The sequence below is a fragment of a genome, unplaced genomic scaffold, assembly GCF_019419815.1.
Source record: "Pyrus x bretschneideri cultivar Hongxiangsu unplaced genomic scaffold, Pyrus_bretschneideri_v1 Contig39, whole genome shotgun sequence".
NCBI lineage: Eukaryota > Viridiplantae > Streptophyta > Magnoliopsida > Rosales > Rosaceae > Pyrus > Pyrus x bretschneideri.
The window spans coordinates 1,472,598-1,717,537 of record NW_025999712.1 but is presented as its reverse complement, the minus strand read 5'-3'; the positions used below and the strand labels follow the sequence as shown (position 1 = coordinate 1,717,537).

Sequence of the window (244,940 nt, the reverse complement as noted above, 5' to 3'; positions counted from 1 at the left end):
TTTAATAATGATCGTACAAACCGAAAAGGAAGAGAAGAGTATGAAAACGAAAGACAGACAATTCACCTCTTAAGAATATCGTCCCTATCTCCTGGAAGCTTTATTGACGCACTGCCTGATGTCATCAATCTTGTCTGCTGCCTTCGTCGCAAGCTAAGATTGGCCTGTAGATAAGTCCCTTGGTAGTGTCTGGCCGTCGCAACCATGGTGAAGCTAGGATTATCACCGAGTGTAATGAGTGGACAGCTAGGATTATCACCAATTCTGAAATTCTGAAACTCTTCTCCATTGATTCGAAGTTTAGGAAAACTATAGGGTAAAATCCCTATCTGGTTATTTCTTTCAAAACTGTAGGCTGTAACAATTACTCCAGGGATACCTGTGATGTTGTCCATGAAGTACTGACAAACTTGAATGTAGAGAAGGAAACCAACTTCTTCTTCTCTTTCGAGAATCTGGAATTGGATTTCTGCTGGAAGCTTTTCAAAATTTCTTCGAACATATGGATTTCCAGTAACCTGAAATTCCATCTCATTAACCTTCTTTGATCTTTCATAATCTAATTCTACATCTAAACACTCAATCTCTACGCTCATCTGAGTGTTTTAACTCTCTTAACTCATCTATTTCTCTTTTTATTCTCTCTAATTCCTCCCTTAAACTGTTTTCACTCTGGATACAGATTTTCTCTCTATTTTTCTGTCATGAATTGTGCAAAAGCTATACTTGCTGCATCTCTTGTGTGAAATCCTTTGTGAAGACTATTTGGAAATTCTGAAATTTTTGCACAAACTTTTTCCCAAGAATCATAAATTCCAGGGTTTCTTCGTTTGAAAACACAATAAAAAGCATAATTTTCATTTTCTATGAAAAGACTGCGGGCGTAAGCCAGCATTCCGAAAATGATTGCTTCTAATTTTTAAATTCATTTGATGTAAAACAAAGCAAAGACACCGCAAAGCGTGGAGGAGTCCGGCTTGATGCCTGTTCTCTAAAAACTTGGTATAATAAATTGAAAGATCTTCTGAAAAAGCTACTCTTTTTGGCTTGGTTTTATCTGAAAATTTGGAAAACTCGGCAAGCCAACTGGTTGTTTTTCTGGAAAACTCTGAGCTGAGTGACCTCCTGAAGAACTGCTGCTTGATGATGCCATTAGTCTGAAAAAATATCAAAGGATCTTGAAAGTAAATCTGCAAAAAAATATCAAAGGATCTTGAAAGTAAATCTGAAGAACTGCTGCTTGATGGTGCATTCTTTGATCCAAAAGGTAAGTCATTCCACTGGAAATGTCCTTCACTGCAACCAAATGCTGTCCATGGACTACTACTTTCTTCTAACTTAATCTGCCAGAATCCACTTTTACAATCGAATTTACTAAACACTCTTTTATCTTGAATCCTACTGATTAAAAGATCTTATGTAGGGATCTTATAAGCATCTGAGTATGTATTATCATTTAATCTTTTATAATTTATTACCATCCTAGCTTTTCCTCTAACTTGCATTGCTATATTTCTGACCATAAAAGCTGCACTTCTATGAGGATTACTACTATGTCTAATAATTCTTTGATCTAGTAATTCTATCATCTATTAGAAAACACGTGGGGTGTATTAGGATAAATTTTAATTGAAAAAGTATATGTGGGATGTGTTAAGTATATGAAGTGTAGTGAACAAAACATGAGGCGTGAATAAAACAACTTCCTTCTAAACTTTGTATGAAATTAAATCCTAAAATAAAGTTATACTGGTGTTTAATATTACTTTTTTTTTTTTTGAACGTGTTTAATATTACTTATCCAAGTATGTGGCAAAACATACTGAATACCATTAGTTCCAAAGCGAATAAGGACTGGCTTCTCCTATAGCTATTTCTCTTACTGTTTATAAGGACTGGCTTCTTCTAGAGCTATTTCTCTTATGGCGTGTTTACCAAACTGGAATGGAGGTAGAAGAAAGGGAATTGAATTCCTCTCCAAGTGATTCCGGCGTTTATCAAATTTTAGGAATAAAAAAATTAGTGAGCTCCACCCAAAATCAGTAATCGGATCCCTAATATCCCCGAAATCCAAATACTGACTTGAAGGTGGTAATTGAATTCCGGAAGAAAGCCAACATCCGGAATCAAACTTCTCTATTGAAATTGCCCTGCCCTTCCCATCTGCCTCCCACGATTCAACAACCCAAAAGGTTTGCTGCTACCCTTCAACAATATGCTGCCCGTCGGATCGAGAAAGTTGAAGCTTAGACGGAGAGAATGAGAAATAGCTAGAGAGACTGAGAGAGAGAGAGATGACGTTCTATTAGTTGTTTTACCAATAAAAATCGACGAGACCCACCGCCGGATGAGCCAACATTATCACACCACCTATTCGACTTTTATGTAAATGATTGGTCCATCAGTATCAGCGTACTGAGATATTCAACATCTGAAAGTTTCACCACTCAAGCTTTCTTTCAGATTCTCAGAAAATGGATACCAAATTCTCGCAATCCAAACAGAAGGCTAACGCGGCAGCTGTGCTCCAGAAATCATGGTACCACCTTAGGCTATCGCGAAGATAACGAAGTGAAAAGGGATTGAAAAAAAATAGAAAATAAAATGATAATGTAGAGGCTGCAAGAGGTTATGATCTTGCTGCACTTAAGTATGACTGTTCTTCAACTCATATAAACTTTCCAGTAGGGCTCAAACTGTTAAGAGTTTTATGATTTTGTAAAAGCTTTTTAGTAGCAGAAGCTTGGTCTTTTTGCAGTTGTGTTATTACACTATACAACTTGAGTTAGTATGGGTTTCTTGCTAACTGATATGACTTAGGAATTCTAAAAGCGGTTGTATTTTACAATATACAACTTCAGTTAATATCAGTTTCTTAATGAGTGGCATGAGAATGTCAAATTTTTTCTTAATTTAATTTATGAATGAAATGCATTTAAAGGTGGTGCTATGTGATGAAGTTAGCATTTTGTTTTTTATTATATACTGATGGTGGACATTTTTAGCATATTGATTGAGAAAGATTTATCATTTTCTATAAAATAAAGCTTCATTCTCACCATGTTGTTGATGTTTTTTGTGATTTGAATTTATAGTGCTTCTAAATGCTGTTTTAATTTAGGAATTTGAATAATTGTTTTAATTTAGGTTAATGCAGGATCTGAAATTTGTAATGATCATTTTCATATTTCTATAAATTTTGAGAGAAAAAAGCATGTGAAAAAGCACATTAGTCTCTAGGTATAAATCACATTAGTCTAATTATGGCTAGGATAAAAAAGCATGTGATAAAGTGAAGACGGGGATAGAGAAAAGGCTTTCGGGAAAGTGCAAAATGGGAAGAAGATAGTTTGGGGGGAGGGAGGGGAAGGAGGAAATTACTCAAAAGAAAGGGAAAAAATAGGGGAACAAGCTTATTCCACTAGCTAGCTAGTTCATATAGTGTCTTGCAAGCTGACATTGTTTTTATGTAGTGAGTTTGAAACCAAACTTATGAGTGAAATTAAGGTCATTTACCATTAGATCACAGCCATACTATTGTCTAATGGTCACAATTTCATTCTACCTCTTTATTTCAACCAACCACTATAAAAAATAATGACTTTGCTAAGAAGACTAAACTTTGTATTTGGAAGGAACCACTAATGTAAAAAGAAGACAATAAAACACTGATTGAAAACCATAACCTTAAATTGATTGGCTTGTGATGTTAACTTAATAGAATGTAAACTCAAATTGAACTACTTATTTTACCGTATCGATTCACCTATCTCTTGATTTTTCAATTATTTGTAGATGACTGTTAATTTGTGATTTTGTGGGAATTACTCAAGTAAAATGTGCATTGTCTAAATTGCTGCATTTCAGAATGTGATTGTGGTGCTGCTGCCTTTTGAGTGAATTTTTCTATGAATATTATTTAAAGACTGTTGTCTATTATAGTTTGAAACCCCGCAGCAGAGTGCGGGCAATTTTTCTAGTATTAAGCTATAATAGATACCAGAAAACCAAAAAGCTCTATCGACAGTAATTTCGTATGTTCGTGTTGGTAGTTTAACCAACAGTAGAGAAAAGAAACAAATAGTAAAACTTTTAGAACAAAACACATTGAGAAGATGTTGTAGTAAATGATCAATATTGAATTGAAGTTCGACTGAGAGGTCTAAGGACATGGGAAAACTAACTTACCATACCAAACAGCATAAGAAGAAATACAAATTTCAAACAAGAGAGCGTACCTGAACAAGCCTTATGTTTCGGATTGATATCTGTTGAGTAGTAGAAGGATGATTTAAGAGCTACCAGGAGAAACATGTAAAATGTTGAATAAGAAGAGTATCCAAGATAACTCTAATGATCCCAAGAAGAAGAAAATAGAGCACACTCTTAAAGAAAGCTCACAAAACAAACTAATTAGCAAAGCTTTTCTTATTTAGCTCTAGGCTTTGTTTTTCCTTGGATGATATACAATGCTTGGGGACTTGGGTATTTATAGCAAACCAAATGAAAGCTACACCGCACACTTACTTCACCTACAACATCCACCTACTTCACCTACAACCTCCACTTACTTCACCAACCTCACACACTTACTTCACCTACAACATCCACCTACAACCTCCATTTACTTCACCAACCTCACACACTTACTTCACCTACAAATGACATTGATTCTCAACACTCCCCCTCAATGTCAGCTCTCATTCTTTGCACTGTGCTGAGTAAACAGCGAAAAATTTCGAGCTTGCCTGTACTCAAACTTTTTGTGAACAAGTCCGCAACTTGATCATTCGTCTTGACCTGTCTCATCTCAATCTCTTCTTGCAGAACCTTTTCTCTGATAAAGTGGTAATGTACCTCCACATGCTTAGTTCTTGCATGAAAGACTGGATTTTCCGCCAAGCGAATTGCCGATTGGTTATCACAGTACAATGGTACTGGATAATCTACTGGTTGATGTATATAGGAATTGTAATGGCAAGTGGCAGTGCGGATGCGGCAATGTCCTTCACGCGTCTTCTGAAAAGCCGGGAGCTTTTGACAAAGTTGCACTCGCTTTCTGGAAAGCCGGGAGCTTTCGGCTTTGTCTCCCACACTTGTCGGCAAAAGTGTGCAGCTGATTTCTCGCCTTCCACGCGTCTTCTGATTCGGTGAACGCCTCTCCTTTAATAGAGGTGATCGATCACCTCTATCAATGCACACTTTGAAGACTTCCCAAACATCATCTTCGGCCCGTCGAGTTTTTTTTTTTTCTATCCAACCCTTCTCTTTAAACTCTTTGAAAAATGGCTAGCTTATCCAACCCATCGAACATTTGCTTAGATTTGAGTCTAAGCAGTGATCCGGTCGCGTCGCGTCAGGATAAGGTATGGTGCCCGTCTTTCTTATCTTCTCATGGCCCCCTTACAGGTGAGGACTCTGTGATGACGGATGCAACAACGGCTACGATAGTAACTCGGAACCTCCTCACTCCCAAAGATAGTCAGCTGCTTTCAGGACGGTCCGATGAGTTGGCCGTTCAAGAGTCCCTGGCTCTCAGTGTTCAGTGCGCTGGCTCTGTGTCCAACATGGGCCAACGCCTTCTTGCTCGCTCCCGTCAGGTTGAATCATTGATGGCGGAGGTGGAGAGTCTTAAGCAGGAGATCAAACAGCTTAAGCACGAGAATCGAAGTTTGCACGTGCTTGCCAACAATTATTCGACAAGCATGAAGAGGAAGCTTGATGAGCTTGATGACCGTCAAAGGCTTGCGGCTTTCTTCCAAAGGCACCTCTTTCCTAGGTTATCCAGCGTTCCACCAAGGTTTGGGGCTCTACGAAGCAATGATCTATCTTCGGTGCCTCCCGCTCCGATGCCTTCCGCTCCGATGCCTCTTGCTCTGATGCCTCTTGCTCCGATGCCTTCCGCTCCGATGCCTCTTGCTCCGATGCCTTCTGCTCCGATGCCTCCTGCTCCGATGCCTCCTGCTTCGAGAGTGTTGCCACGTAGTGGGGCCTCACGTACACAACCCTTGTGAAGTCTCCACCTTTCTCTTTCTTTGTTATATACATTTGTAATTTCTCGAAAATTAATGAACAAGCTTTGTTTTATTCAGTGCATTGGGTTGCCTCCCAAGTAGCGCTTTCTTTTACGTCTTGCAGCCGGACGAAGCCTTCTTAGGCTCAATTGGAACCCACGGCATGGAATTTATCTTTGAATGGGGGTTGGATAGTATGCTCCCCCATCTTCTGTTGCAGCTTTTCTCCAAATTCTCTAGAGTCTGGTAGCACCTCTTTCTCTGATGACCACCAAGAAGACGCTTCATCAAACACCACATTTCGTGAAGTGTAGCACCTTCCACTTGTTGGATCACAACATTTCCACCCCTTTCTCTGGCTGTCGTATCCCACAAAGATACATCTAACAGCTTTCTTGTCAAATTTGCTCCGTAAATGATCAGGAACAAATACATAGCATACATAGCCAAATACTCGAAAATAGCTAACTGTAGGTTTCATGTTCCACAGATTCTCAAAGGGAGAAACAAATCCTAACCTTGGTTGAGGAAGTCTGTTGATCACAAAGGCTGCAGTCCTCATTGCTTCAGCCCAAAACCTTCTCGGTACGTTCTTTGCATGTAGCATACTTCGACAGACTTTTGAGCTATATTCTCCCCCGTTATCTGTGCGCAAGCAACGGATCTTCTTTCCCACTTCTCCTTCGGCTGACTCTCTGAACTCTTTAAACTTTGAGAATGTGTCAGATTTTTCTTTCATAAAGAAGACCCACACATACCTTGAGAAGCCTCGAGCCACCAACCGAGCCTTGTACCTTTCAACTGAACCATCAGGATGACGCTTTATCTTGTACACCCATTTGCAGGATATGGGTTTCACATCCCTTGGCTTTGGCACCAAATCCCAAGTCTGATTCTGCTTAAGCGCAATGATTTCTTCTTCCATAGCTCTTATCCATTCAGAACTTTGTGATGCTTCTTTAAACACCTCAGGTTCTTTTGGTGCTCCATCAGTTATGGCAGCATTATCATATTTAGGATTTGGCTTTCGTACTCTTGTTGACCTTCTTAGTTGTGATTGTGGAGTTGATACTTCTACTCTACTAGGTCTAACTTCTTGTGGTTGTTGGTACACACCTGTTTGCCAAGGACTCTTAGGTACTTCTTGGTCGACATCGTCTCCAGTAAGCAAATCTTCAGGCTCATCTGGACTTGATTAGATTTGGGCAGCTTGGTCTTCCAGTTTCCCTTGCAACGTATCTTCAAACTCTTTTGGGTCAGGTGACGCCTCATTTTCTGAGCACCAACAAGATGATGCTTTTGCGTCCCATTCTTCCTCCACAGCTAGAGACGCAACGACATCCCAATCATCTTCAATTTTCTTCTCTGAGTTTGCGACGTTACTTTCTGCAGGCCTTTTGAACCAGCAATCCTTCGCCATGTGGCCATTCTTTCCACAATTGTAACACTTGCCCTCAAATCTTTTATTATTCTGGGACTGACCACGGTTGCCGTGATACTTCGGAGCTCCCCCTGGCCGAGAACTCCCTCCTCCTTGATGACCTTTTTCCTTGTCACCATTTCTTTTAGATCCACCACCAGCACGCTGCTTAAAGCTGCCTTTACTTTTGGTGTAGAGCGCTTCCTCTTCACTCTTCAGTGAGACTCCTCCCATTTGCTTGGCCATAGCTTCTTGACTTGCAAGCAAATTTTCAAACTCAACAAGCGATGGTTGTGTCGGCTATCCTTGTATAGCGGTAATGAACCCTTGATATTCGGGTCTCAAACCATGGATAATTATTCTCTTCATCCTGGTTTCCCCAATAGGAGCTGTTGGATCTAATTCTGAAATTTCGCGGCATATTGACTTCACCTTGTGAAAGTACTGGGCAATCGTCATGTCGCGTTGTACCATCGATAGCAGCTCATTCTCGAGAAGTTGCAATTTTGTATCGTTCATCTTCGAAAATAGTGTAACAAAAGTGTCCCATGCTTCCTTTGGCGTTTTAGCATCCCGAATGTGCTCCAACATTTCTTCTTCTATTGTGGTCTTTAAAGCAAACATTGATTTGCCTGCTTTAATTTTCCATTTCCGCAAGACGCCGTTAGCATCTTCCGCTGCCGGTTGTGTAGCTTCACTACCACCGACAACCTCCCACAAGTCTTGACCTTGAAGGTAAGACTCTATACACGTTGCCCACGTGTTATAGTTTTGATTGTTGAGCTTCTTGATTCCTCCAACAACTTGAAGATCACCCATTGTATCGGCAAGACTTTGACTACACCGAACAGACTTGAGTGACTACCGTGTAGAGCAATACACTACTCTCGACACAAAGAAGCTCCCTCTCAAGGTTTGTGATAACCCCAGCAATAATCTCAAGAAATTTTTTCTGATGTGGAAGATCAGTCAAAACTGCAACCACAGAGCATACTCGGAATTTCAAGAGACTTTACAACCAATGCTCTACCAAGAACGATCCCTGACCGACTTGGCTCTGATACCAATTGTTGAATAAGAAGAGTATCCAAGATAACTCTAATGATCCCAAGAAGAAGAAAATAGAGCACACTCTTAAAGAAAGCTCACAAAACAAACTAATTAGCAAAGCTTTTCTTATTTAGCTCTAGGCTTTGTTTTTCCTTGGATGATATACAATGCTTGGGGACTTGGGTATTTATAGCAAACCAAATGAAAGCGACACCACACACTTACTTCACCTACAACATCCACCTACTTCACCTACAACCTCCACTTACTTCACCAACCTCACACACTTACTTTACCTACAACATCCACCTACAACCTCCACTTACTTCACCAACCTCACACACTTGCTTCATCTACAAATGACATTGATTCTCAACATAAAAGTGATCGAGCAAATTTATCAAACTTCATGAGGAACAAAAATAGTGTCAATTTTAATTCTTAAAAAGAAGGTTGGGGTTGGATGGGTAAGCATGTTAACTGATCAAGGTACAGATTGAAAAATTACCATTGCAAGAACCGAGAGCAACCTTGACCCAATATTTCTGTCTCTCTGGCACCGCTATCAGGAAAAGAGTGATGAGGTATTTTAACCCTCAATTGGTACTGAATATGGTGGGGTTTGCAATCAAATCACTATCCATCGGCAATGTCAAGCATGCGAAGGAATGACGCCTCGCGAACCAATAACAGTGTACCTCAACACTGTTTAGGACGTGATCAGGCATTTTGTGGTACATATTGGCACGCAGGGGTTGCACAAAGTGATTCACACTGCGTGTGCAGTTGCGTTACTTTTAAACCAATCAACACGAACAAGTTATCACTGAGAAATGTATTGCACTGTTGGGAAGAACATTGCAGGATGTTATTGCAAAGTTGAACAACGGAGAAATTAATCAAACGAGGATGCCCCTGAATCATGCTGAGGCGATAACTTCAGGGACACCTACGTGCAATTACTGTTATGAGAAGCTGATCTCTTTCCTCTTGTACTGGTTTTGGATTTCGATTCCCAAATATCAAATACCCCCAAAGGCATCAAACAGGGAAAACTGCTGGTATGGATATGCATGTCGAACACGGCACCATAATGAAGAGCATACTCGTAAAAGAAATCATGTGTGCCGGCCAATAAGGGGTACTAATATGTAGATTTTCTCTCTCTTGTTTCCTCTGTTTTGAGAATTAGATACTTTTACAAGCTTATCCTCTCTGGTACTACTGAGATTTTCTGGCAGCCAGAATTAATGTTTAAGAGTTGTTTACTTTTGTTTGCTCATAATTTTCACGTATATATCATTGCACGACTCTCAGACCTACACATGCAAAGCAACTTGAAAACTTTTGTAGCTCTGTGCATCCCCAAGGGAATGATGAAATGGTAATCATTTGATAAGACATGATTAATAGATAAGATCATCTTGGCAATACTAATTAAACAAGTAGAATTTAGACCAGTTGAGATCGATTAGTAAACAACAGAGGGTTTTTGATACTCTGGTCTTACAACATTCATGCATGATCATAGATTCACAGTTCCATAGAAACGAAATCATCATCCATATTTTACAAAGCAAACATTTGAATTCGAAGTCCACAAAGTACCTAAATCTACCTCTATATAGACATAATTTGGAAACAAACTTGAAAAAGGAAATTCGAAGTCCACAAGTTTTTATGTAGTGAGTTTGAAACCAAACTTATGAGTGAAATTAAGGTCATTTACCATTAGATCACAGCCATACTATTGTCTAATGGTCACAATTTCATACTACCTCTTTATTTCAACCAACCACTATAAAAAATAATGACTTTGCTAAGAAGACTAAACTTTGTATTTGGAAAGAACCACTAATGTAAAAAGAAGACAATAAAACACCGATTGAAAACCATAACCATAAATTGATTGGCTTGTGATGTTAACTTAATAGAATGTAAACACAAATTGAACTACTTATTTTACCGTATCGATTCACCTATCTCTTGATTTTTCAATTATTTGTAGATGACTGTTAATTTGTGATTTTGTGGGAATTACTCAAGTAAAATGTGCATTGTTTAAATTGCTGCATTTCAGAATGTGATTGTGGTGTTGCTGCCTTTTGAGTGAATTTATCTATGAATATTATTTAAAGACTGTTGTCTATTATAGTTTGAAACCCCGCAGTAGAGCGCGGGCAATTTTTCTAGTATTAAGCTATAACAGATACCAGAAAACCAAAAAGCTCTATCGACAGTAATTTCGTATGTTCGTGATGGTAGTTTAACCAACGGTAGAGAAAAGAAACAAATAGTAAAACTTTTAGAACAAAACACATTGAGAAGATGTTGTAGTAAATGATCAATATTGAATTGAAGTTCGACTGAGAGGTCTAAGGACATGGGAAAACTAACTTACCATACCAAACAGCATAAGAAGAAATACAAGTTTCAATTCTTCTTGAATGCTGCGGGCCAGCCCTTGGATGCTGCGCAGCCCTTGGATGCTGCGGGCCCAGTCCAGCATCATCAGCCACGTTCCCATCCACAGCAACTGGCGCAGCCCTTTGCTCCTGTCTGGCCCACTTTCTGTTCAATTCTTCTCAGCCCAGCTGGCGTGCTCCCAGGCCCACTGCCGCATCTGCCCTTCTAGGCCTACCTTAGTGCTACAACTGCAAGGGCGTGTCTAAGTTGCGGACAAAGGTCGTCCGGACAGCAATCTGAGATTTGGCGAGCTCCGCGTAGAACCGGTTCAATCTGCTACATCATGCTCAAACGGGTTTGGTTCTTCCAAATAGACTTTTTCAAGCCCTTTGGGTTCTTGATGAATATTTGAAAAGTGATGAAGATGAGCCACAGAGAGCTGCAAGGGGAGGATCTGACAGACTGGTCGACGCTCTGGTAACGGTTTTCGGTTTTCTTCCCTTCTCTTTGTTTGTTTCGTTGATTGAATTTTTGTGGGTTTGTTTTGGATTATTGTTATTTGGGAAATTTTGGCGTCTGTGTTGGTCAAATTTTCTGGAAATTTCTGATGGATTATTGTATAAATTTCTGAATTTTCATATGAACTGTTTTCTTCGTGATTTATCTCTACTTGTGGGTTGTTGGGTTATTTTTCTGGGACCTTTGAGGAATGGCGAATTCTCTTGATATGCAGTACATTTTGACAAAAATGGCTGCCCAAGTGTGAAGTTTTTTCGCTCAGTATTTAGATTCTTCCCTCTTATATTCTATCCTCATTTGTTGTTTGCTTTCATTTTTATTGATTTTCAGTTAAGATCCTGATATTCGTTGTAGTGTCTACGAAGAACTCAAAATAAAGAAACTTGTATTTTAAGTCATTGTATTGATTTTAAAATCCTGATATATGAACAGAGGCATTTCAAAAATTCAGTAGATGTCTTTGTTTATTTCAACAAATGATACTAACTTGTAATTCCAGTTAGTATGGAAAGAACAAGTTAACAGTTCGATAATCTATTTAGATTCTACTTTCAAGTTTTTCAATGATAATAGTCCCTATAATATTTTTTGTGTATTTTGATGCATGAGCATGGACTAATTGTGGAGGGGAAGGTTTGATTAAACCTAAGCGCTATTGGATCATGTGCTTGTTATCTGCAGGCAGGGCAAACCATACAAGTTGGTGATTTAATGAGAAGCTTCAGTCAAAACAGTTTATTTCCACAATTTGGGATCCACTAAATATACACCGTTTACTTGTGGGGAGGATACATGGTGGTGTAAGGTTGCAGGTAATTCTTTATCCCAGTTGGATACGTCCTATCATTGTTATGCATTTTATAGCATAGCTAACTGAATACAATATGATTTTGTACTTCAAACTATTAGGATATCATAATCTTGATATCCGAATTTGATTGGGTATTTTCGTGATGGGGGTGAAAGGCTGCTAGTTACTGAGTACCTGCCTACTGATACTTTAGCTAAGCATTTGTCCCACTGTATGTCAAACAAAATCCAACCATTTTTTTTTTGCTTTCTCTCGTCTTTGGCTTTAGCTTTTGTATCAAGAAAGCTTAGCTTCTAAGATTTCTAGATGAACCTTTTGTGCAGTACTTCCAAATATATAGTTTTTAAACAATCAATGAAATGCAAGATGGCTTTGACATTAGTTTTCTATAACACGAAACAGTTAGGCCATTAATCTTACCTGGTAGTATTGCTAATCCTAGAAGATGTTAACATTGCCTTTCATTTAGAGAAGTTGTGGCGGGGGTGTGGTGTTTACTTTTAAGTGTAGTCTTCTATCTAATGCGGATGTACTGTGCTTGTCTTCATACTGCTAATTTCTCAAGATTTGCATAAGCAATCAATTCAATGTTTTGAGTTTTGTTCCTCCAAATTGAGAATTAGTGGCTGTATTTGTTGAAGATTAATTTTTGGTCATTGCTTTTTCATACAAGGAGAATCAAACCATTGAGTGGACCATGCATTTAAGTGTGGCTATCTATATTGCTAAAGTTTTAGATTATTGTAGTACTAAGGGTCGTCCATTATGCCATGATTTGAATGCTTATACGGTTCTCTTTGACGAGGTATTCCTTTTTCAGATTTGATCATCTTAGTTAAAAATATATGTATTTTCAGTCATGTCCGTGTCCGTTACCATTTTTTAGGGTGATAGTGTAGCGTTTGGATGGACTTGTAGGATGGTGACCCTCGCCTTTCATGTTTTGGCCTGAATACGTAAGAAGGTAATAACTTTTCTAGTCTAATTACTACTCATCTGTTTGATCATTTTTGTTGTTACTATATCTGAAGAACTTTTCCTGCTTGAGATATGCTGACTTTACTGGTTGTTTATTTACACTGTGGGAAGAGTCGCTCCAGAAAGTGTTGTTTATAGCTTTGGCAATGTTGCTCTAGATCTGCTAAGTGGAAAGTAAATCCCTCCAAGAAATGGAAGTGGGGTGCTATATAATATGTCGGATGCGCATTATACCATTAGTCTGTCCTACATCTTTACTTGCTCACGCAAACTAGAGCCTTGAGTGCTAGTCATCATGGAGTGTGTCAACTTGGAAGTTGTCGCTTAAAGTTGAAAATGATTGATTACAAATAGTCTGTAGTGGATCTGCTCATACTAAACTTGATTGTTGGCATATGATATGCATAAATAACTTTGAGTATTCAATCTCTCCTGCATGTTGGATTTGAGCATCAGTTGTTTTCATAGCCTCCGTATCTTATTGGAAATACTGAGGTAGTTAAGTTGTACTAGAGCATCTTGCATACCCTATGAAGAATTCTGGGCCAAGCTTGTTCATCAGACTCCAGATATCCGGATGTTGAGATTAGTTCAGATGAGATTGCAGTTTGCTCTGAGATCTTGTTCTCTGCTATCTGCAAATGCAGTGGTGCAAGATAACAAGGAATTCAGACCACTCTTCTGCCACAACACAAAATAAAAGTTCAAATGCAATAGTTGTTGACGGGACTGTAATCCAAGCTGAAGACACTATTCTTATCAGATGCGGAAGTGAAATTCCTTCAGGTCCCGATAAGGAAGAATATTTGAGCTACAGGTTCAATGTATTGCCTGGTCCTGAAACTTGTCAGAAGCAGTTAAAGATTTCTACAGATGTCGAGCATGCAAAATGCTGCATTTGCTTGAATATATGGCATGATGTTGTTACCATTGCTCCTTGCTTCCATAATTTCGGCAACGGATGCTTCTCTGAGTGGTTAAAGAGATCACAGGAGAAACGTTCAAGTGTACTCTGTTCCCAATGTCGTGCAGTTTTGCAGTTTGTTGGAAGAAATCACTTCCTGCTTAACGTTGCGGGGGAAATACTAAAAGCAGATTCTTCACTAAAACGCTCCAACAACGAAGTGGCAACTTTAGACTCTTATGCAACGTTGAAAAGTTAAAGCTCGTTCTTTAGGATTGGAAAATTTTGAATTAACTCGGTGACTCCCTTGGCACAGACGAGAATTGTCCGTCCATTTCATCAGCAGAGTTTTGCATATTTTGAAGCTTCTGAGAGATGACACAAGTCCAAGAGGAATAAGTTGAGAGAACGAAGTACTTTCAGGTTTGTATGGGACATCAACCCGTGTAAAATTTGTTATTACGTGAATATTATTAACATTTGAAACATGTTTATTATTTAAAATTCACACTGCCATATCGTATTTATTTGAATCAGTATTTAATCTTACACCCAACTTTAATGAAAAATAGATCTTACTAGCAAAGGTGCCCGCGCGATGCTGCGGGTTTTAAAACTGTATAAAATACATAGAAAGTTATAATATGTATATACACTATTTACATATACATGGGACTCTATTTAGAACCGTAAAAAAAGGTTTCAACTTCCACATAACAAAAATAGTTGGCACAAATCTTACTAAGAATTCTAATATATATGAAGGGGTCATGTAGATGACATTTTATTAAGCATAAACTGAGCAACACAAACTGTACAATTGATATTCACATCAATCAGCTATACCAGGATCACTAATCAAGCAAGAGTCGATGTAAAAAGTTTTGCTTACGTGCACAGTTTTTATCTGTTGGAAGGGTGCAAGTGCTTTTCAGCAAGACATAAAAATTTATCTAGTGAAGAGGCATAATGTAATGGTTATGAGTGGCAAGAAGAATTTCAGCATAACTAAATGTGGTCAAAGTTCAAAGAACTTTAAAAATGAGATCGCGATTGCAATAACATATAAATAGAGAATTGTAAAGAAGCAGATACCAGTTTTTTACATTAGATTTTGAATGTTGATCCAAAGTTCATAGTGAAACGGATGATGAACAACTCTATTGTTCCTCGTATTTTAACCAAACAAAAACTGTTTTGTCATTAAATAAAAACCAGAAATTTGTGTTTTCAAAGCTACAACATCACTGAAAACAACATGGGACAAAAATTGAAAAAAACGAATCGAAAATTAATGTAAGCAAAAAAAAAAGAAATAGAAACTTAAAATAAACATTCTGAACTGGTGATGTAGTACTTTGTGAAAATAGATAAATACAAAAATTATAGATCTTGGTTTATACATTTGTTGCATAAATTTGAACTAACAAATGAACTTCTAAGTTATCAGAAGCGTTTAAATTGGAAATAATAGATTCATAGCAGTTTGTCCAATTATATTCAATACCACTAAAGCATACTATGGGACCATGTTACAGGGAACAAAGAAAGAGGAAAGTGAAAAATGAAAGATGCTGGAAGCATCTTCCCACACAAAACGCACGCACGGGAACAAAAATGAGAGAGGGGCAAAGTGGCCAATTCATCATACAAACCCACTAAAGCCTAAAACACATGAAGAGAATAAGGGGTAAAACCACGTAATTTCACTGTGCCGAACACAAAAAACAACGGGTCATGGTGATCAAAAGAGGGGCATTTCGGTCAAATCACTGTTAATGAACAGTGATCAGCAACTGAGTTTTAGTATATATAATTTAGGGATTATAATCAAGTTTCCTAAATATATAATTATTTGTTCTTTTTTAAAGGTTCCTGGGTCATTTGTGAATATATTCAAGGGATGGCGAAAGTTGGAGAGAACTCATGTGCAAAACCCTGTGAAGAATTCTGGGCCAAGCTTGTTCCATCAGACTCGAGATATCCGGATGTTGAGATTAGTTCATATGAGATTGTAGTTTGCCCAGAGATCTTGTTCTCTTCTATTCGCAAATGCAAGTGGTGCAAGATAACAAGGAATTCAGACCACTCTTCTGCCACAATACAAAATAAAAGTTCAAATGGAATAGTTGTTGACGGGACCTTAATCCAAGCTGAAGACACTGTTGTTATCAGATGTGGAAGTGAAATTATTTCATCAGGTCCCGATAAGGAAGGGTATTTGAGCTACAGGCTCAATGTATTGCCTGGTCCTGAAACTTGTCAGAAGCAGTTAAAGATTTCTATGGATGTCCAGCTTGCAAAATGCTGCATTTGCTTGAACATATGGATGCATAGGTTGTTGAAAGAAATCGCTTCCTGCTTAATGTTGCGGAGGAAATACTAAAAGCGGATTCTTCACTAAAACGCTCCAATGATGAAGTTGAAATTTTAGACTGTCGTAAACTCTAGAAAACATCTTTGCGGGAATAAGGGCGTCAGGTGGATGAACAAGTTAATAATCCATTGTATCCATGCCTTCAATGTGGTACTGAATATGGTGGGTTTCGCGGCAGCCAAACCACTATCCATCTGCAATGTTAAGCATGCGGAGGAATGATGCCTTCACTCGCTAATAACAAGGTACCTCAACACTGTTTAGGATGTGACAAGACATTTTGTGGTATATATTGGCATCCACAAGGGATTGCACAAATTGATTCTCACCAAATGTGCAATTGCGAGACTTTTAACCAATCTCAGAACGCACCATCTCTAGAATCCCTACTTCAGCGCATGAAAACAATCGACATGAACAAGTTATCATTGAGAAGTGTTTTGCACAGTTGGGAGAACATTGGAGGATGTTATTGCAGAATGGCTTGCAAAGTTGAACAACAGAGAAATTGATCGAACGAGGATGCCCCTGAATCATGCTAAGACAAAAACTTCCGGGACACCTACGTGTAATTACTGTTATGAGAAGCTGATCTCCTTCCTCTCGTACTGGTCTCGGATTTCGATTCCCAAATATCATATATCGCCAGAGGCATCGAACAGGGAAAATTGCTGTTATGGATACGCATGCCGGACACAACACCATAATGAAGAACGTGCTTGTAAAAGAAATCATGTGTGCCGGCCAACCAGGGGTACTAATATGTAGATTTTCTTTCTCTTGTTTCGTCTGTTTTGAGAATTTGAAATTCATTACCAGCTTCTCTTCTCTGGAACTACTGAGACTTTCTGGCAGCCAAAATTTATGTTTAAGAGTTGTTTACTTTTATTTGCTCATACTTTTGTAGCTCTATGCAACCCTGAGGGCGTGATGAAATGGTAATCATTTGATAAGACATGATTAATAGATAAGATCATCTTGCAATACTAATTAAATAAGTTGCCACTTAATACTACGGTGTATTTGTATTCCTGTTCACTTATAAGTGAAAAGTTTTAGGTTTGATTCTTGCCAAAAATCAAATTTGAACCATATTATTGTTAGTGTGTAAATTGTGATTTGATGTGGCAATTGTAATTCTAGCTCATATTGCTAGGATGATTAGCTAACAGTTAATTTGGTTGTATGCTTTCTTATTTAAGTCTCATAGGTCTTAAGTAAGTAGATATGTGTCTTCATCTCTAGGGTGTAAGATGGAAGGCTAGGATTGCGTTGATGTAATTTGAATATTGCCAAAAGTGTATAACGGTTAGAATGAGAGTGATATTCCCTCACTTTCTCTAGCGAATGTCATGGTGAATGTGTGAATGAAAAAACACAAGTCATATTCTCTGTTGCTCTCTTCTCTCTATCATCATCTTTCCATTTTTGTACTATAATTTCTTCTATTTTACAGAGAAGATCTGTGTAGTCATAGCTCACAATGCATCATTCCTTCGAACTCTAACAATTATTGCTAGCTTATTGTGGAGCTAAACTCATCTTTATCTAGGTATCATTAGGATATTTGGATTGGGCCGTGTCGCTTAAACTAAAAGTTTATTAATATCTATCCTTCAACTTATCACAATGTGGAGTAATGATTCTTTTGGGTTAATATGTTACAACTTTAGCCTCTTATTCGCCCTTTAAGATCCTTTATTTTGGACAAAAGTTTTAACAGTATTGTTTACTTCTTGTTGTAGTCTAGCGTAATGAGTTCAAGGACTACTATTCACATATTTTAGTTTAGATATCAAAACTCTACTTGGATGAAAATCTGAAGACCAGTACTCTAATTTTTTTTCAAAATAAAACATATAAGTGCAATTAAAAGAAAATAGATATATCAAGTAGGTTAAAATATAAGAATTGTTATTAGCACTCCAAAAATCTCATTCTACATTCTAAACTTTCTGTATTAGGAAAGAAAACTACAGTTGTGAGAAGCATAGAATGAGATTTTTGGAGTGCCAATAACACTTCCCTAAAATATTATGTGACGTCAGGCTGCAAAAGCCTAATTGAGATGCTAATAGCCTAATATAGATAATTTAGTCTTCTTTGTCTGACAGTGACTTCAATTTCTTACATCCACTGAAAAATATATCGGTCAAGTTGGGCGCGTACAGCCTTCCACCGTCCTGGAAACCCACAAAATTTGGGCATCCGGATATATTCATATGGAGAAGCGATTCGAGTTGAGATTCTTGCGGAAACCATTCAAATTCCGGACAATCACAAATACTCATAAACTGAAGAGATGGGAGAGAGATTTGCATCACTTCTGGCACTGACCACATGTTTTTGGACCTGGACATAGATATCCCCTTCAAGTTGGGCGCAATCAGCACTCCCCACCCACAAAACATACCTGGACATAGATCTCCTTCAAGTCGCGAGACTTTTAAACCAATCTCAGAACGGACCATCTCTGGAATCCCTACTTCAGCTCGTGAAAACAATCGACATGAATAAGTTATCACTGAGAACCGTATCGCACAGTTGGGGAGAACATTGCAGGATGTTATTGCAGAATGGCTTACAAAGTTGAACAACAGAGAAATTGATCGAATGAGGATGCCCCTCAATCATTCCGAGGCAATAACTTCTGGGACACCTACGTGCAATTACTGTTATGAGAAGCTGATCTCCTTCCTCTCGTACTGGTTTCGGATTTCGATTCCCAAATATCATCTACCCACAGAGGCATCAAACAGGGAAAATTGCTGGTATGGATATGCATGTCGAACACAGCGCCATAATGAAGAACATGCTCGTAAAAGAAATCATGTGTGCCGGCCAACTAGTGGTGCTTATATGTAGATCTTCTTTCTCTTGTTTACTCTGTTTTGAGAATTCGAAATTTATTACAAGCTTATCTTCTCTGGTACTACTGAGATTTTCTGGCAGCCAACATTTATGCATAAGAGTTGTTTACTTTTGTTTGCTCACAATTTTCGCGTACGTATCATTGCGCAACTCCAAACCTACACATGCACAGCAACTTGAAAACTTTTGTAGCTCTGTGCATCCCTAAGGGAATGATGAAATGATGATCATTTGATAAGACATGATTAATAGATAAGATCATCTTGCAATACTAATTAAACAAGTTGAATTTAGACAGGTTGAGATCGATTAGTAAACAACAGAGGGTTTTCAATACTCTGGTCTTACAACATTCATGCATGATCATAGATTCACAGTTCCACAGAAACGAAATCTTCATCCATATTTTACAAACCAAACGTTTGAATTCGAATTCCACAAAGTACCAAAATCTACCTCTCTATAGACATAATTTGGAAACAAACTTGAAAAAGGAAATTCAGAAACTAGAGCTCATAAACTTGTTGAACCACCGTAAGACACAATAAGAAAAGAGGAACAATTCCACTCCATTTAACCCATCAGTTTCAAGCCTTCTGAGAGATGGTAGCTGTGCCAATGCTGGCATTGAAAAACAATGTTCACAATCCACAAGTCGAAGAGTAACAAGATGAGAGAACGAACAAGTCATCTCCTAACCAATTTGGAATTTTTGTAGCTCCGTATCTTTCTATCGCAAATTATTTCAAGTTTATATTTAACATTTGAAACATGTTTATGATTTAACATTTACCTGTAAAATTTGTTATTATGTGAACATTAACATTTAAAACATGTTTATGATTTAAAATTTACACAGCCAAATCGTAAATAAACACATAAATGACCGTTGACGAATTACGTACCATTACAAATCATATCTCTCAGTCATATTGATCAATCAATATTTCGGGGATGTGAGAAATCTTGGGCCAATCTTCTCCTGTGTTTCTGTGGCACCGTTGTGATAGCAAATCACACTTGTAGATTCGTAGACGAGAAAGAGAAGTGGGTAGCCCTTCATCTGGCAAGCTCTGGAGTCGAGGACAAAAAAAAATCTCCAACTTCTCGAGAGAGATGAGGTGTCTTAGCGCCTTGCCGTCAATGGTTTTCAGATTCGGATGATGGAGGATTCCGAGAGAAGTGAGAGTGGTTGGCAGCAGCCCCTCTTCTGGAAATGATTCGCCAATTTCTTCTTCTTCACATTCTGAGAAGCCGACATCCAAGTGTTCGAGAGAGGTGAGTGTTTGTAGACCCCACCGCATACGGTTTGCCATCGGTTTTTTACATTTCCAGATACTGAGTGAACGCAATTTAGACGGCAATCCCCCTTCCGGAAATGATTCCAATTCTGGACAGTCCCATATACTCAAACACGAGAGAGATGGGAGAGAGATTTGCATCTCCTCTGGCAGTGACCTGAATTCTGGGCACTTCTTTATATACAATTTATCGAGGGATAAGAATTTAGATTCTTCCGGAAATGATTTAAATTCTTTACACCCTTCTATGGACAGAGACTGAAGAGACGGGAGAGAGGCGTGCATCTCCTCTGGCAGTGACCTGAATTTGTTACATTCTTCGATTCGCATCGTCTTCAAGTTGGGCGCTTGCAGTCCTCCTCCATGGGGGAAACCCACAAATTCTGGGCACTCCTTTATCTCCAAATAATCGAGGGATGGGAATTTAGATTCTTCCGGAAATGATTTAAATTCTTTACACCCTTCTATGGACAGAGACTGAAGAGACGGGAGAGAGGCGTGCATCTCCTCTGGCAGTGACCTGAATTCGTTACATTCTTTAATTTCCATCGTCTCCAAGTTGGGCGCTTGCAGTCCTCCTCCATAGAGGAAACCCACAAATTCTGGGCATCCCTTTATCTTCAAAACAACGAGGGATGGGAATTTAGATTCTTCCGGAAATGATTTAAATTCTTTACACCCTTCTATGGACAGAGACTGAAGAGACGGGAGAGAGGCGTGCATATCTTCTGGCACTGACCACAAGTTTTTAAAACGGCACATAGATATCTCCTTCAAGTTGGGCGCAAGCAGCACTCCACCACCCACAAAACATACCAGATTCAGGCAATCTGATATTCTCAAGTCACGGAGGGATGGGAGTTCAATATTGAATTTATTGCATTCTTGCGAACAAGCAAGGGATTCGATATTAACATTCTGCAAAATTAGCCGCTCAAGTCTTGGGAAGTAGTGTAACGGTAATTTCCCCGTTAGTTTGGGACAGTTCTCCAGACAAAGCTCGCAAAGATTAGGAAAATGTCCGCCTTCTTCTTCTTCACCTCCAGGGAAATACCACTCTTGCCATTCCGGCATACTGCGGAAACTCAGAAACTCCAGAGATTTTAATGCAGGCCCATAAAACTCAGACCCCACTAATTCCACTCCATTCAACCCATCAATTTCAAGCCTTTTGAGGGAGGTTAGCTGCCCCAATGCTGGCAGGGAGAAACAATATCCACAATTCTCAAGTCGGAGAGTGATGAGATTAGAGAAAGACTCATCTCCTAACCAACCTGGAAACTTTGTACCTCCGTATCCCTTTATAGCCAGTACCTTTAGGTTTGTATTGGGCTGCAGGTTGCCCAGCACTCGGCTATCGTTTTGAGAATCAGCAGTGTCACCTTCCCATTTCAAATGTATTTCACTGAGCTTCTTGTCCCTCAGTTTGGCCTCCAAAGCATCCTCAGCATGTCTGATATTTTGAAGCCCTGAAATATGAAGATTTCCACTCAAATGCTGAAACCCCTTTAACTCATCAATGTTTCCCCCAGCATCTTTGCTCAAGACAAACTCACCTCCAATTGTTTGGAGATCCTTCAACTTGCCCATGTGGGGGGGCATCTTTTTTATTTTCGTATCTCTGAAATCAAGATGACGCAAGTTGGTAAGTCTTCTCAAATCAGTGGGCAACTCAACAAGATGGCGACAATTCGACAACAATAACGTTTGTAAATTACACAAACTGCATACCGTGTCAGGTAATTCCCGGATTAGAGTGTTACACAAGTCGAGGTACCGTAGATGCTTCAAGTTGCCAATCAAATCAGGCAACTCCGTGATATCATGCACACGTAGTTTGAGAACTCTTAAACATTGTAGCATTAAAAGGAGATCAAGTCGTACTGGCGGCCGAAAATAGCTTCTGCCAAGAATGAAGGTGCGCAGATACTTAGCTTCATAAACAGTGTCAAATCTCTCATAATCAACATTAGATGAATATTGCAAATAAGAAAAATGACGGCCCTTGTTCACAACGTCCAATGAGAAGTCATGGTCTTCCAATCTAATGCAAAATTCCCCACATACGTAAGTCGCCAAATCATGCATCAGATCATGCATGATGAAACAATCATTTGAAGACGAGTATTGAAAAAATGACCGTGAGATTAGATCATCAAAGTATTTCTTTCCAACATCTTCCAACCTAGTCTTCTTTTGAGGTTGTAAAAGATCTTCAGCCATCCACAACAAAATTAATTCATACTTGTTAAATTTATAATCTTTGGGAAATATGGAACAATAAGCAAAACAACGCTTCAGCTCCGAAGACAAGTACTGGTAGCTTAACCATAGAGCCGGCAAAATGTCAATCTTTGCATCTGACAACTCCCATATGTCACTTTTTAGCACATTTTCCCATTCCTCCACATTTGATTCAGAGCGTAAGAGACCACCGAGAGATTTTGCAGCTAAAGGAAGGCCTTTGCACTTGCAAACAATTTGTCTTCCAATTTCCTCAAGATTTGGATCTATAATAACACTTGCATCTTTGAAGGCATGTTTTGCAAATAAAGACCAACAGTCTTCCTCAAGTAAGTGCTCTAAATAGTAGGTTTGAAGAGTACCCATCGTAGATGCAACACCATCATTCCGTGCGGTGACAATGATCTTACTTCCATGATCTCCAGACTCAAAGGGGCGTTTTAAGGAATCCCAAATATTGTAATTCTCGTTCCAAACATCATCAAGAACAAAAAGAAACTTCTTCCCCGCCAAAGCACCTTTGAGTTTGACTTGAAGCTGGTTTAGGTCTGTGGTATCACAGGTTTGTGAAGTGACCGAGGCATAAATTGTTTGTGTGATCTTAACAACGTCAAACTCATCAGAAACACAAACCCATGCTTGGAGCTCAAAATGCTGCTTCACTCTATCATCATTGTATAAGAGCTGAGCAAGGGTGGTCTTTCCGATCCCACCCATGCCCACAATGGGAATAATGCCAATCTTACTACAAGTGACATCATTTGATAGCAACAATTGAATGATGGTTTCCCTCTCATGATCTCTTCCATACACATCAGAGCCTTCTACTAAAGAAGTTGAAAGCAATGTTTGTGAGATTTTGTGTCTACTACCTCTTTTCAAATCAAGGGCATCTTTTTGTTCTACAATGAAGCTTAGCCTCTCAAGAATTTCCTCTATCTTGCTGTCTACAGACTCATCAAAAGCATGAAAAGAAGCAGAGATGAGGTCTTGTACCTTGCTTGTGCTACTTCCAAATTCAGCTTCAATTTTTCGCCTCAACGCTTCTGTCTTGATCTCGTCCAGTAGGTCCTCAGCATCAAGGACTGCCTCTTTAAGCTCGTGCAGCCACAGCCTCACATGTGGGTTACGTAATTGCTTTTGCTCGGCATCATCATAAACCGCACTGACAGAATTCAACTTGATCCTCAACTTCTTCAGCAACCCATTAGTCAGTTTCTTTCCTCTGATGAAGTTCCTGACCTCCTGAGAATCCAATTTCACAAATACTTGCTGGAAGAAACCCGAGAGAGCGGCTCCACCTACCACCGCCAGCGCCATGATCGATCTCTTCTTTGCAAATGGAAATTTGGTGACACAGTTGAGAGAATGTATCACAACTAATCAAAGACGCGGAAGAATCTGGTCTTCACCGTGCAGACTTAAAAGGTGATGACTTCTGTAGAAATAAAAGCGCATTACAAATCTACAACACATCAGAACCACTCGTTCTTATAAAGTTAAAATCCTTACGTCGTTGGTTTTTTTTTTTTTTTTTTTGCTTTTTGGATTTTACTTGTCAATATTCCACCGCGGTGTTGGTCGGCAGGAGCTCTTGAATGCTGCGGGCCCAGTCCAGATATCTGTTCACATTGTTTTTTTGCTTTTTGGATTTTACTTGTCAATAATCCACCGCGGTGTTGGTCGGCAGGAGCTCTTGAATGCTGCGGGCCCAGTCCAGATATCTGTTCACATTCGCCTTGGCAATGAAGATAAGGCTGTGCCATTTGAACTTCAAAGATTTATCAAGGACTCATCTGGTCTTGCAACATTAATTCTTCTTTTTTAGTATTTGAAAATTTGTCTTTTTTTTATTTTTTTAGAAAAACTAATGAAAAAAGTTTGAAAATTTTGAGTTTTAATAATAAAAATAAAATAAAGGATAAAGTAAATAGTAAATAGTAACAGGATTGACCTTTTAGTATAAAAATGTGGTTTTTCGTTAAAAGTACTGCGGGTTTTTCGTTAAAACTATTTTTTTTTTCTTTGTCAAAATTAACTCATATTTTATTCAACATCACTGTGCTGCAACAATTTCCTAGTAGTGATGGGGGAGGAGGATTCTCTACCCTCCTAATCTCTCCACCCTTCTATGCCCTCCTATTTGAACAGTTACACTTAAATCACGTCAACATCTTATATTGATTTTTTTATAGAGATAATAAAATAAAAGATGATGTGTGAGAGGAAGAAATGAAAGAGGATGAGAATAGAAGGATAGCGAATCTTCCTAGGACGCAGATTTGTTTTTTTTTTAAAAAAATCCACAAGATTTGGTTTGTTAGTTCCATGGTTATGCTTCATCTCTAGAATACCCGTGGCCAAGGTAGCTCTTTTCTTAGCAAATTAAGATTTTTTTTTTTTTCCTCATCTCATTCAAGCAAACTAAGTTGTTTAAATACAAGTAGATAGCTCATTTCTGGCTTGTCAAAACTGTTATGACAGCCCACATTATGCTAGCTGCACCTTTTTTTATAGCGTTTTTGTAACGTTATTGAAAACTATTCTATCATAGCGTTTTAGAAATGCTATTATAGATGAAAAGATAACATTTCTGACTTGCTATCATATCTACATTAGATAGCATTTCTTTAGTGCTATTATTTGTTTTTGATAGCGTTTATAATGTGTTATTATCTGTTTTTTGATAAAGTCGTTGCAGATAAAGAAAATAGTCAGAAAAATATATCGATTGTATTCTATGAATGTAACAAACATAAAGATTTACGAAAATTAAGAAACAAGCATTGGACTCATTCCACCTAAACATTGAATACGCATAAAACTTGAAATGAAAAGGTTAGGCCGAATCTACTAATACTATTACACTAATGCACATTACTACTCCCCATCACCATCAAGTCTCTCCTTCTTGAAGCTTCTTTCTCTCAAATCCCCTTCGTTTCCCTGAATTTCCACAAAGAAAAAACCAAAATTCTAGAAGTTCAACAACCATGAGAATGAGACTTATTACATTATTATTGAAACTATTCACTTTTATAAAAGAAAATTGGAGTATTGGTCTTGAATTGTGACTATATTGTTGTTTTGGTCCTTGAATTAGAAGTCCAGTGAAATTGACAACTAAATTTGACAAAGAGAATTGTTATTAACACTTCAAAAGTCTCATTTTGCACTCCAAACTTTTTATAATTAGTAAGAAAATTACACTTGAGAGGAATGTATTATGAGAATTTTGGAATGCTAATAACAGTTCATTTGGCAAAATATAGAACATCAGTTTTATTGCCAACTTGCATGTAAAAATTAAGCACTTTAAATGATATTCTACCTTAGCGGGTATATGATGTTCTACTCTAAGGGAAGAGAAGATTGAGCTAAGCCACACAACGTGTCAACATTAATTAGGCATTGAACTCAACAAATATATAACGTCTTCGTCATCTCTGTCTGAAACCTCTCACTTACAAGTCAACAAAAATATCTCTAAACTGTAATAGTAGTCGTAACTCATATACCAACTTTAAAGAACTGTTAATTTCATGAATCAAACCTTATATTGTGTTACAAGGGGTCAATGCTCTCATTTACTCTTATCTTCACGTGTACAGTGTACTCACAATAAAATTCATTTATGCATTAATGTGTGTCAAAACCTTACATTACTAAAAAAAAGGATTTAGATTATGAGTGAAAGTAATCGATCATTCTAGTAATTAGATCTTCATCTTTAACTCATTGTATTCCTGATTTAAACAATACCCCTTTGATTCATTTATTGTAGATTAGTGATCTTGTAACATGTGAACTTTCTAGTAGCACACATAATAACACGTACACAGCTTCAAAGCCACCTAAGCAGATTGAATCGCGATCACAAGGGGACATAACAGCGTTTGATATCAACCGGCCGTCTCGATTAGCGAAATTAAACAAGCAAAATACCGGTTTCTGTTTCCGGACAGAAAAACATAATACCTTTCTCTCCTTCCGCGGTCTCACTTCCGACCAAAACCTCAACTCCGCCCACACAAACCCACCTCAAGCGCCGCCCAAGCAAAAAAAATGGAGGGCCTGTGGCGGGCGGCTACGGGCCAAGACCCGAGCCCGGAAGATTACACCGGAATCGAGTTCTGGTCCAACCCTGAACGCGCCACTTGGCTGACCAAACAAGGCGAGTACATCAAGACGTGGCGGCGCCGCTGGTTCGTCTTGAAACAGGGGAAGCTGTTCTGGTTCAAGGACAGTTACGTGACCCGTTCGTCGACGCCGCGCGGCGTGATCCCGGTCGGCACTTGCCTGACGGTTAAGGGCGCCGAGGACGTGGTGCACAAGCCCTGCGCCTTCGAGCTCTCCACCACTAATCATGATACGATGTACTTCATCGCCGATTCGGAGAAGGAGAAGGAGGAGTGGATCAACTCGATCGGACGGTCCATCGTCCAGCACTCCAGATCGCTCGCGGATTCCGAGGTCGTCGATTACGATAGTAGCCGACAGTGATCATAAACTCTCGATTTTCATGGTACAGTAATAATATGACTATAATTTGTGTTTTTTTTCCCGTAAATTTGATGTAATAGTTGTCGTGTTTGATAAAAAATCGGAGCTTTTCTTGTTTTCTTGCTGTCGAATTTGGACAATGTATGCTGAATTTTGTTTCTCTGTTGCCTTTTTTCGTAATGTAGATGATATTTTGTGTGATTGAGAGGGCAATTCTTTTAATTTTTGTGAAAAGGTTTGAACTTTGATGTTGTAATTTGTGAAAATCGAGTCTTGATTCTGTGTTAGCTGTGTTCACTTATTGGTGCTGGTAGAATTTGCATTCTTGGAGTGAATACAGTTGCATTTTCCATGAAACTGGATGCTTTACAAGTGTTTTTTTGATCAAGATTGTCGGTATGGTTTTTGAATTTCTGTGCTTCAGTCAAGGAATTTCGATGTCTTGGAGTTGAATCAACCTTATTAGTCGTGTTGTCTTCGTGTTTGTAATTGTACAACCACTTTTGAGAAGTTTTGTGTTGCTGTGTGAACTTTGTAAAGGTGTTAAAAGAGCTCGTCTGGTTGGTTGCTCAAGGGTTGTATGGTTTAGTGAATTTGGAGGAAGATAGGTCGGGAAATCAACTGTGTTGGATCGAAGTTGCCATGAAAATGTTATTTCGTTCACTCCATAAAAATCCTCATCGACAAAACTATTTTAATCCTCATTTTAAACTTAATCATCCAAATCCAAGTGTAAGAAGTTTGTTTGTTAATATTGAGTTGAGTCTGTTTGCATCTCTATTAAAGCATGGTGTAGCCGTATGCAGGATATACCGCATTTGTTTGTTTGCATCATGTAACCCAAACATGTGTCAGTTTTTCTTCAATCTAGTTCAAACCGCAGATGATTAAGTTTCAACAGTGTCATTACTAGCAAATAACTGCATATAAACGTGATTTTGGAGTATGTTTACAACCAAGGTGCTTAGCTAAAAATGTTAACAGTAAGATTGAAACTTCGTTTGCATAGGGTTTTAGTTGCAGAGGTGTGGGGGAGACTGTCGACTTGGTTCAATTATGTAGTGAGCTGTAAAAAGACGGCTTTTCTAGCCACAGGAAGAAACTCCTGTAGAACGAGTGCTGCGATCGCCTCTCATAGGAATGGGTTAGGACCTAACCTACAAACTTCGGCCTCCAACTCAACAAAATTCTAGGTCATTCAGTAAATCCCGTACTTCGATTCTTGCCGTGAGTCGCTAACCAATCCAAACCAGCAATCTGGTTCACCCGAAACGAACTAAACCAATTTTATTTGTTTGGTTACAGTTTGGGAAAATCATTACTGAGGTAGTAGGCTTCGTTTCGTTTCTTGTTTGGGGTGATCACTAGGTTTGATTTGGTGGAGTGAGGCTATCGTTGATTTGATAGCTAAAAATGAGAAAATGATAAACTGAAGTTCTTGGTCTGCAAGAAATGATGTCAATTTGATAAACTGGAAGCTTCTTGATATATGTTTCTCATATGGTTCCAATCTATCCTTGTACTCAAAAACTTTCAACCTAGGCATAGTATTTAACTCAAGTTTTTTCTCAACCGTCTATTCAGTAAGCAATCTTAGTCAGCTACTTTCATTTGCAAGATTTAAATTCAAAACCTACTCGAACAAAGTCAGGACTTGATGTCACGCACAAACTCCAAAAACCCTCTTCTCGAACAACAAGTTTCGTTTGATTTATCATTGTAGAACGAAAACATATAAATTACTAGCCGATAAATTCATAAACAGAATACAAGAACATGGAAAAATTTGTACATTCATGAGTTCTTATACTTACAAAATTAGCAACCCATACTACTTAAAACCCAAATTCTCACCACTCACATCCTCAATAAATTTCCCAACAGAAGCAAATGAAGACCCCCCATCCTCCACAGCTTTTCTAGCCATCTTTCCCATCTCTTCCACCTTCTTCCTCACCTCACTATCCTTCTCCATCACACCAACCACAACCCTCTCAATCTCGTCCGCCCCCACCATGTCAGCGCTGCCTGTCTTGTAATGCAGCCTCATCTCCAACGCCATCCCCAACTCCCTCACCATCCTAAAAGCATTGAGCTGCTGCTCTGCATACATGGGCCATGTCGCAATAGGGACGCCATGCCACAAGCTCTCCAAGATCGAGTTCCACCCACAGTGAGATAAGAACCCTCCGGTCGCACTGTGGGCCAGGACCTCCACCTGTGGGGCCCACCCACATATCAACCCTTTCTTCCCATTGGTCCTCTCCAAGAACCCATCTGGCAAAACTTCTTCAAGATTTGAGCAATCACTTGGGACTGTGCCTTTGGGTGACGGCATGCGCAGGGACCATAAAAACCTCTGCTCACTTTGTTCAAGCCCTAAAGCTATTTCCTTCACTTGCTCTACCCTAAAGCTTCCCAAGCTACCAAAACACAAAAACACAACAGATTTCTGAGGCTGGTCATCAAGCCATTTGATGATCTTGTCGCGCTGTGCCTGGTGTAGGTTGGAATGTGCCTGATCGTCATTCAGGTCGATCACTGGCCCAACTGGGTACACTGGGGGAATTCGGGTGTCATTGGAAAACAATGTGATAGCATGTGTCTCTAACTCTACAAATGTGTTTGCTACAATGCCTCTAGTTTCTCTAAATCTTGAAGCCAACTTGATGTAAGCAGAGCGGCTACCGTCTTTCAAAGCCATCGGCAAAACTCTAGGAGGAACCGGGTGGACAATACCTAGTTGTCGAAAAATTTCAAAGCGTTAGAATCCAACTCCAAGAAATCAAAACTTTTCAATTGGAATGAAGTCTAAAAATTTGTTGTTACAACGTGTCTTTAAACATTGAACATTTTTGTCTTGTTTGTACTAGAAGGGTTAAAAGTCTAAAACATTCTCTCTTTTTTTTTTGGCTCAGAAACACTTTTAACATTTTCTGTTAAACGCATTCAAAAGGGCCTGTTATTGTCACAAACATACCTGGGATTAACCATTCGGGATCGGATTCTTCAACCGCAACCTGGTTTTTTTCATGAAGAATTGGAAGTTGGAGCATGAGAGCTAGATATCCTGCATTGCTTGTCATGAAAAGATAAGAAGGAAGATTGAGTTCCTTGGCCACATAAATCATGGACACACAGAAGAAATCAACCACCAAAGCAGCAACACGAATCGAATCCATACTATTAGCATTGGAGGAGACGAGGTTGGTGATGATTTTCTTGACATTGGGGACGTGACCCTCAATGTAAAGAGTGATGAATTTTTCTGGTGACTGGTACGTCTCTTGTGGAGGTTGATGATCTTGAGGTTGTTGGACATCGATGACTCGGATTCGGGGTTCTGAGGCTGCAATCGATTCTGTGTATGAACTTAGAGTGGTTCGGAGGGGTGACTGGATGGCAAGAACGGTGATCAAAATTCTGTCATCGCGATCGATCAAACGCTTTGTGAACTGCAGTGCTGATACAAGGTGACCTGCTCCTGGTGCTGGGATGAAAACTAGTTCCACTTTCTTCATCTTTCTGACTTGTTCTTTCACTCTTTCTGGTTTATACTTTCCTTCCACATCAATCACACACATAAATATAGTGATGTTCTAGTATACATCATAGTGCTTAATTTCAAATACGCATTAAAACACAATAATATACATAATCAAATAACGTGAACAGTGTGAAAAGGAGACAGAGTACAGAAATAGGATTGATTGCATGTGTATGGCTCCCCCGCAACGTTGCTCACGTACTATTACTGTCATTTTTCTCACTGACTGACCTACCTAAGGCCAAGAGTGGGCATATGCCGCCACATCGGAGAAATTATATCATTCTGCTTAATTTGATTACGCATTAATACAATAATATATATAATTGAATGACAGAAATAAACAAGGATTGATTGCATGTGTTAATATTATATGGCCCTCCCCTACGAGATATTTTTCAGAGTGACCAGCACAAGATATGGTGCATCATGTGTCACTATACAAATGGTGAGATATGTGTGTTAAAAAATTAGTAACTTAAAAAAAAAAAAAAATTCCCACCACTTATACACCACTTATATAAAAACACGTGGTGTACCACCCGTATTCCCGTCATAATGAAATTTTTCTCCTCCCCTACATTATTGCTCACTTGTGTTCCCGTTATAATGAAATTTTTTTCTCACTGACGGACCTACCTAAGGCCAAGAGTGGGCATATGCCGCCACACTGGAGAAATTATATCATACTGCTTAATTTGATTACGCATTAATACAATAATATACATAATTGAATGACATAAATAAACAAGGATTGATTGCATGTGTTAATATTATATGGCCCTCCCCTACGAGATATTTTTCAGTGTGACCAGTACAAGATGTGGTACATCACATGTCACTATACAAATGGTGCGATATGTGTGTTAAAAAATTAATAACTTAAAAAAAATAAAATTTCCCATCACTTACATAAAAACACGTGGTGTACCACCCGTGTTCCCGTCATAATAAAAGTTTTCTCCTCCCCTACATTATTGTTCACCCGTGTTCCCATTATAATGAAATTTTTTCTTACTGACGGACCTACCTAAGGCCAAGAGTGGGCATATGCCGCCACATTGGAGAAATTATATCATACTGCTTCATTTGATTACGCATTAATACAATAATATACATAATTGAACGACAGAAATAAACAAGGATTGATTGCATGTGTTAATATTATATGGCCCTCCCCTACGAGATATTTTTCAATGTGACCAGCACAAGATGGGGTACATCATGTGTCACTATACAAATGGTGAGATATGTGTGTTAAAAAATTAATAACTTAAAAATAAAAAAAATTCCCACCACTTACATAAAAATCCGTGATGTACCACCCGTGTTCCCGTCATAATAAAAATTTTCTCCTCCCCTACATTATTGCTCACCTACTATTATTTTCATTTTTCTCACTAGCGGACCTACTTAAGGCCATAAACTTTTGTTCAATGTTAAAGTAATTAATGTATAAAACTAATAAGTGAATCAAAATCAATATAGTCCCAGCCCCACACAATGCATATAAGCCCACTTGGAGGGCAAATTGGTAACGAACTCATCATTGATGAGATTCGAGTTTGGTTGCATTAGGATTGTATGGTTTAGAGAATTTAGAGGAAGATAGGTCTGGATTAGTGAAATCAACTGTGTTGGATCAAAGTCACCAAAATGAAAATGTTATTTTGTTCACTCAGTAATAATCCTCGTAAACAAAACGATATTAATCCTCATTTTAAACTTCATCATCCAAATGCAAAGAGTTCATTAGTTTGTTAATATTGAGTTGAATCTGTTTGAATCTCTATTAAAGCATGATGAAACCGATATAGAGGATATACCGAATTTGTTCATTTGCATCATGTAACCCAAACATGTGTCATTGTTTCTTCAATTTAGTTGAACCTCGGAGGATTGAGCTTCGACAGCGTGTTACTAGCAAATAATTGAGATTACTGAGATGGTTGGATTCGTTTCGTTTCTTCTTTGAGAAGATCAATAGGTTTGATTTGGGGTAGTGAGGTTATGGTTGATTTGATAGCAAGAAATGAGTAAATGATAAACTGATGTTCTTGGTCTGCAAGAAATGATGTCAATTTGTAAAAACTCTGGAAGCTTCTTGATCTTTTCTCATATGCTTCTCATCTGTCCTTGTATGTGCATTTACATCATTGATTAATATGTGATAACCAAAATCTTTTAATCTAAGCATGGTATTCAACTCCAATATTTCTCAATTGCCTTTTTTCCGTAAGAAATCTTATTCAGCTACTCTTGTCCGCGAGGTTTAAACTCAGAATCTCAACAACATGGGGACTCAATGTCAAAAACTCCAAAGTTCCTCTTCCCTAAGAAATTTACAAACTCATTTCGTTTGATTTATCATTGTAGAAGGAAAACGTATAAATTACTAACTGATAAATTCATAAACATCATAAGAGAACATGGAGATATTAGTACATTCAAGAGTTCTTACTTACAAAATTAGCGACCCATACTACTTAAAACCCCAACTCTCACCAATCACATCCTCAATAAATCTCCCAACAGAACCAAATGAAGACCCCCCATCCTTCACGGCTTTTCTAGCCATCTTTCCCATCTCTTCCAACTTCTTCCTCACCTCACTATCCTTCTCCATCACACCAACCACAGCCCTCTCAATCTCGTCCGCCCCCACCACGTCAGCGCTGCCTCTCTTGTAATCCAGCCTCATCTCCAACGCCATCCCCAACTCCCTCACCATCCTAAAAGCATTGAGCTGCTGCTCTGCATACATGGGCCACGTCGCAATAGGGACGCCATGCCACAAGCTCTCCAAGATCGAGTTCCACCCGCAGTGCGACAAGAACCCTCCGGTCGCACTGTGGGCCAGGACCTCCACCTGTGGGGCCCACCCACATATCAACCCTTTCTTCCCATTGGTCCTCTCCAAGAACCCATCTGGCAAAACTTCTTCAAGATTTGAGCAATCACTTGGGACTGTGCCCTTGGGTGACGGCATGCGCAGGGACCATAAAAACCTCTGCCCGCTCTGTTCAAGCCCTAAAGCTATTTCCTTCACTTGCTCTGCCCTAAAGCTTCCCATGCTACCAAAACACAAAAACACAACAGATTTCTGAGGCTGGTCATCAAGCCAATTGATGATCCTGTCGCGCTGTGCCTGGTCTAGATTGGAATGTGCCTGACCGTCATCCAGGTCGATCACTGGCCCAACTGGGAACACCGGAGGGATTCCGTCGTTAGTGGAAAACAATGTGATAGCGTGTGTCTCTAACTCTACAAATGTGTTTACTATAATGCCTCTAGTCTCTCTAAATCTTGAAGCCAACTTGATGTAAGCGGAGCGGCTACCTTCTGTCAAAGCCACTGGCAAAACTCTAGGAGGAACCGGGTGGACAATACCTAAGTGTCGAAAATTTTCAGTGTAAGAATCCAACTCCAAGAAATCAAAACTTTTCAACTGCAATGAAGTCTAAAAGTATGTTGTTACAACGCGTCTTTAAACATTGGACATGTTTGTCTTTTTGGGGGGAATAGCATTATACTCGTTTGATATAGTGAAATTTCTTCTGCAAAGCACTTTTACTCGTAAGCACCTATGCTAGAAATGATTTCATATGACACGTTGATTTTTATTTATTATAAAGTCAATTGCTTCCTCAAAAAGGGGCTTTAAATGCTTTGTGAAGAAACCACTTGCATGCACTTGCATGTGCTTCTCTAGAAAGAGTTTTTATGTCTCAGAAACACTTAAAAAATTTATGTTAAACGCATCCAAAAGAACTTGTGATTTTCACGAACATACCTGGGATTGACCATTCGGGATCGGATTCTTCAACAGCAATCTGGTTTTTTTCATGAACAATTGGAAGGTGGAGCATGAAAGCTAGATATCCTGCATTGCTTGTCAGGAAAAGATAAGAAGGAATATTGAGTTCTTTGGCCACATCAATCATGGACACACAGAAGAAATCAACTACCAAAGCAGCAACACGAATCGAATCTGAACTATTAGCACTAGAGGAGACGAGGTTGGTGATAATTTTCTTGACACTGGGGACGTGACTCTCAATGTAAAGAGAGAAGAACTTTGCTGGTGACTTGTACATCTCTTGCGGAGGTCGATCTTGAGGTTGTGGGACATCTATGAATCGGATACGGGGTTCTGAGGCTGCAATCGATTTTGCGTATGAACTTAGAGTGGTTGGGAAGGATGACTGGATGGCAAGAATGGTGATCGAAACTCTGTCGTCGCGATCGATCAAACGCTTTGTGAATTGCAGCGTTGATACAAGGTGGCCTGCTCCTGGTGATGGGATGAACACTAGTTCCACTTTCTTCATCTTTCTCGGTTGTTCTTTCACTCTTTCTGGTTTCTACTTTCTACTTTCTTTGCACATCAACCACACGTAAATATAGTGATGTTCTTCTATTAGATACAAATGCTTGATTTGAATTACGTATTAAACTGCAAAATGCAAAAAAAGTGTACCGCAAAAGGATTTGATTGCATATATATAAACTTAATACATTATATTGCCCTCCCCTACATCATTGCTTACGTACTCTGTCTATTTTGTCGCTGGGAGAAATTTCTCAATACTAGCAACATGGCTACACTAATTTTTATAATACAATTGGTTAGAACTTTAAGATAAAAAATTCGATTAGTCATAGTATTACACTTAGTGCAACGTTTCTTTTCAACACACTAAAAGACCTCCCCTAGCTATAAGGCAAGACTGGGTACATGCCCCCATACTCAAATAAAACTACAAAAATGTTATTTTTATCGTATCATATTTGTATTATTTTTAATAAAAATAAGATTTACATGAATTAGTTTGTCGTACTACCATAAAAAAATGTAATATAAATGTGGTAAATATAGCATTGGTTATAAAACCAATAAACTCAGCCCACCGCAATGAATATAAGCCCACCAGTTCACTCCCAGTTTTTCTACTAGTGATAGATGCGAAAAGAGTCAAAAGACTATGGCAGCAACCAACAAGAACAGAAAAACTAGCCACACAAAAAACACATAAAAGTTTCGTTTTCTGGCTAGATGGTACCTAACCACAATTATCTTGTAGGATATTGCATTACCACCCACTGATCATTTGAAATTATCATGTAGGATTTGCAACTTTAGTGATTATAAAAAGAGTAATACTAGAGAGATTAAAAATTTAAATTAAATTTTATAAACAAAATGATGTAGTTGTTGATGATTAGATTATTACTTAAGTATTAATTAACATGTTTACTTTCTATTAGTGACACGTCATTGCATTACCCTTATAAAAATTCATTAAAAGGGAAACACTTCTTTTGTGAACAGAGACATCTTTCTTTGTATCATTTCAAAAATAGAAACTTGGTGGATAAGTAAAAGATTCCATCACTTTCACATACTAAAAAAAAATTGTGACATTTCGATTTTTTCAAACTTTTCAAATCGATTGTTTTCTATATATCGTAATGGGTGATTTTAACGTTTATAGTAAAAAAGAATAATCATAATACGTTTTTCGAACGAGAAAATATCTCTTTTTTTAATAGTTTTGACTTTGAATTTTCTTGTTCTTGATTTTCATCTATATAATAAATTTTATAAACAGGTCTATTTTTATATTATGTTTCTTCAAAGTGAAATTGATCTTTTTTTTTTCTTTTCCATTCACTCGAATCTTATATTCACTAAACTCAAAAATATTATGTGTAGTCACATTAATTAAAAGAGATGTGTTCTTAGAGCCTTGAATACTAGAAGAAAAGCACCTATAATTAACAAGATTACGTGAAGAATCAAGTAATGGAGTCTCGGATCCTAAAAGTACATAATAAATATCACCAAAGCCCAATACTGCAAAGAAAATTAAGTGAAATACTTCAGGCACAAAGTATGGAAATGTTATAGACCTTCCCCACCTAAACCTACCCCCTAATCTAGAGTAGCTAGGTAAGGAGGTAAAATGAATCCATTGTTCATGTAGAGGCTTTTCTAGTACAAAATGAGTCACTTCAAATAAGTTCATTGGTTCAACCTTAAAGAATGAGGATCCTCTATGGATTTTCTTTGTGATGATCTTAGAGTTCCTCAAATCATGTTTATTCATCGTACAAATCATTTTAAATACTTTTATTTAAAATTAAATATGAATAGTAACATGACAAAAACCGACTGCACGATATACGATGAACGAACATAATTTGAGAATAAGAGGATCCGGAAAGGATCCTCATTCCAGCCTAAAATACCATTAATCTGGCATGGGCTATATCAATCATAACAGTTCATCGGATAAATAAAAAGTCATGCATTCTCGACTCACCAAGTGAAACCAATGGCTTCCTAGTCACAACGAGCTAAATTTAAATTTAAATCAAAGAGCACTTTCACAAGGTAGATCCTCCTCAAAGAACTTAAGGAGCGTTCTCACAAGCTACAACCTCCTTCAAGAAATTAAAAAACCACGAGCTCGGCTAGTGCGAGAGTGACTATAGAAGAGATGGTAACTCTAAGCACCCACCTTATCTCTTTGCCACGTCACCCACCAAACCCTCCTCCGAGAAATTTCAATTAGTTATATTATTACACTTAGCCCACCATTTATTCCCGACACACTAAAAAATCTTTCATAGCTAAGGCAAGATTGGGCACATGCCCCCACACTCAGATAAAACTACAAAATGTTATTTTTACCACATTTTTCATACAATATTTATATCACTTTCTAATAGAGACGAGATACACGTGTATTGGTCAGTCATACTTATATTAAAAATATAATATAAATATAGTAAGTGTAGCGTTACTCATAAAACCAATGTGAATCAAGGGAAATGATCCTTTCCACCAAGTTCACCAAGGCACACAATTCGGGTCTTTGAAATTTGATCAAACGACTACAAACAGAGACATACTTTAAACATTATAATAACTTTAGCCGTTGAATTAAATTTCAAATGTTCGAATTATGTGTCTTGGTGGACTTGATGAAAAGAATCCTCTCTGGATCCTTTCCTAAAAATAAAAACCAATATAATCCGAACCCCAAACAAAGAATTTAAGCCCACTAGTTCACATCCCATTTTCTTCAGATGCGAAAAGACTACGGCAGCATGCATCTTTCTTTCTATCATTTAAAAAATAGTAGTCAAACTTGGTGGATGCGTAAAAGTTTTTTTTTTTTTTCATCAGTTTAACATATTAAAAAAATATTGTGACATTTCAGTTTTTTCAGTCTTCTTAAATTAATTGTTTTTTTTGGGCAATTCTAAGTCAAAAAGGATAATCACAATAGATTTTTCAAACGAGATTTTTTTTTAATACTTTGACTTTGTTGTAAAATCGATGGTATGTGCAGTGGAATAAATAAAATAAGACATAAAATTTACGAGGTTCCTCTACAGTCAGTGTGACTGGAGTACGTCTTCGGGGCAATGGTGGTGCTTTCATTATAATTTAGAATAATAGGAGTACAAAAGTAACTCTCTCTATTATCTCCTCTCCTCTTCCTCTATTTTATCTCTTCCTCTCTTTTCTCTCTTCCTCTTTTTTCTCTCTTCCTCTTCTGTGAACTTCTTCTTTCATCCTTATGTGTTGTGTTCCATAAGACTTGCTTTTATAGAAGCAAATCACGAGCAACATAGTGATTAATGGCCAGCCATCTAGTCACCTTTACAACACTTCCCCTTGGATGGCCAAAAGTCTTTGATTGACTCGTTAAAGTCTTGATTTGTTTTGGATGCTCCTCCTAACCCCCTAATTTCAAATCATTTAAGCTGATAGTTAATCATTCTGCTTTAGTCTCTTAGCGAGAAGAGTTGCCGAAATAGGTGCTTTACTTGTTGTTAACTTTCCACAGGCTTGTTCTTGAACTGGGTTGGAAGATCTTCTGATTTCCTCCAAAGGTCTGAATTTACTTCTTTTATCTGGAGCTGAATTTGATTCAAGGGTGATGGATACTTGATCTTGAATCAGACTTGTGATTTCTTCAAAGGTCGTCTAGGCTTGATTTTGAATGAAATTGGACCATGAGGAGCTCTATGTGACAAGTGATCTTAGGCTTTGTCGGGGATAAACTAGCACGTGTTTTGTTGTACTTGTCTCCACATATTTCAATGTATCATTTTCACTTGCCTTATATGTTCCCCTTGCAGAATTGGTATTTTCCCTATGCAGGTTTGACATCTTCTCCTATAGTATGTGTCCTCTTAGAGTGAAATGCAAACCTTGCATTTGAATGTTCCTTGACTTCTTGGTGACTTATCAATGCGTGGCAACCTCAGTGTAAAAAGTCAACAATGGGCCAATTATTCTGCGGTGTTGATGACTTAAGACCCAGCTCCATCAACAGTTGAAGATGAGTACTCGAGAGCAATTCTAGGTAAGCAATCAGGAAAGGTTCTAGGCAGTCAGTTCCTTACCGAAAGTTTGAGTGGAGGTTCCGACATATTGCTTTCTTTATCCTTGTCTTTGCAGGTAAGAACAAGGAAAAAGAAAAGGACATGGAGATTGTATGATATGAGATACTCTTGCTCTCGCCCTTGATGATATGAGACAATTTTGCTTTGGTGTGACTGGTTTTGAAGAGGTGTTCTTGGAGAGGAAGAAAACTGGGTATTTTGAGATGCTTTGTTGAATATGCATTTTCGGAGATGAGGAAGAGTTAGGTATTCTTGCAAGTCTGCCTTATTATGGAGAACGAAGGTCGACATATATAAAGATTTTTCAATAGCAAGTAGCAGTGATGTGCTTTTATTCTTATCAGCAACTGCGGTGTAATTAGAACAGTAAGATTTACGCATTTTCAACTTTGTCAGAGATCCTTGATAAAGTTTCACGGGATATCCGAAAAAGTTGAGATTGCGTCTGAAAAATGCCAACGAACTTTATTCAGGAAAATCTGGCTTTTGAAATTCGAAGAGTGGTGCCTCTTTGATCTCTGAACAAGTGGCTATGTTGTCTCTTCTTTTATAGAGACATCAATTGTGTTCAAGAGTATGCTCAGAAAGTTGCTGCCTGTAGAAATTTTCCCTTTCTTGCACTTCTGAGATTTTATTTGACCTCATTTTTCTTTCATCATTTCAGAAAATGGCTTGCCCATCTAACATTTTATTAGATTTGAGTCTTATGAGTGATACAGATGAGCAGCGTCAGGATAATATATGGCACCCGTCCTTCTTATCTTCTAATGGTCCTCTTACGGTTGGGGACTCTGTGATGAAGAATAACATAACCGCTACATTGGTAACTAGGAATCTTCTCACTCCAATGGATAACAGAATCCTTTCAAAACGATCTGATGAGTCAGCCGTTCAAAACTCATTGGCTCTTAGTGTTCAATATGCGGGCTCTGTATCCTATATAGGCCAACGCCTAATTGCTCGAACTCACCAAGTTGAATCATTGATGGCTGAGGTGGCAAGTCTTAAATAAAGGATCATAGGGCTCAAGCACGAGAATAGAGTGTTACACGTGCTTGTAAATAATTACTTGACGAGCATGAAAAGAAAGTTTGACCAGCTTCAAGAATCCAAAAGTCGAATTCAAAATGATCACCAAATGTTCGTTGCTAGATTTCGAGGGCAACTGATGCCTTCCCATTTTGGTTTTTTTGTCAAGTACTGGGGTGCCACATGATCAATCTCCAATGCCTTCCTTTTCTGGGGTATTGCCGAGTACTAAGGCTTCATATGAGGAACCTTTGTGAAGGTTTCATCCTGTTTGTTTGTTTTAACTCATGTGTATGCACATATCTGTAATTTCTCGGAGATATCAATATATAAGTTTTATTTCATTCAATGTATTGTGCCAAATACAATAAAGCATATACTTCACTAAGATGTGGTACTTCTGGACCAAATATCAATTTATCTTTATCCTCACGAAGATAAATGATCATTCTTAGTGTCGACATCATTTGAGTATTCAACTCATAATCGTTAATCCATATGATTCTTTAATATCATAAACATCATGAATAAGATTCGTGTTGGCATATTGTTCGATCTGCAGTTGGAGACAATATTTCTCTCAACACTTTATAATCTTTCTTGACTCTTCAGGAGTTTCAATTTAATATCATGAACTCTTACAAGAGATTTTAGTATGTTGCAACAATATCATAATGAAAGTGCTCACTAAGGCAAATTATACCATCCATTGGTATTGAGTACATATTTTATGCTTTACCCTTTGGGGCTTACTTCAAGCAATTTGAATCCTTCAGAGATTTTCTACACTTCATGACACATTTTTCCTTTGGAATTTATACAGAACAATTTGCTTCCATGTATATTTGAGGGATTTACTTATAGAGATATGATGTGGGCGACTCATAACCTTTCATATATAATTCTCCATTCATATGAACTTGTTTATAACATTGTGTCATATCATGTGAGTGTATTTCACGGTATTATAAATGCCCATATGTAACCTCCTTGGTTCAACATCTTTTGGCTATTTGTATTGTATTCAAATTTATAGGTCCATTTTTTCCACGTTCTTACACAATTGTAATAGAATTGTTTTTCTCCATTTTTGGCCAATAATTTGGTTGACAAGAAAAGAACAGGACTCAATATCAACACAGCTCATTGATGAATTTAGTAGCTACTTGTAGAAACCAAAATACCATTGGTTATCATCAATTCTTGATCTCATATTCTCAAGTGCATGCGCATGCATAAAAGCTTTTCATTTCTTTTTTGGATATCCATTGCCTCTTCAAGGGTATTACAATATCTCTTCCAGGATAGTCATAATTTAGAGAATGTGGATCATAACCTCCTCTTAAGCGTTATAGAGCTTGGATTGTAATCTCCACTTCCAGGATTTGAGTCATTGGAACCTATAAGTCTATCATGCTTCATGCATGAGACATCAACATTCCTATGTCCGCGGATTGTCCTTTTTGGGACGTATATCCATATGGCCATTGTCATGCTTCTGGCATGTTACAGTTATGCTTCGAGAACACAAAAGTTCAATAGTGCCATATTCTTCTTCTTTCGAAGGATTGAACATTTTGAGTCTGAGGGTCTGCCACGCTTCAGGCGTGCAACAGATAAATCGTTTACTGCCTCATTATATTGCTTAATAGGGACATCAATTCTTCTAGACACATTTGCAGCAAGTAAATGTGATTTCATCACTTTTGTTGCATCATTAAATGCATTTGGCATTTGATTTGCATATTGTTGCATTATTCAATTATTCTCACTTCGTTTTTATATTGATTGCTTCATGAATCAAAATAAGACAAATTCTATTCGTTTTTCTGGAACGATCTTTTCTCATCATTCTTCTGGAATGATATTTTCTCATCGTTCTTCTGAAACGAAGTTATTTTCTCTGTCTTATTAAAATGACAATCCGCAAACCACGCGGTAAACATATCCTTAGTCAAGGGTTGCAAATATTGAATGATAGATGGTGTTTAACGTTAATGCCCAATCCACGATGATGCCTCATTTCAGTACGTTATGGCAGTGCAATAGGCACAAAGATAATACAACCAAAAACTCGTAAATGTGTAATGTTTGGCTGGTGCCCAAACACAAGTTGTACTGAGAAATATTGATGGTTGGCAACATGTCTCAACCGAATTAATATTACATCATGTAAAATGACATGTCCTCATGTAAAAACTTGGCAATTTCATTTTCATTAGCAGAGCGCGGGTAATCAATTTCATCTGCTTAATAAGTACTTTTGCTAAACCATTTTGAGTATGGATATAAGGAACTTCTGATCCTTATTTAATAGTCTGTAGAATGAGAGTCTTATGACTTTTATTACAATTAAGTTGAGGCACTACAACACTTCAAACTTACTGTACTCATCAAAGAACTTCATGTCCTGATCTTGAGGATCATGGGACTTCATGCTCGATCTTTTTGCATGATGGAACTTTGGGTCCAATCATTTTATATGATGAGGATCAAGAAACTTCAGGTTCTGATCTGATAAAGGAACTTCAGGTCCTGTATATACTCATCGTAACAGAAGATAAATACAATACGTAAATTAAAGCAATATGTGGTAATTTCAGCCATAGTAAATAAATTGCATTTAAGTAAATAAAGTTTGTGACAATGACTTTAATTCAGCACCATTCACATAAATAAAAACTTAAAATAGTAGGCGGTAAAACCGTCCATTGTAACTAAATTGCTTTAAAGTAAATAGAACATGTGAAAATGTTTTAAGCCAACACCATTCATGTAAATAAAAAGTATTAGAACCTTTTATTTTTGCCACTTCCTTTTGTCCTTTTTTATTTGTTTTTTTTTTTTTTTTTTGTCGGCACCAAGCTTCAAAACCTTTTCCACATGCTGTACAATTCCTTTGCTTTTTTTATTTTTTTTATTTTTTTATTTTTATTTTTCTTTTATCAAGCTCATCAGTTTCTTTCCTTATCACCTGATGATGCACCATCTCCTTTTTATTTTATTTAATTATTATTGTCCTTATGGTTCCACGCATATTCCATAAACTTTTAGTGCATGTCAGCATCACACTTTTGTCTCAACCTTATTCAAAACACCCATCTTTTACTATTGACTGAAGACCTCTGGTTCTGGCTCTGCCTCACGACTTGGCCGTTCTGCTTAGCAGCTCCATGATATCGTCTTCATGGATCTGCAACTTCTGCAAAACATAGAGAAACAAAAACTAAAGCCAAGAAAAAATCAAAGAGAAGTTTTATACCATCCTCCTTGATGTGAATCTCTATTTTATTGGTGCGGATGACGGAGCCTGTCCTCCGACGCCGGCGACGAGAAGGCAGATGAGTGCCATGGTGAAGATGCTCCATCTCGGGTCCTTGAAGATGTTGATATTAGGTGCCAGCTTGCTCATGCAGGTCATCAGCAGTAGCCAAAGATGACAGCAAGCAAAATGGAGCCCAAGCTATTCGTGTGATTTCTCCATGGGTCTGGGAAAAGGCCAGCAATTCTCGTTTCTTTCCACCGACACAAAAGCAAGTGTTGTAAAATCGATGGTGTGTGCAGTGAAATAAATAAAATAAGACACAAAATTGATAAGGTTCCTCTACAGTCAGTGTGATTGAAGTACGTTCTCGGGGCAGCAGTGGTGCTTTCATTATAATTTAGAATAATAAGAGTACAAAAGTAACTCTCTCTATTATCTCCTCCCCTCTTCCTCTATTTTCACTTTTCCTCTCTTTTCCCTCTTCCTCTTCCGTGAATTTCTTCTTTCATCCTTATGTGTTGTGTTCCATAAGACTTGCTTTTATAGAAGCAAATCACGAGCAACATAGTGATTAGTGGCCAGCCATCTAGTCACCTTTACGGCAGACTTTGAATTTTCTTGTTTTTAATTCTCATTCATATAATAAATTTTGAGTTCTACTAGACTCACCCCAGTGTCTTATTTTCCCATCCACATAATAATCCCACTCACCATAGAAAATTAAAAAAGTAAAATGTTATTTTCCCACCCACCATTATTCCCAAAATAACCATAATATTTTTTTTAAATAACTCTAATACATCTTTAAATAATATTATAAATAAATAAATAAATAAAGAAAAAAAAATGCAAGACTTAAGACCTAGATATTCATCGCATCCTTCACACTTAACACCGCCCTGCAGAGACCCAGGATCCCCAAACCACTCTTCTTCCTCATTTTTTATCAAAACCGCAAATCTCATACCCAATTCTTTTTTTTCCCCCATTGAAGTTCCTCACCTTCATCTAGCACATGCCCATTCCTTCCTCCAACCTTTCCGTCCATTCTAACCCAAATCTTTCCCAACCTCTTCCCACCAAGATATCACCCCCCACCCAACATTATTTATTTGTTATTTTAAATTATTTTTTGTTTTTTCAAAATTTTAGTACTGAATTAAATAGGGGTTTAAGAGTCTTCTTTTAAAATGATAAATATGTTATTAACATTTTCATTAAATGGTGGGTGGGGAAATAAAACACCAGGATGGGAATATCACCACCCTAAATTTCATAATCAGGACTATTTTTATACCTTGTTTTATTATAGTGGAATTGATTTTTTGGTTTTTGTTTTCCATTTACTCGGATCTTATGTTTGCTAAACTCAAAATATTAGGTGTAGCCACATTAATTAGAACATCTGTGTTCTTAGAGCCTTGAATGCTAGAAGAAAAACACATATAACTAACAAGATTAAGTGAATAATCGAATAATGGAGTCTGGGATCCTAAAAGCACATAATAAATATTGCCAAAGTTCAATACTAAAAAGAAAATTAAGTGAAATACTTCTGGCACAAAGTATGGAAATCTTTCTAGAACTTTCCCACCTAAACCCACCCCTTAATCTTGAGTAGTTAGGTGAGGAGATCAAATGAATCCATTGTTCATGCATGGGATTCTCTAGTACAATATGAGTCGCTTCAAATAGATTCATGTTCGGCCTACAATACATTTAATCTGGCATGGGTTACATCTAAGTTAAAAAGTCATCGATTCTCAGCTAAACTGATGATTTTTTTAGTCCAAACCGACTAAAGTTAATGTTAAATCAGAAAACGTTTCCCCAAGATCGAACCTCCTCAAAGAATTTAAAAAACCTCAAGTGAATGCGACTGATGCGAGAGTGACCACAGAAGAGATGGCAACTCTAAGCACCCCCTTATATCTCTGCCACGTCACCCACCAAACCCTCCATCCCCAACGGCCACTAACGACCTTCATTTCTCAAGCGACCCACCTCTTTCCTCAATCGACCACTGCACCAGCATCAAGCAGCTGAAGCAAGTCCACTACAAAATGCTCCGTACAGGCCTTCTCTTCGACCCCTACTCCGCCAGCAAGCTTATCACCGTCTATGCCTTCTCCTCCTTCTCCAGCCTCGACTATGCCCGCCAAGTGTTCGACCCAATTCCCCAACCAAATCTCTACTCTTGGAACACCCTCATTCACGCTTATGCGTCGAGCAGCGACCCGACTGAAAGCATCCTTGTACTTCTGGAAATGCTTTATTGCTGTATGGAAAGTCCCAATAAGTTTACTTACCCGTTTGTGATCAAGGCGGCTTCAGAGCTCCGAGTTTTGGAGCTCAGGAAGAGGGTTTCATGGCATGGTGATAAAGGCCTCGCTTGGTTCGGATGTTGATATTGTTAATTCTCTGGTTCATTTCTATGGGTCATGCGGGGATTTGGATTTTGCATGGCGGGTTTTCGTGAAGACTACTAAGAAAGATGTTGTGTCTTGGAATTCTATGATCACAGCTTTTGCGCAGGGGAATTTTCCAGAGGAGGCCTTGGAGTTGCTTAAGGAGATAGAGGCAGAGAATGTGAAGCTGAATGACATGACGATGGTGATGCGTTGTCAGCTTGCGCAAAGAAGCTGGATTTGGAGTTTGGGAGGTGGGTTTGTTCGTGTATCGAAAGGAATGAAAATGAAGAGAACTTGACTTTGAACAATGCTATGCTATGCTTGATATGTATGTGAAATGTGGGAGCATTGAGGAAGCGAAAAGATTGTTTGATAGGATGCCGGAGAAGGATCTTTTCTCATGGACTGCAATGCTTGATGGGTATGCTCAGTCAGGAAATTATGATGAGGCTTGGTGGGTTTTCGCTGCAATGCCTGGCCAAGACATTGCTGCATGGAATGTCCTCATTTCGTCTTAAGAACAAAGTGGCAAGCCAAAGGAGGCTTTGGCGATTTTCATGACTTGCAGAAAAGGAAGAGCCCGAAACCTGACGAAGCAACTCTAGTTGGTACTCTGGTAGCCTGTGCTCAATTGGGAGCAATTGATCTTGGTGGCTGGATACATGTTTACGCAAAGAAGCAGGGTATGAAGATGAATTGTCACCTCACAACCTCGCTTATCGACATGTATGCAAAGTGTGGGGATCTGGATAAGGTACTTGAGGTGTTTAAATCAGTGGAGATGAGAGATGTGTTCGGCTGGAGCGCCATGATTGCTGCTCTGGCAATGCATGGAAAGAGAGGGATGCATTGGATTGTTTTTCAAGAATGCTAGATACCAAGGTGAAGCCCAATTCCGTGACACTCACCAACGTGTTATGAGCTTGTAGCCAGACTGGATTGGTGGATAAAAGAAGAACGTTTTTCTATCAAATGGAGCCAGTTTACAGGGTTGTGCCTGGTGTAAAGCACTATGCTTGCATGGTCGATATTTTAGGTTGTTTTGGAAATCTGGAGGAAGCTATAGAGTTGATTGAGAAAATGCCAATAGCTCCTACTGCTTCTGTATGGGGGGATCTTCTTGGGGCCTGTGGACTTCATGGGAATGTTGAGCCTGCCGAAAAGTCGTGTATGTCATATGCTTGAGTTGGAGCCGAAAACGTTAACAGCAAGATTGTAACTTCATTAGCATTGACTTTTAGTTAAAGGAGATGGTTGATTTGGTAGCAAGGATAGCCTGCAAGAAATGAATAAATGATAAGCTGAAGTTCTTGATCTGCAAGAAATGAATAAATTATAAACTGAAGTTCTTGATCTGCAAGAAATGAAGTGAATTTGTAAAATCTCGGGAAGCTTCTTGATCTGTGTTTCTCATATGGTTCCCATCTATCCTTAATATGCATTATGTCATTGATTATTAACCAAAGACTTCTAATCGCGTTTTCCATAAACAATCTTATTCAACTACTTTCATCCGCGAGATTTGAACTTGGAGTCTCCTCCGACAATGTGGGGACTCAATGTCACAAACTCCAAAAACCCTCTTCCCTAACAAATTTACAAATTCCTTTCGTTTGATTTATCATTGCAGAAAGAAAGCATATAAATTACAAATTGATAAATTCGTAATCAACTTATAAGAACAAGGAAAAATTAGTACATTCATGAGTTCTTAAACTTAAAAAATTAACAACCACCACTTAAAACCCTAATTCTCACCAATCACATCCTCAATAAATCTCCCAATAGAAGCAAATGAAGACCCCCCATCCTTCACAGCTTTTCTAGCCATCTTTCCCATCTCTTCCACCTTCTTCCTCACCTCACTATCCTTCTCCATCACACCAACCACAGCCCTCTCAATCTCTTCCGCCCCCACCACGTCAGCGCTGCCTCTCTTGTAATCCAGCCTCATCTCCAACGCCATCCCCAACTCCCTCACCATCCTAAAAGCATTGAGCTGCTGCTCTGCATACATGGGCCATGTCGCAATAGGGACGCCATGCCACAAGCTCTCCAAGATCGAGTTCCACCCGCAGTGCGACAAGAACCCTCCGGTCGCACTGTGGGCCAGGACCTCCACCTGTGGGGCCCACCCACATATCAACCCTTTCTTCCCATTGGTCCTCTCCAAGAACCCATCTGGCAAAACTTCTTCAAGATTTGAGCAATCACTTGGGACTCTGCCTTTGGGTGACGGCATGCGCAGGGACCACAAAAACCTCTGCCCGCTTTGTTCAAGCCCTAAAGCTATTTCCTTCACTTGCTCTGCCCTAAAGCTTCCCATGCTACCAAAACACAAAAACACAACAGATTTCTGAGGCTGATCATCAAGCCATTTGATGATCTTGTCGCGCTGTGCCTGGTCTAGGTTGGAATGTGCCTGACCGTCATCCAGGTCGATCACTGGCCCAACTGGGTACACCGGGGGAATTCGGGTGTCATTGGAAAACAATGTGAAAGCATGTGTCTCTAACTCTACAAATGTGTTTGCTACAATGCCTCTAGTTTCTCTAAATCTTGAAGCCAACTTGATGTAAGCAGGGCGGCTACCATCTTTCAAAGCCATCGGCAAAACTCTAGGAGGAACCGGGTGGACAATACCTAGTTGTCGAAAAATTTCAAAGCGTTAGAATCCAACTCCAAGAAATCAAAACATTTCAATTGGAATGCAGTCTAAAAATGCTTTCATATGAGTTTATTAAAAAGTCAACTGCTTCTTGAGAAAGAACTTGGAAATGTATTTAGAAGAAACACTTTCAACATTTTCTGTTAAACGCATTCAAAAGCGCCTGTGATTGTCACAAACATACCTGGGATTAACCATTCGGGATCGGATTCTTCAACCGCAACCTGGTTTTTTTCATGAAGAATTGGAAGTTGGAGCATGAGAGCTAGATATCCTGCATTGCTTGTCATGAAAAGATAAGAAGGAAGATTGAGTTCCTTGGCCGCATCAATCATGGACACACAGAAGAAATCAACCACCAAAGCAGCAACACGAATCGAATCTGAACTATTAGCAATAGGGGAGACGAGGTTGGTGATGATTTTCTTGACATTGGGGACGTGACCCTCAATGTAAAGAGTGATGAATTTTTCTGGTGACTGGTACGTCTCTTGTGGAGGTTGATGATCTTGAGGTTGTTGGACATCAATGACTCGGATTCGGAGTTCTGAGGCTGCAATCGATTCTGTGTATGAACTTAGAGTGGTTCGGAAGGGTGACTGGATGGCAAGAACGGTGATCAAAATTCTGTCATCGCGATCGATCAAACGCTTTGTGAACTGCAGTGCTGATACAAGGTGGCCTTCTCCTGGTGCTGGGATGAACACTAGTTCCACTTTCTTCATCTTTCTGACTTGTTCTTTCGCTCTTACTGGTTTATACTTTCCTTGCACATCAATCACACACACATAAATATAGTGATGTTCTAGTATATATCATAGTGCTTAATTTCAAATACGTATTAAAACACAATAATATACATAATCAAATAACATAAACAGTTTGAAAAGGAGACAGAGTACAGAAATAGGATTGCTTGCTCACGTACCATTATTGTCATTTTTCTCACTGACTGACCTACCAAAGGCCAAAGAGTGAGCATATGCCGCCACACCGGAGAAATTATATCATCAGTTTGATTACGCATTAATACAATAAAATACATAATTAAATGACAGAAATAAACAAGGATTGATTGCATGTGTTAATATTATATGGCCCTCCCCTACGAGATATTTTTCAGTGTGACTAGCACAAGAGATGGTACATCATGTGTCACTATACGAATAGTGAGATATGTGATTTCATCTTTTTAGATCTCATTATCTAGTTTAAGTCGTAAGATTTAAAATTTTTAAATCACAAATCAATCAAGTTTTTGAATCTTAAAGAAAATTATTTTCAAGAAATGTTCTTAAGAAATATTTTGAGAAATGATAAAGATTTTCAAATAAGATACCAAACGGATCCTTAGTTTTCTGGCTAGATGGTACTTAACCACCATTATCCTGTAGGATATTGCATTGCCACCATCAATTGCATTTGACCGAATCAATTGATCATTTGAAATTATCACGTAGGATATTGCAACTTTAGTGATTATAAAAAGAGTACTACTAGAGATACTAAAATTTTAAATTAAATTTTGTAAAAAGAATGATGTAGTTATTGATAATTAACTTATTATTTAAGTATTAATTAATATATTTACTTTACACATCATTGCATTACCTTTACAAAAATTCATTAAAAGGGGAACACTTCTTTTGTGAACAGAGACATCAACCACACACACACATAAATATAGTGATGTTCTTCTATTGGATAAAAATGCTTAATTTGAACTACATATTAAACTGCAAAATGCGAAAAAGAGTACGGCAAAAGGATATATATACATATATAAAACTTAAATATTATATGGCCCTCCCCCACATCATTGCTTACGTACTCTGTCAATTCCTACATCATTGCTTACTTACTTTGTCAATTATCTCACGGGGAGAAACTTTTCGACGCCCGAAATACGTCGCAATGTATTATTTTTTTAAAAGTGTTATTGGTACTTTAAAAATTTCATTCTACACTTCTAATAAATGTATTTTTTTTCCAAATATAGAAAGTTTGGAGTGGAGAATAAAATTTTTAGAGTGCCAATAACAATTCCTTTTTTTTTTTAACAAGTAATATTATCTACATTAAGATAGTGGTTGAGCTTAGTCTCATAATGAGTTAGCAATTATGTGGTTCAAACTCATCTTTGGTGAGAATCGAACCTAAGACCTCTCACTTACAAGTGAAGAAGAATATCACTTGACCGTAGTACTAAATGGCGACTCATACGCTAATTGTTATAGTACAATTGGTTGGAACTTTGAAAAATAAAATTCCAACTAGTTAGATTATTACACTTAGCCCACCATTTATTCCCGAAACACTAAAAAAATCTCTCATAGCTAAGGCAAGATTGGTCACATACCCCCACACTCAAATAAAACTACAAAAATGCTATTTTTACCACATTTTTTATACAATATTTATATCACTTTCTAATACATACGAGATACACGTGTATTGGTTAATCATACTTCTATTAAAAATATAATATAAATATGATAAGTATAGCGTTACTCATAAAACCAATGTGAATCAAGGGAAAGGATCCTTTCCACTAAGTTCACCAAGGCACACAATCTGGGCCTTTGAAATTTGATCCAACTACTACAAACAGAGATCCACTTTAAAAATTATAATAACTTTAGCCATTAGATCAAATTTCAAAGATTCTGATTGTGTGTCTTGTTGGACTTGATGGAAAGAATCCTCTTCAGATCCTTTCCTGAAAGTAAAAACCAATATAGTCCAACCCCAAACAATGAATTTAAGCCCACTAGTTCACATCCCATTTTTTCTAGTAGTGATAGATGCGAAAAGACTACGGCAACATACATTTTTCTTTGTATCATTTAAAATATAGGAAAATTAAAATACTTGAAAACTTTGAGTTTTAACGATAAAGATAAAAGAAATGGTAAAGTGAAAAGTACCGTTGTCACGCCCTGATCCCAACATACGTCCAGGATCGACACGTGACGCCACCCAAATACTTGTATATCTCACATACCCCATCTCAGGAATATGGCAATCACAATTCTAGAATCAAATTGCAAAGAAAATTTTCGTTTACCTTATGGCTACATCTAATCTTCTCGTTAGACTGCCTACGTACCCTCAATAGGGATTAAGTCATTCGTAGTTCACTATCACAAAATCAGACGTTTATTCCACTAAGTTCAAGCAGAAAAGCATAGTATTCCTCAATCATTCAATATAACCTGACAACATGTAATTCCTAGACTCAGGCTACATAACCAATCCCCATGAAAACATGATTCCTCTCCCATCCAACATATAAATCATTACGTCTCATCATGATATCGCAATTCATAACACACATCATATTTAAGAGCCGACAAAACACAAAATCATTCTCTAGCCGCATTAATTAATTAATTTGATTAAAATAATAACAATAATTCTCATATCTTCTACATTTATACCTTATGAAATCATAATCGAATCTTAGAAAATCCCGAAGGAGTCACTCAGACGTCCAACATCTTTTCTAACTCAATTCACAAGACTCTCGAAACCATTGACACAAATATATATATATATAACTAAGGCTGGAGTGACACAGTTAGGCCAAGCCTACTTCTTCAAACAATGGGAATTTAGGTCGCTACACGAAATTCAACAACCTTGGGTTCCGGACCACTCAACTGAACCACCAAATATGATTGCCTAAAAATGTACCATGTACAACTAGTCATCATCACATCTAGAATGCATATGATCCCCCATCGCGGATATACCAAGTATGATCACCCCTTAATACATATGGTCCACCTATCGCAAATATACCAAGCAGGACCATCCATGTACCACAACTACGTAGTGAAATCTCATCATCACACATTAAACATAATTATACGCATATATGCTATCGATTCCACATATCAACCAACATCAAGTTAGATGGAGCACAACACAAGGAATTCCCTTAATTACTATTTCTACTAAAAATCTAATAAAGTACCTAACTCAAATCATATTCATAAGACCAATTCTTAATCAAAATTGATACCAATATAAGAAATTAAGATAATAATCATGTCTCATATATTCAAGTCGCTGTCAAACCAATATAGACCCACTAAATTTTCACTAGTAATACCCTAAGGTCCGTAAACCATATCTACACTAGCATACTAAAATTTGATGTCAATTCAATGGTAAGATCGTCAATTGTTAAAATATTCAAGTGGCGGACCTTATCGAAAATATACTCAACCAACAACATTTTATAAATCGAATGTTACATGTAAGAAAATTCGACTTTTTCCAAAAATTCTCAAATTTCATAAGAATGAAGATCTCAACAAGTAGAGTAAACTTTATACCTGCGGCTAAGGCCAATTTGGCCGGAAAACACTCCAAACCGGCCACAAACCATCGGAACCCTAATGTGGGTGTTCTTCAATTCGACTTTTTCGATGTTCCTACGCCCTAACCACCAGTTGGGTCTTGTTCCTGGGTCCAAGGGAAGTTGATTAAAGATGGTGGTGGGTGATGAAACTCACCGGAACGGCGAGTCGCTGTCGAGAACCTCCGAGTTCTCCAATACGGTTTTACTCGAAATTGGTCTTAAAAATCCTTGAATTTGAGCAAATATGGTAAATGAGAGGTTGTGGAATAAGTTGCAGGTGGAGGAGGGGTGAGAATGGCCTGAAAAATGGTGGAGATTGGCCGGAATTCGGCCAAGTTGAAGTCGGGTTTGTGGGTGCATGTGTTGACGAAATGGAAGGGGAAAAAATCCCTCTTTTTCTTTTTCTTCTTTTTTTTTTTTCTTTTTTTTTTGCCCCTTGGCTGTTGCCTCACCTTTCTTTTTCAAATCTGATTGGTCCCCAAAATTTACTCACATCTCCCCGGCCCAAATTCCCACATGATGGGGGTTTAACTAATTTAAAAACTAGAGTTTAGTAGAACAACTTCAAATATCCGTAACTATACCGTTATAATCCGAACTCACAAACGGCTTTCGCCTATGCGCTCGTGGCTTTGAGATTTATTCAAAAATGTGACTTGTGACCTCGAAAGGTCAACGAGTAAATAATAATTTTTCAAACTTCACTCTTCGTAACTAGTTTAAATAAACCTAATTTCAAATAAATTAATATAAATTCCCGATAACTAATATAAAACCTCAGTAATACAAATACGTAGATTATAACAGTGAAATCTAAGAATGGGATTTCACAATCATGATTGACTTTTTAGTGTAAAAATATGATTTTTCGTTAAAATGAACAGTACCGGAAGTTTTTCGTTAAAGTTTCCTTAAAAAATAATAGTCAAACTTGGTGTATGTGTAAAAGGTTTTTTTTTTTTTTCTCCATCACTTTGACATATAAAAAAAAAATATTGTGACATTTCAATTTTTTAAAACTTTTTAAATTGATTGTTTTTTTTTTGGGCAATTCTAACGTTTATAGTCAAAAAGTATAATTACAAAGATTTTTCAAACGAGATTTTTTTGTAGTACTTTGACTTTGATTTTTCTGGTTCTTTATTCTCATTCATATAATAAATTTCATAATCAGGTTTATTTTTATACCTTGTTTTATTAAAGTGGAGTTGATTTTTTGGTTTTTCTTTTCCATTTACTCAGATTTATGTTTGCTAAACTCAAAATATTGGGTATAGCCACATTAATTAGAACATTTGTGTTCTTAGAGCCTTGAATACTAAAAGAAAAGCACATATAACTAACAAGACTAAGTGAATAATCGTATAATGGAGTCTTGGGTCCTAAAAGTACATAATAAATATCGCCAAAGTTCAATACTAAAGAGAAAATTAACTGAAATACTTATGGCACATAGTATGGAAATGTTTCTAGAACTTTCCCACGTAAACCTACCCTCTAATCTCGAGTAGTTATGTGAGGAGGTAAAATGAATCCATTGTTCATGCATTGGCTTCTCTAGTACAATATAAGTCCGTTTCAAATAGATTCATGTTTGGCCTAAAATACAATTAATCTGGCATGAATTACATCTAAGTTAATAAGTCATGCATTCTCGGCTCAACAAGTGAAACAGATGGTTTTTTTTAGTCTGAACCGGCTAAAGTTAATGTTAAATCAAAGAACATTTTTACGAGGTAGAACGTAAATAGCGCTTTCATGAGATCGAATTGTCTCAAAGAATTTAAAAAAGGGAACTTTAACAAAATGCTCCTGGTACTGTTCACTTTAACGAAAAACCACATGTTTACGTAAAAAATTCAATTATAATACTATTCACTTTACCCTTTATTTTGTCTTTATCGTTAAAACTCAAAGTTTTTAACCTCCTTTCATTAATTTTTCTTTTAAAAAACCTCCAGTGAATGCGGCTAGTGCGAGAGTGACCACAGAACAAATGGCAACTCTAAGCAACCCCTTATATCTCTGCCACGTCAACCACCAAACCCTCCATCCCCAACCGCCATTAACAACCTTCATTTCTCAAGCGACCCACCTCCTTCCTCAATTGACCACTGCACTAGCATCAAGCAGCTGAAGCAAGTCCACTCCCAAATGCTCCGTACAGGCCTTCTTTTCGACCCCTACTCCGCCAGCAAGCTTATCACCGTCTGTGCCCTCTCATCCTTCTCCAGCCTCGACTATGCTCGCCAAGTGTTCGACCAAATTCCCCAACCAAATCTCTACTCTTGGAACACCCTCATTCACGCTTATGCATCGAGCACCGACCCGACTGAAAGCATCCTTGTAATTCTGGAAATGCTTTATCGCTGTATGGAAAGTTCCAATTTTTTACTTACCCGTTTGGGATCAAGGTGGCTTCAGAGCTCCGGGTTTTTGAGCTCGGAAGAGGGTTTCATGGCATGGTGATAAAGGCCTCGCTTGGTTCGGATGTTGATATTCTCAATTCTCTGGTTCATTTCTATGTGTCATGCGAGGATTTGGATTTCGCATGATGGGTTTTCGTGAAGACTACCAAGAAAGATGTTGCGTCTTGGAATTCTATGATCACGGCTTTTGCGCAGGGGAATTGTCCAGAGGAAGCCTTGGAGTTGTTTAAGGAGATGGTGAGTGTGTTGTCAGCTTGCGCAAAGAAGGTGTATTTGGAGTTTGGGAGGTGGGTTTGTTCTTGTATTAATAGGAATGAAAATGGAGAGAACCTGACTTTGAACAATGCTATGAGGAAGCGAAAAGATTGTTTGATAGGATGCCGGAGAAGGATATTTTCTCGTGGACTACAATGCTTGATGAGTATGCTCAGTCAGGAAATTCTGATGAGGCTTGGTGGGTTTTCGCTGCAATGCCTGGTCAAGACATTGCTGCATGGAATGTCCTCATTTCGTCTTATGAACAAAGTGACAAGCCAAAGGAGGCTTTGGCGATTTTCATGACTTGCAGAAAACGAAGAGCCCAAAACCTGACGAAGTCACTCTAGTTAGTACTCTGGCAGCCTGTGCTCAATTGAGAGCAATTGTCTTGGTGGCTGGATACATGTTTACGCAAAGAAGCAGGGTATAATGATAAATTGTCACCTCACAACCTCGCTTATCAACATGTATGCAAAGTGTGGGGATCTGGATAAGGCACTTGAGGTGTTTAAATCAGTGGAAAGGAGAGATGCGTTCGTCTGGAGCGCAATGAATGCTGCTGTGGCAATGCATGGGAAAGGGAGGGATGCATTGGATTGTTTCTCAAGAATGCTAAAAATCAAGGTGAAGCCCAATTCCGTGACACTCACCAACGTGTTATGACCTTGTAGCCATGCTGGATTGGTGGATGAAGGAAGAACGTTTCTCTATCAAATGGAGCCAATTTTCAGGGTTGCACCTGGTGTAAAGCACTATGCTTGCATGGTCGATATCTGGAGGAAGCTATAGAGTTGACTGAGAAAATGCCAATAGCTCCTACTGCTTCTGTATGGGGGGCTGTTCTTCGGGCCTTTGGACTTCATGGGAATGTTGAGCCTGCCGAAAAGGAGTGTAGCCATATGCTTGAGTTGGAGCCGAAAACGTTAACAGCAAAATTGGAACTTCATTAGCATTGACTTTTAGTTGCAGGAGATGGTTGATTTGCTAGCAAGGATAGCCTGCAAGAAATGAATAAATGACAAACTGAAGTTCTTGGTCTGCAAGAAATGAATTCAATTTGTAAAACCTGTGGAAGCTTCTTGATCTATATTTCTCATATGGTTCCCATCTATCCTTAATAAGCATTATGTCATTGATTAATATGTGATAACCAAAATCCCGTTTTCCGTAAGCAATGTTATTCAACTACTTTCATCCGCGAGATTTGAACTTAAATCTCATCCAACAATGTGGGGGCTCAATGTCACAAACTCCAAAACCCTCTTCCCTAACAAATTTACAAAATTATTTTGTTTGATTTATCATTGTAGAACGAAAACATATAAATTACAAGCTGATAAATTCATAATCAACATACAAGAACAAGGAAAAATTAGTACATTCATGAGTTCTTAAACTTAAAAAATTAACAACCCATACTACTTAAAACCCTAATTCTCACCAATCACATCCTCAATAAATCTCCCAACAGAAGCAAATGAAGACCCTCCATCCTTCACAGCTTTTCTAGCCATCTTTCCCATCTCTTCCACCTTTTTCCTCACCTCACTATCCTTCTCCATCACACCAACCACAGCCCTCTCAATCTCGTCTGCCCCTACCACGTCAGCGCTGCCTCTCTTGTAATCCAGCCTCATCTCCAACGCCATCCCCAACTCCCTCACCATCCTAAAAGCATTGAGCTGCTGCTCTGCATACATGGGCCACGTCGTAATAGGGACGCCATGCCACAAGCTTTCCAAGATCGAGTTCCACCCGCAGTGCGACAAGAACCCTCCGGTTGCACTGTGGGCCAGGATCTCCACCTGTGGGGCCCACCCACATATCAACCCTTTCTTCCCATTGGTCCTCTCCAAGAACCCATCTGGCAAAACTTCTTCAAGATTTGAGCAATCACATGGGACTGTGCCATTGGGTGACGGCATGCGCAGGGACCATAAAAACCTCTGCCCACTTTGTTCAAGCCCTAAGGCTATTTCCTTCACTTGCTCTGCCCTAAAGCTTCCCATGCTGCCAAAACACAAAAACACAACAGATTTATGAGGCTGGTCATCAAGCCATTTGATGATCCTGTCGCGCTGTGCCTGGTCTAGGTTGGAATGTGCCTGACCGTCATCCAGGTCGATCACTGGCCCGACCGGGTACAACGGAGGGATTCCGTCGTCAGTGGAAAACGATGTGATAGTGTGTGTCTCTAACTCTACAAATGTGTTTACTATAATGCCTCTGGTCTCTCTAAATCTTGAAGCCAACTTGATGTAAGCGGAGCAGCTACCATCTGTCAAAGCCACTGGCAAAACTCTAGGAGGAACCGGGTGGACAATACCTAAGTGTCGAAAATTTTCAGTCTAAGAATCCAACTCCAAGAAATCAAAACTTTTCAACTGCGTTGAAGTCTAAAAATATGTTGTTACAACGCATCTTTAAACATTGGACATGTTTTTCTTTTTCGGGGTGAGATAGCATCGTACTCGTTTGATACAGTGAAATTTCATTTTGCAGAAAGCACTTTTACTCTAAACACCTATGCTAGAAATGATTTCATATGACATACTGATTTTTGTTTATTAAAGAGTCAATTGCTTCCTGAAAAAATGACTTGAAATGCTTCGTGAAGAAACCACTTGCATGTGCTTCTCCAGAAAGAGTCTTTATGACTCAGAAACACGTATAACTTTTCATGTTAAACGCATTAAAAAACACTTGTGATTGTCACAAACATACCTGGGATTGACCATTCCGGATCGGATACTTCAACAGCAATCTGGTTTTTTTCATGAACAATTGGAAGGTGGAGCATGAAAGCTAGATATCCTGCATTGCTTGTCAGGAAAAGATAAGAAGGAATATTAAGTTCTTTGGCCACATCAATCATGGACACACAGAAGAAATCAACTGCCAAAGCTGCAACACGACTCGAATCTGAACTATTAGCACTAGAGGAGACGAGGTTGGTGATGATTTTCTTGACATTGGGGACGTGACTCTCAATGTAAAGAGAGAAGAACTTTGCTGGTGACTTGTACATCTCTTGCTGAGGTCGATCTTGAGGTTGTGGGACATCAATGAATCGGATTCGGGGTTCTGAGGCTGCAATCGATTTTGTGTATGAACTTAGAGTGGTTGGGAAGGATGACTGGATGGCAAGAATGGTGATCGAAATTCTGTCGTTGCGATCCATCAAACGCTTTGCGAATTGCAGCGTTGGTACAAGGTGGCCTGCTCCTGGTGATGGGATGAACACTAGTTCCACTTTCTTCATCTTTCTCGGTTGTTCTTTCACTCTTTCTGGTTTCTACTTTCTACTTTCTTTGCACATCAACCACACATAAATATAGTGATGTTCTTCTATGAGATACAAATGCTTGATTTGAACTACGTATTAAACTGCAAATTCCGAAAAAGAGTACGACAAAAGGATGTATACATATATAAAACTTAAATATTATATGGCCCTCCCCTACATCATTGCTTACGTACTCTGTCTATTTTGTCGCTGGGAGAAATTTTTCAATATCAACAATAGGACTACATTAATTTTTATAATTGGTTAGAACTTTAAAAAAAAAGAAATCAATTAATTAAATTATCACATTTAGTGCAACGTTTCTTTTCGACACACTAAAAGACCTCTCCGAGCTAAGGCAAGACCGGGTACATGCCCCCACACTCAAATAAAATTGCAACGATACTATTTTTACCATATTTTTTATACTATATTTGTGTCAATTTTTAATAAAAATGAAACTCACATTTATTAATTGGTCTTACTGCCAAAAAATTTAATATAAATGTGGTAAGTACAGCTTTGCTTATAAAACCAACGTACTCAGCCCACCACAATAAATATTGGGAATTTTAACTTAAAGCCTATAGTAATGTTCATTTTAACGAAAAATCATATTTTTACACTAAAAAGTCAATCTTAGTACTATTCACTTTACCCTTTATTTTGTTCTTATTGTTAAAACTCAAAGTTTTCAAGTATTTTTCGTTAATTTTCCTATAAATATAAGCCCATCGGTTCACGTCCCAGTTTTTCTAGTAGTGATAGATGCGAAAAGTGGCAGCAATCAACAAGAACAGAAAAACTAGCGACACGAAAAACACATAAAAGTTTAGGATTTGTTTGGTACTTTACTTGAATTTAACTTTTTAAACTAAAAAATAATTTTCAAGTTTTAGATCTTAAAAACTTGTTTAATAAGACTATTTTAAAAAATTAAACTTAAGACTAACTCAAACATATAGTCTATTATCTAAAAACATAAAAAGTGAGTATTTAGAATTTTTAAACTTAAATTCACTTATTTCTTTTCTCTCCATCCTCCCTTCTCACTCCAAATCTCTCTCTCTCTCTCTCTTTTCTTCTTTCTCTTTCCTTTTTTTTGTCTTTTACCTTTTTCGTCTCTCCTCCAATCCTATTCATTCTTTTGGTTATTTCTTTCATTTATCTTCTTCTCTATCTCGTCCAATCCTCTCTCTTCTTTATCTTTCCTTCAATCATCTCTTACTTTCTTTTCTCCTCTCTTCTCTTTCTCCCTCTCATGTAATTCCATCTTTTTAGATCTCATTGTTTAGTTTAAATCGTAAGATTTAAAATTTTTAAATCACAAATCAATCAAGTTTTTGAGTCTTAAAGAAAATTATTTTCAAGAAATGTTCTTAAGAGATATTTTGAGAAATGATAAAGATTTTCAAATAGGATACCAAACGGATCCTTAATTTTCTGGCTGATGGTACCTAACCACCGTTATCCTGTAGGATATTGCATTAACACATCAATTGCATTTGACCGAATCAATTGATCATTTGAAATGATCATGTAGGATATTGCAACTTTAGTAATTATAAAAAGAGTAATACTAGAGATACTAAAATTTTAAATTAAATTTTGTAAATAGGATGATTTAGTTGTTAATAATTAAATTATTACTTAAATATTAATTAATATGTTTACTTTCAATTGATGACACGTCATTGCATCACCTTTATAAAAATTCATTAGAAGGGGAACACTTCTTTTGTGAACAGAGACATCAGCCACACACATAAATATAGTGATGTTCTTCTTTTGGATAAAAATGCTTAAATTAAACCACAAATTAAACTGCAAAATGCGAAAAAGAGTACGGCAAAAGGATGTGTGTGTGTGTGTGTGTGTATACAAAACTTAAATATTATATGGCCCTCCCCTACATCATTGCTTACGTACTCCGTCCATTCCCACATCAATGGGAGAAACTTTTCGACGCCGGAAATATGTCTCAATACCCTTTTTTTTTTTTTTAAATGTTATTGGTATAAGTGTATTTTTTATAAGTGTATTTTTCTTTTCAAATATAGAAAGTTTGAATTGTAAAATGAGATTTTTGGAATGCTAACAACAATTTTTTTTTAACAAGTAATATTTATCTATATTAAGATAGAGGGTGAGCTTAGTCTCACAATGAGCTAGCAATAATGTGGTTCAAACTTATCTTTGGCGAGAATCGAACCTAAGACCTCTCACTTACAAGTGAAAAAAAATACTACTTGACTGTAATACTAGGTGGCGATTTAGTACACTAATTGTTATAGTACAATTGGTTGGAACTTTGAAAAAGAAAATTTCAACTAGTTAGATTATTACACTTAGCCCACTGTTTATTCCCGACACACTAAAAAAACCTCTCATAGCTAAGGCAAGATTGGGCACATACCTCCACACTCAAATAAAGCTACAAAAATGCTATTTATCACATTTTCCATACAATATTTATATCACTTTCTAATAGAGACAAGATACACGTGTATTGGTTAATCATACTTCTATTAAAAATATAATATAAATATAGTAAGTGTAGCGTTACTCATAAAACCAATGTGAATCAAGGGAAATGATCATTTCCACCAAGTTCACCAAGGCACACAATCCGGACCTTTGAAATTTGATCCAACCACTACAAACAGCCCACTTTAAAAATTATAATAATTTTAGCCGTTGTATCAAATTTTAAAGGTTTTAATTGTGTGTCTTGTTGGACTTGATGGAAAGAATCCTCTCCGGATCATTTCCTGAAAATAAAAACCAATATAGTCCAAGCCCCAAACAATGAATTTAAGCCCACTAGTTCACATCCCATTTTTTCTCGTAGTGATAGATGCGAAAAGACTACGACAACAGACATATTTCTTTGTATCATTTAAAAAATAGAAAAATTAATGAAAAATGTTTGAAAACTTTAAGTTTTAACGATAAGGACAAAATAAAAGGTGAAATGAATAGTACTATGATTGATTTTTTAGTGTAAAAATATAGTTTTTTTTGTTAAAATAAACAGTACCAGAAGTTTTTCGTTAAAATTCCCTTAAAAAATAGTAGTCAAACTTGGTGGATGTGTAAAAGATAATTTTTTCTTTTTCATCACTTTGACATCTAAAAAAAATATTGTGACATTTCAGTTTTTTCAAACTTTTTAAATTAATTGTTTTTTGTGGGCAATTCTAACGTTTATAGGCAAAAAGTATAATTACAAAGATTTTTCAGACGAGATTTTTTTTTAATACTTTGACTTTGAATTTTCTTGTCCTTAATTCTCATTCATATAATAAATTTCATAACCATGACTATTTTTATGCCCTGTTTTATTATAGTGGAATTGATTTTTTGGTTTTTCTTTTCCATTTACTCGGATCTTATGTTTGCTAAACTCAAAATATTAGGTGTAGCCACATTAATTAGAACATCTATGTTCTTAGAGCCTTGAATGCTAGAAGAAAAGCACATATTACTAACAAGATTAAGTGAATAATCGAATAATGGAGTCTTGGGTCCTAAAAGCACATAATAAATATTGCCAAAGTTCAATACTAAAGAGAAAATTAAGTGAAATACTTCCGGCACAAAGTATGGAAATCTTTCTAGAACTTTCCCACCTAAACATACTCCCTAATCTCGAGTAGTTAGGTGAGGAGGTAAAATGAATCCGTTGTTCATGCATTGGCTTCTCTAATACAATATGAGTCGCTTCAAATAGATTCATGTTCGGCCTAAAATACAATTCATCTGGCATGGGTTAATAAGTCATGGATTGTTGGCTCAATAAGTGAAACTGATGGTTTTTTTAGTCCAAACCAACTAAAGTTAATGTTAAATCAAAGAACGCTTTCATGAGGTAGAATGTAAAGAGCATTTTCACAAGATCGAACCTCCTCAGAAAATTTTAATTTAATGAAAAGTTTACGGTATTGTTCACTTTAATGAAAAACCATATTTTTACACTAAAAAATTAATTATGGTATTATTTACTTTACCTTTTATTTTATTCTTATCATTAAAATTCAAAATTTTCATATCATTTTCATTAATTTTTCTTTTAAAAAGCCTGAAGTGAGTTCGGCTAGTGCCAGAGTGACCGAAGAGATGGCAACTCTAAGCCCTCCATCCCCAACCGCCACTAACGACCTTCATTTCGCAAGCGACCCACCTCTTTCCTCAATCGACCACTGCACTAGCATCAAGCAGCTGAAGCAAGTCCACTCCCAAATGCTCCGTACAGGCCTTCTCTTGGACCCCTACTCCGCCAGCAAGCTTATCACCTTCCGTGCCCTCTCCTCCTTCTCCAGCCTCGACTACGCCCGCCAAATGTTCGACCAAATTCCCCAACCAAATCTCTACTTTGGAACACCCTCATTCACGCTTATGCATCGAGCACCGACCCGACTGAAAGCATCCTTGTATTTCTGGAAATGCTTTATCGCTGTATGGAAAGTTCCAATTTTTTACTTACCCGTTTGTGATCAAGGTGGCTTCAGAGCTCCGGGATTTTGAGCTCGGAAGAGGGTTTCATGGCATGGTGATAAAGGCCTCGCTTGGTTCGGATGTTGATATTATCAATTCTCTGGTTCATTTCTATGGGTCATGCGGGGATTTGGATTTCGCATGGCGGGTTTTTGTGAAGACTACTAAGAAAGATGTTGTGTCTTGGAATTCTATGATCATGCTTTTGCGCAGGGGAATTGTCCAGAGGAGACCTTGGAGTTGTTTAAGGTGATGGAGGCAGAGAATGTGAAGCCGAATGACATGATGATGGTGATGTGTTGTCAGCTTGCGCAAAGAAGGTGGATTTGGAGTTTGGGAGGTGGGTTTGTTCGTGTATCAAAAGGAATGAAAATGATGAGAACTTGACTTTGAACAATGCTATGCTATGCTTGATATGTATGTGAAATGTGGGAGCATTGAGGAAGTGAAAAGATTGTTTGATAGGATGCCGGAGAAGGATATTTTTTCGTGGACTACAATGCTTGATGGGTATGCTCAGTCAGGAAATTATGATGAGGCTTGGTGGGTTTTCGCTGCAATGCCTGGTCAAGACATTGCTGCATGGAATGTCCTCATATCGTCTTATGAACAAAGTGGCAAGCAAAAAGGGAAGAGCCCGAAACCTTATGAGTGAGCCTGTGCTCAATTGGGAGCAATTGATCTTGGTGGCTGGATACATGTTTACACAAAGAAGCAAAGTATGAAGATGAATTGTCACCTCACAAACTCCGAAAACCCTCTTCCCTAACAAATTTACAAAATTGTTTTGTTTGATTTATCATTGTAGAACAAAAACATATAAATTACAAGCTGATAAATTCATAATCAACATACAAGAACAATGAAAAATTTGTACATTCATGAGTTTTTAAACTTGAAAAATTAACAACCAATACTACTTAAACCCCGAATTCTCACCAATCACATCCTCGATAAATCTCCCAACAGAAGCAAATGAAGACCCTCCATCCTTCACAGCTTTTCTAGCCATCTTTCCTATCTCTTCCACTTTCTTCCTCACCTCACTATCCTTCTCCATCACACCAACCACAGCCCTCTCAATCTCGTCTGCCCCTACCACGTCAGCGCTGCCTCTCTTGTAATCCAGCCTCATCTCCAACGCCATCCCCAACTCCCTCACCATCCTAAAAGCATTGAGCTGCTGCTCTGCATACATGGGCCACGTCGTAATAGGGACGCCATGCCACAAGCTTTCCAAGATCGAGTTCCACCCGCAGTGCGACAAGAACCCTCCGGTTGCACTGTGGGCCAGGATCTCCACCTGTGGGGCCCACCCACATATCAACCCTTTCTTCCCATTGGTCCTCTCCAAGAACCCATCTGGCAAAACTTCTTCAAGATTTGAGCAATCACATGGGACTGTGCCATTGGGTGACGGCATGCGCAGGGACCATAAAAACCTCTGCCCACTTTGTTCAAGCCCTAAGGCTATTTCCTTCACTTGCTCTGCCCTAAAGCTTCCCATGCTGCCAAAACACAAAAACACAACAGATTTATGAGGCTGGTCATCAAGCCATTTGATGATCCTGTCGCGCTGTGCCTGGTCTAGGTTGGAATGTGCCTGACCGTCATCCATGTCGATCACTGGCCCAACTGGGTACACCGGAGGGATTCCGTCGTCTGTGGAAAACAATGTGATAGCGTGTGTCTCTAACTCTACAAATGTGTTTACTATAATGCCTCTAGTCTCTCTAAATCTTGAAGCCAACTTGATGTAAGCGGAGCACCTACCATCTGCCAAAGCCACTGGCAAAACTCTAGAAGGAACCGGGTGGACAATACCTAAGTGTCGAAAATTTTCAGTCTAAGAATCCAACTCCAAGAAATCAAAACTTTTCAACTGCAATGAAGTCTAAAAATATGTTGTTACAACGCATCTTTAAACATTGGACATGTTTGTCTTTTTCGGTGGAGATAGCATTGTACTCGTTTGATACAGTGAAATTTCATTTTGCAGAAAGCACTTTTCCTCTAAACACCTATGCGAAAAATGATTTCATATGACATGCTGATTTTTGTTTATTAAAGAGTCAATTGCTTCCTGACAAATGACTTGAAATGCTTCGTGAAGAAACCACTTGCATGTGCTTCTCCATAAAGAGTCTTTATGACTCAGAAACACCTATAACTTTTCTTGTTAAACGCATTAAAAAACACTTGTGATTTTCACAAACATACCTGGGATTGACCATTCGGGATCGGATTCTTCAACAGCAATCTGGTTTTTTTCATGAAGAATTGGAAGGTGGAGCATGAAAGCTAGATATCCTGCATTGCTTGCCAGGAAAAGATAAGAAGGAATATTGAGTTCTTTGGCCACATCAATCATGGACACACAGAAGAAATCAACTACCAAAGCAGCAACACGAATCGAATCTGAACTATTAGCACTAGAGGAGACGAGGTTGGTGATGATTTTCTTGACACTTGGGACGTTACTCTCAATGTAAAGAGAGAAGATCTTTGCTGGTGACTTGTACATCTCTTGCGGAGGTCGATCTTGAGGTTGTGGGACATCAATGATTCGGATTCGGGGTTCTGAGGCTGCAATCGATTTTGTGTATGAACTTAGAGTGGTTGGGAAGGATGACTGGATGGCAAGAATGCTGATCGAAATTCTGTCGTTGCGATCGATCAAACGCTTTGCGAATTGCAGCGTCGGTACAAGGTGGCCTGCTCCTGGTGATGGGATGAACACTAGTTCCACTTTCTTCATCTTTCTCGGTTGTTCTTTCACTCTTTCTGGTTTCTACTTTCTACTTTCTTTGCACATCAACCACACATAAATATAGTGATGTTCTTCCATGAGATACAAATGCTTGATTTGAACTACGTATTAAACTGCAAATTGCGAAAAAGAGTACGACAAAAGGATCTATATATATATATATATATATATATATATAACTTAAATATTATATGGCCCTACCCTACTTCATTGCTTACGTACTCCGTCAATTCCTTGCTTACTTACTCCGTCAATTATCTCACTGGGAGAAATTTTTGGACGCAGGATATATTCCGGGCCCCAAACAATGAATTTAACCCCACTAGTTCACATCCCATTTTTAAAGTAGTGATGATAGATGCGAAAAGACTACGGCAACAGACATCTTTGTTTCTATCATTGAAAAAATAGTAGTTAAACTTGGTGGATGTGTAAAAGATCTTTTTTGCCTTTCATCACTTTGATCTATAAAAAAAAAATAGAGATGTGCTATTCGCATACCTTATTTTACTTCTCACATATACTTGACAATTTCTGTCCGTGGATCTTCTTCAATTAATTTAATCCGATGACCAAAAATTAAAAGAGTGTGAGAAATAAAATAGGGTTGTGGATATCACATCCCAAAAAATATTGTGACATTTCATTTTTTTCAAACTTTTTAAATTAATAGTTTTTTACGGGCAATTCTAACGTTTATAGTAAAAAAGGATAATCACAATAGATTTTTCAAATGAGATTTTTTTTAATACCTTGACTCTGAATTTTCTTGTTCTTAATTCTCATTAATATAATAAATTGAGAAATTTTATTCAGGCTCATTTATCCTCTTTTTACACTTAACTTATCTTTTTTTGTCTTGAAATTCCAAAAGTGCCCAACAATTCTCTTTTTACACCCATAATAAAAAAAGAACAAAAAATAAAAAATGAAATTACAACACTAAGAAACTCTAGCCACCCAATCTCTCCAAACCCCAACCACCCCCAATTTTTACCCGTCCCTAACCCCCCACCACCACCTCTCCTACCACCCACAATGAAAATTCCAAAGATCTCAGCCATCACTAACTCTAACTTGTCGTTCAAGGACTGGACAATTAGATTACTCGGGAACTTTATCACTCACTCTAATTTGTCACAAATGAAGAACTTTAAGGGACTTGAAACTAGGAGTGTGTCTACAAGGGTGTAGACTTGGATTGTCAAAACTCATCAAATTCTCCCATGCATAATGCAATAACTGCTCCAACGTAGACCCTTTATTTGCACTGATACTAATACATAATAGCTAGCAGGCAAATGCATATCGTTGGAAGCAAAACCGTCAGCAAAAAACTCTAACTCAAGTGTTTGAACTCTCTTTTCTAATGCAAACCGAACCATCTATCAATGGACCTTGCATTGCAAAAACCTAGAAAGAAAGCAAGCCTTGGGTCGTTCTACGTTCAAGTCTTTATGTTGCGCCAACACATGATTCACCCATTTGGCGTATCTAAAGCTTAGCTAGGATCGAAGTTAATGGGATTGAAGTTGAGAGTCCTGGTAAACGCCCAGAGATACCACCATCACCTAGAAAGAATACTTGTAGTTGTTGCATGCTTGAGCGGCAAGAGCGCCAATATACTAACAAGAAAGATTAGAAGGGGGTAGTGATGGTTAGATATTTTGGGTTTTCATTGTGGACGGTAGGGAATGTGGCAGTGGGGGGTTGGGGAAGGGTAGAAATTGAGAGTAATTGGGATTTAGAGAGATAGGGTGGCCGGAGTTTTCTAGTGCTTGAATTTTATTTTATTTTTTTGTTCTTTTGCATTTTGGGTGTAAAAAGAGAATTATTGGGCACATTCGGAATTTCAAAATAAAAAATAATAAGTTGGGTGTAGAAAGAACATTTGTGTAGCACACTCGGATCTTATGTTTGCTAAACTCGAAATATTAGGTGTAGCCACATTAATTAGAACATTTGTGTTCTTAGAGCCTTGAATACTAGAAGAAAAGCACCTATAACTAACAAGATTAAGTGAATACTCGAATAATGGAGTCTTTGGTCCTAAAAGCACATAATAAATATCGCCAAAGTTCAATACCAAAGAGAAAATTAAGTGAAATACTTCCGGCACAAAGTATGGAAATGTTTCTAGAACTTTCCCACCTAAACCTACCCCTAATCTCAAGTGGTTAGGTTAGGAGGTAAAATGAATCCATTGTTCATGCATTGGCTTCTCTAATACAATATGAGTCGCTTCAAATAGATTCATGTTCGGCCTACAATACAATTAATCTGGCATATGTTACATCTGAGTTAATAAGTCATGCATTATCTGCTCAACAAATGAAACCGATGGTTTTTTTAATCCGAACCGGCTAAAATTAATGTCAAATCAAAGAACTTTTTTACGAAGTATAACGTAAAGAGTGTTTTTACAAGATCGAACCTCCTCATAGAATTTAAAATACCTCAAGTGAATGAGGCTAGTGCGAGAGTGACCACAGAAGGCAACTCTAAGCACCCCCTTATATCTCTGCCACGTCAACCACCAAACCCTCCATCCCCAACCGCCACTAACGACCTTCATTTCTCAAGCGACCCATCTCTTTCCTCAATCGACCACTGCACCAGCATCAAGCAGCTGAAGCAAGTCCACTCCCAAATGCTCCGTACAGGCCTTCTCTTCGACCCCTACTCCGCCAGCAAGCTTATCACCATCTGTGCCATCTCCTCCTTCTCCAGCCTCGACTATGCCCGCCAAATGTTCAACCAAATTCCCCAACCAAATCTCTACTCTTGGAACACCCTCATTCATGCTTATGCGTCGAGCACCGACCCGACTGAAAGCATGCTTGTATTTCTGGAAATGCTTTATCGCTGCATGGAAAGTTCCAATTTTTTACTTACCCGTTTGTGATCAAGGTGGCTTCAGAGCTCCGGGTTTTTGGTCCGGATGTTGATATTATAAATTCTCTGGTTCTTTTCTATGGGTCATGCGGGGATTTGGATTTCGCATAGCGGGTTTTCTTGAAGACTACTAAGAAAGATGTTGTGTCTTGGAATTCTATGATCATGCTTTTGCGCAGGGGAATTGTCCAGAGGAGGCCTTGGAGTTGTTTAAGGAGATGGAGGCAGAGAATGTGAAGCCGAATGACATGACGATGGTGATGTGTTGTCAGCTTGCGCAAAGAAGCTGGATTAGGAGTTTGGGAGGTGGGTTTGTTCGTGTATCAAAGGGAATGAAAATGAAGAGAACTTGACTTTGAACAATGCTATGCTATGCTATGCTTTTAGGAAGCGAAAAGATTGTTTGATAGGATGCCGGAGAAGGATATTTTCTCGTGGACCACAATGCTTGATGGGTATGCTCAGTCAGGAAATTATGATGAGGCTTGGTGGATTTTCGCTGCAATGCCTAGTCAAGACATTGCTGCATGGAATGTCCTCATTTCGTCTTATGAACAAAGTGGCAAGCCAAAGGAGGCTTTGGCATTTTCATGACTTGCAGAAAAGGAAGAGCCCGAAACCTGACGAAGTCACTCTAGTTAGCACTCTGGCAGCCTGTGCTCAATTGGGAGCAATTGATCTTGGTGGCTAGATACATGTTTACGCAAAGAAGCAAGGTATGAAGATGAATTGTCACCTCACAAACTCCAAAAACCCTCTTCCCTAACAAATTTACAAATTCCCTTCGTTTGATTTATCATTGTAGAATGAAAGCATATAAATCACGAACTGATAAATTCATAATCAACATATAAGAACAAGGAAAAATTAGTACATTCATGAGTTCTTAAACTTAAAAAATTAACAACCACTACTTAAAACCCTAATTCTCACCAATCACATCCTCAATAAATCTCCCAACAGAAGCAAATGAAGATCCTCCACCCTTCACAGCTTTTCTAGCCATCTTTCCCATATCTTCCACCTTCTTCCTCACCTCACTATCCTTCTCCATCACACCAACCACAGCCCTCTCAATCTCGTCCGCCCCCACCACGTCAGCGCTGCCTCTCTTGTAATCCAGCCTCATCTCCAACGCCATCCCAAACTCCCTCACCATCCTAAAAGCATTGAGCTGCTGCTCTGCATACATAGGCCACGTCGCAATAGGGATGCCATGCCACAAGCTCTCCAAGATCGAGTTCCACCCGCAGTGCGACAAAAACCCTCCGGTCGCACTGTGGGCCAGGATCTCCACCTGTGGGGCCCACCCACATACCAACCCTTTCTTCCCATTGGTCCTCTCCAAGAACCCATCTGGCAAAACTTCTTCAAGATTTGAGCAATCACTTGGGACTCTGCCTTTGGGTGATGGCATGCGCAGGGACCATAAAAACCTCTGCCCGCTCTGTTCAAGCCCTAAGGCTATTTCCTTCACTTGCTCTACCCTAAAGCTTCCCATGCTACCAAAACACAAAAACACAACAGATTTCTGAGGCTGGTCATCAAGCCATTTGATGATCTTGTCGCGCTGTGCCTGGTCTAGATTGGAATGTGCCTGACCGTCGTCCAAGTCGATCACTGGCCCAACTGGGTACACCGGAGGGATTCCGTCATCATTGGAAAACAATGTGATAGCGTGTGTCTCTAACTCCACAAATGTGTTTACTATAATGCCTCTAGTCTCTCTCAATCTTGAAGCCAACTTGATGTAAGTGGAGCCGCCATCATCTGTCAAAGCCACCGGCAAAACTCTAGGGGGGACCGGGTGGACAATACCTAGTTGTCGAAAATTTCCAAAGTGTAAGAATCTAACGCCAAGAAATCAAAACTTTTTGATTGGAATGAAGTCTAAAAATATGTTGTTACAACGCATCTTTAAACATTTTACATGTTTGTTTTTTTGGGGGGAGATAGCATTGTACTCGTTTGATAAAGTGAAATTTCTTCTGCAAAGCACTTTTACTCGTAAGCACCTATGCTAGAAATGATTTCATATCACACGTAGATTTTTGTTTATTAAAAAGTCAATTGCTTCCTCAAAAGGGACTTGAAATTCTTTGTGAAGAAACCTCTTGCAATGTGCTTATCTTGAAAAAAACCCTTATGACTCAATTTATGTTACACGCATTGAAAAGCACTTGTGATTGTCACAAACATACCTGGGATTGACCATTCGGGATCGGATTCTTCGACAGCAATCTGGTTTTTTTCATGAAGAATTAGAAGGTGGAGCATGAAAGCTAGATATCCTGCGTTGCTTGTCATGAAAAGATAAGAAGGAATATTGAGTTCCTTGGCCATATCAATCATGGACACACAGAAGAAATCAACTACCAAAGCAGCAACACGAATCGAATCTGAACTATTAGCACTAGAGGAGACGAGGTTGGTGATGATTTTCTTGACACTTGGGACGTGACTCTCAATATAAAGAGAGAAGAACTTTGCTGGTGACTTGTACATCTCTTGCGAAGGTCGATCTTGAGGTTGTGGGACATCAATGATTCGGATTCGGGGTTCTGAGGCTGCAATCGATTTTGTGTATGAACTTAGAGTGGTTGGGAAGTATGACTGGATGGCAAGAATGGTGATCGAAATTCTGTCGTCGCGACCGATCAAACGCTTTGCGAATTGGAGCGTTGATACAAGGTGGCCTGCTCCTGGTGCTGGGATGAACACTAATTCCACTTTCTTCATCTTTCTCGATTGTTCTTCCACTCTTTTTGGTTTCTACGTATCAAACTGCAAAATGCGAAATAGAGTACGGCAAAAGGACTTGATTGTATATATTGGAACCGGATCCCTTCGGATTCAAAAAAATCAAATCCTAAGAATCAAATGATCCGGGCCATTACAATTTGGTCAAATGATTAAAATTATTATAATTTTTAAAGAAGTTTCTATTTACAACCATAAGATCAAATTTCAACGAACTGGATCGTTTGATCTTTAAGTTCAGATTTTTTGGATCCAAAAAAGATACGGGTCTGTATATTTTTAACTTAAATATTATATGGCTCTCCCCTACATCATCGCTCAATTTTCTCATGGGGAGAAATTTCCGATGCCATAAATATAGCTGAGTATACTAATTATTATAATATAATTAGTTGAATTAAAAAAAAAATCAGCTGGTTATTTATTACACAGGGCACCATTTTTTCAACACGCTTAAAAGTATCTCCTAGGTAAGGCAAGACCGGGCACATGACCCCACTAGTTCGCATCCCATTTTTTATATTAGTGATAGATGCGATATGTCTAAGGCAAAAGCCAAGAAGAACAAGAAAGCTGGCCGCACAAAAACACATAAAAGTTTAATTCCACGCGAATCTATGCAGTATCTTGTAGGATATTGCATCACCATCATCAATTGCATTTGACCGAATCAATTGATCATTTGAAATTATCATGTGGGATATTGCAACTTTAGAGGACTTTAATGGTGGGTTAAATATTAAATTCCTTCTCAAAATTTCCCTCCCCACTAACTTTAACCCAAGGAGAAAATATGGGCTAGATGCTAAAAAGGGAAGGCCAGAAACCGCCTAAGATTTAGCCCAAAATCGAAGTGGGCCCCATCGAAGAGTGGTTTTCAGAATTTGGGCTCCAAACCCAGCCCGTGGACTCGCCAAACGCGCGCTCCTTCCAACCAGCCAGGACCCACCCACGTGGGCCTGTCGGCCACGTTCCCCAGAGCTCCAACGGCTCTTTCGATTGAACGGCTGTGATCATCAGGCCGTTGGTTTAGATTCAATTTTTATTTTATTTTATACTTATATATTATTGAATCCAACGGCTGAGTTCGAATATAATCAAATCTAACGGTAAAAAAAAGATATAACGGCCCAAATTTAAATCCAACGGCTAAAATAATTAAAAAAAAATTATTTAACTCAAAATTCACCCAAAAACTCTATAAATACCTATGTATTTGTTCAAACATTCACACAAAACTCAATTTTCTCCTACAATTCTTCCAATTTATCTGTCTACCATTTCTTTCCATTTCCAAATTGTTCAACATGGCAAGAGAGCATATTAGAGGTCGTAATTATTGTTTTTATTAATCTAGTACTTATTATTCCACACTTTGATGTAGAATAGATGCCTTCAATAATTCAACCTCCATTCAATAATTTATCCAACGTACTAGACAAAATACTTTGCACAAGAAGACACTTAAATTTATTAATAGAAAATAACAACATAGTACAATTAAAATTATTACATAAATGCTTAACCAACATCATCAACGTTCACCTTCTCGGCGCTATACATGCTCAACCAAATCCTTGCAGAGTGTATCATTACATTGAGGAGCTTGAATTCTATTTAAACGTCTCATATACTCAGTCAAGGTGATCTTATCCTGTCGGGTTTCATATGTGGTTGAAAGTTTGGTGTTGAATAGTTGGTGAATTGAAAGTTAGCCCAAGATTGAAAGATTGGTGGAAAGTTGAAGGTTTGCTTTGTGGAAAATTTAGTAATTTTTCAATATTTATCGGAACTTAAATATTTTTAGATTAAAATGTTCATAAAATTAATTTATGATAGTCTACATTTTTTTTAAAATTTAATTTAAAAAAAATAGCCTAAGTTCATTCTTTAATGATTCCGGGCTAAAATTTTAGTCCAAAACGGTTGGAGTTGAAAAACTGTTTCTGGGCTAAAAGCTTCCGGGCTAAAAAATTTGGCTTTTAACCCAACCATTGGAGTTAGTCTTAATGATTATAAAAAAAGTAATACTGGAGGAACTAAAATTTTAAATTAAAATTTTGTAATGTAAATGATGTGGTTATTGATGATTGTATTATTACTTAAATGTTAATTAATGTATTTACTTCATATTAATGACATGTCATTGGATTACCATTATAAAAATTCATTAAATGGGGAACGTTTCCTTTGAGAACAAAGACATCTTTCTTTGTATCATTTAAAAAATTGTTGTCAAACTTGGTGGATATGTGAAAGATATTCTTTCTTTTCCATCACTTAGAAATATAAAAAAAATTGTGACATTTCAGTTTTTTCAAACTTTTCAAGTCAATTGTTTTATTATATATATATATATATATATATAGTAACGGACAGTTCGAACGTTTATAGTAAAAAAGAATAATCACAATAGGTTTTTCAAACGAGAAAATATCCTTTCTTTAAGATTTTGACTTAAAATTTTCTTGTTCTTAATTCTCATCCATATAATAAATTTCATAAACATGTCTATTTTTATACCGTGTTTCTTTAAATTGGAATTGATCTTCTGATTTTTGTTTTTCATTCACTCGGATCTTATATTTGCTAAAGTCAAAATATTAGGTGCAGCCACATTAAGTAGAAATGTAGAATAGATGTGTTCTTTGAGCTTTGTATACTAGAAGAAAAGCACCTTTAACTAACAAGATTAAGTGAATAATCGAATAAGGAAGTCTCGGGTTCTAAAAGCACATAATAAATATCGCCAAAGTCCAATACTGCAGAGAAAATTAAGTGAAATATTTCCAACACAAAGTATAAATGTTTCTAGAACTTCCCCAGCTAAACCTACCCCCTAATCTGGAGTAGTTAGATGAGGTATAATGAATCCTTTGTTCATGCATAGGCTTCTCTAGTGCAAAATGAGTCACTTCAATAGGTTCACTAGTTTGGCCTAAATTACAATTAATCTGGCATGGGTTACATCAATCATAATAGTTCATTGGATAAATTAATAAGTCATGCATTCTCAGCTCAACAAGTAAAATCGATGGTTTCTAAGTCACAACAGACTAAAATTAATGTTAAACCAAAGAATGTTTTCACGAGGTAGAACCTTCTCAGAGAACTTAAGAAGCGTTTTTACAAGATAGAACCTCAGAGAATTTTAAAAACCTCAAGTGAATGCAGCTAGTGCGAGAGGGGCCACAAAAGAGGAGAAATTTTTTTATTGTGACTCCATGTTCCGGTCGCATAAAAAAATCTCTCTACACAGAGAGATGGCAACTCTAAGCACCCCCCCTATATCTCTGCCTCACGTCACCCACCAAACCCTCCATCCCCAACCGCCACTAACGACCTCCATTTCTCAAGCGACCCATCTCTTTCCTCAATCGACCACTGCACCAGCATCAAGCAGCTGAAGCAAGTCCAGGCCCAAATGCTCCGTACAGGCCTTCTCTTCGACCCCTACTACGCCAGCAAGCTTATCACCGTCTGTGCCCTCTCCTCCTCCTCCTCCAAGGTGAAGCCCAATTCCGTGATTTTGCTGCTCTGGCAATGCTAAAACCAAGGTGAAGCCCAATTCCGTGACATTCACCAACGTGTTATGCGCTTGTAGGCACGCCAGATTGGTGGACGAAGGAAGAACATTTTTCTATCAAATGGAGCCAGTTTACGGGGTTGTGCCTGGTCTAAAGCACTATGCTTGCATGGTCGATATTTTAGGTTGTTCTGGTAATCTGGAGGAAGCTGTAGAGTTGATAGAGAAAATGCCAATAGCTCCTACTGCTTCTGTATGGGGGGGGCTCTTCTTAGGGCCTGTGGACTTCATTGGAATGTTGAACTTGCCGAAAAGGAGAGTAGCCATATGCTTGAGTTGGATCCCAGTAACCACAGAGCTTATGTACTCTTATCAAATATCTATGCCAAGACAGGGAAATGGGAAGAAGTTTCAGGGTTAAGGAAGCGTACGCGAGATGCGGGAATTAAGAAAGAACCGGTTTGCAGTGCAACCGAAGTCAACAGTATTGTTCATGAATTTATAGTTGGTGATAGCTCTCACCCTCTGTGCAAAGAAATATATTCAAAGGGATGAAATAGCAGAGAGATTGAAGTCAAATGGATACGTGCCAAACAAGTCACATCTACTGCAGTTTGTTGAGGAAGAAGACCATGCCCTAATCCTTCACAGCGAGAAATTAGGGATTGCATTCGGGCTTATCATCTTAAGTCCGTCTCAAGCAATTCAGGTTGTGAAGAATCTTCGTGTTTGCGGAGACTGCCACGCAGCTGCTAAGCTTATATCAAGGGTTAATGATAGGGAGATCTTGCTGAGAGATCGATATCGGTTTCATAATTTCAGAGACGGGCTTTGCTCATGTAACGTGTATTGGTGAAGATGCAAGCTCTTTGCTGGAACCTAAACCCCAAACCCCCTACAAAATCATGTACAAGTTTTTCATATTGTTGGCCATCTTATGTGTATAAACCTATCAACGTGTTGTAATGATTAGTACGGCTATGAAACAGATTGCCGATATGTCAGTGGTGATGAGTCGATAACATTGTCACCAACAAAACGTACAAACACATCAATACATTTTCATCAGTGTTGATATGAGTAAGTACGGGAATCCTGTACATATAATTTGTCTCTTTGGAACAAATATGTTGGAAAAAGGGCTTCCTAAAAAGCGCTTTTCAACTCCAAAACTTGCAGGAAATATGTATATTTTTTAAATTATTGAAGACTTCAAACAAAAATATAAAAGCAAAACTGAAAATCCGCCCAAGGAAAGGCCCCAAATTTCTCAATCAGTTGAGGACATCAGAACCTGATGCCAGATCCGTACCCTTCTCAGTTTTCTTGCTCATGCCTCTTATATATGCAAGTGCTTATTTCTTACAGAGTTTAGGACTCTCTCTCTCTTTTTCGAAAAGACAAAAAGACAATGGAAACTCTTGCAGGATCCTCCATAACCTTGTTTGCCAAGGCTAACACTGACAAACTTCTCTCTCCCTCAAAATCTCTTCCGGGTCGATCCGACATTGGCTTTTTTGGGTCTCGAAATTCCGACGTACGCGTTCAGCATACCACCTCTCTGCTTCGACAGAAAACGCTTCAATTGGTTGCTTCATCTCAGACAGAGGTATTACTGTTGTCCATACCAATCCGATGGTTTAGTGACCTTTATTGACATCGTAATATCTATTGGGTTCTATTTCCGATTAAAAATTTGTTTTCAAAATCGACGATTTAGTAATTTTCCTTCCCACAGTTGATATTCTAATTCAACTTCGTCTATAAAAACTCATGTCAGGTTTTTACGACCTCAGAAACAGCAAGAATTTGGATCCAGCCAACAGGTAATTTTACTATATTCAACCCTGTTAATCATATTAAACAATGAACTACCAACTAACTCTTCATCTACTAATATTTCTCTTCCGATATCAAACGAGTTCCTAATTCCGATATCGAGTGATGATTAGTGTCCGTTTCTCAGAGCAATCAGAAACTGTCCGTGTCCAATTCCAATTACACAAGGAGTGCAAGTTTGGTGAGAGCTTCCTCTTGGTGGGTAATGAACCTATCATAGGACAGTGGAACCCTTCAAATGCTATACCAATGAACTGGTCAGATGGAAACATATGGAATATTGAGCTGGTAAGAATTCTTATTGATTTGGAGTCGGTTAGAGATTGCTGCGCTTTTATAAAAAAAATATGTTTAAAAAAAAAAAAAGAAAAAAAAAAGAAAACTACTTTGGCTATGCTTTAAGAATAATCAAATGTAAAATGAATCACTTGAGTATTTGATAAACTATATTTTTAAAAGTGTCCTGAGTATAAAAAGCAGTATAAAAGATTTTGGTAAATTAATGTAAAAGTGGCATAATTGTATATAACAAGAAAAATGAACATGGTAGTAAAAGTGGTGGCGATGACAGCTTTGGGGAGGGCAATGGTGGTGGTGGTGGTTATGATGGCGGCAATAGTGATGGCAGCGACAGGTTGGGGGTATGATGGTGGTGCCAATAGTGGGGGTGTAAGAACTCGGGATCTTGTCCAACAGAGTTGAAACTCGGTGTCACTAGAGCAAATTATTGTTACTTCATATATTTACAGGCGAATCGTATAAATTTGTACGTCATTTCAGAAATTTGATTGGTTTTTAAATTTGAATAGGATGTTCCTACTGGCATAGCAATCCAATACAAGTTTATACTGAAAAAGGCCACAGGAGATGTATTGTGGCAACCCGGTCCAGATCGGATTCTGCACACCTGGAGTACTAATAACACAATATCCATTGATGAAGACTGGATCGACCATGAACTTCAGAAGATAAGCGAAGTGCAAATTACAAATGAAAACGAGGCATTACTTGTAAACCTCGACGTGGGACCGATCATTCCCGGGAATGTTACCCATCCTGAAGATCAAGAACTTCTGTTGAATGCGAACAAGGGTGCAAATTTTACAGATAAACCTGCCTCGGTGGATGAAAAACCACCATTTAACAGCAACAACGAGGTCGTAATTGAAGAGAAGACTATCAAATCAGCAGATGGAACTTTGCTCGGTATAAGGAAGGAAGTAGGCGTTTTAGACTATGGTGGTAGCGCCGCGAAAGAGGAATCTATAAAAAAGTCAACCCCGACAACCTCAACGAGAAAGATTTCTGAAAGTCCGAAAGAAGAAGAAGATGAAGCCTTGCCTACTTATGAAATCAGTCCTGTTCTAGTGCCTAGTTTAACTGCAATGCAAGCGGTGTCATGTGAGGAAGCAATACTGCCCAAAGGACTTGGAACACCACTACCTTCTAAAGAATCACCACCCATAGAGCTAGGAAAATCCATATCTCCTGCAGAAGCAACATCCAATGATCTTGGAAAATCGATGAATTCTAACGAACTTGGAATACCAATGTCTTCTGAAGCAGCACTGCCAAAAGAACTTAGAAAATCAATGTCTTCTGAAAAACAACCCAAAGAACTAGGAAATTTGATGCCTTCTGAAGAAGCACTGCAAAAAGAATTTGTAAAGTCAATGTCTTCTCAAGCAGTACTACCCGATCAACCAATGTCTACTGAAGAAACACTCCCAAATGAACTTAGAAAACCCGTCTTCTGAAGAAGCACTCCCAAATGAACTTAGAAAACCGCTGTCCACTGGAGAAGCACTTCCAAGAGAACTTGGAACATCAATGTCTTCTGGAGAAGCCCCGCGAAAAGAACTAGGAACACCGATGACCACTTATGGCTCAATTGGAACTGATTCAACAGATAAGCAGAATTCTTGATGAGTCAAGTCACTACTTTCTTTACTTCTTTTTGTTAGCAAGAACCCTTACCATTTTGTTTCTGTCCTAACTGGGACTGGAGAAGAAACCGGTATGTAATTGTAAATATAGCTTCAGTACTTGGTTGACTGCCACTTTTTTTAACTATGTATTTGCTCACCTTGAGCAGGCCTCTCTGTTTTGTGATTTTTAACTATATATAAATTAATAGCACAATAACCGACAAGCACTTTTAATGAATTGAAACATACCAACCCGTATGTTCCACTGATCCTGGCCAATTCTTCATACAGTGGTTTTACCTGCAAATTTCAGCCCAAAGTTAAACTACAAACTGTTCCTGTGAAAAGTTTGCACCAACCACCAAATCCAATCATCAAATGGCATCAACAAATCATGCAAACTAATTCAGGTGCTGGGATACTCTCGGCAATACACATACAACTCTCCTATTCAAATGGACTTCAGCAAGCATGATAAACTGCAAATCAAGAAATGATTTTATGCAGAGTTACAACATTGCTAGTCAAATGCACATATCAATTAAATCTCATCCAAGAGAAACACCAACAAAAACCTAATAGAAAAAACAAACACAACAAATCAATGGAAACATAGTTAGGATATTAGCTTACACAAGAAAAAAGAAACAAGTCTCACATTGCTTAACAGGAGTGATCTTATTGCACACAAGGGATGCCAAAGATGGAAAGAGCACCATATTTGATTTAAATCATTATTTCTCTTTTTGTGATGGTTGTTACCCATTAGTTCATTAATGTGTCCCCTCTTGTATCAATATTTTTCCATATAGGATTCTGGTCCTTCCTTTGTGGTACTTGTATTCTTCTCTTCCCTTCTTTTCAATGATCTAAGTTTTGATCTTGGCCTAGATTATCATCACACCCATCTACTCAGTCTCCCTTTTCACTCATACGACAAGACTTTGGCTGAACCTCAGCATCTTCATCCCTTCTGTCTCTCTCCTTCCCTCTTATCCTGGCCTGCTCTCAACTTCAGATCAAATTCATCGGCATTGCCTCTGTTCTTCCCTCCTATCATAATCTTCTCTGGACTTCGGACGATTTTCATAACCACTGTGCCTTCTCAATCTCTTTTCATCCATCCTATCATGATTGTCACTAGATTTTGGATCAAAATCAGCATCACCAGCATGCCTTCTTAGTTCCTTATCTTCCCTACTATCATCTTCCCTCCTACCACGATCTTCTTTAGATTTGAGCTCAAATTCACCATCATCACTATGCCTTCTCAGTTTCTTATTTTCCCTTCTATCATCTCCCCTCCTATCATGATCTTCTCTAGAATTCAGCTTTGGCTCAAGTTCCTCATCATCACCACACCTTCGGGGTCTTTTATCTTTCTTTCTATCATAATCTTCTCTTGACTTTGGCTGAAACTCATCATCATTGTGCCTTCTCGATCTCTGTTCTTCTCTCCTACCATAATGTTCTCTTGAATTGGGCCCCGATTCATCATCCACACTCCGTCTTCTTGATATATTTTCTTCCTCCCTATCATGATCTCTTGATCTAGGTTTAAACTTTTCATCATCACCCCCCTGTCTACCCAGTCTCTTTTGCTCCCTCCCATCACTTCGCTTGGGATGACTTTCGAAGTCCCTCCCGTTGCCCTTTCCTCTGTAGTCCAAATCTCTATCCCCTGATCTGAACTCTTCCTGAACTTTTGGCCCTGGAACACGATTTGGCGGAATGAAGCTAGATCTTTTATCACCCCTTTTTGGGCCCTCATAACTGTCACGCCCCCATTTTGGGTCTTTTTCACCCCAACCTGTGTTTGCAGCTCTCTGGATACAAACAGAAAAAAGCACACATAAGCACTTATACATAGAGATATTCATTGATTTTATATAAAACGTAGACCTTTACAACTAACATAAACGATTCAGTGCATAAACTCAGATCAACGACTCAACTTCAAACTTCTTTAAAACATCTCAAACTTAAGTAGCACACAGAAACCAACCTCCTTTTCATTGCAATAAATAACAATCAAACTACATTACCAATTATACTTATTCACCCAAAAGCCAAGTAACAGTGTAAGAATCAATGTGCAGTTGGCAGAAAACTGAATCAATCAGAACAGTGTAAGAATCAATGTGCAGTCAGCGGAAAACTGAATCAATCAGATAATGTATAACTTACTTGCTCATTATGCGAAAACTTGCACGAATCTCCACGAGTGCATTCGCCTTTCTGGAAAGCCCGGCAAACACCCCGCTCCTCCCTCTTCCGCTGCGCCTCCTCTTCATCTTCCTCCTCCTTCTTCTTGTACTTAGTCACATGATCAACCCTAATTGTCCGCCCCAAAATTTGAGCTCCGTTCAAATTATCCACAGCAAGAATAGTGCTCCTCTGGTCCTCGTACGCCACAAACGCAAACCCCTTGGATTTCCCAGTCGCCTTATCGCGAACAAGATTCACATCCACGATCTCTCCGTATCTGAAACCGAATCGAACGTCAACAAATTTAGAAAATTTGGAACTAACTGAAGGGGAATTAGTGCTTACTGTGCGAAAACGGCGAGGAGATCGCCTTCGGTGAGATCGAAGGGAACGCCACCGACGTAGACGTAGGCGGAGTCTTTGTACTTGGCGTGCCACGAAGCCTCCTCTGAAATCCCTAATTGGGCTTCTCTGGAATTGATGTTCTGAATGCGTTTCACTAGGGTTAGCGGGTTCATCGTTCTGATTCCGCCAAGATTTTCTGCTTTCTTTCTCTCAGGGTCCTGACCTTAAACCCTAAATTTTGCAGAACACTGTTCTACTTCTATGTAGTTTTGGATTGCTGAAGACGGGGGAAATCTGAGCGAGGTCTTATTGGGCTTGGACTCTCGGCCCATTATGTGTGCAGTTTCATATTGAGCTTGAACTAGCCCAACAAGGCCCTTTACAGTTAGCCGATTTTTCAATCAACTTGGGAACCGGATCCCTCCAGACCCAAAAGAACTGAGTTCACTCATCAAATGATCCGAACCATTCAAATTTGATTCAACGGCTACAAACAGGGGTTCCTTTAAAAGTTATAATAATTGTTACAGTTGGAACAAATTTCAATGGCCCCGATCAGTTGATCCTTGGGCTCAATTCCTTTAGGTCCGGAGGGGATCCGATTCCATCAACTTGAAGGGAGTGTCCTTCCATTGTGAATTTGAAAATTTTAATAAAATTTATGAATTCATGGATTTTATGGAGTTTAATTGATTTGTAGAGATTTCATATAAGATTTTGATGGAATTCCCTTGAAATCTCATGGAAAGAGATAAGTATACCACGAAATCTTCCCAATTCTCTCGAATTAAATACATCCGGATTTCTAAAGATTTTAATAAACTATCTCAAAATCTTGATTAAATACACTATAAATTTTAGACGAAAATCCCTCAAATTTTCAATTGAATACACCCCTGAAAATATAGGGAGCTTCAAGGCCATGAAACACACAAGTTTTTATCGTACTTCAAACCCTGCATTATCCCCATTGAAGGAGCATATAAATACATCACAACAAGAGCACTTAAATAGTGAACACATATAAAATCAGCTTGTTAGCTTGCAAAGGGGACTATGTTGTTCACGTTAAAGAAGTAAGGTTCTTTTTTTCTCTTTTGCATTTACTGCCGTTGTTTCTTCGAGACCTCTCATCAGAATTTATATCGTCAACCAGGTTCCTTTTTCTCCGTCATCACTAAACCACAATGACGCATTCGTACTTGATACTGCATCAAAAGTTTTCCTCTTTAGTGGGTGCAACTCTAGCATACAAGAAAGAGCCAAGGCCTTGGAGGTGGTTCTTGTTCAACACATCAAAGAGAACAAGCATCAGGAAACAATGCGCGGTGGCAACTGTAGGCTGGCCTAGTTTTTCTTTAACAAAGCCATACAATTGTTGATTGCTAAAGTGCTGCAGAGGATGGAAAGTTTGTTGGTGATCCGGAAGTGGGTGAATTATGGATCTTGTTTGGTGGTTATGCTCCCATTCCCCAGGATCCACCACCATCTTCTGTCCAGAAACAACCAGCGACACCCTTTGTGATTGTCTCCAAACAATCGCATATTTTTCAGCCCATCAGCATCAACCAACATGAAACATTTTCTTTGAGTTATACGAAACCACGATATCTCTTGAGGCTTTCTTTTCTTGGTTTTCAACTCTTTCAGCCTCATTCTTGTACCTGCAGGTTCTCCAGTAAAATTACCGGATAATATGGGTGGCAATAAGGCTAATGGAAGTAAGCCTGTTGAGGGTGGCCTAAACCTGTTGACATATGGATATACGAACGGTTGGTACCCCTTTCGCACTCATCTAAGATATCCTGATTTGTTCTGTTGGGTTTCTATGTTTAATGCAAAATGCTATACCTGGAAACCGAACATGTCAGTGTCCGAACACAAACAGATTGAAATAATTAACCAAATCAATAGAGGTCCGAAATCAAGGGGAGGAACACTTCCGAAATTTCAATAGGATTTTCATGTTTTGTCGGATTAGTTTAAATTTTGAGATATGTGTGGTTGATAGACGAAAATCTCAAAATAGAATTCATCAAATGATAATAAGTAGGGTTGATCAGTACTACAGCTCGAGGGTAGAGAGCAAAAATGCGAATTTTTTATATTCCAAATATGATATTATAAATGTGGTACTCAAGTAAATACAGACCTTTGGCCTTTGGGTCCTTTTCATTATTTTGGTAGATTTGAAGTTTTGACAATATGTGCCAACTATATCAACCACCTTCAGCGTGTGAAACATTCTGGATTCACTTTAAGGTCAATGCTAAGGACGCGGTCAAATGTGTGTAATTGATTAGTTATTACTTAATTTAATTTTTTTCTCTAATTTTTTATTCGGTTATACTATCTGTATGCGACACCTCTCACAGAATTAGCGAGACTCTTGCATGTAAAATTCAAATTGTGCCCACCTACTCAAGGACAGAGCTAGCGTAAGTCTAGATTTACAAAAAAAAAAAAATGTATAGTTTGCATTCCAATCTAATTAAACTACAACTAACCTAAATTTACTGTTTTTCATCCCCAATGACCTTGAAAATTTAATTAAAAGTTAATATAATTGCGCATCTCAGTTGTGAGGCTAAGTTCGCCTCTTTTTTAGTGTAGATAATATCATTTGCAAACAAAAAAAAAAAACTACGCCTCCTTGTTTTCCAAACCCTGGGTTACTAATCCTCACAAAACTCATCCCACCACGGCAAAACAATTATTCTCCTCATCTTCTCCAAGTTTTTCCTCCTCCTTCATTCTACTAAAACTCAATTGAATTTAGAGTATATAGACAGTTGGAGTTCAATTAATATCAAAATTCAACTCAAAAACTTTACTTCACAAGGTATTTTGACTTTACTTCATTAATTCGTTCTTAGCATTACAATTTAAAATTTAGCTTTCTAATTTAGAGATCAATGAATTAATAATAACTTGGTTATTTTTACAAAAAGAGATATTGTAATGATGTTGTCATACAACGCTTTTAAAACATGAAAACGTGTCAAGAAATATTGTAATATGTTATATGAAAAACTTTATAGATTAATATATAGTGTTTTGTTCAATAAATTCTTGAGTTTTTTAATTGTGACTTTGTTATTTGAGGATGCCCTCATTCATACAAATCTCTGGTATCGTCCCTGCACGTAATGTGTGAAAGGTATCGTATCCAGACATTCGTATGCAAAACAAAATGTTGGACTAACTCACATGCATCAACGGCACAGCCGTCCTTAATTTCTTCTACATTTGTTCCAATAAGAATGAATAGCACGTCACGGGTATATAATATTTATGTTACAAGTGGCCTTATACTTAATTAATTTACATAGTTTGTGATGACGAGTATTTCTATACAACCGCAATATTTAATCAGTAAAGAACAAACCTTAGCTCATCTTACTAACAACAGATATTTTAAAGCGTTCGATATCCAAACGAAAGACATAAAACAAGCGAAAAAATATAGGCAAATACTATATTTTTTTTCTTTGTATTAAAGTGGGTTAGTATTATTCGTGCACTTAATTTTAACTTTGTTCTTGTTAATTTTTGTTATTTAATTTATTTCGATTTATTTGATTGATGGTCAAAAATTGATGAAAGATGCCCTCGGAAGTTTAAAATTCTGCTTCTCGAAAAGCCACTCGGCCCTAACTCAGTTCTTCCTTTATGCTTTATGGCCTTACGTGTTTCCAACTCCATCTCAGAAAAAAAATGTCCCATTTCACAACTCCCCCAGAGTAGTGTCTTCCCAAGACAAGTCTCAGACAAAGTCTTTCTCGACGATCGCTATCTTATCTTTCTCTGAGGTGTTGGATTCAGAAGAAAACGACTCGAAAGGTGGTTTATCCTCAAAGCATATACCTTTTCCCACCATTTTTCTCTACAAATACATACAATTTACACTTCAAAGCCGCAGCCTTTCGCTTTATCTCTGTGGGTTTTACCGGGTTCTCCAAGTTCCAGTCCCCGGCAATGGCTTTCCGGCGAAAACGCATCACCTGGGCTCTCTTTTTCTTCCACCTCTTGTTGGTCTCCACTCAATTCATTGCGGCACGCAAAACCCCCAAAATCAAGGGACCCATTAAAACGGTGGTCGTCGTGGTCATGGAAAACCGCTCCTTTGACCACATCTTCGGCTGGCTTAAGGCGACCCGACCCGATATCGACGGCTTGAACGGGAACGAATCGAACCCGATTTCCGTCTCGGAACCCGGCTCGCCCCGAGTCCGCGTCTCCAGCGACGCCTTCTTCGTCGACTCCGACCCAGGCCACTCGTTTCAGGCGATTCGAGAACAGATATTCGGGTCGAACGAGAGCTGCGAGAACCCGGCTCCGATGAACGGGTTCGCTCAGCAGGCGGAGAGTATGGGCGAGGGGATGGCGAGAACGGTGATGAGCGGGTTTAAGCCTGAAGTCCTCCCGGTCTACACCGAGTTGGCGAACGAATTCGCCGTGTTCGATCGGTGGTTTGCTTCCGTACCGGCGTCAACTCAGCCGAACCGGTTCTACGTCCACTCGGCCACGTCACACGGCGCCATGAGCAACGTCCGCAAGGACCTCATCCACGGCTTCCCTCAGAAAACGATCTTCGACTCTCTGGACGAAAATGACCTCGACTTCGGTATATATTACCAGAACATCCCCGCCACTCTCTTCTTCAAGAGCCTGAGGAAACTGAAGCATGTGACGAAATTCCACAGCTACGCGCTGACTTTCAAGCGGCACGCTCGGCTCGGGAAGCTGCCGAATTACGCGGTGATCGAGCAGAGGTACTTCGACGTCAAGGAGCTTCCCGCCAACGACGACCACCCGTCGCATGACGTGGCGCGCGGGCAGAGGTTCGTGAAGGAGGTGTACGAGACGCTGAGGGCGAGCCCGCAGTGGAAAGAAATGGCATTGCTGATTACTTACGACGAGCACGGCGGGTTTTACGACCACGTGCCGACGCCGGTTTCAGACGTGCCGAGCCCGGATGGGATGGAGGGGAACGAACCGTATTATTTCCGGTTTGACCGGTTGGGTGTGCGGGTGCCGACCATACTCGTCTCGCCATGGGTCGAAAAGGGTGCCGGTGAGTTCTCCGCTTCTCGGTTTTTCCAGTGGTTTTTATTTATTTTGATTGAGTGCAAATTGCTGATTAATGAATAGTGTTATAGTTAAATAACTGTAATTTATTTGACATTGGTAGATTATGATGTTTTAGATTAATTGAATAATTAAGGTCTGAGTGTCCGTTACACTGGTGTATTAGTTTTTGTCTATCTCACAGTTTAACGTCAATGCACATTGTTATGGGGAGGGAGGGTTCGATTTGAAGACAGTGTTCTTCGGTGTCACAAAGTTGTCCTTGTTTAGGTGTGAGCCACCAACAGGGACATTTTTTCCTATGGTTTATTTGTCCAAGCTGTGAGAATTGGGTCATGATATTTCTGGAATCGCATTCTATGCATTTCAAGTCAGTGAAAACCCTCATTAGGATGATCAAGCTTAAGCTTTGTATCGATATCATTTCTTTAATCTTATATTCACTGTCCTCAGCCTGTCCCGAATGTTCGGACAACATAACTTTGCATGAAGAACCATGTCGTTGGATATTGTTTTCCCTTCCTCTCTATGTTGTGAGACCATGATTTGTTATCATTTGTCGATCAATGGGGAGAGAGGATTCGAAGGCGGGAACTCTTTCAACCTTATAGAAAGGGAAGTACTGCTAGACATTAGCTAGTTGGCTTGCTTGATGCGGCATGTACTTGTTTATGTTTCTATGAGATTTTAAGTTCGGGCCTTTTGCTTATTTATTGACTTTTGGTATTTTTGGTGCAGTGATCCATGAGCCAACAGGGCCGACGCCACATTCCCAATTTGAGCATTCTTCTATCCCTGCCACTGTAAAGAAGCTGTTCAATTTGAAGTCGAACTTCCTCACAAAGAGAGATGCATGGGCTGGTACTTTCGAGAATTATTTTACCCTCCGCAGTACTCCTCGTCATGACTGTCCAGGTTTGCACAAATCCTTCTGATTACATTTTCCATTCTGATTAACACCCTTGCATTTTCCGTTCTGAATGCTAATTGTCATCCATTTCTGTGTTACAGAAACTCTTCCAGAGGTGACAAAGTCACTGAGGCCAGGCGGACCCAGAGAAGATTCGAGCCTCTCAGAATTCCAAGTCGAGCTGATCCAGCTTGCATCCCAGCTTAATGGCGATCATGTCCTCAAAACCTACCCTGATATCGGCAAAACCATGACAGTGCGTGAAGCCAACAGTTACGCAGAGGATGCAGTCAAGAGGTTCCTGGAAGCCGGAAGAGCTGCTCTAAAAGCCGGAGCGAACGAGTCTGCAATTGTTACAATGAGACCTTCCCTCACCAGCCGAGTTAACGCACAAGATCATAGCTCCTACCTAGAATCTCAGTGATTATCCATTAAAAAAAAAAATGGCAGCTTTGAATAGGAGTAGATACCATATGATGTATATAGTACAGATTATAGTCATAATAAGTAATTAAACTGCACGACAATGGCGCGGGAGCCTTCCACAACTAATCAAAACATCTCTTATCCTTTTTAATTATCGGCCGTCAAATCGAATGAAATGAAGAAGATTAAATGACAGAAATTAACGTGTATGAAAAGTAAAATTGAGTGTGTAGATTACACCAGCCTTCTGTCAAATAGAATGAATTGAAGGAGATTAAACGACAGAAGTTAACACAGATGTATAAAAAGTAAAAATGAATGTGTAGATAGCACCAACCTTTAAATATGAGCCAGAGGACCTCCGAGGTATTTTCGTATATATTCCCAATTGGTATTTCAAATGATTACTTGTAAGTAATTGAACTGTTGTTGTTTGTACCACCATTTATAAACGAATGTTATGGTTTAGCGTTTCAATGTTATTTTAGTCAATTTTTTTTTGGAACAATATTTTGGTACTCATTGAGAAAAAGGATCCTCGCCGGATTCTTTTTCTAGGGATCCAGAGGATCTCGTGATCATGACTGTTCCTCATACATCGTGCGGTCAGTTTTCGTTAAGTTCTATTTATATTTAATTTAAATTTTAAAATTTAAAATGATTTCTGATCGCACGATGTACAATGAACGATCATAATCACGTGATCCCCAGGAAAAGAATTCGGCGAGAATCCTTTTCCACTGGAAAGGGATCCTCTCCGAATTCCTTCCTCCTAATTCACCAAGTTTGGGGATTAGGGCCATTGAAATTTGATCAAACGGTTACAAACAGGGGTTCACTTAAAAGTTATAATAGATTTAGTCGTTGGATCAAATTTCAATGCCCCGGATCTCCGGATTTAGTGAATTAGGAGGAAGGGATCCGGAGAGGATCCCTTTCCTTTTCCACTCACTGAAGAGTACCCAACTAAAGAGAATCCTACATGGCCCAATACATATTTAACACATGTCAAATGAGTTCCACTCAAAACTTTTACTATCTTCGTAACCAAACAAACATCATCTTCTTCCTGTGCAGACAACCCACTCTCTTCTCCGGCGATTTTATCCCTCTATTTCCTAATGAGAACAACACCTCTTTTATTCAGTGAGACCAACCCTAAATCCCTTAGTTTCTAAGCAAGCCCACCACAATCCTTCTCTCCATCGGTTAGCCCACCCCCAAACCCTCTCTTCATTGGCGAGCTCGCCCCAATCCCTTCCTTCCTCAACAACCCTAACTCCACCCATCTCTCTTCTGATGACCTCAACTACCCCAACCCCTTTGTTCGCTGACGAGTCCAACGTCAACCATCTCTTTGATGGCAATCCCAACTAGGCTTCTTAGATACCAATCCCACTCCAGTTCTTTTTTATGGGGTTGCTGTTGGGGTGCACGGAGAAAACAAGGCTTGAGAGTGAGGAAGATGATTGATGTTTGGTTACAAAGATAACCAATGTTTGGGGCACTATTAAAGAAGACAGGTGAGCTATTTCCATTGGGCCACATTATGAAGTTAGTAAATTGGGTACTCCCAGTGGGAATTGGATTTGCTCCGAACTTTAGTGTCCAGAGCTTAGGAATCAAATCATCTGGGCTGCACAAATTCAATCCAATGGTCCCCATTAACTCATTTTCCTAGCTCACCACACAAAACCAACAGCTTTGATTTCTTTTACACACCAATCAGTGGTCTGGATGATTTCCTAGGCTCCTGACACTAAAGTCCGAAGTGGATCCAATTCTCTCCCAGTGAGTACCCAAGTATTGTCCCATTTTTTTGTACATTTACATTAAGACCATTGAGATTAGAATCTTCCAAATGCAGGGTAACCTTGGGCTTCAAGATTAGAATCCTGCAAATGCAGGGTAACCTTGGGTTGGATCTACCACATCAACTGTCAACTCATTGCCCCAACTCTGGTCGCAGGCCCCAATCCTGGCATTTCAACCTATTAAGGCATGTTTACACATACGGAGAAAAAAGGGAATCGAATTCTTCTGTGGGTGATTTTGGCGTTTACCAAATTTTAGGAATGCAAAATATTAGTGGGCTCCACCCAAAATCAGGAATCAAACTCTTGATATTCCCGGAATTGAATTACTGACTTGGATAAGGTATTTGAATTCCGCGAGAAAACCAACATCCGAAATTAGAATTTTTGACCGAAACAGCCTTTTCAGATTCAACCCCATCCCTGAACCAACACATACCATCGCAACACCTCCCAGACTGCCAAAGTGCCAATACCCTTCACCAACCCACCCCAAAAGTTCTACCCAAAAAACCCAAATCTAAACCCGAATGGAGGGAGGGAGGGAGATGCAGAGGGAGGTTGACGCGTCATGAGTAACAGGAGTTGGTGTTTAGGGATGATCGGAGAAACAAATTGAGGAGGATGCAGAGGGAGAGTATAGTTTAGAGGGTTCTGGTGGAACCGTGGAGGTTCCAGAAATTTCTGTTGAGTTTTAACTCTTTAAAACACATATACTAGTGTGAAATTGTTTTTTTTTTTTTTTTAAAAAAAATTGTCTATTATAAATTAAGGATATTTTAGTAATCAAGCTAGTTTTCATTCCGATTGAACTGAATTAGACACAACTTATATGGATTCAACATCATTTCTACTCTGATTCCAGACTTATTTATTAAACAACTTCAATAAATAGGAATCTGATTCTGATTCCATCTCATTTCAATTCCTCCTCATTCAAATTCCTCATCAATTCAATTCCTCTTAATTTGATTACGAATTAGTAAACACGCCTTTAGTTCTACTCTGGGTAATCACGAGGGACCCATTGAATTCGATTCCAAAAGAATCCTTAATCCTTTTCAACTGGATGGACACAACTTCTTAAGTCCCAACCAACATGGTTGTTTTTTCTTTTATACAAGTGCGTTTGAGAATGCGGAATTGAACTCGGGGAAAACGTGTGCAGGCGAACTGTAAAAATCTTCCTCGTTGTCTCTATCTTTCTCTGGCATATGGGACAAACTACAAGACTATATATTCAGCAATCCTGCACGATGAATCCGTTTAGAAATCCAACTCTTCGTTCATTTGGCGGTAGTCACAGTGATTCGGATTTATATAGCTTGATTGCTCCGCAAGTAAAACCGGCAGGAAAGTGCCCACAAGGAAGAAGGAAGCAAACGACACTTTCATTAATTTGTTGAGTTTCCTTCAATATTAGAACTAAAATCCCTCTCTGACTGCCGTAAGGGTTGCAAACGAAGTTGGAGAAGCAACGAATGTGAAAGATGATTCAAGCATTGATGATGAAGTACTTGCAGACAGTCCATGTTTGATGGTGCCGAGCACGCATTGTTCATAGAATTCATATGGACTTTTAAGTACTAATGTTGGAAACCCTAATGTAGCTTTTAGTATTCATTTGCAAAACACGATAACGACACGCTATGTTCATAAAAATACTTTGACTTCTTTCTTCTGTTTGAAAATCAACTAACAAATCTTTCTTTCTTTTTTAAACCGCGACGGTACTAACTAACAAATCAGTTACTTATTTGGTATGTATGCTTTCTTTTGTAGTATGATTGGACTAACTAACAAATCAGTTACATATTTGGTATGTATGCTTTCTTTTGTAGTATGATTGGACGTTATATGAGAGAAATTTTATTTGGACCCAGTTATCCTATCTCTACACCTAATTAAAAAAATTTATGTACTAAACTTTCAAGTTTGCCCTTAAATAAATAAGAATAAGAAAATAAAAGAAAATAAACATTGGTGATTTTATCTCTACACCCAATAACTCAAAAAAATGGCACACATATGCACTCCTCCATTATTTCCAGCAAAACACACCCAAATAACAACAAAATATTCTCCTGAGCTCATCGACAAGTAAGGTTGCTAGAAACCCTTGTTGCATGAAACCCCTAGCGGCCCTCATCTATAATTTGAGCGAAGAAAACTTCTTACCAATTCGTTGGACATGAAACAAAGTCCTGCAATAAGAGAAAAAAGCTTTCATGTCAGTTAGTGTCGTCTATTTAGAAGAGATGGCGACAAAGGCTTTGTCTATTTAGAAGAAAACTTCTTACCCTTGTTGCTATCTCTTCTAAATAGACACTGACTGACATGGAAGCTTTAATAATTTATGCAAGCTAACTTGTTAGTTTTAATAATTTATGCAAATAGCCAACTCCTAGATAATGGTTCAAACAAGCAAACATATAGTCGAAAACCTATGCTGAAATTATAAATAAGGGCTGATAAGGGTTTCTAACAAGCTGACTCGTTGACTAACTTGAGAGAATATTTTGCTGTTATTTGGGTGGGCTGCCGGAAATAATGGAGGAGTGCACTGGTGTACTAGTTTTGGAGTTATGGGGTGTATAGATAAAAAACACCAATGTTTATTTTCTTATTCTTATTTATTTAAGGGTAAACTTGGAAGTTTGGTGGGTAAAACTTGTTAGTTAGGCGTAGAAATAAGATAATTGGGTTCAAATAAAATTTCCCGCTATGTAATGTGTTTGGTGTGAATTTTTATTGTAATATAAGACGTTTTCTTAGTTTATATGTTCTAATAGATGTTTTTTTTTTTTGGTCAAACGATATATTTTGTTAGATTAGCCACCGATGAGATATGAACCCATGCCGTCATGCAAGGACTTAACACCTTTCTACCACTGTCGTAGGGTAAAGGGCCACTTGCTAATTGATATTATTTCATAATGTGCCCTTTTTTAAAATTTATTATTATTAAGGGAAGGTGAGGATTTGAAACTATTACAATAATTTAGAAAATTTCAAACTTGGAACACATGAACGAAAAACTAACACTCTCTCCATTAAAATATTCAACCGCATGTAGATTTCATAATGTATCGTATTGATGGGCTTTATTTTATTTTATTTCTTATTTTTTATTTTTGGGTTAGTCAAAGTAAATTTCATAAAAAGAGAAAGCTATTACAAGGTAATGACAACTCTAAAAAAGAGTCTAAAATGGCCAAGCAAAAGCCCAATTCTATAATAGAAAATTACAATGAAATAGGGCCCAAAGTGAGCAGCCCATAATAGCAAACAAATGTAAAAGCTAGACATGTAAATGTAAAGCAATCACCTCCACCAAAATAGCCACACCACCACTGCAGATCTATCCTCACCACCCAAAAGAAGGGCCAAAGAACTAAAAGGATGAATGGAAAATGGGGGTAGGCAAGCTATCCATGCTAAGAGCGTTCCCATAATCCTACAAAATAGTGCAAAATGCACTTTAAATGCTACGAACCACCGAAGTGCGCCTCTAGAAGAGACGCCACGAGCAACAAGGGTAGATGGTTGAAGATCCACGGTGATGAGTGATGTTTGGAGAGGAACAAGGCATAAAAAGCAGATTTAAGATAAACTCAGGAAAAACTGAGACCAAGCTCAGTTCAACCTAAGACACAAAATGCTTAGAATGAAAACATCCGAAATCAAAATGCATCAAATGAAAATCTAAATCACCAACCATGGTGGTTTGAAGAAGGAAAAAACTAGGGGAGTTGAAGGAAAAGGTGAGAACCAAAAACAGGGAGATATGGAAGATAGAGAAGAAGAAAGGAGAAAAGGGAAGAGGGTGAGAACAGGTGGGCACTGGGTTGCCATTGACCCCTAGCCGAAGCCAGGGGTTGATGCCGAGAAGGCTTTCAAAAATTAAGTTTTTTTTCTAGAGAGAGAGGGAGGCACGGTCTCAACTAAGATATATAAAAAAATTATTTTAGGGTGACTATATTGAGGGGTTTGATTGACAAAAAGAAAAAGAGAGAAACGACATGACCCATAAAACTTGCCAACGAGTTTGAATTCACATGTGTGTCACATGAGATATTTCGGTCATTCCATTTCCATGTTCTTGGACGAGGATCCTCTTTGCGGGGATCTGGAAGATCAATTCATCGTGTTCATTCATTGTACATCATGCAATCAATTTTCATTAGGTATTGTTTATATTTAATTTAAAATAATTTCTAATCACACGATGTACAATAAACAAACACAATTAATTAATCATTTGGATCTCATAAAGAAGTTTATAATTCTAAGAGGTGTGCTATCCACACACCCTTTTTTACTTCTCACATACACCCCTTGTTAATTTATGTCCGTTGTTCTTCCTCAATTCTTCCGATCTGACGACTAAAAACTTAAAAGGTGTGGGATAAGTAAAAAGGAATGTGTGAATATCACATCCCTAATCCTAATCCCATGTCCCCGTACTCAATGTACAGAAACACAGTACAAATCCATTCAGTTCCTACCATTCAATTCCTAACTAACTCATTCAGTGTTGAGTGATAGGTTTGAAATTTAGCGGGAATTAAAACTACCATTTCAGTTATTAAAAACACCCTTTATAATAAAAACACTAATTAAATAAATAAGTGTTTGTCAAAACACTAGCATCATAATGTTTGTCAAAACTACCATTTCACTCCAGACTCTACCTAATACTAACATCATTATGTTCAATGCCAAATAAACATCATATTCGTCGTCTTCATGAAGTGGTCTTCAGGAACTCTTATTTGTCTTTAATACGAAAGCAAATGTTCAGAAATATTTTATTTGCCCTTTTTTTTTTCCTTCTTCTTTTAATCCTTCAAGCAAAAGTGATTCCCATAGTAGAGGTTAGTGAAATAAGAGCAGCCTAACTATGAAAACGGGGTTGTAGGGGAACAATACAAGCATTGTGATGCTAAGCGAAGTGGGATTTGTCAATGGGTTTTAGATTTTTGTGAAATTTTGGGTATTAGGTTTTCTAATTGCCTGGAAAAAATCTGAGAATTAAAGAGCAAGAGAGGATAATTCCACAGTTTGGAAAAATACAGAGAACTATTACTGACTCTAAAAAAAGTATATTTTTCTTTTTTAAATATAGAATGTTTAGGGATCAAAATAAGAATTTTGAAGTACTAATAACATTCAATTCCCAAAATAAAAGGTAAAATAATTTCAAATTATATGCATATTCTATGGGGCTGTAACTCAGACTGGGTTAACCATAATCCGCCCATGCCTAACCCATGGGTGGAGGCACTATATATGTCTAGCATAGGCCTAGGCCTACTTTCACGCACCCTTTAAGCCTTTCTAAATATTTAGTATTATATATTTATTTATTTTTTTATAAACTTAGTATTATATATATTTTAGTTTACACAAAACTCTTAAATTCTATTCACCAATACTTAAAATAAGAGGTCTTTTTTTTCTTTTCACCCAACTGCACTCATTCTAAAACTAAATTTAACTATTATTCAATAACTCTTAAAATCTAAAGTCTAGTTTAGTTTTATAAATATATATATATATATATATATATTCTTTTACATTGTCAACCAAAAGAATAATAAACTTTGAGCTTTTCTTCCTTCCTTTGAAATTTCATATATATTTGTCCCAAATTTCCAACCAAAACAATATTAAGGTTTGTAAATTTCTCTATTCTCTTTAACTTTTTACTAACAATATGCTTAAAAAGCATGATCTCCCTAGCATGTTTCATATTGGAAGGTTAACTTCTTTTAATTCTCTTTAATTTTGATTAACTACTCTCTATATTGACTTGATATTGGAAGGTTAATTTTAACATGAAAAAAGCATTTAGTGCCTCCAAAAATTTAATCAGCTCACAACTCCAAGCATGTATTATACTTTCTTGTAAAAAAATATTTATGTGAGGCCCCTCCTTGCATAAAATCCTGGCTCTGTCACTGGTCTAACCCAATATCAAACTTGATTAAGCGTGTAAGAATGAAGTAAAAACCTGCATACACAACCCGATCTCAACCCGATTATTTGTTGGGTTGGGTTGGGTTGATGCTTTGCCTGTTCATATCAACCCAAACCCAACCCGGTTTTTAGCCCAAATTGCTCATGCACATATTACTCATCCCACTTCATATTATATGAGTTAGATACAAGTTTGGGAAAGCTATATGTGAAGTTTGTTGTTTGCTTTTCATTTGAAAATGAATTATAATGTTGCTTTTACGTTTCTTTTGGTTAAAACATTAGTATTATCTTGTCATTTAATTTCAACTTTTTATGGTTGAAACTTGAAAAATGTGTCTCACACTATTTGGTTTGATTTTTTTTTTATATGAATGGTGATGTGTAAAATTAAATTTTAAATAGTTTTGCATTATTTGGTTCAAATTTGAGATTTAATCTATAAAATAATGTGTTATAAAATTGAATTTGATAAAATTGGACAAACCCGAACTCAACTCGAGTAAGTCCGAACCTAATTTAAACTCGAATCCGAATAAATTTGCATGAACCCAAACCCAACTCAAACCCAAATTAGGAATGTTGAAATAGGATTGAGTTGACTATCTGAACCGTCAAAGTTTCACCTATAATATTCTACATACAAGTCCTTCATGCTTGATCATGTAATGCTGAATATCAGAGTCATTTCAACATACCAAATTCTTTATGAATTGTGTAAACGACGGATTTGTGGGGTGTGTTTGGAAAGTAGACGTTATTTTAAAAAATAATTCAAATTTAAATAGTGATTTTTGTTAGGATAAATAAGTTTATTAATACTAAAATTTTGTGTGGAGTATAATCAACATTTGATACTGTGTCAATAAAATTTTGTGTGGAGTATAATCAACATTTGATACTGTGTCAATAAAACAACTCTTATTGAAGTTCTACTAGTGAAAGTGTTTCACAATTTTCATTTTAAGTATGACACTGATATAAAAATAAAATAAAATTGATATATAAAAATTTAAAAATCACGATATTACATGGGAGTAAAGTTAGAATTATTGTAAAAGAAACTAACTAGAAAGCAAGGTTGCGATCTTGACAAGGCAAGGGCGTGGCAAAAACTCATGTGCATGTTTTTTTGTGCCATGGAGACAAGGTTTTTTTATTTTTATATTTTTTTATACCATATTATGTAAGTCTCTTAATAAACTAATTATAATAATATAGTTCAAATTTATATTTGGTAATAATCAAACATAAAACTTCTTATTTATAAATTAACATGAATATCAATATAACGTAATATTGGACCTCTCGCTTACTAACTTTATATACGGTTATATAAATAAGAGAAAACGAGCTATTTAGAATTACAGTCTAATAATATTCAATATTAAGAGAACCCTTCTCAAGAAATAAAGCAACAACTGAGATATAAAAAATGGATACATTCAATGATATAGCGTACACAGTAGCGCTCAAGCGCTATCTAAGGTGGGTCATCGCGATGCTTCCCTTATCTGAGAGAGGTGTGGACATGAAGGCCCCCATCAATGTGGAAGGTGATCTTGGTTGTGTAACAGTCTACTCATAGCAGAAAGATGAGTATATGTCGATGAGCAAAGTCCTTCCCTAAACAAATCCTTGGACCAGCCTGTTTATGTAAGTCACAAAGTTTCTTCAGTTCTTTTTTTGTTTCCAATAAATAATAAATAAATAAAATGTGGCATGTATCGATGCTATTTTCTTACGCTGAAGGCTATAAATTTGAAGGGCTCTGACCAAAATTCTTGTGTATCATCACCCGTGACAAGATGTAAAAATTGCCGATGAGTTCGGGTTCACATGTGTGTCACATGACCTCCATTTCAAAGATATTTCAGTTACTCCACGTCCATGTACCCGTACCCAACGTATGGGGACACACAACAATGAACTCCATTCATATATATACCTAATTCCGTCTAAATTTCCAACCCTTGTTCTGTCTAATTCCGTCGGGTTCACGTGTTTCACATGGCTTAATGCGTCGGTCATATGGTATGCCTAACGTTGGTTATCATGCTGATCAGGATATATGTCAACACAATGTCTCCATCTTTTCTTTTGTAGAAGTTTAAAACTCTACTTGGAATTGTCTTTTGAAGAAAGCATTTTCTCTTACTACCATTATACACCACACTCCACCTAAACATCATATTCGTTGTCTATGAGAAATCGTCTTCAGAATCTCGTCTTTGTTATTAGTACGAAAAAGAAATGTTCATAAACTTTGATTTGTGTATTTTCTTGTGCACTTCTAGAGTATTGTCAAGTTATGGGTTTAGGATTTTTTGAATTTCGGGGTATTAGGTTTCCTAATGGGCTGGAAAGTATCAGATAACTAAAGAGCAAGAGAGGGTAATTCTACAGTTGGAAAAAAAAAAAATCAGTTAATGTGGCAATGCAACGGTTGACAACGGACCAAAATGCCATATTTAAAACCAGTTAATGTGGCAATGCATTACGCATCCCGCAAGAGAGAGAGTTTCTAAATTGAACGGAAACCCTTTTTTGAGTTTGAGTTTTCCTCATTCTCCGATCAATCAAATCTTCAAGAACAAACTCTACAGCAGGTTCCAAAAGGCGCCAAAGCGTTAGTCAAGCAACGGCGGGGTCTAATGACTAGCGCCTAGGTCAGTGAATAATTTTGAGTCCGATTTTGCATCTTTTGAGCAACAAAAAATTGTTCCTTTGGCCCATTTATATTCTCAAGATTTTGATCGTATGGATCTCATGAATCTTCTAATTCAACTTGATAATTATATTCATAATATGAAGATGCATAGTAAGTTTTCAATATTAAAAGGATTTAGTGATCTTACAAAGGTGTGCAAGCTACAAGTTAGTGTATAAGCTTCTTATATTCGTTTTACTGTTAACGGTGCAACCGCTCAAAACTAAATACTTTAGATTTCTATACACTTTTTTTTTCTCTTTCTTGCACATTTAAGGGAAGATCAATTAAGAGAACCCTTCTTAAGAAATGAAGCAACAACTGAGATAATGGATACATTCAATTATATAGCGTACACATTAGCGCTCAAGCGCTATCAACGGTGGGTCATCACGATGCTTCCCTTATCTGAGAGAGGTGTGGACATGAAGGCCCCCAGCAATGTGGAGAATGATCTTGGTTGTGTAACAGTCTACTCATAGCAGAAAGATGAGTATCTATTGTTGAGCAAAATCCTTCCCTAGACAAATCCTTGGACCAGCCTGTTTATGTAACTCACATAGTTTCTTCAGTTATTTTTTTTTTCCAATAAATAAATAAAAAAAAAATGTGACATGTGTCGATGCTATTTTTCTTACGCTGAAGGCTATAAATTTGAAGGGCTCTCTTCCCGAAAAATGCCAATTTTGTCGAGCCATCTCCTTGATCGAAATTCTTGTGTATCATCACCCGTGATGAGATGTAAAACTTGCCAATGAGTTCGGGTTCACATGTGTGTCACATGACCCCATTTCAAAGATATTTCGGTTACTCCACGTCCAAGTCCCCGTACCCAACGTATGTTGACACATAACAATGAACTCCATTCATATCTATACCTAATTCCGTCTAAATTTCCAACCCTTGTTCCGTCTAATTCAGTCGGGTTCATGTGTTTCACATGGCTTAATGCGTCGGTCATATGGTATGCATAACGTTGGTTATCATGCTGATTAGGAATATGTCAACACAATGTCTCCATCTTTTCTTGTGTAGAAGTTTAAAACTCTACTTGGAATTGTCTTTTGAAGAAAGCATTTTCTCTTACTACCATTATACGCCACACTCCACCTAAACATCTTATTCGTCATCTACAAGAAATCATCTTCAGAATCTCGCCTGTGTCTTTAGTACGAAAAATAAATGTTCACAAACTTTTATTTGTGTATTTTCTTGTGCACATCTAGAGTTTTGTCAAGTTAGGGGTTTAGGATTTTTTGAATTTCGGGTATTAGGTTTCCTAGTGGGCTGGAAAATATCAGAGAACTAAAGAGCAAGAGAGGGTAATTCTACAGTTGGAAAAAAATAGAGAGTATAACAATTTGGAAGTACGTATATGTCTAGATCCAACGGTTGACAACGGAGCAAAATACCAATGCACTACACATCCCGCAAGAGAGAGAGTTTCTAAATTGAACGGTAACCCTTTTCCGAGTCTGAGTTTTTCTCATTCTCCGATCAATCAAATCTTCAAGAACAAACTCTAAAGCATGTTTCAAAAGACGCTAAACGTTAGTTGGGTGGTGGGTAGGGTCTAATGACTAGCGCCCAGTTCCACGATCGGCGCGTGGTCCGCTCATGGGCGCTGCCATGGCCGGCACATGGGCACACGTGCCTCTGCCGGAGGTACTATGCTCTACCGCCGTTCATGGCGGCGTCGACGACTTTTCTGGCCAACTTTCCAGTTACCCATCTAGGCCTGTGGTGGCACGTGGGGGAACCCGAGGTTCCTCCTTAGGTTTTTCAACATGCCGAATCCAAATCCGCTATCTGTTTTCTTAAATTCCATTGTTCAAGTATAGTTTTATTAAATAGTCTCTATTTGTGTATAGGTGCTTCGGTGGAAAGTGATCCCATCCTCCTTAGTTCGAGCTATTCCCCATTAGCAGAATATTTGTAAGTGGACCCCTTCGTAACTTGCATGTTTTATTAAATTTTAGGATTGCATTCATGAAAAACATGATTTCATGATTTATGGTTTATGCAGTATTTATGATTTGTCGAACTTCCACTTTATGAAAGGTATACGACTATTGCTTTTACACTTTATGATATATTATGGATTCATAAATATGGTTTTTGAGGATGATTTGAGCTAGAAAGTTTTATGGTTTTACTAAAGATTATGAAATGAAATTTCGTGGATTTACGAATATGTTATATATATGATTTATGAGATGAGGTTTTGAACCTTTGAGCTTTGGTGATTTGGCTTGAGATTTCGAGATATATTTTTGGTATTTATCTAGTGGGTTATCATACAACACACACACACACAACACGGATATGTAGACGCCTATGGCCATAGGACACAGTTGATTATATTATGTCATACCCAAAGCTTTACTGGCGAAACCAGTGTCAGATAGCTTCAGTAGCCATGGCTAGTGTCGGTGTGTTATGTTATATGTATATGTTTCTTCTCAGGCGTAACCCAAAGTCGTATAGCTTCATCTTCGGGTGATGGTACCTACCATATTTCTTCACTAGTATAATCCAGTGTCTCACAGCTTCACCTTTGGGTGATGGACATATTATGCCTTCGGGCTACTATGATACCCCTAGTTGAGTATATATGTTGATTTGAGTTATGAGATATTGAGATTTTCTTCGATACCCATTTTAGATACGAGTTTTATCACCTACAAATGTTTTCATGGCATGTTAGAGTTTTAGAGAAACCTATATGTAGTACTATATATGTTTTCAAAATAGGGGATTAGTATGTTAAAAAAGAAAAAGGGTTTTATTATTATTAGTACTTATATAAATTATGGTCCACTCAACCTTTGTTTTTGCGTCCCCTCAGGACATAGTGTTGAGGAATACGACCCGAGCATCGAGGCATTTCCCTACCAGTGATATTACGATCTTCCATTTGCTTATGATTTCTTTATGATATATGTAATTGATGTCCTATCATTCAATCGTACTTCCGTTTAGTGGTATGCTCTGGACATATTTGTACATCCTTTATTTCTGATTAGTTATCGTTGAACGTTGCACTCATGTTAAATTTAGAATCTTATTTATTGTCTCCTAGTATTTGTATACCCCGTATCATGGTTATTGTATTATGACTTTTGGATTCAGGTTCTCTTTTATTCTTGCGTATTGTTATATTTATGGCTTCGTCACCATCAGGCTCGGGTGTCAGCCAGAACGTGCCAATCCTAGTATTTGGGAATATCGGGGTTGGGGCGTGTCAGTAACTATATCTCATATAATTTTTCTCATGAATTTTTTTATAAGAGATTGAATTAAATGTCCTTAATTGGCTAAAAGAGACAAATACGAAGACTAAATTAGTCAAATAAAAAACAAAGGGAATAAATTTTCCATACAACTATTACACAACGACCATTTTGACATTTGAGCCTTAAAAGAAACTTAATGGGAAGTAGGATTGTGATTTTGACATGAGGTATTGAATACTTGGACCGTGGCAAAAACTCATGTGCATGTTATTTTTGTCATTTAATATTATGGTATAATGATATTTTTCTTTAATTACATTTACTGAACCTCGTGGAGACAAGTTAGATATCAACTTATTTCCCAACTGTAAATACATGGTTAAAAAAAAAAAAAAAACTTGTTTCTCTATATATGGTTAAGACAAGGTGTTTCTTTTCTTCACCGCCTCCCTGAGTGTCATGGATTTTCTTTCCACTCCCAATGCAATAAGTTTAGCTGTAGTAGTTTTAGCTATACTGGCGATCAGATCCTATGCCAGGAAAAGATTGCAACGCTCTGAGAAGACAAAGAGATACCCTCCTGTTGTCACAACCTTCTTACACACCCTCGTCAACTTCCACAGGCTGCACGATTTTATCACTGAGTTTGCATACAAACACAAAACTTTCAGGGCGCTTAACTTGTTCGTAAATTACGTTGTCACCACCGATCCTGCAAATATTGAATACATTCTCAAGACAAACTTCGCAAATTATGGCAGGGTATGTATGTTTTTATCAAATGGTCGTACTTACTTTGTCTCACACGTTAATTTATGCGACTAATTAACTAGCTTGACCTGCTGCAGGGGTTGTACAATTACGACATTTTGACAGATGCTTTGGGTAATGGGATCTTCGCTGTGGATGGTGAAAAGTGGATACATCAAAGGAAGTTATCTAGCTATGAAATATCAACCAAAGTAGCTAAAGACTTCAGCAATGGAGTTTTCAAAACCAAAGCAGTAAAGCTTGCTGGGATAATTTCTAAAGCGGCAACCTGCGACCAAGTAATAGAGATCCAAGTAAGTTTTCAATAATGCTTCGATATTCACATAGATAGAATTGTCATTTTATTTCTTCTGAGATATTTTAATGTTGGTTCCTTTTTAATATATATTATTTTATTTTATTTTATTTTCTTGTACCGGGAAGGATTTGATTATGAAAGCGGGGTTAGATTCAGTCGTCAAGATTCTGCTTGGAATGGAAGTAGATACCATGTATGGGACAAATGAAGAAGGCACCCGGTTTGCCCATGCTTTCGATGAAGCAAACAAACTTACCCTGTATCGTTTTGTTGATTTCTCCTGGAAAATCAAACGGTTCTTCAACATTGGGTCAGAAGCAAAGCTGCGGAATGATATTAAACTGATGGATCAATTTATTTATAAATTAATCAACAGAAAGATTGAAACATCCCATAATTCATCAGACGATGAGCTACCTGCAGTGAGTTAATTACCTTCCATTCCATTAAGTAATGATTAGTTTAGTATCTTAATATATATGATTAATGCGGATGAGTGACAGTTGAAGAAGGGAGACATGATTTCAAGGCTTTTGGAAGTGAAAGGGAATGATCCAAAGTACTTGAGAGACTTGATTTTGAGTCTCATTGTTGCCGGCAAAGACTCAACGGCAAGCACGATTACGTGGGTTATTTATATGCTCTGCAAGCACCCTCATATGCAAGAAAAGGTTGCGAAGGAAGTTCGAGAAGCGGCAAATCTGAAGGATGATTCAAGCATTGTTGAACTTGCAGACAGTCTTAATGAAGAAGCTCTTAACAAAATGCAGTATCTCTATGCAGCTTTGACCGAGACACTCAGGCTCTACCCTGCAATTCCACTGGTAATTTGACTAACTTCTTAATTAAACCAAATGCATACATATTGCAAGGGAAATGGTTTCCGAAGGCTCTGTTTATTTCTTTCCCTTACTTCACTTTTGATTTATTCAATTCAAGGCCAGAAATAAACAGATGTGCATACTTTCTAAATTTTTTGAATTATTTTGAATCGTTGTTGACTATTTATTTTACAATTTGTGTGATGACATATGAACTGTCGACAAAGAATGCGAAGATCTGTTCATCTGATGATACCTGGCCAGATGGATTTAGTGTCAAAAAAGGTGATATGGTGGCATACAATGCTTATAGCATGGGCAGGATGACGTATCTATGGGGTGATGACGCACAAGAATTTCGGCCAGATAGATGGCTCGACGAAAATGGCGTTTTCCAGGAAGAAAGCCCTTTCAAATTTATAGTCTTCAGTGTAAGAGAATAGCATCGATACATGCCACATTTTATTTATTTATTTATTGAAAAAAGAAAAAGAATTGAAGAAATTTTGTGATTTACATAAACAGGCGGGTCCAAGGATTTGTTTAGGGAAGGACTTTGCTCGTCGACAGATGCTAATGTTTTCTGCTGTGCTATTCGGGAGCTTCATATTCAAGTTGAAAGAAGAGAACAAAGTGGCCCGTTACACGACCAAGATCACCCTCCATATTGATGGGGGCCTTCATGTCCATGCCTCTGTCAGATAAGGATGCTCCCATAGATAGCGTTTCAGCGCTACTGTATATGCTATATCGCTGGATGCATCAATCGCTTTTTTATTTCAATTGTTGCTCTAAGAGCATATCTACTGGCGAAATAAAGAATAAACAAGGTTATGAACCAACTATATTACATTTTTCCTTCGCCAAAATTATCCAATGATGAAATCTAAATTATTCCTTCGCCAAAATAAAGAATAAATCAATGAGGGTGTCTAATACCCAGCCCGATTTTATCCAACCCGGTTTCCGACTTCCAGTGGCGGGATGGCGGTGGCGCCCGCAAGCAACAACGCGGGAGAAAATATAGTTATACTTTTCAGTCTTTTCCTATCCACTGTAGGATATTTCAAATTCTCTTGAATCCCTAACCACGTGACTATTTTGCGCAAACCAAACGGCTATTTATGTGAAACGCGCCCAGCCGTCGGATGAGATTAGATCCAACGGCAGAGACATGGGAAGAAAAAGTATATAATCACCTAGCCTGGTAAGGAAAGATCTCATACGATTTCGCACCAAAATAGTCTCTGAAAACAACAGAGAAGGTCCTTGTCCTCATCAAAACCTAATTCCTTCCACGTTAATTCACATAATTAACACAGAGAAACCCTAACGAGGTCTTAACAATGGAGGAGGAGGGTTATGGTGGTAATGTGCCGCTGGGTTCTTACAAAAATCCGCTGCTGGGTTCTAATGGTATGCCGCTGGGTTTTCGGTTTCATCCGACCGATCAGGAATTGATCAGTTTCTTCCTCTACAACAGATTCCTCCACAGAGAGTCCTTAATGGCGGACTGCAACAACTTTAATCTTATCCACGAGTTCGACCTCTTCGCCAAGACTCCACCGTGGGTGGTTTGGGAGAATTTCGGCGGACCGGGACTTGAAGATCAAGATTTGTACTTCTTCTGCCAACTCAAGACTCGAAGCCAGGCGCGCATCAAACGTGAAATTGACGCCGGTGGTACGTGGAGCGAATCCAATTCAAAGCCGGTTAAGGATTTGCAGAATTTAAAAGCTCTGGGGAAAAAGAGGAATTTGCGGTATGAGAAGGAAGGGTGTGAGCATGACGGTGACTGGCTCTTGGAAGAGTACAGCATTCTTCCTAGTGTAGTTGCTGGCGCTGATGACTCCGATCACGAAATTGGAAAGGTGGTTCTCTGCCGACTTAAAAAGAATTCTAGAAGCGGAAACAAGAAGAATTGTTCGAACTCAACCCAACAAGTGAACGAGCAGCCGGCAAAAAAGAGAGCAAGAAAAGAAGTCAAGGAGAAGCCGGCAAAAAAGAAGGCAAGAAATGAAGTCAAGCAGAGACCGGCGAAAAAGAAGGCAAGAAACGAAGTGGGATCACAAAATACTACTAGTGTGATCACCCATACTGTTGAGGAACTACAAAACTGCCCTAGTACTAGCAGTGCTCCTGTCGTGCCCTTCGATGAAACCAATTACAAGATGATTAGTGACGCTATTAATCATGATCAGCAGTGCATAAGCAACATTGACGGTAGTACAATGCCCACAAATTTTTCTGATCATGATTATGTGCCGGTAAGCTTTGCCAGCGAATGTGGTGAGTTTCTTTTGAAGGATGAAGACTTTCTTTTGAAGAACGGTGAAGATATGTTTTTTGACCTCGAGGATTTGTTGCCACCATTGGACTGTGGATCTGCATGGTCACTAGAGAAGCTGCCTCAAATTGACGGAACTCAAGAGCCTTTGCCGTTGGATGGGATGAGTTGTTGGAACGACTGTTTGTGGATGGGCAATTGTGTTCAATGATCAGTAGATCGGAGACGTATAGGTGACTACGGCTGTCTGATTTCGACGGCGAGAGATTGTAATTTCTGTTTTAGTTTATATATAAGATTTTTCTTTGATCTCTTGTTGTTATTGAGTTACTTCCTGATCAACGTGTAATTGTTTACTCAGAATGTATGGACTCACAAGTTGGTTTTTAACATGAATTGAAACTATGGAAAAGCACAGAAACACATTGGCATAACAATGAAAGAATCCGTGGCGCTAAATATTCCGTCGGAGCCAATGAAAGATCGATCACATATTTGTTCGGAAAATTTAATCACACAAATCTAGAACCAGTTCAGATCCAAAGGACAAATACGAGATTGTATAATTATCAAGAGCCAAAAAAAAGAGCAAAATGAAATCATTGTATTCCTTACAGCATTCAAAAACGTCCCAGTAATACGACCACCAAGTCGCTTGAGACAATCCATGTTGTTGCACCATGGTACCTCTGTTCCTGCAGCATTCAAAGATATCCGGACACATCAGTCGTTGCACCATGTAGTTGCTAATGTCCTTTGAGGGTTGCTTGGAATTGAAGTTTCAAATCTACCTTCCATGGGCTTTATTAAGTCAACTCATCCTAATCTGAACACCGTCTTATTGTTAATCTAACAATGCAGAACAGTCCCATCATCATCGTGATCTGCATTGTTGTCGAATCCATCTGACCCAAAGCAATCCCAATTTAAGACGCGTAAACACCACATCTTACGCCTGTATTTCCAATCACTGCTAGTTAGCAGTCACAACCTACTCTACTATCTACAGATATCTGCCCAGCATTGTGATAATCATTGATTCGTCCATAATCCCCTATAAATGAAAAGTAACCAAAACAAGATTAAGAAAATCATTACTAGTCTTCTTACAGACCTCCATACTTCAAAACATGTCCGAGTCATCAATGTAAAACCTAGAGAATTAAGAACAAAGGAGATAAAAAAGATGCAATGCAACACTCTGAAAGCATATAGATGGCAGAACAACTGATCTCACGAAAGCGAACAGTATCTCAAAGCACATTACAATAAAATTTCACCAGTATAGAACTACACCCATCTGTGGTTTCTTATGCATCAACATGTAAGGTACTATTTTAACCATCTCCATTTCCAATTTAAAGCCTAGATCAAGAGGAACAGTGACATAAGTAACAAATAACTTAGGACTGGTCATTCTACCGTTCTGCTAACTCATTTCAGATGAGAAAGCGTTGAAGGATAAAGAACAAGTTCAACATGAAGCAATTGAATTTTTTTCATAGACTAAACTATGTTTAGAGGATCCTTATTCCAAAAAAGCATTACAAACCAATATATTTATCGCTAGATACAACAGGTTAGGAGAACTAAATCCTGTATATGACCAACTGGTTTGGACACCAGTAGCCTCGTGCCGGCCCAAACTGTCTCGGCTTCCCTAGTTGCAAAACTTAAAAATTCTGATGCATTTGGTAAGTTAAACTTTAAATTCCAAAATCACATAATCTAGTCATGTATAACTAAAATGAGTTGCATCAACCCCAGCCTCCACAAACCCAGTCCCCTACTTGCGGGAGAGGACTCTTTATTATGCATCAGCCATAGGCCCATAGGCTATAGTATAACAGTAATTTCTGGCCGGTGAGGGAGTGATCAGAACAAACCATATGGGAGGAAAAACAACAAAACACATACAACTAGATTTGCAAACCTACAAACTCACACATACTAAAATTTGAATTGATTAAGAACAAACTAGAAAACCAAAAAACTACACATTTTTCTTTTGATATGTTACTATTCCACTCATGAGGTGAGAAAACATTGACGCGCAATGAACAAGTAAGCGTTATCCAGTAATTGCATTCGCTGATCAATCAACGATAAAAGATCATTTTTCCTACGAAAGCATTCTGAAACACCATACATTCATCATAGCATGTATTCTGTCCTATTATACCATCGGTTGAGACTTTGGAGTATCGAGCCATTACGTCTTCTCCCTAGTTGCCATGCCAAACATGAATCCAGTAAATGATATCCTAACCAATCGCAAGTAGTGCACTTGCAAATGACAGAGCAATTCAAATGCAATGTACAAGGAAAACTATTCACACTAACTTGAACCACAAGCAATTTATCAAACAGTTGGCAGGCGACTCACATCGGTGATCCAAATTACTCAGACTATTACCTCGCCGGATTTTATCCGACCCGGTTCCGGACTTCCACTCTCCTCCTCCTCACACTTGGCGGGAATGATGGCTCGGCGTTGGTGAACGCTCGAGAAAACGACGTAAATGAAATTTGGTAAAAATGGAAAATTACAATTCGGTTTTGGTAAAAATACCAAAATTTGGGCAAATAAATAAAATACGAAAAATTTGAGATACCGTTGATACCCTCCATATGGATAATTAAAAGACATCATCCACCGTTGGATAGGACTAGATCCAACGGTTGAAAATGGGGCAAAACTCCATATTTAGCAATAGTTACTGTAGCAGTGCACTACACATTGCGAGAGAGAGAGAGAGAGAGAGAGAGAGAGAGAGTTTCTAAATTCATCGGAAAACCCATTTCCGAGTCGGAATTGTTCTCTTTCGCCGATCATTCAAATCTTCAAGAATGAAAATCTAGAGCCCTGATTAACTTAACAATGGCGAATTTCTACGGCAATGGGCTGGTGCGTTCTTACGGCGACGTGCCGCTGGGTTTTCGATTCCGTCCAACCGATCAAGAACTGGTCGGTTTCTATCTTTCCAACAGAGTCATCGCCGGAGAGCAGTTTATGGCGTACTGCCGGAGCTTCTTGCACGAGTTCGACCCCTTCGGAGAGACGGAACCCTGGGTTATCTGGGAGAATTTCGGCGGACGTTCCCTTGTGGATCAAGACTTGTACTTGTTCTACGAACTGCATTATCTGCCGTCGAACTACATCAAACGCACCATTGACGCCGGAGGCACCTGGAGCCAAAGCTCATACAAGACGGTTAAGGATTTTGACGGAAAACAAATTGGAGATAAGAGGTGCTTCAAGTATAAGAACGAGGGGTGTGAACAGGACTGTGGCTGGCTCCTAGAAGAATACATTCTTAATCAAACCCAAGAAATCGTTGATGGCAATGGCTCCGATCATAAATCCCGAAAGGTTGTTCTTTGCCGGCTTAAAAAGAATCCGAGGTGCGCGAACAAGACAGATCATCCAACCCAAGAATTGAAGGAGAAACCGGAGAACAAGAGAGCTAGGATAAGTAGTTCTCTTGTGCACTTTGATGAAAGCAATAAGAAGATCAGTGGAACTAATCAAGATCAGGAGTGCAAGAGCGGCATTGACCTTAATGCAATGCCGCCAGATTTTTCTGATCATGATTGTCTCACGACGACCAGTGGCGTTTGTTCTTGTCCGATATGCTTGGATGGCGGAGGTGGTGAACCGCTTTTGGAGGATGAAGACGATGAAGATTCGCTTAAAGACGTCGACTTATCGTTAGGACCAAAGGTGCTGCCTCAGTTTGACGAAACTTAAGTTGTGCCTCGGCCAGCTTCAACCGGCTTTGAGGATTGACTGTTTGCAGATGAAAGCTATTTTGTCAATGACCGGTGGAAGAGATGTGGAGGTGACGACGGCTTTCTAATCTCCACCGTGTGCAGAAGCAGAGTTTTGATCACGAGAGACTGTAATTTCGCTACTTAGTATATAATAAGATGTTCCTCTGATTTGATTTCTTATTGTTTTTGGTTAGTATATGAGGAAATTCATCAGAATGATCAATGTATTGCCAGTTTGTTTTCTACGGAAATTCGAATTGTGAATGCAACTTTTGAATTCGATAAAATCAACTCTAGTTTTATGAACAAGTTAACTATATTTGTGTAATCGAATTTGCAAAATCGATTACAAATGATTTTGCAGAAGATACAATGATTTCGTATAAGGATTATATTAAAACGACGCCCTAGGGCGGCATGCTGTAGGTTTACAAACCTTGTTCCGCAAGTAAAACGGGCAGGACAGTGCCCACAAGGAAGAAAGAAGCAATCCCTTGGACCATATCAAAGCAAATAACACGAAGACACCGAGTATTGTCGCTACCCCTTCATTTGTTGACTTGCCTTGAACTGCAAGGTACCCTTCCAAATCTCTTCTTTGTTTGAAATAGATTCATAAGATGAAGTACCCCAGGTCCAAACTAAAACCATCATCATCCTCTTATGGTGAAAGCAATCGGGTGCCCTCAGATTCTGCCTCCCCTGCTTGAAAGTCTTTTCTGTCATCTGCGGAACTTTCAATCGCATTACAAAATCTAAAGGCCGAATTAAGAGGAGCACGGTCATCATGCCTACATGTAGACGTCGAGGTAGATGTACATAGACAATCTGCAAACTAGCTACAGGGACTGAATTCAATGCAATCGAAAGTAACATTGACGAAAGAGGAACTCTGTGAAAACTACCAGGATTTAAAACGTGTTTCGGGCTAAATTTTTCAGATGGCTAGGTGGAGTTTGTGTGTTCCCTCAATGGTGTATGAAATCCGATTGGGTCGGATCTTAATTTTTCAGTGTTCCAGTAACCAAAATACATATTTTCTCAGTCAAGAATTACAATCTCCTCAACTGCACGTTCCGATGTTCTAGTCAAATGTTATTACCAAATGGTATTATTGACATAGGAAACCGACTACCAAAAATCAAGCGACCTACCAGTATGCATCTACCCTTCAAAGTGCAAACTTCAAACCTCTCATCACACACATTAACATACAAAACTACCAAAACCCATCTCAAATATCAACCACCTCTCTCTCTCTCTCCCATGGCTGCCTCATGGGAGGAAAGCGTCGAATACTCCATCAACACGATCTACCTCCTCTTCTCCGCCTACCTCGTCTTCGTCATGCAGCTCGGCTTCGCCATGCTCTGCGCCGGCTCCGTTCGAGCCAAGAACGCCATGAACATAATGCTCACCAACGTCGTCGACGCCGTGGTAGGTAGCCTCTCCTACTACCTCTTCGGCTTTGCCTTTGCATTCGGAGAAGGCTCAAATGCCAACCCTTTTATTGGTACAAGTTTCTTTGCTCTCAAGGACATTCCCAACTCCACCTACGACTATGACTACAGCTTCTTCCTTTTCCAATGGGCTTTTGCCATAGCCGTTGCGGGTATAACTAGTGGGTCAATTGCTGAGCGTACCCAATTTAGTGCTTACCTCGTTTTCTCTTGCTTTCTATCTGGGTTTGTGTACCCTGTGGTGGCTCATTGGGTGTGGTCTTCCACTGGGTGGCTTAGTCCAAACTCGAGTAACTTGTTGTTGGGCTCTGGGGCAATTGATTTTGCCGGGAGTGGCGTGGTCCATTTGGTTGGCGGGGTTGCCGGGCTTTGGGGCTCTTTCATCGAAGGCCCCAGAGTGGGCCGGTTTGACTCGTTTGGGAAGGCCACGCCCATTAGAGGCCATAACGCGACGCTCGTGGTGCTTGGGACGTTCTTGTTGTGGTTCGGTTGGTTTGGGTTCAATCCCGGCTCGTTTGATAAGATTCTTGTGGCGTATCCGGACACAAGTGATCAAGGGAATTGGACTGGCGTAGGCCGAACAGCGGTTGCAACTACGTTAGCTGGATCGACTGCTGGAATCGTTACCCTATTCGGCCGGCGCTTGCTAGTGGGTCATTGGGATGCACTAGATGTTTGCAACGGAGTGCTTGGTGGGTTTGTAGCGATAACGTCGGGATGTGCCGTGGTTGAACCGTGGGCTGCCGTTGTCTGTGGTTTCTTCGCAGCTTGCGTTCTAATCGGGTTCAACATCTTGGCCGCAAAACTACAATTTGATGACCCGTTGGAGGCGACCCAATTGCACGGTGGGTGTGGTGCGTGGGGTTTGATATTTACAGGGCTGTTCGCGAAAGAGGAGTTTGTTGTCCAAGCTTATAATGCAGGCGCCGTCGGTACAGTACGGCCTTACGGTCTCTTTATGGGCGGCGGATGGAGGCTGCTCGGAGCCCAAGTGGCTGAGCTTTTGGCCATTGTGGACTGGGTTAGCTTGACAATGGGTCCTCTCTTCTACACCCTTCACAAGCTCAAGATTTTGAGGATCTCTGTGGCTGACGAAATTGCAGGTCTTGATGTTTCCACTCATGGAGGCCATGCCTATGTTCATACAGAAGAACACCAACCTCGCTTTTACGCAGATTACGTACGCATTCAAGGCAATAGATCGTGACTCGAGATCCAGCAACATACTGCTCTGGTTCTTCTTGATCTCATAGCATTATGCAGAGTGATTCAAATTGATGTACCTACTGCAAGTATTGTATTCAAGTTATGAATGAAATTCAAAACGAAAAAAAGGCAGAACGGAAGTCTGACACGAACAAAATACATCTTACTCTTTTGAAGTGAATCAAAACAATGGCCAAAGTGCATTTACATGTTAACAGGTTTTAAATTACAGTAGGGTAAGGCTTGTTATATACACAGTTCCTGAATGCAAGATGTAGACGAACCTCACCGGACATGAGAATCATAGGGTAGAAAAACAGGATCTGGCATAACAAGAGGCAGTTTTTCTACGTACATAAATAGTCTCTTGCGGTCCTCTCTTAAGATTGATGATAAATCGAGAGCATCGCATTTCTCAGTGTAGATCCAAAGATCACCTGAGTTGATTCTTTTGAGACTATCGCGACAAAAGGGGCATGACTGAGACCTACCACGCCTGAAACAAACAGCAGAAAGCATCAGGTTCTGCTCGATATTATGAAATGGAAATAAAAAGCATTTAAACAAGGAAAAGGAAAATCCAAATTCCAGGTTTACGCATCAGTATCATTCGATTAAACAAGGCCAATTCTGAAAGAAGTCGTTGGCCATTTTAAACTTTCATCTGAGCCGAACGGGGTAACTCAAAGACTTAATGATGGAAACGTTATAAAGACACATGGTCCAATGTGTACGAGAGTATCCCAAAAAATGAAATGATGACCTAATGAACGTTGTTAACACTTATTCGAGGTAGAATTTCAGTTCCATTAATCTGTGGCATGCAAGATGGAAATCATCAACAAGAAATCACTCTTGCTAACAGAAATCACAGTTCATGGATACAACGAGAATATGCTGTATACAAATAAGTTGAAATTATAAAAGAAAACACAAGAAAAAAAGGCCAAAAAGCTTACCAGTCTCGATAACACTTCAAACACAATGTGTGACTGCAGTTAGGCAACACGACTTTTCTGTTCACCTCCATGCAAATTCCACACTCTTCTTCTCTTTCAATCTCAATTTCAGAGAGTTTTCCCCTCTCGGATTCATCCCTTCTTTTGTATCTGGCTGTGCAAATCTCTTTCTGTTTCCTCTCCTCCACATCTGTGATTCCCCTTTGAAGTTGCAACAAAGAAGGAAATATGACAGCTGCCCATGAAAATAAAAGTGTTCACAAAACATAATCCATGAATATCGAGGAAGAAATAGTTATATCCATTGCCACTCCCACCACCCCCCCCCCCCCTAAAAAAAAAAAAGCCCTTCCACCGCCCCCCTCGCATCCTCCCAATATGTACTTGCAGCACAAAGCATTTGCCTACAAATATTACCACTACAATAAGCATTTACGTACATCTTTACTGAATCTCACTTACCATAAAACTCTCTCATGCTGGCTTTCCTTTCGTAAACAGACATGGTGGTCTTTCCATCAGGATAAGTCTGCACAAATCAATTGCATTCCCACAACCAAACAAGAAGTCAAATAAAATTACTACATTTTCTGAAGATAGTATGACATGAATGAATTAAAAATTGAGAAAATCGACGATGAAATTACAAAGCATGCCAGACAATAAAGACCAACAGACACAACAAAAACCAAAAACTTGACACCAACACCCTGAAGGCCACTATCCCAATAGGCCAGCAGGCCCGGCAATCATACTACCACAGTCGAGAATGCGTGTTCACTCCATAGGCTATCAGTTCTCGGTGAACTAGCAGGAAATTTAAACCAACTATTATACTACTGTTGTACTTCAACATGTTCTGTATGCAGCAAACGTTCCGAGGAATCCATTTCAAATTCCTTTTTACTCTCTATCATCTTTCTCTCAGCTCTCTCTCATCACGAAAACTGAATCACGCATTGACATATAACGAAACTCGATTGAGAAAAAAGAATGTACCATATAAATAAGAATTCGAAGCAAGCCGAGTGCTCCGGCGAGGTGACAGTCAGTCCACTGGACTAGAAAGAGGAAAAAGTTGGCCGCCGGACAGTAAGACAGTCTCATCTGAAGACGTGCTCCGTCTTTCTCCCTCGGATAATCCAGTGCCCTGAACAAAAACAGTGGCCAAACAAAGCATTTGATCAACAAGCATTCCACAATTATTACATCTCCAAAGTCCAATTAATGCACGAAATCAATAAAACCCACATCATTAATACATAATTACACAGTAAAAATCAATTTTTGATCCTAAGAAATTTTTTTTTTTTAATCTATGAAAAAAAATAAGTCTTTAAATCGACCCTACGAGTATAAAACATAAAAATTGGAAGAAAAAAAAAACCATGAAAAAAAAAAAAAAAAAAAAACTCCTAAATTTAGTGCAGCAGAGGAGCGGAAAATTAAGCGAAAATTCATATATTTAGTGGATAATTGAATTGAAGGAGAAGGCGGAGACTTACAGAGTATTGGCGTGCTGAATATCTGCTTGAAGCGCTTTAAGAGAGTCCCTGAACGGTTTTCCCATGACTTGGAAATTTTCCCGGAAAATTATTTTCCCACCAACCAAACAGAAAATAAGAAATAACAGTTCAAAAACCCCTAAAGTCTCAACCTTTATATTTATCCCCTTATCCCCTCAGCTTCTCGAAACAACGAAACTAGAGAGACAAAAGCTCAAACCTTAACTGCACTGTCCGCTTCAAACTCCATAAACAAGCCAGAGGGTCCCGCTTTTTAAATTCCTTATCCAACTGACCAAATTTTAGATTTACGAATGATCCGCTGCGGTGAAGACTTTAACGTTCCCTGTTAAGTAGCTATTAACTGCGAGCCACGTGGTTTACTGGAGGGTTTGAATTTTTGGTATCGTGACGTGGAGAGGATTGATTGGCGGCTTTGAAGATACGTGCAGGAAGAAAATAACCAGGCGGCGCAGCGGGTAGGGGAGCACCAGGTTTTGTGAAAAACCATGGAAAGGACGAGTCGTCCAAGGCCACTGGCCAACCATGACGCGTAATTTGATTAAGTTTTTGTTGGATAGATAATTATGATTAACTTGATGTCTATCACGACAGATTTTTCAATGTGATAAAAGTACGAGTATTTACGTCATATATTAATAATAATATACAAGTGAATAAGCACTTGAATAAAATTACCTTCTCTTGCATTGTAACATATGATATATTATTTCGTGTTCCAAGTTAAAAAACATCTTTGATTTTAACATAGTTGAATTTGATTAAGTTTGTTGAATAGATAATTATAATTATAACTTGATGTCTATTACGATAAATTTTTTAGTGTGATAAAAATACAAGTATTTACATCATATATTAATAATAATATACAAGTGAACAAACACTTGAATAAAATTACCTCTCGTTGCATTATAACATATAACATATTATTTCGTGTTCCAAGTTGAAAAACATCTTGTCTTTAACATAGTTGATACGTTTCAAATGAATAAAAGGAAGGCTAATCCTCATATTAAATAATCTAAATTATGATTAATCATGGTTTGTGGATAAGGACACCCTTATCCTTGGTGGCCCACCTGAAATAATTGTGGCTCAACACAATAAAGCAACATGTAAGTTTGAAGGAAAATAATCTCTCTCCATCTTTTCCTCCTAATCCATCAAATTTAAAGATTCAGATTTTGAAATTTGATATAACAATTACAAACAGAAATTCACTTTAAAAATTATAATAATTTTAACCGTTTGATCAAATTTCAACAATTCAGATCCTTAAACTTGATGAATTTGAAAGACAGGATCCTTAGAAGATCCCTTTCCAAATTTGAAAACACATTAAACTATTCATTTCTTTGTTACCGAGAGAAATACTATGTTTTTTTTATATGGATTTTTTGTTAATTGCCATGCTTTGGCACAATTTTTTTTGTTAATATTATATGATATTACGTCGGTAATAACAGTTTATAAAAAATCTCACTTTAATAAAATCTCTTTAACATTTCTCTAATTACCAAACACATTCTCTCTCCTCCCCTTTAGTTCTCTCTTCGAACCCAGAAAACATTTTCCTTGTCGACATAGCATCTGTTACTTCCGACAACTCCCATCAGGATTTGGATCCTCATCGGAACCCCTTCTTAGGGATCTAGGGATCAACGCACACGAACAGTTGATCAAAAATCATGTTGTCGTAATTAAAAGTTTTTTATATTTTTAAAAGTAAAACAATCTCGTTTTACGTGAAAAATATAAAAAAAAAAAATTATGACTTAATCAACGATCTGTATGCGTGTTGATCCCTATGATCCTCAGAAAGAAGATCCGGCGAAGATCCAATTCCCTCCCACCCGATCCCATTCATTTCCCCGCCTCCGCATCCCCTTCGTATTCTCTCTCTTCCGATAAATACTGAAAGTGGAGCTCAATAATTCTCATCATCTCCATCTTCATCAGGATCAAGATTCAAAAAACGACATTTGCAGGACAATGTCAAAGTCGTCATCGGAGACCTTTATATTCTTATTATATTTTTGTACTGTATACAATTTTATATGATATTTTTTTACCCAAAAAATAAAATAAAAAATAAAAAATGACGATGTGAATAATCATATCATTTAAGTTAGTCAGAATCTAAATTTAATTAAAAACTATTTAATAAACCAATAATTAAAATTAAAAAAAATTATTAATTAAATAATAATTATGGTATACGATGAGTCTTCCTCATTCATTTCCCTTTCAATTCTGGTTCTTGTTCATATTTTCTTTTTCACATCATTCATATCCACTACAATCCAAATCAATTCTTATATAGCAAGATTCATTGGCATTGAAGAAGAACCCGAGAAACTGAAGGACATTAACCCCGTGATGATTATTAGCAGCCCAATATATGAACGTAATTAGTTTTATTGGAACAACTACAAATTTGATTTTCCCTGTCTGTTCATCATGCTCGCAGTGTGGTGTGTTACATATCTCCACCATTTGATAAGCTCAGTACTTTTGTTGGGTTCATCTTTATAAAATTGATAAGTTTTTCGGGTTTTCTTTTGTATATTGATAGGGCATCAAATGTTTTCATTGCCCTAAACAACTTAGTTCCTCATAGTTCTCCCAAGTTTTAGGAAAAGGGACTTCTTCTAATGAAATTACTGATGAAGTTGATGCAGTTGATGCAGTTGAATTGCCCTTTGCATCCAATATCTCATAGTTCTCCCAAATTGCATTAGTCTAAAAAATATGTAACAAATAAATCAGTGTCTTAATACGATCGTCCTTTGCATCTCACCCACATTCTTCTTTAACATTCAACACAACTAACCAGATATACGATTTAGAGCTGCTATCGACCACATTATTGTTCAATCATGGATACTTCTGCAGCAGGAAGGAGGGGGATTTCCCCTTGTCGGTTCCGTCCATTACCTTTTTTCCTCCTCTTCTTCCCTAATCTGATACAGTTGCCACGTTCGATTACATGTTTTGGCCAACTCTAGTGAAACAAAGTTGTAGACCAGAGTGACTATCATACATGATGAGTTTAATTGCATGAAAGGCATAATAGGCATAATCAAGAGTCACATACCTTGGAGCACAAGTATCCTTGTTCTTGTTCATGATCTGCATTCTTCCACTGAAAGCATGGTGGCTGTGCAAACCAAGTTAAAACGGATCGGTGCAAAGAGTGATGGAATAGAACAATGGGTCACCTCTCAATGTAGACCTACGTAAACATGGGAAGCTGTCATTACTGCTGTTTTTGTCATTAAACTGATGCAGGATTAAGTAGAACCCAAATGACTGCATCGAGTTTATACAATCCGACGTTCAACTTCAAGCCACACAGGAACCTCCACAGTATTATGCATGAGCCTGCTCCTATTCAAACGTGATGACTATGTATCAACGCTCTGGATAACAGATGTGACGCAACATCCTTCAGAATAAGCACTTATCAAAACACCTGCACTATGCAAGTGGCCTCTTATCAGTAATGGAAAAGAGTTGAGCCATTGCATGACGGCATGGACTCGAAATCATTTGGTAACTAATATAACATCTAATCCAATAAAATCTATAGATCGACTAGAAAAAAAAAAAAAAAAAACTGCACTATGCAACTGGTAAGTGAAACCGATAATTTCGAGCAATGTGCTAGCAATAGAACTGAAAAAGCCCTAACTGTTTACCATATAATATAGGGAACTTTAACGAAAAGCTTTCGGTATTGTTCACTTTAACGAAAAATCACATTTGTACACTAAAAAGTCAATTCTGGTACTATACATTTTATTTTTTATTTTATCCTTATCGTTAAAATTCAAAGTTTTCAAGTTTTTTTTTTTCATTAGTTTTCTTGAAAATATATCCTTGCGAACAAAGAGTGTACACAACTGTGCAACAATGTAAAGCAATGGTTACCTTCAGAACCCTACATTAACGCAAAATGTTTTCGGTAAGCCCAAAAACACAAAAACCCAATTTGTCAAAATGTTATTTTCTAAAGAACTTTAATGAAAAGTTTTATGTTTATTTTAACGAAAAATTATATTTTTACACTAAAAAAACAATCATAATACTATTTATTTTACTCTTTATTTTATCCTTATAGTTAAAACTCAAAATTTTCAAACAATTTTAATTAATTTTCTTATTTTCTATAGTCCATTTTGCGTTAATCTAGGGTTCTGAAAGTAACTATTGCTTTACATTAACCACCTCGTGTAAAAATTAAAATCTCACGTTGGTATGGACTATGGACAGCTCCTTTTATGTGGGGCGATCATGGCGGCACACATGCGGCCAAACCAAGCGGCCGAAAGCGAGACACGTCTTCTCCCGCCACACTAGAAAAACGCAAGTTCGTATATACCCCTACATTTGAATCCCAATTCCAGTAACACCCTTCTTCCTGTTTCCCCATATTAACGCGAAAACATTCGAAAATTTGACAGATCGGTGTCGTTTTTCTGAAGGGTATTTAAGTAAACTCATCCCATCCTTCCAGGTTAAAGGTCGGTTTCCTTTTCTTCGCCTGACCCCAATCTGTCCCTCTGTGTTCCAGTGTCTTTCTGTCTTCACTTTCTTCCCAACCAAAATCCGTAGACTTTCCCTTTTTTCTGTTGCTGAAAATGTCCCCGCAAACCAGAAGAATGACGTTCCCGAAGGTCGTCATTGAGAGAGACTCGGACTCCGAGCAGAGCTCATCCGAAGAAGACGAAGAACAACAAGAGGAAGATGAAGTGTTGGAGAGCGAAAACGAAGCCAAAGTCGAGGAGGTTTTGGACGAGAAGAAGAAAGGGAAATCACCCATTACTATTAGCCTCAAGAAAGTCTGCAAAGTAAGCTCCTTTAACATTTTCGGTCCGTTTGATGATCATTTCGTTTTAATTTCGGTTTTCTATAAATTGGGTTTTTGTGTTTTGGGGTTTTGTTGGCGGTTCGTATAGGTGTGCAAGAAGCCGGGGCATGAAGCTGGATTCAAAGGGGCTACTTACATTGATTGCCCAATGAAGCCCTGCTTTCTTTGTAAAATGCCTGGTAACTATTTGATATTTTGTTACTGAATTGGGTTTGCTATTGTTTGCTATAATCCGGTAACTTTATGTAATTTTTGTCTTAATTGTGTGTTTTTCTATGTGGGTTTTGTGTATTAAAGGCCACACTACAGTGGCATGCCCACACCGAGTGGCTACTGAGCATGGGGTTGTCCCAGCACCCCATAAAAATACCCGTAACGCGCTGGAGTATATGTTCGAACGCCAGATTAGACCTCGCGTTGCTCCGGTATGCCTTAACTATTTGCCTTGTGTTAGCTGAAATTTGTTGGTTTTATGTTTGCTGCTTACAGAAAATTTTCGGGCAACTATTATGTACCAGTCTCTTTTTAGCCGTACTGTGACTACATTTGATGCGATTAGCTTTGATGAATGCATGACAAGCCAACTCTTTGTGCCTTTGTATTGGTTTTCACTTGCTAAATCATGTGAATCGAACTTTTTACTCCTTTGGCGAGTATATAATGGCAGTAATGCTGTGGTGGTGTATTTGTTATGTTTCTGCATTTTTTTCGCAGAGTAAGTTTATATCTAGTGTTATGAAATTTTTATATTTTCTGTTGCCTTTTGATAGATCAAGACAGCATATGTGATCCCAGATCAAGTAAGTTGTGCGGTTATTAGATATCACAGTAGACGGGTGACAAGCTTAGAGTTCCATCCAACGAAGAATAACATCCTTTTATCTGGAGATAAGGTAAGTCTCACCTATAGCTTTTGTTTTGACTTGGTCGAGGTTTATGTTGCTCAAGATTTTGATTGTTCAATGATGGTTGACTAACTTAAATTGAATGATGTTTAATGATTGTTTGCGTCTCTTTGGCTGTGGTTCATTGTCAAGAAAGGACAACTTGGAGTTTGGGATTTTGTCAAAGTACATGAAAAGATTGTTTATGGAAATGTACACTCTTGTATACTCAACAACATGAAGTGAGTTCTTTATTTATTTATTTTTACGCACACGCATACATGTAAATCATATGTTTTCATGCGCGCACACACACATACACACTTTATGTTGATTTTATTGTTTCCATAACAGAAAAAGTTTGCACATTAAAACTCTTGCAGGTTTAAACCTGCAAGTGATGATACAGTATATGGTGCATCCTCAGATGGAACCATTAGTTGCACTGATTTGGAGACTGGAATTTCATTATCCTTGATGAACCTCAACCCTGATGGATGGCAGGTAATCGTATTCCTAACTATATTCGCTGTTAATGAATGAATGTCATGTAGGAGTGATGAAACTTTTGTCACTGCCTAACAAATGTTTGAAGAATGCAACCGCCGCTGAAAGTTACAATATTTGATGTTTTCTTTTGTTGTTTTTTTCCCATCACTTCTTTCCTCTAGTTTGCTGTTATATATATATAGATGACACAAACACACGTAACTGTGTTTTTTCTCTCGGTTGTTACATTTTTGAGCCTGTTTCTCAATTTGAAAAGCTTGTCGTGTCACTGTTCGTCTTAATTAGTTGCAATCTTAATGCTGAACATATAAAGTCGTTCATCTTAGTCTCAGTTTAATTTTATAGAAACTGATTTGTATATATGGATTGTTTTTAGGGGCCAAACAGCTGGAGAATGCTTTATGGAATGGATATCAATGCAGAAAAAGGTGTTGTGCTTGTTGCTGACAACTTTGGCTTTCTGTACATGTACGTATATTTTACCTGTTTTTGTTTCTTAAGTTCTTAACTGAGATAAAGAAAGATATAATCAGATAATAAAGAAACGGGAAATTTGCATGCAACTATTGTATTGTGTAGTCAGTTGATACAGTTACATTGTTTAGCACGTGTTTCCATTCTTCCCCCATTCCCTGTCAGATGTCATATTTTCCCCAGCTAGAATATTTGGCAAGACAATTATTGCTTGCTTTGTTTTCTTTTTTGGGGTTGGTTAATATATTGCTTTAATTGTTAATTTGTTTTATGTTATAGGGTTGATTCTCGCTCCAATGACAAAACTGGGAAGCCAATTTTGATCCATAAGAAAGGTAGCAAAGTAGTTGGACTCCACTGCAATCCATTGCGGCCTGACCTTCTACTGAGTTGTGGAAATGATCACTTTGTAAGTTTCTGATTAACAAATTTGAAACATTTATGGATTGCTTGGTCGTCTGGAATTCTCTGCATGCCTGTATTGTCTGTTTCACCTATATGGTAAAATATCTAAGACGTAATTCCTTTTTTAGGCTCGTATATGGGACATTCGTCGAATTGAAGCTGGTTCTTCCATATACGACCTTGCACACAGCCGTGTTGTAAACTCTGCATATTTTTCTCCCATTTCTGGCAGCAAAATTCTTAGCACTTCACAGGATAACCGTATTCGTATATGGGACTCTATATTTGGCAATATGGATACCCCAAGCCGAGAGATTGTACACAGTCATGATTTCAATCGTCATCTGACTCCTTTCAAAGCTGAATGGGATCCAAAGGTAATAGTTTCGACTGAAGTATTTCTATTTTCAATACTAAGTTCTTTCGTTTCATCTTTGAAATCTATCTTGCTTTTTCGTCCAGGACTCGTCAGAGTCCCTTGCAGTTATTGGTCGTTACATAAGTGAAAACTATAATGGAGCTGCCCTCCATCCCATTGATTTCATAGACATCAGCACAGGACAACTAGTTGCTGAGGTCATGGATCCAAACATCACTACAATCAGTCCAGTGAACAAGCTACATCCGCGTGATGATGTTTTGGCATCGGGCAGTTCAAGGTTTGGGCACTGTTACACTCATCTGCTAATTGTACTTGCATTATGTAAATTATCAAACTTGGAATTCCCTACATCATCATAATGATGTGTCTTCTTAACCATGTCACTTGTTCAGGTCACTTTTCATTTGGCGGCCGAAGGAAAAGTGCGAGCCTGTTGAACCGAAGGATGAACGGAAGATTATTGTCTGTTCTGGAGCTGAGAAGAAGAGGAACCGGAAGTTTGGGGATGAAAACGATGATTCTGATGATGACAAGTTCCCCCCGAAGGGCAAGAATTTAAAGTCCAAAAAATCTGCCTCGAAATCGAGTCAATATACTCTCAAGGTCAAACGCTGATTACAATTGTAGAGCTTGGACGACATTCTCTGATATCCAAAATGCAGGGTAGAAGTTTTTTGGTTTTGAGATTTTCCATCTGCCAAGCCTGTACAGGTAAGCCAAGCCCTTCGTCCCTTGTTTATCATTTTGGGTGAAAGCTTTTGACATAGCATTGTTAGTGTTTTAGCATCCCACTACTTTTGTCAGCATCTAGAAGATGAGTTCTTTCGTTTGGGCAGGTCTATGCGATTCCCCTGCTAACAGCGAGGCGGACGCATGTTTGTGTGCTCCGCTTCTCTGTGAGTTCGGGTTCGCATAAGACCTTCCCCATACAAGAATGTTTCTTACAGCTGCTGCTCGCCTCCGGAAACTTTAATTTTTTTGTGTATGATGCTCAACATGACGTTGTGTAATGTTCTTTTTGTCATCTGTATCAAGTAATCTTCGTGAAAGATATTTGACAAGACGATATATATACTAAATTACCCAAATCTAGGAGGAAAGAGATTTGAACTCGAGTACAGATCAACTGGCGTAACCCACCCTTGCAGTGAAATAAGGATAATGATTCACAACTTCACGCATTTTTCGTTCTAAAATCGTCAATTGTTTTTTATGAAATTGTCACAAGAGGGTTGTGAGTTTTTTTACGCCTTTCACATGTTCCACGGATCAATGTGATCAATCTCACATTACCTCAATTTTGGAAACATGTTTGTGTGCTCCGCTTCTCTATGAGTTAGGGTTCGCATAAGACCTTCCCCATACAAGAATGTTTCTTGCAGTTGCTGCTCGCCTCCCGAAACTTTAATTTTTTTTTAGTGTATGATGCTCAACATGACATTGTGTAATGTTCTTTTTGTCTTCGTGAAAGATATTTGACAAGACGATACTCAAATCTAAGAGGAAGGAGATTCAAACTCGAATACAGACCAACTAGTGTAACTCACATTTGCAGTGAAAGAAATATAATGATTCATGAACTTCACGCATTTTTTGTTCTAATATCGTCAATTGCTTTTTATGGAATTGTCACAAGAGGCGTGTGAGTTTTTTTTACACCTTTTACATGTTCTGCGGATCAATGCGATCAATCTCACATATGCTGGTCATGTCATACCCTAATTTTGGAAACATTTTGACGGTATCATGTCGTATTTGAATGGCAAAACTCTCTGAACTGTTAAATTTTGACGACTGAGACGTAATGGCGCAGTAGGAACCCAACACAAAGATGTGGTCACTTCGTATGAACCCAACATTATGATGTGGTATGAATCTGCTCGAAGAGATATTTTTGTGTGTCACTGGTTTATAACTTTATATCACGTACGTGATGAAAAATATAATCACGCGAAATAAGTATGTACACGACAAATTAAATCTCTACCTTGAGATAAGATGGTGTTAAGCTTTGGGCCTTTCTCGTTTGGGTATTAAATATCGCATGAAACATTAAATAGGAAAAATCTTGTGTTTTATAGGACAGTCATATGCAGAGAGATATAATTATATATACAAGTGTATAAAGTGTATACACTCGAAAATAGAGCAGATTGGTTTTTTTTAAGAGTGGTGCTATTTGCACTCATTTTTACCTCTTATAAACTCCTCTCAATTTCTGGTTGTCGGGTCGAATGAATTAAAGAAAGATTAACGGACAAAAATTAACAAAGATGCCTGGAAGGTAAATAGGGGAGTGTGGATAACACTACCTTTCTCAAAAAAAAAAAAAATTATGAGACGGAGGCAAAAATTAACAAAAAAAGTGTAGAAGATAAAATAAAAGTGTACGGATAATATTATGTTCTTCAAATAAAATTAACCGGACACATGTCACGTAAAGAGAGATAATCGCACCCAGTGACAGAGGAGCATCTGAAAGTGTATGAGTTGAGTGTGTGTGTGTGTGTGTGTGTTATGACATGATGGCGATTGTTTCCTGCCAATGTGCGTCGTCTCGAATCATCCACGTTGAAGACCCACAAAAGCAGACACGGTGATCAATTGGTGGCTACAAATCCTATACGATACAGAAACATGATTAAATAAGAGGAAATACTTTTAAAAGGTAGTGTTATCTACACGATTATTTTTATGTTTCACATATTTTTATCAGTTTTAAGCTGTCAGATTATCGGATCGAATGAATTGAAAAAAAATTAATGACCAAAATGAACAAAAGTGTGTGAGAGACAAAAATAGTCTTGTGAATTACACTTTCGTACCTTAAACTGTGCTGCATAGTAATATGACGATGTTTATTTTTTAGGTTGGAATAAAAATATTGATTTAACATTATGGTTTACAATTATGAATAATTCGATGAGAATTCTTAATCTCCACCACTTAAGCAGATGAGACTTGACGAAAATAATAAAGCAATAATGTTATGAGACAGATTGGTACATTTTAAAAGATTAGTGAGGCTTGTAATTAAATTTAAAGTTAATGAGGCAAACAGTAAGAAAATCCTAAGTTCATCGCGACCAGAGATGTTTTCATGAATTTAATACACAAGTTGGTATATTATGGGTCAATGTTTCGTGATACAAGAGCACTATACAATATACTCATTCTCCACTTATACTATGATAACAAATAGTGTCTGAACTTGTGTTTCGATTACACTAAAAACTTGGGACATTACTAACGATTTCCAAGGAAACTATTACGTTTCTTGCAACCAACACACCCACATATTGCTTTTTCAAGAAAGTAATTACACATAATTTGTAGAGGAGAAATGTTAAGGAGACTTGCTGAAAAGTGGGACTCTTCATAGATTTTTTTTCCATCTCATGTTTTTTGCACAATATTTTATAATATTATTACAAAAATTAACATTAAACTGTGATCTGTCATAGAGTTTTCGGAAAGATATTCCCTTAGCATTTCTCTTTGCAGATAGATTACAACTAGACCGTAGTACTAAGTAGACACTCAACTAATTAATTACAAACTAATTAAAATCGATTTTAATTGTATTTCCAGAAAACTTTAATCAGCGCCAACACCTTAAGAACCGGACCAGAAAAGAAATTTCCTTCCCAAAACGAACCCCAAACTTCTAGAACGAAATCTGTTCCAATCGCATCGCGTTTCCTCCTCCAGAAACGAAAACGCCGAGGGCAAAATCGGAAACACGCAGTCTTGAAAATTCGCGGGGCTTTTAGTCCAAAGATAAAATGACCATAATACCCCCACAGCTCAGAGTGCTCGTGCATGCCGATGAGTTCCCAACAGTCCTCATTTCTCTCCAAGTCTGTTAGGATTTCTGGTTAAATCAAAACTCTCGGAAGTAAAAGATCCCTAAAAAAAAATTAACAGAGAGAGAGAGGGTGAGTGATCGGACGGTCGAGATCGGCCGCAGGTGGTGAGGCAGAAACAATGGCGGCGGCGTCGAACGGGAGCGAGTACTTCGAGATAGAGGCGGGGAACGAGTCGTTCGCTCGGCCTTCGAATGCCGAGTCGGTAGCGGAGGACGAGGAGGAGCTGATGTGGGCGGCGATCGGGAGGTTGCCGTCGCAGAGGCGGTCGAACACGGCGCTGGTGAGGAAGAGGGAGTCCGATGAAAGAAGCGGTGGCGAAAAGGTGGAGACGGTCGACGTGAGGAAGCTGGATCGGTTCAATCGGGAGCTCGTCGTCAAAAAAGCGTTGGCCACTAACGATCAAGATAACTATCTCTTGCTCTCCGCTGTTAAAGAGCGTCTCGATAAGTACGAACGGCCATTCTCTCTCTCTCTCTCTCTCTCTCTCTCTCTCTCTCTAACTCCTATTTCTCTCTCTAGTTCGTGGATTTGGTGTATGGTTGAAGATCACAAAAGAAATATGGGTTTAGGTTAATTTTCAGATTTTCATTTTCTTTTTCTTTTTCTTTTTCAAAACAAAAGGGAAAACTTGAGAAAAAAAGGAGTGATTTTTTCTTGCATGCATGTGAGTGGCGGTGGGACCCGCATATATCGGAAGCATCAGAGTATGAACATGCTTAAAATTTTCGTTATGTTTCATTGTCAAAAACACTTTTACGAATAAAAACATGAACAATATAAACAAGTTCAGAGACGTTGAATTTTCATCTGTAATTATATCTTTGAAGAAATTTTCATTAACATTATCAGTTGTTAGGAGCTACGTTAATTATGTAATTTCTGTAAAACTGTTTGCACAATACCATATGTGTGGGTTTTTTTTCTTGGTTTTAATCAAATATATTGCAATTATTTCTGTTTTTAACATGAAGCAAATCCAACTGCGAATACAAATTAAATTACCAAATTTGGGATGCATGGTTAATTTCTTTATACTAATTTGAAGCCGAAGCTTCATCAAATGCTGGTTAATTTCTTTATATGGTTAGTAATTTTGTTTATCTTTAATTTGTTTGTCTGAATTTATTTGTTCTTGTTGTGTTAAATGAAGAGTGGGATTGGAGGTCGCAAAGGTTGAAGTACGGTATGATAATCTGAAAGTGGTGGCAAACGTTCAGACTGGATCAAGAGCCTTGCCTACTCTAATCAACTATACTCGTAATGCTTTAGAGGTATGTAATTAAATAATTATCTGAGAAAGCTCAAATATCATTTTTTCCCTTGCAAAATGACATATCTTAGGAGATGAGGATGAGGTAGTTTCGGATCCGAAACGTATGCGTAGAAATCTAACATTGTATTCACTAAGATATTAAACCATATGCAAAATGATATATCTTATAGTGCTACTATATATTTGAATGCAGGGTATTTTAACTGGTTTGAGGATATTTCGACCTAAGAGACATTCTTTAACCATTTTGAACAACATTAGAGGCGTTGTTAAACCCGGAAGGTAATTATTGTTTTCGTGTTAGAAGTACCTTTTTTAATTGATTTAGAAGTAAAAAAAATATGTTTAGTTTAAATGCAATTTAATTTATTTTTAAATTCACTACTATCATGCGTTGTGTAAACATATATCAACATACAAGTGTAATTTATTTAAGGAAGTTTTAACGAAACACTTCCGGTACTATTCATTTTTAACGAAAAACTACATTTTTACCTTTATCGGGTACTATTCACTACACATTTATTTGTCATTTTTCATTAAAACTAAATTTTTTTTGGACTTTTAATTAGTTTTCTTTTTATTTAATGCATATGTTGTTTTCCTTTTGTAGGATGACATTGCTTTTAGGTCCTCCAGGTTCTGGAAAATCCACTTTGCTTTTGGCTCTTGCAGGAAAACTTGACCCCAACTTAAAGGTCTGTAATTAGTAGTTGTTTATATTTCCTTTTTTAGCAAAATTTTTTTTTATCACAAGCTGTAATTTCTGTGTAAATTTGTAAATCATCTTTCCTTTTCAGTTTACTTCCATGTATGTATATGGTTTTGGTCACTTTCCTTTTTAGAAGTTCTTCGAACGCTCTTCACCAATTCAACTACAATCACTTGTTCAACATTTGAAAAATACTGAAAAGACCGTTACGCTTTCATTCAATATATTTATATGATCCATTCTTCTCTTCACCCTATTAATTGATTAGAGGATATCCCTTATTGAGAATGTTAAGCATACTGCATTGCAATGTAAAACATTTCGGGCCTCATTTGTTATCGATATATTGATTTTCGATTGGATTCTATGTAGTATTGGAACAAACAATTCATATGTTAGGGAAATCAAAATATATGTAACTTGTTTGACTTAAGTCACGCTACACACGCGAAGAAGCGTGTTGATTCTCACATGAGAAATATGTGCCAAAAAATATAATGTCTCGGTTTAACTCACATGCACAGCGTTATACACCCTTTTTAACACTTTGGGATTTTCTTTTCAGAAAAGCGGTACCATTACCTACAATGGCCATAAGCTCAACGAGTTTTGCGTTCAAAGAACTGCAGCTTACATCAGCCAAACAGATAATCATATTGGAGAACTGACCGTAAGAGAAACATTGGATTTTGCAGCTAGATGTCAAGGTGCAAGCGAAGGCTTTGCAGGTGTGTTCCTGTTAATTGCAATTTTGTTACATTCAATGTGTAGATATTCTTAATTTCAGCAATTGCGTTCATGTTCTCAATCGAGTACTGTTAATATTCTTCTGCTGTTTTTGTCAATTGTTTTATGCTGTAGCATACATGAACGATTTGGTACGGTTAGAGAGGGAAAGGAACATAAGGCCGGATCCAGAAATTGATGCATATATGAAGGTTTGTTATTATAATTTGGTTTTGACACCAGAAGAAGAAAAAAAAAAAAAAGAATTGAATTTTGGATTCTGTAATTGTTTTAGTACTAAAGGTTTTGTTTTATTTTTCCGTACGTGTTCTTTGTAATGAATTTGAATCTACAATCCACAGGCATCATCTGTTGGCGGTAAAAAGCACAGTGTTTCAACAGATTATGTGTTGAAAGTGCTCGGTCTTGATGTATGTTCAGAGACAATTGTTGGAAACGAAATGGTAAGAGGCGTATCAGGTGGACAGAGGAAAAGGGTCACCACAGGTATCTCTCGCACTCGCTGTCATGAATTTAATTGTATTCTTTAACCATGTTAATGTTTGTAAACATAATTTTGAAGAGACTGATGTTTAATGCATTTGGAGTACGGCTGAATGGTTATGTTTAACTTTTTGGCTGGAGAAGTTTTATTTTGTTTAAGCTCTTAGAGCATTTCTAACTGATTACATCCAAGATCAATATGATTTGTTGTTTTTATTTTTAAGAACGTAAAACATCTTTTATTTACAAATGTAGGAATTCTTAACTGATTTCGGTTGCCTTTGTGACTTTCCCTTCATCCAATTGTAAAAATTAAGCTAATGTTTTGCAGGAGAAATGGCTGTTGGCCCAAGAAAAGCCCTATTTATGGATGAAATTTCTACCGGACTTGATAGTTCTACTACATTCCAAATTGTAAAATGCACTCGGAACTTTGTTCATCTAATGGATGCGACAATACTAATGGCTCTTCTTCAGCCTGCGCCCGAGACATTTGATCTCTTTGATGATCTGGTGCTGTTATCAGAAGGGCATGTGGTTTATCATGGTCCCAGAGCCCAAGTATTGGAATTCTTCGAGTCATTAGGCTTTCGTCTACCCCCACGCAAGGGAGTTGCAGATTTTCTTCAAGAGGTATATATAATTTTAAAAGAACAAGATGATTTCATCTTTTTAGGCTGCATGCATTGGTATAACTTGTTTTATTTCCAGGTGACTTCTAAAAAGGACCAATCTCAGTATTGGGCAGATAAATCGAAACCATACGTGTACCTTTCTGTTCCACAAATTGCTGAAGCCTTCAGAAATTCCAAATTTGGAAGGACTCTGGAGTCTGAGCTTTCGGATCCATATGATAAGTCTAATACTCATCCTGCAGCGTTGGCAAAATCAAAATATGCAGTCTCAAGATGGGAGCTTTGTAAAGCATGCTTTTCACGAGAAACCCTGTTGATCAGCAGGCATAAGTTTCTTTATATATTTAGGACGTGCCAGGTACACTTTACTCTGTCGCTTCTCGTACCCATCTTTCGAATCTTGATTTTAAAACTGTGTATCATTGCCTGTCTACAATTAGTCTCTTACTGGGTATCTATATCATTGTCAACAGGGTAGCCATATGTTTGTAGTTAGATAAATTGTTTTTATCAATTGGTAGTCGACTTGATATATAACTTTCTAACAAATGAAGATATAAAGTGCTATTTGAAATTTGAAAATTTCTATTTTTAGCAGATTCTTATCCGAGTTCTCTTTGTCTCTTAAAGGTTGCATTTGTTGGATTTGTTACATGCACAATGTTTCTGCGAACAAGACTGCACCCGACAGATGAGGGACATGGAGAACTTTATCTTTCTTGCTTGTTTTTTGGGCTGGTGCACATGATGTTTAATGGATTTTCTGAGCTGCCTCTTATGATATCTCGGCTCCCAGTCTTTTACAAGCAAAGGGACAATTTCTTTCATCCTGCGTGGGCATGGTCTGTCGTGAGTTGGCTTCTGCGTATTCCTTACTCCATTATTGAAGCTGTTGTATGGTCTTGTGTTGTGTACTACACTGTTGGTTTTGCTCCTGCTGCTGGAAGGTATTCTCTGTTTACTCATACGCTCAAAGTTGCTCAAATTCTTACAGTTTGTCCAATACTCATCACTTTTCATAAATATTTCAGGTTTTTTCGTTTCATGCTTTTACTGTTCTCAGTGCACCAAATGGCTTTGGGTCTCTTTCGGTTCATGGCTTCTATTACGCGAGATATGGTCATTGCCAATACATTTGGATCAGCTGCGCTACTAATTATATTCTTGCTGGGTGGATTCATCATTCCGAAAGGTATTAAAATCTTCTGTTTGATTCAGAGATTAGTTATTGTTAGAATTTAACACACAAGGGTTTTTTTATATTTTGTTTTTTATTTTGATAATTTGGCTGTTTATTTCTTCAGCAAGCATTAAGCCATGGTGGGTTTGGGCCTTTTGGGTATCACCACTATCTTATGGGCAACGAGCTATGTCCGTAAACGAATTTGCTGCTACAAGGTGGATGAAGGTATGCTCTTCAGCTTTATGGTTAACTTCGGATCAGTACATTCTTTTGTTCGGCTTCATATAGATTAATTCTACTGGTTCTGGACACTCTTACTTTGCAGAAATCTTCTGTTAATGATGACACAATCGGGTACAATATTCTTCACTCACACAGCTTACCAACTGGTGATCATTGGTATTGGATTGGAGTTGGTACCTTATTGCTTTATGCCATACTTTTCAATGGCCTTGTGACTATGGCCTTGCTTTACCTAAATCGTAAGTTTAAACAAAGGTTTGTGTGTTTTTATGTGTTCATATTTGTTTTAAATGATCTCTGAAGGTTATCGTTATTGACAGCACTTAGGAAGAACCAGACAGTGGTTCCAGTTGACAAAACAGAAGGGAGCCCTGCTGCAGATGGTCAGTCTCCAAATCTGCTAAGTGATCGTATATAATTTGATATTTAATTGGTGCCAGGTTTGTTGTAATATTTGTGATCAGAAAAAATATCTCTAAAAAAATAAATTTGATTATGCAGTGGCTGAATCAAAGCCAACATCGACTGAAACTAGCAGCCCCAAAAAGGGAATGATCTTACCGTTTCAGCCATTGACAATGACTTTCCATAATGTTAATTACTTTGTTGACATGCCAAAGGTCTGTTGCCTTGGTGCCTTTGATTTTCTTTTGTTCTTTTAGTCTTTATACATATGTGATGTGAACTAGTTAATAGAACGTCACGTTTTTGTAGTGGATTTGGATATTCTAGCTGATGCAAGCTGAGGGATGTTTGAACTTTTAGGAAATGAAGTCGCAAGGAATACCAGAAAATAAGTTGCAACTCTTGGCGAATGTGAGTGGAGTATTTTCACCAGGCGTTCTTACTGCTTTAGTTGGGTCTAGTGGAGCTGGTAAGACCACTTTGATGGATGTCCTTGCTGGTAGGAAAACTGGAGGATACATTGAAGGAGATATCAGAATATCTGGTTACCCAAAAGAGCAACGTACTTTTGCCAGAATATCGGGATATGTTGAGCAAAATGACATACATTCTCCTCAAGTTACAGTTGAGGAATCCCTGCTGTTTTCTTCTTCTCTTCGCCTGCCAAAGGAAGTCAGCAAAGAGAAAAGACTTGTGAGCTATCATACTTCTTCAGATATTTATGTTCTCTTTGTCTTTCCTAATCTTTCCAGTTTGTTTTTGACGTAACTGTACTGCTTTCATTTCAGGAATTTGTTGAAGAAGTAATGAGATTAGTAGAGCTTGATCCTCTAAGGCATGCTTTGGTCGGCATGCCTGGCAGTTCAGGCTTATCAACAGAGCAAAGAAAACGCCTGACAATCGCTGTGGAGCTTGTTGCAAATCCTTCAATTATCTTTATGGATGAACCTACATCAGGACTCGATGCAAGGGCAGCAGCCATTGTGATGCGGACTGTTCGTAATACTGTTGATACAGGAAGAACGGTTGTCTGTACTATACATCAACCAAGTATTGATATATTTGAGGCATTCGATGAGGTTTGTTAGATCATTGACTAACACCTGACAGAAAGCTTTCGTATAAGAAACAAAGGTCATGCACTGTCTTCTTCTAATTGTGAATTTGATTTGATACGCAGCTTCTTCTTATGAAACGAGGGGGGCAAGTTATATATGGGGGAAAGCTTGGTTTGCACTCGCAGACAATGATAAATTATTTTCAGGTAACATTGTAATAACCTGTTTGTATACTTAATCCTTAATCTAATCAGTCCACTCATTATCGTGTCAAGCAAAATAATATACTGGTTCATTTTCTTGTGCAGGGAATCAACGGAATCACTCCAATTCCCAGAGGGTACAATCCAGCAACCTGGATGCTTGAGGTTACTACACCTGCTTGTGAAGAGAGAATTGGTAAAGACTTTGCAAACGTTTACAGAATTTCAGACCAATACAGGTATTCAATTTCATGTTACGTTTGTAATGCGACTGAGACCTGTGCTGATTCTATCTACTTCCGTATTCTTTGTTGTCAATGGGAACTAATCCTTACAATCATTTTGTCACAATATTATTTAACAAATTTCTTTACATCTTGCTTCAGGGAGGTAGAAGAGTCCATCAAACAATTTAGTATTCCTCCAGCTGGTTCAGAACCACTGAAGTTTGCATCGACATATTCTCAAACTACAATGTCGCAGTTTTTGATCTGCTTATGGAAACAAAATCTTGTATATTGGAGAAGTCCACATTATAATGCCATGAGGTTGATTTTTACAACGATCAGTGCACTGGTATTTGGTTCTGCATTTTGGAATGTTGGTACAAAAAGGTACACCTCATCTCTATTGTAGTAAGTTTTGAAATTTGGTTGCATTTCGAGCTCACATTGCTCTAATTGCGCACTATTCACTGGCATGCTGAATTGTCTGGCTATATCTCATAGTTTCAAGTCTCTACGTACATTCTCAAAGCAGACTCGATGGAATAACTAATTACAGATGAATTTAGGGCTATATCTTAGATCTTAAAGAGCAACATCAACTACTCGGGCAGCCAAATGCTTTGGCATTGGTAACCACCCTTGGGAAGTATTTGGTAGCAGAAATCTTGAGTCTTTCTATGAATATACGAGTGTTGGAATTGAGTGAGAACATATTACAGTTTCCGTGATATGATCAAAGACAAAGACTTAAGAATTGCTAGGGTTTTAACTTTGCATCTCACGTATGACATGTGGTATATGCATCCTCACGCTAGAACATGATGGCAAAAGTATTTTACCCCTTATTGCAATTCTTAACGAAGTTATGAGTCATTCCACCAATATGTTCCGTAGGGACTCACCTCAAGCGCTAATGACGGTTATGGGAGCTCTTTATGCTGCTTGCTTGTTTCTTGGGGTCAATAACGCTTCTTCAGTGCAACCAATTGTTTCAATTGAGAGGGCAGTATTCTATCGAGAGAAAGCAGCCGGGATGTATTCTCCATTATCTTATGCAGCTGCACAGGTAAGTTGGCATACTATAACGAAAATGTTTGCAAAATTTTAATCTAGGAAAGAACAGGCGGTAATTATCTTATTTGCCTTCTCGACTGCAGGGCCTTGTCGAGATCCCATACATTGCTGTGCAGACAATAGTATACGGTGTAATCACATACTTCATGGTTCATTTTGAAAGGACGCTTAGTAAGATCCCTAATTTTCCTTCGAAAACACTTTTTATTTGGAATTGGTCTTTTCATTAACTGTGATATTATCATTTGTTTGACTACAGTATTATTTTCTAAATTCACAAGTGCACACTGTAACTGAAAATTCAAATTCTGTTTGGTTATGTGTTGTAGGAAAGTTTTTGCTCTATATTGTGTTCATGTTCCTCACATTCACCTACTTTACCTTCTATGGTATGGCGGCTGTTGGTCTCACACCTTCTCAACATCTTGCGGCTGTTGTCTCCTCCGCTTTCTACTCTTTGTGGAATCTCCTCTCGGGTTTTCTTGTCCCAAAGCCGGTGAGTAATATGCTTAAAATCGTGGCATGTCTAGTTCATTATTCAATGTCTCGACCTTTGTTTCCAAAAACCAATCATTTTCACTCATTAACTAACCTTTGGTTATTGTACAAATTTCATTTCAGCATATCCCGGGATGGTGGATGTGGTTTTACTACATCTGTCCAGTGGCATGGACCCTTCGAGGTATTATCACCTCGCAACTTGGTGATGTGGAGACCACGATGAAAGGACCTACGTTTCAGGGCACCGTGAAAGAGTACTTGGAGGTCAATCTTGGTTATGGCCCTGGGATGATTGGAGTTTCAGTCGCCGTGCTTGTTTGCTTTTGCCTCCTTTTCTTCAGCGTCTTTGCACTCTCAGTGAAGTTACTCAACTTTCAGAAAAGATGAGTCGAGGGTTCAGTTCTTCCAACTTCATGATCTTCTCGCGTTTCAGAATCTTGAAAAACGATCCATCATCCATGTCATGAGTAAGAGACTAAGTTCCACATCAAAGTTGTCGGAGAAATCAAAGCTCAAGTGGCAGAGCCTTCGCTTACAACGCCATCTACTGGTCATCAAAATCATAAATTTTCCCTTCTCACTAAGGAACTCATGAGGATAGTTACAATCTATGGAGAAATTTATATATGAATTAGCAGTCCCAATTTAACAGTTGAACTCTATAAGCAGGGAGAAGTATATAGACTGCTGTCTACCTATACATTCTATTGTCGATTAACTGTTCGATTTGAGAATATTAATAAGAATAGACAATGCAATGTTTTCATGGCGCCTTCGTTTTCCTTTTTCAAATTTTGGAATACTGATATACCATCCTTTAACAAGTGATTGCTTGAGATTATTGTGTCTATTGTTCAGTTGTGACCTTGTTTCGTAGTGATATCATCAGATGGAGGACGTTAAAGGACTGACCTAGGATGTTGTGGGATTTTCTTTACAGAGATTCGGAACAGGAAGGTAGTCAAGCAGAAGTGAGAGGAAAATAGCGTCAAGCTGCGAGCAAGCGAAGACATCATAAGGTAACACAATTTCTTTCTTGTGTCGATAGTCAATACTATGTTTGTAGCGGAAATGAACCCGCTTTTGTTTTACAGATAAGCATTTAGGATTTAGGGTGTCTGCCAGAGGGTTGGAGCTCATTATATACAAATTTATAGAAGCAGATGCTAACCATGTGAAATCCAGCACACGAATAGGACGTGTGTTGAATATGAAACTTAGGAAGCATGTACGTAGAGCTTGTAGTTCAAGCGGTTAACACATATACCCTTGAGACCATAGGTTCAATTTCCGCTCCCTCGCCATCAGTTGGATAATTAAAAAATTTGAAAAAGGCAGTGCAGGCTGCCCCCTCCCTTTGCTGTTAAAGTGAGGCTGGGGACAAGATGAGTAAAAATAGGAGGAGACAAAAACACCCTGTATGATCATAAATTAAGGAACAAGAAATAATGTAGTCAACAAAAACATGTACAGGAGGAGTTTATGGAGCTCCACATTCTCCACAAATTACTGGAACAAATTTAACCAAAAGTGAAAAGTTCATATGCTTTAAGGTATTAACTTTTCATCTCTCATACAATCTATCCAGTACAAGATTGAATCCAGTGTCTTATACCTCACAGCAAAACCTAGTCGATCAACTTTGTTTCGGGTTCCCAGTAGCTTAAACGGACAACGAAACAAGAGGTCCAAGAATTCCCAATTGGCCAAATTTTCCATCTCAGTTTGAATCAGTCCTTTCTCTGCTACAATTTCTTTCCAAACCTCTTTCTTGTCAGACATGGATTTCGAATACCAGAAATCATCCGAAAATGCACTTTCGTGTACTACTACTCCGAATTTCTCTCCAAGAGCCGTCCAGATCTCCTTCCATGTAAAACTTGGCCCATTGATTGCATTGTATGACTGACCATCAGTGGAATGCGAGTATAAATCAACATCGGTTGCTGCCCAAATGTGCTGTTGAGCTACTAGCCTTGCATCCGAGCCATCGATACAAGTCTTTTCCCAACACCTTTTTGTCCCTCCAAACACAAAAGGCAGATTCAAATGCTTACAAATGGTTCCGTAAACACATAAACTCCCCATAAAATTGTACACAGTCCTACGAGAACTACCAATTAACAAACCAGGCCTGTGTACCGACCAAGCTACCTTACCAACCAGCCTCTCCTTTAGCAAGTCTTCTAGGACATAGTAAAAGTTGCACCCTTTATCCACTCTCGGGCAATCTTCATCGTAGTACCGAGCTTCTGCTTCATCATCGAAAGGCCCTTGCAACGACACGTAATGCTTCATCCCTGTCTGGAGAGAAACATGCTTCAATGCCTTGGCTTTCGGAACAATGGCATCCAATGCATTCGACATCATGGCCTTATTCTGCTCACAACACTCAACGCTATCCAACTGGTATTGGCTTGCCCAGGTGAGCCAAAACACATGAGTAACATCTTGCAACAGTGAGAGCCGTTCTTCGGTTTCCGAACGGTTTAGCAGATCACATTGGATGAAATAGAAGTTTGAAGAACGTTGATCAATAGGCGGCATGATCTCCGGATTACGAGCTATGCCGTAAACCTTCCATTTGGGTTTTGTGACCAGCTCTCTGGCCAGCACCTTCCCAACTAGCCCGGTGACCCCGAAAATGGCTGCTACATGTTCAATGCCATTGCCATCCTCTGGGTTTTCAGTTTCTTCAGCTGCCATTAACACAATTAAGAAAGAGCTAGGTAGTTCCTGGATTGATATATGGAAGAATATATGGAGGAATAATATGGCCTGTATATTTACAAATACAAATAGAAAAGTCAAATTCTGATTCTAATCCTATAAAGCCGTGATCCACACAATACGTGGAATACCATTTCCTAGTTTGGACAAATACAATACATGCTCACTTAAAATCAACAGCTAGTTTGGGAAACTTTTATGGTATCGGAAACATAAACAACGTGATACTTTTTCACGTATTATAATAAGGGTGGACGACATTGTTTATAAGTTTCGGTAGAGTATATTAATAACAAATAAATTCATGTGTTATATTAATTTGAGTAAAATAATAATGTTATGTAACGTGTTGAAGATGAATTGAAAAATTGGAAAACTAATGAAAATGGCTTGAAAACTTTGAGTTTTAACTATAATAACAAAATAAAGAGTAAAGTGAATAATATTAGAATTAACTTTTTAGTGTAAAAATATGATTTTTCGTTAAAATGAACAGTGCCCAGAGTTTTTCGTTAAAATCCTCTTAAAAAATTACTAGAAATAGTGTCCCCTTCTTTTGAGGATTGCTGGCACAATTCTTTGCGGCGTCAAAGCCTATTAGATGGCAAGTATGCCGGCAGAATGTGACCCTTGCCGTTGTATTGCGGGCTTTATGGTTACATTATGGTTTAAAATACAATATTGAGTGGTTTTGTGTTATTTAAGTTGGCCATATATTTGGGGCTGATAAATTTAAGGGAAAAGTAATAAAAATGATCTGAAAATTTTGAATTTTAACGATAAGGACAAAATAAAGGGTAAAGTGAATAGTACCAGGGTTGACTTCTTAGTGTAAAAATGTGATTTTTCGTTAAAATAAATAGTACCGGAAGCTTTTTGTTGAAGTTTTCTAAATTTAATGGTAGACATCACTTATCTCATATTCACAATAAGAGTTCGACTTTTATTTGAGAAAAAAGGATTCGAACTTTCAATCTTCCTCTTTACAAAGATGTTTCTATACCATTCTCGAAATATAACAATATTGAGGGATCCACATGACATAGGTCTCTGTGTACACAATTGCCCACAACTTATTGTTACACATGAAATTGTCTAATGTTTTGTCGATATTCTGTTTTAGTATGGCTACTACGTAGGAAAAATGTTTGACAAAACATATCAAAGAGGCTCATAAGTAAGGTAGATATATAGCTAAGAGCAATTAGCCATTGTGAGACCTGAGTTTCATCTTATGCTCGGAAGGAAAAATTTGTAAATTCATCGTTGTATGCAAACAATTTAACAAGGCTAAGACCAAAGTTACGGACAAAACTTTGCAAGTGATAACTAAACTGTATTACGTATACAAAGGGTAACTCAATATAGCATGTAGAGAAATATTAAGGGGACTCTCTGAAAAGTAGAACTCTCTGCCATCTTATAATTTAACGTTAATTTTCGTGCTAACATTATAAAATAATATTGTGCCAAAAAAATGAGATGACAAAGAGTCTATAGAGAATACCACTTTAAGAGAATCTCCTTAGCATTTTTCTAGCATGTGTTATATTTAGTTGGTGCTATGAAGGTAGCTTGGAGACACAAGAATAAAGCATGTAAAATTAGGAACTTTAACGAAAAGTTTCCTGTATTATTCACTTTAACGAAAAACCATATTTTTACACTAAAAAATCAATCTTTATACTATTCACTTTACCCTTTATTTTATCATTATCATTAAAACTCAAAATTTTCTAATCATTTTCAATAATTTTCCTTATAAAATTACCATCACTTTGGAGACCAAAACCCTTCGTTGGGAAGCAATCTCCACAACTTTCTTGAAGTGGTAGCAAGTTAGAACACAAAATTGGTAGGACGTGCATGCACTACTTTGAATAATTATATCATATATTTTGCTATGGTAATGGTGCCATACATTTTGCTATGGTAACCGTGCCATAGATAAAATAAAAACACACAATTAATGACCATTTGTTTTTCATTTTTTCCTTCTCCACAATTTTATTTATTTATGATTTTTATATTGAATAAATCTAGAAAAATTGGAAACAAAAAAATAAAGAGTAAGATTCTCTTCTTTTTGAATTCTCCTTTATTTATATTTGAAAAGTCACGATTAAATTATACCTACATCTTGTATGGACTTTTTTATAGAGAGATAGACAAAGATAAAAGTGAGAGAGAGAGAGAGAGAGAGAGGGAGGAAGAGATTTTTCAGTGTACCGGAAACACAATTTGGTATACCAAATGTAATAATAGAATTGGTTGGAAATATTAAAAAAAAAGTTCAACCAATTATATCATGACACGTGATGTACTAAGCTATGTTCCCGTCATCCTAAAAAAATTCTCAAGGAAAGAAGAGGGGAGAGGATTTGGAGGGGAGTTAACTCTACTCCCAAAAATAAATAGAGATATGCAGAAATGATTCACGTTTGTCAAACTTATGACATTTCATAATGTTTATAAAATGTTGAACTCTAAAATGAAGAATTTTTTTATTTCCATGATATTATTGTAATTAGTAAAAGATGGAAACTGCCCCTTCATGTGCAGAGTCCACACTGAAATTTTTGTCCTCTGCTTAAATCAAATTCATGCAATTTCCCGCTAGTTTAACCAAAATGAAGCAAATTAAAACCTTATTAAATAGACATGAGAGCAAAAGTTATATACAAACATCTTCAGAGGGAAACTTCCCCTTCATGTCCAAGTGCAGAGTCCACACTGTGAAATTTTTTTTCCAATGAACCAATAGGGTGACAAATGAATCTAAATCTCTTGATTTGGGATCCCACGATACTTCAAGCAAACAAGATTCCGGAGGATGGTTCATGCAGTGTTCCCAAATTGTCCACAATTGTCTCATCTGTCACGAAAATTCATAATATACTTATTAGTGCAATGAAATAAAGTTAGTTGATGGTCTTTAGTTAAGATTCAAAGTTTTTTCATGTCTCTTGATTCTCTTTTGATAATTCAATCCAAAGACGAGAAAAGCATGAGGTGTAAACGATAGTGCAAAAATCATATACTTGTTGGATAAAACTATTCGCATGCCAAATTTTACCACTCACACTCTTCCTAATTTTTTGTCATTGATATTCTTCAATTCATTTCATCCGACGGTGTGAGACATAAAAATAAGTCTGTGGATAACACTACCCTACCTTTTTTTTATGTCTAAAGTATATTACAACGATATAGCCACTTACTCGAGGGAATTTTGTCAACGAAAAAGCATGCCGCAATAACAATGTAGCATAGGAAAAGAATGACTCCTTTCATATAATGTGAAGTTCCATCCTGGAAAATAAGAGAATAGTTAAAATTTTTAGCAAAAATTAAAGTAAAAGAACAGGAGAATGTATTTTCGTTACTACTAATTTACAAAATCCCCACAGAAAAGTGAGAAATATATAGAGGTTAGATTTAGGAGGAAACCTGCAATGTGAAGGCTGTGATGATTATGGTGAAAGCAAGAGAACCAGTTTCAAGGAGACTGAAATCAAGGTCCATTTGGACGCCCATTATCCATGCAACAATCACACTTAAAGGGATCTGAAAATGACAGGAAAATTTGGTTTCTTAGAAGTTTGAAGAAATATTCTTTCAATTTTGTATATAGGTTTACTTAAATTAGGAGCAGTTAGGAAGTAATTTTAAAATGAGTAAAAAGTGCTTTTAGAGAAAAATTTTCCGAATTTATTTACATTTTTAATAATTTGATTTCAAAAATATTTTCATCAAAAACTCTTTCAGCCATTTTAAAGGTACTTCCAAACTAGCCCATAGTCACTAGCTAATATTACAAAAGAATGAACAAAATCCACTCGATAGGATCTTAGGGCTTGTTTGTGCCTTTATAAAGACTAAAAGCACTTACAACAACATTGCTTGTGGATCAGTTTTAAGTGTTTTTTTTAGCTTAGATTTGTGATAATCTTACCACAAACATAGAAATTTGGGATGCAGAACCTAAAGCAACTCCCAAAGAAATATCCTGCATAAAAATCAGAAATTGATATTCAGATTAATTTCAGAACAATGTAATATCTAAAAGAAGATTATCGAGTGATCTTTTAATGAACTTTTCGTTTTAATTTTTAGGTGTAACTTACCAACTTATTCTTGAGAGCAAAAATTATGGAACCAGCATGTTCAGCAGCATTCCCAACAATTGGTAGCAAAATAATGCTGATGAAGCACACAGAAATTCCCCAAGAATTTGATGCAGCCTAATTGAATAAAAATGCATATAATTAGGGATATACTAAGGAACTAATGGTTCAAAATTCATGATTATGGAATTTTAACAAAAATTATGAAAATCTGATCAAGTTTAGGGTTCTTAGAATAATGATCATGCATATCTAAATATATATAAATACCTCGATCGTACCCACAACATACTCAGACAAGAGAGCTATGATAATTGTCATACCAACCAGCCAACTGAATGCACTCCAAAACCCTATCACTGCTATTTCTCCGTCTTCATCTTCATCTTCCTGCTTATATATCGCATTGGAACAAGTTATAGAGTTTTTTCATGTTCTAACAAAAGCGCTTTATCAAAAACACTTTGAAAATTTTAATAAAAACACAAGTGTTTTCTGGAAACACTTTTGGTTATTTGAAACCTTTTATAATCATTCTAAAAGCACTTCCAAATAAGCTCGCATGTATGTTAATTATTGATAGTTAGTGCATATTATTAATCACCTCTTGTGACTCAAACAATTGCCGGTGGGTTTTTAACTGGAAGAAGATATAGGCAACATATGCTATGAGCATAAAAATGCTGCTTGTTCTTGACAACTGAAGAGTGTCGATGGCAAAGGGATTGTCCACCCCCGAGGCATATCTGAACATCAGTGGCAGCATGTGGCATAGTAAACCCAGCAATAAAAGTAGTGAATTCACATCAGCCTGCTTCTGTTAAATCCAAAAAAGAAAATGAAATTAACAAAAATTCTCCCATTAATTGGTTTTCTAAATTGTTGAATTGAAAGGGTTAATTTGTTGATAATTAAAGTTTTTATCAATTAATAATATTTCTTACTCTATCATATCTTTGTTCATTTTTCAGGTTGGCCAAGCCTCCACAGAGAAGAGAGGTCCCAAGAACAAGGAGGAGGTTTGAAAGAATGGAACCCAAAAGGGAGTATTTCACAACATCTATTTTGTTTTGGCGAAGAGCAAATAATGCTATGATCATCTCTGTTGCGTTTCCACATGTTGCATTAAGAAGTCCTCCCACTGCAAATTAAATCAAAATTAATTAACCCCAACAATATATAGCATTAGTCCACATTGATTAAATATTGTTTAGTAATAATAATTGGATATTCTAATTAGAAGTGAGAGCTATGTACCTGTTGGACCAGTGAAGTAAGCAATTTGCCTGGATTATTTAATTTGAGTAGACAAAATTGGAAGGAAAAAAAAAAAACCAATGTTAGAAATTGTGTACATATATATCTGTATGTCATAATTTAGAGAGCTGCTATTTGCACTTTGCTCTCTAAAAAATTCATCACGCTCTTTCTTAATGAAAAAAATATACGAAAGTAAAATGACTTTTTAGAATACTAATGACAATTTTCTTTTATAAAATAGTACTTTCTAATTAGCAAAACTGCTTACTCAGTAAGGAAGCTGACACGTTCAGCAAGTGGGGTGAGTCCCATCAAACTCAAAGCAAAAATCCAAGGCTGCATTGCACAATTAGAACAAATACAAATGAACATCAGAAACTAATTAATTTACAAAAGAAGGAAAAATCTCATATTTCTGATTAATTGTTCCAAATTAATTAATTAAATGAGAATATGCACTTACTCTCCCGAAGTGATAAAAATCAGCCAGAATTGCAAGGGGGATGGCTGGGAAGAGCACTGCAAGTTTGGTGCCAAGAACAACCTCATGCAAATTGTTGAGAATATTTCTAACCATTTGGAATCGAACATTCGAAACAAGAATCGGATCGGATTTTTTTCGTACAATCGAAGCTGACAAATTTTGTGGTGTTCTTGATCCATTGATCCACTGCTCTCTATCATTTCCTGAACCCTTGTTATAATCACTAATCCCATTCTCTATGTTGTTCAAAGCCTCCTGGGATTCTTCCATGATAGATATATCGATCAAAACAAAACCCTAAACCCTTCCACTTTCTTCACCGCGAATGAATGGAGTATTTGGAGGGTTGATGAACAGCAAATGAAGTAGTATCTCTCTTTCTTTCTTTGTTTGTTAAGAAACAATGGTTTCTACATATATAAATATAGGATAAGGCAACTTCCTGGAATTTTCTGAGTTTGTTTATATTCATGCATGAGTCTCCACGTACTTTAAAAAGACTGGACTCTCTCAGGAGTTACAAGCGGTGTAAGGTTGACAACAAAATAAATATGTAATACCCCTTAAAGCACACAGTTAGACATGCATTTATATAATTATTCATTTTGGACCTAAAAAACATAAATACATGCATATTAATCCAAATAAGGCTGTTACATACAGACAAATAATATTTAATTTTCTAACAAAAGAGGTTATAGATGAAAACAAATGGGAAATTGTATAGTTCTGAACATGCTGTGCATCTTCTTTTTTAGTCATTAAATTAAACAAATCAAAGGAGACTTAAGGGTTAAATTTGAGAAAAGCGGTCACTTAGTACTATGGTCTGGTGGTATTACCTTTCACTTGGAAGTGAAAGGTCTTATGTTCGAATCTCGTGGATGACAAATTTGATACCAAATTAGGCTCAAAAAAAAAAAAAAAAAGATATTTGGCAAATTAATTTGGGTACATAATTCAATTGCCACCCAGGCTCCCAGCATAAACGCTCTTCGTACCAAGCAAAATTCGAACTTAATTACCATTTTGCCCATACAAAATGAAAAAAAATAAAAATTCAATCATACACACAACCATTCCCACTTGTACTCCGCCACAACCACGGATGTTAGGACCCGATCCCAGCCTTTCCATGCAAATCGTTGCCCTCGGCCTCCCCTGTCTATTAGAGTTTAGGGTTTAGGATTGAAAAATGAAGGCGAGAATGGGGTACTGTTGTATTAAGGTAGACGATTGTGGCAAAGTAGAGCAGTTCAATTTGGTATTTTAAATTTGTAGTAGTTTTTGTTTAGGGGCAAAATGGGAACTTTGGTTTGCTGGGTATATTTTGCTGAGATGAATCAACTTGCAAAAACTCATTGAAATCGAAAGCCGTTTAGCTAACTAGTTAATTGTGATCTAATGTATAGATGAACACAATATTGATGAAATTTTCACAATAATGCTTTTAAGTGCTAAACGATTTTTTATTTGAGCAAATTCGAATAAATTCTATAAATGAGGACCTGAAAATTAACTGCTCGGATTATGAGGTCACTCTGTGGAACGGATCTAAATGAATAGGTAGTGCTGTTCTGAAAATTATCTCTCTCACTTTCAATGCATTACTTATGTCTGTGAATCATCCGTTAACACTTGTAGAACACTGCATGCTCTATCCTCTTACACATCAAAACCCACACTTGGCAACACATATAATATTGTGATAAATTGTCCTCTTTTGTGTGTTGCATTTCACACACAGCACCCTGTCATTGGTTATAGTTAGCTCCAATATCTTTCAGTATGCTGCATGGAAGCGGTGAGGGGAGAGCGCTCTCCTCGAGAGGGTAACGGCAGCAACAATCTGCATGTACATCTCTGTCGTACCCAAAAGACAGAAGTTTCGTGGAATTTTCAAGCCTTCCTTGGAAGAGATTCAAACGGTTATCATGTCTTTACAGTTTCATATAACAAAAACAGTTCTAAAAAAATGTTAAACCGACCTAAATATACGATGTTGGTAAGATTATTCGAGAAACGAAAAATATTTGACGAAGTTTCCTCAAAGCGCATACACTCACTTTCTTCGTTTCCTTACACTCCAAAATATGGAAATTGCTCATCCGTATGAAAAAAGAAACTCTGTTGGATAAGTTTTGTCTATTGTCGTCATCTGTGCATATATTAGACAACTAATTTAATTATAGTCAGTAAGAGGATCGTTAGGGGACTCATTATAGTACGTATTTATTCAGTATATATTCACTATTTAATGGCCAAATACGGTCATATATGATATTCTTTCATTTTAGTTGCACACCTGACCGTTAGATGACTAATATATTAAGTAAATGCATGTATTGTGTGTAATTTGATCGTATAAACTCCAAATTTTTGTTTTGCTATAAGGCATTATTTCACGCATTCATTTTTACATGTCAATAATGCCACTGCATGTCTTTCCAAGAATATCATAGATATATTTAGTCTAAAGTCAAAAAAGGCTTCTTGTAAACTTGAGTATGTGACTCCATGGTAAAAAGACGACTATGGGGCGAATTGCAAACTCAAACATACACTCTCCTTACGCAAAGTATCGAAACCGACCTAATACATATATTTGTAGATGATTGGACCAGAAGTTACGTATTTTCATAATCCTTCGATGATATAAGGGTATGCTTGGGCTTGACATTGTGGCAAAATACAGGTTTATTGTGTGTGGTGATGTCGGTTGAGGAAGAAGATAGGTTAATTGAAAAAAAATATGTTATATGTATTAGTATATTTCTTTCTTATTAATTATAATCCATATGATCATTTTATGAAAAAAAAAAATTTATATGAATAATGTAATACATTCATCAGCCATGGTGTCATAACGAAATATGGTGTGTTTGTCACCTTAATTCGTATTAGATGATTCAACAGTTAATTATGCTTCAACTTCACATTGTCGGTAAAGAACATTATGAAACTATGCAAAGGGTTAAGACTTAAAGGATCACAAGATGTTTTGTATTAATTGATTAGCAATTCAAATAAGGAACTTTTGGGCCAAACCAAAAAGGAAAAGCAAAGCATGGGAATTGGATTTAAGAACACAGGGAAAGAAAAACAAAAGTTGCAATGTGTGGCATTAATGGAAATGACAAAAACTTGCAACCGAATAATAATAAAATCACGAAAACTAGTGTGGTAAAGCATGATCCACAAAAATAAAGGGGGCAATAAACATGAGGTTTCATAAATATTAGGGATGGTTTTGAGAATATCAAACTTTTGCTTTAGAAGCTTCATGAACAAAGGAAAGAGAAAGATAAGCGCGCGAACGGAGGAACCAAAACGCAGAGCAGAAGCAAACCCTAGCTCACGAAATGGCCGAGAAATTGGCACCGGAGAAGCGCCATAGCTTCGTTCACAATGGTGAATCTTTCTTCTTTTCCAAGTTTTGCATTTGATTTTGGTTTTCCGTGACTGAATTTTGTGTTCGGATTTAAATTTTAGGTCAGAAGGTGTTTGAATGGGACCAAACCCTAGAGGAGGTGAATATGTACATAAATTTACCCCCAAATGTTCCTTCAAAGCAATTTTACTGCAAAATTCAGTCGAAGCACGTCGAAGTCGGCATCAAAGGAAATCCTCCGTACCTCAATGTGAGTGAATTCACTGTAATTTGATTCATTTTCGTGAAAAGACTGAAGCTTTTGGGATTTGGTTTAAAACGGTGTATTTCTCGGTTTCGGGTGTACAGCATGACCTTACTTGCCCAGTGAAGACGGACTGTTCTTTCTGGACACTAGGTAATTAGTGTTTAGTTTTTAATTTTTCATATCTTCTGTAATTTTTTGTATATTTTTGGATGTTTTATGCTGATTTTGTTATTAATGATATGGTAGAGGATGATATAATGCACATAACACTGCAAAAGAGGGACAAAGGCCAGACATGGGCATCACCTATAGTGGGCGAGGGTCAGCTCGATCCTTACTCCACGGATCTTGAGCAGAAGCGCCTTATGCTTCAGAGATTTCAAGAAGAGGTGAATTACTCTTGTGCATCTTATTCTCACTCTATGTATTTATGTATTGCTGTTTGAATTCATGAGATAATGTGAAGCTAGTTCATTATGTTAGTGTTCCTTGTGGTGTGAGATACGCTAGCGAGCGTTTCTTTAATATCAAGGAGATTGATTTTGAAAAATGAATGGGATTTTGGATGCATAAAAAAATGTGATTGTGAGGTAATCGATAATAGGAGATGCAAAGCTCAGTATTGTGTGGTGCATTATGTTCCATTGGTCTATAATTTCACTAGGCTTTCTTAGATTAGAATGTGGCGATTTATTGTTCGTTGTACCCAAAAATTCACATGCTGAATTTTATTCGTAGGAAAGAAAGGAGAATGTTGACACAATTTTACCTGTACACAATAGTTTTCACTAGAAAGGCGATTAGCTTGGTTTTCTATCAAGATTAAATGTTGATGCAAAAATGAGACAACGAAGATGCAAAAATGTTGATGCAGGATCTGAGTAACTTTTTTTGCCTACAACTTAGTTTAATTCTAGTTACCTTAACTAGAACTCTACCCATGACGCTGAATTTGATATTTAAATTGCTAAGAAAACCAATGTTTTCTGGTTATCTACCGATCATATGAACCTCACCCAAATATGCTCTTTGATGAATTTTCTGATAATATAGCTAGTGATTCTTTGGCTCTCTGCAGAACCCAGGCTTTGATTTCTCACAAGCCCAGTTCAATGGAGGCTGCCCTGATCCAAGGACCTTTATGGGCGGTATCCGCTCTGATTGACGAGTTTGCTGCATTAGTTACCTGCATAAGCCTGGTATAAAATCCTGACCAACATTTAGTAAATAAGACAACTTGATTGGCTGGCCAACTTGCCTTCGTGTGATCTCTGTAAGAACTTCAGTTCTACTTAAAATCTGTTCTTGTTTACTTTTGTATCTTGTCTATAACTAGAAACTTAAAAATCTAGAATTTATGTAATTTATCTTCCAGTGTCTGCTTCTCTACTTTCCGACAATGGCACGGCCAAATAAATCTCTTGTTTATGAAGTATGATTTGAAGCTTTGAACTATGATTTGAGAAATAGAAATTAGGAAGTATCTTGATAAACATGTTGCCAGTATTAGGTTGGCTGCCTTTTTCTTAAATTCATTGTGAATATCTAGCACCCAATACTCAGAGGAACTTAGAATATGACTTCTTCCTGCACATGCCAACCATATGGTAAATTGCCCCCATCTGCTCTGTCTGAAAATTAAAGTTATCAACATACGAATGTTTGACATTAAATCGATGCCTTGTATATATTTAAAGTTCAGTTGGCGGGTTCCAATATAAAGATGAACTTGTTAGGTTTCAATAAGTCCTTTCGGGTTTAAAAGAGTGGCCTGAAAGGGATTTAGGCCACTTTATTTGATTTGATTTTATTTGTGTCTGAAAATGGCTAATGAGGTGACTGAAGTTGGACTGTTGGAGTGAGAATTGTATTCTAAAGTCTTGAAATTTGTAATATAATAGGCCATTTTAGATGGTTATAAATGAAACGGAATCACATTCCCATGTCTCGTGTTGGACATTAGCTGTTTTTATTGTATTTTGATTCAAGTATTGGAGGAGGGGAATCGAACTTGAAACATCGGGTGCAGGGGGACAATGCTCGGAAGTAGTCGTAACCGTGTTATAAGCCTTGTGTTGTTGGATGGTTGCTGTTAGCAGTGGTGCGTTTGTAGAAGTACACAGCAAAAACCTGATGGATGTTCTGTTGTGTGAACTGCTTTAGGGTGGTGAATTGCCGAAATTCACACTTTATTTACTCCATCTGCATCGCTCTCCCTGGTCGTATGCTTTGATGTTTGCTCAACTGCCTGAGCATAAAATTGAGAAGACGTAACGTAATCGGAGAAAATGAGGGTGCGAAAATCGTCATTCCTTCCTTATCCTTTGGCTAGCTTCTTGATGACGTCTGTGTTTTGGTTTGTTATTTCTTTCTCAGTTTTGGGAAATTTGGAAAAATAATCAAAATTTAAACTCCATATAGAATTATAGCTAACTTTTAAAATTTATGGTAATTATAATCAAAAGTTGATATAAAAGTACCAATATACCCTTAATAACTATAACTTTTAACAAAACAAATCCAAAGACTCCCAAAACCCAAATGTTTTTGTAGCCTTACGCTTCCTGATCTTCAATGTTTTCCTTCACACATGATTTTTTAAAAATAGAAGGAAAGAGTTGGATAAATGTGGGTTCTTGGGTGAAGCGAATGTGGTTTAATTGACTGAAGGTTTTCTCATTTGACTGAAATTCCTTATGCGTATTTGAATCTTGGTTGCTGAGTTTGGAAGAAGCGTGGGATTTGAGTGATTTTCTCGTCTACATAAGGGAAAGAAGAATATAGATTATATTCACACATTTCAAATTACTTCTCCCACTCTTAATTTTTTTAATTTTTTTTTATCAAGTGTTAGTGGTGTGTAGAATATCTAAAAAATATTAAAAAATAAAAGAGTATGAGGCAAGTAATTTGGATTGTGTGAATATAATCTCTTAAGAAGAAAAAGGAGTAAACTTTAGAGTTTGGAAAACAAAGGAGTGAAATTTAGATGTCCCTCAGGAGCAAAACCTGCTTGTCCTTCGTCACCTTCGTAGCCTAGACCTTGGACTGGGGTGGAGAGGACAACATGCTCACCACTGACGGAGCGATGACAATGAGGAAAACGGGTCTTTGAGAGAGAGAGAGAGAGAGAGAGAGAGATGACTACTAGAATGTCGAGCCACAGGAGTAGGCCAAGGTATTTGATGGAAATTTATCTCTTGAGATGCCTTCACACAACTAGAGAATATCTTTCGTTTAGTTACCGTCCATGTGACATGAGAGATTTTGATGCAAACAAAATCTTTTTTTTTGTTTTTATAAAAAAAACTAATGAAAAATCCTTAAATTTTAATTTTAATGAAAATAACAAAATAAATGTGTAAATGAATAGTATCAAAAGTAATTTTTAAAATTAAAAATATTCTTTTCGTTAAAAGTGAACGTACTAATTGTTTCATTAATATTCCTTTTTTTTTAATGACACAATCTTAGTTATTAAGAGACAAACAAAATATTAAATACAAATTAAGGTGACAATTCCCAACGGTCCCCACCAGTCGTCCTCCCCTTTCCGCAAACCAAAGTAGCTTCGACGGAGGGCCGTCAGCAGCAGTCACCCTCCGTCCCTCGATCTCATCCCCTGCCACTGATTTCCCATGCACTATATATTCTTTACGACACCTGCACGTACAAAAGTCCAAAACTTCTTCTTTCCAGTCTTCTCTCTCTCTCTCTCTCTCTCTCTCTCTCCCCCCCCTCATTTCTTCAATGGTGCCTCTCAAACCTAACCATCTTCTTATTCTTTGTTTTTCTAACCCATGATTCCAAAACCCACCTGCGGATCACACAATCGAATCCAAACCCGCCAAACCCCACATGGGCCGAGACGGAAATCGACCCAATTCAGCTCCCCTTGTCCTAATCGCCGGCAACTACTGCCACGACGTTTTAATCAAAGACGGCGTCGTTTTGGCTGAGACTCTCGGCGGGGCCGCTTCCTTCATCTCCAATGTATTCGATGGAGTATCCGTTCCCTACGATTTGGTCTCCAAAGTCGGGTCGGACTTTGCTTACTCGGTCCCGCGTGACCCGATTGTCATACCCGATTGCAAAACCACTCTCTTCCACGCGCATTTTGATTCCGGCGTCGGCGGTGACGAACACCAGGACCGGGTTCTGCAACGGGTAAGAGCTTGCGGCCCGATTAGGCCCTCGGATCTCCCCGAAACGAGGTTTGATTTCGGAATGGCGGTTGGGGTCGGCGGCGAGATCACCGTTGAGACGGTGGAGAAGTTGGTTGAGACTTGCAACACTGTGTTCGTGGACATTCAGGCTCTGATTCGAGCTTTCGACGGAGTCGACGGGACTGTGAAGCTTGTGGGTTTGAAGGAGAGTGGATTCTTCCATCTCTTGCCTCGAATTGGGGTTTTGAAGGCGTCGGCGGAGGAGGCATTGCTTATGGAGGTGGAGGAGGTGAGGAAGCTCTGCTGTGTTGTGGTGACGAATGGGAGGCGTGGGTGTAAAGTTTATTGGAGAGACGGTGAGGTGGAAGTTGCGCCTTTTCCGACGAACCAGGTTGATCCGACGGGCGCAGGAGACAGTTTCCTTGGTGGGTTTGTTGCCGGGCTTGTTAATGGCTTGACTGTGCCTGATGCTGCATTGCTCGGCAACCTTTTCGGGTCACTGACTGTTGGGCAAATAGGATTGTCCAAGTTTGATTCCAAGTTGTTGCAGGTGTGCCTTATTTTTCATTGCCATTGTTCTCTTCCTGTTTGCTTCGGTTTGGATTGTGGGATAGTATGTAGATTTATTCAATAGTGTAAAACTTATGCCACTAATACTGTCTATAAAGTTTGGAATTCGTATTTCGATATCATAGATTTGGTTAACTTATGTTCTTGTATATTCAGCGATTATTATAGCCGGATCATGTTGTTATGCTGCTGAAAAAAGTGCATATATCTATGTGAAGTTGTGGTTTCCAGTTTATGCTTTCTCAACCTAGACTAAAAATATGATCAGTTTCCAAATTGGGTGCAATGGCGAATATTAAGTTAAATGTAGGTGAGATGTTTCCACCACATATTCCGTGATGGATGGTGAAGATAAGTAGCTCTGCGCATTGTAGTTCACTAACAGATGCTAATGGGAGAGGTGTGTAGGCTTCATTCAGCCATCTGCAGAACTTAACTTTGCGTAGGAAATGTGACTCCATGTTCTTTAGTGTCTCATGAAATATTTTGCTGTTTTCAATGTCTTCGTAACAGTTATGAAGTGTATGTTGTTTTCAAGAAATTTCACAGTAAAGATTTATGCGGAGATCTTATTGTATTAGCACTTTCAAAAATCAAGAATATTTACGCGTTAGGCATGTGTCTTTGCTTATAAAAAATGCAATAGAGGCGAATAAGTTCTGGTGAAAAGGCTGATTATGTGGTCGTGTTTGTGCTCACACTTATTCTGTTGTAGATTTTCATCTCGTAGTTGTCGTACTACCTATAACTATGAAGTTTTCACTAATTGTTTCGATAGTGAGCGGACGTTGTTTTGTTTAACAAATATCTAATTGTAGTCTCTCACCTTATGTCTTGCAGAGAGTTCGTGAAGAGGTGCAGAGGAGAAAAATGCAGTGCGCTAATTGCCACGAAAGAAAAGATGACAGGTTTAAGTTTGTGAACATAGCAGGACATGAGCAATTTCATGCATCCCTAGGAGCAGCTAAGCAGACAACAAAGTGCCTTGCTCAGGAACCTCAACGGGATCTGCCAAGTTCTCCTCCCAAGTCAATGGAACAGGGTGTCCTCCCTCAATACGCGACACAGCCTAAATTGTTGCCCGTCTCTGTCAATGAAGAACCAGTTCAAATCGTTGGCACTGCCGGTAAGCCAGGATTCTCGACAGTGCAGCAGTGAATTTCCTCATCCATAACCTTACGCGGGATTGCGTCATGTCGAAGATGCGTGTATCTTTACTGTTTAGATCAATGTAGAACCCCAATGCAAAAATAAAAGAAGAAACAAAGTTGCTTTCTCTGAGAGAATTTTTACTCCTTTCTACTCCTAGTTGCAATTACTAATGAGTGTGGCGGTTTTCTTCTCAGAAATCGGACCCCTTTAGGGCAAGTCGTAACATACTAGTATTTCTTTCGATTGAGAACTGGCAAAACGTGTAAATTATGCCGGGCATATCCGTGCATTATACGGCCATGATGGGCGGAGTTGTGGCCAGTTGTGGCCCATTAAGCTGTAATCAGTATGGGGTTCGGTCCATCACTTAGTGTCGGCAAAAATAATGGGTGTCGGCACAAGTCCATTATTTTTTAATCATGGAAGTCCATTATTTTTTAATCATGATCGTGATTTTATTTGATTTATTCAGTTCGATAGCCGAGCATAAAAAATGTGTGAAAAGTTACGAATTATGAACTGATCTTGTAGAATTGTAGAAGATTTTAAAATTGGTATTGCATTAAATGCATGAATTGCGAAACTGATTTTGCAGATTGATATTGCATTAAATGCATGAGTTGTGAAACTCATTTTGCAGAAGTTCATAAATTATTATTTACGGATCTAATATCAATTCAAAGTTTTTATTGGGGATGTTTAGTTTAGGATTGTGCTATTCATACATTTTATTTTACTTCTCATATATCCTTTGATAATTTCTGTCCGTTGATCTTCTTTAATTCATTCGATTTGACGGTAAAAAATTTAAAAAATATGTAAGAAGTAAAATAAAATATGTAGATGTCATGCCTCTTAGTTTATAGTTTTGGCCAAGTTAAACAATAGGTCTATTTAGCTTTTCGTCTTTATAAATAAAACTCCACTCGTTAAATCAATCAGCAGTAAATGAAAAAAGTCGATTAATTTCCACCGCGTGTACGCTAGCAACAACAGCAGTGAAATGATTGGCTGGCCCCACAAATTCCCTAACAATCGGAAAATGGTTTTGTAATATCCAACCCGGTCCTCTATTCTTTTGGAAAGAATCTTAGAGATTCGTGAATCGTATCTATTAGATCATGTAATTATTTTTTATTAAATACTACTTATATTTATTTTTAAATAAAAATATTAAAAATAATTTTTGATAGCACGATGTATGAACATGATTCATAGATTATTAGGATCCTTACAAAGAAGATCCGAATTCTTTTAATATGATCAAAATGGATTCTCGGATTCTCATAAAGAAAATCTAATAAGGATCCGAATTCTTTTAATATGATCCAAATGGATTATCAGAATCCTCGTAAAGAAGATCAGATGAAAATCCAAGTTCTTTTAATATGATCAAAATATAAAACGGTACATTATGTGTTACTGTACATTTCGGGACGCAATCATTTTCCTTAGTTAAGGGAACTCCAAAAAGCCGTCCCCCAAATAAACCAACAAACAAATAAAACATGAATCCCTGTCAACGACTCGCCAACCCCCTCACCCACCCGGACGGCTCACTACCACCACTACCTCCTTTTATTTTCCGACATCCCTAAATTAGCCATATCCCCTTCTCTAATTCTCCGTTTCTACCCCCGCTCCACCTCTCCAACCTAGGGTTTCTGATCTGATTCCTCGTCCACCGGCCGGTTTCAGAAACCCTATTCCTCGCAGAAGCTCATATCCCCCAACCGAATTTTCGCGCCAGGGTTTTATATTATCAATCGTCCAATCGTCGGCATCGTGACGGATTCCGGTTAAACTTTAGCTGTTTCAGCAGCGGCGATGAAGCATACGAAGAGGAGAAGGAGGAAGAAGAGCTCGGCGGTTCCGACGCCGGTCGCCAAGGAAGACGAAGAGCAGAAGGTGATCCGCTCGCTTATGGAGGTTTTCTCGTCGGTATCGCTTGACGACGCCACTTATGCATATCGCGAAGCCGATGGCGACGCGGGCAAGGCCGCGGAGATTTTGGAACGGGCTGTGGCTGAATGTTCCGAAGAGCCATTCACGAGCTCCACAGCGAGTGGCGTTTCTGGATCGGACGCGGCTTCGAGTTCGGGCTCGAGCTCGGGTTCGAGCTCGGGTTCGGGTTCGTCGGAAGGGTTTGAGTCGGGTTGTATTCAGAATTTGGTGAGCGAGAAGGGTTTAAGGGGTAAGCAGAAGAGGGTTGTGGCGGCCGCCGGAACGGTATCGACGGTTTTGGGTAAGGAGTACGTGAGCTCGATTCCTAGGAGGGCTCCAACGTCGTCAAAAGTGACGAAGCTGAAGGGTTTTGGTAATGGAGGTGCTGCTGGGCAAGAGGAAGCTGAGCAGTTTCTTTGTTCTATGCTTGGAGATGAGTCTGAGCTGAGCTTGGCGGTTGTTAGAGACGTCCTTTGTATGTATCCTCTGTTGGTTTTTTTATGTTTATGATAATATCATTTCGGGGTTTTTCGGTTTCTGTACGAACTACAACTTGCATACTAACGAAAGCGATGAATGAAAGATGAATTGTCTTTTGGTCTGAAAGTTTGCTTTGGTGTGCGTTCAGTGGAAATATTGTATAACCCGAAATTTTGGTTTTGCAGTTCAGTGTGGGTATGATGTTGAAAAGGTACTAAGTGCTGCCCTATGCCAAGGAAGATGAGTTAGTTGCGGTATAGAGTTTCTATCATGTTTCCGTCAGTGCTTAAGATGATTGCAGAACAATCATCAGGTTTCACGGGCATTTTAGAAACTTGGTCCGAGCTAATGAGAATCCGTATTTGAACCTCTAGGTTGTTGCTGTTGTAATCTGATGATTATTTATATGCTTCTTCAGGCCCTGGATGCATTGCTTGAGGTCTCTTCCTCGTATGAACAGTCCAGTAGTAGTTCTAACTATAGTATGTTTTTTAAGGAAGATAGTAGACATCCCTTTGAACAGTCTGACACTGTAAGTATATTTTTTTTGTGTTCTTAAATGTGTGAAAATAATTGTTAGACATAATAGTGAAAGTTGTGCTCTTAGTCATTTTCATTGTGCTGAACATTTATTTGATAGCTCGCATGCATAGTTTGAGTTTTTTGAATTATGAGTTGTAGAAAGAACGCACAGTGGATATTTGAAAAAAATGATAAAGGAAGATCAAAAGGATAGAAACTATTAACATCACACCTGTAGGGTTTAGAAATCACTCCTAGGGTAAGGTTGCATCACACAAACCTAGATCGAAGCAAAGCTCCTGCAATTCTATTAATCTTTAAACTGTACCCAGAGAGTTACAAGGATGTAATTTATAAAGACTTAAACCTAAAATCCTTAAAGAAGGATATAATTCTTGTAGAACGAGGAAATTGAAAGACTAATAGGCCTGCTGGAGCCCCTGTATTTTAAAACCCTAGACAGTAAAAGTAGAACAACCTTTGCCCACATGACAGATTTAGGGCGGCCTTCATTTTTGCTCTTCATTTGCTTCTTTATTTGTGTTTTATCGATGTGAACCATCTTTTATTTCGTACTATTCAGGACCATCTCTAGATGCTTTCTTGTACTTGTTTATTTTTTGCTAAGAATCTGTTCTTATCAGTCCCTCACCAGAAGTTACTATACTGTGTCCTGTGGAAGAACAAAGACTCCTCTGAATATGGAAGAACAAAGACTCCTCTCAATATTATGCTCTGCTCGCTTCTTTGCAAGTGGGGAGTTGAGTTTTTGGAGGCTGGGGTTGATTCAACTCATTTTAAGTATACATGACTAGTGTGATGTCATTTAGAAATTTTAACCTATCAAAACATTTGTCTTTTTTGGTGTATTTTGTATTTTTAAATTGCAGCAAGCAACACCATCACCTCGTTCTCCTCTGTCTCTCAAACACACACATACACATGTGCACACACAAAATGTACATGCAGACTAACAAATAGAAAGTTAGGTTCCGGGTTTGACAGATTAGGATGGGTCTCTTGGTTTAGGTTTGACTCTTTTTATTCAATCTCGGTGCCCTGGATTCGTTACACTTTTGAAACAGTTGAAGAGGATGTAGTTATTACCGGTTTTAGTTTTTAATAGGACGTAGTCATTACCCTTGTTATCCAGGGGTTGCCTTATTGAAACTGGGATGTGTTTATGCTGTTGTCTGTAAGAGACTTGTAAGTGGCCTGACACGTAGGCTTATGAAGGATAGCCACTGACAGTGTTGATCATGTTATTTTTTATGAATTGTTATTTGTACATATTTTGGCCTCTAAAACGTTTGTGTATACTTGTTTAAATTTCTGTGCTTCATTGCATATGTACTGATGGCATAATTTTGTGATAGCTGACAGATAGGGCATCTGATTGCACTTCGCATTCGTCTGAATATGAGCAGGATAATATATGGTATGCTGGATGTGCTTGCAATTAAATTATTCTGATTGACTCTTCGTTTTTAACTTTAATTTTTCTTGATGAATGCTTAGGCCGTACACTGTAATTTATCCTTTTTTTCTATTTTAATGTAAACTTTGAGTATACATACTGTGAGAAGCTTATCAAAATGTAGTACTTTCATGGAGTTCTGTGGTCATGTTCAAGTGTGTGGCCATATATGATTTTGATGGTTAGGAACAGTCAACAATGTTTAATACGTTAATCAGCCATCTGGCAATGGGATGTGCACTGTAATATTATGTTCAAACATTTAGAGCCCATGCATTTAGTTACATATGATGCTAGCTTATCATGAGATTGATAAGTAGATTATGTTATTGAAGAATTCACTCATTTTGGTTCCCTTTTGAGGTATTTCCCGGAGATACAATTGATATTGTCTAAAACTAGATGTCCAATTGTTTTCAATCTGGATGGTCATAATTTGTTTTTCAGTAAATACATTTAGTTTGTGCTAATTATGGTAGTAAGTATTTCATTCACCATTTAAATGCTATTATGCCGCTTAGCCAAATATGGCACAATATAGATTTTTCTTAGTCCCTTTTTTAGACCAAAATTTGTATCTCAATTTCTTTGGTTCATTGCTTTGAGGATGTTAAAAATATAGAACCTGATGTTGTTTTCTTTGTTTTAGGAATTATTCAAAGGTACTCACTGATTCTGAAGCTCATTCTCCTGCTAGCCCCAAAAGTACTGCGGCAGATCTCTCTCAAAAGGTGTTGGAATCTTTGTTTAACATCTCCAAGAGTCCTGAATATGAACCAAAAACCATGAATTGGAAGAATGTTGCAACTAAATTGCAGTCATTGGCACCTAGGTATGATGTTTGCACTTCTGGCTCAGCGGAAGCACAGCAGGTCAATTTTGGTATTGAACTTCGAACTCCTGACGCTTCTTTTGCATTTGCATCTTCTCTTGTGCAAGGGATTAATTTCCTTTTATAGTAGTGGTTTATTTTTCTCAGAATGAAGGTTTTGATTTATTTGATTATTTATTGAATGTATCCTATTGTTTTCTTTTTGAATTAACTGTTATCTATCCTACTATAGCAATGCCTTAATCTACCCAAATATGTAAATTTCTATATCTATAGCAATGTCTTATCTTTGTTTTTCCGTGTAGCTCAAGGAGATGAATATCATGCATTCAGAGGAACTGCAAAGGAGCACTGGGATTCAATGAGGTCCTACTATCAGAAAGTAAGATGGTTTTAACACGTTACTTTCAGCGGTTATTTCAGTAACTTACTGATGAGGGAACATTTTTCTGCAGGCTGCAACGGCATATTCAAGAGGAGCACGGGAACATGCAAGTTACCTTGCTGAGCAGGTCTGGGCTTCTCTAAAAGCACAATGTTGTTTTGTTGTTTGGGAAGTGTGCTTTCTGTGTATTGAAAAGAATGTTGTGTTTTGAGGCATGCATGTCAGTTTTTGCTATTGATGGTGGAGTGGTTGTCCAGCGTGTTCTCTAGATTTGTGGACTTACATCCAAGAAAGCAGCATTGGCAATAACCCAAAGTTTGCACCTTGCACATCCATTAGTTTCCCTCTATCAATTTCCTCATCTGCCCAATGGTCTAGGAAAAACCTTACCCTAGGTTGTTGCCCCTTGAGTGTTAGTTTAAGGTTTATTTCCAAGCGGGCTAAGCCTCAGGACAAGTGTTTTGTAATGTATTTAGTTATATTTTATAGAAAGAAGTTGAATTCAAGTTGAGATATTAATGTTACCTCTTATATTTTGATTGGCTAGGCGAAGGTACAAACTAAATTGGCACAAGCAGCTGACGAAAAGGCAAGCCAGGAAATCTTTAAAGCTAGGTTGGTGCAATGATGGCATGAAAATATTCGTTGTCTTATGCAACTCTTGCATTTTGTGTTTGTAGACAAACTAAGCTAATGTTCTAATCTGCAGAAACAAGGGCATAGAAAATGTGATAACAATTGATTTGCATGGGCAACATGTCAAACAAGCCATGAAACTTTTAAAAATCCATCTACTGTTTGGAACTTATGCACAATGTAAGTGTTTTGCAATTTTCTTTTTGCTTTCTCTTTGAACAATTTTGATCTGCAATTTTATTAGGTATGGTCTATTTACTTGTCTGCTCCGGTACAGCGGTTCAATTCCTCAGGGTTATCACAGGGAGCGGGTCGCATGGTTATGGAAGGTCAAAGCTGAAGCAATCGGTAGGGGTTTTAAATTCTCTTTGGCATGAATTTTTTGGGGAAATAGTGGGGTGCTTGGTAATGCATATTAAACTGATCAAACTGGTGACTGAGTTAATGTATGTGTAAATAAAATGTCTCTTACTTTATGATGGTGCCTTCGTATATTGCTACTGTAATTTTGGTGTTATTTAACTCGATTGTATATTGATTAGGGATATGCTTTTTGGAGCGGTTGAACGCTAACAACTGTTTTCTTTTTGGGAAGTTTGAGTTTTCATAACAATGAGGTTTTATTTCTCTTCTTCCCCTGCCATGGGGGTATTTGGCTATAGCGTAATAAATGAAAGTAATGATCGTTGAATTTTACCTTCCCATTTTTTATGGAAACATTGTAAGAAGAAATCTCAGAACTGTCCAAAGTATATCTTGGTTTCTTTAATTGGATTATTTGATCTCTCAACTTTAAAAATATAAGCTTCGTTCAATATTTTTCTTACTGCTTGCTTTGTGCAGGTCATCGAACTTGCTGAGAATGAAGGTATTCAATGGAGGGAAGAGAATCGAGGAATGGTATTACTCAAGCTAGGTTCACATAGAGAGTTCAGCTTTCAGGATGCGGAGAGTGATCCCGAGTAACCTCCTTTAGCATGGTATGTAATACCCACCACCGGTTGTGTTTCTGGTTAATGTTGTCAGTCAGTAGGGAGTTACTGTTTAGTGTAGTCGCCTTAATGTCGTGTCGGAGGCCAGGTTTACGGATGTCCATATTCATCTCTTTTCTCTAGGTCGCTTAATTATCTAGACGCCTCTATTGAAGAAACTAGCTCAGCTCAAGTTGCTCGTTGTACTTACCGTGTAGGGCATGTATATAACTTGAGAAAACTGTGTAAAACTTAACTTAGTTGACAATGCATTGAAACTGAAACTGTTGGATCATGACATACATCGTTGTTTGTTACTGTTTATTGTTTCCTGCTTTGCTTGTGTTTGCCGCTTCAAGTGTGCGAGTTCCACTTTTACCTCATCAAAAGGCATGTTGACCCAACATATGCTCACAAGTTGTGTTTTCGCGCCGTATGTACGGTAAGGACGGGCTCCTCGTTTGCCAAATTTGACAGATTTGACGACAGGAAGTAAAACAGAACACTTGAACATGGTTTAGAGGGAGCTCGCCAACTGTGTTACATGCGGTCTACCGGCCGCAAGAAGGCACTACCAAGTCTTCCTATCCTTCCTGCTACTGCTCCGGCTAGACGGAGCTTGTGAGCAAGGGTTCTCCCTCGAAATGGCTTTTTATTCTACGTAAGTTAGGGACCAAAGTGATTTACAGTGGACAGCCCAAAGACTAGTTCTATCGTTTTTTAGGGACCAAAATGAGGAGTTAAATGTATTCCAGAGACCATTTTGTCTAAAAGGTCTAAAAATAATACAAAAAGTTAGAAACATGTATTTCTTTTCTTAGGATGAAAAGTTTGGTGGTAAAAAAAACAAGAAACGCTCGAGCCCCACTGGGCAGTGGTAGCCGCAAAAGGCAAGGAACTGTGCACTGTTGAACCTGCATCAGAAAGAAAAATAAAAAGAACTAAGAAGATGCAGGCCGAAAAGGGAAGGAGAGGATGAGTTTTTATTTATCTTGCTCCCCGTGCACTGCACATTGAACAAAAAATGCCAGCACGTGGTATTCGAAGAGAGTGAAGCAAAATAAGAAGGAAATGCATGCATGCATGGTCCTTGTGGTTATCGTCCACGACTAAATACAGTAAAACCTCGGTATATATGAACAAAGTACGTTGGCAATCAAGCATACCCACTAGATGCAATGGCAACCAAATTCGAATTCCTGGTTTCATTAATCCAAGTGGTCACCCAAATTCCCTTACAAAATCCCGCATAAATTCACACTACAAGAAAAATAGCTCTAAAACACCAATCTTATCGGTGCCAATTTGACGAAATTGTCACGGAAAAGAGAGGTAAAAAATGCAAAAATTCCAATTGTAAATCATCACCATATAAAGTAAAAATAAAAAATGGTGAAACTTTCAATATTTCCACAATGCCTCTCACTTTGATGGAAAAGAACAATGAACAATTGACCAAACAAAATAAGACTAAATTGTAATTTTACATGTTTTAAATGAATTTTCAAATGCACACGTTGTGGATGGTTAATTATTCTTCCACTTTTTTTTTATTAAAAATTATCCAAGGACAAAGTAGGTATTCAACATATTTCCCACCACAAGTATCAAACACCATTCTTGTCACCATTTGATCCAATTCTACCACCACCTTCGAGAAGGAACGAACGCTTTCACTAGCTCAAAGAACAAAGACAATGTTAATTAGACACAATTTTAATATCCAAGTGTTGCAATGCTTTTTTACCATAGTTTTTATTTTATTTTAATATTAAACCACGTTTGTGTTGTCAGAATTTAAATTCAGATCACATGATACTTGTGAAGCGTTGAGCTCCTTCTAAGGATGCTGGATCTTGAATGCCCAAGTTCTCATAGCGAGGATTGAGTGGAAGTTGGCCAAAATAGAGGTGGAAAGGCCTATCACTGGTCTTCTGCATTTTAGTTTCTAATGGAAGGTCACAAAGATCTTTTGTCGCAGAAAAAATGGAGTTGTGAATTTCCAAAGTAGCTTTACTGTAAACAGCTTCAAAGCAGCTGTACTCTTCTAGTGCATGCTGGACTTGTTTGCATGCCAAGAGCCATGCATCTGTTCCAGGCTTCAAGTTTTCATTGGATAAGTCTACAACGGGAACTACCTTAGGCTCGAAAGTGGCTAACTCAAGGCCAAGACAGCCAATTTTGAGCCGTTTTCTGGCCAAACCACGGCGAGTTAGCCATAAAAAAAGGTAACATTCTCTTTGTCTCATCGAGAAGTATGATTTTCGTTTTTGAATCACTCGATTTCGTTGAGTATTGAAGAAGTTATGAACGTTTAAAGTTTACCCAGTTTTAGGCGAGTTTTCCAGTTTTCCGGCTGATCAGTCACCTTTCAGGCTATTTTCTGGCCGTCTCAGTCAACCATTGGGCTTTCAAATGGTATAATCTTGTTCTACACTTTACTATCTTCATTTTGATATATTATGGATCGAATTTGGTTAAGAAACAATTGAGTTATGAAGCTTTGAAAGTTGCCTAAACTTCCGGCTAAGAGCTCCATGACACTTAACAGAGTTTTTAACAGAATGACCAAAATAATGGATGGTGGACAATCTCAGGACCATTTCTATTGATTTTCAATCTCAGAGACCAAAGTGATGTGTTATGTAAATCTCAGAACCATAGCCAAAATTAAAATCAAAATGACCATGTGCTTGTTTGTTAAAAAACGAATATCCTAAAGAATGGAACTTGCTTTACCGGCTGCCCATAGCTTAACAAGCACTTGCCTTCGTCTATAAGTTTGTTCAACAACAAAACAATGGGACTTCATTAATTCAACAGGAGAAATAAAATTATCATGAGCGTTGAGGTTAAACAAATCTCCAAGGAGATTATCAAACCATCTTCTCCAACCCCCGACCATCTTCGCCGATATCAGTACTTCTTTCTCGATCAATTAGAACCCCCACTCTATATCCCTCTGCTCTTCTTCTATGAGTTCAATGGCCACACACAACCCAAAATTACAGTAATATCCAACCACCTCAAGCAGTCCTTGTCCCAAGTCTTAACCCTTTACTACCCTTTAGCCGGACGAGTGAAAGACAACAAATTCATCGACTGCAACGACGACGGCATTCCCTTTGTTGAAGCTCAAGTGCGCAACTGTACGCTTTCCGATGTTCTCAAAAACCCTAACCTTGCTCAGCTCAACAGGTTCTTCCCATTTGAACTCGAAAATTACCACAACGAAATTCCCGGAGGGGTCCAGCTCAACATGTTTCAGTGCGGAGGGTTTGCAATCGGCCAATGCGTGTCTCACAAGTTTGCTGACGGGTTGTCCAATTCGTGTTCACGAACACCTGGGCCGCCACCGCACGCGGAGATCAAGCCAATATAGACCCTCCACAATTTGTGTCAGCTGCACTCTTCCCCCCACCGAAGGAGTTCAACCTTGGATCAGGTGGTAGCATGCCACTCACCAAAGATAAGGTAACACGGAGGTTTATTTGCAACGCTTCTGAAATAGAAACCCTCCGAGCAAAATACCAACGGAATACCAAAAATGTTACGTCAAAACGCCCTTCCCGCGTCGAGACCTTAACCACCTTCATATGGAATCGATTTGTGGCGGCTGCAAAGGGTTGCGCTACGAATAAATTGTAACGTTGCAAATTCTAAGCAACAGTTCCGATGATGAAGAATGTGATGACGGGACGGTGCTTGGGGAGCTACGAGAAGAAACAAACAAGATTGACAACGAGTGTATCAAGAAACTACAAGAGGGTGACGAACTCTTGCAAGATATGATGCAACTAGGTAAGGACACGGCTACGTTATTTGGCTTCAGTAGTCATTGTGGGTTTCCACTCTATGAGAATGATTTTGGTTGGGGGAGGCCTACGTGGGTGGGGTCACCGGCACTGGTTTACAATAACTTAGTGGTTTTCAGGGACACCAAAAAGGGTAACGGAATAGAGGCATATGTTAGCTTGGAGGAGAAGGTCATGGCCAAATTCGAATGTGATAGCCAATTGCTCTCTTATGTTTCTCCAACTGGTCGGGTGCTCATGAATTATGGAAGTTAAGTGTTGATGTGTGTGTTATTAATTTCCCTAAATAAAATAAAATAAAATAAATAACATTTGTGTTATTCAAGTTTTAGTATTTCTTCCACTTTTTCTTCCATTAATGAAATTGTTTATAACTCATTCGTTCTATATTTTATTTTCCTGCAATATAAAAAGTTAACGTTTCAATGTATTAGATATTCCATGACCTGGCGACCATAGTTTTTGGGTGATTAAAGTATTGTTAGTGCTAACATGAGTCTTCATGAGGTGCGTAGTTAAAGAAAGTTTTTTTGTTTTTTGTTTTTTTTAATCTTTACAAAAGATTTAAATTTAATAAAAATCTAGTGTTAAATTACATATTGATTATAGTCTATTGATGTGTGAGGTGATGGAGGTGGTTCGGAGGGCCACTTGTTGGCTTCAATCTTTCAAGGAAGCAAATTCCACACCCAAGGGAGTTAGGCAATCTCCCCGGATCAAGTGGAGCGTTCCAACGGAGGGAGAAATTTTTAGTTGTGATAGGAACATAAGTGATACATCACATGTTTTAATAGGAATGACGGAAAATTTATTTTTTAAGTTATTAATTTTTTAGCATACATATCCCATAATTTATTTAATGATACATAATGTATCATCCCCGTATATATACCGGTCACATTGAAAAATCTTCCTCACGGAGGGCTGGGTTAAAGTAAATGTGGATGGTGCTACGAAGCTTGGTGAAAATCTGGGCGGGGGAAGGTCGGAGTGGGATCGGTGCTTCAAGTGGAGTTATTAGCTGTGCTGGCGGGTGCGAGGCTTGCACATCAACTCGGGGTCCACCAAGTTGTGGTGGAGAGTGACTCCTCCCAAGCTGTTGCTCCCATCTGTAACCCACTCTGGGAGGCTGTCTGCGATGGGTCTTATAGCACAAGACGTCACTCAAGTTGCGCGCCTTCTTCACCCTACGAACTACGGAGTTCCTGCACACCCCTCGAACATGTAATGGTGCTGCTCATAGATTGGCCAAGTTTGCTATTTTAATTGGCAATGGACTAGTTTAGTTTGAGAAGCCTTCTGATGTTATTTAGGACCTCCTTGCCCAAGATTTGATTAATCTCTTTTTGCAGTCAATACTATAGACTTTCCTTACAAAAAAAAAAAAAAAATTAATGGACCTAAATATTAGTATTGAATTGTTTATACCGAAATCTATGCACTGAAATATATTATATTAATTATTGTATCTAAATGTATATACCGAAATGTATCCGCTGAAATGTTAGTACCAAAATGTATAATATTTAATTAATAGACCGAAATGTTTGTGCCGAAATATATGTATGAATGTGTGTACCAAAATATATTATATTGAATTTAATATAGCTAAATGAATAAGACAAAGCACATTGAAATATATTGTATAACAAACATTAGTTTATTTAAATTTTTACAACAAAATATATTATGATGAATGAAATGAAAATTATAAATATAATGAACACGCATGCAAATACTCTAATTAAGTTCAACATCTTGACATTTTCCAAGCTACATTATTGCAATTATTCAAGTTTTCCACCATTTAGATCCAAGTACTTTCTGGAAATTATTCAGGTGACCAAAATACTTTTTTTTTTTTCGTTTTTGGAATCAAGTAGATAAGTGTGCTTGTAATAAAATATAAAATAATACAAAAAGTTAGAAACATGTATTTACAAGCAATGGTGCCTGCGTGATGCTACGAGTTCACAACTCTATTTAAGCATATTTACAAACTATGTTTACAACTCTATTTACAAATATATGTACAACCATATTTACAATCCTATTTACACATACTAATCAGCATTTTCGAACTAAGTTGATCGACACTTCAGAGTTTTTTGTTTCCTCATATGTTCTATGTTTACAAATTGAAAAAAATAGAAGTTGTTACTGTAAATCATGACATTTTAAGTGAAGATGAGGAGATAAAATGTAATTATTGTGGAGCAGTTTTCTTAATTGCTAAAAGAAATTGAATACGTTCTTCAATGGATTCTCATATGCATTTAATAAGATATGTTAAAAACAAACATATGTTAATCCACCAATTTAAGTGTACCACAAGGAGAAAAAATAAATTTTCAATTGCTCATCAATAATTAAAATTGACATATGTAGAAGGAAGTAGACTTTCCGAATTGCTCATCTCACAATTTTATTAAGTTGATCACAATAAACTCTTCTACCACAATTCTTAACCTGCAAATAATGTGATTGTTTTCATCCTATTGTAAATGGAAATATAAACCTTTATTCTGATGAATTGTAAATTAAGAGAAAAAAAATGCATAAAAGGACACAGGATTTATAAGATCTAAAAAAGTATGGAAAAATGAGTAGCAATGCATGTACTGAATTCCAAGTCAAAAAATAAGTATTTTATTGTGTGGGCAGTCAGACCTAGAGAACTGATTGATAGGATTTGGATCCTCTCCTGAGCTAATGGAGAGGATTCTTCTGACCTATCATCATAGACCGTTAAATTTTTATCCAACGGCTACAAGTAGAGAGTCCCTTTAAAATTATAATAATTGTAACCGTTGGATAAAAATCCAACGGTTCATAATGATGGATCAAGAGAATCCTCTCCATTAGCTCAGGAGAGGATCCAAATCCTGATTGATATACCTTAAAAACAATCACCTGAACAATAAGTACAAATGATCAAAGACAAAAGAAACAACGTCCATGGTAATAACTGAAATAACAAAAATGTCATGTGGCATTATCTAGTGAATGAGTTAGTTAACAAGGTTAGAACGGTATTGTTGTAATTATCATTTGTGGATATAGAAGAGGTGATAGGTCTTTCATTTGTGATATATTGTAATACTTTCTAAAAGTAATTAATACAATCTCTCTCTCTTTCTCTTCTCTCTTTGAATCTCTCTAGTCTTCTTCATTCTCATCAATTCTGCAATCCATTGTTCTTCATAGTTTTCTTAGGTTAATACATGGAACATTGCAAAAGAGCTCGTAGTTCAGTAAGTCAAGAGAAAAAAAGAAAGGGAAACCAACTCATCATTGCTCTAAACATGAAATCAAAATTCAAGGGAAACCGTCATAGAAAACCAACAAATTACTTGCTTGGTAAAAGAATAGGTTTTGGGGGCCTGTGGAAACCCCAACAAAGTTGACGTGGGTTTTGAGAGAGAGCAATCCCAAATCTTAGAGCATTTTCAAAGGAGATGTCAAAAATATTATGTCAAAATTTTATTTGATGGCTAATGTGACAAATTGAATACAAATGCTAAATTTATTTTATTATTTTATTGGGCCTAGAGTTACATTAACTATTAAAAAATAATCAAAATTAGTATTAGTTTTTATTCTATTGGTTGTTAATGAGACCCATGCATTAAAAATTAAATTGTATTTGACTCCTTCTTTGTTTGTTGTAAAAAAAGGCAGCTAGAAAGCAATGAGTCAAATGACTCACATGCCACATCATATATGGCATATCGATTGACGAATACTTAAATATATTTTAATCCTATTTGACATATTTGACATCTCATTTAGAGATGATCTTACTTTGTCAAACGCTTAGAGAATTACAAATTCAATAAATAAATAAAAACAAATGAAAAACTTTAACTTAAAAAACAAATAAATAAAACAATTTGTAATCCAATTACAGGACAAAATTATCAATGCCTCTTCGAGTTTTACATCAGTTTTTTTTTTTTTTTTAAGGTAGAATCAGAAAATTGAAAGAAAGAAAAAACAATACAATTAATTTTTACATTAGCTTAGGTTACTCAGATATCCGTGTAAGATTTCAATTAAAAACAAATAAGGGACAGATCAATAGCATATTTTGCTGTTAAAAGTTGAAATAAAATATTTTAGCAAAAAATTCAAATCCATGCAGAATATAAAAGAAATGAAGTAAAACAAATATTAGAAAATATTGTTTCATTGATAAAAGATGACAAAGTTGCTCAATGCAACACCGAAAGGAAAATATAAAAATATTTAAAATGACAATTGACAAAGTTTGCCTAAATGTATTGCCTTAACGTCGTGTCGGATTCCTTTAGCATGGCTTGTAAAACCTGAGAAATAGTGTAATCGGTATACGGAATAATATATCATATGTTAATATACAAATTATAAGATGACACACCCCAACCGAGATCAGGGCATGCTGGTCGTCACGTGGAAGTGACGTAGCCATGTGCACAGTGCGGAAGCTAAAAGAAGTAATATAAAAGTACGAATAATTTAAAACTAGCATACATAAAGTGATAAGATAAATGCTAGCATAAGTGAGACGCTGAATTCAGAGCCTAAAGTCTACAGAGTCCAAAGGAAAAGATACAACAATAGTGCACCCGAAGGTGACCCTACATCGGTGAGTGTCTGTCAGAAATGCCGGGACATCCTCTGGGAAAACCACCGAACCCGCTAAGCTACTAGAACCTGGAGGGGCGCAAAACAAAAGCGTGAGTGGACAAAAACAAAGCTCTTTGAAAACCATTTAGTAAAATACATTCTAACCCCTCGCCGTAAAACCTGTATACTTCCCAGAAAATAAACATATGCACGTATATATATAGATATGCCAATCATGCTCCATAATATGCCATGTCGGAACCTCAGAATGAAAGGTAAGTGTTCAGGTATAAATCACATCAATAGCATAACATCTGGCAGCCGGAGTCCCCCTAAGTGACCTGTACGGCTGAATCTAGAGCTCAAATCTCAATCACTATATCTGAACCTGCCCACGAGTCGGAACCACCTAAAGTGGTCTGTACGACAGGCCTGGGTGTAATACATATAAACGCTCTAGTGCTATGATCACGTGAAGGTTGTGCGAATAATCGCGGGTCACCTACGAGTCGGAACCACCTAGAGTGGTCTGTACGACAAGACTGTGCACCTAACTTGGATCCAAGCTGAGCGTGTGGTGCGGGAGGTGAACAACACGTGAAGGACTGTGCCCTACTCTGGGCGGGAGCACTAACACCGGGGGTGCAGGTTATGAGCTCTCTAAGCACCTCTAATCACTATTTAATGCAATTGTTAAACAACGCTTACCTGGTACTTATCTGTGCCTCCACAGCACCATTATATATATAGACATATGCATAATTGAATATATAAGTAAACGTATATGCAACTAATCATGCATAACCACCAATTATATAAAAGGAATGGCATATAACGATTAAACATTTATACTAATTTCTGGGAATTAATATGTATATAGGTATATACGGAAAACCAAAAGCCCACTCACTGGTATGTGGAAGGGTCGTAGCCCCCCCTGCCTCGAGTGTGCACGCTCGTCCTCGGGATAGGAATCACCTATATGCGAATTAACTATAAAAACGTTAACTTTAAAGCACATAACCTTCCGTTCAAAATAACTTCTCATACATTGCTCAAAATGGACAAATGAATATACCAACGTGCTCTACACAACCTCAGGATCACAACCATATTTTTAGAAAAAATTTCCTCCGCCGCACGCGCTGGCCACGCGCAGGCACGTGTGGTGCACACGGACGGCGTCAACTGACGCCGTTAGGAATATTCCGTCAAAACTGACAGATTCCGTTAACGGCGTCAGGAAAATTCCGTCATAACCCTGACGGAATATTCCGTCACCTTCTCCGGCGAGACTCCGGCGCCGTCGCCGGAAAACCTGCAAATCGTGTTTTCTCGTTCGTTTTTCAACCGTTTTTCATGATTCTTGCACCAAATTAAAGCTTAGGACTAGTAGAACACGGGCCCTACAAGTTTTAAGGCCTAAAAATTACTAAATCATACCTGTCCACAAACTCCAAAACCGGCCAAACTCGAACCCAACGATCCCGACGTCCAAATTCGTCCAACGAAACACTCCGAGATTCCTGGGAACCTCACTAAGACATCTATGTGCTTCAAAAGTCCAAAAACATGCTAAAATGAGTTTGCATGAATAGTGCTCAAATCGGAAAATCTCGAATCGACATGAAAATGGTGGTTTCCCTACCTGAAAATGGTACGTCTGTGTTCCCCTCGACCTCACGATCACGACTGCACCCTTGGTTTCCTCGATCTGCTACGGTTTGAGGGAGTTGTGTGCTTGTCCGTACGTTTACAGAAGGAAGAAGAAGAAAGGGAACTCGGGAGAGAGAGAGAGAGACAGAGAAAATGACAGAGGGAGAGGGAGAGTGAGACAGTGTGTGTGTGTGTGTGGCCCAACACTTGCCAACACCACACAAACAACCAAACAACATAACAAAACAAACTAGGGGTAAAATGGTCATTTCACCTATGCATTTCGATAGTTTCGGGACGGGGTGTCACATAAGATATGTATGTTAAAATGTTAATAATTTAAAAAATAAAATTTCTCACCACTTCTATAAAAATAAGTGGTGTACCACCCATATTCCGGTTACAATAAAAAATTTCTCGTAAAATCCATCACAAATTATGTTTCTAGTCAATTTTCTCGAGAAATTTTTCATTGTGACGGGAACATGATTAATATACCATGTGTTTTTATATAAGTGGTGAGAAATTATATTTTTTAAGTTATTAACTTTTTGGCACACGTATCTCACTATTGATATAGTAATATCTCGTGTTTTAGTTACATTGAAAAATCTCTGAATTTTCTCAGTCAATTGATGGTTATTGTTTAGTGTAGTCGCCTGTCGTGTCGGAGGCCAGGTTTACAAATGTCCATATTCATCTCTTTTCTCTAGGTTTCAAAATTATCCAGCGCCTTTGTTGAAGAAACTAGCTCAGCTCAAGGTGAATTGTTGTACATACTGTGTGTAGAAAACCGTGTAAAACTTAACTTAGTTGACAATGACCTGAAAATGAAACCGAAACCGTTCGGTCATAACATACATCGTCGTTTGATTTTCTTTCTTGTTTGGGAAATTTTACTTAAATCTATCTAACTTTTTTCTACACCTAATTTAATTTTTAAATGTTAATTATCTATTTTATCCTATTATATAATTACTATTAAGTACAAAATGAAATTAATAATAAAAATCAAATTTATCAATAGACCCACATACTATAACTAAACTCTAGCATTACTCTTTGTTTATCTTACATTCATTCCGACTAAAACCCTAATAGCTCTGATAGAGAAAAACAAGCTTTTCTATTGATGGATGGTGATTTTGAAGTTTTTAATCCTCCAACTAAAGTATGACTCGATGTATGAATCTTTTGTTTGTTTACTTCTTCTTTGGATTAAATTTCATACTTTTTATATTATATTGTATTTGTTTCTCTATGTCGTCTGTATGCGCCCCAAAACACCAGTACAAGAACTTTTGATTAATACTGCAAAGACATAAAACTTGATTCTTTGTGCAAATAAAGATTGCTCAACCTTAGCCACGAACTAGCGGGTGGCATGTCTTGCATCTTTTTTTATTCGAAATAGCTTTAATTTGTTTATTAACATAGCAGCAAAACACCCAGTCCTATGTCACTTCAAAGTTTCTTAAAAAGTACATGAACATGCTCGATTTAAAAAGGACTGAATTGGAGCTTGCATAACATTCTCTTGGCCAATTCAAGTCTATGGAATGATTTTTGGATCCCAAGTCCATGGATGGGTTGTGGTATCAACACCAAAAAAGAAAAAAGCAACCATGGAAATGCTAGTCCTATCCGGCATATGCAATTATAGGGGGCAAAAGATGCCTCCTTGAAAAAAAAAACTTTCAACTAGAAATGTTATTTTATAAAGAGAATGAGTGTAAATATAATTTTACATTTTGAATTGGGTTTGAGAGGATAGTTTAGATAATAAATTTGGGTTTAAAGAGATATTAATTATTTAATAAAAAACAATATGAATGAAGAAAGTAAGTTGATGTAGAAAAATATTAGATGAGTTCGAATAAAATTTCCATTCTTATTTTCTGTTTTGCTTGTATTTGTCCCTTGAAGTGTGCAAAATCCACTTTGCCTCATCAAAATGCATTTTGACCAAATTTGGCGGATTTGACGACGGGAAGTAAAACAGAACACTGAAACATGGTTTAGAGGGAGCTATCCAACTGTGTTACATGCGGTCTATGGGCCACAAGAAATGACACTAGGCAGAGTATTCCCTACCAAGTCTTCCTGTTCTTCCAGCGACTGCTCTGGCTGCTTGTGAGCAAGAGTTCTCCCAAAAAGGGCTTTTTGTTATAGGTAAGTTGAGTAAAAAAGTGTTGGAATCGAAGTGACATTACTAGTAACACATCATTTAATTTGTAAATTTTATCTATAAATTTAATCTTCATAGTATCACCCTTTATAAACGTGGTGTTACAAGTTTTTCTTTCAAGTCTTTCCTCTTCCACAACGTCACATGAAGCCCCATTTTTTTGAATACATAATAATCAAAGATTAGTTGTCATTCAATTTAAGTTTAATATTAAAGCTTGAGACTAAACAATTAAAAGCACATACATTTATTTTCCACACTTAATATCAAATCAAAAGGCGAGTTACCATGTATTCTCTTTTCATTTCAAGAAAAAATTGGAAAGAATACAATAACTTTATTTCTCGAATACCCAAAGATATGCGGCTTTTCAGCCAAAATGATCATTGAGATTGACATAACTCCTCACTTTGGTCATTGATAGTGAAAAATTGATAGAAGTTGTTCATGAGTTTGTCAACCGTAAATTATTGTAGTCATTCTGTGAAAAATTTGTTGATATTCTTTTAGCTTTTGCATTATTGGATAAAACTCTGCAATTATTTCATGTAAACCTAAGAAGTTGCCATTAGATACTTCATAAGGTATTTCATTTGTTCCACGAAACGCTAAATTACAGATGACAAGTCATTTCACAACAACAGTAATTCTAATTATTACTTGTTTCCAATGCTATATCTCTTTCTTGATTCTCATTTGGAATTCTTTGACAATTGCGTGTTTTTTTGTGAATCTGTGTAACATCATTTTCTATCAAATTTACAAATGTCTCATTCTTTTTGGGAAAAAAAAATTATTAAGAGATTCTCTTAAACTTTCAGAAATTTCGTTATCCTTTTCCTTTTTTTTTCTTCATATTATTATAGAGTTGTTTCTCATAGACATGGCTTTAATAATTTGTTACAAAAGTTACTTACACACAGCATAACAAAAATTTCTAATAAAAATTATAATTCCAATATATATCATATATTATAAAAAGCACTAACTGACTAACATATATTATATATATATATATATATATTTTTTTTTTTTTCAAACATATATTATATATCATAGAAAGCACTAGCATATATTAAAAATCGATAAAACTGAAAGAAAAAAATGGGTTTGACCTGAAATTCCAGATTGTTACCGCTGCAGGTGGAATGAAAGGGACGTATGGCATCGCCACCGTGCTGGATATTCCATGTTTGAATGCAAATTGGGTGTTCCGTGTTCGACTTGAATACTGGAACTAGAATTTCGAAGCGGCAATTCCGGAAGACGAAGAGAAGAATGTGGGTGTGCAGACTGTATCAAAATAATAATTTTTTTTTTTTTTTTATCCATTTTAGGCTCTGGACAGGGACGTGTTAGTATTGGTCTTGGGTCGGCCCTGTACGTCAGGCAATGTTTTTTAGGGTATGTCCTATTTTCTGGTTGTGATAATTTTTTTTATTTAATTTATGGTTTTAAAATGCAGGCTGGTGCCACCTACTATTAAGGTTTAGTAATATTCCTCTTCACTTGTAAGTGAGAGGTTTTAAGTATGATTCTTGCCAAATGCGAGTTTGTACCACGTTATTACTAACCAATTGTAAGGCTAAGTCCACTCCCTTCCCCTTAGTCCATTATTTGGTAAGAATAGAATCTAAAACCTCTCGCTTATAAGTATCAAACTTAAAACCTCTCATTTTCTATGGGTCCAAATATTTGAGGACACGGGTCCCTGACCCGGACCGTATCAACACTCCAATTTTTTATTGAATTAATCTCCACCGTCCACACCCATTTTCCACACATATCACAAAATCACAATTCACACGGGTCTCTCTCAGTTTCTTGATCTCTCTCTCTCCATAATTCACACACCATCCACCGTTCGTTGTCGTTGTGAGTGGGAATTGTTCGTCGGTGGTTCGACGTCGACTCCCTCCCTCAGTGCCTCTCAACTCGATTGGAAATTGGGTTTGTTTTTCTGCCTGGGTGGGAATTGCTTCTCTATGGGATTTTGTAGATGCGAAGCTCTTTCTGGATTTTATGCAAAATACTTTCTATGGGACATCTCCACGGTTGATTGGTCCAAAGCAACACTTTTTGGGTTTTTTGTGAATTGTTTTATGCCAAATGCTTTCTGGGTTTATTCAAATTTTGATCAATACCATAGTTCACAAATCAGTACTAAATTTATCGTACTACACTACATCTCCACCTAAATTAACCCTGAACCTCTCTCTCTAGATCTATAATTTTCTTTAATCATCATGATTGTTAGATTGTTTTTTAAGAGAGATTAGGTTATGGATATGAAACCCATCTAATTTTGAAGCTCAATCAGATAGTTTCTATTCTGAAAAAAAAAAAAAAAAAAAAAAAAAAAAAACCCGTCGACCCGTAGGAACCGACCCGTTTGAAATGGCCTGGGTTAGATCCGGATTCCGTTTTCAAATTTCTATTATCAGATCCGCCCCACTTCGTTTTATTTTCAAATCGGTCCAGTTCGGTCCCTTTCATTTTGGACCTGGCCTAACTCGTGCCCAGCTCTGATACATCATAGAAAGCACTAACATATATTCCAACATATATTAAAAATTGACAAGAATGAAAGAAAAAGCCTGATATTCCAGATCGTTACCGCTGCAGGTGGAATGAAAGGGACGTCTGGCATCGCCACTGTGCTGGATATTCCATGTTTGAATGCAAATTGGGTGTTCCGTGTTCGACATGAATTCTGAAACTCGAGAATTTCGAAGCGGCAATTAAGACCGGAAGACGAAAAGAAGAATGCGGGTGTAAAAACTATATCAATATATATATATATATATATATATATATATATATATTTGTTTGTTTTTTTTTTAATCCATTTTAGGCTTTGTATTGGACTTCGGTAGGCTTTGTTTATCACACAATGTTTTTTAGGGTCAGCCCTATTTTCTAGTAGTGATATTTTTTTTATTATTTAATTATGGTTTTAAAATGCAGGGTGGCGCCACTTAGTATTAGGATCAAGTGATTTTCTCTTCATTTGTGAGTGTGAGATTTTAAGTTCGATTTTCATTAAATGCAAGTTTAAATCAAGTTATTGCTAATCCATTGTGAGCCTAGGCCCACTCATTTCCCCTTAGCTCATTGTTTGGTGAGAATCGAACAAAAAACCTTTCGCTTGTAACTGTCAAACCTTAAACCTCTTAGTTACAAGTAAATATAAGAACGTAGTACTAACTACTAAACGGCCGCAGGTGAGGAATTAAATTATGGTTTTAATTCTGTGTTTAACATTTTGGTTTCTGAGCAGTCTAAGTTTGACGAAAATTAAGCATTTGTCAAATCATCTAAACAAAACAAACATCATATGGCTATATATTTGTCTGAAATGTTCAAGTATTCATCATCTCTTTATTTACAAAGATATATCAGTGCAGTAATTTCCCAAACCCTAGCTAAAATCGATATAGTTCAAGTGAGACGATGATATCGAAAACTCAGCCTAAGGTGGTTCCTGTTGTAGACTTATCCGATGAAAACTTGAAGCCTGGAACAGATGCATGGCTCTTGGCATGCAAACAAGTCCAGCATGCACTAGAAGAGTACAGCTGCTTTGAAGCTGTTTACAATAAAGCTACTTTGGAAATTCACAACTCCATCTTTTCTGCGATAAAAGATCTATGTGATCTTCCATTAGAAACTAAAATGCAGAAGGCCAATGATAGGCCTTTCCACAACTATTTTGGCCAACTTCCACTCAATCCTCGCTATGAGACCTTGGGCATTCAAGATCCAGCATCCTTAGAAGGAGCTCAACGCTTCACAAATATCATGTGGCCAGCAGGAAATGACCATTTTCGGTAAGGAAAATGCTAGAGAGACTACATGTTTGTACCACATTGGTGTATCATCTAATGTGCTAAGTGATGTATACATATCACGTCAATTAATGAGTTTATCTCATGTTGGTTGTATAAATCACTTATCATATGATGGGTACATCAATATGATATAACTCTGTAATCTCCTTATTACTCTTTTCGGCAATTGATTACTCAGTCCAAAGTTTTCCTTTTTTTTATGCACGTATATATGGACCTGTTGAGGAATGCTAAAGAGCACTCCTAATTACATTTGTCGTAAAAATTTACGTGTTTCCAAGTTCTAGAAGTACTTTTTGAAAAACAGTTGTCAAATGATTCTTCAGGAAGTCATTCATGAAGAAGCATTTAGATGAGCATAACTACTTCTAACAAAAGCAGTCCCAAACAAGTTGGATATCGCTAGACTTATGCTAGCAGATTAGATTCAGATCAAACATTTAGTGAAGAATCAACTTGATCAATTATCCGAATTTAAATTCTGACAATGGAAGCATAGTATATATACTATTCAAAACTATGGTAATTAAAAGAGCATAAATATATAAAATTAACATTATGTTTGTTCTTTGAACTAGTGAAAGTGTTCATTCCTTCTCAAAGGTGGTGGTAGAATTGGATCAAATGGTGAAAAGAATGGTGTTTGATGCTTATGGTGTGGGGAGGCTTTATGATTCTTACAAGGCATCAACCACTTACCAGCTTAGATGCATTAATTATAAATCACAACTTACGAATGAGACTACTGATTTGGGACTGATTCCTCACACGGACAAGAATTTCACATCCATACTACACCAAAATGATGTCGGTGGCCTGCAGATCAAAACAAAGGATGGCGAGTGGATTGAGGCTGCACCTTCTTCACCTTCATCATTTCTAGTGTTGGCATCCGATTTATTCATGGTGGGTCACTTCCACATACCATGTCGTTTTAGCTTAGATCGTTGTATTGCAACTTGTTCTTTTACAAAACGATATTCTAAACTGCTTGATTAGTTTACGGGAAGTGGATTCAAACTCGGGTGTAAGGGGAACAATGCAAACTGCACTAGGGAACGTAACTCACACTTTTGCTTTCTTTTTTTTCTTTTTCTCTATTTTCATTTTGTAGGCATGGAGTAATGACCGAATATCCGCCTGTGAGCATCAAGTCGTCCTGAAAGAGAAGAAAGCAAGATATTCACTGGCTTTATTCTCATATATAGGTGATGGAGTTGTACAGGTACCTGAAGAGTTTGTTGATGAAAAACACCCCTTAAAATATAAGCCATTTGGTCATTTCGATTACCTTCGTTTCTATGAAACTGATGAGGAGGCCCGGAAATCGAAGAATCCTATCAAAGCCTACTGTGGTGTTTAAGATCTCTTTTGATCTGAGAAGAGAGAGGCACCCTGTCTTCGTTTCGTTTCTTGCTGCAGTTTCTCTACTGCACGTAATATTACAGTAATGTACGCTTTGACCGTTTCTTTGCTATTGAATAAAGAAAGTTGTGTGTGGGAAATATGTTGAATGCCCACTTTATAATGTTATGGTTATGGTAATGTAATAATTTTCAATGAGTACAAAAATATGCAATATCACATATAAAAACTTTTAAGATGAACTAAAATATTTTTCTAAAGTTCTTTGAGTTTGCTGGTATGTAATACTTTGTCAACATAGACACTTTCTTGTTGAAACCAAAATGTTCTAACTTCTCAAGCATGTTTACAACTTTTTGGCATGAAACCTTAAACACTTCCAAGCTGTCATCCTCAAGATTATCACATTCTCCTTCTTGCCTAATTACAACAATGATTTCTTCTTCAGTTAAAGCGTAGACAACTTGTTGCTCATTTGGATGATTTAGAGGTATACATTAATATCCACTTGATTAGCATGGACAACGGGTTTCAAGGAACAACAACTTGGAGTACAAGTGAAGAAAGTATATATGTGCAAGAAATAAAACACTTGGCACCCTAAGAATCCTATTTAGGAAATTCAACATTCATTAAGGATAATTAAGTAAATAAATAATATTTTTAATTCCACCTCTATCAAGTAATAACCTATGTAAAGTTATAAAATTAGTATGGTCCTAACTTTATGACGTTGTAGACGTTTTATTGTACATATTTTTTAATAAAAAAAAGGGTAAATTGCATTTTCATACCTCAGGTTTGAGGTCTATTTCAATTCTTTACAACATTTTCAAAATATTTCACTTTCATACCTTAAGTACTATTTTATTTCAAAATAATATATCCGTTACATTTTCCATCCATTGATGTGTTAAATGCTGACGTGGTTGCCAAATGTCTTCCATGTGGCAAAAAAAAAAAAATTAAAAAAAAACAAAAACAAAACATGAATTTAAAAAAACAAAAAACTTGAAAAAGCAGAAACCCACCCCACCCCTGCAACCCCTCTTCTCCCTCCCAAGCATCCCAACATCCCTAAACCTACAACAAGAAGAAAGAAGAAGAAGAAGAAGAAGAAGAAGAAGAAGAAATTAAGAGGAGGAGGAGAAGGAGGAAAAAAAAAATCCCAGAAATCATCTTCGCATGAGGGGTTGGGGGGTGGAGACGGAGGGATAGTTTCAAATTTTTTTTTTTTCCTTTCTTCCTCCTGTAGACATCAAAAATTCGGTGAAATGAATGTTGACCAATAATTAAAATTTCAACGTTCACGTGTCACATAAATTTTACATGTAGCGTGTGATTCAACGAAAAATCGAAATAAATTGGAAAAGTCATCAAATATGACACGTGTCAATACCTGGCAGAAATGATTTATTTCATCTGATTATTTAAATCCAAAAATCAAGTTTTGGAATTCTATAAATAGGAAGCTAAGGCATTCATTTTGGGGGGAGAAGGAAGAAAGAAAAAAAGAAGGAAGAAAGAAAGAAAGGAAGAAAGGAAGAAGCCTTGAAACTCTAAAGCTCTCAAGCAAATCCCGAAGGATCAAGAAAGCATTCTTTGTTCATCGTTCATCATCCGTTCATCCTTCAAGATCAAGCCCCAACGGCCCTTGAAGAACTTCCACCAACTCAAGATCAAGCCCCGACGGCCCTTGAAGAAAGTGTTCATCGTTCATCATCCGTTAAATATATTTTGTACACGTATTCTTGTCGCTTGTTTCAGGAATTTCTCGTGTTTACACCTCCCTCTTCCTCTTCTTCTTCTTCTTCTTGTTATTGTTGCATATGTGGGTTAGTTGGGGTGTGGGAGACGGGAGGGATAGTTTCAAATTTTTTTTTTTTTTTTCCTTTTCTTCCTCCCTCTTCCTCTTCTTCTTCTTCTTCTTCTTCTTGCAGATGTGGGTTAGTTTTTTTTTTTGTTGGGGGGGGGGGGGGGGGAAGGGATAGTTTCAATTTTTTCTTTTTTCTTTTTTCCTCCTCCTCTTCTTCTTCTTCTTCTTGCAGACTGTGGGTCGCTGTGTATTTCAATTATTTATTTATTTATAGGTGGAAAATTCAGGTTTTGGGTGGGATGGGATGGGTTTTTGGATGGGAGGGGAGGTGAAGAGAGTGGAGGAGAGGGAGGTGGTTAGGATGCTTGGGAGGGAGAAGAGGGGTTGTGGGGGTGGGGTGGGTTTCTGTGTTTTCAAGTTCTTTTTTTTTTTTTTTTTAAATTCATGTTTAAAAAAATATTAAAAAAATCTTTTTTTGCCACATGGAAGACATTTAGCAGCCACGTGGCATATATGTGGCAGCCACGTCAGCATTTAACGGATCAATGAATGAAAAATGTAACGGAGGTATTATTTTGAAATAAAATAGTGCTTAAGGTATGAAAGTGAAACGTTTTGAAGATGTTGTAAGAAATTGAAATAGACCCCAAACCTGAGGTATGAAAATGTAATTTACCCTAAAAAAAATTCATAAACAAAGAAAGAAATAATTAACCACACACAACGTGTGTTTGAAGATTCAATAAAAAAATGTAAAATTGCTATTTTGTCCCTATTTTTTTGGGTAATTGTTCATTGTTCTTCTCTATTAAAGTGAGGGCATTGTAGGAATATCGACGATATTTACTGATTCACTACAACATTGCCGAAACCCATTGTAGATTTCAAACTTTTGAACTCTTTTGGTGAAAATTTTCTCTAATTTCGACTAAATGTAGATGAGTTGATATACCCATCCCGTTGCAAATCTCTGTAATTTTTGTTGAAGCCAACCTATATCGACATCGATATGTCTATTGATATTTTCATGAATTTGCGTATCGATATTTCCACATATATTAATATGTTAAACACTGCTTAGAAGTTATTTTTTTCTTTCCTTCCAAGACTAAAATTTTTAGTTGAAAAGATGCAATGAATTTGAAGGTATAAAGTTTCCCTACTCATAAAAGGAACAAAAGTAAATGTTCCCTCCCCCCAAATTATTAGTCAGATTGTCACATCTCGGCCCGGGTGGCACTACTTCCCGGGCCCGCTCCACTACCGTAGCACGATATTGTCCGCTTTGGGCTTACCATTCCCTCACGGTTTTGTTTTTGGGAACTCACGAGCAACTTCCCAGTGGGTCACCCATCATGGGAGTGCTCTAGCCCCCTTCTCGCTTAACTTCGGAGTTCCTACGGAACCCGAAGCCAGTGAGCTCCCAAAAGGCCTCATGTTAGGTAGGGATGGGAATATACATTTAAGGATCAGTCCCCTGGGCGATGTGGGATGTCACAATTGATAATTGTCACATCCCGGCCCGGGCCCCCATCATAACCCAGGCCCGCTTCACTACCGTAGCACGATATTGTCCGCTTTGGGCTTACCATTCCCTCACGGTTTTGTTTTTGGGAACTTACGAGCAACTTCCCAGTGGGTCACCCATCCTGGGATTGCTCTCGTGCGCTACTCGCTTAACTTCGGAGTTCCCATGGAACCCGAAGCCAGTGAGCTCCCAAAAGGCCTCGTGCTAGGTAGGATGAGAATATACATTTAAGGATCAGTCCCCTGGGCGATGTGGGATGTCACACAAATGAAATAGCAATGTTACTTGCCAAAAACGGTAATAAGAAATCCAATAAAATAAAAACAAATACAGTAGGATAAACCCTACGCTCACAATGAAAAGATTACTTGGACCCGAGGAGAATTCCAGAAACCTAACTAAATTCAGTCTTAAAATTGACACAAATTGAGGTGATACATGCACGTCTACTGGCGTACCTACGCTATGCCAAATATGCTTTTAAGGGTAATATTAAGTAAATCAAATTTATATAATTAAGTTAGCCAAGAATGAAAGAAATGCAATATTGATTAATTATATCGGCCTCAAGAGAAAAACTTGGTGTCCTCAGTGACTTAGTTGATAATACATTGTTAATTTATGTGAAAAAATGTCTATGCATGTAATTTTATTGTTTGCTTTTAGTACGTAGGAAAAGAGGGAATGACTACGTGCATGGTCATTTGCATATAAGAAGTGAGAGACTTATTTTACTCGCGCGTTGTACAAGTTATCTTTTCTTTCCATCTAACATTATGTTTAATAAACCACAAGCTGGTGGCTCAGTGGTAAGTGACAAATTATGAGGCTTCCTTCAAATTAAAAACTAGAGGTCTCAGGTTCGAAATCTGCTGATGGTGTGGAAACCAGACTTGTGGCCAGGGAAGAGACTGAAATGCCTATGTGAGTCTTTTCAGCCCCCTTGTGGATAACCGTAGCTTTGCCACCAATTGTCCTCCTTATTAAAAAAAAAAAAATTGTGTTTAGTACGCAGGAAAAGAGAGTTCCTCTAAAAAATCACTTCCTTTCCCATATTGGAGAGGCCTAAACTTGGAAATCCGGAGGAATTTTTTTAATAAATAGTCCAAAGAGAGGTAGGTTTTTGGTATTCTTATCTAATCCAGGTCATCCTCTTGTATTTATTGGACAAATATGCGTGTGGGTACTTCATTTTTTTCTTTCCATTTTGTTCTTTTAGATTTTTTTCATGAAATAGCAAGATTACTTGCCAAAACGGCAATAATAAAATAAAAACAAAATGGAAAGAAATATACACACATAGATACTTGTCTAATAAGTACATGAAAGATGACTTGGACCGGAGGAGAATTCCAGAAACCTAACCCTACATTCAGTCTTATAAATTGACCCACATTGATCGAGGTGATGTTGAAAATCAATGTCAAAGATGTTGAAAATCAATGTCAAAGTTAGGTATGAAAAATTAGGCAATGTTAGGCATGGTTGAATAAAAATAAATTAGGTGAAATTAATGTGTTTTGTGTGGTAATAAATAATCTTAGTTTATTCATTTGGTTTGCTATAAATACCCAAGTTCTCAAGCATTGTAAATCATCCAAGGAAATACAAAGCCTAGAGCTAAATAAGAAAAGCTTTGCGAATTAGTTTGTTTTGTGAGCTTTCTTTAAGAGTGTGTTCTATTTTCTTCTTCTTGGGATCATTAGAGTTATCTTGGATACTCTTCTTATTCAACAATTGGTATCAGAGCCAAGTCGGTCAGGGATCGGTCTTGGTAGAGCATTGGTTGTAAAGTCTCTTGGAATTCCGAGTATGCTCTGTGGTTGCAGTTTTGACTGATCTTCCACATCAGAAAAGGTTTCTTGAGATTATTGCTGGGGTTATCACAAACCTTGAGAGGGAGCTTCTTTGTGTCGAGAGTAGTGTATTACTCTGCACGGTAGTCACTCAAGCTTGCTCGGTGTAGTCAAAGTCTTGCCGATACGATGGGTGATCTTCAAGTTGTTGGAGGAATCAAGAAGCTCAACAACCAAAACTATAACACGTGGGCAACGTGTATAGAGTCTTACCTTCAAGGTCAAGACTTGTGGGAGGTTGTCGGTGGTAGTGAAGCTACACAACCGGCAGCAGAAGATGCTAACGGCGTCTTGCGGAAGTGGAAAATTAAAGCAGGCAAATCAATGTTTGCTTTAAAGACCACAATAGAAGAAGAGATGTTGGAGCACATTCGGGATGCTAGAACGCCAAAGGAAGCATGGGACACTTTTGTTACACTCTTTTCGAAGAGGAACGATACAAAATTGCAACTTCTCGAGAATGAGCTGCTATCGATGGTACAACGCGACATGACGATTGCCCAGTACTTTCACAAGGTGAAGTCGATATGCCGTGAAATTTCAGAATTAGATCCAACAGCTCCTATTGGGGAAACCAGAATGAAGAGAATAATTATCCATGGTTTGAGACCCGAATATCGAGGGTTCATTGCCGCTATACAAGGATGGCCGACACAACCATCGCTTGTTGAGTTTGAAAATTTGCTTGCAAGTCAAGAAGCTATGGCCAAGCAAATGGGAGGAGTCTCACTGAAGAGTGAAGAGGAAGCGCTCTACACCAACAAAAGCAAAGGCAGCTTTAAGCAGCGTGCTGGTGGTGGATCTAAAAGAAATGGTGACAAGGAAAAAGGTCATCAAGGAGGAGGGAGTTCTCGGCCAGGGGGAGCTCCGAAGTATCATGGCAATCGTGGTCAGTCCCAAAATAATAAAAGATTTGAGGGCAAGTGTTACAATTGTGGAAAGAATGGCCACATGGCGAAAGATTGTTGGACCAAGAAAGAGCCTGTTGAAAGTAATACTGCTACTTCCAGTTCGAAGGAGAATAGTGAAGATGGCTGGGATGCTGAAGCATTATTCGCTACGGAGGAAGAATGGGACGCAGAAGCATCATCTTGTTGGTGCTCAGAAAATGAAATTGAAGATGATTGGGATGTCGTTGCGTCTCTAGCTGTGGAGGAAGAATGGGACGCAGAAGCATCATCTTGTTGGTGCTCAGAAAATGAGGCGTCACCTGACCCAAAAGAGTTTGAAGATACGTTGCAAGGGAAACTGGGAGACCAAGCTGCCCAAATCCAATCAAGTCCAGATGAGCCTGAAGATTTGCTTACTGGAGACAATGTCGACCAAGAAGTACCTAAGAGTACTTGGCAAACTGGCATGTATCAACAACCAGACGAAGAAGGTGGGCCTAGTGTACCGGAAGAATCAACTCCACAATCTCAACTCCGAAGGTCAACAAGAGCACGGAGACCAAATCCCAAATATGCCAATGCAGCAATAACTGATGAAGCAACAGAACCTGAGACGTTCGAAGAAGCATCGCAGAGTTCTGAGTGGATGACAGCTATGAAAGAAGAGCTTGATGCACTTCAGCAAAATCAGACTTGGGATCTCGTGCCAAAGTCAAGAGATGTGAAACCCATATCCTGCAAGTGGGTTTACAAGATAAAGCGTCGTCCAGATGGGTCAATCGAGAGGTATAAGGCACGATTAGTAGCTCGTGGTTTCTCTCAACAGTACGGACTAGACTATGATGAAACGTTTAGTCCAGTGGCGAAGCTTACAACAGTCCGAGTCTTACTTGCACTTGCAGCCAACAAAGATTGGAATCTGTGGCAGATGGATGTGAAGAATGCTTTTCTTCATGGAGAGCTGGATCGGGAGATCTACATGATCCAACCAATGGGATTTCAGAACCAAGATCATCCTGAATATGTGTGTAAACTGCGGAAAGCACTCTACGGATTGAAACAAGCACCCAGGGCGTGGTATGGTAAGATTGCTGAATTTCTAACACAAAGTGGTTATTCAGTAACACCTGCAGATTCCAGCTTGTTTGTCAAAGCCAATGAAGGAAAGCTAGCTATCGTGCTAGTGTATGTGGATGACTTGATCATAACCGGTGATGATGAGGCAGAAATTCTTCGGACGAAGGAGAATTTATCAGTCCGTTTCCAAATGAAGGAACTTGGTCAACTCAAGCACTTCCTTGGTCTAGAGGTTGATCGCACACAAGAAGGAATATTTCTCTGTCAACAGAAGTATTCCAAAGATTTATTGAAGAGGTTCGGAATGCTCGAATGCAAGCTGATCTCTACGCCGATGGAGCCAAATGTCAAAATGAATGCACATGAAGGAAAAGATTTGGAAGATGCGACGATGTATCGACAATTGGTAGGTAGTCTGATCTACTTAACCTTGACTCGACCTGACATTTCTTATGCAGTTGGTGTGATGAGTCGATACATGCAAAATCCAAAGAAGCCTCACTTGGAAGCAGTTCGACGAATACTAAGATATGTGAAGAGTACAATTGACTATGGTCTTTTGTACAAGAAAGGTGAAGACTGCAAGTTAGTTGGTTATTGTGATGCTGACTATGCGGGAGATCATGATACCAGGAGATCAACAACTGGGTATGTGTTTAAGCTTGGTTCTGGAACCATCTCTTGGTGTAGCAAGAGACAGCCGACGGTATCATTGTCAACCACTGAAGCAGAATATAGAGCAGCAGCAATGGCAGCTCAAGAGAATGCATGGCTGGTACAGTTGATGAGTGATCTACATCAACCAGTAGATTATCCAGTACCATTGTACTGTGATAACCAATCGGCAATTCGCTTGGCGGAAAATCCAGTCTTTCATGCAAGAACTAAGCATGTGGAGGTACATTACCACTTTATCAGAGAAAAGGTTCTGCAAGAAGAGATTGAGATGAGACAGGTCAAGACAAATGATCAAGTTGCGGACTTGTTCACAAAAAGTTTAAGTACAGGCAAGCTCGAAAATTTTCGCTGTCTGCTCAGCACAGTGCAAAGAATGAGAGCTGACATTGAGGGGGAGTGTTGAAAATCAATGTCAAAGATGTTGAAAATCAATGTCAAAGTTAGGTATGGAAAATTAGGCAATGTTAGGCATGGTTGAATAAAAATAAATTAGGTGAAATTAATGTGTTTTGTGTGGTAATAAATAATCTTAGTTTATTCATTTGGTTTGCTATAAATACCCAAGTTCTCAAGCATTGTAAATCATCCAAGGAAATACAAAGCCTAGAGCTAAATAAGAAAAGCTTTGCTAATTAGTTTGTTTTGTGAGCTTTCTTTAAGAGTGTGTTCTATTTTCTTCTTCTTGGGATCATTAGAGTTATCTTGGATACTCTTCTTATTCAACAGGTGATACATGCACAAACGAAACCTAGTTCTGAAGAGATGTCTGGGGTAGCTTCAGAAAACCAAGATAAGGATGAAGATGAAGCTGATCGTGATGGTATTTAAGCATCGAATCTTTGATTTACCAGAGGTATATATATCTATCTTTAACCATTCTTTTAAGCACTTCACCATCTCATCCCTTCCTTCAAATGGATCTGATAGTATCATTCACAGTTTCTGTTCTTGAGACGAACTAACAATTTGTGCTTCTCAATAACAGGTCACTAATAGGCCAGCTGAAGCAGATGGCTTTTGCTGGCCTGATCTCACTGCAGATCAGGCTGTTATGCATACTGGAGAATATCTTCCACATCTGCAAATTCCCATTAGGCTGTGTTCTCCGTACGGGAGATCAACAAAGCAAAGTTTAACAAGCTATCCAGCTTGACGTCAAGGGAATCAAGTTTTGGAGCATTAGTACAAAAGCTTGTGCTCAAACTCTAAACTTATTACGAAAGCCCTCGATCAGTTCTCCTGCAAGAGGTTAACTATTTACTGGCCATCGATGTACCCTTTTTGCTTGAATCAAACTAAGCTAGAGAAATTTGGAGTAGGGATGCAAGAAAGATGACCTTCTTTATGAAAAATCAAACCGAGCCAAACTAGCTAGATAAAGTTTTGTATCTTATTTTTTGCAGCAAAACTCCGTCAAACAATTAACTTTTTTTTTGGCTACAAAATTGGGTTATAGATCCACCACAAGGTTGGGTGGCCTTAACCGGATGTGTGGTAACAGGTAAGCTCGGAAGCTGTTCCCGTCCCTGTCAGGGGAGATGCCAACCATCTCTCCTTTCTACGAACACATCAAACAATTAACTTTGAAAAATTCTGCCATGTAACTGTTGTATCATCCGCTTTTTCGAAGACAAGTTATAGTCACTGGTCACTGTCCTGATTAATGTCTAAATATTTGAAAATTAAGAAATGATGCCTACACCTGTTGAGGTATCGGGCTAGACCACCTAGCCCGCACAAATCCGCCTAGGCATCCAATTAGATTGTGACTCACTTGGACAAAAAAATATATCACTTTCATTTTGCATTATTTTTTTTTCAATAAATTGTAAAGACGTATTGAATACTTAAATGAATACACATTATATACTTGTTCTCCATGTTTTTATTATGTTTCAATACTTCATAATATATATGTCATTCTATTTTGTAGTTTATGATGAAATTATATATATTTTAAGTATAAACACACACTTATTTACACGAAATATAATAGATTTACTTAAATCCGCCTAAGCGCCTGCCTAACCGTCTAGATGCTAGCCCTAGCCTGCGGCCTGACTAGCGCCTAGTGTCTTTTAGAACCTTGTGTAGCCCACATAATTTTTATCTTGTCGTCTAAGGGTTTTGAAATGGTGAAAATGTACTCGTGTGCACAATGCAAAATTTTTTGTTTGGAAGGTGTTTGTGAAAATTTCTTACAACGTAAAGACATAACGAGTTGGTTTTCACACACCATTTTTAGTTTCTCACGCTTCATTTTTATTCCAAACCATCATCTAAACTACATATTAACAAAACTATATTTTCCTTCTCTCGCTCACGTTTCTCCCCGACTTCTCTCTTTTATATTTAAACATCTCTTTTATATTTAAACACACGTAGTATGTGGCTTCATGTAGTATTGAATAAATTGAAAACAACAGATAACATTAAACATGGAGCATATGAGAGCGTAAAAACCAAAAGGGGTGCGTTCACTAGTACAAAAAATACTTTGGGTGACGTAGGTCATTCGTCGCGCAAAGTCAAAAAAACGTCGCGCAAAGTCAAAAAAACATCGCGCAAAAATTTGCGTGACGAACCTTCGTCGCGCTACAGGCGTCGCGCCACGCCTGTGAAAGAAGGTTTTGCGCGACGAAGAAGTTACATGCGTCACGCAAAGTGTCTTTGCGTGACGTAGTAACATGCGTCACGCAAAGTGGGTTTGCGTGACGTAGGTGTGCGTCACGCAAAGTGTGTTGGCGTGACGTAACATGCGTCACGCAAAGTGGGTTGGCATGACGTAGGTGTACGTCACGCAAAGTGGGTTTGCGTGACGTAGGTGTGCGTCACGCAAAGTGGGTTGGCGTGACGTATGATGCGTCACGCAAAGTGGGTTGGCGTGACGTAGGATGCGTCACGCAAAGTTGGTTGGCGTCACTCAAAGACACTTTGCGTGACACATACCTACGTCACGCAAACTCACTTTGCGTGACCTATGGAACTTCTTCGTCGCGCAAACTTTTTATGTTTTTATTTTTTTTTAATTTTTTTGACAAAAATATTTTTGATTTATTAATATTTTTGATTTAATTTTTAATAAATATTTTAATTATTCTAAACAATAAACCAAGAAAAAATTTAATTATAAACCATATATATGAAAATGTGCATACAAGATGTCTAAACAAAAAAAGAAAAAACTACAACAAGTAGTCTTCTAGGTTTGAAAACTACTGGGTATCGGGTAGGTGAGGTGGCTGGGAGGTCGAAGGTGGAGTAAGATCAGGTGCTGGCAGCTGGATTTGGAGACCGGACACCGCTAAGGCATGTACAATCATACTCATCTGGGCCCTCATCTGCTCATTCTCCGCCTTTATATGCTCGCTCTGGTCCATCATCTGCTCACTTTGGGCCTTTATCTGCTCGTCCTGGGCTGCAAGCTGACCTTTAAGGGTTGTCACTTCCTCCTTCAGGGCGTTGACCTCTCCTGTGGTCGATTTGGAAGAAGAGGCACCCGTCTCACGAACCCGCGCCTTCCCCATACCCCGAACAACCTTGCCATGACGACGACCGTAATTTTGATCTAGGACCTCAGTCATGATCTGAAAACCTACATCCTCAGGTAAAGTGACGTCCTCCATCGGGGTTTCCGAGGGAAGTTGCGATGTTGCTTCTTGGAGAACAGCATCGCCCTTTTCCACCATAGTAGCCTGTAATAATAAAGAAAAAACGTATAATGGTTAATAACAAAATATAAATAATATTTGAACGATTCATAAATATAAGAATAATAACAATTACATCTACTTACATGAAGCTGCTCAGCGATCTCATTGCCAGGTCGAACGTAAACGTCCTTGAACACGTCGATAATAATCCAATATCAAAAGCTTATAGTTTTATATATGTCAATAATAATCCACAATATCTCAATTTTTTTCCAAGCAAAAATAAATATCTCAACAAATAAGTGCTTCATTTGGTATTCTTCTTTCCAGTTCCATATCAAAATCTATTTACATCCCTATGTTCTATAAAGAACAATTGATATGAAAAAATTATCTTATTTACATCCATGTAGTATAATACGCAGTAAAAAATTATCTTATTCATCGCCAAATATTTGATTTTTCGCTGTGGTTTGTTATTTTACCGAATTTGGTTGTTGATATTTCGTATTTTTTATCGTTCATTTGTGTTCTATTGGGGTTGTATTTTGCTAGAATTTCATAGAATTTGATTTGGCTGCGTAACTGATTGGCTTAAAATTTTGTGAGATTAAATATTTCTTGAATTTGATCATTAGATTTCCCTTTTTTTTTTTCGTTTTTTTTTTTTTTTTTGTTGCAAATATCTTGTTTTCTAGGTCCCAACTTTTGACATTGTTGTTCAGTAGTTTACTCTTCTTTGCAGCAAAGAAATGTTTTTCTTGTACCATGCATAGGATTTTTAGAAATGGATCAAAACTAACATGAGATATAGAACTTCTGTGTTTCACTTACTTATTGATTGGGTTACAATCTCAGCATGAGAAACTCACTCCATGATCTGAAAAACATGGAAGAATTATATAGCTACAATAGACAAACTAACCTACGATTTTAGAAATACAAAGTAGGATAAATTTGCTACATGGAGATCCCACAACAGAACCAACTTACAAATATTCTAAACTCCATCCAAAATTCAAACCGTCTGCAATTCTATACAAAAATATAAACTTGTATGACAATTACTACAATTTGAAGTAAAATTTAACCTATGCAATAGTTGAATTTAATAACTCAACAATATTAATATTCTCAAGAGAACAAAAAAAAAGCACAAAAAAATAAAACCCCATATAAAAAAATCCAAGACTTTGTACAGAACATAGGCTTACCTTTCTTCAAGAACTGCAATTGAAATTGCAGCAGTTGCGTTTGTTGGGTGGTGGGAGTCATTTCGCTGTGCAAGAGTTGCTGAAAGTTTACCAAAATTTTAGTAAGATAAAGAACAAAAATAGTAATCACAAAACTCAAATTTAAAGCATAGTTTTGTAGCTCCTAAATTTTTTCTAAAGAATGCAAACACTATTGCCTATCTCAGATGGCTATAACTCATGAATCCAAATCTCATTGAATCAAGCCTATTCTCCTAAACCAAAGTATTTATACTCGGGGAAAGTATTAAGAACACCTTGCGTGACGCACATGACGTCACGCAAATACAATTTGCGTGACACACGTCTCTCGACGTCGCGCAAAGATACTTTGCATGACGTATACATGACGTCGCGCAAAGATACTTTGCCTGACGCATCCCAGAGGTCGCGCAAAGACACTTGGCGTGACCTATGGAACTTCTTCGTCGTGCAAACACTTTTTTTTTTTTTTTGACAAAAATATTTTTGGTTTATGTTTTAATACATATTGTAATTAAATTCTAAAAAATAAATAATAAACCAAGAAAAAGTATTTAATTATAAAGTATATGAATGTACATGCAAAATGTCTGAAAAAAAAAGAAGAAAAAACTCAAACAGCCTTTGCATGACGCATTGGCTCACTCTAGCGTTGCGCAAAGTTATATTTAAAAAAACTCAAAAGGTCGAACCAAAACTCAAAAGAAAACGATAGCCAAGTTGAATTGGTCAACAACAAAGCACTCCTACTTCAACTACTTGGTGACTAAATATGAAAAATGGAAAGTAATTGAATCCTGAAATCCATAAAATCTCCAAAATCCACTAAAAAATTAACGAAAAAAAAACCAAATATATAATGTCTAATTGAAACACAATTTGTTCAAAGTTCAACCACTTCATATCATATATTAATAAACATGATTAAGGAAATTGTAAGGGAGAGAGGGATGGGTCGAAAGTGGGCATTTACCCTCAATTCAACCGTATAGCACAAATTAAGGAAATTTCAAGGGGAAACCAACATTTCTTACAATTTCTTCTATGTAAATATATAAGTTAACCTCGATAAAGTATTCAAATGAAGCCCAAACAAGTCTTCAACAATATATCTACAATCTCACTCCTTTTAATAGGTAAAATTAATAAAGATTACATCAAAATTCAATCTCTTAAAACTCCACCATTACCAAAAAAGGGCATAGCAAGTAACCAAAGGTACATATACAAAAATCCCATATGCAATATGAAAAAAATACCTTCAAATTCGTTCTTCAATGATAATTGTATACAAAAATCCTGTACAAAATCAAATTAGTAGTTTTAGTTTGAATTCTCAATTCAAAGTTGCATATACAAAATCAAATTGCTTACCGGATACAAATAGATTAAGGAACGGAGAGAATTGGAGAACGTTTAGAACAAAGATGAGGGAGGGAGGTAGCTGCTGCAACTAGTTTGCAGTTTCTACCACCCAAACTGATTAAGTAAAGGAAAGAAAAGTCGTTGACTTTGCGTGACGTATGTGGCGTCGCGCAAAGATGTTTTGCGCGACGTAAGTTCACGTGCGTCGCGCAAAGCTGTTTTGCGCGACTCACGCAACCCTGCGTCACGCAAAGTCAACAGAAAAAGCGGTAAAACTTACTTTCTTTAGCACCAAAATCTTGCGGGACGCACAAAACGTCGCGCAAATGGCCTTTGCGTGACTGCACTTTGCGCGACGTTTTGTGTTTAACGTCACGCAAACATACTTTGCGCGACGCAGTTAGCTGCGTCGCACAAGTTTTCGTCGCGCAAACATGTTTTTGTACTAGTGGTTATTTATTTTCCAAAAAAGTCACTTGCACTAATTTCTAGTGATAAACCTTTTCACTTGCGAGTGAGAGGTAAATTTAATTCTCTCCAAGACAAATTTGAACTAATTTATTATGATTAGATCATTGTAAAGCTTAACTCATTCTCTTATCCGTTGATATGGTATGTATTAGAAAAATATTTTTCAAAGAAACAAAAAAATATTACACGACCAAAAAAACCTTAAAATTGTTACGAATTATTTTTAGAGAACTTTAACGAAAAGCTTCCGGTACTGTTTACTTAAACGAAAAATCATATTTTTACACTGAAAAGTCAATCTTGATATTATTCACTTTACTCTTTATTTTATCCTTATCGTTAATCTCAAAAAATTTCAAAACAATTTCATTAGTTTTTTTTATTTTTAATCACTTGCACTCAGCCAACCGGCGAAACCCCCCAAAACCGCCACTTCACAAGTCGGCGGGTCAAATGATCAAAATTCCATTCATTTCCTGTCCTAACATTTCTTCATTTGTTTTCTTCAAAAAGCCACACACAAAATCTGAGGAAAAATAAATCCAAAAAGTGGTTGATCATCGAGTATAAATGAATGCCCACACTTGAAAACCGTCGTCTTTGATGAAAGTTGACGGCCATGGACGACGACGCCACCAGAGCCAACATCCACCGCCACAAAACCCGCAAGCGCCGCCTGAGCGCGGCTGAGGAGCGGAGCAAACGCAGCGACGATGAATTGGATCAGGAGGTCGACGTGGAGGTCTGGGAGGCGCTGAGCAAGAGCTTTATGCAGGTCCAGTCCGTACTGGATCAGAACCGCGCCTTGATCCAGCAGGCCAACGACAACCACCAGTCCAGAGCCCCCGACAACCTCACCAGAAACGTTTCCTTAATCCGCGAGATCAACTCCAATATCTCCAAAGTCATCTCGATTTACTCCGATTTGTCGGCCAATTTCTCCGGCATTGTCCACCAGCACCGCGCCGCCATAACCCCCGCCAAGAACGACAACGACAGCGGCGAGACAGGGGATCGGAAATTGGATCCGGTGAAGTCGGGCGTTGAATCGCAGTGATTTCGATGACGTTGTGAGTGTTCTGTTTGTGTTTGAGAGTCTGCCTGTAAACTGTTTGATGAAATGCCTGCATTGTTGTAGACATTAATGTTTGGTAATGTTGTGAAATGTCGAAAACCTTTGCTTAATTCAGTGTTTGTTTGGTATTTGTTGTAAAAGGATGAAGGCTGCGGGATTGCTTGTCTTCGACCCGCAGATATTACAAGGTATTTATGTTCTCCTGTTTAAATTCACCTTGTTGTACTCTTTTTTTTTTAACTGTCAGCATTTTAATTCCTTTGTTGTAATGTGGATGGATTGTGCATTGCGTTTCAATTGCTTTGTTCTGTACAATTGCACTGTTGGCAATTGAGTAGGATGGCTCCTTCACGTTATGCAACTAGTGGTCAAGACAGGATGGGCGAGCACAAGGGTTCTCGTGTCCAAGCCAGTTGGTCAGATACTGGGTTTAACTTTCCTAACCCATTGTTTATAGCGATATTATATCGGTTTATAATGTTTTTATGGAATAATGATCCTATGAACATAGCTTAGTCTACAAAAAGGATCCAATTTTTTTATGTCGTATTTTTCGTTATCCTTCAATGCTTTCTCATCTGAAATGAGTTAGCAGAATAGTATGATGATCAGTCCTAAGTTGTTTGTTTCTTATGTAACTATGTCCCTTTGATCTAGGCTTTAAATTGGAGATGAAAACGGTTAAAGTTAATACCCTACATGTTGGGTGCATAAGAAACTAAAGATGGGTGTAGTTCTGTACTGGTGAAATTTTATTATAATGTGCTTTGAGATATTGTTCGCTTTGGTGAGATCAGTTATCGTGTCATCCATATGCCTTCAGAGTGTTGCATTGCATCTCTTTAATCTCCTTCGTCCCTAATTCTCTAGGTTTTACATTGATAACTCGGCCTTATTTTGATGTATGGAGAAGTCTGTGAGAAGACTACTAATGATTTTCTTAATCTTGTTTTGGTGACTTCTTGCGTATAGGGAATTAGGGACAAATCGGTGATTCTCAGTGTTGGGCAGATGTAGATAGTAAAGTAGGTTATGACTGGTAACTAGCAGCGATTCGTTAACAAGTACATGGGAATACAGGCGTAAGATGCGGTGTTCATGCGTCTTAAATTGGGATTGCTTTGGATTAGATGGACTCAACAACAATGCAGGTCATGATGATGACAGGATTGTTCCACATTGTTTGATTAACAATCAGACAGTGGTCAGATCAGGATGAGTTGATTTAAGAAAGGCCACGGAAGGTAATTTGAAACTTCAATTCCAAGCAACCTCAAAGGACATTAGCAACGGCATGGTGCAATGACAATGTGCTTGGATGTCTGAATGCTGCAGGAACACATGTGCCTTGGTGCAACGACATGGATTGTCTCAAGCGACGTGTTGGTCCTGTTAATGAGACGTCTTTGAATGTTGTAGGGAATATAATGATTTCATTTTGCTCTTCATAATTATGCAATCTCTTATTTGTCCTTTGGATTCTACATTTACGTGATTAAGCTTTTCCGATCAAACATTGTGGTCGATCTTTTATTGGCTCTGGCGGAATGTTTACCGCCATGGATTCTTTGACTGTAATGCCAATGAGTTTCTGTGCTTAACCAATCATAACGAATTCACTCAGGAATTAACTAAATAACAAGAAGAAATCAAAGAAACATCTTATATTATATAAACTACAAAAGAAATTACAATCTCCAGCAGTCGAAATTAAACAGCCGTAGTGATCACAATTACATCTTATATATAAACATCTTTATATAGACTAAAAAAGAAATTACAGTCTCTCGCCGTCGAAATTAGACAGCTCGTCGTCACCTATACGTCGATCTACTAATCATTGAACACAATTGCCCATCCACAAACAGTCGTCCCAACAATTCATCCCATCCAACGGCAAAGGCACTTGAGTTTCGTCAATCTGAAGCAGCTTCTCTTGTGACCATGCAGATTCACAGTCTAATGGTGCGAACAAATCGTCGAGGTCAAAAAACATACCGTTGTCAAAAAGTAAATCTTCATCCTTCAAAAGTGGCTCATCACCTTCGCTGGCCAAGCTTGTCAGCACATAATCATGATCGGAAAAATTTGCAGGCATCGTACTACCGTCAATGTTGCTTATGCACTGCTGATCATGATTAATAGCGTCACTAATCATCTTGTAATTGCTTTCATCGAAGGGCAGGAAGGGAGCACTGCTAGTACTAGGGCAGTTTTGTAGTTCCTCAATGGTATGGGTGATCACTCTAGTAGTATTTGGTGATCGCACTTCGTTTCTTGCCTTTGTTTTCGCCGGCTTCTCGCTCTCTTCTTTTCTTGCTCTCTTTTTTGTTTTCGCCAGCTTCTCGCTCTCTTCTTTTCTTGCTCTCTTGTTTGTTTTCGCCGGCTTCTCGCTCTCTTCTTTTCTTGCTCTCTTTCTCGCCGGCTTCTCCTTGACTTCTTTTCTTGCTCTCATTTTTGCCGGCTGCTCGCTCACTTGTTGGGTTGAATTCGAATTATTCTTCTTGTTTTCGTTCCTAGAATTCTTTTTAAGTCGGCAGAGAACCACCTTCCCAATTTCGTGATCGGAATCATCAGCGCGACCAACTACACTGGAAAGAATACTGTACTCTTCCAAGAGCCAGTCACCATCATGCTCGCATCCTTCCTTCTCATACCGCAAATTCCTCTTTTTCCCAATAGCTTTTTTATTCTGCAAATCCTTTACCGGCTTTGAATTGGATTCGCTCCACGTACCTCCGGCGTCAATTTCACGTTTGATGCGCGCCTGGCTTCTAGGCTTGAGTTGGCAGAAGAAGTACAAATCTTGATCTTCAAGTCCTGGCCCGCCGAAATTCTCCCAAACCACCCACGGTGGAGTCTTGCCGAAGAGGTCGAACTCGTAGATTAAATTCTCGCAGTACTCTCTGTGGAGGACTCTGTTGTAGAGGAAGAAACTGATCAATTCCTGATCGGTCGGATGAAACCGAAAACCCAGCGGCATTCCGTTAGAACCCAGCAGCTGATTTTCATAAAAACCCAGCGGCACAATACCACCATAACCCTCCTCCTCCATTGTTGAGACCTCGTTAGGGTTTCTCTCTGTTGTTTCAGACACTCTCTCTTTTGGTGCGAAATCGTATGAGATCTTTCCTTACCGGGCTAGGTGATTATATACTTTTTCTTCCCATGTCCCTGCCGTTTGATCTAATCTCATCTACGGCTGGGCGAGTTTGACGTAAGTAGCCGTTGGGTGGGCAAAATAGTCACGTGGTTAGGGGTTCAAAAGAACTTGAAATATCCCACCGTGGTAAGGAAAAGTATACACATTTTGTCCCGAGTTGTTCGCGGAGCACCGCCGCTGTGCCACCACTGGAAGTTGGAAACCGGGTTGGATACAATCACTGTTTGTGCGTTTCAACTTTGAACTCGGAAGAGCCTACGCTTGGAGTTCTTATGCGTTCTGGGCAATCCTGACCCGTTGGATCTAATCCCATCCCACGGTGGATGATTGTGTTTTAATTATCCTAATGGAATCTGGAAAAGGGTACTAATGGAAGTTTGAAATGTTCGTATTTTAACATGAAAAAAATAGGAGTCGTGATTTTCTACTTTTTCTTATTAGCGGCTGCACGGCGGCCTTTGGTGTTTGACACCGAAGTCAGCGTTCAATATTGGAATTTTGTACCGTTAAAATTATTCAAGTGAAGCCCTCGCTCTCACAGTGCTGGGAAGATATCTGTAGATAGTAGAGTAGGTTATGCCGGTCACTAGCATTGATTCTTTAGCAAGTACATGGAAATACAAGTGTAAAATGTGGTGTTTCACGCGTCTTAAATTGGGATTGCATAGAATCAGATGGACTCAAAACTATCGTTTGACAAAAACATAAAAAAAAATAAAAAAAAATGCAGGTCATGATGATGACGGGATCGTTACACATTGTTAGATTAACAATCAGACAGTGGTCCGATTAGGATGAGTTGATTTAAGAAAGCCCACGGGAGGTAAATTTGAAACTTCAATTCCAAGCAACCTCAAAGGACATTAGCAACGACAAATGTGCCTGGATGTCTGAGTTCTGCGTGAACAGATGTACCAAGGTGCAACAACATGGATTGTCTCAAGAGACGTGGTGGTCCTGTTACTGGGATGTCTTTGAATTCTGTGGGGGATGTTATGATTTCATTTTTCTCTTCATAATCTCTCATTTGTCCTTTGGATCTGAATTGGTTCTATATTTATGTGATTAAACTTTTCCGAACAAACATGTGAGCGATCCTTTATTGGCTCCGACGGAATATTTACCGCCATGGATTCTTTCAGTGTAATGCCAATGATTTTGTGTGCTTAACCAATCAATTACACGTTCATCATTATAAAGAATTTACTCAGGAATTAACTCAATAACAAGAAATCAAAGAAACATCTTATATTATATAAACTACACAAGAAATTATAATCTCTAGCCATCGAAATTAGACAGCCGTAGCCGTAGTCACAATTACATCTTATATATAAACACCTTTAGATAGATTAAAAAAGAAATTACAATCTCTCGCTGTCGAAGTTTGACAGAACGTCTCCTCTACTGATCACTGAACACAATTGCCCATCCACAAACAATCGTTCCAACAATTCATCCCATCCAACGGCAAAGGCACTTGAGTTTCGTCAATCTGAGGCAGCTTCTCTTGTGACCACGCAGATTCACAGTCTAATGGTGCGAACAAATCGTCGAGGTCAAAAAACATATCTTCACCGTTATCAAAAAGTAAATCTTCATCCTTCAAAAGCGAATCATCACCTTCGCTGACCAAGCTTTTCGGCACATAATCATGACCGGAAAAATTTGCAAGCATCGTACTACCGTCAATGTTGCTTATGCACTGCTGATCATGATTAATAGCGTCACTAATCATCTTGTAATTGCTTTCATCGAAGGGCAGGAAGGGAGCACTGCTAGTACTAGGGCAGTTTTGTAGTTCCTCAATGGTATGGGTGATTACGCTAGTAGTATTTTGCGAACCCACTTTGTTTGTTGCCTTTGTTTTTGCTGGCTTCTCTTTGACTTCTTTTCTTGATCTCTTTTTCGCCGGCTTCTCCTTGACTTCTTTTCTTGCTCTCTTTTTCGCCGGCTGCTCGTTCACTTGTTGGGTTGAATTCGAAAAATTCTTCTTGTTTCCGCTCCTAGAATTCTTTTTAAGTCGGCAGAGAACTACCTTCCCAATTTCGTGATCGGAGTCATCAGCGCCACCAAATACACTAGGAAGAATGCTGTACTCTTCCAAGAGCCATTCACCGTCATGCTCACACCCTTCTTTCTCATACCGCAAATTCCTCTTTTTCCCAATAGCTTTTTCATTCTGCAAATCCTTTACCGGCTTGGAATTGGATTCGCTCCACGTACCTCCGGCGTCAATTTCACGTTTGATGCGCGCCTGGCTTCTAGGCTTGAGTTGGCAGAAGAAGTACAAATCTTGATCTTCAAGTCCCGGTCCACCGAAATTCTCCCAAACCACCCACGGTGGAGTCTTGCCGAAGAGGTCGAACTCGTAGATTAAATTCTCGCAGTACTCTGTGTGGAGGAATCTGTTGTAAAGGAAGAAACTGATCAATTCCTGATCGGTCGGATGAAACCGAAAACCCAGCGGCATTCCGTTAGAACCCAGCAGCTGATTTTCATAAAAACCCAGCGGCACAATACCACCATAACCCTCCTCCATTGTTAAGACCTCGTTAGGGTTTTTCTCTGTTGTTTCAGACACTCTCTCTTTTGGTGCGAAATCGTATGAGATCTTTCCTTACAGGGCTAGGTGATTATATACTTTTTCTTCCCATGTCTCTGCCGTTTGATCTAATCTCATCTACGGCTGGGCGAGTTTCACGAAAGTAGCCGTTGGGTGGGCAAAATAGTCACGTGGTTAGGGGTTCAGAATAATTTGAAATATCCTACGATGGATAGGAAAAGTAGATAGATTTTGTCCCGAGTTGTTCGCGGAGCACCGCCGCTGTGCCGCCACAGGAAGTTGGAAACCGTGTTGGATAAATTCAGTGTTTGTGTGTTTCAACTTTGAACTCGGACGAGCCTACGCGTGGAGTTCTTTATAAGTGTTCTGGGCAATCCTGACCCGTTGGATCTAATCCCATCCCACGGTGGATGAGTGTGTTTTAATTATCCCAAAGGAATATCGAAAAGGGTAAAAGGAAATTTCAATATTGGAAAATATTTTTTAGTGGAATAGCCAAAATTGTTGTGTCGCCAATAATTTTTAATTCATGGTCCAAACTACAATTTAGAAGTGTAAAAAATATCGAAAATTACCGGACCAACCGAAGTCATACCAAAATATTGAAAAAGGACCATACTGAAAGTACATAAATATTGGGTACCCAAACCCGAACCGATACGGAATTTTTTTTGTACATGATTCGATATGAAATATTAGCTTTTTCGGTAAGACCGTAAACCAAAATAAAAATATGTGTAATATTTATAATTTATTTTTTAAAATATAATTTAAAATTATTTACCGCTGTCGAATTTGGTTGAGATTGAATCTCAATTGTTGAATTCGAATGAAGCCCTCTCTCTACCTCACCTCACTTTGCTCTCTCATACTATGCTGATTTCTCTTGATCTCTCTTCCCCTCCATATTTTCCGTCTTCGAATCCCACCATACCACACACCCACACAACACCCACATCACACTAGTGAGTCATCGACTCTTTCTCTCAATCGAACTCACTCATTCTCTCTCTCAACTGACCTCTCTAAGCTCACTCACCCACTCACTCACAGACTCACTCTCCCTCTCTCTCTCTCCGATTCTCACAGGACTCTCACTCGATCGAAAAAAAAAATCTAGAATAAAGAAGTTCAAACTGTACCGAAAAATTAAAAAAAAATTAGAATACAGAAGTTCGGAAAAACTGAAATTTCGGTTAGGTTTTAATTTTTCAAAATCCCGTCCCGAAGTTCGGGAATCCTTGTTAAGACTCGGTACTAGCAACATTAGGAAAAACTGCATTCTTCTAAGTACCATCCACCTTGATGCTCACACACCATTTGTTATCATACTGAAAATTTCATTTTCGCCCCATAGAGCTTCCGTTCTTCACATCCTCAACCCGGTTGAGGATGTGAAGACAACCTGCTTTGTTGGCGATGTTGCTCCAAGTGCCCTTGAACTCAATCATGTGACCATACGCAAGACATCCGAGCTTAAATTTTGAGCTGGGAGAAGAAACATAAATTAACCGTTGTTATTTTTATTGAAGTTTTCATCGGAAAAAGGAGAAGGACAACCTGAAAACCTTGCTTTTGATCTGCATTAAGATAGCGTGAGCTTATTCTTGCGGTTATGCACTCTTTGAATAGGAATCATTGGTACAGTGCCAAATAAGTTATTGGGGATTCTTTTAATGGTTTCAGTACCTCAAATAATCTCTCACATATGTATTGGCGCTGCGGTTTTTTTTCTTGGCCAGAACGAATGGAGAGCTCCCCCCCTCTATTCACCCAACTCTCTGGTCTTAAGAAGGATGCCGAAGGCAGGGCTGGTGAATGGAGTGAAGTTGTAACAACATAACCGTACTAGAAGGTGCGGATGGATCAACAAAAACTAGAACAAACATATAATAACGGAATCTAAATTGTAAGCAAGCATCCAACCTAAAATTGGAATGGGCTAGAATTATGAACTTATAATCTATAATCTGATGATTTGATTGATTCAATATCAATGAACCAAGAAAGGAGAGTTGAGGGTTCGAACGAGTGTATCCATACATCTTGATCAGAAAAGAATTAATAGAAAGAATTTCCAAGAATTTTCATATATGTGACATATATGATAATAACACACTTTAAGAAAAATGTATTAAATTTTCCAAGACTTTTATTCTCTCAAGCTAGCTTCGAGAGAGAGGGAAGCCAATTCCATGGCGTCTGGAGGGGAATAAAAGAAACAACAAGCTGCATGCGATACCCATTCCGACAGGGAACGCCACCAAAAGCTGCCTGGCCTCCTCCGAAGGCTTGGGGTAGAAGCAATTGACGACATTTTTATCAAACATTGCCACCGCAGCAAATACAAGTACGGACATGAAGGCATGGAAAAAATCTCTGAACTTTACCCTATATTTATCTGCCTCCTCCGGCGCAAGTGTGATTTTGGAACCGTCGAGAATCCACAACCCTTTAGATGTCGCCAACCCGTATCGGACCTTGCCTCTTTCGTCCCTCAAGCTGTCAGTGAAGCGCATAAGGAAGCAGGTAAGGCTGCAGAAAGTTAGGAGGAGCACAGTCATGGTTTGATTGAGGACGGCCGGGCACTTCCCTTGGCGTGTGAAAGCGGGGGAGAACATTTGGAACACGAGGACGGTCCCCGTGGGGAGAAGATTAGACAAATGGGCTGTGCCTTTGAATGTCTTTCTAATGGCTTTTCGTGCGGGGGTTTTTGGTTGTTTTGGCTTTGGGGCTATTGAACTTGATCCTTCTCCTCCTGCATTATTATCCAAAAGTGGTTGCCGTGTTTCCTTGACCGCAGCCATGTCGCGCAGATAAGGCGATAACTCTTTGAAGCCTTAGACTCTTTCCTCCTCGAAAGAGGTAAGTCAGCCTTCCTCCTGCACAAACAGATCGAACCACACAAGAACACAAGATCAAACGAACGAATGAAGAACAATGAGAGCACTGGTTTAGTAATGACCAAACGAGTTATTAATGGTTAAAGAAACTGAATGTTGAGATTAACAAAATTAGAATTTGTCTTTCTGTTTGGTTTTGGCAAGTAAATGGTAAAAATTAGTGATCAACTGCTTTCATAACTGATCCGACCTTCCAGAAACTCTTGTAAACATTAATTTTTGTTTGGGAGTTTCATTTCATTGGAGGGGACCAATATGAAACGTTCGCAGTATTTCAAATAGGGTTGGTTTTGTACAATGAAATTACCTTCATCCTTAACTACAAATTACGTTAACGGAGCTGACGTCAAGGACCAAATGGTACACAATTTCAAAGGAGTGACATGGATCTTTGGTCACTATGCTTTGGCTAAATTCATATTCGGTCACTAAATCTAGAAATTCAATTTTCAGCTTCGACCAGCCAAACACGAGCCAAAATTTTAGTTTTGAACACACGGAAAAAGGAACGATGAACCCACCCGTTACCCATGGATGCCATCACTCCGGTTATCTGGCCGGCCGCTGCCAACCTCCCACGTAAACGATGTGATTCAGGCTTCTGTATATTTCGTTATGAACAATCAGTATAAAACATGAAATGTTACACAAGGGACCGGCTTCCATTTACAACAATCCGAATAGTATGTCGTTACAGGATCACAGTCCACTATCTTCCCCATGCAACGCATGTTTAGTGTTGTCCATCAATTCCCTCGTTTTCAAATTCCCTTTTACGTAACAACCAAGTCACTCTCCCAACGGAAAGCAACATAAACAACCAAAACTGCTAAGCAGGGGAGCGCGTGACCAACTATTTCCTTCCAAAGTGGTGCGGCTCTGGTTCATCAGGCACCGCTGGGGAGACAGGACAATTTATGTTCTCTATGGTATATTTACATTCCAATGGGTCTTGTTCTTGGTGAACTGCCGAGCGTCTGGGCATTAAGTAGTGTCGTTTCCTGCCAAGGATCAAGAGTGTACGGCGTAGTTGGACTTAGCTTGTTATACGATGAGTAGTCGCTCAAGTTGTAACTACTCTGTCCCATCATCGCGTAAGTTGGGTGAGGGGGAGAAAGAAAAGAGCTCTTGTGTGTTGCTCCATATTGTCGCAAGGGGCTTGAACAAGGAGATACAGGCAAAGATGTAATCATCCTTATATTCTCTCTGCATATACAAGATTGATAAAGAGTCATTTTACATTATAACATGTTCGACAGACTACATCGATGAGGATATGACGGGTAGAATATATTTACCTGGGGCTCCGCAGATCTCTTGAAGTTGCCATTGTGGGCTTCACAGTGTGATCTGTATCACTCAGGGTGAAACTTGTTCTGTTGGAGTGTAGCTCTAATACTGGCTGTTCAAAGAAAGAAATTAAAAAGAAATAAGGTTGGGCAAGCGCTTAGGTTTGATTAAGACTTGTCGGAAATACTAGTTTAACGATTCAAGACATAACATGGATGATGATATGTCAATAAATCGTTCAACAAAATGCAGCGTAACTTCTCCAAATAGTCTCAAGCGCTTAAAGACTAGGCCAGTAAAGAAACTAAATTCCACACTTCTTTCTATATTTTGGCCCACAAACTAAAAGCTTAAAATATGCAGTAGAAAGTTAATAAGCTTTACCGGTGTCCTGCTTCCATGAAAAGCATATGGGAACGCATCCTTGGTTACTTTCATGTTAGAAGATCTTGTCGTTGTTTGCTCTCTAATGAATGGGTGGTCTAGAAGGTCAAAAGCCGTAGGACGCTCTGATGGGTTCCGTTGCAAACATAGCCTCACAAAACTCTTTGCATCATTTGAAAGATGATCAGGAATATGTGGAATATCTTTGCTGTTTCCAATTTTAAAAATTGCAGCCACCTGTTGAACCCGATGTAAGGAAACAAGCTTTGGTGCAACAAACACTTTGTAGCTGATGATAACAAATAAAATTTGTAAAGTAATAGGTTCTGAACAGTATATCGCACCCCTTCATACTGGCTCCAAGGAGGTTTAGAAGTTGCCATTTCGAGAATTGTACATCCTAAGCTCCATATATCCACGGCAAGGCTATAGCCATTTGTATTCATTACAACCTGAAATTAACATTTCATGAACTGAAAATTCCACCACAGGGAACTGGATGCAAACAATACAAAGGAAAAGAGAGGGAAAAAAAGATGTTGAGAGAGATGAGAGTACCTCTGGGGCCATCCAATAAGGACTTCCCTTGAATGACAGCATTGAAGCACAATTTGTGATCTGAATCAGAACATAAAATCATCAGATTTCTCAAAATTGATTGAGAAAACCGACTAGGAAAACTAACAATTACATACTATTCTTCGATTTCCTTAGTCGAATACCACTCTTAGATATGCATCTTATATCTATGTGCTCAAGTTCGTTGACACAATTTCTCTCTTTATTTTGTTTCGAAGAAACAAGAAACATTCATTATTACTTATTAGTAACGTATTAAAGCACAAAGCTGCAGATAAGAAATACAGAACAATAAGCCAATTCCTAACACCCAGCTAAGAACAGCAAAAAATACAATGAGGAAACTTATTAACTGCACTTCAATGTGCAAAGATTATAGAAAATGATAACTCCCGAAATTGAGGAGAAACCAAAGCCCAAAGTGCAGTCCGATCTTACTTTATCCCGAATAACTTCCACTCTATCTCCTTCGTAATTTTAAAATATCCTCTTGAACCAAAGCACCTGATAAATAGCCAACAGACCACCTTCCATAAAACCTTACAATTTTTTCCCTCTAGCAAACGTCTTATGGTTGTCACAATGAAAACAGATCCTTGTGACATTATTTTGTCCTGGTTTCCTGAATGCCAAGACATATCGTATAGTTAACACTTAAAAGTTTCATTCTTACTCTTCCTAGACAAATTCATGTTTGAGATAAATTAGCAATTCTATGCCTTCAATACTTCACTAAGAATTCAATGTGCAGAGGATGAGATGCAATTTACATGTTTAGCCATGCCAAAGTCTGCCAACTTGATTTCACCATTAGGACCCACTAATATGTTTGCTCCTTTAATGTCCCTGCAAGGAAAAACAAATTAGTAAAAAGATCATAAAGATAGAACACAGCCGCCAGAACTTTAATTAAAAAGATTTAATAAATCATTATCAGTGTAAAAGATAACAGAAAATTATTGTAGGATTCTGAAAACAAAAAAAGAAAAAAAAAAAAAAAAAGATTTAGTATGAAATATTGCCGACCAAGAAAAAAGGGAAGACAAGTATTCATATGCCGGACCACCATATGATTGAAATTGAGGGAAAGGAAGAAAATGAAGACATTACAGGTATTAAAACTCACACACCTATGAACTGTATTTCTTTCGTGTAAGTAGGCAAGACCAGATACAATCTGTCTGGTATAATTTTGAATCACAGGTTCGTTAAAGGCGCCATATTCTTGTAGTAGTTTATAAATTGAGCCACCAGACACATATTCCAAATAAACAGAGAGAGCATCTTCACCCTGAAAAGGACAAGCCAAACTTGACAGTAAGCCATGATGCAACGTCCAAATCAACAACAAACCAAATCAATTGAAAATAAATAACCCATCACTCTCTTTTTCTATCCCCACACCAATGTATGTGTTCAGGTAATGTGCACATGTTTTTTATTGCTAATGGACACGCATGTTTATCAGCATTTAAAGCAGTATATTAACTCTCACCAATTCACTTCCATGATATCGAACAATGTTTGGATGTGAGAGCTGACTAAGCAAATTTATCTCCTGTCAACAATACAAAGTTAGATGCAAACCAGTCTGCACCAGCAATCAGATAAAGAGATTTCGAAAGATGTAAATTTACTGTAAATGCTCAGTGACAGCTCGAAATACCAACTCAATTGGAGCAAAGCATCATGCCTGATATTTTCAAGGTAGCTGGACAAAGTTACCTGGTTCAGTTGCTTAAGACATTCTTTTAATGATTGATCATCTGTAACAAGCCTGACTTCTTTTATTGCACATATTTGCCCACTTTCACTGTCAATGTCACAAACAAAAGTTTAGGAAAAGGAATACATATACATAGTAAAAGGACATCTTGTCTGCACTCCAATTATTGCCAAACAATTATTTGGTGCCCTCACTTTGGAATCCATTTTGTTTCCTTTATAAATTCGGGGGTAATGTGCAAAGTGAGTGCATGCATACATACAATCATTTTTGTGCCTGAAGTTTTTGTTTCCCTTGCCCAAAGAATAAACATTGAATTTAGTTCCCAAAACTAACAAACATGACTGTTCACTTTTTTTTTATTAATCAATCCACCAGAAAAGTAAAATTCACATTTACCTGTTAAACCCAATATAAACATGACCAAAGGTCCCTCTTCCTAAAAGCTTTCCCTTCTTCCACTTTGATAGTGCACAAGCTGTGTTTTCAGTGACTGGACTAGGTCTACTGCTGGGCAAGGCAAAAGGACTAGTTGGGGAACCTGGAGGGAGCGGAAGAGGATGACACACACTTTTCCCATCTTCTTGCTTTCCAGTTGGAGACTCCAAACCCATGGGACACAATCGTGGGTGAAGAGGAGATGTTGGGCTAGTTGGCCCCCTAGACCTAGGACCTGGGCTTTTCGGCATCATGCTGACCTTTGGATCACCAATACATCTGTGAATAATATAGGACATTGATAAGAAGCATACAATTATTCTTTATATCTCAGATATAATCAAAAAAATATTGCAATGATCCCAATCATCATCTTGTGGAAATATAAGAATAAAGCCAATGATCCCAATCATCATACTTAATACAAATTATGTATGACTACTGATAGTACCAAGTCCTAATTCTTACCATAAACAAGCACGTCCATAAATATTCTAGTAAGATTTATAGCTTAAAATAACTGTGTTAATCAACATGATGTGGTTAATGCTAAAAAAAAAGTGGCCCCATAAAAAGAAAATCAAACTCTACTAAGACAGGAAAACCCAAAACCAGTCTGGAAAGGAAATATCAGCTCAAAAGGTTAATAACTCAGAAATGTAGCAGACAATCACTCGAATTCGGACAGCAAAAACTCTATGGAGAAGGCAAGAGTATTTAGCTAACTAATTACTAAATTAATATCCAATAAGTATCTACGAATCCAATAAATTCACAGATGAAACAGTTAAACCATATATGTATGGATTGGAACTGAACGTTTGAATTAAAGTTCTTACGAGCATGAATTGAATTGAATTGATTAGAATTGAATGTAAAAACATTCAAAAGTCCCAAATTGTGCACAGAACAGAAAATTGTCTAATCCGAAACCGCAGGGGTTTTGTGGAGAAAAAGACTAACCTATAGCTAGAAGCAGCACCACATTGAGCAACCAGTGGGTCGTCGGAGCCAGAGGAGCTGACACTTGAAACAGAGGCGGACCCAGATCCTAACCCATTGACCTGATCATTTCCCAAAGCCAAACCCTGCAGGGACGACACCGATGGGCGAGGCAGGGGATGAGCTGCTCTCTCACTGCCATCCGAGTCAAAACCCAAAAAGCCAGAAGAAGAGACACCGACAACGCCAGCCAATTCCCTGCTGGCTCTTGGTGATCCCCGCGTGACGTGTTCGTCGAAGCTCCTCGGCCTTTCGTCCTTCTCCTTCTTCTTAATATCGTTGCTGACCGAAGATTTGTTGACAAAGTTGCTGCTGTTGCGGTTAGAGTAGGGGTTTTTGTGCTGGACTGCCTTCTCTTGCTCCTCTTTGCTCTTGCTTGATTTTCTTCCCCACCAAGCAGGCATTTTTACCTCAATTTATCTATTTCTACCATTAAAAATTTGAAATATCAAATAAATTTGCTTGATTTTCTTCACTCCAATACCAAATGATCAGACCTCAACGATCAATTTTAAAAATTGACAATCAAAATTCAGACTTCGAACACGAATTTCAAAATTCCCAAAAAAAAATCAACACCAATTTCAGCTACGAGAATTTCAAATCAACATCAATTTCAACAAAATTCCCAAAATCCGAACCCCGAAATGAACAAATTCTCAAAATTCAACCCCCGATTGCAATCCCAATCCCAATCCCAATCTCAATCCAAATCCAAATTACATACCTTGTAATCGAATGGAGGAGCTGGCAGCGGAGCTCTAGACGTGAACGGCAGAGCACGACGGATGCAATTAGGAATACTTGGGGCGGCCGGCGGCCTATAACATCCTCCGCCGTCTGAAGCCGAGGCTCTCTTAAAAAGCAAGAAAATTTATTTTATTCAATTTAATTCGATTGAGAAGAGAGAGAAGTGGACTCAGAAAGAAGGAATTTGAGAGTGAAAAGAGCTTGAATTTGGGGTTTGCAGCTCGATTTTATATCGCAGGAGGAGGAAGAAGAAACGGGGACTTTTTTTCTTTCGGAGAGAGAGAGAGAGAGAGAGAGAGAGAGAGAGAGAGAGAGAGTGGGACCTGTGGAGAAGGGAGAGAGAGAGCGCGCAGGTGTGAGGAACAGCTCAGCGGAGAGGGAGACGACAAAAGAGTGAGTTTCGGGGACGGCAGCCGGTGGTTGGATAAAGCGGAAGGTATGACGTGGCGGGTTCCTGGTTGTGTGATATGACGTAAATGCTTACGTACACACACAACTAACGGATGAGGTGTATGTATGTTGAGATGATCATACATACATGTGCCTGCATGCATGCATGTTGATGTCATGGGGGGAGGAGTGGACTGCGTCAATGGGTGTAGGGTAAACTTGTGGGTGGGTGTGGGGGTGAGTATGACGAGTGAGTGCATTGCGGATTTGGTAATTGTAAAAAATTCCAAAAACAAAAGTGACCGCAAGATTCATAACATAAATGGTTGATGCTCGCTATTACGATGGTGGAAAATGATTTTCGCACTTTATTTTTTCTGCACAAATGAGGAGCGCAGGAATCGTTTTTGTAAATAAGGCAATTCATATTTTGATGATTATTGCAATCCAACTCAGTCCTTAAGTTGCATAACCACTTTAGATGAATTGGGTACACAAGTAACAATCAAGGTGGCGTTTCAACTCAAATAATAGTGTGATATGTTAATTTTATTCTATATAACATTGTGTTATTTGACCAATACGTCACCTTGACAGTGTACCCATATCTAATCCTTGTGAAGCCCGCCATTAGTAAATCAAGTAAGCAATGACGTCATTGCTTGATTCACTTTTCTTTGTTTAGGTGGGATAAGTGATTTAAAGTTCTGTTTTAAATAAGAAAAACAGTAAACCAAATAATTCGAAAAGGAAAGTTCTGAAATGAGAGATTCTCTTATGACACTAGCTCATGACCTAGCAATGTACTTTTTAAATACGTGACAAACGTTTATTGCATAGTGACACTACTAAGATTAAAAGATGAATGTCCTTTCTAGTAGGGTTACCGTTATCGCAAACTTGAAACTTGCCCTTACAAGTAAGAAGGGTTTTGGGTTTTGGGGAAAATAACGTGAACATTCAGCAGATGTTAATCGAACTTAAAGTAAGAACACACTCGGTACATGAGCTATAACATCTTCACCGGTCTTACACAAACGAAAATCAAGGAGAAATCGGAACAGTTATTGGCACTCGGTAACTGGAGAGACTACGACTGGAACATCTAGAGAGGAAGTTCACCACTGTCGGCAATCACGACTTTGCTCTTGGGTGTGCCACTCTGATTTCCTTCAGCTTCAATCTTGTAAACCACATCCATTCCGGACAGCACCTTTCCGAATACAACATGTTTGCCATCCAACCTATAAACATTCAAATACGGAATCAAACTTTAGCTTTGATAACCATACATGTGTAAACCAATGGCTGTTAAAAAAGAAGCGGTAATGGACCTCCTCCTTGTTGCGGGAGAGGCCTTCAGATCAAACTAACGAAATCGGTAGTTGAGCACTATTTTAAATGAGCACAAATGTAGAATTATACAAGGTAAATGATTGAAATTTAAGAAATGTGAGATGGAATCAGTAGAAAAACAGGACAGAATGAACCCGCCATCTGTGGATACCATCACTACGGTTGTCTGGCCGCTGCCCAACTCTCACCAAAACGGTGGGAATCAGGCATTCACTGTAAGCACTATTGGTCTCCACGAGAAAGCAAACCAAAATCGCTTCCTCTAATCAAACGCAACAAGTGCCGGAATTATACAAATTAAGAAAGTGATGCATCAAGCAGAAACGGATAGTCATTCTAGAGATATTCTTAGCTTTTTCAAGTACACATGGAAGCACATAGAATTACCATTTAGTCTTCACAGTTGTGATGAAGAATTGTGAACCATTGGTGTCGGGACCAGCATTTGCCATTGACAAAAGCCCTGTACAAAAGAGCAAGCGTTTTGTTCACAACATAATATATGTTCAAACTTCAGGATTATATTGGGTGCTAGCTATCCACACCACTGGAAGAGAAGGCAGGTGGGATGGGTTTTTTCTCTACCTGGACCGGTATGCTTTAGCATGAAATTCTCATCAGCGAACTTCTCTCCGTAAATTGATTCTCCACCTCTTCCATCGCCTAGTGTGAAATCACCTCCTTGGATCATGAAACTGGGTATAATCCTGTGGAATTTGCTACCCTTGAAATGGAGAGGTTTTCCACTCTTTCCAATACCTTTCTCCCCTGAAATATTTGGGGACAAAAAGCTCAAAATTTTATAAACATTGTCGACTCTTACAACTTTCTAATCACTATGTTCTAATGCAGTATGCAGAAAATTTCTGCATAGCAACTAAATATTTGCATCCTTCCATTTTAATTATTGAGTTGTTACTGAACTTGAAGGCCTCGACCAAGGATCATTTCATATACATTGCTGATGATAAACCCCAAAAAGTAGATACTACATATCAACTTCTAAATTTAATACGAGGAAACGAAGATGAGTAACTGGTTACCTGTGCAAAGAGCTCGAAAATTCTCTGAAACACCAAAGGAATGAATAAGTAATGTTCTGAAATTGTTAGCTTTAGTTTAGCACATAGAACCCACAAAATGATAGTGATATTGTTCAATACCTGCAGTCTTGGGAACCGCCTTCCCGAAGAGACCGATCACAACCTGTCCTGAAACACAATGATCAAAACAAGTATCCATACCGATTAGTTAGAAACAAAAAGCACCACCACCAAAAAAATTCCCAATAATTCATCAAACTATGGCGCCCAAATTTTCATTTGCAAAACTCTATGCACATAAACATTTCTCCAACTCCACAGAAACACATCAACCTCTACACAAATGATCACCTACACTGTTCTAAAAATCCCCGCCTCACACCGCCTAGGAGCTTAGACGGCCGACCACCATCCTGATTAATGTCTAGGCGTTTGAAAATTAAGAAAGGGTGTCTAGACCTGCTGAGGCGCCCACCAACTAAGTTTCAACTTACTTAATACAAAAAATAGATAGTTTTGATTTTGCATTTTATTTTATTTTTTTAATAAATTGTAAAAACTTGTTGAATACTTAAATGTTGTTCCATGTTTTCATTATGTCCAATACTTAAATTTTGTTCCCCATATTTTGTAATTTATAATAAAATTATATATATTTTTAAGAGAACTTTAACGAAAAGCTCATGATACTGTTTACTTTAACAAAAAATCACATTTTTACACTAAAAAGTAAATCCTGATACTATTTATTTACCCTTTATTTTGTCCTTACTGTTAAACTTAAAGTTTTTAAATATTTTTTATTAGTATTCCTTCTTTTTAATATAAACAAACATTTATTTAGATAAAATATAATAAATTTATTTAAGCCCGCCAGACGTCCGCCTCCTACTAGAGGCTAGCGTTTTTAGAACCTTAATCACCTATCGGCATTCAGCTCCCAACCGAGCTCATATATCATATTATCGGAAATCAATATCAAATCTGGGATTAAGGTCCCTTAATTAAATTGAATTTTGAGCAAATGGGTCGAATTTGTTCCAAGGATTAACAAACTGATTGCAAATTAAACAGCATACCAGCAGGCTTTCCAGATATCTCGACATCAAAGTAAACCTTGTGGGTCACTTCCTTCAGATCCTCCTTCGACGTCTTTGCCTGATCAAGAATATACACAAAATTTAAAGATTAATCCTTGAAAACGCAATTGAATCAAACAAAATTAATAAATTTAACCAAAACTATAAATTTCACCTCAATGAGAGCTAGGGTTCCGAAGAGGACGAGGGTACAGAGCAGCAACAACGTCGTTCTAGCCATCTCTTTGCTTTTTCAGTTCTGTAAAGTCTCAGACTCTCCTCTCCCACTCCGGATTCACTGATTTGTACCGATGTGCGAGTCCCAGTGTTTAGAGGTTCCACCAATAGCGGTGCGACATGTATGATATGTGGGTGTTTTGGCGTTATGTCATTGGTTGAGCCGTCTGGAGTCCCGTCAAGAGTCGCATAAAAAGTTGGGTAATGAGTTGGATGTGGGCCATATGCTAAGATGTATTTGGGCCTCGAAGCCTCATTCTAGGGATTTTTTTTCTTTTCTAATAATTCAATAATATTTACAGATGCTAACATTCAATCTCTGACAAATGTGGCATTTACTGTTCTAAAAATCTTGTTTAAATGCTAGCCGGCTGTTTATCGTTTCGATTAATCCCTAAACATTTGAAAATTAAGAAATGGAGCATAGTTTGTCGAGGCTGCAACTTTCACTTAGACAAAAAATAGATAACTTTCATTTTTTATTTTATTTTTTCAATAATTGTAAAAGACTTTTTTCAAGAGAAATTTAACGAAAAGCCCCCGGGTACTGTTTATTTTAACGAAATACCACATTTTCACATTAAAAAGTCAATCCTGGTACTATTCAATTTACCATTTATTTTGTCCTTATCATTAAAACTCAAAATTTTCAAACATTTTTCATTAGTTTTTTTTTTCTTTTCAATACTTAAATAAGCACTCATTATATTGTTTGTTCTCTATGTTTTCTATATATTCTAATAGTTTATAATCCATAAACTCGTTTGGGAACGATTGAAAGCGATTTTAGATATTTTTTAGAACCAAATCTTAATAAAAATGCAAGTTAATTCTAAACACTTAAAGTGCTTCTAACAAGAAGCGCATAACTAGTGTTTTTAGCATAGAGCACTTCAAGTGTTTTTGGAACTCAAAAACATTTTCCTTAAAAACGCTTTCAATGTTTTGAAAACACTTACCAAGCAAACTTTATATGTTATTCTATTTTGCAATTTATGTATCCCAATACAATTATATATATTTTTTAAGTACAAATAAACATTTATTTATATAATGTTTAATAAATTCAATCACTCTTCAAAATAAAATTCACTCATCAATTATGTTATTTCTATTGTTCAGAACCTGCTAACTCTTAGTTTAGTGAAAAAAAGTGAAAAAATTTTTGCAACCAAATTTATTCTTTCTATTATGAAAAACAAGACAAACCAAAACACAACTGGACTTTCATCCAAATAATAAAGTAGATTTGGATAAACATTGTGTTTGTAGAATTATCAGAGAGACGGGTCATACGACCCACTTCCAACAACACCAATATTGTTAACAACTTGGTAATTACCACCTGCACAATCCGTTAAGTGTGGGGTTTTATTACAAAATGCCTCAGTATTATTTGGAGTGGGATTAGGGTATTTAAACTCTTCTTTTGTCATTGATACAGTCTATGTGGGACATTTCAACATGCCCCCTCACGTGGGACCCAATTTGTGGGTCACATGTGGAAGATCCGCACGTCGACAACCACGTGAAGCCAAGGGCACTCACCCTGCACGCGGGGGCCAAGGGACCCACCATCATCGCATGGGGCCAAGGGGACCCACCCATCATATGGTAGTACAGTACGAGCCCGTTCCTTGGCTCTGATACCATGTAGACTTATCAGAGAGACGGGCTATACGACCCACTTCCAACAACACCGATATTATCTCCAACTTGGTAATTACCATCTGCACAATCCGTCAGGTGTGGGGATTTATCCAAAAGACCTCGGTATTAGTTTAAGTAAGATTAAGGTATTTAAACTCATCTTTTGTCATTAATACGGTCAATGTGGGACATTTCAACAGGTGGACAATACTATACTCCAACAACAAACCCAAAACAAATGAAGAAAAGGACAATTGAGAAAAAGTTTAGACATGGACATAATTAGAGAAAGAGTAAATTGCCATTTGACCCTCTAAATTAGTATTTAAGTTAAAGTTGACATTTGAACTATTTTTTGGGTAAATTAAGCCTATGAACTATTTGAAATCAGCCAATTAACCCCGCTATCAGATTCGATGAAATTTTATCAACTTTGCCATCAAATATTGCCACGTGACCAACATTGTATTCACCTTGAAGGTAAATTCGTGCCAGCATTTGACAACAAGTGGATGAAATTTCATCAAATAACAGTGAGGGGTTAATTGAAAGTTCAACAAGTTAATTTACCAAAATAATAGTTCAGGAGGTCAATTTCAACTGAGGTAATAGGATTTACCAACAAAAGCACTATCCAAGCAAAATTTTAGATAGTTGGTCTGACTATGCATCTTATCAAACCGCTAAATGTGTCACTTTATTATTTACTTTCCACTTAATATTCACTAGCGAACATAACGACATGAATAACTATCAAATATATAACATCAATTAATAAAAGATAATGTTATTTACACAATTATTTTTGTCTACCACACACCCCTTTTTTTTTTTTTAGGTTATTAATCTTCTTTAATTCATTTCGTCTCACAACTGAAAATTTAGAAAAACATGTGAAAAATAAAAATAAATGTATGAATAACATTATCTTTAATAAAACAAATTTCGGTATTTAAGTCATCCGCTGGGCGACCCCAACTCACATGTCACGTCCTTGATTCCTTGAACCTCGTTGACGGGCTCCACCTCCGAGGGACCAGAAATCCAAAAGGAAAATAATAGAAAATCAAACGACACATTAACTAACCGTCACACACCAACTACCATTCCCAACTGGAAAAAACCCAAAAATGGAACCAGAAAACACGACTTTTTGGTGAGCTTAGCAGCCTCCTCCCCACCGCCTTTGCTTCCTCAATGGATGCTGCTGCCTCCCAAAACTCCCTTCATCCATGTAAAGTCTTAGAAACCAAAAAAGGAAAAATCATTCCTTTCCTTCTTCCTTTCTTTTTCATATAAATTTGTAAGTACAACTTTGAATTTTGTGTTTTCAGCATGGAAACCCCAGAACCAGATCGAAAAGAAGATGCATCCTTTCCATCTTCTTCTTCTTCTCCGCCGTCGAGCTCACGGGTGGAAGAAGAAGAAGAAGAAGAAGAAGGAGAAGAAGAAGAAGAAGAAGAAGAAGAAGGAGAAGAGGAAGAAGAAAGAGACAGACGTTCAAATGGGGACGATTTTGCTGAGCAGCAGCGGATGAGAAGTTCTAGGACTTTTACTTACCATGTGAACTTGTTGGTGTCCGATGTAAGAGCGTCTGAATTGAAGGATGATATTTGGTCGGCCTTTGCTGTGCTTATCACCTTTTGGTTCTTTGGTCAGTTTCCCTCCTCATCAATCGCTTATTGCAGTGCTTGTGTGAATTTGTTTCATCTTTCTTTAATTAGTTTTGGGATTGAGAAACCACGGTCGTATCTCAAGTGAATCAAATATTGTCACATTAGAAAGTTCAAATAAGGAAATGATTTATGGGCATCATTTTCTCCTCATGCACATCTATATTTATATTTTACTTTTAGATTAAATAACTCATATGAGAATAAAGAGTCGATAAAAAGAGTGCATAACAAGAAAATAAGTACGCGAAAATCATTTCACTTCAAAAATGTTGTACTTTTTATCGGTGTAAAATACCGGCACAATGATTGTAACCTCTACTTAAGTTCTTCCCATAAGCAAAAAGTACTTCCGACAAAAAGTGAAACCAAATCTTTGTCCAGTCAACCCCTTTTGCTTGTTTCATGTGCAGTTGAGGAGAGGGTTTTGAGTTTTGTTCTTCCGTAAAATGGACTGAAATTATTTAATCAATTGATTATTCGGTTTTTCCTCATCTTTTCTCAAGTTTTTCCATTTGTTGTTACTTAATGAACTCGTTTGTTAATGACTTGAGCATCTGAATAATTTGGTCTGTTGGTACTACTTTTGGTTTTTGATGTTCGTCGCGCACAGCATCTATGACTCTGATTCTTGGTTTCTATGGATCCGGCAATCTACCACTAGGCCCGAACTGCTCGCGCTTGATACAAACTAATCCATTTTTTGTGCAATCCATTAAGGTGATCAACCGCATTTCATCTTGTAATTCTCGTTTAGTAAAGAACTGGGGTGCAGTAAAACTCATCTGGTCTATAAAACAATAGGCACAGAAGCTTGATGAGCAAAAACCTGCGCCAGTGTTATATGGATTCCACAAACCTCCTCCCCTGGATGTTGAAACAGCATGGACCGAAACGAAGGATACACTTGTTCCAGCCAATTATCACAAGGCAAGATCTTCCTTGCCATTTCATATCTAAGTTTTTGTCATCTGGTTTGGTTGATGGGATAAAACTTTACTTCTTTTCATGTAACAGGCATGGATTTACTTTCTAAACAAAGGGTCTAGCATCGATATTATTTACAGTGTAATGCCTACAAGTTCCTCGCCTTTAACCCTTGTAATCGCACAAGGTAATTCCCAACTTCTAGTTTCAGATATTTTGTTTGGTTTCTGTTGAAGTACCTCGTATATGGTTATCTAAACTTACCGTACTAAGGTCTAGGATTTATGTCGAATCAAATAGTTGTAGATTTGGGATAATGTTCTGTAACAGCTTCTTTACTCTCCGACACCTGGGATAGTTGCAGATTTAGTAAAATTCTGAAACTTCTCCAATTTCTTAGTCTTCCTTCCTCTCCGACTCTTAAATCTAAGCACTTTCCCAATGGTCCAAATGCCTCTGCAGAAGGTTTATCTAGCATATATGATACGGGGGACTTTTGTTTTTCGGTTATTTTCTCCTCTTTTTTTGTGGCGGTGGTGGTCGAGGTGTTAGTAGAACTCAAATGTATTTTCTGGTGTTGTAAACTTTTGTATGAACCTGCAGGTAGTGAGAGCCTGGCTGAATGGATAGAGGATCCGTCATATGGTAACGCAACATTGTCTTGGAATATAATTTATGGTAAGATTCATCACTCAAATTGATTCTCTCTTTCGGAACCAATTACAATGTTCTAAACTTCTAAGTCAACCTGTTTTCTTCACAGGAAGTGGTAGGATCCAGCAGGAAATTCCAAAGTCTTCTACTTACTATATCGCAGTAGGGAACTTGAACCCAGAGAATGTTGAGGTAATTATTCAAAAGTTTAATCCATTGGTTATAATTATATCGACAATAATCATTAGTTTCCAACTTTATTGAGCTTCCAATGTTTATGTATAAAACAGGTAGAGTTGGTATTCAACATAAAATCTATTCTTTATAACACAACCAAGGCGTATTACAAATGCTCTTTGTATAACCGGTTATGCAGCTTAAAGCTTTCCCTCTTTCGGGCAAATGTTGCTGTCATAACTTCTCCAGGCCCGGAAGAGGTAATGTAAAAGACTCTCATCCCCGAGTTTTGTTTTCCTTCTGTCCCTTTTCGGGCCATTGATACAACTTCCATCACTTTCTGAATCCTTAGGGTGTCCCTGACAATGACTGGTATGTAAACCTGTCTTATGGACCGAGATGGGCCATGTATTTTCTTGTAGCAGGTTATTTCTTAATTCTTATCATCCTTCATATCCTTCTCGTAACGTTGGAAAAGAAATCGTTTTCTTTACATCTACCGCTATGTTTGCTTGTAGGCGTTATGACTTTGCTCCTCTTAACGGCCTTTAAAATTTATTACAAATTCCAAAATTTTGGTGAAGACACAACCGAATTTCAGGCAGAGGAGGGAGAATCCGAGCAAACCCCATTGCTTCCACCCAAAGACGATGAAGTTTTGAGTTGGGGTTCGTCATATGAATCTGTTTCCAATACCGAGGAAGATTTGGATGAGTGCCTTGCAGCGAGTTCCCTTGAAGGAGGGTTAACAAGTGAAGGAGATAGCAACAATACTCGGCGTCTTTGTGTCATTTGCTTTGATGGTCCAAGGGATTGCTTCTTTCTTCCCTGTGGGCACTGCACTGCCTGTTTTACTTGCGGAACAAGGTATACGAATCTGAATCAATGCCGTAGTCTTCTGCTTATAACCCTCTATACAAAATGTTATATATAATGACTTTGAACATAACCTACACTTGCAACATTTTCAACTTCCACCAAATCAAAGAAGAGTTAGATTTCTAAACGGATTCACGGTGCAGGATTGCCGAGGAGGCTGGTACGTGCCCCATATGCCGTAGAAGGATGAAGAAAGTGAGGAAGATTTTTACAGTTTGAGCTTGTGTATATATGTGAACCAAGTTTGCAGGGAGGAGCTCCCTTGTACCATAGTTTTTATGGTTCTCTGTGGATTTTTTTTCACTTACAGATGAGCTTGTGGTTTCAATTGTACTAGAAGGCCTTTCTTTTTCGGTAGAATTCTGGTTTTTGGCATGAATCTTTTGAGGAGGTTTGCAAATGATTTGGGTTTGTAATGCTTGAAAGTTTAAGGTAAGAAATAATTTAGGGGGTTATTTATCCGACACACATTTATTGTCATTGTCAATATTTCTAATTCTTACACGAAGTAAATAAACATGCTCTAAAAGTTGTGCTAGGGACGATTACCACCGTCGGCGGCTAACAGATTGCCGACCCTTGATGAGTTGTGGAGCTCATAGCCATGAAAGGTTGCGTAAGCGAGCAACAGTTGGGACCATTTATTTTTCCTAATTGAACTTTTCATTTGCCCTATCTGAGTTGAATCTTTGAACGTTTAAAAAAAAAAAAAAAAAAAAAAGAGTTAGATCTACGAACGAGTATCGTTCGCTTATTTTTTACAACTTAGTTTAGTTTGATTATATTGCTAAAAACAATCTCACAAAACCGAACCAAATAGCGTAAATTTTCCTTGGTTCGATTCGTGCCCACCCCTAAAACCTATGATAAAATTATTAGGAAAATTAATGAAAATGGTTTGAAAACTTTGAGCTTTAACGATAAAGACAAAGTAAAGTGTAAAATGAATAATATCATATTTGACTTTTTAGCTTAAAAATATATTTTTTTGTTAAAATTAGCAATACCGTGAGTTTTTCGTTAAAACTCCCAAAATTATTTCAGTGATTATTGATATTTAATGGAGCTTACGAAAGTTTTCTTCCGTAACGCTTGGTGAAGCCGGTCCACTTCCCAGTTTATAGCGCAGAGGGTGGTCCCCCGCCATCCATTTTTTCCTGGGAAAAAACCGGTAAGAAGTTACAAAAACCACCCACGTGACAAACACTGCTTCCCGGTGGGACCCCAACTGAAACAGTCAGCTCAGCCCCACCTAGTTACCCGCAATTACAAATTTACAAGGCGATACAACGAACAGACACAATGCAGCAGCAGCACCACCACAACTCATCCGCCGCCGCCGCCGCCGCATCGGATCATGGCTCCGAGATCCGCCGGGCCGTCTCACATCCTCCCATCCGTCATCGCCCTCTCCCTTCTCTCACTCGGCTTCGTCATCTACAAGGTCTAAAACGCAGCGTCGTTTTTCCGGTTTCCATTTTTATTGTTTATGAAAAATATTTCACTGGGGCATTTCGTCGAACAGGTGAACGACTTCGCCACTCAGACCAAGACACTGGCCGGCCACAACCTCAAGCCGACGCCGTGGCACTTCTTCCCGCCAAAAACCTTGACCGATGAGACCCTCCACGACCGAGCGTACAAGCTCATCCACTGTTACTACCTGCCGCTACACAAGGAACGAAGTCCCTGAACGACGCCGTCCTCCGTCGTCCCGCGCGAAAGCCCCGAAATGCCCCGAGTTCTTCCGTTGGATCCACCACGATCTGGAGCCCTGGGCGCGGACCCGGATCTCCGCCGCCCATTTGGAGACCGCCAAGCAATACGCAGCGTGTCGCGTGGTGATTGTTGACAGGAGGCTGTATGTGGATTTGTACTGGGCCTGCGTGCAGAGCCGCGCCATGTTCACCATTTGGGGTTTTCTGCAGCTCCTTGCCAGGTATCCGGGTCGGGTTCCGGATGTTGATATCATGTTTGATTGTATGGATAAGCCCATCATCAACCGGACCGAGCACCAATCGATGCCTTTGCCGGTTTTCCGGTACTGTACGGACGGTGATCACTTTGATATCCCATTTCCTGATTGGTCCTTCTGGGGTTGGTAAGAATCATCATTCTTTGATTGTCTTCTGATTCATATTAATTGTTTCTCTAAGTTTCTAGTTTTTTCGGGTAATTTTTCGTGTTTGCGTATGCATTGTCAATGATTCAATGGGAAAGAACCTGAATTTATTAATTGTTCGTGTGTGCTTGAATTGCTGTAAAAATTTCTAAAAAGTAAATAAATTACTCCATGCTTGTATGCTTGCATCAATTACATGGTGGTTATCAGGCGGATTTAATTTAACAAGATTGACATTGTATGCTAACCTTTTACTGATTTGTATGACATGAAAATGCTTCATTTATTTTGGCATCAAATGCGTGGTTATGGTTTTATTTGTGCTGATTGTCTTTATAGTTTATGATTACTGCACAGGCCAGAGCTTAACATTCATCCCTGGGAAGAGCAGTTCCCAGAAATCAAGAGGGGTTTTCAGGAAAGAAGTTGGAAAAAGAAGGAGCCTTTTGCATATTGGAAAGGAAATCCAGGTGTTAGTTCCCCTGTTCGTACAGAGTTACTTAACTGCAACGACACGAAGATGTGAAGTGCGCAGATTATGCGTCAGGTTGAGTTAAATCTGCATGTTGATCTCTCTTTAACTGGAACTGTAGGAGTGATAGGCCTAGACCAGACCTGACATTGTCTTTCTATATACATCATAGGATTGGGAAGCGGAAGCAAGGGCTGGTTATGAGCAGTCCAAACTATCTAAGCAGTGTAATCATCAGTAAGTACAGCTTCTAGAAGTGATGGCCTAGCATCGTATTCTCCATATATAGTCCAACTGATTAGCTAGGAAGATGTGGCTTGATCATTTATTACTTATTGGCCTAAGATATTGTCCCGGAGTTGATATGTTGACTCTGCTTTGTAGTCCTTTTGCTTTTGTCTATAGAGTTCAATTTTCCGCATCTATGAAAATGATGCAGTTTGCAGTTTATAGTTTTTGAAGTTCTGAAACCTGGGCAGCCTTTAACTTTCAAGGAGGACTTGACATTCTCTTTTGTGTGTTTTCTTTTTATCTAGTGGACCTTGACCGTTCCAATGATTCGCAAAATGTTTCCTTCTCCTCTTTCTCCTCGGCTGATGAGTAGCTGTTATGTATAGTTGTACTCCATTGGCGTCTTATTATCTAATTGGCATGTGGATGTGATCCTGCAGCTCAGAAATCTTTTCCACCTTTTGTAGGTACAAAATCTATGCAGAAGGCTATGCTTGGTCAGTCAGCTTGAAATATATCGTATCATGTGGCTCTCTTACACTAATAAGAACCCCGCAATATGAGGATTTCTTCAGCCATGGTCTCATTCCTAAGATTAATTATTGGCCCATCTCCCCTAACGCTATATGCCCATCCATAAAGTCTGCTGTGGACTGGGCTCTTGAACACCAATCTGAGGTATCTTTCAACTGTTAGTAGTATTCTATATTATGTTCTTGTTCTCGTCGTTATATTTCGCATCAGTAATGTACAATTCAGTTTTCCCCCGGCTTTCCCTTTAAGTTTATACCTTCATATCCTTTAAGTTTATACCTTCATATGAAAGAACAACATAATCAAGGCTACAATATTCTCCAATGGCTGAACAGGCTAAGGCAATGGGACAAAGAGGGCAGAATTTCATGGAAAGCCTAAGCATGGATCGGGTCTATGATTACATGTTTCACCTCATAACGGAGTACTCAAAGCTGCTGGACTTCAAGCCAGACATTCCAGCTTCTGCGATGGAAGTATGTACAGAATCCTTGCTTTGTCTTGCTGACCCGATACAGAGGGAGTGTCTTAAAAAGTCTACCGCTTACCCTTCTCCTGGCCCCCCGTGCGCTCTCCAATCGGCTGATAGTAGTCTCATCAAGAGATGGAAGCGGCGAAAACAAGAAACGATGGACGCCGTGGAGGACATGAATCCGAAGGAACGGAGACGATTAAACTAGGATGTATGCTGTCGTAGTGTAATAATCATAATTCTTTTAGTTTTGTAGTTTGATGGTGTAGTCTTAGATGGCTCCTGAAGTAAGGTTTTCATACCCCTGTTGAGAAATCTATAGCATTGCTCATTGACACACAGCACTTGGGAGAGAACAATAAAAATTAAATTTTTAGGCTAATTTTATTTTACACCTTTAAAGATATGAAATGATTTTTAAAATGAATATTGGGGTTTTAATTTTTTCACATTTCAAGTTTTCGCGTGATCTTTAAAATAGTTAGTAGAGGTTTTAATTTTCTCAAATTACTTCCTGAGGTTTTGCAATTATATCAATTTACACATTTTGAATATTTGAACATCTAAATATACAACTTTTTTAATCAATGCATGCAAATGAAGCTTACATGTCATTGGCATTACGGGTTTTATGCTCACTATGTTATTAATTTAATAAAAATTCAAATAATTCATTAGATAAAAAGTGTAAATTGACACAATTTCAAAATTTTAAGAGAGCAATGTAAGAAAATTGAAAAGTCGTGATCCATTTAAAAATCGCTCCAAACATAGAAAGTGTGAAATATTTATCTTTTCAATAATACATTTAAAATACACGTAGGATACGTGAATCGAGTATCACTAAAATTGGTGTGAAACTTTTGTGTATTGAACGTAAAAAAACAAAAAATACGTAATTTAATTAAGGGTAATGTTAGGGAGATCAAAATTTTTAAACTAAATTTACAAACAAAATAATATGGTTGTAAATGATTGAATTATTAAATGTCGATTAACGTACTTATTTCTTAATTGTGATACAAGCACTTTAATTTAAAAAATTTGGTCTCCAACCGTACACTAAAAACTCAATTTTAGGAAAAATTGGAGTTTCCAAAAGTAGATACTGGAAATCAGAGCAACAGAGCGGGAAGTTAAGGAAAAGAAAAAAAAAAAAAAAACTAATAAAAAAATACCATCACTCTCCACCACCTTCCTCCTCCTTTCTTGCGAAATCTCACAATCCACCAATCCCCCAGAAAATGGCTGATAGTAGCGGCGTTGTCACCGTCTACGGCAAAGGCGCCATATACGAAACCACCAGCAAGTCTTCCCCGTTCTCCGTCAAAGTTGGCCTCGCCCAAATGCTCCGCGGTGGCGTCATCATGGACGTCGTCAACCCTGCCCAGGCCCGTATCGCCGAGGAGGCCGGTGCCTGCGCCGTCATGGCCCTCGAGCGCGTCCCCTCCGATATCCGATCACAGGGCGGTGTTGCTCGAATGTCCGACCCCCAGCTCATCAAGGAGATCAAGCGCTCCGTCACCATCCCCGTCATGGCCAAAGCCCGCATCGGCCATTTTGTTGAGGCCCAAATCCTCGAAGCCATCGGCGTCGACTACGTCGACGAGAGCGAAGTCCTCACCCTCGCCGACGAGGAGCACCACATCAACAAGCACAATTTTCGAGTCCCGTTCGTCTGCGGATGCCGGGATCTCGGCGAGGCGCTCCGCCGGATCCGCGAGGGCGCCGCAATGATCCGGACGAAGGGGGAAGCCGGCACCGGAAACATAGTCGAAGCCGTTCGGCACGTCCGGCACGTGATGGGGGACATCAGGGCCTTGAGGAACATGGACGACGACGAGGTGTTTGCGTACGCGAAGAGAATCTCGGCGCCGTACGATCTCATGATACAGACGAAGCAGGTCGGGAGGCTGCCAGTGGTGCATTTTGCCGCCGGCGGCGTGGCGACTCCCGCAGACGCGGCGCTGATGATGCAGTTGGGGTGCGACGGGGTTTTCGTCGGGTCGGGTGTGTTCAAGAGCAGTGACCCGGCCCGGAGAGCCCGGGCGATTGTGCAGGCTTCGACCCATTACACTGACCCGGATGTGCTGGCGGACATCAGCTGCGGATTGGGCGAGGCAATGGCCGGGATTAATCTGAACGACGAGAAGGTCGAGAGGTTCGCATTTCGGTCTCACTGAAACGGTGAGTTTTGAGTTTGGAGCCTTTTGGTGATCCCCAAAGGGCTAAAAGCTTAAAGGTTTCAACTTTTAGAACCATATGAACATTGCCCGTATATACCATTTCTCATATATTGATTTCTTAGCTGTGGTAAATTTAAATTTCATGGCTCAGCCGTATTTATTTCTGGAATTTTTATTTCTTCTTTCTCTTGTTATTTTCGAAATAATGTTTCACATGTATATAACGAAAGTATAATACAATATCGTGTACATATATCGTGTTTGTATCTCAAAATTATCAGTAACTATGCTCGCGTCATGTCATTCTCCACTGTTGTGTTACATCATACATTGCTTTTACAACTCATTGGTGATGGTATTGTTTTAGGGAACGGATCCCCTCCTGAGCTTAGAAGGTTAAGCCTCCTGAGCAAATCACACGGACCGTTGGATTTTGATCCAACGACTACAATAATTATAGCCGTGGGATCAAAATCCAACGGTCTGTATAATTTGCTCAGGAGGATTCGTTCCCATTATTTTATACTCCCTTCGGTCTTGGCCTTCTACTTATAAGCATTTTTTCAGACATTAGCTTTGCCTTTCTCTAGTTCTACCTCCCGCATTGTTCTTCCTTTTTCTTCAGAATCTCATGTTCTTATGTGTATTGAATCATCAATCCGTACATGTCGCAATGGGATCTTACGTGCTTGACTTCATCAAGAAAGAATGTCCTTAATCCATGTGATCGTGGAATTCAGATGTACTAAATTAAGTGCTTGGCCAAAGAAAATGGCACCATGGGAGGCCGGTCCGCCCTGCCCCTTCACCACCTGCACCTTTGATTTAAGAACGCTGGCAGCGCAGAATGCACTAATTAATCCGCCATCAGCAAGTTTTCCAAAACAAATTTAAATAATCGATTTTTCTGAGCATTTAATTTCTTGTTATGGTCATGGTATTCGTTCAAACTTTTTATTTGCCTGTATTTCTGCTCGAACTGGTTGATTAGACTATATTGTGTCCCTTTGGCCGTCGGAGGTTCTTGTCATTGTTTAGTCTTCAAGTGTAGGAGAGCAAATAATGTTTAGTTTTAAGTCTCACTTTCACCAGATTTTGTCGTCGCTATTATGCCTTGGTTTTTTCAGTTTTGCTTTTTCTTTTTTATCCTTCAACAAGTGATTTCGGCATCCTTACTCCCTCCTACACTTGTCTATTTTTTTTTTTACTTTCATTTATGGAAAAGCAACTACATGGCATGAGTACACCGCCATTGTAGCGTTGCACACTAATGATATAATGATAAGTGTAAGTTTTCTCTACTTAGCGTTGTACATTAGTGAGAGACATCGCGATAGCTGTTAAAAAGGGTAATGCTAATAATGTTTAGTTTTAAGTCTCACTTTCATCAGATTTTGTCGGCGTTACTATGCATTGGTTTTTTCAGTTTTGCTTCTATTCTTTTTTTATCCTTCAACAAGTGATTTATGCACCCTTTTTATCTCCGACACTTATTTATTTATTTTTTTCTTTCATTTATGGAAAAACAACTTACATTGCATGAGTACATCGTCATTGTAGTGTTGCACGTTAACGATACAATGATAAGTATAAATTTTCTCTACTTAGTGTTGTACATTAGTAAGAGAGGTAATGCTAATAATGTTTAGTTTAAGCCTCACTTTCACTAGATTTTGTCGTCATTATTATGCCTTGGTTTTTTCAGTTTTGGTTCTTGTTTTTTTCTTTTTTTTTTAATCCTTCAACAAGTAATTTCTGCACCTTTTCCCCTCCTACACTTATCTATTTTTTTTCCCCTTCTTTTATGGAAAAACAACTTACATTACATGAGTACACCGTCATTGTAGCGTTGCACACTAATGATACAATGATAAGTGTAAGTTTTCTCTACTTAGCCTTGTACATTAGTAAGAGACGACACGATAGCTGTAAGAAAGAGTAATGTTAGAGAGACTAAAATTGTAAATTAAATTTTGGAAACAAAGGACATGGAAGTTGATGATTGGTTTATTGTTTAAGTGTTGATAAGTGTGCTCATTCCTATTGATGATATATCATTTAGTTTGTAAATTTAGTCTCTCTATCGTTACCCATGTAAGAAAATAACATGAACTATTTTCGGAACCAATTGAAAACCGGAATACCTTTTCTAAGTCCTTCACAAGATATTTTTAGAAAAAATTCCAACATTTTACTATGTTTGATCAACATTCTGTAAAATTACCATATTTTCAATATTTTGTTATTCTCTTAATCCAGATTTCCTTTGCGGTACCTAGCCGAATAAATCGTCCCATCAACCATGACTATCTATATAATCAATCAACCATCCCTTGACTCAAAATTTCTCTTTGAGCCACGAATTTCAGTGTATCAATTGCAGTATTTAACACTCAAAATTTACAAGTTAACAAACTTAAAACAATAAGCTTCGGGTGGGCGTGAAATTGAAAATAAAATAAAATAGACTCAGGATTTAAGTAATTTACCCCTCAAAACTTAGCGACATCCATTGTGTTGCTGTGATTATATTGATATCAAAGAATGGGTATTTGAGAAAGTGATCCTAAAATCGTTCTTCTCTCTATACCATGCTAAAATATTTGAGATTTTTTGTATATTATTCTACTCGGTTACGAAGGCAAGTGCATATATGATTTACAAGAGACTATACATGATAATTATACAATCATAGGAGACCCTAATATAAAGTCAACTAGGTAACCCAACGGGGCTGGGCTGCTAATGTTCACGTTAATTAGCAACAAGAACTATTGATATATTCAAACTTCCATAGAACCAAATGCTGTTTGAAACTTTTTCTTTCCGAAACCATATAAAATTTACGTGCCTTGCGCATCTCCTCGAAATCAAAGGAACATCGTAGTTGTCCGAATATGTAATTTTTCGGGATATAAAGATCTTTTTAGCCAATTTGCACTGAGACAAGAGAATCTACAAGTGAGAAGGGCAGGTATTAAAGCAGCTTTCTCTTTATTTGTGGACCAAGAAAAAGTTTGATTGAGATAGGAATTGTCATATAGATAACAGCTTGTACCTGACTTTTACAGAAAGAGTAGGCAATGTGGGGGGCTGGGAATTAAAGTTATCAAGAGCACAGATTCTGAAATTGCTGCTAAGCCAGTCCTAAGAATCTCTAGCCAAATATGTTATTTTCGGGAGATGCTAAACATTTGTTAGCCGTTAATGTATGCGAGTTCCAGTGTAGGTCACTCATACATAAAAGTCGGCATGAATACGTCTCGTAACCAAAACTTAATTCATTTCTTCCTTTCTCTGTTCTAATGAAATAAACTGGAGAAAGTAGTTTCAAAAATGTCTAATAAGCAGTCTTTCAATGTCTGCTTTTGCTTCCGGAGAAAATTTAGGCTCCGGATGGCAGAGCCTCCTGAAGATATTAAGAACGTTTTTTATCTGTACGCGCAAAATGGCACCATGACCATTGATGACCTGCAGAAATTTCTGATTGAGTTTCAAGGAGAATCCAGTGCTACCAAGGAAGATGCTCAGGCCATTTTCAACAGTCTCAAGCATCTCCACATCTTTCAACGAAAGGAACTCGACCTTGATGCCTTCTTTCGATATCTCCTTGGTGACCTTAATCCTCCTCTCTCTTCAAAGGTAATGTCATCAAACTTTTCATTCTCTGGTTCGACTCACATGGACGGAGTGCTGAAGATGATTTCATTTTTTAGAAGTACTAGCACATCCAAACTTTCTAAAAAATATTCGCAGCTCTATAGCATATTAATGTGACAAAATGATGATTAGTGTATTGAAATTTGATGATAAATGTGTTGGGATTTAGGTGCACCATGACATGAATTCTCCATTGGCTCATTATTTCCTATTTACCGGCCACAACTCTTACTTAAAAGGAAATCAACTCAGCAGTAACAGTAGTGTTCGTCCGATAATTAACGCGCTGCGACAAGGTGTTAGAGTTATTGAATTAGACTTGTGGCAGGGTTCTAAGAAAAATGACGTGGTGGTTCGTCATGGAGGGTATGAATTTAATCTTTGGTTGCTCTCTTACTAATTATTTGTCCTAGCTGATTAATTAACAATATTTTCATGATGATCTCTTTGAACATTTAGGACGCTTACAAGTCCGGTGGATCTCATCAAATGTTTGCGCGCGATCAAGGAAAACGCTTTTGTTGCTTCTGAGTACCCTGTTGTCATAACATTTGAAGACCACCTACATTCAAATCTTCAAGCCAGAGTGGCAACGGTGAATAGAATTTCCTACCTTAGGCTTTCCTATTTTATAGTTTTCAACGCATTTTTGTGGTTTCAAATTTTCAAAAAAATGTGATTGCAGATGCTCACTGAGACATTTGGTGACATGCTGTACTCTCCCGATTCAGAATTCTTAAAGGAATTCCCTTCACCGGCATCATTGAAGAGGAGAATTTTGATTTCTACCAAGCCACCAAAGTATCCTGAATCGCAGAAACCTGGAGATCAATCTGGATCCACTGATCATAAGGTGCATGAGAAATAATCTACATTGTGTTAGTAAGCCTAACATATATATGCTTAAGGCATCACAAATCATGTTACCTTTTTTAATGTATCATTACACACTTGATAGCAGGAAAACGAACAAGATGATGAAGAAGATGAAGATAAAGACGAGGAGAATGCTATTCCGGAATATAAACAGTTGATTGCGATTCACGCAGGGAAGCCGAAACGTGGGTTAGATAAATGGCATATCGATCCAAATAAAGTCAGACGTCTTAGCTTGAACGAGCAACAACTCAAAAATGAAACAAGAACTCGTGGATCCGACATTGTCAGGTGATGTTATTCATAAGAAGTTCTGGTTTTGTGGTAATTCCTTTTTCACCACCTAAATGATCGAATATGCTTTAATCTTTGTCTAGGTTTACTCAGAGGAATTTGTTGAGGGTTTATCCAAAGGGTACACGTTTGAACTCATCAAATTATAATCCTATGCTTGCGTGGACTTATGGAGCTCAAATGGTGGCATTCAATATGCAAGTTAGATTTCTTTTGAAAATTGTAGATTGCTTTTTAGATAATCGGCTTCTACTTCTTTGACAATATATGAATATGTAGTTAAGAACTTACCAGGAAAGGAAAATTTTAGCATGGTCATTCTGATTTTCCCATTCGATTTTCAAATTGGCTTTGAGCCCCTCCAATCATTTAGAACGTGACATTTTGGTCTCTACCACAAGATCTATCAGTTTCGGTCAAATTGAAGAAAAACTCATATAAAAGTGATAAATTTGACCATTGTAGTGTAAATTGACACGTTTTAAAAGATTAAGAAGCTCAGAACCAAATAGAAAGTCGAGTGAGTTAATGAGGAATTGCTAAATTTTTCTTCTTCTATTCTCACCGAATTCCCTGCTTATATCACAACTGTGCATTTCTCAAAGGGACATGGAAAGCACCTTTGGATTATGGAAGGAATGTTCAGAGCAAATGGAGGCTGTGGCTATGTGAAGAAACCTGAATTTTTGCTGGCTAGCCCAAATAATGAGGTTTTTGACCCTAATGCATCTTTACCGGTGAAAAAAACTTTGAAGGTATATCTGATGAAACTTATTGAGCATGTCAGTTACAGTTACTCTTCCTAACATTTTCTTGACAAGCAGGTAAAAGTATACATGGGTGACGGATGGCGTTTAGATTTCCACCGCACACACTTTGATCTATGTTCTCCACCGGACTTCTACGTGAGGGTATGACAACAAAATGTTCATTCACATTTACATCCCCATGCATCCTTTATTCAGCGAGAAATTATCGATTTATGTTGTCAAATTGCCAAACTAATTCAATATAAAGGGTTCTAATTTGAGTAGCCAGTCCAAATTAACTGTTCGACAGATACAATATTAACCAATAACTAGTAGTTGCTATAAATCAATAATTCCAAGAAAGAGTACATTTATCCACTTTTATCTTAACTTTTCATTACCTACTATGACATATAACATGTCAATTGCTTACTATTTATATTAATGTATAAATTTCCTTACTGAAACGTAACGTCTTGACATGAGGGTTAATGTAGACACATTGATTAAACAAATTCTTGTTTAATGCATGGTTTAAATTAACAGTCAAACAAGTCTGGTAACTAGTATCTACTATAAATATCATCTTTCGCTCTCATGCATAAACTTTTATTTTAATTTTTTGTATCAACTGATTTGACACATAACATAACATTAACTCATATATGCAAATAGATGAGATTCAAAGTGAATTTCAATGTAAACAAATTAAATATTATCACGTACAGGTTGGAATTGCGGGAGTCCCGAGCGATAAAACAAAAATGATGGAAACCGAACCAATAGAGGACCAATGGGTGCCAGTTTGGAACAAGGAGTTCACCTTCCCATTGAGGGTTCCAGAGCTGGCTGTGCTTAGAGTTAAAGTCAATGAGTATGACACTCCCGCCAGACATGACTTTGGTGGCCAAACATGTCTGCCAATACGAGAGCTCAGAACTGGGATCCGAGCTGTTCCTCTGCACAGCGAAAGAGGTCAAAAGTATACATCTGTGAGGCTTCTGATGAGATTTGAATTGACAAATGAGGTTTAATTAAGTGTGCTTACTCATAATCTGCTGTATGTTCTATGTTAAATATTACACACACTAACCTTGCAGCTGCTATAAAAATATATCCCGTTGTATTTGAAGTTTTGTGTTTGATATATTTTTTATGGAGAAATTAGGTTCACATTCTTCTTTTTGTTACTCTATTGATTAAAATCCTATTCATTTTCAATTTTTGATCAAGATCCTTGGGTATTAATAACATCATTAATTATCTGAATAATAAAATATATTTCTTTAGTTAAAAATGTTACAATTAGTATATTTATATTTATGACTAAATTTTTTATCATATGTTTTTATTTTTAGTTTGTACCTATTTTTAATTTGCAAATATTTTTTAATTTGTACCAATTTTCTTTTCATTTTTAATTTGTACCCATATATTAGTTTCTTTTTGTGCCCATATTTTTTAAAGTTTTATTTGTGCTTGTGCCCATGTGTATACCGTCACGTGACATTGTATATTTAATCAATGATAGAAAAATTATATATGGTATATTTATGTTTTATGCCTAAACTTTGTATCATATATTTAAAACTTTGTATCATATACTTATATTTTTAGTTTGTACCCACTTTTAATTTGCAACCTTTTTTTTTTATTTGTAGCATTTTATTTTGTTTTATTTTGTACCCATGTATTAATTTCTTTTAGTGTCACATCCCGGCCCGGGGGGGACCACTTCCCAGGCCCGCTCCACCACCGTAGCACGATATTGTCCGCTTTGGGCTTACCATTCCCTTACGATTTTGTTTTTGAGAACTCACGAGCAACTTCTCAGTGGGTCACCCATCATGGGATTGCTCTAGCCCTCTTCTCGCTTAACTTCGGAGTTTCAACGGAATCCGAAGCCAGTGAGCTGCCAAAAGGCCTCGTACTAGGTAGGAATGGGAATATACATATAAGGATCACACCCCTGGGCGATGTGGGATGTCACATTTAGCGCCTATATTTTTTAAAAATTCATTTGTACTCATAATTTTTTAATCTTTTATTTGTTCCCTAATTTATTTATAATGTACCCATTCTTCTTTATTAATGTACCACTTTGTTATATGTGAAATGTACCAATTTTTTTAACACTATGGATACATTCTTTTGCCATTTATTATTTCTTATTTTTGCATAGTTTTTATCCATTTATTCAATCCAAATGTTGGAATTTTTTTATTGTAACCGTTTCTAATAGTATTATAATGAGGGATTTTAAATTTATAGGATTATAAATCTCATAAAATATCAAACAATTAATGTCAAAACTATAAAAATATAAATATTAATAGTAATATAATGAGGTGTACAAAATCGAGTGACTTTGATCAAACTTTGACTACTATTAAGGTTTTAATCAAAGAATGTTAAAGATTAGGGACCGCATCCAAAGTATCCCTATTTTTATTATGCACAAAAAATATTGCTTACAACAAAATACAAAGCTTGTAACTCAAGTAATGTATTCACCTGCACTTAAAATTTTGTATTTAATAATATATTCTTTTTGTCCGACACCTAAAATAGTTTTTATTTTTTAAGAAAAACAGTGTTTTAGCACTCTAAAAAATACACAATCAACATCGAGAATGTCGTGATTGAAATTAGGATGTTTTTCAAATCATAACGTTTCAATTGTAATAAACAAGTTAAACTAGCTAATACGATGGGCAACCACATTAGCTTGACGGGGAAAATTTTAAAAAAAATCGTGTAAAAGATCCCTAGAATCTTCCTACAGCAATAATTTGAATGTCTATAAATATTATAGTAGGTTCCAACTTCTTATTGCTTCATATGATTCGTCATTTGGTACCTAATTAGTAATTAATTAATAAACTAACTAGTAATCTTAGACTTAATATCTTTTATAACCCCACTTTCATCATCAGCACATAGCTGTTGTACAGCCTGTGATTTATCAAACGGTGCAGCCGCCGGAGGCAGTGGCACCGCGTTTTCAACTAGTGTGACACAAAATTCTTCATCTTTTTCTTTGTTTTTATTTTTTTGGTCAACTTTGTTACTTAAATATCCAAACCCAATATTTGGTAAGTTCCTTTTGTTTTTAAAATAGATTTCAAATGGTTAAATTCTATACTCAGGAGCATATTAAACTTGTTATGCGCATCTTTTAGCGTGACTTAGTTCTTTTATTTTCATCGTGAGCTATTTTTATGTTATGTAATCGAATTTGAAATCTCAGATGCATAGGTAGATACTCTTAATCAACTGAACTATGAACTCTGAACCCTTTTTTTTATAAAATGTTCTTAATCAATTAAACTATAAACTCCGAGCTATTTTTAGGTTTGGAAAAGTGATTAAAGATCCACTTTGTAATTATTGATGGAGTTGATTAGAATCTCTATATATCTTCACGGCCCCATTTATCCCACACCAACAAAGTCTTATTCAACAGCTCCAACATTTAGGAGCAAAAAGTGAAGAGATACTCTTAGCACCTCAAACAAGATCACACAAGGCCATCATGACAAGAGAAAAAAAAAATCTTAATGACAATTAGGGTAAAACGCTAAAGGACGACTCTAAGCCAATGAGGCTTCTTGCTTTGAAAATGTGTGTAGTACGCAACCTTACCCTTGCTTTGCAAAGAGACTATTTCCATGACTTGAACTCGTGACCTTTTGATCACAAAGAAACAAAATTTCTGTTGCACAAAGGCTCGCCCAAATTAGAGTAAAAGGTGGAGAAAAAAAAAAGGTATGGAATTAATGGGGGAGAAAAGAATGAACATTTTTTTTTTTTGGAATGGAATTTTACACTGAAGGAAGGGAAATTGTGGTGGTAGAGAAGCTAAAAGGATCATCCTCGCAAAGAGCAAGAGCCCTCTCTAAATTGGCAACAATGTCAGTCATGCTAGGCCTTTCCTTCCCCTCCAAGTTCACACAACGCATAGCAGTATAAGCCACCATCTCAACTGCTTCGCCTTCATGTGGGTCCGGCTGCCTCACCCTTTTATCCAACATGCTTTGCAGCTCCCCTGCCATTATTCGCGGCCCTGCGTGTTCCACAACCGTCATTGGACCTCCGTCTTCACTACTTCTAAACAGAGCCTTCTTCCCTGTCACAAGCTCCAATAGAACAACTCCAAATCCGTAGACATCACTCCTTGCTGTCAAAACGTTTGACACAAAGTACTCGGGATCAATGTACCCAATTGTTCCAACCGCTTTGGACGACATGGTCTCTTGGTCTGATTCCGGCGCCAATAATGACAGTCCAAAATCCGATACCTTTGCATTCCAATTTGCATCCAAAAGAATGTTTGAGGACTTGATGTCCCTGTGAATTATTGTTGGCACTGCATAATTGTGAAGATACTCTACTCCCCTGGCCGCACCAAGCGCGATTTTTATCCTCATTTTCCAAGAATTCACATTGCTGCTATTTTCCTCCACATTGTCCTTGCTATGCAAGTGATCATGAAGTGAACCGTTGCTCATGTACTCGTAAACCAAAAGCCTCTCGTCGTTAGCTTCACAGGATCCCACTAGCTTCACCAAGTGTTTGTGGTGAAGCCGGGACAGCAATGCTAATTCGGAGTCAAACGCGCTCTCTTTCTCCTGAAATTTCTTGTTCCTGGTACTTGTATGTCCCCTCTTGATGGCCACTTCACGACCATCCGCAAGCTTGCCTTTATAGACAATGCCAAAGCTCCCAGCACCGATCTTGTTTTCGGTGGAGAAATGTTTGGTGGCAGTGGAAAGCTCTACCAGGTGAAATGACTCAATCTTGTCACCATGCTTCGAAGATGAACCACTTAAACTGCCCTTCATGGAACTTGATGCTAATGAAGTAGGAACATTGGCGACTCTAGCAATAGAACAACCCACATTTGGATCAGGAAAACTTTCGGTTGGTACAGAGTCATGGCAGTTTAACCAAGAACCACACAGTCCAGTCCGTAGGCAAAAGACAATGGTGCAGAGTCCTGCAAATGTCCCAACTGATCCAACTATTGCAAAAACCAAGAGAAGCCTATTTTTTGTTTTGAATAACGAAAAACCCGGCTCTGAAGCTTGTGTAGGTTGATTTATTGGAGGCAATGGAAGTGCTAATGGAAGTTCAGCCCGGCATGATCTGCATATTACCCCCGAACCACCACAAAGAGTCTCCGAATTCGGGTACACACAGCTAGTACATGGACCCTGCACACATGGACCAGGAATAATCATTCCCAGTGGAAGATTATCATGAGAACTAGACCACCCTGGTCCCCAACAAATCACTGATAAATTACCCGTTGTCAAGCCGCACACGAAATCCAAACCTGCAGAAATTAAATCAAATGAAACATTTGTAATTACAACACTGTCATATTCAAATGTGTTTGTTCCTCCCCAGCATACAACGAATCCATTTTTTCGCCGAATGGCACAAGTAAAATTTGCCCCCAACGCAAGGCCTGAAAACTGGAACGTCGAAGTACTTGAAGGTACATTCAATTGCCCGAAATCGTTGTTTCCTCTGCAGACCAATGTTCCATTCACACTCAAGCCACAAGCATGAGATCCTCCTGCAACAAGGCTTGACATGTTCACATTCTCAAACCCTGTTTGAATCTCAGCTCCAACACCACTCTTGCCCCAACACAGAACTCTCCCACCATTCATCAAAATCCCACACGAAAACCCGCTTCCGGATGTGATTGTTTGAAACCTCAATGCTTCCCCAGGTGAGGAAAACAAAACCCCACTTGCATTATCTCTTCCTCTCCAGCACCTGACGATTCTAGAGTTGACTTCCCTAGCGCACACTTGCTCATCACCCACAGCCAGATCAGTCAAAGCTACACTTCCACTGTGATATATTAGTTTCGGCCGAAACCTATTTGAGCTAGGCAAGCTGGTCTCCCAGCAGAGAAGGGCAAACCCTCCAGACCTGAGGCCACAGAAGAAGCTCTTCCCTCCAGAAATGGATTGAAAAGAAATATTGGGTTGGACTGAAATGGCAATCTGACCGTTTTGAAAGCACTGTATGCTCTGTGTGGGGCTCTCAGCCACAATGCCACAAACCGTCGGAGTGCCATATGTGATAGCTGTGGTGGAGGCTAAGCCAAGGGCGTCGGCCAACCACCAATCATGTGGTGTGATGAAAGAAGATATGAAGGTTGTGATCAAGATTGCGGCGACGAGAGAGAAGGGTTCGTGTGGAAGTGTCATTTATGAAGATTTGGGTGATGGGTAAGTGGGGGTTTCTGGTTTTTCGGTTTTTCTTCTTCATTGGGAGGGAGAGGGGCTGAGGAAGAAGGTGACAGACTATAATAGGCAAGAGGGTGGAAGGAACCGGTACACGGAATAGTATATCATATGTCATTATACAAATTATAGGGTATATTTGCTAAAAGGTTAATAACTTAAAAAATAAAATTTCTCATCACTTTTATTAAAACACGTAATATACCACTTATATTCCCGTCACAATTAAAAATTTCTAAAGCATGTGGTCCCTTTTAACATTCGCAGTTGCCAACAAAAAGAAGAGGAACATGCAACATTGCTTGGCTCTTTGCTACTATTTTTATTTTTTTGGTTCTTCTAAATGGAATATGTGAATAAATTCATCAGAAAATTGAACCATGAAAGCAACCCTTAAACCTCTGCTATTATATTTTTGACAAGGGAGATTGAGTGCCATTAAACTTAAAAAGGAATTTTTTCCCTTTGGTCCTAAAATATAAAGATCGACAGGTAATGCTCTAAACAAGGTTTCTTTGTTTATTTTTGTTTTATGTTAAATCAAGAGGATTATGAAAAGATGATTTTAATTTTTCTGCAATAACGATATTCTGTTCTAATATCCTAATTTATAAAGAGAATTCAAAATGATGTATAAGAGAGCGGGCACACTACCTTAACCAGGTAGACTAACCCATATATGCAAGAAATGATTCTTGTTTCTAAATTGAACCATAATTTGTTAGATAAGCCAAACTTCTTTATGGAATGATTAGACAAACTAACAACTAAGAGCATCATGGAGGTGGCAACTAGGCAGGAAAGTTAGATTTTTTTATTCCACGTAAGAAAAACAGTAAACACGTCTTCGGCAGAGGTTGCAACTTGCAACAATCAAAATAAAATTTCAATCCAAACTCAAATGCGGATTGACGTTTTTTTACCCAATTAGCAAATTGAAGAAGTAGCAACTAATCTTTTATACTTATAAGGTCATTTGCTACTTATTCAAGTTAGCAAATTGCGTCCCAAAACATATTTTATCCACAAATATTGTTTAGTAAATAGTTTGAAAATAAAATTTAAACATTACAAGATAAGAAAAAGTTAAGATACTAATGAAAATAAAATTTGAAAAGGAGATTGAAGTGACAAAATTTTAAAGAAAGTACCAAATAAACTAGCAAATGACACTTAAAAAATAAATAAATAAATAAAAACTTTGCTAATTCAGATGCTTATTAACTAATATTACCCACAATAGGAAATAACTCCGTTTGGAAACTAGTGTAATGTGAAAACCCCACTAGAAATGCCCGCTGTATGGGACATAATTTACACCATATTTATTTATTTATTGGATATATAAGGACGGATCTGTAGCACTATCTTTTTTAGATATTTAACGAAAAGCTTTCGGTATTGTTTATTTTAACGAAAAACCATTTTTTTATACTAAAAAGTCAATCATGATACTATTCACTTTATCCTTTATTTTGTTTCAAGCTCTTTTCATTAGATTTCTTTATTTTTTTTACACAAGTTTAGACACGTTTTTGTGAATGTCCACTTTGTAAAGTATATCTACGATTTGAATTGTCTATCTTTTAGAACATCATCCATAAATTATCCTTGTAAAAAATTAGACAAATCTAAAAGCATTGCTCTAGACATTCATTTGTACAAAGAAACCTTAAACCCTTAATCCAATAATCATATGATTTCAAATTAGAATGATTTTTGGTATACAAAATCTTTGAGGAAAAACCTAAAAAATAGACGATTCTGATAGTTGAAATATATTATAAAGTGAAATTTACAAAAACGTGTCAAAAGTTGTGTTAAAAAAATAGCGTCGCAAATCTGCTCTTATATTTATTTATTTATGATAACCATTCAGTCCTCGGGAACATCCGATAAAATTGAAACGATATAGGGTTTATTCAACATTGATATCATAAATTTATCCAATATCAAACCAATTTATTCAACATAAAGACAAAAAATGCCAGTCACCACCACTCATCTCAATCTTTGTTTAATTTTGAACTAAGAAAACTGATCTCAGAAAAATGTAGTTCCTTTGGCACACTTTATCTTCGGAAAACAAAAAATGTATATACTAAAAATACCAAAATATAATAAAAACCCAAAATCCAATAGACTTGAATTACCAAGGCGAACAACTTTGGCTGTTATTACAGTGATTGTCATCTGGAAAAAGTAAAAGCTGAATAACCTACGTACCAACCAGAACGTGGATTTACCTGCCTGCTGGGATTCACCTTCACCAAGCACCCATCTGTTTCCATCATTTCCTTCTCATTTTGTATACTCTTATGGAGTTGGGGGAGGTTTGATAGTTATGCTGTCAACTGTAAATTCTAGATTCAAGAGCGTCTCACTATAACCGGCATGACCTTTTAGGGCGCCAGAGGGTCTCCTTCATCGGCATCACCCATATGGTTATCATAACTTTCGTACTCATAATCTTCATCCAGATTCTCCATAGTTTTCCCAAAAACGAATGATTTTGTCCCCATTGTCGTGAAAGGCATTAAACCAAAAGCTCGAGCTGTTTTGATTTCCCTGGCAACCTTCCTCTGAGCTTTGGCGCTAATTCCAGTCTACATTATGAGTGAAGAAACATTAACCATCAAATTTCAGCGCACGTTTAATAAAGTTGAAGTCACTCGACATGCAATCATATTTACCTTGCTTCTTTTGATAAGAATTCCAGCCTCTGTTAAGAAATTCGCAAGGAATCTCACATTCTGCACAGAATAATACATTTAGCGAGAACACATCTGAAGCATCAGAGATCAATAGGATAGACAACCTAAATCAACATTAAAACTGCCTAACTCAGAGCTTCATTAATATATGCAAGCACACCTGTAAAACCGGTGAAACAAGATTTCAGATTACAGATTTCAGTGGAAGCCCAGGACCAAAAAAAATGAAGAGCTACAACATACATTTGAACAATGTCTGGTGGCAGGGGGGAAAGTAACAATGACATCAAGGCAACTGCAAGCATTTTACATAAACCTTTCTATCGTGCTAAAATTTAAGTTCTCTAATAATCTGAATTAGTTGCAACCAACACATAAATAAAGATAGAGTATTCTTGAATTATCTAAGAAAACATGAGGCACCATGATAAATGTCACCTAGAAATCCAGCCAACTGGCCAGCATGGTCCGAAATCATATTCACTAAATAATTTAACTCTGAAACCAAGTCTGAATCAAGATAGACCATCCCTTGCACAATTTAGATGGATTTACTTTGCATAATTTAGGTCTCAAATGCTAGTTATGCATAGCAGGACAAATAGGTTTAGAGTCATCAACAATAGAAACGAAGCTTTAGACTTGACTTAACATATACAAAGCAACGGGGATCCTCCATTTATTTATTTTTTTTGCTATGTAATTCTTTGAAATTCAATATATTTGGGAGATGGACAGGTAGGCATACCCTGAAATCAGCTTTTCTAAGAACTTCCTTTGTAGTTACTTCAAACTCATACCTACGGGGAAGTTTACTTACTCCTGGCTTAGTAAGATCCAGATCCTGCACATAGCCAAATAGTGATTGCATGAGAATAAAATGATTCGGTTGTAAATGAGGAAGGCCTGAATTGTATGCATTTTCCACTTGGGAAAAATAAGGCCTAAAATTAGGTTATAAGTTTGTAATAGCACACAATAAGGAACAAACGATTAAAGGAAAAGAGATGGAAAAAAAATCTAGGTTCGGTTGCTCCATAGCATACTTTTTTCTCATAAGTCATTCCTGGCTTAAAAGTCATATCTGGTCTGAAAGAATAATCATCTTTGTCTACTTCTTCCTCATCATACTCAAAGTAGGTGGCTGCTTTCTCTAATTTTCCATCCATTCCATCAGATAATGTGTTAAAACTCTCATCTAAGCCATCAAGTACATGGGAACCACTTCCACTTCCAATTCCAAATCCTCCACCAAGATCTGAAACATGTCCATCATGAGCCTTCCCGAGCCTATCTAGCTTTGAGAAAAAATTACCCCCAGAAGTATCACTGAAGATCCGCCGCTCAAAATCATCGGAAGATTCAAAGGAATTAGAATTTTTCTTATCATCCATTCCTCCACCTGACACAGATAAATGGTAATGTGCATAGTCCGGTTTGAAGCGTTTAAGGTTTTAAGCAAAAAAAAAAAATTCCAAATAATACTTGAAAAATAGAAGCTTCATAATAAGTGAAAACAAACCATGCCCTAAATATAACCTCCAAAGACCAGAATAAAATCTATTGCCATACTACCTCAAGCAAAATTTCAGCACATAAATTATCACACGCACACGAAAATGGTACCAGCATAGAGAGTTACTGCAAGGGATAATACGAAAAACTACCTGATGTCATGTTTGTAGACAGAGTTCTCACATGTGGCTGATGAAATCGGCGTGATACACCGTCATTGAAGGATCGCAAAGCAAACCGAACAATTTTCATTTCTGAAAAATATCAAAGTTTGGGAAGAAGTACAGGTTGGAATCTCCGGAGGATAAATACACGTCATAAGAAGCCCATTACATGTAAAAATACAGGTAACTAACAACAGGAACTAGTAATCACAGATACTACTTTATAACACAAACATGAATGTCGATATTTCTAGTGAACCCTATGAAAATTTTCTATGAACAAAGAAACTTTCTTTCGGTAAGGATTAATCGAAGCCTTCCATTTCCAAAAAATACAACAAAAGAGAAGCTAATCGAAAGAGAATTCACAACTGGAATGACATGTTGGTTGAATCCTTTGGCAGGTAAGTCTTATTAACTAACTCTAACAGCTATACATTACATAGAAAGCATGGAAACAGAGTCAATTTAAAAAATCTTATGTTCTTGCTCACTAAAGCAACGAAAAGACTACATGAACACGTTTTGAAGATTTTTTGATTGTTCCATGGCTTCCCAAGTGGAAGTGTTCTTACTATACTTGTAAAGAATGGATTTTTGATTTTTTTTTTTTTCCCTCACAGAAAAAGGTAATTTCTTACTACGTGTAGTATCAAACGATCAATCACCCAACTTCACACCTTCAACAAAGACTAGAAATTAAGAACTCTCATGACAGTTTAGCAAACTAAAACTAGAAACTAAACCCCTAAACAAAATCTAGAAATTAAGAACTCTTATGAGCAAACAGCACCAATCACAACAATGTCACCCAATTTTCATACCAAGATCAATGCTTTCATAAATAAATCATCACGCAGAAAAAGAAGACCAAAAATTAAAAAATGCACGAAATGAAAACCAATTGAACACTTCGGAAATGCCCATTAAGATAAACAAGATGAAAAACGAGTTCAGATGTAAAAGGAACAAAAACAAGTTCGAATTTACAGACCCAATTCGAGAACATCAGAAATTCAATCAGTACCTGGAGCACTCGGCAATTCCGAGATGAAGTGAAGACCGCAGAAGAAGAAGAGAGGGTTTAGTCGTCTGTTTTCTAGGGCTAGCGAGAACGGAGGGACATTGGGCTTCAGCTTTGAGTATAAATTTTGATGTTTGAATTTGGGCCTAGATGGAAAGAAGTCTGGCCCATTTTAGCAAACAAGAAGCCCAACAGAAATGTCACGTGCAAATATTAATGATAGATTCGCATTCACATCGACACCGAAATGAGAGACTAGATGGGAGCTCTGTATTTGGTCTCCTATTTTAAATCCAGGTTATGTTACACTAATTTAAAGAATGAGAGTTTCGAAACCTGAACTTATGAGTGAGAAACTAACATCATATCCATTAAGTATTGGATAACATACCAGTACCAAACATGACAACTTGATTAAAAGGAGTTTTGGAGTTTAAGGGATTAAAGCATTCGTTATGTATTTGAAGTCTTGTGATTTCACCTCATTCAGCATTATTATCTTTTACAAGATATGTTTACTTACAAGAAAATGAGTACGTTTAACCAAAATAAAGTAATAAGCATGCAAACTATGGGTATTATTCTGGTTTTGTTTTACTGGCATGAAAAAATAACAAGATATGCAGGTGCTACATTAAAATTAATTATTTGATAATGAATAACTAGATGTCGGATTACGAGTGTGTTTAAGTCGTACTTGAAAAACCTAGTGTTATTCATATTCATAACTTTCTCGATTCCAAATTAACAGCCTATCAAACCTAGGGCTATGCATGTATTACCGAAGAAGTTTTCACTATTAAAGTAATTAACAATATAAAGAATAATCAAATTCCTTATAAGCACATGTAAGGCCCCTCCTCCCATCAATGTGAGATTCATTCTCAACACGCCCCTCGTGTGTGACGAATTTTCAAGCCTAACATGTGGACAACAGAAATCGGGCACGTGTGGCCGCTGGGCTTCACATGTGGACAACCTACTCTGATATCATGACGAAAATTAGGGTTCCACTATAAAATCATTTGGCAATCCGAGAATTAACTCATTTTTTTATAAACACATGTAAGATCTCTCATTTTTCCAACGCGAAATTGATAACTCTTAACAATCACAAATAGTGAATAAAATAGGAGATGGATTGTCTGCCCTCCCCTCCACATACCCTTCTGTTTTGTGCGATCACGATTAAGTCATGTCAACATTTCTTTTTATCTTATTATTTTTATAAAATAATTAATATAAAATGTTCACATGACTTAAATGTGACCGTACAAAATAGGAGGGCATATGAAGGATACTGGAAGGGATGGCAGACAATCCATCTTCAATAAAATATAATTCGGTTAGGCAAAGGTAAAAGCCAAATGGTGTAAGTAGTTTTCAGCCACAAAGTAAGTGGGAGGTTGAATATGTTCATCAAGAATCTATATACATAATTTGGAAATCCAATGTTTATCAAACACACTGCCCCAGTTTGATCTTTCATTATTTTCTTCCCCACTTCTAGTCCTTTTCACATGGAGAAGGCAACAATGGTGTCACATCATGATCAAACCCTAATCTTATCGTTCTATTTTGGGATCTTTTAATGGCACACGATGCAAGACATTTTGCTTGATTTTTATGGAATTATTCACCATGTTTGCCTAATCAGTCTCCCAACAACAACAATGCATGAAAATAACCCAAAAGTGACATAATTAATTTGGATAATTAGAATGACAAGATAGCACTACCTAGGGTTTGATCAAGCAAACATGTTGTGAATAAAGTTATATTAGGATTGAAATCAAAATTTGTGTTTTTGTATATGGTTGAGATTCTTCATGTTTTGTTATTTATTATTACGGTCTAATTGTATTATTCTCTATTTGTAAATAAAACTTAAATTTGACTCTCACACTAATATATTTAACAAACTCATTATATGATTTAGCACAAATTTCCTCCCTTTAGCCAAATGTAGCTCTAAACTAAAAAAGAAAAAAAATCTATCTTTTTAACCTTTGAATTTGTTTAACTTTATACGTGCGATAAGGTCAAGGAATTTTACTTTTACTTGTTCTTCATTTCTTTAAATGAGAAAATGATAGATTAAAGTTAGCTTATCACCCACTTTTGTATTTACCTTTTTATTTTATTTTTTTTCAAACGATAAATTTTGTTATATTAGATGTTAAATTAGTCATCGACGAGGTTTGAGCCCAAACCATCATACAAGGACTTAACACCTTTCTACCACTGTTTTCTTTTTTTTTTATCTTCACTAAGGCAGTGGACTTAGTCTTACAATGGGCTAGAATTGAACCTAAGACCATTCACTTACAAGTGAAGAGAACTGGACCGTAGTACTAAGTGTCACCTTTCCACTACTGTTGTATTTACCTTTTTACACTTACTCCTTTTTTTCTTGAATCAACTTTTACACTTATTTTATAAAGAGAATATGGTTCGGTGTGGGATGGAATCAAAGTATTCTTCATCTCCAATTTATAGTTTTTTTTTTTGAGAAACGGTACGATACTCATTAAACGGCAAAGAATACGTACAATCTGAGGATATTGTGCATACTGGGCCTCGATAAAAACCTTGCCAGGGATTTCAACCCGGTTGAAGGGAAAAAGAGTGTCCCGCACAACAATGTAACCTATCCTCAACTGAACAATAAAGAAATTACATTCCCTCCTCAACTAAAACATCTTGGAGTAAGTCCGGAGGCTCCTCAAAGCACCTAAACTCTTGAGTAGTCCCAATACCCATATGAGCAAGGCGATGAGCTGCTGAATTCCCCTGTTGCACATGAGTAGACCTCGAGTGAGCCATCCCTTTGAGGAAAAATCTAACATCGTTTATTATAGGACCCAAGGGTGAGCAATCTTCCCCTTGATCCTTCATTGCTGCAAGCACAAAGCTAGAATCTCCTTCAAAAATAACCTTCCAACCAAGAGGACAATTATTTTTAACCAATAAAACTGCACTTTGAAGAGCTATCAACTTCGCATGAAATGTAGATTAAGTCATCTCAAT

At 37.9% G+C, this 244,940-nt stretch overlaps 36 protein-coding genes, 2 long non-coding RNA genes, 2 other non-coding genes and 5 pseudogenes across 61 annotated transcripts; 23 read left to right on the top strand and 22 right to left on the bottom strand.

Annotated features, from left to right (window-relative positions):
• The first annotated feature begins 9,133 nt into the window (after nucleotides 1-9,133).
• Nucleotides 9,134-19,397, top strand: LOC108865328 (annotated as a pseudogene).
• On the bottom strand, nucleotides 18,373-24,325 carry LOC103960766 (putative disease resistance protein At3g14460). Of its 2 annotated transcripts, none has more exons than XM_048564517.1 (2): nucleotides 20,256-24,325; nucleotides 18,373-19,508 (listed from the first exon to the last, which is right to left on the bottom strand). In XM_048564517.1, the coding sequence occupies exon 1, from the start codon at nucleotides 24,213-24,215 to the stop codon at nucleotides 20,274-20,276; it is 3,942 nt and encodes a 1,313-aa protein (XP_048420474.1). In that variant the 5' UTR covers nucleotides 24,216-24,325; the 3' UTR covers nucleotides 18,373-19,508; nucleotides 20,256-20,273. The 2 variants fall into 2 exon arrangements, with proteins under 2 accessions (XP_048420474.1, XP_048420475.1); XM_048564518.1 differs by lacking the exon at nucleotides 18,373-19,508 and adding an exon at nucleotides 19,946-19,971.
• A 2,391-nt stretch (nucleotides 24,326-26,716) lies between these two features.
• LOC103960760 (pleckstrin homology domain-containing protein 1-like) lies at nucleotides 26,717-27,599 on the top strand. The gene has a single exon (XM_009373239.3). It carries the CDS (start codon nucleotides 26,961-26,963, stop codon nucleotides 27,396-27,398), a length of 438 nt encoding a protein of 145 aa, XP_009371514.2. The 5' UTR covers nucleotides 26,717-26,960; the 3' UTR covers nucleotides 27,399-27,599.
• Nucleotides 27,600-29,083: 1,484 nt separating this feature from the next.
• On the bottom strand, nucleotides 29,084-31,354 carry LOC103960758 (UDP-glycosyltransferase 71K1-like). Its single transcript, XM_009373237.3, has 2 exons — nucleotides 30,379-31,354; nucleotides 29,084-30,137 (listed from the first exon to the last, which is right to left on the bottom strand). The coding sequence occupies exons 1-2, from the start codon at nucleotides 30,980-30,982 to the stop codon at nucleotides 29,230-29,232; spliced, it is 1,512 nt and encodes a 503-aa protein (XP_009371512.2). The 5' UTR covers nucleotides 30,983-31,354; the 3' UTR covers nucleotides 29,084-29,229.
• A 1,954-nt stretch (nucleotides 31,355-33,308) lies between these two features.
• On the bottom strand, nucleotides 33,309-35,418 carry LOC125468632 (UDP-glycosyltransferase 71K2-like). The gene is made up of 2 exons (XM_048564759.1): nucleotides 34,739-35,418; nucleotides 33,309-34,335 (listed from the first exon to the last, which is right to left on the bottom strand). The coding sequence occupies exons 1-2, from the start codon at nucleotides 35,274-35,276 to the stop codon at nucleotides 33,428-33,430; spliced, it is 1,446 nt and encodes a 481-aa protein (XP_048420716.1). The 5' UTR covers nucleotides 35,277-35,418; the 3' UTR covers nucleotides 33,309-33,427.
• Nucleotides 35,419-43,748: 8,330 nt separating this feature from the next.
• Nucleotides 43,749-47,472, top strand: LOC125468508 (annotated as a pseudogene).
• Nucleotides 47,473-47,669: 197 nt separating this feature from the next.
• Nucleotides 47,670-53,200, bottom strand: LOC103960755 (UDP-glycosyltransferase 71K1). 3 transcript variants are annotated; one of them, XM_048564778.1, is made up of 3 exons: nucleotides 53,086-53,200; nucleotides 48,927-49,503; nucleotides 47,670-48,717 (listed from the first exon to the last, which is right to left on the bottom strand). In XM_048564778.1, the coding sequence occupies exons 2-3, from the start codon at nucleotides 49,465-49,467 to the stop codon at nucleotides 47,822-47,824; spliced, it is 1,437 nt and encodes a 478-aa protein (XP_048420735.1). In that variant the 5' UTR covers nucleotides 49,468-49,503; nucleotides 53,086-53,200; the 3' UTR covers nucleotides 47,670-47,821. The 3 variants fall into 3 exon arrangements, with proteins under 3 accessions (XP_048420735.1, XP_048420734.1, XP_048420733.1); XM_048564777.1 differs by lacking the exon at nucleotides 53,086-53,200 and adding an exon at nucleotides 49,671-49,747 and having other exon boundaries at nucleotides 48,927-49,508; XM_048564776.1 differs by lacking the exon at nucleotides 53,086-53,200 and adding an exon at nucleotides 49,671-49,747.
• Nucleotides 53,201-53,241: 41 nt separating this feature from the next.
• On the top strand, nucleotides 53,242-56,969 carry LOC108868202 (annotated as a pseudogene).
• Nucleotides 56,970-57,120: 151 nt separating this feature from the next.
• Nucleotides 57,121-59,177, bottom strand: LOC103960756 (UDP-glycosyltransferase 71K2). The gene is made up of 2 exons (XM_009373235.3): nucleotides 58,523-59,177; nucleotides 57,121-58,124 (listed from the first exon to the last, which is right to left on the bottom strand). Exons 1-2 carry the CDS (start codon nucleotides 59,058-59,060, stop codon nucleotides 57,229-57,231), a joined length of 1,434 nt encoding a protein of 477 aa, XP_009371510.2. The 5' UTR covers nucleotides 59,061-59,177; the 3' UTR covers nucleotides 57,121-57,228.
• Nucleotides 59,178-63,203: 4,026 nt separating this feature from the next.
• LOC103939240 lies at nucleotides 63,204-76,522 on the top strand (annotated as a pseudogene).
• Nucleotides 64,400-66,476, bottom strand: LOC103960759 (UDP-glycosyltransferase 71K2). The gene is made up of 2 exons (XM_048564678.1): nucleotides 65,802-66,476; nucleotides 64,400-65,405 (listed from the first exon to the last, which is right to left on the bottom strand). The coding sequence occupies exons 1-2, from the start codon at nucleotides 66,337-66,339 to the stop codon at nucleotides 64,498-64,500; spliced, it is 1,446 nt and encodes a 481-aa protein (XP_048420635.1). The 5' UTR covers nucleotides 66,340-66,476; the 3' UTR covers nucleotides 64,400-64,497.
• LOC103939233 (UDP-glycosyltransferase 71K2) lies at nucleotides 70,064-72,193 on the bottom strand. The gene is made up of 2 exons (XM_009349297.3): nucleotides 71,448-72,193; nucleotides 70,064-71,064 (listed from the first exon to the last, which is right to left on the bottom strand). The coding sequence occupies exons 1-2, from the start codon at nucleotides 71,983-71,985 to the stop codon at nucleotides 70,169-70,171; spliced, it is 1,434 nt and encodes a 477-aa protein (XP_009347572.1). The 5' UTR covers nucleotides 71,986-72,193; the 3' UTR covers nucleotides 70,064-70,168.
• Nucleotides 76,523-79,730: 3,208 nt separating the features above from the next.
• Nucleotides 79,731-82,116, bottom strand: LOC103960754 (zinc finger CCCH domain-containing protein 25-like). The gene is given in 5 exon segments (XM_048564679.1): nucleotides 79,731-80,275; nucleotides 80,277-80,336; nucleotides 80,338-81,125; nucleotides 81,487-81,784; nucleotides 81,853-82,116. Coding segments are annotated over 5 exon segments (1,383 nt in total). The 5' UTR covers nucleotides 82,026-82,116; the 3' UTR covers nucleotides 79,731-80,211.
• A 3,421-nt stretch (nucleotides 82,117-85,537) lies between these two features.
• On the top strand, nucleotides 85,538-88,430 carry LOC103939231 (non-specific phospholipase C1-like). The gene is made up of 3 exons (XM_048564764.1): nucleotides 85,538-86,929; nucleotides 87,682-87,858; nucleotides 87,955-88,430. The coding sequence occupies exons 1-3, from the start codon at nucleotides 85,831-85,833 to the stop codon at nucleotides 88,275-88,277; spliced, it is 1,599 nt and encodes a 532-aa protein (XP_048420721.1). The 5' UTR covers nucleotides 85,538-85,830; the 3' UTR covers nucleotides 88,278-88,430.
• A 10,108-nt stretch (nucleotides 88,431-98,538) lies between these two features.
• Nucleotides 98,539-99,422, top strand: LOC125468551. The gene is made up of 2 exons (XR_007250953.1): nucleotides 98,539-98,744; nucleotides 99,137-99,422. It is a non-coding gene; the product is annotated as an uncharacterized LOC125468551 (long non-coding RNA).
• A 3,021-nt stretch (nucleotides 99,423-102,443) lies between these two features.
• On the top strand, nucleotides 102,444-104,763 carry LOC103960787 (cytochrome P450 704C1). Its single transcript, XM_009373271.3, has 6 exons — nucleotides 102,444-102,783; nucleotides 102,870-103,085; nucleotides 103,216-103,512; nucleotides 103,594-103,914; nucleotides 104,139-104,342; nucleotides 104,437-104,763. The coding sequence occupies exons 1-6, from the start codon at nucleotides 102,481-102,483 to the stop codon at nucleotides 104,614-104,616; spliced, it is 1,521 nt and encodes a 506-aa protein (XP_009371546.2). The 5' UTR covers nucleotides 102,444-102,480; the 3' UTR covers nucleotides 104,617-104,763.
• Nucleotides 104,764-105,145: 382 nt separating this feature from the next.
• On the top strand, nucleotides 105,146-107,252 carry LOC103939237 (NAC domain-containing protein 83-like). Its single transcript, XM_009349300.2, has one exon. The coding sequence runs from the start codon at nucleotides 105,258-105,260 to the stop codon at nucleotides 106,407-106,409; it is 1,152 nt and encodes a 383-aa protein (XP_009347575.2). The 5' UTR covers nucleotides 105,146-105,257; the 3' UTR covers nucleotides 106,410-107,252.
• Nucleotides 107,253-109,079: 1,827 nt separating this feature from the next.
• Nucleotides 109,080-109,949, top strand: LOC103939236 (NAC domain-containing protein 35-like). Its single transcript, XM_009349299.2, has one exon. The coding sequence runs from the start codon at nucleotides 109,080-109,082 to the stop codon at nucleotides 109,947-109,949; it is 870 nt and encodes a 289-aa protein (XP_009347574.2).
• Nucleotides 109,950-111,028: 1,079 nt separating this feature from the next.
• LOC103960752 (ammonium transporter 1 member 3) lies at nucleotides 111,029-112,797 on the top strand. The gene has a single exon (XM_009373231.3). It carries the CDS (start codon nucleotides 111,065-111,067, stop codon nucleotides 112,637-112,639), a length of 1,575 nt encoding a protein of 524 aa, XP_009371506.3. The 5' UTR covers nucleotides 111,029-111,064; the 3' UTR covers nucleotides 112,640-112,797.
• LOC103939230 (E3 ubiquitin-protein ligase AIRP2) lies at nucleotides 112,541-115,348 on the bottom strand. Of its 3 annotated transcripts, none has more exons than XM_048564509.1 (6): nucleotides 115,103-115,348; nucleotides 114,597-114,747; nucleotides 114,060-114,126; nucleotides 113,598-113,832; nucleotides 112,994-113,134; nucleotides 112,541-112,718 (listed from the first exon to the last, which is right to left on the bottom strand). In XM_048564509.1, exons 1-6 carry the CDS (start codon nucleotides 115,165-115,167, stop codon nucleotides 112,688-112,690), a joined length of 690 nt encoding a protein of 229 aa, XP_048420466.1. In that variant the 5' UTR covers nucleotides 115,168-115,348; the 3' UTR covers nucleotides 112,541-112,687. The 3 variants fall into 3 exon arrangements, with proteins under 3 accessions (XP_048420466.1, XP_048420465.1, XP_048420464.1); XM_048564508.1 differs by having other exon boundaries at nucleotides 112,577-112,718; nucleotides 112,923-113,134; nucleotides 115,103-115,346; XM_048564507.1 differs by lacking the exon at nucleotides 112,541-112,718 and having other exon boundaries at nucleotides 112,782-113,134; nucleotides 115,103-115,345.
• A 4,320-nt stretch (nucleotides 115,349-119,668) lies between these two features.
• Nucleotides 119,669-123,771, top strand: LOC103939228 (protein DAMAGED DNA-BINDING 2). The gene is made up of 11 exons (XM_009349293.3): nucleotides 119,669-119,976; nucleotides 120,085-120,175; nucleotides 120,294-120,421; nucleotides 120,767-120,889; nucleotides 121,034-121,122; nucleotides 121,264-121,384; nucleotides 121,767-121,858; nucleotides 122,144-122,273; nucleotides 122,398-122,646; nucleotides 122,732-122,928; nucleotides 123,044-123,771. Exons 1-11 carry the CDS (start codon nucleotides 119,767-119,769, stop codon nucleotides 123,264-123,266), a joined length of 1,653 nt encoding a protein of 550 aa, XP_009347568.2. The 5' UTR covers nucleotides 119,669-119,766; the 3' UTR covers nucleotides 123,267-123,771.
• A 2,391-nt stretch (nucleotides 123,772-126,162) lies between these two features.
• LOC103960748 (ABC transporter G family member 31) lies at nucleotides 126,163-136,030 on the top strand. Of its 2 annotated transcripts, XM_009373228.3 has the most exons (24): nucleotides 126,164-126,967; nucleotides 127,671-127,791; nucleotides 127,987-128,075; nucleotides 128,407-128,491; nucleotides 129,071-129,233; nucleotides 129,367-129,443; nucleotides 129,594-129,738; nucleotides 130,067-130,368; nucleotides 130,447-130,728; nucleotides 131,001-131,317; nucleotides 131,402-131,562; nucleotides 131,675-131,778; nucleotides 131,879-132,035; nucleotides 132,117-132,179; nucleotides 132,298-132,416; nucleotides 132,562-132,894; nucleotides 132,990-133,280; nucleotides 133,382-133,465; nucleotides 133,568-133,701; nucleotides 133,849-134,076; nucleotides 134,584-134,755; nucleotides 134,847-134,934; nucleotides 135,093-135,259; nucleotides 135,385-136,030. In XM_009373228.3, exons 1-24 carry the CDS (start codon nucleotides 126,639-126,641, stop codon nucleotides 135,649-135,651), a joined length of 4,278 nt encoding a protein of 1,425 aa, XP_009371503.2. In that variant the 5' UTR covers nucleotides 126,164-126,638; the 3' UTR covers nucleotides 135,652-136,030. The 2 variants fall into 2 exon arrangements, with proteins under 2 accessions (XP_048420463.1, XP_009371503.2); XM_048564506.1 differs by having other exon boundaries at nucleotides 126,163-126,967; nucleotides 131,001-131,562.
• A 377-nt stretch (nucleotides 136,031-136,407) lies between these two features.
• LOC103960747 ((S)-8-oxocitronellyl enol synthase CYC2-like) lies at nucleotides 136,408-138,374 on the bottom strand. Its single transcript, XM_009373227.3, has one exon. It carries the CDS (start codon nucleotides 137,968-137,970, stop codon nucleotides 136,813-136,815), a length of 1,158 nt encoding a protein of 385 aa, XP_009371502.2. The 5' UTR covers nucleotides 137,971-138,374; the 3' UTR covers nucleotides 136,408-136,812.
• A 2,107-nt stretch (nucleotides 138,375-140,481) lies between these two features.
• Nucleotides 140,482-144,265, bottom strand: LOC103960746 (vacuolar cation/proton exchanger 3). Of its 2 annotated transcripts, none has more exons than XM_048564382.1 (11): nucleotides 143,845-144,265; nucleotides 143,650-143,717; nucleotides 143,379-143,407; nucleotides 143,066-143,262; nucleotides 142,726-142,938; nucleotides 142,392-142,514; nucleotides 142,122-142,238; nucleotides 141,950-142,003; nucleotides 141,445-141,561; nucleotides 141,216-141,306; nucleotides 140,482-140,869 (listed from the first exon to the last, which is right to left on the bottom strand). In XM_048564382.1, the coding sequence occupies exons 1-11, from the start codon at nucleotides 144,133-144,135 to the stop codon at nucleotides 140,805-140,807; spliced, it is 1,365 nt and encodes a 454-aa protein (XP_048420339.1). In that variant the 5' UTR covers nucleotides 144,136-144,265; the 3' UTR covers nucleotides 140,482-140,804. The 2 variants fall into 2 exon arrangements, with proteins under 2 accessions (XP_048420339.1, XP_009371501.1); XM_009373226.3 differs by having other exon boundaries at nucleotides 142,392-142,511.
• Nucleotides 144,266-147,114: 2,849 nt separating this feature from the next.
• LOC103939223 (nudC domain-containing protein 2-like) lies at nucleotides 147,115-148,935 on the top strand. Its single transcript, XM_009349288.3, has 5 exons — nucleotides 147,115-147,276; nucleotides 147,358-147,506; nucleotides 147,605-147,653; nucleotides 147,750-147,892; nucleotides 148,582-148,935. Exons 1-5 carry the CDS (start codon nucleotides 147,228-147,230, stop codon nucleotides 148,666-148,668), a joined length of 477 nt encoding a protein of 158 aa, XP_009347563.1. The 5' UTR covers nucleotides 147,115-147,227; the 3' UTR covers nucleotides 148,669-148,935.
• Nucleotides 148,936-151,028: 2,093 nt separating this feature from the next.
• Nucleotides 151,029-153,515, top strand: LOC103960744 (inositol 3-kinase). Its single transcript, XM_009373223.3, has 2 exons — nucleotides 151,029-152,219; nucleotides 153,080-153,515. The coding sequence occupies exons 1-2, from the start codon at nucleotides 151,362-151,364 to the stop codon at nucleotides 153,395-153,397; spliced, it is 1,176 nt and encodes a 391-aa protein (XP_009371498.2). The 5' UTR covers nucleotides 151,029-151,361; the 3' UTR covers nucleotides 153,398-153,515.
• Nucleotides 153,516-154,984: 1,469 nt separating this feature from the next.
• On the top strand, nucleotides 154,985-160,938 carry LOC103960743 (SMR domain-containing protein At5g58720-like). Of its 2 annotated transcripts, XM_048564494.1 has the most exons (12): nucleotides 154,985-155,810; nucleotides 156,001-156,026; nucleotides 156,234-156,347; nucleotides 156,982-157,065; nucleotides 157,714-157,775; nucleotides 158,464-158,696; nucleotides 158,952-159,028; nucleotides 159,102-159,158; nucleotides 159,579-159,646; nucleotides 159,741-159,847; nucleotides 159,945-160,015; nucleotides 160,511-160,938. In XM_048564494.1, the coding sequence occupies exons 1-12, from the start codon at nucleotides 155,219-155,221 to the stop codon at nucleotides 160,631-160,633; spliced, it is 1,614 nt and encodes a 537-aa protein (XP_048420451.1). In that variant the 5' UTR covers nucleotides 154,985-155,218; the 3' UTR covers nucleotides 160,634-160,938. The 2 variants fall into 2 exon arrangements, with proteins under 2 accessions (XP_048420451.1, XP_048420452.1); XM_048564495.1 differs by lacking the exon at nucleotides 156,982-157,065.
• A 2,388-nt stretch (nucleotides 160,939-163,326) lies between these two features.
• Nucleotides 163,327-165,893, top strand: LOC103960783 (annotated as a pseudogene).
• A 4,085-nt stretch (nucleotides 165,894-169,978) lies between these two features.
• Nucleotides 169,979-170,903, bottom strand: LOC125468495. Its single transcript, XR_007250914.1, has 3 exons — nucleotides 170,710-170,903; nucleotides 170,505-170,615; nucleotides 169,979-170,039 (listed from the first exon to the last, which is right to left on the bottom strand). It is a non-coding gene; the product is annotated as an uncharacterized LOC125468495 (long non-coding RNA).
• A 5,400-nt stretch (nucleotides 170,904-176,303) lies between these two features.
• On the top strand, nucleotides 176,304-178,147 carry LOC103939220 (2-oxoglutarate-dependent dioxygenase AOP2-like). The gene is made up of 3 exons (XM_009349285.3): nucleotides 176,304-176,735; nucleotides 177,335-177,662; nucleotides 177,871-178,147. The coding sequence occupies exons 1-3, from the start codon at nucleotides 176,359-176,361 to the stop codon at nucleotides 178,117-178,119; spliced, it is 954 nt and encodes a 317-aa protein (XP_009347560.1). The 5' UTR covers nucleotides 176,304-176,358; the 3' UTR covers nucleotides 178,120-178,147.
• A 9,258-nt stretch (nucleotides 178,148-187,405) lies between these two features.
• Nucleotides 187,406-187,534, bottom strand: LOC125468650. Its single transcript, XR_007251035.1, has one exon. It is a non-coding gene; the product is annotated as a U6atac minor spliceosomal RNA (small nuclear RNA).
• A 1,539-nt stretch (nucleotides 187,535-189,073) lies between these two features.
• Nucleotides 189,074-191,694, bottom strand: LOC103947872. 8 transcript variants are annotated; one of them, XR_007250930.1, is made up of 5 exons: nucleotides 190,834-191,694; nucleotides 190,613-190,654; nucleotides 190,454-190,499; nucleotides 189,763-189,807; nucleotides 189,074-189,661 (listed from the first exon to the last, which is right to left on the bottom strand). XR_007250930.1 is itself a non-coding variant. In XM_048564380.1 (3 exons), the coding sequence occupies exon 3, from the start codon at nucleotides 189,653-189,655 to the stop codon at nucleotides 189,182-189,184; it is 474 nt and encodes a 157-aa protein (XP_048420337.1). In that variant the 5' UTR covers nucleotides 189,656-189,807; nucleotides 190,454-190,499; nucleotides 190,834-191,106; the 3' UTR covers nucleotides 189,074-189,181. The 8 variants fall into 8 exon arrangements, 3 of the variants coding, with proteins under 3 accessions (XP_048420337.1, XP_048420338.1, XP_048420336.1); XR_007250931.1 differs by lacking the exon at nucleotides 190,613-190,654 and having other exon boundaries at nucleotides 189,763-189,841; nucleotides 190,834-191,117; XR_007250932.1 differs by having other exon boundaries at nucleotides 189,763-189,841; nucleotides 190,454-190,654; nucleotides 190,834-191,115.
• A 1,407-nt stretch (nucleotides 191,695-193,101) lies between these two features.
• On the top strand, nucleotides 193,102-195,335 carry LOC103960741 (protein EARLY FLOWERING 4). Of its 3 annotated transcripts, none has more exons than XR_007250913.1 (3): nucleotides 193,102-193,760; nucleotides 193,907-193,953; nucleotides 194,104-194,538. XR_007250913.1 is itself a non-coding variant. In XM_009373220.3 (2 exons), exon 1 carries the CDS (start codon nucleotides 193,310-193,312, stop codon nucleotides 193,745-193,747), a length of 438 nt encoding a protein of 145 aa, XP_009371495.2. In that variant the 5' UTR covers nucleotides 193,102-193,309; the 3' UTR covers nucleotides 193,748-193,760; nucleotides 193,907-194,062. The 3 variants fall into 3 exon arrangements, 1 of the variants encoding a protein (XP_009371495.2); XR_007250911.1 differs by lacking the exon at nucleotides 194,104-194,538 and adding an exon at nucleotides 194,738-195,335 and having other exon boundaries at nucleotides 193,103-193,760; XM_009373220.3 differs by lacking the exon at nucleotides 194,104-194,538 and having other exon boundaries at nucleotides 193,907-194,062.
• Nucleotides 195,336-195,602: 267 nt separating this feature from the next.
• Nucleotides 195,603-196,820, bottom strand: LOC103960782 (NAC domain-containing protein 82-like). The gene has a single exon (XM_009373265.2). The coding sequence runs from the start codon at nucleotides 196,818-196,820 to the stop codon at nucleotides 195,603-195,605; it is 1,218 nt and encodes a 405-aa protein (XP_009371540.2).
• Nucleotides 196,821-198,339: 1,519 nt separating this feature from the next.
• On the bottom strand, nucleotides 198,340-199,470 carry LOC103960781 (NAC domain-containing protein 83-like). Its single transcript, XM_009373264.2, has one exon. The coding sequence runs from the start codon at nucleotides 199,468-199,470 to the stop codon at nucleotides 198,340-198,342; it is 1,131 nt and encodes a 376-aa protein (XP_009371539.2).
• Nucleotides 199,471-201,480: 2,010 nt separating this feature from the next.
• On the bottom strand, nucleotides 201,481-203,056 carry LOC125468605 (protein DMP7-like). Its single transcript, XM_048564562.1, has 2 exons — nucleotides 202,919-203,056; nucleotides 201,481-202,376 (listed from the first exon to the last, which is right to left on the bottom strand). Exon 2 carries the CDS (start codon nucleotides 202,299-202,301, stop codon nucleotides 201,660-201,662), a length of 642 nt encoding a protein of 213 aa, XP_048420519.1. The 5' UTR covers nucleotides 202,302-202,376; nucleotides 202,919-203,056; the 3' UTR covers nucleotides 201,481-201,659.
• Nucleotides 203,039-208,878, bottom strand: LOC103960739 (mitogen-activated protein kinase kinase kinase 3). Of its 2 annotated transcripts, none has more exons than XM_009373218.3 (12): nucleotides 208,544-208,878; nucleotides 207,778-208,236; nucleotides 206,776-207,093; nucleotides 206,376-206,463; nucleotides 206,146-206,208; nucleotides 205,781-205,941; nucleotides 205,421-205,496; nucleotides 204,630-204,689; nucleotides 204,416-204,523; nucleotides 204,072-204,308; nucleotides 203,696-203,799; nucleotides 203,039-203,603 (listed from the first exon to the last, which is right to left on the bottom strand). In XM_009373218.3, exons 2-12 carry the CDS (start codon nucleotides 208,218-208,220, stop codon nucleotides 203,333-203,335), a joined length of 1,929 nt encoding a protein of 642 aa, XP_009371493.2. In that variant the 5' UTR covers nucleotides 208,221-208,236; nucleotides 208,544-208,878; the 3' UTR covers nucleotides 203,039-203,332. The 2 variants fall into 2 exon arrangements, with proteins under 2 accessions (XP_009371493.2, XP_009371492.2); XM_009373217.3 differs by having other exon boundaries at nucleotides 207,778-208,242; nucleotides 208,544-208,877.
• A 932-nt stretch (nucleotides 208,879-209,810) lies between these two features.
• Nucleotides 209,811-212,770, bottom strand: LOC125468606 (peptidyl-prolyl cis-trans isomerase CYP19-4-like). The gene is made up of 7 exons (XM_048564573.1): nucleotides 212,610-212,770; nucleotides 212,435-212,513; nucleotides 211,476-211,523; nucleotides 211,356-211,379; nucleotides 210,898-211,080; nucleotides 210,700-210,775; nucleotides 209,811-210,200 (listed from the first exon to the last, which is right to left on the bottom strand). The coding sequence occupies exons 1-7, from the start codon at nucleotides 212,673-212,675 to the stop codon at nucleotides 210,062-210,064; spliced, it is 615 nt and encodes a 204-aa protein (XP_048420530.1). The 5' UTR covers nucleotides 212,676-212,770; the 3' UTR covers nucleotides 209,811-210,061.
• LOC125468653 lies at nucleotides 210,405-210,543 on the bottom strand. Its single transcript, XR_007251038.1, has one exon. It is a non-coding gene; the product is annotated as a small nucleolar RNA snoR143 (small nucleolar RNA).
• A 2,628-nt stretch (nucleotides 212,771-215,398) lies between the features above and the next one.
• On the top strand, nucleotides 215,399-219,097 carry LOC103938936 (E3 ubiquitin-protein ligase APD2-like). 3 transcript variants are annotated; one of them, XM_048564570.1, is made up of 11 exons: nucleotides 215,399-215,555; nucleotides 215,656-215,975; nucleotides 216,608-216,714; nucleotides 216,799-216,924; nucleotides 217,012-217,108; nucleotides 217,525-217,599; nucleotides 217,685-217,767; nucleotides 217,866-218,012; nucleotides 218,105-218,177; nucleotides 218,271-218,619; nucleotides 218,775-219,097. In XM_048564570.1, the coding sequence occupies exons 2-11, from the start codon at nucleotides 215,657-215,659 to the stop codon at nucleotides 218,848-218,850; spliced, it is 1,452 nt and encodes a 483-aa protein (XP_048420527.1). In that variant the 5' UTR covers nucleotides 215,399-215,555; nucleotide 215,656; the 3' UTR covers nucleotides 218,851-219,097. The 3 variants fall into 3 exon arrangements, with proteins under 3 accessions (XP_048420527.1, XP_048420528.1, XP_048420526.1); XM_048564571.1 differs by having other exon boundaries at nucleotides 215,458-215,975; nucleotides 216,659-216,714; XM_048564569.1 differs by having other exon boundaries at nucleotides 215,468-215,975.
• A 792-nt stretch (nucleotides 219,098-219,889) lies between these two features.
• On the top strand, nucleotides 219,890-222,844 carry LOC103938934. The gene is given in 7 exon segments (XM_009348985.3): nucleotides 219,890-220,075; nucleotides 220,157-220,293; nucleotides 220,295-220,732; nucleotides 221,111-221,300; nucleotides 221,398-221,462; nucleotides 221,924-222,134; nucleotides 222,326-222,844. Coding segments are annotated over 7 exon segments (1,473 nt in total). The 5' UTR covers nucleotides 219,890-219,988; the 3' UTR covers nucleotides 222,671-222,844.
• Nucleotides 222,845-223,252: 408 nt separating this feature from the next.
• On the top strand, nucleotides 223,253-224,951 carry LOC103938933 (probable pyridoxal 5'-phosphate synthase subunit PDX1). The gene has a single exon (XM_009348983.3). It carries the CDS (start codon nucleotides 223,707-223,709, stop codon nucleotides 224,643-224,645), a length of 939 nt encoding a protein of 312 aa, XP_009347258.2. The 5' UTR covers nucleotides 223,253-223,706; the 3' UTR covers nucleotides 224,646-224,951.
• Nucleotides 224,952-227,791: 2,840 nt separating this feature from the next.
• Nucleotides 227,792-231,359, top strand: LOC125468540 (phosphoinositide phospholipase C 2-like). 2 transcript variants are annotated; one of them, XM_048564442.1, is made up of 9 exons: nucleotides 227,792-228,290; nucleotides 228,478-228,674; nucleotides 228,768-228,903; nucleotides 228,994-229,161; nucleotides 229,267-229,475; nucleotides 229,562-229,679; nucleotides 230,084-230,233; nucleotides 230,303-230,389; nucleotides 230,956-231,359. In XM_048564442.1, exons 1-9 carry the CDS (start codon nucleotides 227,985-227,987, stop codon nucleotides 231,259-231,261), a joined length of 1,677 nt encoding a protein of 558 aa, XP_048420399.1. In that variant the 5' UTR covers nucleotides 227,792-227,984; the 3' UTR covers nucleotides 231,262-231,359. The 2 variants fall into 2 exon arrangements, with proteins under 2 accessions (XP_048420399.1, XP_048420400.1); XM_048564443.1 differs by having other exon boundaries at nucleotides 227,793-228,290; nucleotides 229,270-229,475.
• Nucleotides 231,360-233,982: 2,623 nt separating this feature from the next.
• LOC103938928 (putative serine/threonine-protein kinase-like protein CCR3) lies at nucleotides 233,983-236,507 on the bottom strand. Its single transcript, XM_009348979.3, has one exon. It carries the CDS (start codon nucleotides 236,455-236,457, stop codon nucleotides 234,052-234,054), a length of 2,406 nt encoding a protein of 801 aa, XP_009347254.2. The 5' UTR covers nucleotides 236,458-236,507; the 3' UTR covers nucleotides 233,983-234,051.
• Nucleotides 236,508-238,611: 2,104 nt separating this feature from the next.
• LOC125468642 lies at nucleotides 238,612-242,074 on the bottom strand. Its single transcript, XM_048564820.1, has 6 exons — nucleotides 241,914-242,074; nucleotides 240,875-240,976; nucleotides 240,254-240,609; nucleotides 239,956-240,051; nucleotides 239,187-239,246; nucleotides 238,612-239,099 (listed from the first exon to the last, which is right to left on the bottom strand). The coding sequence occupies exons 2-6, from the start codon at nucleotides 240,972-240,974 to the stop codon at nucleotides 238,896-238,898; spliced, it is 816 nt and encodes a 271-aa protein (XP_048420777.1). The 5' UTR covers nucleotides 240,975-240,976; nucleotides 241,914-242,074; the 3' UTR covers nucleotides 238,612-238,895.
• Nucleotides 242,075-244,940: the final 2,866 nt, after the last annotated feature.

Excerpts from the sequence above, each read along its gene's own strand:
- LOC103960766 (XM_048564517.1), bottom strand. The coding sequence starts at position 24,215 with ATGGCGCTGGCGGTGGTAGGTGGAGCCGCTCTCTCGGGTTTCTTCCAG.
- LOC103960760 (XM_009373239.3), top strand. The coding sequence starts at position 26,961 with ATGGAGGGCCTGTGGCGGGCGGCTACGGGCCAAGACCCGAGCCCGGAA.
- LOC103960758 (XM_009373237.3), bottom strand. The coding sequence starts at position 30,982 with ATGTGTGTGATTGATGTGGAAGGAAAGTATAAACCAGAAAGAGTGAAA. Across the intron at positions 30,138-30,378 it reads TCCCGAATGGTTAATCCCAG|GTATTGTCCACCCGGTTCCT; the intron begins GTATGTTTGTGA and ends TTCGACAACTAG.
- LOC125468632 (XM_048564759.1), bottom strand. The coding sequence starts at position 35,276 with ATGAAGAAAGTGGAACTAGTGTTCATCCCATCACCAGGAGCAGGCCAC. Across the intron at positions 34,336-34,738 it reads TCCCGAATGGTCAATCCCAG|GTATTGTCCACCCGGTTCCT; the intron begins GTATGTTCGTGA and ends TTCGACACTTAG.
- LOC103960755 (XM_048564776.1), bottom strand. The coding sequence starts at position 49,724 with ATGCTCACTCTTTGGCCTTTGGTAGGTCAGTCAGTGAGAAAAATGACA. Across the intron at positions 49,504-49,670 it reads TGAGAAAAATGACAATAATG|TATAAACCAGTAAGAGCGAA; the intron begins GTACGTGAGCAA and ends GTGCAAGGAAAG. Across the intron at positions 48,718-48,926 it reads TCCCGAATGGTTAATCCCAG|GTATTGTCCACCCGGTTCCT; the intron begins GTATGTTTGTGA and ends TTCGACAACTAG.
- LOC103960756 (XM_009373235.3), bottom strand. The coding sequence starts at position 59,060 with ATGAAGAAAGTGGAACTAGTGTTCATCCCATCACCAGGAGCAGGCCAC. Across the intron at positions 58,125-58,522 it reads TCCGGAATGGTCAATCCCAG|GTATTGTCCACCCGGTTCCT; the intron begins GTATGTTTGTGA and ends TTCGACACTTAG.
- LOC103960759 (XM_048564678.1), bottom strand. The coding sequence starts at position 66,339 with ATGAAGAAAGTGGAACTAGTGTTCATCCCATCACCAGGAGCAGGCCAC. Across the intron at positions 65,406-65,801 it reads TCCCGAATGGTCAATCCCAG|GTATTGTCCACCCGGTTCCT; the intron begins GTATGTTTGTGA and ends TTCGACACTTAG.
- LOC103939233 (XM_009349297.3), bottom strand. The coding sequence starts at position 71,985 with ATGAAGAAAGTGGAATTAGTGTTCATCCCAGCACCAGGAGCAGGCCAC. Across the intron at positions 71,065-71,447 it reads TCCCGAATGGTCAATCCCAG|GTATTGTCCACCCGGTCCCC; the intron begins GTATGTTTGTGA and ends TTCGACAACTAG.
- LOC103939231 (XM_048564764.1), top strand. The coding sequence starts at position 85,831 with ATGGCTTTCCGGCGAAAACGCATCACCTGGGCTCTCTTTTTCTTCCAC. Across the intron at positions 86,930-87,681 it reads ATGGGTCGAAAAGGGTGCCG|TGATCCATGAGCCAACAGGG; the intron begins GTGAGTTCTCCG and ends TTTTTGGTGCAG. Across the intron at positions 87,859-87,954 it reads TCCTCGTCATGACTGTCCAG|AAACTCTTCCAGAGGTGACA; the intron begins GTTTGCACAAAT and ends TCTGTGTTACAG.
- LOC103960787 (XM_009373271.3), top strand. The coding sequence starts at position 102,481 with ATGGATTTTCTTTCCACTCCCAATGCAATAAGTTTAGCTGTAGTAGTT. Across the intron at positions 103,513-103,593 it reads CAGACGATGAGCTACCTGCA|TTGAAGAAGGGAGACATGAT; the intron begins GTGAGTTAATTA and ends GATGAGTGACAG. Across the intron at positions 103,915-104,138 it reads TCTACCCTGCAATTCCACTG|AATGCGAAGATCTGTTCATC; the intron begins GTAATTTGACTA and ends CTGTCGACAAAG.
- LOC103939237 (XM_009349300.2), top strand. The coding sequence starts at position 105,258 with ATGGAGGAGGAGGGTTATGGTGGTAATGTGCCGCTGGGTTCTTACAAA.
- LOC103939236 (XM_009349299.2), top strand. The coding sequence starts at position 109,080 with ATGGCGAATTTCTACGGCAATGGGCTGGTGCGTTCTTACGGCGACGTG.
- LOC103960752 (XM_009373231.3), top strand. The coding sequence starts at position 111,065 with ATGTTATTACCAAATGGTATTATTGACATAGGAAACCGACTACCAAAA.
- LOC103939230 (XM_048564508.1), bottom strand. The coding sequence starts at position 115,167 with ATGGGAAAACCGTTCAGGGACTCTCTTAAAGCGCTTCAAGCAGATATT. Across the intron at positions 114,748-115,102 it reads ATTCAGCACGCCAATACTCT|GGCACTGGATTATCCGAGGG; the intron begins GTAAGTCTCCGC and ends GTTTTTGTTCAG. Across the intron at positions 114,127-114,596 it reads TTCGAATTCTTATTTATATG|ACTTATCCTGATGGAAAGAC; the intron begins GTACATTCTTTT and ends TGATTTGTGCAG.
- LOC103939228 (XM_009349293.3), top strand. The coding sequence starts at position 119,767 with ATGTCCCCGCAAACCAGAAGAATGACGTTCCCGAAGGTCGTCATTGAG. Across the intron at positions 121,859-122,143 it reads AACTTTGGCTTTCTGTACAT|GGTTGATTCTCGCTCCAATG; the intron begins GTACGTATATTT and ends TTTATGTTATAG. Across the intron at positions 122,929-123,043 it reads TTGGCATCGGGCAGTTCAAG|GTCACTTTTCATTTGGCGGC; the intron begins GTTTGGGCACTG and ends TCACTTGTTCAG.
- LOC103960748 (XM_048564506.1), top strand. The coding sequence starts at position 126,639 with ATGGCGGCGGCGTCGAACGGGAGCGAGTACTTCGAGATAGAGGCGGGG. Across the intron at positions 126,968-127,670 it reads GTTAAAGAGCGTCTCGATAA|AGTGGGATTGGAGGTCGCAA; the intron begins GTACGAACGGCC and ends TGTTAAATGAAG. Across the intron at positions 134,935-135,092 it reads TCATTTTGAAAGGACGCTTA|GAAAGTTTTTGCTCTATATT; the intron begins GTAAGATCCCTA and ends TATGTGTTGTAG.
- LOC103960747 (XM_009373227.3), bottom strand. The coding sequence starts at position 137,970 with ATGGCAGCTGAAGAAACTGAAAACCCAGAGGATGGCAATGGCATTGAA.
- LOC103960746 (XM_048564382.1), bottom strand. The coding sequence starts at position 144,135 with ATGGAAGAATCCCAGGAGGCTTTGAACAACATAGAGAATGGGATTAGT. Across the intron at positions 143,718-143,844 it reads ATTTTTATCACTTCGGGAGA|CCTTGGATTTTTGCTTTGAG; the intron begins GTAAGTGCATAT and ends TGTGCAATGCAG. Across the intron at positions 141,307-141,444 it reads TCACAGCCTTCACATTGCAG|GATGGAACTTCACATTATAT; the intron begins GTTTCCTCCTAA and ends CTTATTTTCCAG.
- LOC103939223 (XM_009349288.3), top strand. The coding sequence starts at position 147,228 with ATGGCCGAGAAATTGGCACCGGAGAAGCGCCATAGCTTCGTTCACAAT. Across the intron at positions 147,277-147,357 it reads CCATAGCTTCGTTCACAATG|GTCAGAAGGTGTTTGAATGG; the intron begins GTGAATCTTTCT and ends TTTAAATTTTAG. Across the intron at positions 147,507-147,604 it reads GAAATCCTCCGTACCTCAAT|CATGACCTTACTTGCCCAGT; the intron begins GTGAGTGAATTC and ends TCGGGTGTACAG.
- LOC103960744 (XM_009373223.3), top strand. The coding sequence starts at position 151,362 with ATGGGCCGAGACGGAAATCGACCCAATTCAGCTCCCCTTGTCCTAATC. Across the intron at positions 152,220-153,079 it reads TTGATTCCAAGTTGTTGCAG|AGAGTTCGTGAAGAGGTGCA; the intron begins GTGTGCCTTATT and ends TATGTCTTGCAG.
- LOC103960743 (XM_048564494.1), top strand. The coding sequence starts at position 155,219 with ATGAAGCATACGAAGAGGAGAAGGAGGAAGAAGAGCTCGGCGGTTCCG. Across the intron at positions 156,027-156,233 it reads GTGGGTATGATGTTGAAAAG|GCCCTGGATGCATTGCTTGA; the intron begins GTACTAAGTGCT and ends ATGCTTCTTCAG. Across the intron at positions 157,066-157,713 it reads AACAAAGACTCCTCTCAATA|CTGACAGATAGGGCATCTGA; the intron begins TTATGCTCTGCT and ends ATTTTGTGATAG.
- LOC103939220 (XM_009349285.3), top strand. The coding sequence starts at position 176,359 with ATGATATCGAAAACTCAGCCTAAGGTGGTTCCTGTTGTAGACTTATCC. Across the intron at positions 176,736-177,334 it reads GCAGGAAATGACCATTTTCG|TGAAAGTGTTCATTCCTTCT; the intron begins GTAAGGAAAATG and ends TCTTTGAACTAG. Across the intron at positions 177,663-177,870 it reads TGGCATCCGATTTATTCATG|GCATGGAGTAATGACCGAAT; the intron begins GTGGGTCACTTC and ends TTCATTTTGTAG.
- LOC103947872 (XM_048564380.1), bottom strand. The coding sequence starts at position 189,655 with ATGGTGGAAAAGGGCGATGCTGTTCTCCAAGAAGCAACATCGCAACTT.
- LOC103960741 (XM_009373220.3), top strand. The coding sequence starts at position 193,310 with ATGGACGACGACGCCACCAGAGCCAACATCCACCGCCACAAAACCCGC.
- LOC103960782 (XM_009373265.2), bottom strand. The coding sequence starts at position 196,820 with ATGGAGGAGGAGGGTTATGGTGGTATTGTGCCGCTGGGTTTTTATGAA.
- LOC103960781 (XM_009373264.2), bottom strand. The coding sequence starts at position 199,470 with ATGGAGGAGGGTTATGGTGGTATTGTGCCGCTGGGTTTTTATGAAAAT.
- LOC125468605 (XM_048564562.1), bottom strand. The coding sequence starts at position 202,301 with ATGGCTGCGGTCAAGGAAACACGGCAACCACTTTTGGATAATAATGCA.
- LOC103960739 (XM_009373218.3), bottom strand. The coding sequence starts at position 208,220 with ATGCCTGCTTGGTGGGGAAGAAAATCAAGCAAGAGCAAAGAGGAGCAA. Across the intron at positions 204,690-205,420 it reads ACTTTGGCATGGCTAAACAT|ATCACAAATTGTGCTTCAAT; the intron begins GTAAATTGCATC and ends GTTCTGATTCAG. Across the intron at positions 203,604-203,695 it reads AGAGATCTGCGGAGCCCCAG|AGAGAATATAAGGATGATTA; the intron begins GTAAATATATTC and ends TTGTATATGCAG.
- LOC125468606 (XM_048564573.1), bottom strand. The coding sequence starts at position 212,675 with ATGGCTAGAACGACGTTGTTGCTGCTCTGTACCCTCGTCCTCTTCGGA. Across the intron at positions 211,380-211,475 it reads GGCGGTTCCCAAGACTGCAG|AGAATTTTCGAGCTCTTTGC; the intron begins GTATTGAACAAT and ends TTGGTGTTTCAG. Across the intron at positions 211,081-211,355 it reads TTTTCGAGCTCTTTGCACAG|GGGAGAAAGGTATTGGAAAG; the intron begins GTAACCAGTTAC and ends CAAATATTTCAG.
- LOC103938936 (XM_048564570.1), top strand. The coding sequence starts at position 215,657 with ATGGAAACCCCAGAACCAGATCGAAAAGAAGATGCATCCTTTCCATCT. Across the intron at positions 217,768-217,865 it reads TGAACCCAGAGAATGTTGAG|GTAGAGTTGGTATTCAACAT; the intron begins GTAATTATTCAA and ends TGTATAAAACAG. Across the intron at positions 218,013-218,104 it reads CTTCTCCAGGCCCGGAAGAG|GGTGTCCCTGACAATGACTG; the intron begins GTAATGTAAAAG and ends CTGAATCCTTAG.
- LOC103938933 (XM_009348983.3), top strand. The coding sequence starts at position 223,707 with ATGGCTGATAGTAGCGGCGTTGTCACCGTCTACGGCAAAGGCGCCATA.
- LOC125468540 (XM_048564442.1), top strand. The coding sequence starts at position 227,985 with ATGTCTAATAAGCAGTCTTTCAATGTCTGCTTTTGCTTCCGGAGAAAA. Across the intron at positions 228,904-228,993 it reads TTCAAGCCAGAGTGGCAACG|ATGCTCACTGAGACATTTGG; the intron begins GTGAATAGAATT and ends ATGTGATTGCAG. Across the intron at positions 230,234-230,302 it reads CGGTGAAAAAAACTTTGAAG|GTAAAAGTATACATGGGTGA; the intron begins GTATATCTGATG and ends CTTGACAAGCAG.
- LOC103938928 (XM_009348979.3), bottom strand. The coding sequence starts at position 236,457 with ATGACACTTCCACACGAACCCTTCTCTCTCGTCGCCGCAATCTTGATC.
- LOC125468642 (XM_048564820.1), bottom strand. The coding sequence starts at position 240,974 with ATGAAAATTGTTCGGTTTGCTTTGCGATCCTTCAATGACGGTGTATCA. Across the intron at positions 240,610-240,874 it reads GTCTACAAACATGACATCAG|GTGGAGGAATGGATGATAAG; the intron begins GTAGTTTTTCGT and ends TATCTGTGTCAG. Across the intron at positions 239,100-239,186 it reads TTCTTATCAAAAGAAGCAAG|ACTGGAATTAGCGCCAAAGC; the intron begins GTAAATATGATT and ends CTCATAATGTAG.